Raw genomic sequence first — 244,356 nt, forward strand, 5'->3', positions numbered from 1 at the left:
GAAATGTGTTGACGGGTGGTGAGGCCGAGAGGAGATCAGCCATGACCATGCTGAATGGTGGAGCAGGCTGAATTGCCTACTCTTGCTCCTAGTCCTTATGTTTTATGTTCTTGTATGTGGCAGCACAGGACAGGGGAGACAAGATATGTAAGTGTCATGGCTGCATTTAATTTTCGACACCACCAAAATCTTAAACCCAGTTTGGTTTATCACACTCCATTAAACTTTGGGAGATGTGCATGTTTCAAATGCAGTTTGTAATGAACCTGATATTTTCACACAAGCACAGCTTTGTGGCTTCTCCTTAAGTCTGAAGAGGCCATCAGATGTGAAACTGGCTTTTCAGCTCAGGAGAAAATAGCTCACAATTACACTTTCCACGTTCATTGATTATAATCAAGTCACTAGACCGGAACCTTGGGAAATAAAATCTGATTCTGTTCCTAGGCCTGATTGTATGCATGGAAAAATTTATGTAGCTTTTATTCTTGAATGAAATGTTTTGATTCTATCAAACTCTTTGATGAAAGAATGAGAAATCCTGTCCGTAAAGAAGCATTTTTGCAAAAAAAAACTATTTCCTTACATGTTTTGCAGGTCTTGATTATCAATTATCTTTCTGTAAAAGAAAAATTCTGCATTTTTATTTGCCAGCTTTTGATTGTGACCCATGGAAAAAGCTGTCTTTATTTAATTAATTAATGATTCCAGAGAAGATAAGTTTATTTATTGGTGTCACAAGTAGGCTTACATTCACACTGCAATCAAGTTACTGTGAAATTCCTCTATTTGCCATGCTCCGGCACCTGTTCGGGTCAATGTACCTAACCAGCACATCTTTGGACTGTGGGAGAAAACCAGAGCACCTGGAGGAAACCCACGCAGACATGGGGAGAACGTGCATACTCTGCACAGACAAGCTGGGAATCGAACCCGGGTCCCTGGCACTAGGAGGCAGCGGTGCTTGCCACTGTGCTGCCCTAACCACTGTGCCACCTGTGGATCCATAGTTGATTTTTTAAAAAATTACAATGTTCATCAACCTTTTGTTTACCTTTATTTGCATTCTGAGATAATTATTTCTAATTAATAATTTTGCAAGGACAAATCATTGCTGAGTTTATTTAATTATCTAATTTAGTGCTGAATTCATCCCTGAAGTTTACTAGATTCTAATAGATTTACTGGACTGTCCCTAAGGCAGCTTTGAATTTGTGCCGACAATGTGTGCTGAATTTACGTAATGCCGGCATTCTTTCAATAATTCACTTTTGTGAAGACCACGCTCCCACCCCACCCTGCACAAATCTGCTAACCCCTGCTTCTGAAACTAAGGAAACAAACTATTGTTTACCTAGTTAATTTAATTCCTTTCCTTTTCCTCTGCAATGTGTTATTACGTCAGAAAAGGCCAGTCTTATTTATTCCAGCAAGTAAGCTGCCTTCTGACATGAGAAGTGCAGCTTATTTTTGCCCTTTGGGATCGTGTGCTCAGTGTTACCACATTCCTGAGCCACTGTGCAGTATCCCTGTATTGGATCTCTCAGGGCCAAAACACAGCGCTAGTAATAGGCTTTGCAGCTAATGAACATGTGAGAGGATCCTTAACTCTTCAGTGGTTCATCACAGTGACATTTCAGGGCACTGTTGCTAATACACCCAAATCTGACATACTTAAAATATGATTTTCTATAAACGAGCCGCGATGAGAATTCTCAATGAAATTTGAGTTAGAATTTGTGTTCTACTCTATATAATGACCAAGCATCTTTCCAAGGCATTTCAGTTTGTTCCCGGGATGTGTTGGTGCTAGAAAGACTACAACTACCTTGAGAAGGTGGTGGTAAGATTTCTACTTCATCTATTTGTGACATTGCGGTAAAAAGGCAGCGAATTCAAGGAAGCCAACCCTGCAATGAAATAGAAGTAGTGAAATATATCCAGATCATATGGCATGTGGCTTGGTAGAAAACTTTGATGGTGGTCCCCTACAACTTGCTTGTCTTTGAGTCATACAGTTCACAGATGATAGAGGGCTGTCAAAGTAAGTTTAGTGACTTGCTGTCAAATATTAAATCTACAGTATATCAAATTGTGCACTTTTGTTGCTCATTAATGAGGTGTGGGCTGGGTCAGCATTTATTGCCCTTAAGAACCTGGTGATGAGTTGTCTATGGGGTATAGGTACACTCATAGTGCTGTTAGGATGGGAGTTTCATTTTTTTTTGACCAATTATGGTGATGGAACAAAGATATAATTCCAAGTCAGGAAAGTGTGTGGCTTGGAGGGGAACTTGCAGATGATGGATTCCCACGTGTACCTACTGTCTTTGTCCTTCTAGGTGGTAGAGCTTTGGAAGATGCTGTCAAGGAAGCTTGATGAGTTGCCATTGAATGCCAAGGGCAGATGGTTAGTCTGGTTTATAGGAGATGGACTTGTGTGGCCTGAATGTTACTTGCCACTTATCAGTCCAAGCTTGACTGTTGACCAGGTCTTGCTGCAGGTGGACACAGACTACTTAAGTATCTGAGGAATTGCAAATGGAACTGAACACTGCAATCGCCAGAGAACATCCCCACTTCTGACCTTGAGAAGTTATTGATAAAGCAGCTAAAGTTGTTTAAGCTGAGGACATTGCCCCGAGGAACTCTGGTAGCAGTGTCCTGAGACTTAGATGATTGCAATCCACACCATCTTCCTTTGTACCAACTCTGATTCCAGCCAGTGGAGGGTTTTTTCCCCCCGATCCTTATCGATTTGAATTTTACTCATGTTCTTTGATGGGTCAAATGCCACTTTAAAGGGGCCATCATTCTTACCCCACCTCCTGAATGCCATTCTTTTGTCCATGTTTTAACCAAGGTATAAAGCCTGGGGCTGAGTGGTCCTTAAAGCATCAAAATTGGGAATCGGTGAGCATGTTATTGCTGAGTAAATGTCTCTTGTTAGCACGCCAATAACCCCTTCCATCATCTTGTTGACGATCCAGAGAAGACTGACTCGGCAGTCAGTGTCTGGATCATATTTATCTGTCTGCTTATTGGATAGGACATATCTGGACAAATGTCAATTTTTTGGGCAGATATGAGTTTGTAGCTGCACTGGGACAGCATGATTGGAGGTAGATTGGCTAGCTCTGAAACACCATTACCAGGATGTAGTCAGGATCCATAGTCATTGCTATATCAGTGCATTTAGCCATTTCTTAATATTCCATGAAGCGAATCAAATTGACTTAAGATTGGCATCTGTGATGTTGGGAACCTCAGGAAGAACTGAGATAGATCATCCATCCAGCACTTCAGTCTTAAGATAATTGCAAATGCTTCAACCTTGTCTTTCGCACTCACTGGGCTTTCCAATCATTAAGGATGTTTGTGGAGCCTCTTCACTCTCCATTTGGATGTTAAATTACTCATCGCTATTCACAACTGGATGTGGTAAGACTGCAGATCTTTAGCCTGATCCATTGGTTGAGGGATGGTCTACCTTCAGACTATAGTGTGCAGCTTCTTACTGTTTGGCATACATAATGCTGTATTGTAGCTTCACTAGGTTGGAACCCTATTCTTAGGTATGCCTGCTGCTACACCTACCACGTTGTGCCACGTTCTCATTCAAACAAGGTTGGTCACTTGGTTTGATGGTAACAGTAGAGTGAGATTTGCCAGGCCACGAGATTACAGAGTGTGGTTGAATCCAATTCTTTTACTTCGGGATGCTTCACAACACCCACAAGGAAAGTGTGATGATCACTCCTACAAATACTGTCACAGATGTATATGTCCATAATGAGCAGCTTTATGAGGATGAGGTGAAGTAGGTTTTTTTCCTGCCCTGTTGGTTCTCTCATTGCTGCAATCCCAGCCTACTGTTCCTGTTATTAGTGATGGTCATTGAACTCCCCCACACACAGTACGTTCAGCTATTTACCATTTATATAGATGATCTGGAGGAGGGAACCGAGTGTAGGGTGTCGAAATTTGCTGATGACACCAAAATTGGTGGAAAGGCAAATTGTGCGGAGGGTGGGGAGAGTCTACAGAAGGATCTAGATAGGCTGGGCGAATGGGCCAGGAAATGGCAAATGGAATTTAATGTTGGCAAGTGCGAGGTGGTCCACTTTGGTAGGAATAATGGTAGGAAGGATTATTACTTACGTGGAGAAAAACTGCAGCAGGCGATGGTGCAGAGGGACCTCGGGGTCCTTGTGCATGAGTCGCAAAAACCCAGCTTGCAGGTGCAGCAGGTGGTCAGGAAGGCGAATGGGATGCTGGCCTTCATCGCGAGGGGGATTGAATATAAAAGTAGGGAGGTCTTGCTGCGGCTGTATAGGGCATTGGTGAGGCCGCAGCTGGAGTACTCTGTGCAGTTTTGGGCGCCGTACTTACGCAAGGATATTTTGGCCTTGGAGAGAGTGCAGAGGAGGTTTACTAGGCTGATGCCAGAGTTGAGGGGGTTGAGCTATGAGGAGAGGCTGAATAAATTAGGCTTGTACTCGTTAGAGTTTAGAAGAATGAGGGGAGATCTCATTGAGACATATAAGATGATGAATGGGATGGATAGGATAGAGGTGGAGAGACTTTTCCCGCTCAGAAAGGATAGTAGGACTAGGGGGCACAGCCTCAAGATAAAGGGGGGGCGGTTTAGAACGGAGTTGAGGAGGAACTTCTTCACTCAAAGGGTGGTGAATCTCTGGAATTCTCTGCCCGTTGAAGTGGTGGAGGCTACCTCGCTAAATATTTTTAAGACGTGGGTTGATGGGTTTTTGATAAGAGAGGGGATTAAGGGTTATGGGGAGAGGGCGGGAATGTGGAACTGAGCCACAACAGATCAGCCATGATCTTATTGAATGGTGGGGCAGGCTCGAAGGGCTAGATGGCCTACTCCTGCTCCTATTTCTTATGTTCTTATGTTCTGTGCCCTTGCTACTCTGTGCTGGTACAAGCGTTGTTCAGCCTGGAAGAGAAGTGATTCATCAGCAGAACGGTAACAGTAGAAAGAAAGGGGTGTGGCAATCAGCAGGAGATTTCATAGAATCCCTACAGTGCGGAAGGAAGCCATTTGGCCCATCAAGTCTGCACCTACCACAATCCCACTCAGGCTCTATCTCCATAACCCCATATATTTACTCAGCTAATCCCCCTGACACTAGGGTCAATTTAGCATGGCCAATTAACCCACACATCTTTGGACTGCAGGAGAAAACCAGAGCACGTAGAGGAAACCAATGCAGACAATGACCCGAGGCTGGAATTGAATCTGGGTCCTTGTGAGGCAGCAGTTTCCTTTCCTATTTTTGTCCTAATACCTTGTGCCTTCATGGGTTCTGTGTTCAATGTTGAGAATTCCCAGTCCAACTCCCTCCCGACTATAAAGAACTTGCTGTCACATCTGGAGGATGCCCTGCTGGTGGGACAGGACATATTCAGGGATAGTGATGGAGCAGACTCAGGGCTGCAATTTACATGCCCCCACTGGGCATGTTTTCAGAGGGGCTGGCATGTATAATTTGGCTGGTGCCAACCCACCATCTTCCCAGTCACCCTGAGAACACCCGCATAAATGAGAGTTAGGTGGGTGCTGAAATCGTCAACTGACCTTCAATATTTACATAGGTAATTAAGGGTTAATTAGGCTTTTACCAAACTAATTTACTCTTTAACATGCTGTCCGCACCATAAAACATTTGGCCAGCTGCTGAACGTGGCCAGATTCACAATCAACTGGTCCAATCATTGGGCGATCAAGGGGGTCATCTGGCCCAACTCTGTGCCCCTCTATTGCAGTTATGTTTGTGGCTGGGTGTTACAGGAGTGCGCAGTGTCTGGTGGTACCATTTGAGGCCTTTTGTGCCCAGTCAGCACCATGGGGACAGGGTTATTTTATCAACTCTTTTCAATCATATTTTGGTTGAATACTTCACATTTCCTTTATGGTTCATTTTTCTTGATTGCAGTATCCCTTTAAGATCTGCAAATTTAATTTGACCCCCCCAGTTTGCTTGTTTTAGTTTAATTGGTTAATTTCTTTAGCTGGAAAGAGTATAAAATGTTTGACCAGGGTAGTTGGATGGGAGTGAGTAACCTCATCTTTGAACTGCCACATTCTCATTGAAACAGGGTTGGTCGCCTTGTTTGATGGTAACATAAGAACTCGGAGCAGGAGTAGGCCATCTGGCCCCTTGAGCCTGCTGCGCCATTCAGTAAGATCATGGCTGATCTTTTTGTGGACTCAGCTCCACTTACCCGTCTGCACACCATAATCCTTAATTCCTTTATTGTTCAAAAATGTATCTATTTTTGCCTTAAAGACATTCAATGAGGTAGCCTCAACTGCTTCACTGGGCAGGGAATTTCACAGATGAAGAAGTTCCTCCTCAACTCCGGTCCTAAATCTGCTTCCCCTTATTTTGAGGCTATGCCACCTAGTTCTAGTTTTAGCTGCCAATGGAAACAACTTCCCTGTTTCTATATTATCTATTTCCTTTATAATCTTATATGTTTCTACAAGATAGCCCCTCATTCTTCTTAATTCCAATGAGTATAGCACCAGTCTACTCAGTCTCTCCTCTCAAGCCAACCCTCTCAACTCAGGAATCAATCTCGTGAATCTCCTCTGCACCCCTTCCAGCGCCAGTATATTCTTTCTAAAGTAAGGACTCCAAAATTGTACATAGTACTCCAGATGTGAGCTCACCAGCACTTTTCCAGCTGCAACTTAATCTCGCTGTTTTTAAATTCTATCCCTCTAGCAATGAAGGACAAAATTCCCATTTGTCTTCTTAATTACCTGCTGCAACTGCAAACAAACTCCTTGAGATTCCTGCACAAGGACACCCAGATCCCTCTGCACAGCAGCATGCTGCAATTTTTTACCATTTAAATAATAGTCCATTTTGCTGTTATTCCTACCAAAATGGATGACTTCACATTTACCAAAATTGTACTCCATCTGCTGGACCCTTACGCACTCACTTAGATTATCTATATCCCTTTGCAAACTTTCATCGTCCTCTGCACACTTTGCTGTTCCACCCAACTTAGTGTCATCTGCAAATTTTGACACACTATACTTGGTCCCCAACTCCAAATCATCAATGTAAATCGTAAACAATTGTGATCCCAACACTGATCCCTGAAGCATACTGTTAGCCACTGATCGCCAACCAGAAAAACACCCATTTACCCCCACTCTTTGTTTTCCAAATTCTCTATCCATGCTAATACATTATCCGTAACACCGTGCACCTTTATCTTATGCAGCAGTCTTTGATGCGGCACCTTGTCAAATGCCTTCTGGAAATCCAGATCAACACATCCACAGGTTCCCCATTGTCCACTGCACATGTAATGTTCTCAAAGAATTCCACCAAAGTAGTCAAACATGACCTGTCCTTCATGAACCCATGCTGCGTCTTACCAATGAGACAATTTATATCCAGATGTCTCGCTATTTCTTCCTTGATGATAGATTCAAGCATTTTTCCTATTGCAGAAGCTAACCGGCCAATAGTTACCTGCCCTTTGTCTACCTCCTCTTTTAAACAGAGGTGCCACATTTGCTGTTTCCCAATCTGCAGGAACAACCCCAGAGTACAGTGAATTTTGGTAAATTACCACTAGTGCATTTACTATTTCTCCTGCCGTCTCTTTTAGTACCCTGGGATGCATTCATCAGGACCAGGAGACTTGTCTACCTTTAGCCCCATTAACTTGCCCAACACTACCTCTTTCATGATAATGACAGTTTCGAGGTTCTCACCTGCCGTAGCCTTCCTGTCATCAATTTTTGGCATGTTATTTGTGTCTTCCGCTGTGAAGACTGACACAAAATACCTGTTCAATGCCTCAGCCAGTTTTTCACTTCCAGTTATTACATCCCCCATCTTGTCCTCTAAAGGACGGTAGAGTGAGATGATTTGTCGGGTCATAAGGTTACAGATTGTGGTTGAATCCAATTCTGTTGCTTTGGGATAGTTCACAACACCCATAAGGAAAGTGTGATGGTCACTCCTACATAGACAGATGCATCTGTGACAGTATATGATTTCAGCTGGGTAGCCCCTTGCCACATGCCTTTCAATCAGCAGGCGATTTCCTGTGGCACAGTGGGTTCGATTCCTGGCCTGCATCACTGTCTGTGTGGAGTTTGTACATTCTCCCTGTGTCTGGGTGGGTTCCCTCCCATAGTCCAAAGATATGTACGTTGGTAGATTGACCATGCTAAATTGCCCCTTAGTGTCGGGGGACCAGCAGAGTAAATGCATGAGGTTATGGGAATAGGGCTTGTTTGGGATTGTGGTCAGTGCGGACTCAATGGACCAAATGGCCTCCTTCTGCACTGTAAGATTCTATGATTCTATAACCACATTCATCAATAGCAGGAAGGGAGGGGACAGTTTGATCTTCAGTGGCTGGCCACCTAAAATGGAACCCTCCCCTTTTTAATTCCCTGTGGCCTTAAAGCCACCCAGCCCCACTTCCCTCATCTGCCCAAACACTTCACTACAGTTCGCTTATCTCCACAACAGGTCCATGAACAGATACCACTTCCCTGGCTCTACACTCAACTCTGGAACACCTAGATAGTAAGGCTCAGGCTCAGCCTCAGCTCAACACTATTATTCCTACAAAACTCATCTCCAAACTCTGTGGCCTAAGGCAGAGTTCCCTCTGCAACTAGGTCTTAAACTTCCTAACCCACAGACAGCAGTCAGTAAGGATAGGCAACAACACCTGCATGATCATCCTCAACACTGGTGCCTTGCAAGGCTGTGTCCTCAGTTCCTGACTATACACCTTATACACCCAAGACTGTGTGGCCAAATTCCCCTCCAATTCAATTTTTCAAATTTGCTAACCACACCATCATAGTGGGTTGGATCTCAAACAATGACAAGACGTGGTACAGGAAAGAGATAAAGAATGTGGTAAATTGGTGCGATGACAATAATCTCTCCCTCAATGTCAACAAAACAAAGGATATAGGCATTAACTTCAGAAAGTGTAAAGGAGATCACGCCCCTGGTTACATCAACGGGGATGAAATGGAAATGGTTGAGAGGTTCAAGTTTCTATGTGTCCAGATCACCAACAGCCTGCCCTGTTCCCTCCATGCCAATGCTATAATTAAGAAAGCCCTCTACTTTCTGAGGGAGCTAAAGCATCCTTTCCCGATGTATCGTAGTTCTTGCTCTGACTAAGACTGCAAGAAACTGCAAAGGGCTGTGAACGTAGCCCAATCCATCATGCAAACCAGCCTCCTATCCATTAACTCCGTCTACATTTCCCACTGCCTCAGAAAAGCAGCCAGCATAATCAAGGACCTTATGCACCTTGGATATACTCTCTTCCATCTTCTATTGGGAAAAACATACATGAGTCTGAGATCATATACAACCAACTCAAGAGCAGCTTTTTCCCTGCTGCCATCAGACTTCTAAATAGACTTACCTCATATTAAGTTGATCTTTCTCTACTCCCAAGCTATGACTATAACATCATATTCTGCACCCTCTCCTTTCACTCTTCCTTATGTACTCTATGAATGGTATGCTTTGTCTGTATAGTGTGCAAGAAACAATATTTTTCACTGTACACCAATACATGTGAAAATAATAAATCAAATCAAAAACCCTCTTTTTATTGCAATCCTGGCAGTTGCCACTAATATGCCCTTGACACTGCTGGGATTGATGGAGTTGTTAGCAATCAGATTGGCCAGGGGCTCCATAGGGCAGAACTTCCTCCCCAGAGACAGACAGAGTCCTGTTTGGCTCTTGTTTAGCCTGTCTGCAGTAGGATGGAACAGGGTGGTTTCACACTGACTTTGCTCAGGAGGTGAGGGAGAGGAAAGAGAGCCTGGTCTTCCAATAAGATCATGGCTGATCAGATTGTGGCCTTAACTCCATTTTCTTGTCTGCCTCCTTGAAACCCTTAAATAAAAAAAATAAAAATTATTTATTGGTCACAAGTAAAGCTTATATTAACACTGCAACAAAGTTACTGTGAAATTCCCTTAACTTTGTCAGTCAAAAAAATTAGTCCTATATAATCTTGAATATATCCAATGACCCAGCTTCACTGTGGAAGAGAACTCCAAGGATGAGAAACCCTCAGAAGGAATACCTCTTCAACTCCATCTTAAGTGGAAGACAATTATTTTTAAATTCCCTAGTTCTTGACTTCCCCACAAGAGGAATGATCTTTTCAGCATCTACTGTGTCAAGTCTGCTCAGAATCTCGTGTTTTCCTTTTTTTAAAAAACTATTGACACAAGCTTCTCAATCTTTCCTCATAAGACAATCCCTTCATTCTGGGAATCAGCCCAGTGAACTTCCTCTGAAATGCCTCATTCCCCTTCAATCATTTGGTGACCAAAACTGTACTCTAGGTGTGGTCTCACCAATGTCCTGTGCAGCTGTAGCAACAGTAAGTCGTCTCACAACATCAGGTTAAATCCCCAACAGGTTTATTTGGAATTGGGAGCTTCACCAGCTGTAGAAAGACTTCCCCGCTTTTATAGTCTATCCTCCTCGCAACAAAGACCCGTTTGCCTCCTAATGACTTGCTGTAGCTGCAGACTAGCCTTTTGTACAACGACACCCAGGTCCTTCTGTCTGCTGCTGATTGTGAAAGCTCTCTGCTGAAGCCTGGTGGTAGTGGGGATGAGGGTAGAGAGAGTTTGTTTCGAGCAGCAGCAGAGGTCGCCCTGCTTCAGTCAGTTCCAGCCCCAGCCCCAGCCCCGCCTTGCTGGCACTGAGCTCCAACCCCGCTGCTGCTGCTGCTGTGTGCGGGAGCGGGTTCCCGGGGAGGAGGGAGATGAGCAGGAGCGGCTGGGCTGGGAAGGAGGAGTAAAGAGAAAGGAAGCCACAGCAAGCGGCGGATGTTAACAAGCTCTCGCACTGGAAAGTCTCCAGCAGGAAGGCAGAGACATGGCTTTGTGTCGGAGAGTCCTGAATGTGTGGCTCAGGCAGAGTGTGCTGGGCAGCCGGCGGTGGGCAGCGGTGAGTACTCACTAACTCACATTGTTTAATGTACCATATCCCGGACATTCACTCATACTGTGTTTAGTACACAATATCCCGGACACACTCTTATACGGTGAGGACAGGACCACAGGCTGGGAGAGATTCATATATATCCCAGACACTCACTATATACAGAGTCTAATATACAATACCCCGGGGACGCACTCGTAAACAGTGTTTAATATACAATATCCGTGGAATACAGCCAGTCTGGATGGTGAGTACAGAGACTCTCACTCACAAAGAGCCCAGAGATCCGCTTGAGAGTATCACGAGTGTCTCTCACCCAGAGAGAACAAAATTACCCGGAGGCAGGAAGAGAGAGAGCAGAGGGACACAGGCTGAGAGAGAGAGAGAGCAGAGGGACACAGGCTGAGAGAGAGAGACAGCAGAGGGACACAGGCTGAGAGAGAGAGACAGCAGAGGGACACAGGCTGAGAGAGAGAGCACAGGGACACAGGCTGAGAGAGAGAGAGCAGAGCGACACAGGCTGAGAGAGAGAGCAGAGGGACACAGGCTGAGGGGGAGAGAGAGCAGAGGGACACAGGCTGAGGGGGAGAGAGAGCAGAGCGACACAGGCTGAGAGAGAGAGCACAGAGACACAGGCTGAGAGAGAGAGCAGAGGGACACAGGCTGAGAGAGAGAGCAGAGGGACACAGGCTGAGAGAGAGAGCAGAGGGACACAGGCTGAGAGAGAGAGAGCAGAGGGACACAGGCTGAGAGAGAGAGCAGAGGGACACAGGCTGAGAGAGAGAGAGCAGAGGGACACAGGCTGAGAGAGAGAGCACAGAGACACAGGCTGAGAGAGAGAGCAGAGGGACACAGGCTGAGAGAGAGAGCAGAGGGACACAGGCTGAGAGAGAGAGCAGAGGGACACAGGCTGAGAGAGAGAGCAGAGGGACACAGGCTGAGAGAGAGAGCAGAGGGACACAGGCTGAGAGAGAGAGAGCGAGCAGAGGGACACAGGCTGAGAGAGAGAGAGCGAGCAGAGGGACACAGGCTGAGAGAGAGAGAGCGAGCAGAGGGACACAGGCTGAGAGAGAGAGAGCGAGCAGAGGGACACAGGCTGAGAGAGAGAGAGCGAGCAGAGGGACACAGGCTGAGAGAGAGAGAGCGAGCAGAGGGACACAGGCTGAGAGAGAGAGAGCGAGCAGAGGGACACAGGCTGAGAGAGAGAGAGCGAGCAGAGGGACACAGGCTGAGAGAGAGAGAGCGAGCAGAGGGACACAGGCTGAGAGAGAGAGAGCGAGCAGAGGGACACAGGCTGAGAGAGAGAGAGCGAGCAGAGGGACACAGGCTGAGAGAGAGAGAGCGAGCAGAGGGACACAGGCTGAGAGAGAGAGAGCGAGCAGAGGGACACAGGCTGAGAGAGAGAGAGCGAGCAGAGGGACACAGGCTGAGAGAGAGAGAGCGAGCAGAGGGACACAGGCTGAGAGAGAGAGAGCGAGCAGAGGGACACAGGCTGAGAGAGAGAGAGCGAGCAGAGGGACACAGGCTGAGAGAGAGAGAGCGAGCAGAGGGACACAGGCTGAGAGAGAGAGAGCGAGCAGAGGGACACAGGCTGAGAGAGAGAGAGCGAGCAGAGGGACACAGGCTGAGAGAGAGAGAGCGAGCAGAGGGACACAGGCTGAGAGAGAGAGAGCGAGCAGAGGGACACAGGCTGAGAGAGAGAGAGCGAGCAGAGGGACACAGGCTGAGAGAGAGAGAGCGAGCAGAGGGACACAGGCTGAGAGAGAGAGAGCGAGCAGAGGGACACAGGCTGAGAGAGAGAGAGCGAGCAGAGGGACACAGGCTGAGAGAGAGAGAGCGAGCAGAGGGACACAGGCTGAGAGAGAAAGAGCGAGCAGAGGGACACAGACTGAGAGAGAGAGAGAGCACAGGGACACAGGCTGAGAGAGAGAGAGAGCACAGGGACACAGGCTGAGAGAGAGAGCACAGGGACACAGGCTGAGAGAGAGAGCACAGGGACACAGGCTGAGAGAGAGAGCACAGGGACACAGGCTGAGAGAGAGAGCACAGGGACACAGGCTGAGAGAGAGAGCACAGGGACACAGGCTGAGAGAGAGAGCACAGGGACACAGGCTGAGAGAGAGAGCACAGGGACACAGGCTGAGAGAGAGAGCACAGGGACACAGGCTGAGAGAGAGAGCAGAGGGACACAGGCTGAGAGAGAGAGCACAGGGACACAGGCTGAGAGAGAGAGCACAGGGACACAGGCTGAGAGAGAGAGCACAGGGACACAGGCTGAGAGAGAGAGCACAGGGACACAGGCTGAGAGAGAGAGCACAGGGACACAGGCTGAGAGAGAGAGCAGAGGGACACAGGCTGAGGGAGAGAGAGAGCAGAGGGACACAGGCTGAGGGGGAGAGAGAGCAGAGGGACACAGGCTGAGAGAGAGAGCACAGGGACACATGCTGAGAGAGGGGGAGAGAATGCACAGGGACACAGGCTGAGAGAGAGAGAGAGAGCACAGAGACACGGGCCGGCAGAGAGAGCGAGCGCGCACAGGGACACGGGCCGGCAGAGAGCGAGCGAGCACAGGGACACGGGCCGGCAGAGAGCGAGCGCACAGGGACACGGGCCGGCAGAGAGAGAGCGCACAGGGACACGGACCGGCAGAGAGAGAGCGCACAGGGACACGGGCCGGCAGAGAGAGAGCGCACAGGGACACGGGCCGGCAGAGAGAGAGCGCACAGGGACATGGAGGCACATGTACACAGACATACAGAGCAATGGAAATGAGGTTGGAGTCCCAGCAATGTCTATAGAGACACACAGTAAGAAATCTCTCAACACCAGGTTAAAGTCCAACAGGTTTATTTGGTAGCAAATGCCACTAGCTTTCGGAGCACTGCCCATTCATCAAGTGAGTGGGGCTTGGGTTCACAAATAGGGTATATAAATACACAATCTCAATTTACAAAGTAATGATTGGAATATGAGTCTTTACAGGTAAATCAAGTCTTAAAGATACAGACAATGTGAGTGGAGAGAGGGTCAAGCACAGGTTAAAGAGATATGTATTGTCTCCAGCCAGGACAGTTAGTGAGATTTTGTAAGCCCAGTCAAGTTGTGGGGGTTACAGATAGTGTGACATGAACCCAAGATCCTGGTTGAGGCCGTCCTCATGTGTGCGGAACTTGGCTATCAGTTTCTGCTCAGCGACTCTGCGCTGGCGTGTGTCGTGAAGGCCGCCTTGGAGAATGCTTACCCGAAGATCAAAGGCCAAATGCCCGTGACCGCTGAAGTGTTCCCCAGCAGGAAGAGAACAGTCTTACCTGGTGATTGTCGAGCTGTGTTCGTTCATCCGTTGAGTCAGCGGATTCAACGTTGATTCATCCACAACGGATGAATGAACATCGCTCAGCAATCACCAGGTAAGACTGTTCCCTTCCTGTTGGGGAACACTCCAGCGGTCACAGACATTCTGCCTCTGATCTTTGGGTAAGTGTTCTCCAAGGCGACCTTCACGACACACGCCAGTGCAGAGTCACTGAGCAGAGACCGATAGCCAAGTTCCGCACACATGAAGACGGCCTCAACCGGGATCTTGGGTTCATGTCACACTATCTGTAACCCCCATGACTTGCCTGGACTTGCAAAATCTCACCAGTGGGTCCTGTCTGGAGACAATACACATCTTGTTAACCTGTGCTTAACGCTCTCTCCACTCACGTTGTCTGTACCTTTAAGACTTGATTACCTGTAAAGACTCGCATTCCAACCATTATTTTGTAAATTGAGTTTGTGTCTTTATAGGCCCTGTTTGTGAACTGAACTCCCGCTCACCTGACGAAGGAGCAGCCCTCCGAAAGCTAGTGACTTTTGCTACCAAATAAACCTGTTGGATTTTAACCTGGTGTTGAGACTTCTTATTGTGTTTATCCCAGTCCAAAGCCGGCATCTCCACATCATGACTACTATAGAGATACACACAGCCTAAGGGGTGCAGTGGAGAAAGCGGAGAGATTCTCAAGTCTGTCCCTGTCGCTGCTGGAAATACCTGGCTCTCTCTCTCTCTCTGGCAGGGAGTGAGTTAACAAGCTGCTAACTTCTGAACTGTTACTGACACATTGAGGCGCTGCTGGGTTTGTGTGCCTGAGCTGAATTAAAACAACATTTCCAGACTGTGTGAGAAAAACAACCCCATGTACTTCACATTTTCACAGTCCCCCCAACACAACAAGCAGCTCCATTTGGGTTTCAAGTGGCAGCTTTACAGAAAGAAACTTATTTCCTCCTGAGCATCGAAGTTGAATGTACAAACATCCGTACCTGCTGTCAGTAATTTGAGAATCAGTTTTGAGGAAGTCCATCTTCCTTCACACGTGAAATGTCTTTATCAGGGAGAGGACTGGATAGTGCAAACAGCCGTCATTGTAATAACAGTGTAGGATGTCCTGCAGGCATCATGTTCACAAATGTACCAAATATGTACTATGGATATCTGCATCAGCCTGTCTACAATTCCAGCAGTTTCCTGCTCAGAATTTTGAAGCATTTCAATATACACCAAAATAGATTAAGATCAGTGCACTGAAGTAAAACTGCAAGTGTTTCCTGTCAAGTCTTGCAGGAGAAGGCAGCACAGTGGTTAGCACTGCTGCCTCACAGTGAGGTAGCATAAACCTGTTGGAGTTTAAGCTGGTGTTGTGAGACTTCTTACAGTGCTTACGCTGATCCAATGCCGGCATCTGCACATCATGGCCTCACAGCGCCAGGGACCTAGGTTCAATCCCAGCTCCAGGTCATTGTCTGTGTGGAATTTACACATTCACCCCATGTCTGAGTGGGTTTCCTCTGGGTGCTCCGGTTTCTTTCTCGGTCCAAAAGTGCGCAGGTTAGGTGGCCATACTAAATTGGCTCTTAGTGTTCCAAGATGGGTAGGTTAGATGGATCAGTCATGGTGAATGTGTGGAGATACAGGGATAGGACTAGGGAGGGGGCTTGGTTAAAACACTTTGTCAGAGATTTATTGGAGCTTCAATGGGCTGAATGGCCTTCTACATTAGCATTATGATGCTAAAAAATGTAACTCAAGGGGAATTGCTTGAAAAATGGATATCAAGATTTACCCATTTCAGTCTGACACTGTCTCATACCCTGTGCTTTTAAACTAGGATTTCCATTCTTATTTATCATTTAGAAACTTCAAAGAGCACACTGTCTTGTCAACACTTCTGTTGGACACTTTTTTAATTTTATAATAAAGAATATGTATAGACCTATTTATCAAATGGAGCAATACAAAACTTTTCTTCCCTCCAACTGAAATTTGACAGAACTTTGCAAAACTAACCGTCCGTATTTGTTGACTGTCTAAAATACATATCTCTCAATTTCTATATCCACAAAGAAACAATTCAAACTCATTTCTATTGCATAATGTATTTTTGGGGGGGTGAAATTCTGAGACTTTACACTCCACCCTGCATTAATTTTAATCCAAGTAAAAAAAAAATCACGATTTAGCTTTTTTCTAAAATTTGAAATCAGACGATAGAAGTAGTGTGCCTTCTGCATCCAAGGAAGTAAATGCCCTCCCATGTGCTAATATTTAACTAGCATAGAAAGAACTCAAAGGTGGCATCACAAGGTGTTTGTAGAGTGGTTTGAGGCGACTTATTCAATTTTGCTATAGCAAAGACCTCTGCCTTTTCAACTACAAGAGGACTTTAAGTCGAGAGGGGTTAAGTTTAGAGGAAAGTTTTCACACTGGGGATGGTGGATGTCTGGGCGAACTGTCGGTAGAGGTGGTGGATACAGACACATTAGCAACATTCAAGGCATATCTTAATAGACACGTGAACGGGAGGCAAACAGAGATAGAAACTGCACATCAGGTGCTGGCTTGGTTGGCCAAAGGGCCTGTTCCTGTGCTATTTTGTTCTTTGTCCTGAGGAACTGTACACTCACCTCCAGACTGATGAACATTGCAAAAGGAAAACTAAGTGTGAGCTTCCACCTTACCTTTTCTATTGCTTGTCAGTGCAGGCATATAGCGTGCTGCTAATCTGCTGAAAATTTCATGTTTACCTTCACAGATAAACTCATTTCTAAGGTTTTTCCACCCTTGCTTTTTGGCTTGCCTGAGAGTAAGTACCAGTCTCCATCGGAGATTTCTGGAACTGATCCACCTGAACCATATTGGAGTTGGTCTGTTCAACAATTCAATTAGGTCATGGCAGACCTGTTAACTCCATTTACTCTTGGTTCTGTGAACCCGAGTACCCCGTCTAACAATCTTTCAATCGACACTGAAATTGTCAATTGACTTAACCTCAGTAACTTTGGGAGAAAGCGTGCCAGATTTCCAGAACCTTTTCTTTGAAGATGTGGCTCCTGATATCACCCTGTTAAATTTAGCCCTAATGTAAACGTAAGTCTCCACATTCTGGCCTCTTCCACCGGAGAAAATAACTTCTCTGGTGGGAGGTGCAATGTTAAAACACTAAGTTGTACCACCCTGCCACTAGTGTCGAAATCAGTCACCCATACTGTCTTACCATTCAAATGCATTGAATGTCATGAAGTTGTTGTATTTGTGGCACAGTGTTTAGCACTGCTGCCTCACATCGTCAGAGAACTAGGTTCAATTCTCAGTTAGGGTTACTGTGTTGATTTTGTACGTTCTCTCCATATCTGCGGGGTTACCTCCAGGTGCTCCAGTTTCCTCCTACAGTCCGAAAGACATGCTGGTTAGATGCATTGACCATGCTAAATTCTCCCCTGATGTATTCAAACAAGCACCAGAGTATAGCGACAGTAACTTCATTGAAGTGTTAATGTAAACCTACTTGTGATAGTGCTAAGTAAATTAATCTTGTGTGGTAGAAGTTACTGTGAAAATCCTCTAGTTGCTATAATCTGGTGCCTGTTCAGGTACATTGGGGGAGAATTTAGCAAGGCCAATGCACCTAATCAGCATGTCTTTCAGACTGTGGGAGGAACCAGAGCACCCAGAGGAAACCCTGCAGACATGGAGAGAACGTACAAACTCTACACAGTTTGTGGTAGATACAAACTAAATTTGCTGCAGCAAGTTATGCCTTGTCTATTTTCAAGTTTTAAGTAGTCTACAAACAGTGTGATAGGTATTAATTATTACCAAACAGACTGTCTGGCAGTGAAGATCTACTCATTATGTATGTGATGTTTCATTTCTTACATACTCTTTGTAAACTTATGACTGTGTGGCCAAATTCTGCTCCATTTTCAAGTTTGTTGATGACATCACTATAGTGGGTCGGATTTCAAACAATGACGAGATGGAGTACAGGAAAGAGATAGAGAATCTGGTGAAATGGTGTAACGACAATAATCTCTCCCTCAAAGTCAGTAAAACAAAGGACATAGTCATCAACTTCAGAAAACGTAGTGGTGGGCATGCCCGTGTCTACATCAACAGGGATGGAGTAAAGATGGTCGAAAGCTTCAAGTTTTTAAGTGGCCAGATCACCAACAACCTGTTCTGGTTCCTCCATGCCAATGCTACAGTTAAGAAACCCCACCAATGCTTCTACTTTCTCAGGAGGCTAAGGAAATTTGGTATGTCTGCTGTGATTCTTACCAGTTTTCGTAGATACACCATTGAAAGCGTCCTTTCCAGAAGTATCACCGCTTGGTATGGCTCCTGCTCTGACCAAGACCACAAGATTCTACAAAGGGTTATGAATTTGATTTGATTTATTATTGTCTTATGTGTTACTGTACAGTGAAAAGTGATTGTAGCCCAAGCCATTACGCAAACCAGCTTCCAACCTGTTGATTCCGTCTATACTTCCCGCTGCCTCGGAAAAGCAGCCAGCATAATTAAGGACTCCACACACCCAGGACATTCTCTCTCCCACCTTCTTTCGTGGGGAAAAAGATACAGAAGTTTCTGGTCAGGTACCAACCGACTCAAGTACAGCTTCTTCCCTGCTGCCATCAGACTTTTGAATGGACCTACCTTGCATTAAGTTAATCTTTCTCTACACCTTAGCTATGACTGTAACACTACATTCTGCACCCTCTGCTTTCCCTCTCCTCTATGAACAGTGTGTTTTGTCTGGCAGCACGCAAGAAACAATATTTTTCATTATCCCAATGTATGTGACAACAAATCAAATCACATACAGTACCTTGTAATGTGGAACGTGGTGTATGTGCTTCCTCTCCAATCCCCATCCATATTTCATAACTGGTTGCAAGCTCAGAAGTTCAGTCAAATTAAACAGAAAAGGGGAAGAAATCAGCATCGTGCTGAGCTGCCCAAACGCTCATTTCTTAATTGAGATTTAAGATCAGAACAATTCAATAACCTTACCATCAGACTGCCTTAAATATTTCACACTGACCCAAATTTTCACTGTAAGACTATCTAACAGTGTGTTCCATTAGATAGACTTACCACTGCATGGTAAGTCACACCTTTTGTGAAACAAGCATTCAGACTTGAAATGACTCAACTTAACCTCTTTGAGATTAGTTCTTTACCATGCAAACAGACCCCAATTCATGCCATTTAAAATATTTCAACAGTGTGCCAGACAGGGAGATGCCATTCTTGTGTTTTACTGGTGGAGCCACCAACTTGGACAACAATTTTTGGACCTTCATGTTTAACTGCATACCTGCTCTGTGCCTGAAGTTGCTGTACCATTTATACATAAATAGCAATGAGCACCAGTGGTTTTCTTGCTGTTGTTATGAGAATAATACCAATTCTGCTGATTCTGAGCTCTCCAGTGCCATTCTGTAATGATGCAAATGGCATCCACAGCGACAATAATTCAACCTTGATATTGTTATTGATTTTAATGAAAGGATGGGACTATCGTAAATTAACTGTCCCTGGAGCTGCTTAAAAGCCAGTAAGTGATGGTTGGTTTGACTTAAGCGATTATTTGGTGGAATTTCTAGTCTATAATAATGGTAAACTGTAGAGGTACATAATTTTTCTGCAGGTCCTGGCCCTCTAGTACACGGACCTTGTGGTTCTGGAAAGCCATGTTATTGTTGATTTGCTATTCTCTCCTCACTTTCCCCAGTTCCTCTATCTGTCTTCCCTCAAATAAAATACTATCGCTGTCAGAGTGTAATAGTTCAGCTGTTGGTGTCACTTATTTATTAACCCATGAGGAAGTATGCTTGCCAATGTGGGAAAAGATTAATTTTCTCTTCCTTAAATCACCCTCACTGCCCTACACCCACTGCATCTGTTTAGACAAGGCGTAATACAGTTGGAGACAACTTGCTGTGACTTCAACAATTAACGATTTATTATCAGTCTAACTTATATACAAGGCAAAGGGGTCTGACAGATCTATTACGCAAGTCTGCTCTCTTCTCCCTGCCTCCAACTGAGGTTCCTCCCTGTTCCAGGATGCACACCCGCACAGCCTCTCCAGAGGGTCCAGCCCAATCACGTGGCCCTCAAAGGATCGTCCCTTAGAGGGATCACAGTACTCCATTTTTAAAAAAAACTTCAGGAGTTTTCCTGATTGTAATTCATACTTCGATATGAAAAATATTGCTGTAATTTTGCAGCCATTGAGTCACAATAATAAACTTTGCTGCAGTTTAATTTATTTTTGACATGATGTATTAAAGCATTATCGGAGGTATTGTAGTATTACAAGCCCAGCTTTGAAGATCATCTCTCTTTTTGTGTTTGGAATAGGGGAAGAGAAAGAGAGGCGGAGGGAGAATGGTATAGTAAATGCTTCGAACAAAACTCATAACCAGATTAAAATACTTAGATACTGTTTATTGCATTAACTTGTTACTGATTGCTGCAGGTTTTGTGATGGCATTGAATACTAAATCTCCCCGGCATGAATTTAAATTTGTTGACAGCAGTCTCGAATTTATGTAGTTGGATGAATTAGAATGCTTTCACCCAAAGGGCCTGTCTCATTTCAGAGTCTTCAAACACCATTTTGAGCTTGAATGACTTGATGATTTGCATCTTCTTCGCTTCCAGCTTTGACCAGAATGACTATAGCCTAAGTCTAATCACTGACCCCAACTGGTGTTAAGCTCCTTACTGGAATTTACTGTCAGGAAATTGGAGGAAAACTGGTAAAACAAACTTCATTCCAGCAGAAGCAACTAATCTATTAAGTCATTGGTAACAGTTTTATGAATATATTTTAGTAATGTTTACTACATTTTGGCTTTTCTCATTTTAAAATAATGTGGAGCAAATACTTCTAGTAGATGATTTTCCTTGCGGTATAAATAAATCTACTGTCACATAAAATGTCTTAAAGCACAGTTTCTTACAAGGATATATGAGACAAATGCTGAAGAGGCTTTTCTGTACAAACACCAGAAATTAAGGCAGCAGTGTCAAACGCAAAAATCCTCATGCTTTGAAATGGAGATGCCGGCATTGGACAGGGATAAGCACAGTAAAAAGTCTCACAGCAGCAGGTTAAAGTCCAACAGGTTTATCTGAAATCACAAGCTTTCAGAGCCCTGGTCCTTCATCAGGTGAGTTACGTACCTTTGACGGTAGGATTAGCGATCAGCCGTGGTAGCGTATTATTAACTATCCTGATATGCAACGGCATGATTTTGTGTTTTTCTACCCCACTGGAAAATACAAATTTAACACTTTAGTTTCAAAGGGTTTCTAAGATGCAGATAAATTGAAAATGCTTTTATAGCGCACTATATCATCAAGTGCCTGAAGTACTGCCCAGTTAGCAAGAAGCCGAACCCCAAACTGCCATGGACTGGCTGCTGAGGAGGTCCATTTTTAGTGTATCTTGTTGGCTTTGTCTAAACAGGTTCTGGCAGTTTTATATTTGGCTTGCAGTTGGCTGCATGAGACATGCGTCGGAAACATCAAACTGTAGGAAAGCACCTTTAGAGTACTTGATCCAAATTTAGTTCTGTTGCCAGAAGTTGGGCAAAGTGTCTCAGCAAAACCACTTCAAACTTGAAGAAAACCTGTATCACTAAGCCTGGATCTCAGTTTGCTACAGCTTTTAATCCTAACTAGGATACACGCAAAGTGAATTCCTTATAATAATACGATGCAATAGATTGCCTATTCTGAACAAGAAGGTGCCTGCTATGGCCTCAGTGACTCACAAGGCTGATTCGGTGATTTAAGAAAAACATCTCTCAGTAACCCAGCTCAAGCCTCATTGTACCCACGATGATCAGAGCTGGGCACTTTTCCATATGTGATCTAGCCAGTTGTCTTCCAGTTTAAACATGATTTCATTTTTTGTTTCCTTCTTTCATGGGATGTGGGCATCGCTGGCTAAGCCAGCATTTATTGCCCTCTCTCATTACCCCTAAGAAGGTGGTGGTGAACTGCCTTGTTGAGCAGCTGCAGTCCATGTGGTGTAGGTACACCTACAGTGCTGCCAAGGAGGGTGTTCCAGGATTTTCACCTAGCGACAGTGAAGGAATGCCAATATTTTTCTTAAGTGAGGATGGCGATTGGCTCGAGTGTGGGGTGTCGAAATTTGCTGATGACACCAAAATTGATGAGGCGAAGTAGGTTTTTTTCCTGCCCTGTTGGTTCTCTCATTGCTGCAATCCCAGCCTACTGTTCCTGTTATTAGTGATGGTCATTGAACTCCCCCACACAGAGTACGTTCAGCTATTTACCATTTATATAGATGATCTGGAGGAGGGAACCGAGTGTAGGGTGTCGAAATTTGCTGATGACACCAAAATTGGTGGAAAGGCAAATTGTGCGGAGGGTGGGGAGAGTCTACAGAAGGATCTAGATAGGCTGGGCGAATGGGCCAGGAAATGGCAAATGGAATTTAATGTTGGCAAGTGCGAGGTGGTCCACTTTGGTAGGAATAATGGTAGGAAGGATTATTACTTACGTGGAGAAAAACTGCAGCAGGCGATGGTGCAGAGGGACCTCGGGGTCCTTGTGCATGAGTCGCAAAAACCCAGCTTGCAGGTGCAGCAGGTGGTCAGGAAGGCGAATGGGATGCTGGCCTTCATCGCGAGGGGGATTGAATATAAAAGTAGGGAGGTCTTGCTGCGGCTGTATAGGGCATTGGTGAGGCCGCAGCTGGAGTACTGTGTGCAGTTTTGGGCGCCGTACTTACGCAAGGATATTTTGGCCTTGGAGGGAGTGCAGAGGAGGTTTACTAGGCTGATGCCGGAGTTGAGGGGGTTGAGCTATGAGGAGAGGCTGAATAAACTAGGCTTGTAATCGTTAGAGTTTAGAAGAATGAGGGGAGATCTCATTGAGACATATAAGATGATGAATGGGATGGATAGGATAGAGGTGGAGAGACTTTTCCCGCTCAGAAAGGATAGTAGGACTAGGGGGCACAGCCTCAAGATAAAGGGGGGGGTGGTTTAGAACGGAGTTGAGGAGGAACTTCTTCACTCAAAGGGTGGTGAATCTCTGGAATTCTCTGCCCGTTGAAGTGGTGGAGGCTACCTTGCTAAATATTTTTAAGATGCGGGTTGATGGGTTTTTGATAAGAGAGGGGATTAAGGGTTATGGGGAGAGGGCGGGAATGTGGAACTGAGCCACGACAGATCAGCCATGATCTTATTGAATGGCGGGGCAGGCTGGAAGGGCTAGATGGCCTACTCCTGCTCCTATTTCTTATGTTCTTATGTTATGTTCTTGGAGAGGAACTGACAAGTGGTGGTGTTCCCATGTATCTGTTGCATTTGTCCTTCCAGCTAGTATTAGTTGTGGTTTTGGAAGGTGCTGGCTAAGGAGCTTTTGTGAGTTCCTGCAGTGCGTTACGTAGATGATACACATTGCTGCCACAGTGCATTGGTGGTAGAGGGAGTAATATTTGTGGATGGGTTGACAATCAGGCGGGCTGCTTTGTTCTGGATGGCACCAAGCTTCTTGAGTGTTGTTGGAGCTGCATTCATCCAGGCAAGTGGAGAATATTCCATCACACTCCTGACTTGTGCCTTGTAAACATGGAAGGCTTCAGGGGCGTGGCAAGAGAGCAGGAGTTTAGCACCAAGATAGAAGATCAGCCATGATCACCTTGAATGGCAGAGCAGGCTCGCATGGCCTATTCCTGCTCCTATTGCCTACGTTTCTAAGATGGACAGACTTTGGGGAGTCAAGAGGTGAAATACCAGCTGCAGAATTCCTAGCCCTTGACCTGCCCTTTTTGTCACAGTTTTTATGTTGCTAGTCCAGATCATTTTCTGGTCAACGGTAATCCCCAGGGTGCTGCTAATCAGTGAAGATAATCCTGTTGAATGTCAAGGGGTGACAGTTAGATTCTGTGTGGTGGAGATGGCCATTACCTGGCACTTATTTGGTATAAATGTTGCTTTCCACTTGTCAGCCCAAGGCTGGATATTGTCCAGGTCTTGCTACATTTGGACGTGGACTGCTTCAATATGAGGAGTTGCAAATGGTGCTTAACATTCATGTAGTTATCAGTGAACATCCTCACTTTGGACCTTATGGTAGAGGGAAGGTCATTTATAAAGCAGCTGAAGATGATCGGGCCAAGAACTCTATCCTGAGGAACTCCTGCAGAGTTGTCCTGGAGCTAAGATTGATCTTCAACAATCATCTTCCTTTCTGCTAGGTTTCTACTCTCGTTTTGACTATCTGGTTCAGTGCTGTTATACAGTAGATGGACAAGTAGAGCATTGAATCTTCAACCCTTCCCTTTTCATTATTTCAACACCATGTTTGAGTATTTATATTTCTTGTTTCTTCTTCCTATGTGCAGTTCTTTTACACTTCGTATTAATGTTAATTACACCATTAGGATATGTGGGTGAAGGATATTTTTACTGAAGTACTTTGAGTATGTATAAATAGGGGATAGCTGGTACATGGTGGGCAGCAGGCAGCTTTGAGACTGAACAAAGTCGATAAATCGTCAACAAAGAAAAGCTCTGTGTCATGGTTTCTGATTCACCAACTGACTTAGATACTAATAATATGAAATTCTATCTGTTGTGGTCCTATGAGGCATCACAGGATGTTTTATTATGTGAAAGGTACTATATCAAAGCAAGCTGTTAGCCTGCAATTTTGACTGGCTCATTTTGTCATTCCTAAGATGCATTCCTTAGCTTGGTATAATCTGACAATTTGAATAACGTAATTCATTTCTGAATTCCAGTTATTAGTATATGTGCTAAAATATGTGTAGCTGGTGAAGGACGCTGTGCACACTCTGGTGCCCCACTGTGTGTGTGTGTGATATATATATATATGTATAATATATATATAATATATAATATATATATATAGTATATATATAAAGGAAGTGAGCTTCATGGCAAGCTGACAATATTATGCTGAGTCAGTGTAATGACATTGGTCCAGGATTTGTGGGTTTTTGATAGTGAGCTGTCGATTTTCACAATCCCCTCTGCATCTGTCTGCAACTTCAGAGTTTAGCACAAGTTGCCTGTCAGAGGACTTGTGGAAGGAAAAATGCACTTTACGATTCATAGTTTTAGGAGCTACATCGCCTTGAACGTTTATGTCAATGGAACTACTTAAGAGAGTTTTAACCATAATGTTTCCAAACAAATGAAAAAGGAGGCGCTGCTTGATCTGGCTCTGGATATTGGGTAGATCAATGGATCATGTGTCAGTAGGGGAACATTTAGGGAATAGTGATCATAATGTTTTTAAGTTTATTAGTGTCACAAGTAGGCTTACGTTAACATGTCAATAAAGTTATTGTGAAAAGCCCCTAGTCACCAAGCTCCAACGCCTGTTCGGGTACACTGAGGGAGAATTTAGTATGGCCAATGCAATTAACCAGCATGTCTTTTGGACTGTGGGAGGAAACCGGAGGAAACCCACGCAGACACGGGGAGAAAGCACAGACTCCGCACAGGCAGTGACCCAAGCCATGAATCAAACCCAGATCCGTGGTGCTGTGAGGCAGCAGAGCTAACCACTGTGCCACCGTGCAGCCCTAGATAAGATTAGCTATGGAAAATAACAAGGAACAATTGAGACTAAAATGAATTTCAGTGGCCCCACTAAATTGAAATCCGAGATTGGAAGGCAAAAATTTATTGAATAACGGGCAGCTTTTAAAAAGTGTCTAGTACAGGTACAGTGATAGAGCATCTTCACAAGAGGGTAAGGTAGGGTGAATAAAGTCAGAATTCCCTAGACAGAAGAGTTAGAGGGTAGCGTGAAGCTGGAGATGAAAACGTAACTCCGATGTCAAGTAGATAATACAGGTGAGATCCAGGCTGAATAAGAAAGCTCAGGATCTTCCTACTCTGCATTCTTCTAGTTCGTGAATTACCTCACCAAGATGACACCCAGTGTGACCAGCTCTGGAATGAGGATTTTAGTTACATGGATAGGTGGGAAAATCTGGGGTTGTTGTCCTTGGAGCAGAGTCGGTCAAGATGTTCAAAATCATTAGGAGTCTGGACCAATTAAATAGAGAAACTGTTCCCATTGCAGGAAGGATCCAGAACTAAAGATTGACTGAAGATGATTGACAAAAGGACGAAGGGCGGCATGAGGAAAAACATTTTATAATGCAGCAAATGGCTACGACCTGGTTACGAGGGTGGGAGAAATATATTCAATAATGATTTTCGAAAGGATATTAAGTAAGGATTTGAAGGGTAAATTTGTGCAAGATCATAGGGGAAGAACTGGAAATTGGACTAACCATGTTACCGAGCTAGTATAGACTTGATAGGCCGACTGACCTCCTGTGCTATAACCATTATATGATTCCAAGTGTAGATTATTGTGGAGTTCCTGAAGTTGCAGTTTGTTGTTCACTGCTCTGCTGTCAGGTCTGTGAAGAACCCCATTACCAATTCCAGAGCCAGCAATCAATTGACCTACTGAAACTGCACTCTTTCCGTTCTTGTGTCATTGTTAGAATCTCCAAAGGCTTATGCCTTGCTCGGTGAAGTTTAAGAGTTCTTAGCAAAAATTTGAACAATAACTCGTACTGAATATCTGATCTGGCCTAAAAAGAGATTTGATTACGAGAACCTTTTGCTTCCCGATTGGCTGTTTGCAAGAATTATTTCGTGTGTTTAGGGTCAGTTGTTGGTAGCACTCTTATCTTTGAATCAGAAGCTTGTAGGGTCAAGGAGACTCCAGTACATGAACACACAATCCAGGTGGACACTCCAGTGCAGCACTCAGAGAGTGCAGCACTGTTGGGTGTCCCAGCTTTTAGAGGCAATGATAAAATTGGAAGCTAGCTGCCCTCTTGGAGGAATTAAAAATCCCCTGTAAAAGAAAACACTGTTTTGAAGAAGAGCCAGTGAATTATCCCCAGTGTCCTGGCCAATACTTATCCCTCAATCAACATCTCAAAAATAAATTATCTTGTCATTATCACATTGCTGTTTATGGGAACATGTGCTGTGCAAATTAGCTCCCATGTTTCTTACATTACCACAGTTATGCAGTTCAAAAGTACTTCAGTGGCTGTGAAGTGGTTGGAAATATTGTGAAATTTACTGTATAAATGGATGTCTTGTTCATTTTGACTGGCTGCTCACAGCTTAATCTCTACAAGTTCCCGTTAATCTAAGCAACAATCAGTTGTGTGTCGAGAGAATTAAAGTTTGCAGCAAAGAGACCTCTCGATCTCTCAGCGAGACTTCCTTCGAGGTCAGCAGTGAGCCTCATTGCTGCACTGAAACTCATTGGCAGAAATGTGTTGCATGCTTTATTAGTATTTACTTATTCACTTGTGCGTACAAGAAGTTATTACAACATTATTGAATCCTGAATGTCCATTGATCTTTCCTGCACTGCTGTTTTGGTAATACTAGTTTGTAAGATGTGTATAGATAGGACGAGACTGTGAAATGACGTCACATTGATTAGTGGGGTTATAGCAGTGAATGGCTGGTTTGTACTGCCAACATGTTGCAGATATTTAAGTGGGGATCGCTGCTGCCAAGTCGCACACTTTCTCAAAGCAATTTTTATTATTGGAAGACTTAAAATAATCTGCACTCGGGACAGCTGACTATCTGAAAATTCTGTGCTTTTATTCAAGAGGAATGTGGGGTTACGGAGATAGGATGTGGGTGGGATTGTTGCCGGTGCAGGCTTGATGGACCACATGGCCTCCTTTGGGCTGAGGGATTCTATGTATTATGTAGGATTTTGTTTGTGTCATAGAGTCATGAGAAATAGAAGAAGGATACTCAGTCCACCAATCCATGCTAGCTCTCTAGCAAAATCCATTCAGCCCCATTTTTCCCCACTCATTCCCTGTAATCCTGCACATTTATTTCCCTTGAGTAGCCATCCAGTTTCACTTTGAAATCATTGATCATCTGCACTTTCATCACCCTCCATAGGCATTAAGTTCCACATTGCTGCTGTTCCTCATGTTCCACCCCTCCTGCAAAACCTGAAATCTGTTTTCCCCTAGGCAATGTATGATCAGCTCATACTGACACTTGTGCACCTCTATTAAATCTCTCCTCAATCTGGTTAGTCCTTTCTGTACCTTCACATCCTTCCTAAAGTGCATTGCCTAGAGCTGGGCACAATACTCGAGTTGTGACCTAACTAAACCTTTTTATATTGTTCCAGCATAACTTCCTGGCTTTAAAAGTTTAAATTTTATTTATTAGTGTCACAAGTAGGCTGACAGTAACTTTATTACAGTGCTAATGTAAGCCTACTTGTAACACTAAAAAATAAACTTTGATTTTACCTTAACGTCATTGCAATGTTAATGTATGGTGCAAATCCCCTAGTGGCCACACTCTGGTGTGCACTGAAGGAGAATTTAGCACGGCCAATGCACCTAACCAGCATGTCTTTTGGACTGTGGGAGGAAACCGGAGCACCCGGAGGAAACCCACACAGACACGGAGAGAACTTGCAGACTTCGCACAGGCAGTGACCCAAACCCTGGTCCCTGGTGGTGTGAGGCAATGGTGCTAACTACTGTGCCACCATGCTGCTCCTATGTACTCTATTGAAGGGATTTTCCGGCCTTGCTCACCCCGAAACTGAAAAATCCTGCCCAAGGTCAATGGACCTTGCCATGGTCTGCCCGCTCTGATTCCCATGGCGAGCGGGACAGTAAAATTCTGGCCTATGCCTCTATTTGTGAAAATTCCATGAGCTTTGCAATCCACTCTGTCAGTATGTCTTTCCACTTTCCAAGGATTACGCATGTGAACTCCCAGGTCACTTCACGCTCTTTAGAGCTATGTCATTAGGTCTCTCCATATTCCTTCTGCCAAAATGTATCACTTTACATTTTTCTGCACACAATTCCATCCGCCATTTGTCTGTCCATTTTGCCTGTTTGTTTATGTCCGGTTGCAGTTGATGTGAATCATCTTCACTGGCGCAGCTCCAAATCTGGTAGCATTGGCAGTGTTGGCATTTTTCTCTACTTCGATATCCAAGTCACTTTTATATTCTGTTATGGAGAGGGGAAGACTGAAACCCCCAGTTCCTTTCCATTCTGTCCGGAATCGCTGTGGTTGTTTTTGAAAGATAGATGTGTGGGTTTCTAAGCTCCCTTTGGTGTACGGTCAATTTAAAGATTGTTTATTCATGCATACACCTTGATAAAATTTAAATGTGGCATTCACACATTGCACAATCAGGAACAATACAATTACAGAAGATAATGCACTTCTGCAAACGTTAAACCAAAAGCATAGTTAACAATTCATTTTGTTTGGCTTGTTGTAGAACAAACAGTAATCTCAGGTCCGCGATTAAAAAGTCTCTTCCACTCTTGGATTGTAGTTTAGCTGGGTTCAAAAAGTTGAAGTCTGATTGTTGCAGGATTTCCTTAAAGAGATGGATTTTTTTTACCAGGTGTGGAAGCTAGTTACTTGGTTTTCTTGTGAGGAGGTCAGGTTTCTGTATTTGTCGATTTGGAAAGGAAACAGTTTGGGAAACTTTAAGTCTCCAGGCTTTTAAAAGTAGAGACTGTGCTATCCTTTTCCTTTTGTCCCTGTTTTTGACCTGAGTCTGCAGATAAAACTCATTATCTCAAGCTGCTTTCAATCACGACCAATACGGGCATTGTCCAGTCAGAATCTTATCATTAGGACAGATGGTGATCTTTTACCAGCGGATAACTGGGCTTTCAGTTTTCCTTTGAACTACAAACCTGGAAACGTGGGCAGGATTTTCCATCCGAGCTGTCTCGAGACCGGAAGATCCCGTCCGAGGTCAGTGGAACTTTGCGTAGTCCTACCCCACCTGCCCTGATTCCCATGGTGGGCGTAAGGGGAAAATTCTGCCCATTGAGTCCTGGAGTCCATTGGATCTGTGTTTTGAATAAGCTTCTAATAACAGCAGGTGTGAATTTCACGGAGGGAATGCTGTCTGAATGTCCATTCCAGGGCCCCCAGTTCTAACCAAGGCGATTCAATTAAAACTTCTTGGAACCTTGAGGTAGTCTGTTGAAAAATCAAAAGTCACTTGTTAGTCATCTTTGGCAGTTCATCTGTGTCCATTCTAAATGTAAAATAAAACACTTCCAAAGGAACACCAAGTCCTATTTTTTAAAGTTATGAATAGCTCATGCCTTCTGTGGGCATGCCAATGGTTAAACAAAGCTTTGGAACACCACTGCCTACTGTCCTCCAGTTAACCAGGCCACTATTTAACATGGTTTTCTATCTTGTACCTTAAACCATTTCTTTTTAAATCCAAGCTGGCATTGACCTCCCTGGCCCAAGACTTTTTTAACCATTCTTATATGTTGTATTTTGGAAACACTTTCAATACAGATCTGTCCTTTAAAAAAAACAGGTCGGCTCTCCTTAAGTAACTCAGACTTCTCCAAGTATCTGTTAATACTCTTCCTCGATTATTGTTGCTGAAACCTTACCCATGACTGATGCTAAACTGATTGGCCTATAGTTATTAGGAGTGTCATAGAATCATAGGAACCCTACAGTGCAGAAGGAGGCCATTCAGTCCATTGAGTCTGGACCGACAGCAATCCCAACCAGACCCAATCCCTGTAATCCCACACATCTACCCCACTAATCCCTCTAACCTATGCCTCCTAGACACTAAGGAGCAATTTAGCATGGCCAATGCACCTAACCTAATCTTTGGACAGTAGGAGGAAACCGGAACAGCCAGAGGAAACCCACGCAGACACAGGGAGAACATGCAAACTCCACACAGACAGTGATCCAAGCCAGAATCGAACCCAAGGTCCCTGGAGCTGTGAGGCAGCAGTGCTAACCTCTGTGCCGCCTTACCTTTCCTAAGCCAGGATGTCATACATGTCGCACTATCTCTGCGGCAGTTCCCCTGTATGTGGGAAAGATTGATAGATTTTGGAAAACAGTTTTGTTATCTCCACCATCCCAATTCCTTTAGCTACCAGGTTTGCAAGCCACCTACAGCAGGCTATTTATGCACCTAAATATGGCCAGTCTTTCCAATACATCTAGCCCTATTAATCTCCACCCCATATTACCTCTTCTGTCTTCTCTCCTATCAATATTTTGTCAGCATCCTGTTCTATGATAAGCCTTCTAGTTTGCTGTATGCCTGTCAGCATATATCACTTGTACACCACGCCCTTGCTTGCTATTTTTATACTGGTGGATTTTTCAGTTCCTTTTTATTTTATCTGCCATTCTCTTCTCTCCTTGTCAATTTTATTTTTCTCTTCACTTTCCCTCTCAACCTATTGTATTTGACCTGCTTCTTGCTTGAGGAAATCAGCTCACGTGCATCATGCACCCTCTTTTTTTTAAAATTCTGTTTCGTTATTTTCTCTATTTCCCTCATCATCCAAGGAGCCCTGGTTTTGGTTCTCTTTCTTTTCATCTTCCTGGAATGAGGATATTGGGTGGTATAATTACCTATTTTTTAAATTAACCTCTGTTTGAAACATCTCTTCCTTCAGAAGTGCCCATTGTTCTGTGATTTGTTTTTCTCGTCAGTCCTCACTTCCATTTTATCCTGTCTCGATTCCCCCCATGTCCCATTGAAGTTGGCAGCCTTCTAATTTAGAACTGCCATTTTAAGTTGTTCCTTGCTTTTCCTCATTGTTAAGCTAAACCGTATTATGTGGCAATCACACTTTTTCTCCCATGCAAAGTGGACACTTAGTTCACTTGGGCCACCAAATTCCCCAGCATCAGATCCAGCAAGGCCTTTTCTCTAGTTGGACTGAAAATGTACTAATCAAGGATGAACACATTTCCAAAATTCCTCTTTCCCCCACACCTGCCTCCCCCACCTCTCATCTTTTGCTCTAACATTATTCCAACCTAAATTTTCACAGGAACTTTGTTGTAGTGTTAATGTAAGCCTACTTGTGACACTAATAATAAAATTTTAAAAATGGGTAATTATATCACCCAATATTGCCAGTCTGTAGTTTTTATAAAGTTCCACAGTTGGACCTTTAGAAGTGAGCATGTATGAGCTGTAATACCAGCTCATGTTCTTAAATGAAACAGGGGTAAACATTAAGGGTTGTGCTGTATTCAGAATTTTATATGAGTTTATTTTGCTGCTTAAAAATGTCCAGTTTCTGTTCTTGTTGCCTCTTGCTTTAAGTCACAAAGAGAACCTGGAGTTTAGTCCCATTATGTAATTTAATGGCTCCGTGAATCATAGGTTTTTGTGAATTCTGTGCCCACACGAGCTTGAGGATTAATCAATGTGTATATTTCTAAAATATACAAGCCAATTCAGAACAGGTGTCAATCTCTTCAACCCAAGACAATTAAAATCCTCAACTAAGATATCTAGACTAAACTTCAGGTCCTCTTTGTGACTTAAAACAAGAGGCAACAAGGGCAGAAACTGGACATTTTTAAGCAGGAAAATAAACTCATTTAAAATTTTGAATACAGCGCAACCCTTGATGTTTACTCCAGTTATATTTAAGAACATGAAACTGGTATTATAGCTTCTAAAACTTCAACTGTGGAACTTTATAAAAATTGCAAACCGGCGATATTGGGTGCTTTTAATTACCCATTTTCATTTTAAATTTTATTTATTTGTTAATGTCACAAGTAGGCTTACGTTAACACTGCAATGAAGTTACTGTGAAAGTGACGATGATCCGAGCCTTGCTGTTGATCTGTGACCTGTGACTTCATGCCACAATGTGAACTCAGCTGTCACCAGATCATGGGCTGTTTTTCAAAAGTGGCTGATGGCCATCAGTTTAAGGAAGACCAAGATATGAAATATTGTCCTGGTGGAATGTTGGCCGAATAAAAATAAACAGTCTGGCTATAGTTGAAAAAATGCAGTGTGCTGTATAAATAATCACTTACAGGACAAGGATGTTCAGAATATTTTTGTGTGTACTGCAATGTACAGATTCCTTGTGCATTTGACAACTGAGATTGACAATGCTTTTTGAAAGGGAGTTAATATTTTGTGATGAAATTATATTATTACCATTAAGAAAGTCTCTTAAATCAGGCAGCTGGTCAGCTAGATTCCTTTTATTATTGCTCTGGATTAAATGGATCTTTCAGAGAGTCAGTGCAGGCTCAATGGGTCAAATGGCCAGTTTCTGCACTAGGGATTCTATGGATTGCAATTGATTTGCCATTGGTTAGAACAAACTCCACTTAGTTGAATCCTTCCTTACTCTTCGCAATAGCTATTATTGCTTTCTCTTGAGGAGAATGTGCAGAAAGGATGGATTACATATCTATCATCACTGTCAGAAGGAATGCAATCAGTCTGGTTGAAAGTGAGATTTGTGCACTTCACAAGCTAGGATTAATTGTGCACCTTGGTGAAAGTGCCAGAATGTATTGTGGTTCACAGACCAGGGAGAGGTGCTTTAGTCTTTGCACAACAACTGAAAACTGCAGCAGAAGAATGTCGGTATCCTCTCTAGCCCTCTGTACCCTCCTTTCCCACCCACTCTCAAAATGGAACACAGTCCTTTCGTATGTCTCTTGAGGCATATAAGGATAGAATATAGTTTTTAAGTAATTACCAGCCTCATACCTTAGATGTGGGTGGTATGCTGGGTGGCAGAGTTTGCTAGTCTGCACTCTGTCCTCCACCATAGGTTTTGTAAAAAGGGGAAACTGAAGTCTCATTCTTCAGCTGCCAGTGTAAAGCCTGGATCTTGGCCCAATCTCTGACACAATCTCGCTGGATTTACAGCAACATTTCAGAATTGTGTATGTTTTCAGTTGTGAGAGTATTGAGATAGCTCATAAGACTGTTTGTCATATAGCCCAAAGTCAAAAAGTTAATTTATTCATCACAAGACTTACATTAACACTGCAATGAAGTTGCTGTGAAATTCCCCTAGTTGCCACATTCCAGCACCTGTTGGGTCAATGCACCTAATCAGCACGTCTGTCGGACTGAGAGGAAACCAGAGCACCTGGAGAAACCCACACATACTCAGGGAGAATGTGAAAACTCCACAAAGATGGTGACCCAGGCCGAAAATGGAACCTGGGTCCCTGGTGCTGTGAGGCAGCAGTGCTAACCACTGTGCCACCCATTACCAATGATGGAAGTTACCAGCAAAAAGCTCCAGACAAACAACTTATGCAAAGAAGCCTCCAATTTTTTTATTGCTCTCAGACTTTTGGCAGAGCCTTGTTCAATTTAAAACAAGAGTGCAATTACTTTTTGGTCCAGTGAAATATATTCTTTAAGAAATTTCTGGGGAATAATGTTGTCTGGTTTCCAGATACTTTTAGTGAAAGATTTGTTTCTGTAGGCTGTGGGAGAGGTAAGCCATGTTTGCATAGTTACAACAGAATAAAAGCAAGATGGGAGGGGTCAGGTGATGTAAACATGGGAATGGGTGCTATGGCGCTACTCATCATTCAATCCTTTTATGATACACAACCCATAATTAGCTAATCCTGGACTGTGCTGTGTAATATCTGGAAGATCCTGGTTAAGTCTGGTTGATGGGGAGCTGAGCAAAGTCAAGAAAATCCTCATTTAATTGAGGGTCAGAGATAGCTAGGGTGGGGCCTTGTCCACATTGGTGTTTAGCTGGTGAGTGGCCTTATGCTCTGGCAGTGTTATAGGCATCGAGACGATTGTTACCAGTGTGTAAAGTTGTGGATGAGGGTCTCAGCTTGCTGGCACAAATCATTGCTGCTCATATTGATGAACTGCAAGATATCCAAAAGAAAATGGATGAAGCAGAGAAGAGAATTCTGTCAGCTGAGTGGGTGGTTTCCTCAATGGAGGCTCACTTTCAGTCCTTGGAAATCATGGCTTTATCCTGATATCCCCCACTCTTTGTGATATCCTTTCATTATCTGTGGGAAGGAGGCTCTGATTGCAACAAATCGTAACTGATAATCCACACTAGCAGTAATGATATTTGTCAGCCTTTTCAGTATGTCTGAGTGGAATGATGGTGATTCTGAGCTGTACCGGATTTTGAGGCTTTGTTGCGTTGTGCATTAAAATAGAAAATCTTCAATAAAAGCATTCAGTTTCTAAAAAAAAAACTGCAGACATTGGAAATCTGAAATAAAAAGAGTACTGGAAAACTTAGCAGGTTTGATAACATACCCTACGGAGTCATCGTAGATTCCCAGAATCCCTACAGTGCCATTCAGCCCATCGAGCCTGCAACCCCCCTGACACTAAGAGGCAATTTAGAGTGGTCAAATCAACCTAACCACACATCTTGGGAGTGTGGGAGGAAACTGGAGCACCCGGAGGAAACCCCATGCAGTCGTGGAGAGAACGTGCAGACTCCACGCAGACAATGACCTGAGGCTGGCATTAAATCTGGGTCTCTGGCATTGTGAGGCAGCAGTGCCACTGTGCTACCCAGATTCATGATGATAACTCTGTTTCCCTCTCCACAGATTCTGTCAGATCTGCTGAGTTTTATAGCACCTTCTGTGTTCATATATCAGGTAGCTCAGGTACATAATAGGGAGAGGTGATGATGACTTAAGAGAGACTTCAGCCACTGTGTGAAGCCAACAATTTCCTAGTGCTGCATATTGAACAATTTGTCATTTACTTGGTTCTTTCCTTGCTCCCTGCTAATGAAACAATGAGCCAGGACAATTGCTGCTTTCTGTGGTTGGGTACATTGAAATCAGGTAATTACTGTTGTTGCTGTCAGCCATTGTGCAAGTGAACCAAATGCTGAGTTGACTGTCTCGTCATTTCTTTTATTTATGGGTTCACAAAATTCCAAAGAGAAAGCAGGGAGACAAACTGCAAGAAGTAGTTTTCTTTCACAACAGAAGAAAAGCATTGAATCGTGGCTTTGAAATCCCAACAATTGTCTGGATAATTACTTGGGTTATGAAGCTGAAGCTCATTTCAACTTGAGCTCCCATGTCATTTGTATATGTTGTATAATTTATGCAGGTTTAACCTATGCTGCAAGTATAAGGTCAACAGTCTTCATTCCTGTGTGTTTTGGTGAGAGGCTTTATTAAAGATGTCTGTCCCCAGAGGCAGAGTCCTCGTGGCAGAGTCACAAGACTATGGCAAACCAATTCATTAGTACAGTTTTGAATTTCCAAAATGTAAACATCCCATGTTCATACATAAAAATCGATATAAACATCCTCTTATTCCTCATGAACAAGAGACACGTTAGATTGCACGATCCTGTGAGATTGAGAGTTCCACAATTTATCCACTATATACCCACTGTTCTCATTCTTGGTTGGCTAATCAGCCTCTGCACATGCATTTCACACACAATCTTTAAGCCATGTAACTGTCTTAATAAATCATGTACGTGTTGACATTGGCTGTTCTTCTGGGTGAAGTTGTTTCTCTGGAGATTGTTCGCGTGGCCCTTGCTGTTTTAGTGAGTGTTGTTCCAATTCAGTTGTTTGGGTCTTGTGGCTCTCTGAGATTGATGGTGAGATGCTGTTTCCCTCACCACCCGATTGCTGTGAAGGAGCAGGTTTGCTTATTGAGTGTATATGTCTACGGTTGCACCAACATATCTGGTTGAGATATTTTTCAACTCCCGCTTTCAGTTGCCAACTGTAGGTCACTCTTGTACGTGCAATTTGTTTGATCTCACATAGCTTGATTTACTGAATATTTCAGTTTGTTGTTGTTTCCCCAGGTATCGACTCAGCTGAAGTGTTCCAGTTCAGCTCTGAAGTAACGATTTTCCTATAGAACATTAACATGTGGCTCATGCTTTTCATTACACTGACCAGAATGGTTTCCTTGAATATTGTCTCCCCCTCTCTAAGGATCTCCTGCCTCCCTCTCCCTCTCTCTGGGGGCCTCCTGCCTCCCTCTCCCTCTCTCTGGGGGCCTCCTGCCTCCCTCTCCCTCTCCCTCTCTCTGGGGGCCTCCTGCCTCCCTCTCCCTCTCTCTGGGGGCCTCCTGCCTCCCTCTCCCTCTCTCTGGGGGCCTCCTGCCTCCCTCTCCCTCTCCCTCCCTCTCTCGGGGGGTCTCCTGCCTCCCTCTCCCTCCTCCCTCTCTCTCCCTGGGGGTCTTTTGTTGCCTGCCTTTAGTACATCCAGGTAACCAGCCCAAGATTTAGATTTGATCCAGCTGAGATGAGTGCTGCATTCCATCCGTGATTTTATCCCTGGCCATTGCATCTGGCCGTTGGACTAATTTATCCTCTCCATTATATAGCCTCAATTTTGAGGGGTTTATTTTTCAATGGCCATGTTGAGTCACTTCACATAGACAGTGGTATGTCATGCAACGAATTTATGTGACACTTCTTGTTTGCTTGACATTTTCACTCTGCCATCCTTATTGTAACGATCACAAACTACTTGTCGCCTGTGAATGAACAGGATGAAAACAAAGCTACATTTCCATGACAAAGACCCAAAAAAACAAGCTATGTAACATATCATGCTAATGAAGCAGGTGATTTTCTATTGGATAAGAAAGGGCAAAAACCTATGCTATGGTTGGTGGACTCTGTATGCAAGTGAAGGATTATAAATTCTATTGGTTGAAAGTATACACCAAACTGTAAAGCTATTGGTGTTTTAACTGGCGCGTTCTCACTCTTTGGCTAAAAAGTCATATAACTGACACTGTTTGTGAAACTCTGTTAAAACACCATCGTGAAATTCACAGTGTCTGTTCTCCTTGCTAGCAGGTAATAAAAGCTTAAAAGATTTGTGTACTTATCGTGCATACTCCAGTTAATCCTCAACAAAATAATTTTGCTTCTTGTAGCTAAAATACTGTTTTCTCCATAGTGGACAATTCTTCTTTAACTGTGCTGTGCTCCAGAGTATTTGTATCCAGCTCTTTGTCTGCGATTTCTCTGCTACATTGGCATGGACTGTCTCTCCTGGTCTGTTCTGCCATCCGTATGCTCCAGCTGACGTTTCATAACTTTGACTCACATCTACTGTTTTCTCATCTCTCACCCGAGGGGTCTCTCAGTCCTCAAACCAATCTATGATTAGCTGTCCCTGGATCCCTGGCACGACTCTACAAGCTGCATTACTGCCATCACGTAATGTTTGATGGTCTCGTTTTCAATCTGTTGAATTTTACATATCGTTCGTATGTAACATTCACTTGCAGTTCCAAATGTACATCCAAGCTGTCAAAATCTCTGTTGTATTTTCTCTTTGCTTGTCAGTTAGATTTGGGATGGTATACAGTTTGTAACACATGATCTCTTGCATTGGGTTAAGTGTGGTTACTCTTATCAGTTCAGGTTTGTTAATTAAACCTTTTGCAATCTCATAGTTCTACTGTTGTAAATGGAAAAAATACCAGGTTTACCACGCATCACCACCCAATGTGACTGGAGATGGGATTGGAGCATTTCCTGCAGCCATTGTCTATTCACTTAGTAATTTACTTGCAGCCTTTGTGTTTCCTTTTTCCCTGCAGGCAGTAATTGCACTTGCAGCCAGGGGAGGTGGCTGCATAGTTGTCACTGGGTTAGTAACCCGGAGACCCAGGGTAATGCTCTGGAGACCCCTGTTCCCATTAATCCCATTAATGACAGATGGTGAAATTTGATTTAAAAAAAATCGAATTTAAAGTCTAATGATGATCATTAAATCATTGTTGACTGGTTCATCAAAGCCCTTTAGGGAAGGAACTCTGCCATCCTTATCTGGTCTGGCCTACATGTGACTCCAGACTCCATGTTGCAAGCTTCAGACAGCAGTCTTTATTAGTGTGTGTTTCTGTGAGAGGCTTTACTGAACTGATCTTAAGACATCTGCCCCAGAGGTACGTGAATTTGGCAAACCAATGAGTTAACACCACATTTCATTTCCAAAACCTGAACCCCCTGGGCTGGATAAGCCAGAAATAAATATTACAATAGAATGACTTGATTTTTTAAAATATCCATTTGAATTCAATGTTGATAGAATTAATAGGCCCTGTTTGTAATTACATTATGGATAGAGAATAACATACTTCATAATTTATATGTCTGAGTTTTGTATATATTCAAGTAAAAAATTAATGTGAACTGAGGAAGGTGATATTAAAAGTTGTGACTTAAACTTTATGGAGGTGTTTGGTTTTCTGGAGGTTTTGAAAGAGACAGAGGGATTTAGGGAGTGAGACTAAACAGCTAAAAGCACAGCCTCAATGAGAGGGATGCGAGAGGTAAATTGAAGATGAGGGGGAATGTACAATAGAGAAATATAGATAGAAGTCATAAATTCTACAGCGCAGGAGGCGGCCATTTAGTCCATCATGCCTGCACCAACAACAATCCCATCCCCGTAACCCCACACATTGACAGTCCTAATCCCCCTGACACTCAGGGGCAATTTAGCATGGCCAATCAACCTAACTCTCACATCTTTGGACTGTGGGAGCAAACCGGAGGAAACTGATGGGGAGAATGTGCAACTCCACACAGACAGTCATCCAAAACCAGAATCGAACCTGGGTCCCTGGTGCTGTGAGGCGGCAGTGCTAAGCACTGTGCCATCCAAGAGGTGGCATCTATAGTGTTGGAGGAGGTTTTAAAGATAGGGTACGGTGAAGCCATTAAAAGATTTGAATTTTTAAATGAGGAATCGGGGGATTGAGTGCTAATGCAGGTCAGTGTGAAGAAGGATGCTGGACATCATCCAGACTAAGTTACAGACAGCAAAGTTTAGGATGAGCTGCATTTACAAAGGTGATGGATGGGAAGCTGGCTAGAAGAATATTGGAATAGCTGTGCCTGAAGACTGTAATCCCTCTACATTATGACAGTCTTTATGGACATTAAAAAGCTACAATGGACTAATCGCTTGACTGGTTTTTCACTGTGTTGATGTTAAGTGCAGTAATTCATTGTGACAGCTATTCTGGGGTCATGTCTCTGGTTCTAGCTATGTTCTCTACCCCAAAGCAATGTGCATGTTTGTACACTTTTCTACTTGAAGCTTTGCTAATGATGATGCTTTGTATGCACATATAATCTGAAATCCCCCTTGGAGCTCTGAATCATTCTGAATGTTACAGTGATGGTGTTTGGTTAATGTTCTCTCTGTAACCGAAGGCTGCATTTTTGTTTCGGAGACAGATAGCTGGGATCAGGAAATTTCCACACTGGCCACACTGCCATGGGGGAGGGGGTTAGGCAAAAATGTCCTGAATGACAAGACTTTTACTTAGCGGGGAAGAATGAGGGAAGCGAGGGATAGAGTTGAAGCCACTAACCCAGCCATGGGCTGCCGAGTGCTGAGGCAGGCTGCTGAGTAGAGCTACCTCGATCCATTAGGATTTTGTCCCAGTTGTTTTCTGAAATGTTCGACCCTGTATACCTCATGCCTCATTCCCCCCCCCCACTCAACTCCACTCACTCCCTAAACTGCATCCAAGTCAACCAATGACTACCCATCCCATCTTTAATGGCCCCCCTCTGCCAACTTATGAACCCTGCACTGATCATCATAGCCCCTCTGCCAACCCTTGCTGTCACTCTCTACCCTTTAAACTTACACCATGCCAACTGTCACAGTATCCACCATAGGCAAACTTCAAAAACTGGAAGCATTCAAGTAAGCTCTTCTGTTCCCTCTCCAAGCTATAGCAGAATTGTATTTAACCACAATTTGTAACCTTTTGGCCTTGCATACCCCTTACTCTGGTGCTTTCAAGTCAGGGGAATAACCCTAAATCAGTGACGAATGTGGGAGATCATGTCAAGTGTACTTTTTATTCACTATTGGGATGTGGGTATCACGGGCAAGACCAGCATTTGTTGCCCTTTCCTACTTGCCCTTCAAGGTGGTAATGAGCTGCCCTCTTGAATCACTGCAGTCCACATGGAGTAAGAATGCCACAGTGCTGATGGGAGGGAATTAGGATTTTGCTCAGCAATATAGTTTCAAGTCAGGATGGTGTGTGGCTTAGAGGGGAACATACAGGTGGTGGATTCCACATCTGTCTGCTGCCCTTGCCCTTCTAGATGTTGGAGTTTGTGGGTTAGGAAGGTGCTGTTCAAGGAGATTTGGCAAGTTGCTGCAGTGCATCTTATAGATGGGTACACTTTGCTGTCAATGTGTACTGGTGGTGGATAAGGCGCAAATCAAGTGGGCTGCTTTGTCCAGGATATTGTTGGTAGCCCTTATGTTGTTGATGCAGTTCTCCATGCAGTTGGCGAATATTCCATTACGCTCCTGATGTGTGCCTTATAGAGGGTTTGGGGAGTCAACAGCCGAGTTACTCTTTGCAAGCTTCTGACCTTCTCGTGTAGCTGGTCCAGTTCAGTCTCTGCTCAACGCTACCTGCCCCTGCCCCCCACCCCCACAAGATGTTAGAGGGAATGTCATGGGGAGACGTTTAGATTGTTGGAGGTGGTCATTGCCTCGAACCGGTGTGGCGCAAATGTCGCTTGCCACTTAGCCCGAGCTTGAATGTTGTCCAGATCTCTATTGCCAGTAGGCATGATTGTTCTAGTATTTGAAAAATTATGAAAGAAGCTGAAGACTGCAAATATCCAATTCTAACCTTTGTGAAGCTACAGCACAGGATTGTATGTGGTTTAAATGGCAGAAGCAGCTCAAATAACGCTCGAGAAGTTTAACACTATCCAGGACAAAGCAAGTCGCCCTGATAAATGTTTCATCTTAAACATTGGTTCCTATCACCACCAACACATGGTGACAACTGTGTGCATCATCTGCAAGATGCATTACAGCAACTGACAGAGGCTATTTTGCAGCCCCTTCCAATTGCTTCTCCCATATCACCTAGAAGGCCAAGGGCGTTGGTCCATGGAAACACTACCACCTGCAAGTTCCCCTCCCAAGTTATACACCATTCTGATTTGGAGCTATAACATGATAATGTCCCGCCCTTCAACTCTATCTTCTCCTGCTCCTGAGCTCCATTTTCTGTGCCTTGCTGTAGTTTGTGTATACACACGGGTATCCTCTCCAAAGTGTATTATTTAATTATATTGTCTCTCCATGCTGGCTCAGTGTCGCAGATGCATCTATCACACTCCTTTTCTTAGGCTTCAATTGCATTGAATGGGCAGAAATAAAAAAGTGAATTTTATTCTACAAGCAAATTAGCATTAGTAGTGGATAAAAAAATCGAATGGGGTTTTAGCTGTTGCAGCTAAATGCCTTTACACAGCCCCAGTCAGCCTCAAGCACAGAGTGCTGACTGTGCGTGTTTTTCTTTGCTGGGTGCTGATTCAGAGCAGGATTCTCTCCCCAGTTCAGTCGCACATTGCCTGTGAAATGACTTTCTCTCATCCACCCAGGCAGATTTTACGAACGATGCCTGTGAGTGCTGTTCGTTGAGGGATCCGTGTTCTTTTTGAAGAAAGTGTTTAGTCATTGGGTTATTTTGAGAATCCGGTGTTTACACGTCGAAGCTTTCTGTTCCAGTAGTTGCTTATGTGGCACAGTCACAGCTGGTGCAGATTAGTCAGCCCTCAGTAAATCAATGCCAGGCCACTTGGAATTCATGTAACTAACTATTTCAGACAAGCATAGAAACAGCAGGAGGCCTTTCTACCCATTGTGCTGATTATTATGAAAGTGCAGTTATGTTTCATTCCACATTTCCACTTTTTGTCTGTAACCCCAAAAGTTCCCAAGTACCTGCCCACTTCCCATTTAAAACTGTCCATTGAATTAGCTTTCACGCTCTTTTCAGGTAGTGTTTCAGATCCTGATGGCACTGATTTCCCAATCTCTCATCTGGACGCTTTACCAGCGATTTTAAATCATTCCCTTTAGTGGGAGTATTTTTGTACTCTTGTCAAAACCTCTCGCCTTGCCTGGATGAGTGTTGTTCCATAACACTCGCCCCATGAACACCGTGGCAGGTCAGATGCCAGGAATATTACGGCGAATCACGCACCTTGTGACTCCCCAAAGCCTGTCCACCATCTACAAGGCACAAGTCAGGAGTGTGATGGGATACTCTCCCCTTGCCTGGATGGGTGCAGCTCCATTCAAGAAGCTTGATACTGTCCAGGACAAAGCAGACGGCTCGATTGGCACCACATCTACTAACATTCAATCCCTGCACCATCGACGTTCAGTAGCAGCAGTGTACACAATCTACAAGATGCACTGCAGCAATTCACCAAAGATCCTTGGACAACACCTTCCAAACTCTCAACCATTTCCGTCTAGAAGGACAAGGAAAGCATATACGTGGGACCACCACCACCTGCCAGTTCCCCTCCAAGCCATTCACTATCCTGACTTGGAAATATATCACCGTTCCTTTGCAGTCGCTGAGTCAAAATCCTGGCATTCCCTCCCTCAAGCATTGTGGGTCAACCCACAGTACATGGACTGCAGCGATTCAAGAAGGCAGCTCACCACCACCACCTCAAGGGCAACTAGGGATGGACAATACATGCTGGCCAGCCAGCAGCACCCATGTCTCAAATGAATAAAAAAAAAGAAGCTCTACACTATTCAGAACAAAGCAGCCAGCATGATTGGCACCCCATCCACCACCTTAAGCATTCAATCCCGTCACCACTGACATAGCGTACTGGCAGCAGTCTGTACCATCTACAAGATGCACTGCTGGAACCCACCAAGACTCCTTTGGCAGCTTCCAAGCCTGCAACCTCTGCCATCTAGAGCAGCAGATACATGGGAACACGATGACCTGCAAGTTCATCTCCAAGCCACTCACCATTCTGACTTGTAACTATATCGATGCTCCTTCACTGTCACTGCATCAAAACACCTGGAACTCCCTACCTAAGAGCACTATGGATATACCTACACAACATGGACTGCAGCAATGCAAAGTGGCAGCTCACTACCTCAATGGAAGGGCAATAAAAGTTGCCCGAGCCAGAGATGGTCGCACCCCATGAACAAATAAATAAAAATAGTCTCTTAACCTTCTCTTCCTCATGACTGAAGCCCCAATCCCTGATATTCTGATCAATCTCCTCTTTCTAAGGTCTTTACACCTGAAGTATGGTGCCCAGAATTGAACGCAAGTCTTCAGCTGACGCCTAACCAATGCTTTATAATTTTTGATATATTCTGTGTCTCTGCTATAGTAAAATATTATAAGTTGAAGTAACAGAGACTTCTTCACAACCCTGCAAGGAAGATATAACATGCTTCCACAGTGTGTCGTCGCCTGATACCAAGGCTGTTGAATATATTGATATCTTTTGGTTATTTTCCCTTATGCTATAAACTCCTTAGAAGCAGCATTATACTGGCTGCAGCTGTAATTGAACTAAGTGAAGGCTGAAATCTGTGCTGCTTATCACACTTTGCCTTTCCTGTGAAGGTCAAAGTTTGTGGTAAATAGTTACCCACACAGCATGCTGAGGCCTTTCTCGAATAACTTATTTTAAAGCTGTTAATACTCATTACTACATCTGCCTTCTCCAAAGCCTTTAATGTGGAATTATTTCCAATTACCCCACCTCATTGGGTGGTGCAGTGGTTAGCACTGCTGCCTCACTGTGCCAGGGACCCAGGTTCAATCCCTGGCTTGGGTCACTGCCTGTGTGGAATTTGTATGTTCTCCTTGTGTCTGCGTGGGTTTCCTCCGGGTGCTTCGGTTTCAGCCCACTGTCCGAAAGATGTGCTGGTTAGGTGCATTGGCCATGCTAAATTCTCCCTCAGTGTACCTGAACAGGCGCCAGACTGTGGCAACTATTTATTTATTAGACACAAGTAGACTTACATTCACATTGCGATGAAGGTACTGTCTTGCCACCTTTAGGGATTTGTGTGCATATGGACACCAAGTTATCTCTGCTCATTGACACAGTACAAAATCATGCTTTTTATAATATTTAGTCCTTCCATTTTCATCCTCCCAAAGTATATCACTAATTTAACTCCATCTGTCATTCAGCTTCTGCTCCTCTCTGTGTCACCCTGAAGCATACAATTATCTTCATTACTGTTTCCTTCTTTTCCAAGTTTCGTATCATCTGCAGGTTTAATGACATTGCTCCTTGCACTGAGGCTAGGTAGTTTATAAACATTGAAAAGATTAACGGGTGTAAAGTTGACCTTTGGGGACCACCACTGCAAACTGCTTCCCAGTCTGAAAAGCATCCATCCTCCCTTGGCACCCTTACCTCCCATGCTTTAATTAACTTAAGAAAACTGCTTTATTTTTGTTGTGTACTTTTGGAATTTGCTGAGCTAATTCCTCCTTACTGTTTGAGCTCTAACTTATTTTAAAAATGCTCTGAATGTTAGCTCCTTACTTAAGCCAAAAAGATTCCTTCCTAGGACACCTACGACCTCTCCATTTCTAAGTAGCATGCTTAATCAATACTGTCACACCCTGTTCTCTTTTTCCTCTTCTCATCCCTGAATACTTGGTAGTCAGGAATATTAAGGACCCATTCCTGAGCTTGTATGAGCCATAGCTTCGTTAATGCAAGCCTGTCGTAATCTAAATAGCAATTTATTGCCTGCAGCTCACCAATCTTAATGACTACATTACGTCAACAAAGAATTTAATATTCATTTTTTTGATGTTTTCCAAGAGCTGGTCCTTGCAATTTGAAAGAAATTTCTAATTTTAATTTCTAAGGATAGCACGGTAGCACAGTAGTTAGCACTGCTGCCTCACAACGCCAAGGACCCGGGTTCAATTCCCTGCTTGGATCACAATGTGGAGTCTGTACATTTTCCCCGTGTCTGCTTGGGTTTCCTCTGGATATTAAGGAATGGGTCCTTAATATTCCTGACTACCAAGTTTTCAGGGATGAGAAGAGGAAAAAGAGAATGGGGTGTGACAGTATTGATTAAGCATGCTACTTAGAAACGGAGGGGTGCTCCAATATCCTCCTCCGGTTCGAAAGATGCGCTGCTTAGGCGTATTGGCTGTGCCAAATCCTCCCACAGTGTACCCAAACAGATGCCGGAGGGGATTTTCACAGTAACTTCATTGCAGTGTTAACATAAGTCTACTTGTGACACTAATAAATAAATAAACTTTAATTTTGCTGCTGGTTGATGTACTCATTTCTCTGTCCTTAGATCAGAACCATTTTGTTTGGCTCTGCTATTTTCTTGTTTCCTCTCCCAGCATTGATTAAACTCTCAGTGACAACACTGACTCTGGCTTTGCAAATCAGATATTCTGCCATTTATAGAATCCCTGCCAGGTAGAAGCAGGCCATTTGGCCCACCGTGTCAGCACTGACTCTCCAATGGAGTATCACACCCAGATCCTATCCCTGCAGTCCCACATAGTTACCTGTGAATCCCCTGCTAACCTACACACCTTGGGACAGGTTCAGTAAGATCATGGTTGATCTGATTGTGGTGTCAACTCCACTTTCCTGACTTCCACCCATAACTATCAGGTGTAGTTACTTAGGTAACATTTAAAGCTTTTTATTTGAAAACAAGAGTGTGAATCCTGGCGTGTAGGAGACTTTAATGTTTTGTGCTCTACTGAAAATCATAAGGATATTCAGTATTGCTTCCAACTTTAAAATTTAACTTCTATGTTCAATTAAATGGAGCTGAAACTACAGTAGCAATTCCACAGTAAAAAAAAGCTTTTGATTTGTATCTGTGACAGGTGCTCCTGTTTATCCTTGATCCTCGTATCTAAGTTCTCTTGTAACTGTAAAGGAAAGGTAAGTCACTGGTCGCATTATAGAATCATGACTTCGCAGTTGACACAAATCAGTCACTGCTTGAATGATCTAATGAGCTGCATAACTTAGTTTTTAAAGAAAAGTTTATATTTAAATACAGATAGTGTTCAAATCTTTAAATGAGCCCAATTTATATCCCAAATTCCCATATTTAATTTCAATTGCACTCCAATAAATCCACTGTCACACTATGTTCTTTGCCTCACTTGTATTAATTACCAGCCTAAAGCATGTTCTTATTTACTTTTAATCAGAGAAATGATAGGTTTGCTTTGGCTTGCTGTAAATCTGTAGCATGATAACTTTCTCAATTGTAATATAGGGAGTGAGAGTGACCAGACTCAGTAGCACACAATCAGCAAATTTTGCTACCTTGAATCTGTGGTGACAAGCATGCTAGCACCAACCAAGCAAAGAAGATTTTACTGGTTTGGCCTGTGTAGAGGATGGAAGATAGCTGCTTCCTCAAGGATGTGCTATGCAGAGAGGTAGCAAATAACAAGAGACCAAAGCTCTGATTCAAGGATGCTGCCAAAAGTGACATTAGAGATCTCAACATCAATCATAATCAGTGGGAAGCTCTAATTGACAATGGATGCAAATAGTAATGTCAGCTTGGGCAGGAAGTTGCCACCATGATGCCATGTGGTGACAAGCTCCAAGCAGATTGCCAGCCTCGCAAGCAAGGTATGGGCAGAGATCACCTCTCACCACCATCAAGCAATGAGTTCATGTGTGGCACTTGTGACAGACTTTGGCAGAGATTCTCCCAAAAAAATTCCAAGTCCCCAATTCACAAGAAACCGGGAGTAACTTCTGCCACTTTTTTAGCGTGATCTTCAGATTGAATCTCCCACACTCTGTATTACAGAGTGCCGTAGCAGGATTCCCTCGGATAATCGGGGGCCGGGCCTATTCCCACTCCAGGGGCTGGCAGCATAACGCTGAACAGGCCTCTGCGCATGCGCCGATCTGCCCTGCATCACTGGCTTCCCGATCACTGACTAGGCCAGCGACCCTCCCCATTGCTGCCCATCTGACCCCTCTCCCCCATTCCCCCCATCCCGCCACCAAATCACTGGCCTCCCGGACCTCTCCGGGTCAGCTCCAATCACTGTCCTCCTTTCCTCTGCCACTGACCCAAGTGGGCAGTGCCAAGCTGCCCTTTGGGGATTACCAACTTCCCCTTGGGCAGTGCCAGGCTGGCAATGCCCAAGGGGCACCCCTCTTGCCCCTGAACTCCTGAGGGGGCCTCATGGTCTCTCTGCACTCCAGTGGGGTCAGCCGCCTGTTCCATGTTAGTGGGGAGCAGTTGTAAACCCCATTGGAGTGAATCCTCCCAGTGGGGGTGGCAGGAGATTCCAGCGGGCCTGGAGAATGCCATCCCAGGCCCATGAATGATAAAGAAATCCCGATTTCCACATGGCAGTCAACTCCGTGATGATTTCCGGCGTGGAGCTGATTACTCTCAAAAATGTGGTCCTGGAGACATGCAGAGAACCAGGCGCCCAGTGGGGAAACGGCCTGTCTGATGTCTCCCGGTCCGTTGTGCTGATTGAGAGCTCAGCGGGCTGGGAGAATCGCTCTTTGTCTTTGGAGAATCAGCTGGTTCAGCCATCAGAAGAAGTGCATCAGATGACCTCATCTGACCTCGCCAACGTTCTGAGACGATATTCCCATCATCTCTTGCAGATGGAAGGATGCCTATAATTCTGCCAACTGGTTTATCAAAAGGGAAGGTATTTTATAAAATGAGTGGTTAAATCTTCAAGTGAGCCCAATATATTGACCAATGTTCCTTTTGACACAGTGTTCAGCTGTGCTCCAGTAAATCCTCCCTCCGTTTATCTCCGTATTAATTACCAGCTGAAAGGACATACTCATTTATTTTTAAGCACCAAAATGATAGGTTTGCGTTGGCTTGCTGCAAGTCTGTGGCATGCCGACCTTTCCAATCGCAGTACAGGGAGTGAGAGTTGTCACAACTATCTTTGAAGATTGGCATCATCAACTCTTTCATTAACTTTAATATCCTGTGGCATGGATCTTTTTCCATTGGCTTGGAAAAGCTGCTATGGGGAGACTTTTCACAACTATACGTGATATAGTTTGTCAAAACCTTTCATGGCTTGCTCCATCCCCAAACTGCATGAATTTCACAATTGATTAAAATAGTTACAAATCTGGGTTTAAAGGAAGGTATCATGTGAGAGGTTGGGCGTTATTGAAGAGTTGCTGGTTTCAGAGCTGTGCGATGTTGTTTTGGGGGGAGACTGACTCAGTGTTGTGGCAGTTTGTGCAACGCTGCTGTACATACTGGTTTGCTCGCGGAGCTGTGGTGCCTTAAACCCCCAGCGCTCACTGACACCAATCAGATCATAGCGAACACATATACCTGGCTTCCCCTCTCCAGACTGGCACACAGCTGCTATCCCTGGCACAGTTGATTCACTGAGCCATGTATAGTGCCTGTATCCACACTGGCAAGGGTGAATTACTCCACAGTCCTGCTACTGGAATGGGAAGCAGAAGTCAAACCCGCTGTGGTGGGCAATGGGCCTTTGGGGCAACTTTTACCAGCAGGTGATCAACTAACCAACTGAGGACTGCATCCATCCACAAAGTCCAATCGAGGGCTATTGGCTCAGCAGCACTGCCCCTGCTCGTGATGGCCAGTTCCAAGCCCGAATCACCAAGGCCTCAACGTTGAGGTGCCCTCAGAGACCGGAAGTTCTTTTCAGGAAGCTGGGACCAGGCAGGAAGAGCCAGGAATTGGGGGTGCTAATGTTACTGCAAAGGCAGCCAGTTAGGGGGAGGAGTTGTGCTGCCAGGAACCACCCCGTGGGCATTGGGAAATTCATCAAAGTTTTCTTCTTTATTATTCATTCAAGGGATGGAGGTGTCGCTGGCTAGGCCAGGGTTCATTGCCCATCCCTAACTGCCCTTGAGAAGATGGTGATGGTGAGCTGCCTTCTTGAAACGCTGCAGTCCATGTGGTGTAGGTACATCCACAGTGCTGTTAGGAAGGGAGTTATAGAATTTTGACCCACTGACAGTGAAGGAAGGGTTATATAGTTCCAACTCAGGACAGTGAATAACTTGGAGGGAAACCTCCACTTTCAGGTGGGCCCGTCAGCTGCCCCTGGGAACTGACTGAAAGGTTGCCAAGGTTACCTGGCAGCAAGGTTTTGCAAAGCTGGCCCATTGTGCAGCCGTAGCAGTAAGGTTCCCGCTCCTGGCGATATGCCACAATAGTGGGGAATAAAGTCAGGCTCCCCTCTTTTTCCCTGCCAGATTACCCTCTCTCTATATCCCAGGCTGTCTCCAAAGAACTGGGAAAATTCAGCACTGCCTTTGCTCCATTACACTTGGTCTTTTTCTCTCATACATAACCTTGTGCGAGGTTTATAGTCCAAAAAGGAGGAGATTTATGTTGGGCAAACCTTCATTTTAGGAAAGGAAAGGCTTGCATTTATATAAAAGGCTTTCTATGGTTATTAGGCATCTCGTAATGTTGAAGTACTTTTGAAGTGTAATCGGTGTTGCGATGCAGGAGATATGAATTTTTTGCTCGGCAGCACCCGTGTAAAACTTCAAGCCATTTTACTATATCAAAGTTGCTGTGTAAATACTGGCTGTTACTCTTGCTGTTGAGTTGACTCTTTTGATGTGCTGGGTGAACTTGGTTTGCACAAGCAGACATTTGCGTGTTTCAGAATTCCCAAATATTATGGAGCAGTAAATTGCAACACTATAGAACTATTTATGATGGTATTTTGAATATCTCTCAATTTCAAACACGGTTGCCCCTAATTGATGTCTTGATGTATTGCGTAGCTCTAGTTAACATACTGTCAATACTTTTCCAACATTCACTGATTGCTGGAGGTAAAGTAATATCCCTTAGATATTCATGGCTAATTAACTCTTTTTGTACAGTCCCTCCTTGTCACTAATATATACTTTTGCTGAGCACTATGAAAAATCGCTTTGAAAGTCCTCCACTATTACTCAACTGTCCCACCATGAAGTGTTTGCTAATGTAGACTGGGAGCAAAAAATGTATCCACTATCTCTGCTGTCAACTCCTTTTGCACCCTAGGGTGTAGGACATCAGGTCCTGGGGACTTAACTTTTAAACCTTTCAGTTTACTGAGTACCTTCTCCCTGGTTACAGTCATTTCACCAAGTTCCACTGAATTAACTGCAGTTTTTGGGCCAGAATTATTATCTTCTACTGTGATAACAGTATCAGTATTTAATTTACTGGGATTCTACACACACAATTAAAGACCGATGGGTTCGGTTCAAAAATCCAAATCTGTTTAGGATACGAGCGACTTGGTGGTACACTGGGAGAAAACAAATTCAAAACTAATGGTAGAAAAATGTTTTGATATCATCTGTTTTGATGCAGCTTCATTCAGTATTGTTATTTTTCTTTTTTTTCTTTCAAATAATGCAAAGTACTGACTCTGACTTTTTGATTGCTATTTGGCAACACCATTTGCTTAAACCGTAATTGATTTTTATCTTACAAATGGCACATTTCACTATGTCCCCCAGTCTAAGTTTCAAGCCCTGGTCAAATCCAGCCCTAATCAGTTACAAAGAAAAACTTTTGCTACTTTGGCCTACGATGCACCTTAATCCCAAAGTTAAAGAATGGACTGCCATTCCCTGGCACATAACGACCATGATCGGAGATGGTGCTGGATTGGTTGGTGTTATGTATTGGTCTATGTTCACGTGATAAAAGATTACAATCTTATTCACGTTCATTTCGTTTTGGATCCTGAACATTGGTGGATGGGGCAGCACAGTGGTTAGCACTGCTGCTTTACAGTATCAGGGACCTGGGTTTGATGCCCGGCTTGGGTCACTGTGGAGTCTGCACATTCTCCCCGTGTCTATGTGAGTTTCCTCCGGGTGTTCCAGTTTCTTCCCACAGCCTGAAAGACATGCTGGTTAGGTGGATTGGCCATGCTACATTCTCCCTTCCTGTACCTGAACGGGCGCTGGAGCGTGACATATAGGGGATTTTCACAGTAACTTCATTGCAGTGTTAATGTAAGCCTACTTGTGACACTAATAAATTAACTTTAAACTTTAAAACTTTAAACATGTTAGCTTAGTGAAGAACCTTGGATTCTTAACAGATGGTTGCTGTTGTAGTTTTTTTTATTCATTCATGTGTGCAGGCATCACTGGCTAGGCTAGCATTTATTGCCCATCCCTAATTGCCCACGAAATGAATGGATTGCTCAGCCATTTCAGAGTCAACCACATTACTTGTAAGCCAGACCAGATAAGGACAGAAGATTTCTGTCCTTAAAGGACGTTTGGAAACCAAATGGGTTTTTAAGATAGACAATGGTTTCACAGTCAATATTAGACATTACTGGATTTTGTTTTATATTGAATTTGTATTCCAGCGTCTGTCACCGGGTTCCAGAACATTGCACCAGCTTCCCCATTATTGTCTCCACTTGCACTCTTGCCTCACTCCACTAATTTGAATTGCAATTAAGATTTTCATTCGGCTACTGCCCTCACCTCCTGTTCCCCAACAATTTACCCTAACCTTCCCAAACCACACTGATCCAGGTACGGTGATTTAAAACTATCCTTCAAACCTAGCCTTGTTTCTGCAGGCACACTCGGTTTAAGATTGATAGTAGGAGCATTTAGCTGTTGTCTGTGACCTGGAGGCCTGCTTTACCGTCAACTCGAATCTTTTATCTTAGTTCAAAGAAATCATAATGCAGTAGCATTTGCTGTCAGTTAATTGCTCTGCAGTTCAGGCAGTATATGGAGAAGGAACAACCGGTGTGAACACTTTGTCAGAGTGATTTGATATTACTGATAATCCAGGCCTTTTTGCTGAGCTTCACTGATCCTAATTCAGATGTGAACAGAGGAAAAACTCAGCAGGTCTGGCAGCATCTGCGAGGAGAGAAAAACAGAATTGGCGTTTCGAGTCCTTTTGGCTCTTCGTCAGACTAAAGAGAGGGGGAATGTGTTCAATATTGAAGTGTGGCTGTGAGAGATTGCAACAAAATATAGCACCTTTAAGAACAAAAGGTGGCCTGTTGTGGGAGGGAGAGGGCTGTGGGGGTTGTTTTGAGGCAGTTTGGTTTATGGGATATTTTTAAAAACGAGTTTAAGCTTAAAGGCAAGCTTTTGATGCTGCTGAACTCTGTGTCAAGTCCCAAGGGCTGCAATGTGTCCAATTGGAATAGAGATGTTGCTGCTTCACTGGAGCTTTGCAGCAGGCCAAGAATGGACACGTGGGCATGAGAGCAAAGAGCTGAGTTAAAATGGCAAGGAACAGGAAGGTCAGGGTCATGCCTGTGGACCGAGCAAAGATGTGCGGATGTATTTGAGTCTGCTTCTTCATTCGCTAGCCCACGCTCCTTTTCTTCCCCGATGGTGTCAAAGATCGTTGCAAGTGGCACCGGGTTTTTTAATGTTGGATAGCAGTCCCAGGGTCCCCCGTGGGAGAACAAGCGCACCAGAGTCATTCTTGGGCAGAACAATGTTGTAAGATGGAAAACCCGTTTCCCTATTGGAGTCCGAATTTCCCACAAGTATACTCCTTGCAATGGTTCCTTAGAACCTCTTCCTTTTCCAGAGTAACTGGAAAATTATCCACGTTGCAACGGTAAACCAGAAATGTTACAACTGGTCTATGAAAATATCGGCAACCTCCTTCTTGCTCAACTTGAAAGCTCGTGCTTGCAATGAATAGGAGTAGGTTGGGGGTAAAACAAAATGAAAGGATGTTTAATGCAGTTGATAAGTTGTTCCATCTCCTTCAGTCACAATTTCTTTGAGTACAGCAGCCATTGTCATTCTGCACAAGGCTTACTCCACCAGAAGTTTAGAACGATTTCAAACCCCAGTGCCAAAGGTAAAAGAGCCAAGTTTGAATACACATCAGGATCCACTTCCCTGACAACGTTATCCTTCTCTCTTTAAGAGGGAAATATTGTAAACCCATCCCTCTGATGAGTTGCAACATATGTACATTCCTGGCAGGAACTGAGAAGATGACTATTCCAGAAAACCAGTTTACACAAAGATATCCACTTGTTGCCACTGTGTGGCACATTGGCACAGTGGTTAGCACTGCTGCCTCACAGCACCAGGGACACGGGTTCAATTCCGGCCTTGGATGACTGACTGTGTGGAGTTTGCACATTCTCCCCATGTCCACGTGGGTTTCCTCTGGGTACTCTGGTTTCTTCCCACTCTCCAAAGATGTGCGGGTTAGCTGAATTGGCCATGCTGAATTGCCCCTTAATGTCACAGGGATTAGCAGTGTAAAAATGTGCTGTTATGGGGATAGGGCCTGGGTGGGATTGTGGTTGGTGCAGACTCGATGGGCTGAATGGCCTCTGGCACTGTAGGGATTCTAGTGATTCTAAAGCAGGAGAGTCTTTCCATAAGTTTGCACTGTTTTACTCCGACTTGACAATGATACAAACTTGGTATGGTTACCTCGCTCTCTGCTGTGCTGCCAGCCTACTTACTAAGCAGTTTCCTATTTCTTCTGATTATTTTAAATTCCAAGGCTGAACAAACAACATTATGTGAATATTTGCATATTTTCATCAGCGTACTCATTAATTTGTTTATGTTTTGCATCTGTCACCTTTTTACCCAAGAGATAAATTTGAGCTCAGAACCTGACAGGCCACAATCCTGCTTTTATTTGCAATTCTAAAGCTACCTTTTGATTGCCTCGCCGCTGTGCTGTCAGGCTGCCTATTCAAAATCCCGCCTTGGAGGAGCTGTGATTTCCTTCCCTTGGATTTTGAGAAGAGTGAACCTGTAACATTGGCCTGACACAAACTTTTAACCCTTACCCGACTGCTCCATTCTCTTTCCTGTCACTGAGTCAGACTGCTCAGAGCCAAAGTTAGCGTTTGATCCGAGTTGCTCTTCGTTACAAAGGCTGCCAACATCCACCTCTATAGTAACGGCTACCTCCACTGCAACGTCTTATGTGCTTTTGTCACCTGCTAATTTGGATTATTCCAAGCCAGTATCTCATCCTCCACCTTGTGTAAGAGTCCCTACAGTACAGAAGGAGGCCATTTGGCCTATCGAGCCTGCACTAACAACAATCTCACCCTATCCCCCATAACTCCACATATTTATCCTGCATATCCCCCTGTCACTAAGGGGCAATTTAGCATGGCCAATCAACCTAACCTGCACATCTTTAGATTGTGGGAGGAAACTGGAGCACCCGGAGGAAACCCACGCAGATATGGGGAGAATGTGCAAACTCCACATTGACAGTGACCCAAGCTGGGAATTGAACCCGGGACTCTGGCACTGATTGGCAGCAGTGCTAACCACTGTGCTACTATGCCGCCCTAAATCTTCCAAAGCTCTGTTGCTTGTGTCCCATCTTTCACCCAAGTCCCCCAAATATATCACCCATGTCTTCGCTAACTTATATTGGCTCCTATATCGCAAGCTCTGCATTTAAAATTCTCATCCTGGTATGTAAATAACAGCCTTCCCTAATCCCTTAGCTGGGATTTTCTAGCCATGACACCAGTGGACATCATGGAACTGTTAATGGTCAACGGTTGTCCAAATTTTCCCATCCTGCCCACTGGTGTCAGAGCTGGCAAATCCTATCCATACAATCCAGTGTGTTAAAACATTGGATCCTCAGACAGTATCCTCCTGTGCACCTGTCCTGCTCTGCAGAATTCCCACCTTAAAGGTCAGCACAAAGGTTAGCACTGCTGCCTCACGTGTCAGGGGCCCCAGTTGGATTCCTAGCTTGGGTCACTGTCTGTGTTCTCCCGTGTCTGCGTGGGTTTCCTCTGGGTGTTCCGATATCCACCCACGTTCCAAAGGTGTGTGGGTTAGTTTGATTGGCCATACTAAATTGCTGCTCAGTGACAGGGAGATTAGCAGGGTAAATACATGGGATTACGGGCATAGGGCCTGGGTGAGATTGTTGTCGGAGCAGACTTGATGGGCTGAATGGCCTCTTTCTGCACTGTAGGAATTCTATGATTAAATCTCTCCATCTCCCTCTCCCCAACTCTTTGACTCAACTTTTTTTTTCACCTCTTCTAAAATCTCCTTACCTGCTGCAAAATTTTGATTTTTGCCTCTGTGAAGGATCTTGAAATTTCTCTACAGGAGAAGTTTCGTATAAGTACAATGTTTTATTGAGACACCTTAATTATGAGCACGTTGCACTCTGTCTGTTCATTTTAATGATGAAGGAACATGGTCATTACACTGGCAGTTTGCCCACTTGAGACACCAGTGAGTCAGGCATTGCAAGCTTCAGGAAATGAGTACTCCAGACTTTGGAATCCAGCAAGTCTGTCGGTTTGACGCAGCCAATCCTTAGGCACGTTCAGAATTGGCTCCTTTTGCCTTCAGCCGGAATCAATTAGTTTTCTCATTCATTGGTAATGTGCTGTGTAGGCCAGAGGGCAGCAATTTAAAACAGCATACATCAGAACCTGCACTGGGACTACTCCCATCTACTTGCACAGAATCTTACAGCACACAGGGAGCTATTAGTTTGCTTGTGTCTGGGCTGGTTCTTTCAAAGAACTGCCCACTTGTTCCCACTCTCCCCAGAGCCTTGCAGTGTTTTCCTCCTTCAAGTACTTATCTAATTGTCTTTTGAAAATAGTTCCTGAATCTGCTTCCACCACTCTTTCAGGAAGTGCATTCCAGATGATCTCAGTTCACTGTTTTTTAAAAAAAAATCTCCTTTCTTGTTATTTTGCTAGAGTGGGTATGGGTCATAGAATTATTGAATCCCTACAGTGCAGAAGGAGGCCACTCGGCCCATTGAGTCTGTACCGACTACAATCCCACTCAGGCCCTATTCCCGTAACCCCACACATTTACCCTGCTAATGCCGCTGACACTAAAGGACAATTGAGCATGGCTAATCAACCTAACCTGCACATCTTTGGACTGTGAGAGGAAAACAGAACACCTGGAGGAAACCCACACAGACACGGGGAGAACATGCAGATTCTGAACAAAGAACAAAAACAGCCCGGGAAACAGGCCCATCGGCCCAACGAGCCCACGCTGCCATTTTAACATTACCAGTCCCCCCCTCCAACCTCCACCCATGACCCCTATCTATTGTTTTATGGCAATCCACATTGAGGGAAACTAATTTAGGGACAATTTATTACTTCCATTCAGCCTAATAACACATCTTTGGGGTGTGGGAGGAAACCGGAGCACCCAGAGAAAACCCACGCAAGCACAGGGAGAATGCGCAAACTCTCACAGACACTGGCCCAAATCCATGTGTCTGCACAGCAAACAGTGATAGTCACTGAGCTGTCGTGTTGCCCAGCATCTGGTCCAGTTTAGGCACAAACTAACGACATGAAGCACTAGGCTACTCTCGAACATTCAAGAGCAGCCCTAGTACAACCCATTGCGTGTATGCCCCTCATTGGACAACAAGGCGGACCGACTTAAAACCTGTGAATTAAAAGAGAAAAAAAAATTATCATCCCATATCCTTTTCCATTACCAGGGACGTCCCAATGCTAATGAACCTTATTTAAAACAATCTCCTATATCCTCCCATCTCCAACCCACTCATGTGCCTGTCTAAGTAACTCTTAAACAACTCCAGCGTGCCTGCCTCCACCACCTTACTTGGCAGAGCATTCCATACCACAATCCTCTGTGTGAAAAACCTCCCTCTAATATCTGTGTTATACCTCTCCCCCCTCACTTTAAGGCCCATGGCCCCTCGTACTGTGTGTCTCTAACATAAGAAATAGCTTACCTCTGTTTACTCTATTTATACCCTTCATAATCTTATATACCTCTATTAGATCCCCCCTCAGTCGCCGTCTTTCAAGGGAAAACAGTCCCAATTTGTTCAATCTTTCCTCATACCCCAGTCCTTCCATACCAGGCAACATCCTGGTAAACCTCCTCTGCACTCTCTCCAGGGTCTCCACACCTTTCTGGTAGTAAGGCGACCAGAACTGGATGCAGTACTCTAAATGCGGCCTAACCAACGTTCTATACAACTGCAACATTAGACTCCAGCTCTTATACTCTATACCCCTTCCTATAAAGGCTAACGTACCATAGGCTTTCTTCACAATCTTCTCCACGTACTGCCACCTTCAAAGACTTGTGCACTTGCACCCCCAGGTCTTGCTGCGTTTCTATACTCTTTATGGGCTTACCCTTTATCATATAACTCCCCCCTACATTATTCCGGCCAAAATGCATCACCTCACATTTATCCGGATTAAACTCCATTTGCCATATATCTGCCCAATATACCAGCCTATCAATATCCCGTCGTCTTGCCAGACACTGCTCCTCACTGCCCACCAATCCAGCCATCTTAGTGTCATCAGCAAATTTGCTGATCACACCACTTACTCCCTCTTCCAAGTCATTTATATATACTACAAAGAGAAGAGGTCCCAGTACTGAGCCCTGTGGCACACCACTAGTGACAGACCTCCAGCTAGAAAAGGACCCCTCCACTACTACTCTCTGACTCCTCTTAGCAAGCCAGTTCTCTACCCATCTAGATACCTGGCCTTATATCTCATGAGCTTTAATCTTTTCTACCAACCTACCATGAGGGACTTTGTCAAACGTCTTACTGAAATCCATATAGACGACATCAACAGCTCGTCCTTGGTCAACCGTTTTTGTCACCTCCTCAAAAAATTCTACCAGATTCGTAAGGCAAGACTTCCCCTTTACAAAGCCATGCTGCGTATCCTTAATCAGATCGCAACGCTCTAAGCGCGCATACATCCTATCCCTAAGAATCCTCTCCATCAACTTGCCTACCACTGACGTCAAACCCACCGGCCTATAGTTAGCCGGGTTATCCCTCCTACCCTTCTTAAACAACAGACAGTGACCCGAGTCTGGTATTGAACCCGGGTCTCTGGCATTGTGAGGCAGCAGTGCTAACCACTGTGCCAATGTGCTGCTGCTGTGCCAGGTCATTTTCAGTTCTGATCAGAGGACTAGTATTTAGTTTTTATTGCTTTACTAGTTTGATGAAAATACAACAGTGTGCCAAATGAATGATGTCAGCATACAAACTAAAGCTCAGTGCTGTAATGTAGAGTTTGGAAAATGTCATGAATTTTTAATAGCCCAAGCTTCACAACACACTCCAAACTGGTTATCTAATTCTCTTTCAATCCAGCACTTATTCATGTGTGCGTCAATTTACTCATAAGAACTAAATCTAGTCGGAGAGTTGAAATATGTGTCCAAAATGAGTGTGTGCTGTGATCAGGTTGGCTGCCAACCTGTCCCAAAGACAGCGTGAGAGACAGCAGAACCGGTTTCAGGATTGGGTCTTGTGGTGTGTGTGCTGCACCACCTCCATCTGGAATGTGGCCTTTGAAAATCAGGGGTCCTGAGCTGTATGTAACACAGCTCCCATAGAAAACAAGAGAAAGCATCCTGCTGTGTAGCCATTTACAAGCCTACCTGAAAATGTTCTTTCGGCCCCTCCATTCACACACTTCCCTGAGCCCACATTCACCCCGCACTGATGTATTTTCCTCAAACAGCCACATCTTTTTCAGACAGCGGATTGTAGTTCTAAACCATCCCTTAAATAGTGTTATTGTGCTTTTTGCTTTGCTTCACTAGTTCTGCAATCGGTAACCTTCACTTCTCTGCTTCCAAACTTATTAAACTAAGTTTGACAGAGCTGCATTTACCCCTGCACTTTCTCATTGCAATAAGCATTCTGCATACCTACTGAGTATCTGAATTATAAACACTGGGACAGGCCTACAGGCGATCCTGGGCCTGGCTTGTAGATGATAAATTAGGGAGAGGGGTAGGCAGGGGAGGCTTTTGAACCCCATCTGTCCCTGGATGCGTAGAGGTGACTGATGCAATCTTCATTCTTTCCATGATATGGATTCCCTCTTCCCCATCTTCAGCCCTCCGGTCCTCCGCCTCTTTCCTGTTCCTTGTAAAAATAAAAAGGCAACTATAGTGTACACCCCTATTAGAACAAAATGACGGTGGTCACAGAATGTCGATATGGAATCTGAAGTAGGATGTAAAAGATTCAGTGCTGGGTCCCATTTAAATCAGCTGTTCCTTTATCATTTCTAGTGATTGAAACCCTAACGTATTTGCGAAATGGTCAGATAGGGATTCTACTCTGGCTCACAACTGCATTCCTTGACAGCTTTCCGCATTGCAAGTCTCTGATCATGAGCAATGCTTTGCTTTTGATTCGTACGAAGTTTACGATGTTGAAAGCATGGATAGAACGGCACAATATCTAAGAATCAAAATGGTATTTCACGCATTTGTGCTTATGACTTCTCAGTATGTGCTGTCATGCATTATAAATCATAAGTCCAGCAAAGTCATCTTCAGAGGCTCTGAGTGCAAATTCCCACCTAATGTTGGAGATGAGTATGGGACAAAAATTAGTGGGAGAACTTGAAATGAAATAAAAGTCAATCAGAGATAACGCCAATGTGTTCCTAGCAGTCAGCCAGAGAGCATCATCCTAAGCTTGGAATTTATCATAAAATGCAGCTGTCACTTTAATCTTGTACATTTTCTACATTAGAAAATAAAATACAACATTTTGCTTCCTCAAGCTCTGCACGTTATTTTATACTGAACTCTCACTTCTTTAATCTCATCTTATGAATTTATGGATAATGTTTACAGATGATTGAGAAAAGCTTTTGCATTAAAATAATTGGTGTTGCTGTTCCATTCTGCTGGAATCAAATGGCTGTTTGTGTTATTAAATATTTCTGAAATACTGTTGCAAAATATATAAGCACAAACCCTGTCAAGTGCATTGGAGTCACAAAATAAATCAACGTTAAGCTTGGTCTAAAACAAATATAACCTTAAAGTTGATCATATTTGGGACATATATTGTCTTTGTTTGTAGAATTGAACCATGTAGGTATTAGCTGTGATATTGGATACATCCCTCGGGGTGCTATATCAACTGTTGGATACTTCTTGCAGGCAACTAGATTTATTGTGAGCTTTTTTCCTCTAATGCTTTTAAGGGTTTCAGTTTTATGACAGTACGCCATATTTTAATTGTGTGCAACTCCAGTATGGAGTTAATTGCAGGAGATGTAGGTATTTTTATGCACAGGCATGTTATTTATTGCTGAGGAGATTCCTGACCAGTGTGGGGCGTTGCTTTGATTTATCTTTTAATGTATTTTGCCGTCGATTAACAAAATGATATTTTAAGAAGTGCCCAGTATTTCTTTTCACAATGAATAAGGGCAACATTTTTTAAGAAATGAAGTGGAATGTGACATTTTGAGGTTGCTTTTACATCTGAATGGCCAAGAGTAGCTTGCATTTTTTAACTAGTCACTGATTTTTTTTTTCTGAAGTGGTGAGGTGATTATATAATTCCAAATTGCTGTGTGACCACTCATGTATAATCTGGAGAAAAGGATGGCCAGGACCCCTTTTATCAAAATTTTAAGTGCTTATAATTGAATTACAGATGTGACTTTGCTCTAGAACACTGAGTGGTTAGGATGTGTAAAAGCAATGTAAAGATGAATCCGGTCAGAATTGCATGTGTTTAAATAATGATATCCTGGTGAGAGCTATGACAATGCTGTTCACTCTGGGGATCTGTGTGAGAAGACCATGGAATAAGGTGTATGAATGTACCAGCCGTACGCTTGTCATTGAACATTTCAGTCATGTGAAATGAAAACCCAGAGTTGTCTAGAGGATCCTGTGCACATGTGTATATGTATGACTGGAAGTGTTCTTGATGTATGTTCCTTAATCAACAGTGTATCGGAAGATTTTACAAACATACCCTAACAATACGGATAATATTTGAACATAAAGATACGTCATCCACATGCCTCCAGCAATATTTTCAACAATCTACTTGTGCAGCAATATGTGTGAGTTTGTAACCTCCAGAGGAAACCCTTTCAGCTGCTTATTGTCTGCTAGTTTATAGTGCAGTATTCATCGAATCCCTAGAATGCAGAAGGAGGCCATTCAGCCCATCAAATATGCTCTGACTCTGACGGAGTATTTATCCAGACCACCTCTCCTGCCCTATCCCTGTAACTTCATGTACTTACCATGGCTAATCCACCTAACCTACACATCCTGGGACACTCCGTAGCCAATCTATCTAACCTGTACATTTTTGAAGTGTGGCAGTAAACTGGAGCACCCAGAGGAAACCCACGCAGACACTGGGAGAATATGAAAACTCCACACAGACAGTCATCCAAGGCAGGAATTGAACCCTGGTCCCTGGCGCTACAAGGCAACAGCAGTGCTAACCATTTGCCGCCGTGCCACCCTTTGAATTCAGCTCCCACTAGCTGCTGTGTTGAGATTTGAACCCATGTCCCACAGCATTAGCCTGGAATTCTTGAGATTGCTAGTCCAGTAATTCAATAAAGTAGATAATGTCTGGACTTGATGAAATTCCTGTAAATGTCATTGCTGAATAGTGGAAGAGCCTTAATGTTAACATAAATCCATGTCCACTGTGCTCCAGAAAGATGGCTTCGACCATGAACTGAGTAATAAAGCACTCAGACATAAAGAGCCTGTCCGCACCTTGGCCCATTGATTAGACTGGAGGCAAAGCTGCATCAATTTTTACTGACGTGCACTTGATTGCAAAGACAGGAAGTTTGTCTGTTGAGTCAGGTGACATAGGCAGGCCAGTAATAGACAGTGTAAATGTGCTGGATCTGATAGGGCTTTGTGCACCATTTCTTACAGACCTTCTGTGGTCTGAACAGCAACTATCAGTTGATGTTCTGAAATTACTTGGTTGAACGTCCAAAGCAGATAACTGATAAGCAATACCGCAGTTCATGTTGATGATCTTCGATTCTGACAACTGAACGCCCTGAGATACCAAGGAACAGCATTTTATTAATAGTAAACAAATATACACAGAGGCTAGATATATATAGAAGCAGTAGCAATCATTAATTAGTAATGGGTGTGACAATGGCAGGATCTTTTTTAGTCATTTGTGCTAATTTTAAGAAAAAATGCCTTACACACTATGCAGCAAAATGGACTTCACTGTATACTTACTTGTTAACCATCTACCATGACTTTGCAGTCTTTCTCCTTCGCCAAAGTTGGGAGCTTTGGCATGAATGTGTTAAAAACATTACTCGTACAAAGGTTATTATTAAAGATGTTATCGAATCACATAGAATCCTTACGGCACGTGGCACAGTGATTAGCACTGCTACCTCACAGTGCCAGCCATCCAGGTTTGATTCCTGGCTTGGGTCACTGTTTGTGCAGAGTTTGCACGTTCTCCCTGTGTCTGCGAGGGTTTCCTCCGGGTGCTCCAGTTTCCTCCCACAGACATGCTGGTTAAGTGCATTGGTCATACTAAATTCTCCTTTAGTGCACTCAAACAGGTGCCAGGGTGTGGCAACAAAGAACAACCCAGCACGGGAAACAGGCCCTTCGGCCCAACGAGCCTGCGCCGCCGCATCATCCTACACCTATTCTACCCTGCGTGTCTACGAATGGAACCCCTAACTTAGCCAGATTCAGGGGATCATAGTGTCAATTTGGTATACCAATCAGCCTAAGAGCACATCTTTGGGGTGTGGGAGGAAACCGGAGCGCCCGGAGGAAACCCACGCAACCACAGGGAGAATGCGCAAACTCCCACAGACACAGGCCCAAATCCATGTATCTGCACAGCTAGCAGTGCTAGTCACCGAGCTGTTGCGGTGCCCGTCTACCGGTCCAGGATCAAGCACACGCACCGACACGAAGTACTAGGCCACTCCCGGAAACTCCAAGAGCAGCCCACGCACGACGCACCGTGTGCATGCCCCTTGTTTGACGAGGTTGCAACGAGGGGATTTTCACTAACTTCATTGTAGTGTTAATGTAAGCCTACTTGTGACACTAATTAAATAAACAGTGCAGAAAGAGACCATTCGGCCCACTGAGTCTGCACAGAGTCTCCAAAAAAGCATATTGCCCAGCCCTTGCCCTATACCTGTAACCCCGCACATTTATCATAACTAATCCATCTAACCTACACATCTTTGGACACTTAAGGAGAAATTTATCACAGTTAGTCCGCCTTACTTGCAGACCTTTGAGCTGTGGGAGGAACACCCAGAGAAAACCCACACAGACAAGAATGTGCAAACTCCACATAGACAGTGACCTGATGAAGGAATTAAAGCTGGGTCCGTGGCACTGTGAGGCAGCAGTGCTAACCACTGTGCCACCCCTATAATGGGTGACTATGAAGCTGTTAGATTTGTAAAAGAAACGCATTTGCTTCACTAACACCCTTTTTAGAGAAGAAAGTCTGCTGTCCTTGCCCAGTTTAGGCTGTGTAACTCCAGACCTTTAGCAAAACGGTTAACTCTTAGCTGCCTCCTGAAATGTCCGAGCAAGCTTTTCAGTTGTATCAAATCGCTGTGGAAAAAGTCCGAAGAATAAAACCAGACTGGTTATCTGGCATTGACTCGGGTGGAGATTACAAAAGGCACACCAGCCCAGTCAATGGTATAAAGTTCCCATCCCAACTTAATCTAAGGTTTTAAGCAACAGCCTCACACGTTCATTCTCACTGAATCATACGTAAAACCAATGTCCAAATACCTCCATCACCATCAGTGGATAAGCCCTGCCCTGTCCTTCCAACAAGACAGACCCACTAGAGAGGACGATGGCACAGTGGTATACAGTTGGGAAGGAGTTGTCATGAGAACCCTCAACACTGACTCCACAAACCCAATGAAGTCTCATGGTATCAAGTTAAATATGGAGTAGGAAACCTCCTGCATGCCCCCCTCAGCTGATGATCAGTACGGGGGTAACAAAGGCACAGAGTGTGGGGGACCTCAATGCCCAAAACCATGGGTGACTCAGTAGCACCAGTGGAAGCCAAGCCAGCTATGTCCTGAAGGACATTTTCCAGATTGGCCCTGTAGCAGGTGGTGAGGGAAGATCCCAGTTGACTTCATCCTCACCAATCTACTGTTGGAGATTCATCTGTCCATGGCATTATGGATAGCATTGATCGTCATACAGTCCTGGTGGAAGCAAAGTTCTGGCTTCACAGTGAGGGCGCTCTCTATCGGGGCTTTGTCACTGCTACTGTGCTAAATGGTGACTTTGATCAGATGTTCGATTTGGATCAGATCGAGGTGATCAAAACTGGTGCTGCGGGCCATCAGCAGCAACAGAATTGTGTTCAGCCACAATCTATAGCCTTGTGCTGCACTCATCTCACTCCACAAATCCCATTAAACTGGGGGCTAATCCTGAACCAATGAGGAATGCAGGAGAAGATGCCGAGAACAGAACCAGGCATTGCTAAAGAGGAGATGGCAACCTGGTGAAACTGTAGCACAGGACTATTTACATTCCAAATAGTTCTGCCACACTCCTTCAGCCCAGGCTCCTTTTGGTAAATCAATTAAATAAATAAGTGAGGGTTATTGGTCACAAGCAGGCTTACATTAACACTGCAGTGCAGCTACTGTGAAAATCCCACGGTCACCACGCACAAACTCAGGGACAAAGCAAGGACAGCCCCAAAAAGATACAAAAAAAACAAAGCAGAAAGGAAACTTCAATCATTGAACCAAAATATGATTTAAAGGAGTTGATAATTCACCACTGCCCGTGATATCAAGGCAGCATTTGTTAGATCAAGGAGCCCAAATAAAAGTGGAGCCAACGGGAATTGGAGAAAACTCTTGAGTGCGCACTAACTACAAGATGAATTGCAGCAACTCTCCAAGGATTCTTTAACAGCCTCTACTATTTTTAAAGTTCATTTATTAGTCACAAGTAAGCCTTTCATTAACACTGCAATGAAGTTACTGTGAAATTCCCCTAGTCGCCACAGTCCGATATCTGTTCAGGTCAATGCACCTAACTAGGGCAGCAGGCACATGAAAGCACCACCACCTCTAATTCACACTCCATCCTGACTTGGCAAAATATCCTGTTTCCTTCACTATCACTGGCAATCCTGGAACTGCCTGCCTTGTAGCACTGTGGGTGTACTAACACCACCTGTTCACAGGATGCAGGCATCACTGATTGAGCCAACATTTATTTATTGGCCACCCCCAATTGAACTGAGTGGCTTGCTAGGGTATTCACGGGTCAACCAAATTGCTGTGGCTCTGGAGTCACTTTTGTAGGCCAGGCTAGGTAACATTGGCAGATTCCCTTCTCTAAAGGACATTGGTGAAACAGATGGCTTTCTATGACAATCGACAATGGTTTCATGGTCATCGTTAGACTTTTTAATTCCAGATTTTTATTGAATTTAAATTTCATCATCTGCCGTGGTGGGATTTGAACTCGGGTTCTCAGACCATTCCCGTCCAGTAGTACAAGATGGCGGCTCACTGGCACTTTCTCAAGGGCAGTTAGGGACGGACAATAAGTGCTGGCCTAACCAGTGACACCCATGTCCCATGGACAAATTTAAAAAACTTAGTGCAGCTTTTATGCTTTTCTCCAGCTGTTCCAAGTGGCACTGATTTCATCAGAGTGACTGCTGAGAACATTGACTGAGATGCTCTCCACCCAGAATGTGATTGGATGTAGTGTGCCCTTTACCATGACACACCCTGTTGGTGCTGTTCATTACTGGTTGGACTAGTTTTCCTCTGCAGGTCTGGATCAGTTGTTCTGCCTGGTGAAACTGAAAGCTCTCCTCCTCTCCATACACTGTGTTTCCATGGTACTGGACTCTAAATTTCAACCATGTTACACATTATTACTACTTATTGTTTATCAGATAAAATAAAGGAGGTAAAGCACACACACTGACCAAAAAACATTTCCACACAACTTCTAGTATTTGCACTGTTTCAACTTCACTATCAGTGAACTTGTTGATAAGTAAGCACTCTGATAAGGATATAGGACAAGATTATCTGGCCTCCCAACCATGAGTTTCCCACCAGTGGGAAGTGGCACATTGTTTGCTGGCGGCGAGATTCTCCAGTCCCGCTGCTGTCAATGAGAATTCCCATTAATGTCACCCCATGCTGGTGGGAAACTCACGGGCGGGGATGCACAGCCGGTGGGACCAGCCGAGAGTTCCGGCCAAAGTTTTCTCTTTCAGTTGAAATTCTTGTACAAATATTTCTGACTGAAATATTGTTGAAAACTCAGTACAATCCATGCGGGGCATTGACTGGATGGTTGAGCTCTTGGATAAGTCAGCAACAATGTTCCTGTGCATGGTATAGTTTCTAAGTAAAAACGAAAAGCGCTTGTACCATTCTTGTGTTGTCTCCTATCTTAAGATGGTGACAGTTTTAGCACCATATTTTGGTGACGCCTTTTCCACTTGAGTGGGTCAAAGTATACAAATTCTTCTTTTGAGAAGGAGTACAATGCACCAGCAAATTAACTTCATATGTAGGTGAGTGTACACGTGCATACACACACATGCCACCCGCACAGACAACCAGGTGCAGACATTCATACACATACAGGTACATAGGCTTTCAGCAACACGGGTATTTGTGCACACAGGCCCACAATGATACGCACAGGAACTTAATTGTATGCACAATGATGCATTTATCTGTATTTAATAGCAAGTTGCACACAAGCAATAATTGTGATATGTTTTCTGCCCACCGAATTTAACATGATAAAACTAGAATGATCATGTGTCAGGTTATTTTATTGCGGGCACTCTGCACTCAGCCATCTGTATGTTTATTAGGTTCAATGGATAAATTGTCAGGAGTGACACCTGCTCTTTATTGCATGCAGAAGAGGCAGGTTATTGATGAGTTTTGCTCTAAGTGCAGAACTGAATGCCTTGGGGAGTTCTACTGAGTATCGGTAATTTTCAGCCTGTCAGTGAAAGACAGCTGAGGGCTTTGCAGTGTTAATCCAAAAAAAGCTTTTTCTAATTTTCATTCCAGCCGCCAAAATTTCTCTCTACTTTCTCACTTGATCCTTCCCTTCTTTCCTCCAGAACCTGCCTCGGAATAATTCCACACAAAATATAACAAACATCTGTGATTTTACAACCTGAGGGGAATATTTGGCTGGAAGTAACACAATACAGGATGAACGATGTAACTGATTGATTTAATGCTGGACCATTACTCCGGTATACTTCCTGCGCTCTGCTCTGTTTTATCATTCAGTTTGTTTCATCAGCCTTTCTGTTTTTACTTTAATTATTCCTTGGTTGCAAAGCAAAAAAAATCGTGTTGCTGATGCAACATAAAAATAATGTTTTGTTTTCAGTTTGAAGACCCAATTTCTCATGTACTGCTAGTGTGTATCTGCTTCCTCTGACTGATCCATGGTGGATAGAAAGAATTCCCCATTCCTTGTCTTTCTTCCAGGGTAACTGGAAGTGATACAGTTGACCTCTGCCACCGTAGTCACACTTCCCAGCTGTCACACAGCAACCCCTCTCAAGGTGCATGATGTCACCTGATCTGTAAAGCCAACTGAACTCAACTTAATCTCTCATCTGAAGGATGGCACCTTGACAATAAAACGCTCCCTCCGTACTGGGGTAATAGGCTACGAGACATCTTCAACTAGTGGCTTGACCTTCAACCTTCTGACTTGAGAGGCAAGCATGCAACCAGTTGAACAGAGTTGGCACTTCATTTAATACTATTATTTCTCTACCATTCTTCCCTTTCCTGTTCTCCTGGGGATGTTAGCTCCTGGTGATTACACTGAAGCATCTCACTCAAGTTTGAGATTGGCCATGAGTGGCCTATTGGCTGCGCTATCCGGGAACATATTGGCTCTGTCATTAGATAGCAGTCAGGAGCAATGATCCTGGTTTTTTTCTTCCCCCCTCATCATAACCCCACCAGCCTAGGAGATTTGAGGCTAATTTCCTGGTCTTGCTGAGATCAATTTTTTTTACTCTTTCATAGGCTGTAAGTGTCACTGGCAAAGGCAGTATTTGTTGTGGCAAGGATAGTTTTAAGTAATTTATATTTCTATTTGTGGGTGTAAGAAATAAAGTATAGCTAGAAGTTAAGGTTAGTTTTGTGTTTCAGCATTTGGAAGGGTTAATAACTTCAGTTTGGTTCAGATGTTTGCATTATGAGGGTTTATGATAAAGCAACTACAAGGGTTCACAAAAACCACACTGTTGCTGTACACAAGACACAACTCCGGAGAGCAGAATTCTCAAGAATATCCCAAGGAACAGGGAATGGGGACAAAAGAGTGTGTCTCAGGAAGACAAGGAACTATAATACACTACTCCTTCACCCCAGCTATACTTTATAGATGTGTTATAAAGATAATGCAGGTTACAAAATCTGTCTTGTACTCTAATGTTCTAAGTACACAGTCTGTGTAAACCAGTAAGTGAAATGTGGTCAGAAGTGACAAGTACCACCCAATAGAACAGGAAGTTAAATAAGATCCTGGTTAGGGGAATTCAAGTAATAATCAGAAGATGGGCTCTAAATTAAAGAGACAGTTACAGGAACCAGATTTAAAGTCAGCTATGACAGAAGCCAGACTTCTTAAGTAATCAAAAAGGTTGGTGACCTCTTGATAGAGCCTGTGAAGCAGTGATGTTCTATTGGAGTGACTGCATATCTGAGAGATTGTGTGGAAGCTTGAATACACATGATAATCCAAGGCAGGGGAGTACTGAAAGGAAAGTTTGAAATCCTGGATGTGGATCATTGGTGACGGCATCTGAGAGAAAGCATGCTGTGGGAGGACACTCCAAAGTGTCCTGTTTGAGAGCAGAGATTGGAAACCCTTGTGTGGAAGTCAGGGTTTCAGTGAGACCACTTAGCTCACAGTATGACAAATGCCTTGGGGGGAAATGATGAGAAATCCATTGAAGTTATATCGGGAGGCATCTTTCACTTGGTTTCAGAGTGTGATGTGTCAGACCACATTTTGCCTATTGGTTTACGTGGACTGTGTACTGTTAGAGCATTAGAGCATAAAATAGATTTTGTAACTTGCATTATCTTTACACATTTGTATATACCTGTAAAGTATAGATGAGGTAAAGGAATAATATGTTATAGTTGGTATTTTCCTGTTTAATAAATGTTGTGTTCTTTTGTTAAAATTTCATTGGCAGTCCTGTGATTCTGTTCACAGACGTATCTAAACAAAAGTTAGGGTTTATAAAGCTGGGTTCCATCTTGGAATCTGAAATGTCTAGTAGTGACATCAGCTTAGATTGTAACAGTTACCCATCCAAAATTGTCCTTGAACTGATTGTCTTGCTAGGCCATTTCAGAGGACAGTTAAGAGTCAGCCACAGTGTTATGGGTCTGGGGTCGCGTGTAGGCCAGACTAGGTAAAGATGGCCGATTTCCTTCCCTAAAGAAAACCGATGAATTTTAACAATAATTGATGGTAGTTTCACAGTGATCGTTACTAAGACATTTATTAATTGAATTTAAATTCCACCAGCTTCCACAATGGGATTTGATGGTTTAATTTCAAAGCATTTTAAAATTATTTTTACTGGAAACAACATTTGCTGTGGAGCAGAGTATGGTAGAAATTTCCTTCCCTGTGTTTGTGTGAAATTTCAACACTGCCAGATGTGCCTGCTTTCTGCTTCCCTTCCTATTTCTATACCTTCAGATACCCTGACATGCTTGGTTCTTGAAGCTTGGCAAGACCTTCTCCAGGTTTGCATTCCAGAGCCATATTTCCCCCACTGGGGTGGGGGGAGATTCTCTCTCCAGTGGGGTACAAAATGAGCAAAAGCAATTGGCAACTCGGTGTGTGTCATGCCAAGAGGCAAATGCAGCAGGATGCACATTAGAGAGCCAATTTGCCGCTGGCTATTTGTGCAACTACCCATGTCGAATTTTATCCCCTTTTTGTTTTCAGTCTACGCCTGGTTACACAGGCAGCTTTTTTAAAGGTTTAAATGCATAATGCATTCCTCTGAAGCTTTTTAGTTGGTTAAGTTAATGTTAATGAATATTCATGGCAATTCATTTTAGACTGTATGTTCGCAGATGCGCGTTGAGTAGATTGGCCTAAAATAAATTAGCGCATATTTTGTGGTTAAAAATAAGTCACTACTGGCATTTAGGAAATAGTCAACTCTTGTGTATTTGGTTTATGCAGCAGAGCAGCTAAGTGAAGAATATAATTTGGATAAATATTGTTTGCTAGATGCTTCCAGTGTTGTCACTAAGTCAACTTTATTGTTGAGAAATAGGATATTGCCTCCCTTGACACACAGATATTTCATTGAGATAATACTTGGCACTAGGAATGAGTTTGCAGTTTGTTTAGTTCATTGGAACTGACCTTTCCTGGTTCCATTCTTAATGGGCAGCATGGTGGCACAATGGTTAGCACTGCTGCCTGACAGTGCCAGGGACCCGGGTTCAATTCCCAGCTTGGGTCACTGTCTGTGTGGGGTTTGCGCATTCTCCCTGTGCCTGTGTGGGCTTCCTCCGAGTGCTCTGGTTTCCACTCATAGTTCAAAGATGTGTAGGTTGATTGGCCATGATAAATTATCCCTTGGTATCAGGAGGGACTAGCAGGGTATATACATGTATTTGCAGGGATAGGGCCTGGGTGGGATCGTTGTTGATTGCAGGCTCAATGGGCCAAATAGCCATCTCCTGCAGTGTTGGGATTCCATCCAGCCATAGCCAGAGATTTGCCTGCAATGACTTCTCTTCTGTTACCTCTGATGTCTTGGCCTCTCCGATTTCTCATCGACATGCCCTCCCTCAGTGATGTCATCCAAAGCTACAACATTAAGTTCTACATATATGTTGATAACATCCGGTTTTTCCCTCACTGCAACCTCACTCTCAAACCCTCCAGTTCTCTCATTAGCTTTTTCTGATATTCACTACTGGTTGAGCAGAGTTTTCCTGCAGTTAAATATTGGGAAGGCCTTGTCTTCAATCCCGCCACAAGCTCCTCTCCCTAACCATCAACCCCACTCATCTCCCTGGCAATTGTCTGACACTAAATGGGATTGCTTATAACCTGAGTGTCATATTTGACCTTGTGATGACCTTTCAATGACACCATCGTGCCATCATCAAGATACTTCCTCCTCTGTAATGTCAGTCTTCACTATTTGTTACATACTCATCTGTTGCTGAAACCTTTATCCACACTGGACTTGACCATTCCAATGTTCTCCTGGCTGTCCTTCCAGCTTGCACCCTGTATAAATTTGCAGTTCTGCTGACTGCGCTTGAACTTTTTACAACATCAGGTTGTGTTTCCACTTTTGTAAAGATACTGTGTCCATGTAACACAACTCTGATGACTGCCGAGATTAACTACAAAGCCACTTTTAATCATATAGACAAAACTGATCCCACAGCGCACCGCCCACATCTGTGTGTCTTGAAGGCGACAATAATAATGAAAGTTTCACTTGCCCTTAATCTGCACATTCATCATAATCAAAGGCTTTTAAATTTCAGAAGTGCACATCCTTTCAAATAGAAGAAACCAAAGTTTGCACAAGGCCCTAAATTGTCCAAAGTCAGCTAAAATGGAGTTCTGTTCACTGATCACCCATTGCATCAGATAAGCCATGCCTACATTTTAAAATTCTAATCCTAGTTTTCGATTCTCTCCATAGCCTTATCCCTCATAATCTCCTGCAGATCTCCAAACTCTCAGCTCCAGTGCAGGCCATCTGCTCGAGTTTAATATCTCCACAGGATGGCACAATGGTTAGCACTGCTGCCTCACGGCGCCAGGGATCAGGGTTTGATTCCCGGTTTGGATTGCTGTCTGTGTGGAGTCTGCATGGATTTCCTCCAGGTGCTCCAGTTTCCTCCCGCCATCCAGAGATATACAGGTTAGGTGGATTGGCCATGCTAAATTGTCCCTTCGTGTCAGGGGGACTAGCTAGGGTAAATGCATGGGGTTATGGGGATAGGGCATGAGTGGGATTGTCAGGGAGGGTCATTGCAAACTCGATGGGCTGAATGGCCTCCTTCTGCACTGTAGGATTCTATGATAATCAGTGGCCAAACCTTCAGCTGCCAAGTCTCTCAAGCTCTGAACTTCCCGCCCTAATATCTTCTTATGTGGTGACTGAGTTGAATGGTGTTTGTGCTGCTTTTTTTGCCCAGTCCCCAGTTTTTTGAGATTCGTGAAAACATATCCTAGAGTTATGAACTGGATTGCAAAAGAAAATCATTCGCTGTTCTCATTGATTTCAGATTGTAAACTAATCTCTGATTCAGAAAGCATTTATGACAGTTTCTTCTTCAAAGATTTTATTGGAAATCCTCCTTTAAATTACTTAAATGTTTCAGTCCTTGAGTTCATTTCCTACAAGTTATCCACTAATAACTACACAAAGGTTAGCATTAAATATGTTCGTATTTCAGTGAGCAGCCAGTTTAAAATCGATGATTAGATCAAGATTCGTATGGAGTGTATTCTCAGTTTAGCGTGTCAGCCAGTTTAAGATTACAAAACTAATTTAGAGCGTCTGAAAACAAGAGTCCAGTGTCTAAGTGATAAAAGCAGTGTCTTTTTTTGTTTATATCTCAGGTAGCTACTTGAAAAAGATCAATTAATACCTTTTGGGTTTGCATATGTGTAAAATTACACTGCAGCTTATGATGTTCCCAGATTTTTACATTTAGGAAGTCTGTGTAGTTTGACTAATACTTCTATGATGCTTTTTAGCTTGAGTATTGTTATGGTTCTAAGAAATGGAAAGGGAAGAAAACACTACAGATGAACTGTTTTCCTATTTAGCTGTTTAGCTGACTTTGGACATTTAGGGCTTGTGCAACCTTTGCTTTTCTCTACTTGACAAGACGTGCATTTCTGAAAGTTAGAAGCCTTTGATCGTGATGAATGCGTGTGAAGCGTAGAATCCCGACAGTACAGAAGGAGGACATTCGGCCTATCAATTCTGTACCGACAACAATCCCACCCAGGACCTTTCCCCACAACCCCACGAATTTACCCTGCTAATCCCCCTAACCTACACATCTTGGGACACTAAGGGGCAATTTAGCATGGCGAATCAACCTAATCCGCACATCTTTGTACTGTGGGAGGAAACCAAAGCACCCGGAGGAAACCCACACATATAGGGGGAGAACGTGCCAAATTCACACAGACAGTGACCCGAGGCCAGTATTGAACCCGGGTCTCCAGTGCTGTGAGGCAGCAGTGCTAACCACTGTGCTGCAATTTCTGATTTGCATGATTTCAGTTCAAATTAACAGATATTCAAATTAAGAAACTTTGAGGAGTGCCTTTTTAGGATGTCTTTTGAAATGTTGATGTGAAACTTTGCATTGAGGAAAGAAGAATAGTACAACACGAGTGCAGCTAACCACCTCCATAAAGGAGTCTGTACATTTATCCAGAATTGACCATTGTGACGTTATCATGATTGCGCTTTTCCCTACAGAAACTCATAGAAGAGGCTAGTTGATTCATTAGAATATTGGATTTATTTTCAATAGTGTACAGAATAGAGTCTAGCATAATCTAGATTTCAATAAGTGTTTTGGCATATTCTATTTTTGATTTCTATTTAGTGTGTAGTCCTGTAGAAATAACAACTGGAGTTTATTGATGACTGACCTTCACCCACCACAACCATCTCCCCCTGTGCCTGGTACGACTCCAACCAGCGGAGAGCTTTCCTCCTCATTCCCGTTGGCTCCAATTTTGCTCAGGAATCTTGATGCCACACTTCGTCCAATGCTACCTTTATGTCAAGACGAGTCACTCTAACCTCAGCTCTGGAGTTCAGCTCTTATGTTTATTAATTCATGGAATGTGGGTGTCACAGGCTGGGCCTGAATTATTGCCCATCCCTAAATGCCCTTGAGCTGCATAGCTTGTGAGACCATTTAAGAGTCAGCCACACTGCTGTGGGTATGGAATCAACTGTAGAGCAGGTAAGCACAGCAGATTTCCTTCCCTAAAGTGAACCAGATGTATTTTTATGACACTCGACAATGTTTTCATGGGCATGGTTAGATTAATTCTGGATTTTTACCGAATTCAAATTTCATCATCTGGTGTGATAGGATTCAAACCAGGTCCCCAGAGCTTTACCCTGGGTCTGTGGATTCTAGTGCAGTGACAATACCACTACATCACCATCTCCCACCACTACACCACTGCTTCCTTTTGTCCATGCTTGAATCGATTCAAGCATGGAGCTGAGTGGCCCTGACGGAACCCAAACTGAGCGTCCATGAGCAGGTTATTGCTAAGAAAACGTTGATGACCCCTTCCATGATTTTACTGGTGTTCAAGAGTAGATTAATGTGGCGGTAACTTGTGATGCTGTGACCTCAGGAGGAGGCTATTGTGGATCATTCATTTGGCACTGCTGGCTGATGACTGTAGCGTATGTTTCAGCCTGATCTTTTTCGCTGATGTACTGGGCTCCTCCACCTTTGAAGATGGGGCATTTGTGGAGCCACGTCCTCCAGTGATTTGTTTAATTGTCCATCACCATTCAGGACTGCGTATGGCAGGACTGCAGAGTTTTAGATCTGATTCACTGGTTATGGAATTGCTTGGCTCTGCCTGTTGCTTGCTGCTTATGCATGCAAATCATCCTTTGCTGAACTTTATCAGGTTGACAGCTCATTTTGTGGTATGCCTGGTGTTGCTCCTGGCATGCCATCCTGCATCTCCATTGAATTAGGGTTGAATGCCGGGATATATGATTACAAAATGTGATTGTATATAATTCTGCTGCTGTTGATGGCCTACAGCATCTCATCAATTCCCAGTCTTGAGTTGCTAGATCTGTTCAAAATCTATCCCGTTTAGCATGGTGATAATGCCATACGACACCTTGGAGGATATCCTTAATGTAAAGGCAGGACTTCATCTCCACAAGGACTTACGGTGTTAGTTCAACATTACCGGTACTGTCTTGTACAAATGTATCTTGTACAAATGACAGATAGATTGGTGAGGATGAGACCAAGTATACTTTTCCCTCGTTGGTTTCCTCACCACCTGGCACAGATCCTAGCAGTCATGTTCTTCAGGATTTGGCCAGCTCGATCTGATACCACTAGCAGAAGACTAACAAGAATATTATAGTTTTGTGAACATTGTCACACATGGTATCAATCAATCTCAGTTAGAAATCAAACATTCATTAAATTTTCTGACTGAAGGCCCATTGCAGAGACTTACTGGGGACATACAAAAAGAGGGATGTGCAGAAAGATATCTAGCGACCAAGCAGACAAGACAGTGAAGAGTAGATAGCAAACAAAAGACCTACAGATGAGAACCTACATGAAAAATTCAAGATGGCAGAAATATTGATGAGATAAATTGTTAAGGAGGTGGAGAGCAAGAGAGAAACCATAAATGTGATGGGTAGAGTGGGAGAGAGATGGTTAATAAAAGAAAATGTGTTTGTGAGCAGTGCCATGGAGATAGATTTAGTAGATGATGTAAATTACAGTGAGGAAGGCTTAGTAATATTGAATTATTTCTTCTTGCAACAGTTGCCAAGATAACTGAATGTGGTAATTTTGTGGAACATAAATTTGCATTATTTATAGTCAGAACTTTCAATGATTGCTATGGAGGTATCTAAGAGAGTTCAAAATAACATCCAGGCATAACAATACAATTTCTTTTGATCTAAGTTAAGGTGTTCATTTAAAGTCCTGTCAGAATGATGGAGTAAGTATGCCCTTTTCTTCTTTCTTCCATTAGCTAGCAATGAATGTAAAATATCAGTTTGAATGTCAATTGAAACTTTTGAAAGGAAATTTATTCTGGTGCAGTTCAGTCCACGAAACAACAACTTGCATTTATGTCGAGCCATTAATGTAGCACAGTGCCCCATGACACACTATTAGAGAGAATTAACACCGAGCCATAGGAGATTGCATACAGACAGTGTCCGAATGCTTGGTCAACAGGTCCATTTTAGGAAACATTCTTAAAGGAGCAGGAGAGTGGTTTCAAGTAAGGCTGATGGAGATTAGAGACGGGGAGCAACAAGTCCATCAGAATGAAAAGTTGTAAGTGAAGGGCTTGCTGGACTGGTAGCCATGAGAGATCAGCACATACAGGGATGATGGGGTTTGGTGTGAGTTAGGGTATGGACAGCTGAGGATTGAACAGATCCGTTTGATATCCATGCAGTATGAACGATGGAAAGGTGTTTTCAATACAAAATCAACGGAAACTGAAAGGAGTAACTATTTTTCCCAAACAGTAACTAACTGCTGCTTTCAGTATTTACCTGCTTTACTAAATGTTATCACTCTGGTTAAACTCTGGTTTGATTTCTGGTCTCGCCAGTAGATATGTACAGAGAAATTCGATCCATGCACCACCTAGTGGTAGATTCGTTAGTTATTGGCAGGCTCAAACATCACCCGTATAATTGGAAAAGGCATGATGGGGGAAAAAATGATGGGAGGAAGTCAGACTAAGTGATATTATCTAGTTTAAACTTGACAGCATGGTAGCCTGAAGACTGTAGTATGGAGCTAGCAACCCAACGGCTGAGTTCAAATCCTACCACGGCAAATCAATAAATTGAGATTTGATTTGATTTATTATTATCACATGTATTGGTATACGGTAAAAAATATTGTTTCTTGCGCGCTATACAAACAAAGCATAGAGAAGGAAATGAGAGTGCAGAATGTAGTGTTACAGTCAGAGGTAGGGTCAAGAGAAAGATCAACTTAATGCAAGGTAAGTCCATTCAAAAGTCTGACAGCAGCAGGGAAGAAGCTGTTCTTGAGTTGGCTGGTACATGACCTCAGACTTTTGTATCTTTTTCCTGACAGAAGAAGGTGGAAGAGAGAATGACCGGGGCGTGTTGGGTCTTTAATTTTGCTGGCTGCTTTTCCAAGGGAGCAGGAAGTGCAGACACAGTCAATGGATGGGAGGCTGGTTTGAGTGATGGAGTGGGCTTCATTCACTCCACGTGGCCTCAGAGGGAATGGGTATTTGTATGTCTTCAATGTCACTCACATTTGGTGACCAAATAATGAAAACTTTCAGCAGTGCTGGTGCTTTGCCTTCAGAGGGAAACTGAAAGATATTGGATCAACAGCACAAGACTGAGAAGTAAATATTATTGCTAAAGACCCGAGGATCCTAATTGGATATATGAGATGCTAACTGGTAAAGATGGCAAAATAAACTAGCAGAAGTGAGCCGAGCAAATATTCCTTCCAAATTACTGAACAAAGATGTCCTTATGAAGCTCTTTTTTCCCAATGTCAGGTACTTCAGCTAACAAAGTATTGTTGCGAAGATAATTAAGAAGACATATAGGTTTATTGATTTCATTAGTAGAGGCACAGAATGCAAAACAAGAAAGCTATGCTAAATATTTATAAACCACTGGTTAGGCTCCAGCTGGAGTACTGTGCCCAATACTGGGCATTAGGATGTCCAGGCTTTCCTGAGGGAACCCTCCTGAGGGAAAGCCTGGACATGACATGAGAGAATTCTCTTCATGATACCAAGGATGAGGGATTTTAATTATGTGGAGAGACTACAACCCAAGAATGCTAGAAAAGCTGGAATTGTTTTCAGAACAAAGGTGATAATGGACGAATTTTCCAGGTGTTAAAAGTTTTATTTATTAGTGTCACAAGTAAGGCTCACATTAACACTGCAATGAAATTATTATGAAAATCCCCTGGTCGCCACACTCCAGTGACTATTCGGGTCAATGCACCTAACCAGCACGTCTTTCCGACTGTGGGAGGAACCGGAGCACCCATATAGACAGTGACCCAAGGTGGGAATCGAACCTGGGTCCTTGGCGCTGTGAGGCAGCAGCACTAACCGCTGTACCACCATGCCTGCTACCAAGGAGGGTTGATATCAAAAGGACATGGACTTGAGATAATTGGTGACAAAATCAGAGGGGACATGAGATTTTCTTAATGCGCAAAATAGTGATTTTGAACGCACTTCTGAAATGGAAACAGAATTAATGATAACTTTCCTAAGGGAATTTCAAATAGACCTAAAAAAGTAATGTTTGGAGGGTTGTAGGGGAAAAGCAGTTCAGCTGGACCATTTGGATTGTTTTTCCAGTTTGGCACAATGGGACAAATAATTCCCTCTGCTGAATTTAAGACACTAGAACATCAGGCCTTGTTTTGAACACAGATTAAATTGACGAAATTCATTCTCTCGGACCTGTTTTAAAACCTGTGTCGAGTATGCTTGGGCATGACATGATATGGACAATTTTGCCTTGCCTCAATACATCAGGGCTCTGAAGCTGATTGTGAAAGTTTCCTTGAACTAGGCTGCTAATACATATAAAACATTCATTCAAAACCTAAACAGAGAAAAAATATATACTTTAGGATCCTTGCTGAATTTTATTGTGAGCCATTATTTAAAATCAACAGTCCTGCTGGGTCTGTTGCAAAAATGAGAGCTATTCTGAAGAAGATTGTTCTTTATTGGAGAAACACTGACACATTGATTGTGTTTACACTTCCCACTGTCTCAGAAAAGCAGCCAGCATAATCAAGGGCCCCACGCATCCCGGGCATATTCTCTGTCACCTCCTTCCTTCAGGAAAAAGATACAAAAGTCTGGGATCACGTACGAACTGATTCCAGAACAGCTTCTTCCCTGCTGCTGTCAGACTTTTGAATGGACCTACCTTGCATTAAGATGATCTTTCTCTACACCCTAGCAATGACTGTAACACTACATTCTGCACCCTTTCCTTTCCTTCTCTATGAACGGTATGCTTTCTCTGTATAGTGCATGAGAAACAATTTTTCACTGTATACTAATACACGTGACAATAATATATCAAATCAAAGGAAGCCATATCTTTCCAGTGAGGTAAACATTAGCTATTTGCTGCTAAAAAGTAATGCTTTAAAATTGTCTCTTTGCATTTACACCTAATATATCAGCATCGTTCATGGTTACAGAGCAGATCGATGCCGGAGTTTTGTTTCATCACCTTTGGAGATTAGGGAATATTTGCGCAGAACTGTCCCAGGGGAACTGAATAGGTAGAATACAATCCACACCAGGAGGAGGAGTCCTTGATCTATGGAAAGAGTCTGTTTTGTTGGGGGGCTTGTGTGATCTTTTTCAAAAGCAGTTTGAATGTTACACAATTGTGTTTCATCTGGCTGGGACTTTGGAAGAAGGTTTTCAACTTTCTGGCCCCTTTCCCGAAGTATCAGCAGTATTGTCTCCTTCGGCTACATGTGCTCCCTTTCCTTTCCGGAATAAACCAACAACATGTCTCACGTTGTAAAATATCTTGTGGCCACCTCATAGGATTGCAATCTGGCAAAAATTGACAACAAACTACACAAAGAGATACCATGACAAGGTGACCAAAAAGCTTGGTCAAAATTGAAATGTAAATGCAAGTGAATCATTGACTGGGTGGTCAAGGATTTGCCCAACACTGTTCCAGTTAGAGAGTTTCAAATCTCCATCGTGGACACCAAGAAAGTTTTAACTTTAAGTTTTAAGCTTAGTTATTAGTGTCATTAACACTGCAATGAAATGACTGTTAAAATCTTAATCGCCACACTCCGGCACCTGTTTGGATACACTATGGGAGAATTTAACATTATGTGGATGTGCCGGCATTGGACTGGGGTAAACACAGTAAAAAGTCTGACAACACCAGGTTTTAATCCAACCGATTTATTTGATAGTAAACGCACAAGCTTTCGAGGTTTCCCTCTTCGTCAGGTGAATGGAGAGTTCTGGCCTCAGACAGAGCATATAACAGCACAGTTTACAGATTACTGATTAGAATGCGAATCTTTACACCTAACCTACTGTCCAAGTCCTAAAGTGGCCGACAATGTGAGTGGAAGGAGCACTGATCATAGGTTAAAGAGATGTGTATTGTCTCCAGACAGCACAGTGAGTGAGGTTTTGCAAACCCAGGCAAGTCACGGGGGTTACAGATAGTGCGACATGAACCCAAGATCCCTGTTGAGACCGTAAGCAGGTAAGCATTCTCCAAGGCGGCCTTCACGACACACGACAGCGCAGTCGCTGAGCAGAGACTGATAGCCAAGTTCTGCACACAGGACAGTCTCAACAGGGATCTTGGGTTCATGTCGCACTATCTGTAACCCCCGTGACTTGCCTGGGTTTGCAAAACCTCACTTACTGTACTGTCTGGAGACAATACACATCTCTTTAACCTGTGATCAGTGCTCCTTCCACTCACATTGTCGGCCACTTTAGGACTTGAACAGCAGGTTAGGTGTAAAGATTCGCATTCTAATCAGTAATCTGTAAACTGTCTGTGCTGTTATATGCTCTGTCTGAGGCCAGAACTCTCCATTCACCTGACGAAGAGGGAAACCTCGAAAGCTTGTGCGTTTACTATCAAATAAATCGGTTGGACTAAAACCTGGTGTTGTCAGACATTTTACAGAATTTAACATTGCCAATGCACCTAACCAGCTTGTCTTTCAGATTGTGGGAGGAAACCGGAGCACCCAGAGGAAACCTACACAGACACCGGGAGAACATGCAGGCTCTGGACCGACAGTGACTCAAGCCGGGAATCTAACCCAGATTCCTGGAGCTCTGAGGCAGCAGTGCTAACCATTGTGCTACCGTGCTGCCCCAGTAACTGTACATAGTGCCAAAAAGGATTTGGAGAGCAACTCACCTCTGGCTGCACTTACTGTACTCCAGACGGTGGCAAATTACGATTGACAGGGGCCTAAAGTTTCTCTTCTGTGCCTAGAAACACGTGAGGCATACCATAGATTATACCGTGTGCTGCATCTGCAATGAAGATTAGAGGGTGGATGGGAAGGTTAAGGAAAGGTGACTAGGTGCAATTAGCGTCATCATTTTGCTTTCTATGGGTGCAGTATGTCACCCCGATATACAGAGACTCTTGCCTCGGTTCGGGGTATTCCTGTCCAGAGTGTAATCAAGTGGGAATGTTACTACTGAGTTACAGCTCAGCCTCTTGATGCCTACTGATAGGTGCCAGTGGATATTGTGCAGTGTTGGGAGGCCCTGGGTGAAGAAAATAATTAGCTGAATTTTAAATAATATAACAGAAAAGGAAATTGTGGAAAACTATTTTCACTGCTCAAATGATTTATTAGTGTCACATGTATTGGGATACAGTGAAAAGTATTGTCTCTTGCGCGCTGTGCAGGTGAGACATACCATTCATAGAATACATAGGGGAGAGGGAAAGAAGAGAGTGCAGAATGTAGTGTTACAGTCATAGCTAGGGTGTAGAGAAAGATCAGCTTAATATACAATAGATATTTGATATTAGTTAGAGGGCATGAATTTAGGATCAATATCAAAATGAGGAAGAGTGGAGAATTTTTTTTAACCCAGAAACAACAATGAGCTGTATAGGGCATTGGTGAGGCCGCAGCTGGAGTACTGTGTGCAGTTTTGGGCGCCGCACCTGCGCAAAGATATTTTGGCCTTGGAGGGAGTGCAGAGGAGGTTTACTAGGCTGATACCGGAGTTGAGGGGGTTGAGCTATGAGGAGAGGCTGAATAAACTGGGCTTGTACTCGTTAGAGTTTAGAAGAATGAGGGGAGATCTCATTGAGACGTATAAGATGATGAATGGGATGGATAGGATAGAGGTGGAGAGACTCTTCCCGCTCAAAAAAGACAGTAGGACTAGGGGGCACAGCCTCAAGATAAAAGGGGGGCGGTTTAGAACGGAGTTGAGGAGGAACTTCTTCACTCAAAGGGTGGTGAATCTCTGGAATTCTCTGCCCGTTGAAGTGGTGGAGGCTGCCTCGCTAAATATTTTTAAGACGCGGGTTGATGGGTTTTTGATAAGAGAGGGGATTAAGGGTTATGGGGAGAGGGCGGGAAAGTGGAACTGAGCAGCGACAGATCAGCCATGATCTTATCGAATGGCGGGGCAGGCTCGAAGGGCTAGATGGCCTACTCCTGCTCCTATTTCTTATGTTCTTATGTAAGCTGAATCTGTAAAGGATGCCAGTGGATAAATATCAGAAAAGAATAATTGAACAGAATATGGGGGGAAGGGTGCAAGAAGCAGAGTTAAAGCTTAAAGTTTATTTTTAGTGTCACAAAGCAGGCTTATGTTAACACTGCAATCAAGTTACTGTGAAAATTCCCTAGTTGCCACACTGCAGCACCTGTTCGGATACACGGAGGAAGAATTTAGTATAGCCAATGTGCCTACCAGCACGTCTTTCAGACTGTGGGAGCAAACCAGTGAACCTGGAGGAAACCCACACAGACACAGGGAGAATGTGCAAACTTCACACAGACAATGACCCAAGCCAGGAATTGAACCTGGGTCCCTGGCACTGTGAGGCAGCTGTGCTAACCGCTGTGGTACCCTAGAGTTGAGATTGGTAGCTATTTCAGAGCTTTGACATAGCTGTGGTGTGATGAATGACTTATAATACTCTAAATTTTGTGAATTCTTACAAGAAGTCTCCTTGGGTAAGCACGGAGGAATAGTCCAGAGGTTTGCATTTTATTTTTTTTCTGTTTATCAATGAAATGGAAATCAAATAATTGGTCTTCAGAGCCTTTCTTCCTATCTAATAAAAATGGTGTAATGTGGGATTCTGGCATGTTTCTCTCAGTATAATCTGTATTTTGTAGGATGTTGGGTCCCAGGCTGAAGAGCAGGATTAAACTGCCTGCTTCATTTGATTTGAATCCATATGAATATTCACACCATCTACACCCTGGATGCAACTGTGCCAATCCTAAGGATAACTTTGCCCTGCAGGGATTTCAGCTGGCACTTCAGGTGCAGAGGAGCAATGGGTTGTATCGACTCATTTGCTTCTCAACCATTTGAAACTATGTTAAACACATACTTCAATCTCAATGACTGATAAGATGCTAAACCCTTGAAATAAAATCTTACAGTCACAATGCCTTGCATTCAGAATCACTGCCTGTTTTATAAGCAAAATTTCACATTCTAGTTTAATAGCATAAGAACCAATTTGGAATTGTTGTCATTTAACTGAAGATGTGCTGGTTAGGTGCATTGGCCATGCTGAATTCTCTCTTGGTATACCCAAGCAGGTGCTGGACTGTAACTTCATTGAAGTGTTAATGTAAGCCTACTTGCAACACTAGTCAATAAACTTTAAAATGAGCTGAGAGGAAACTTGATCAAATTTAAATGGTTGTTAGTCCAGTACTACTTTGCTCCTTGTCATGTGAACCTGCACCATTCTCTGAATAAAACTGGCATTATCACGGTGGCACAGTGATTAGCATTGCTGCCGCACAGTGCCAGGGACCTGGGTAACTGTCTGTGTGGAGTTTTCCCATTCTCCCCATGTTTGCAAGGGTTTCCACTGGGTGCCCCGGTTTCATCCCACAGTCAGAAATGTGCAGGTTAGGTTCGCCATGCTAAATTGTCCCTTAATGTCAGGCAGAATAGCATATATGTGGGGTTAGAATAGGGCATGGGTGGGATTGTTGTCCATGCAGACTCGATGGGCCGAATGGCTTCCTTCTGCACTATAGGATTCTATGATTAGCTGGTAGCTTGGTCAACATGTTAGCACCACGTCCCACCCTAACTTATTATCCCAAGACCTGAAAGTGTTGCCTCGTTTGTTTTCTGTTCCGGAGATTTTAAGACTTTCTTAAATTTAAGGTTCACACTGTTGCTATGACCTCCCCAGCCCCCTCCTCTGACCTCCAGATTTTTATTTTCCTTCCCATTTCCCCCCAGCACAGGATTAAATCTACCCCAGTGAGTGTTTAACTGTGCAACATAATCTGATTGTGTTCCATGAGTAGTCTGGTGAGAAATGTTCATTCTGTTAGGGAAGGGTGCAGTTCCAGTTGTTGAATGATGAGGAAGGTTTATAGAATTTTAATGTATTCTGGTCAGGTACATTGCGCAGTGGAACGATGTTTTCAAACAAGTTCTATGGCTCAAAATGAGTCATATTGCAAATCACTTATGTAATGTTATTAGAGAGACTTCAATAAAAAATATGTTTCAGCTACTTTATATTCCAATTCGCATTAGTTTTTGATATATTTTTCCACAAACTGAAGATCTTTTCGAGCCACGGGATAACACTGAAGGAGACCATTTACCCATTGTGTCTTGCAGCTCTTAGAGCTGTATGATTATTCCCACACTCCCTTACTCTTTCCCCATAATCCTGCAAACCTTTTCACATAGAGGGTGGAATTTTCCCCAAAAGGACTGTGTCATAATGGTGAGAAAACTGAGTTGAGCCACAGCAGTCTATCAGGCAGTCCAAACTGCAATTGTCCTTCACTTAGTTGTTTTTTGGGAGAGTGCTGAATTTTGCACCGGTGCTGGGGGAGATGGGGGGGTGCAAGCCAGTTTGGAAGGGCACCCAATCTCTCAGTGCGCTTAATTTAAGTACCACTTAATTAAATACCACTTTAAATATCCTAATTGGCCTCTCACCTTTTCTGGGCATGATCTGGTTTTTGCTATTAGAAAGGGACCAGGACAATTGCAGACCATTTGGCACCTGGCAAGAAACCAATTTTTAGGCTGGCGTGCTACTTTGTGGGATTAATGTGATCTGCACCAGGTGTGGCGAGGTGGGAAAATCGCACCCCCCCACCCTCAAGTATTTATCCCATTCCTTTTGAACTTTGTTATTGAGTTGGTTTCCACCATTCTGTCAAAACGTGCATTCCAGATAAGATTTTCCTCCAACTTCACAGTTCTCTGTGTGTTGAGTTGCATTGACCATGTACCTGCCCATTACCTCCTTCTCACTATTTACATTTGAGTCTCTTTGACAGAAATCGCAGTGGGGTTGGGTCGTTCACACATGTGCTTGTTCTTTTTTTTTAAAGCTTGTTTAACTACCATATTGATAAACTGCATTAAATTAAAATAAAACCATTCTTGTAAATAGTGGAAAGTCTTTTGCCCAACCTGTGTTCTCCTTTTAATTGGTACACGTTCTTTATTTTTTTCCCTCCTTTATTTTCCTTGCAGCATTTGTTTCTAATATGAGCGTGAGCAATATCTGCAAATCAAGCCAGCTTTTTATCTCCAGGCATGTGAGACTTTAAATGTGCTGATACTTGTCATTCAAAAAAAAATGAACTTGAATTCCTGCGTCACAAACTGTATAACACACAGAAGCATCCATTTCATTCACTCCTCTCCTGATTATTCCTCTTCTGTTTTTGTCTTTCAGACCAAGTTGCCTCCTCTTGCTTTTGTTCTTTATAAAGGCTTTTTCTCTCAGTTTAATTTAGTTCAATTATTTTTTCACTCTTTTATTTCCATTGCCTGGAAGTTATTTAATTCCAATGTTCTTTTCAGTGTCTCTCGATTAATTTGTCACTGAATGGGCTTTAAATTAATTGTTCTCGTCTGCCCAATGCTGGATTTCGACATACGGCACACTATCCTTTTCAATTCAAAGTTGTTTTCCGTGCTGAATAAAGATGAATTTTTCATCAACAGTCGCTGGTTTAATTCTGTTTATCTGCCTCAGCAGCTGCTTACGTGCATAATGAAAGAAAAAACGCATGCAAAATTATTCAACAGAATCCTCTGCTGCTTTCTTAATCTTTCTGTTGCTATGCACAGAAATGAGCATCGTATCCTACATTTTGGGGAGGTGGGTGTCAAAACAGAAGAACAATAGTGGCACGCATCAATTAAACTGTCCTGTCAAACCGCCTCCAACCTCAGAATAATCTCAGATGTGCATTTGTTTTTGAAATATACAATAATTAATACACAGTGATGGTTTAAAAATGTAGTTTGTTAAAACGTTTAAATGAATCTTTATCCTGCCAGACCCGGTTCCGACTGTTTTCTGAGCAATGGGTGAAGGAGCCTGGCGCTGTTTACAATAATATTTGTAAATTATTACAGTGTCGGCAATGGTAAGCAAGTGGATGCCACCTAGAATGAATACAGAAGGGGAAGGTCATTCAGCCATCTTATTTTATTCCAATATTCTAACATCCCTCAAATGTAACATCCCCCCCCCTTCCCCCATTGTTTCTTGATTCCAGGGTTTTCAACTTCACTACTCTTGAAGTTTGTGGATTTCCTGAGTGAAGTAGAATTTATTGATCTTCGATTTACCTTTTTATTAGCATGAACTGTGTCCCACTTGTTTTGTGGGACAAGTAAATTCAGCATATTTATAAGATCACATCTCAGATGCCTCATTTCCAGGATGAAAGCCAAAGTCCTTCCAGTCTTTATTGATGGTTTGAGCTATTTGCACTCTTGCCTGTGACTCTCCTTTGGATTGACTCTAGCACTTCATCTTGCTTGTGGCCTGGTGACCAGTATTGATTTGTTATTGTCACATGTATTGGGATACAGTGAAAAGTATTGCTTCTTGCATGCTGTGCAGACAAAGCATACCATTCATAGAGTACATAGGGGAGAAGGAAAGGAGAGGGTGCAGAAGGTAGTGTTACAGTGATAGCCAGGGTGTATAGAAAAATTAACTTAAGGTAGGTCCATTCAAACGTCTGATGGCAGCAGAGAAGAAGCCGTTCTTGAGTCTGTTGGTACTTGACCTCAGAATTTTGTATCTTTTTCCTGATGATGGAGTGAATACTCAAGGTATGGCCTGACCAGTTTGATCATATACTCTTGCTTGTATTCTTCAACAGTGTGATTGCTTGGTGCTCAAGCATAGTTAACGTTAAGTCCACCAAGACTTCTTGCTCACTCTTAGCTTTCTCCTTGGCTATTTCAACATCATGCTGAACGTGCTGCTGGGTGTTTTGTTTTTCTTGCCATGCATTGTACTTTACATTTGCCTACTTTAGGCAATCTATCTTTGTTATGTCCACTTGTGTATTTGATTCAACCCCCTTCTCTACAGTCCGAACTGCCCCTTCTCCTTCAGTGAGCTCTACAACTTTGACCATTTTGTACTGAGTTTCTGAACTCACATCATTTCCTTTTAATTAAAAATAATAGTAGCTTCAACACGAGCTTTGGGTGCTGCATTCTAATCACTGCTGTTTTCTTAGTTAAACTCAAAGCTTCAGGAAGTAAACAGAAAACTGGCTGAAGAGTGGGGAGCAGAAACTGCCTGGCAGTGACTATTAAATATCAACAACCAAAAACAGTCGCCTGAATAAGTGTTAATTACAATATAATAGATATAGTCGAGATGACAAATTATTCTCAATATGCTACTAGATGTTTTTAAGGTGAGAATCAAGAGCCAAGAAAATTCGATGCAAATGTAGTTTGTTTTAAAGGTATGACCCAGAACTTCTGGCCAGCTGACTGCATTGCTGCTACCCACAAAGTTTTTCCTGAACCAACTGTGCTGCCAGGGCCAGGGAGAGAAATCCTGAACTGAGCCCCTTATTACACTGCCCCTGCCCCTGCCCCCACCCCCAATCCCTTCCTCAGTCATGCATGATATTCTTTTCCCCTTTCAAAATTCGCCAGAAAGGTCCGAGTAGAACGATAACGCCCACTATTGGCATCTGGTTACAAACTTGTCTGATATATACACAGCAAGGGTCATTACTATTAGTAGCAGGAATGATCTAATGTAGTGTTAGTTTATGTGTGTCCTATAGGCAATCCCACTATGACTATCAAACAAGCCAGAGAGGAGAAATTAACGGCATTGTGTAAATATTATTGGTTTGACAGGAAAATATCCCATTAGTTATTTCCAACACTGTGCGGATGACAACACTGACTTTAGTGACTGTTTCAAACCTTATTAACATGTTCTCCACATTGCAACATATGGACACGATGAAAATGAATTCATATTTGGGGGGAAGATTCAATACTTGCAAACCAGATAAACTTTTCTATTCTGTAGAAGCAGCAGAAGACTTTTCCTTGCCTGGTTGCATGATATTATTCAATATAATTATTTAATGCAAAGGGTATAATTGTATTCTATTTTATTATTAATTTCTCTCAGGATAGAAAGATCAAACGATTCCTGAGCAACAAAGTGCAATGATTAAACAACATAGGTCTTCACTGTCAGTGAGAAGCAGTGGAGCCCTCTAGTGCTGTGTGTGCCATAACTTTTAAGAGGCTGGAGGACAACAATTGAATGGTTCACAGTTGTACCTGTGTGTTCTTGATAAGTCAGAATGTAGATTCTGCTGCTTCTCACTCCAATACATATTAAGCTTCTGCTGTATGACATATCACAACATTTTCATACCTCAAAAAACCCATAAAAGCACCAAGATAGACTGGAGTAATGGATAAATGGATAAAAGGATAAGGTTGAAGTCAATGAGAAAGACTCTTGAGAATCATATGTGGTGTAAAAAAGGCTACTGGTTCATTGTGTGCCCCTCTCACACACTTGCCCTGGCAATTTCACACCACAAAGTCTACTCTCAGTAAACTTCCATTAGCAACAAATAAAAACCCAGCAATGATTTCATCCTAATCATAGAATCCCCACAGTACTGAAGGAGGCCATTGAGCTCATCAAGTCTGCACCTATCACCATCCTACCCCACTCACATAAACCTACATTTTTACCCTGCTAATCCTCCTGACACTAAGGGTTAATTTATCATGGCTAATCAACCTAACCTACACATCTTTGGATTGAGGGAGAAAACCAGAGCACCCGGAGAAAACCCATGCAGACGTGGGGAGGAAGTGCAGACTGCATACAGATAGTCACTTGAGGCCAGAGTTGAACCTGAGTTCCTAGCGCTGTGAGGTGGCAGCGCTAGCCATTGTACCGCCTCTAGAGTGCTGCACTGTCAGAAGTTCAGTACTGAGGGAGTGCTGCATTGTCAGCGGGCTATTACTGAGGGAGTGCTGCGCTGTCAGAGGGCCATTACTGAGGGAGTGCTGCATTGTCAGCGGGCTATTACTGAGGGAGCGCTGCATTGTCAGCGAGCTATTACTGAGGGAGCGCTGCATTGTCAGTGGGCCATTACTGAAGGAGTGCTGCATTGTCAGCGAGCTATTACTGAGGGAGCGCTGCATTGTCAGTGGGCCATTACTGAGGGAGCGCTGCATTGTCAGCGAGCTATTACGGAGGGAGTGCTGCATTGTCAGAGGGCCATTACTGAGGGAGTGCTGCATTGTCAGCGAGCTATTACTGAGGGAGCGCTGCATTGTCAGCGAGCTATTACGGAGGGAGTGCTGCATTGTCAGAGGGCCATTACTGAGGGAGTGCTGCATTGTCGGTGGGCTATTACTGAGGGAGCGCTGCATTGTCAGCGAGCTATTACGGAGGGAGTGCTGCATTGTCAGAGGGTCAGTACTGAGGGAGTGCTGCATTGTCGAGGTAAGCTACTTAGCCCCTCGAGCCTGCTCTGACATTTGATAATATTGCCTACTTTCTAACAGTGGCTACAACTCAAAAGCACTAGATTGGGTTGAAATCAATTTGAGACATCATGAAAGGTGCTGTATAAATGTCAGTTTTGTCTTTCTTTCATTGCAACTGCATATTGTAGACAGAGTGACTGCAGCAATGGTGGAATTGGAGGCCCAATGCTGATTCTCTAAGGATAACTAAATACAGAGCAATCAGCTGATATTCAGAAAGTGACTGCAGGAAATCAGTACAGTTACAAAGCAATTGCTGTACTGATTTCCTGCAGTCTGGGATGAAGTTAGGATAACTATTGCTTTCTTTAAGCAATCTCCCAAGGATTTCATTCCCAGACTTTGCAAGAGTGGTAAACTACAACAGCCAGCATCCTGTTTTGCATCTCTTCTGGTTTTTAGTTTCTTAAATTTATTTTGATGAGGTCCAGGATTTTCAATCCCTTGATGCAGTGTGTCATCAGAAACGTTCTATTTTAGGACATAATAAAAATTGACACTTCTTTCAATATGCTTGTTTACATTCAAAAGTGAACTTTGAGAAATGTATTTAACTTTGATGGACTCAACCTTAAAAATGACCCAGCCATTCCCACCAGCATGAAAGCATCTAGTTGTCTCTAAAATGATTACAGGGATTTCACTTATCATTTTCAAGTAGATATTCAACAGTGAGCACTCATGACAGTTGCTGTGAATAGGAACTGCTACTACTGACCTTCAGGTGGTAGCAAAATCAGAACCACAAAGCTGCCCAAGGTCAAAAGCAGCAGCACAGCAACTGTCAGAGAAGATAACCTGAAAAACTGGCTTTAAAAAAAATCGGAACTGTCAGACTGGCTGTTACAATTTCTTTAAAATTCTGTCATTCAGGTCTGCAGCTCTGGCTGCTCGCAGTCCAGCCCTCATATCTCCCAGGCCCCAGAATTTAACATGATCTGCACCCTTCTGTCCCGGGCTTTGACTGCTCACTGCTCATTTCGTCCCCAGTGTCTGACCCCAGCTGACAGAATGGGCAGAGGACAGTTGGGTGTGGTCAGGAGTGGTAGTCATGTCTGATTGAGGGTAAATGAGGTGACCAGGGGTTGAGGGGTGGTGAGTAGTCATGTTGAGTCAGGGGGTAATTGGGAGATCAGTTGTGGGGTTACCCAGCTGTTAGAACAGGTTTCCTGGGCAATTCCCATGTTAGTCTGCGGATCAGTCCCTCCACAAAGTCCTAACTCACATCTCCCCTTGTGTACAGTCTGAAGATCTGGATTGAAGGTTTAAAAAAAAATGATAATTCAGAGTTAGGTCTATTTGAGTTTCAACTTTTTAAAAATATATTATATATGCAAATTATGCATTCTAGCAGCAACACTTGTTAATTTGCCAAGCACTTTTTAGAACAGTCGAATTTTATCTTGCAGTTGTCAATATTTTTATTGTGGCCAATTTTTTTTAAAGCTCTTTAGGTAAAATAACGGTTGCCAACTTCTACTGAAGGAGGAGCTAGTTCACCAAGCTCTCAAAATGTTGTCCTGAGTTTATATTTTCCCCTTCCTCTTTCCATTGGAAAACACTGCTGACCCAGACTCTTGTTGACACCTCTCCTTGATAGAGAGTTACTGAGATTGGGAACTAGGTGTGTGGACAAATCAGTGGAAACTTGTGTACTGTGTTGCTGCATAGTACAGCGTGCTAGGAGACAACTACACTGCCTCACCTCTACACTCTACGCAAATCCTAATTGATCTGCTATTATAAATTATACAAAAAGTCCACTTTGAACCTAGCAGCTGAGAGCTTGTGTTCGCCTTTTGTATAATTATAAAATGTTTCATGCACAGTCTCTATTATGTTTTACAGAAAAATGGCCCGAAGCAGCTCTTTCATTTAAGACAATGTAGAACAACCTTTTACAGCACCTTGGTATCATCCGATGGTAGGTTCATGCTGTAATATTTTGAATAATGGGTTTCTATCTCAATGTATAATAAGTGAAGGTGGCAAAGTAAATCATCTTCAAGTCAGTTGGCGACATTCTTTTCAATGTTGTCAGTTGTGGCTCAGTTGGTAGCCCTTGCCTCTGAGTCAGAAGTTTAGATTCAAGATCCATTTAAGGACACAGATTCAGGCTGACACTCCACTGCAGTACTGAGGGAATGCTGCACCATCAGAGGAGCCGATATTCAAAAAGATATTAAGCTGAAGCCCTGTCTGCCCCCTTGTGAGTACATAAAAGATTCCATGGCACTATTTTGTTGAAGAGCAAGAGAGTTATCCCTGGTGTCCCGGCCAATATTTACCCCCAAGTCAATGTCACGGTAATATCTTGTCATTATCAGATTGTCGTTTGTTGGAGCTTACTGACTTCCTGCTGGCTGCTTTATTTCCTACATTACCACACTTAGTACTTAATAGGTTGTATCTACTCCTGCTCCTATTTCTTATGTTCTTATGATGCTTTGGGATGCCCCTTAGTCATAAATGGCATGATATAAGGAAAAAAATATTTTCTTTATATAGTCTTAGAAACTTGAGTAACTCAGTTTTCCTCCTTAGCCTGTTCTGCCTGCTATTCAATGAGATCATGACTAATTTGTGACTTAACCACATTTGCCCATAACCCTGAAAATCTTTGGCTAATAACAATGTATAAATTTCAAACTTAAAGTTAACAATGGATCTCACATCAGTTGTGTTTGCAGAGGACGGTTCCAAACTTCCACCGACCTTTGCTTGATGAAATGTTTCCTAATATTGCTCCCAAAAGATCAGGCACTAATATGTCTACTGTCTAGTCCTATCACCCCTGCACCTTTGAAATTGCAGGAACATACCAACCTGCTTTCTATAACATCACTCAATTTAAGTTTTAGAGTCCAGGAACATTCTGGTAAGCTGAAGCTGTATTTCTCACAGTTATACTGGAGGTTTTGTCGCTACAAGAGCAGGTCAGAGGTTGGGAATACTGTGGCGAGTGACTCACCTCCTGACTCCCCAAAGCCTGTCCACCATCTACAAGGTACAAATCAGGAGTGTGATGGAGTATTCCGCACTTGCCTGAATGAGTGCAGCTCCAGCAACACTCAACACCATCCAGGACAAAGTAACCTATTTGATTGGCACCACATCCACAAACATTCACTCCCTCCACTATTGATGAACTTTGGCCACAGTGTGTACCAACTACAAGATGCACTGCAGGAACCCACCATGGTCCCTGAAACAGAACTTTCCAAACCCACAAGCACTACTATCTAGAAGAACATGGGAACACCATCACCTGCAAGTTCCCCTCCAAGGTACCCAGCATCCTGACTTGGAAATATATTGCTGTTCCTTCACTCTCACTGGGCTAAAATCCTGGAATTCCCTCCCTAACAACATCGTTGGTGTACTTACATTACATGGACTGCAGCAGTTCAAGACGACAGCTCATCACCACTCCTTAAGGGCAACTAAGGATGGGCAATTAATGCTGGCCCAGTCAGTGAAGCCCACATTTCCTGAATGAATGAAAAAGAAAAGGTAGTGCATCTGCTTCTGAGCCAGAAGCTCTGGGTTCTAGTCCCATCCTGGGGCTGGTTAGCCACAGAATGGATATTCATGCTGTCACTCAGACAGGTTGATAATCAGCCTGTTAAACTGTCTAAGACACTTTCCAATATTCTCAAAAGGGAAAAGAGTGTGTATGAAGATACAAAACAAACAAATGTGGTTTAATGTGCAGCATTGTGTGTGCTCTTCCATCCCTCAATATTCTTGATCGCTAGATAAAAAAGCCAATATTTTGTTAGCCTTTTTAATTATTTCTCGTTCCTGTTCATGAATTTTAATGACTATGTATTCTAATTGTCTTCTGTGCCTTTTCAAGTACAGTAGCAAAAAGAGTTGCAGAACTTTCAGTGCAAATAAATATGTTTTGCTGTTACTATCTCTGCGCTAGGGACATTTGTGTTGAGTTTCTCTTTACTGGCACTATTAGCAATGTAGATGCGTGTAACAGGTACCAACTCAAGTCAGTTTGAAAATGTTATTGACATCCTCTTCTAACAGTGTTTATTCATCTGCCCCTGAACACAACCCGCACGTAACTCCCAAAGAGCCCAACTGCAAAATAATCATAGAATCCTTACAGTGCATAAAGAGGCCCTTTGGCCCATCAAACCTGCACCAACATCAACCCCACCCAGGCCCTATCCCTGTGACCCTACACTGCTGATTCCCGTGACAGTAAGGGGCAATTTTGCATGACCAATCCACCTAACCTGCACATCATGGAGACAAATAAAATGAAACTTCCAGAGCAGGAGTCATGTTCCTGGAGATTGAGCAAGTTTGGTGAGGGGTTGGGGTGTTTAAAGCGGTGTCGGAAAATGAGTAGAAAGGAATGACCGAGAAGGATGAAAAAAATGGGAGCTCCTGGGACATCTGAAGAATTGGAGACTGAGACGAATTGGGGAAAAGAGAGTTGCGGTAGTTCATGAAAGGGAAATTTAAATTGGAGCCTGTCTTAAGCAGACCATTGATAATGACCCCAAAGTATTTAAAATGCTTTGGGGGCCACCTCTCATAACTCACCCATTGGGACACATTTTACCTCGGACTGATGCTCATTTTAAATTGGATTTTTGTGGCTGGGCTGGTTTCTGCATTATCAATTCTGACTTCATTTGAAATAGTCTGTTAAAAATAAATGAGGTTTCCTGGAGTTCTGTCCATAGTCCCTCAGAGCTGGGTGATTTTGTACGTGAGTGAATCCAGAATCAGAATTGACACCATAAACCCAGTAAAGTTCAAGAGACTCTTCCAGTCAGAGTGCAATTATTGACCAGTTTCATCTCCTTTTCATGATCACACCAGAACCTATGCTATTGTTACCAAACATGATCTATGGTACAAAATTAGCGTCAACTCCTTCAGACATGTATCCTTTGCTCCAGTCAGAATAGTTGATTTCATTCATCCCTGGACTGCACTAATTGTAAGATATAATGATGCATCTCAAGAAACTGAAACCTGTTGTTAGAATGCCCAAATATATTTAAATATGTGTCACATTTTTATTGATATCTGTTAATTTATATTGTTCCAATTGTGTGATGAGGCATACGGAAAACCCCCCCTACAGTCCAAAGATGTGCAGGTTAGGTGGTTTGGCCATGCTTAATTGCCCGAAGACGTGTAGGTTACGTGGGTTAGCCATGGTAAATGGCTAACCCATCTAAGGGTTGCAGGGATAGGGTGAGGGCCTAAGGGCCTGAATTAGATACTCAGTCAGAGAGTCAATGTTGGTTTGATGGGCCAAATGGCCTCTTCTGCACTGTAGGAATTACATGATTCTATGATACCTGCAGCTCCCAACTCTGATTGTAATAGGGTTTTCTGTGAATTTAGCAAGGATTAAGTTATTTACTCACTGTCTGTGCTTAACTATTATGTGCTGATTGAAAATAAACTATTCTAGCGAGCTTTCTTGAATTTAGAACAAAAAAGGGTTAGATTTTAATGGTTAAAGAAAACTACCCAGGTAAAAATACAAAAAATATTTAAACTTGCATCTGAACTTCGAAACACACACATATATAAGCAGACAGATTTACAGGAAGTGGTTACCAAATTAGCCAAACTAAAGTTCAATGCAAAATTTGAAAGAAGGGAGTTCACTATTTGAGTCCTTTGCTGATATCCATGGCGGTGGCAGATTTATCACCACAGTGGTTTCAGGATTGAAGCCCATGTAAAGTTGCAATTGCCACTTTATATTTAACACAATCTATCTCTTTCAGAAGTTAATTATTTTTGCATCTGAGTTTGATGGAACTTCACCATCTCTGTGCTGAATTTTTAAACTCTAAAGGGCTAGGGTCCTGGACTTGTTGGTGAAGAGAAAGAACCTTGTTACTGCTTTGTTGGCAGACTAATGTTTTAGCAGGTTAGATATTTATAAAGAAATTTTATGAAAAGCTACTCTGGTCACATGATCTCTCTCACTATAATCAATAAAGAAGGAATTTGCTTAGCTCATGTCTGAACCATTGTCACATAGTCTATAACGTCCCAGCCATTAGCTTCTGAATGATTCATTACTCATTTAGATGAAATAGGAAAAACATCTTTCCATATAGCTACTGTTCTGGTAAACAATCATGATGTGGAGATGCCGGCGCTGAACTGGGGTAAGCTCAGTAAGAAGTCTCTCAACACCAGGTTAAAGTCCAACAGGTTTATTTGATAGCAAACGCCACCATCTTTCGGGGCTCTGTCCCTTCGTAGGGTGAGTGGGGAGTTCTGCCCACTCACCTGACGAAGGGGCAGAGCCCTGAAAGCTTCTGGTGTTTGCTATCAAATAAACCTGTTGGACTTTAACCTGGTGTTGTGAGACTTCTTACTGGTAAACAATCCACATGAGAGAGAGGTTTATAGTAATACAAATATGAGGCATGTACATTTGTAGTAAATCCTTTGAAGCTGTTTTTGACATCAACAAGTGTGAATGAAATTCCTTAGAAGGAATGGCATGTCTGAATTGTAATTCACATTGGAACTTTCCAGAACTTGCAAAATCAGATGTCAGATGACTTTTGACAGCCATCTTCAATCGGTGCTTTTGCTTGCTTTTTAAAAATCCTTTTTAAACAGTTCACTAAGTGTTTGATCAGCCAATGAAATTTCAGATTGATATAATTCATGCTCAAGTCATGTCATGGTGACAATCTTTGTGTTTATTTATTTGTATCTAAAGCTAGCTCTCAGTAAGACAGCAGGCACTTATGAGACCAAGCAAGCTCTGTGATAGGGTTATGTGATTATTATTCCCTGAATCCTTTTAACGATTCACTAAATCCTGCCCAGTACTGTTGGATGAGAAGGTACGATTATAGATCTGTAGGCAATTCCACCTTGGGAGTAGGATTCCAACATCTCTGCAGTAGGCTAGTTATCTTGAAGTCTAGATGGAATACTGTATCTTAAATTGATTCTCATGTAACAACCTGACATGGTTATTTCAATTGGGTATTTATTACTTTAGTTTGATTCACCTTTGTACAATTGCATGAAGGAATAAAAATCCTGGAAAGCAGTTAAAACTTTTGAAAGTTGCTTAGCCCATTGACCCCACAGAATTGTTACAGTGCAGAAGGAGGCCGTTTAAACCATCGCATCTGCACTGGCTCTCTGAGAGATCATTCTACCTAGCCTCATTCCCTTACCTTATCCCCATAACCTTACACATCCATTCTTTACATATAGCAATCCAATTCCCTTTTGCATGGCTCAATTCCTGACAAAAGACCAGGAACTACACTGTCATTGCCTTCACTTAAACCAACCAAAACTTCCTCGGGAAGACTGTTGAAAGCAAGTGAAGTTTCCAAAAAGGTAAAACAAAGAACAGTTATCACATATCATTATATGCAGACTAATATATTACGTTACTCTAAAATGATTTACTCTCCTGCACTTATAACCTTCAGCCCTGCTTGCTGTGAGATTAACAATGACTGATGGAAAGTGATTCACCAGTTGGCTGTGAATGTCAAGCTTCACAGGAGATTTAATTACCTTCGTTCTGTGCATCCTGAATCATTCCATCCAGAACGCCCATGTGCAAAGCCCTTCGTTGGTTTAAATGTGAATCTTCACACTCCTGGCTGCTGACCCTCCACCTCTCCAACTCCCCCACCTCTCTGGCTCTCTCCCCCCCTCCGCCCCCCCAACACCCACACCTCTTCGGCTCCCCTTAGCCCCCATCTCTCCAGCTCCCCCACCTCTCCCGCTCCATTAGAAATTCAGTTTTTTAGCATGTCTCTGCAAAGTTACTCCCTGGAGTCAGGAGAGTCGTTTTGTTGTATATTAATGTATCCACTATTTTTGGACAATGAGGTGAGTTAAACTGGATACAGAATTCCCAATATTGTCTCCATGATGTAACATAAGCAATTAAAATGACCCCTTTGGATATGTAACTGAATGCTGCAGAGAGTCATCATAAAACTCTTTTTGTTAGATGTTGTTCCTATCAGTCAAAAATGAACATCTCCTTTTTCACTGGTCAGGCCTTACATGATGTGGAGATGCCGGAATTTAACTGGGGTTAACACAGTAAAGAAGTCTCACAACACCAGGTTAAAGTCCAACAGGTTTATTTGGGAGCAAATGCCGCTAGCTTTTGGAGCTGTTCCTAGGAGACTTCTTATAGGGTTTACATGCACAGCCCTTGCTCCTGATACTAATTTATATTACTATATATGTCTCCACTTCGTATTCTATTTGTCATTCTTTGGTACATTTACATAATATCTTCAAATCTATTTGAATATTTTCTACCTTTCCTGCACTAGACGCCTGAGTACTCAGCCTGGTGTTGCCACCTTCTATTTACTGTTCATGCTGATTTCCATATCATACATGTACTGTGTACACAAAGAGGGATGCAAATCAGACAAAACCTTGTAAAACTCCAGTACTCTGATTTGCAAATAGAAACTTCTATTTATTATGCTTCCTATTGCTTATTCACTTTATGATCTAGATGTTTTATCATTAACACTGTGTTCATAGCTATAAACGTTGTTAACCATGGCAACGCTGAAGGAGTTGGTTACAGCCACTTGAAATAGCTAGTGCTCTTGATGTGCCTTTGTGATTTTAATGGTAATGCTTAATGTCATCTACCCAATGTAGGCAGCTGCCTGTGATGCGCTTGAGTGGTATAAGTGGTGGGGATTGTATTACAGATCTGGTGTATTCTAGTTTGTTGATTTTAATATTTTGGAAGAGTTGGAGTGTAAACCAAGAAGCGATGCTTGTGGTTTTTAATTTCTATCCCTGTTTTTAAGATTCACAGCACTTTGATTCTATGACGCTATTCATCTTATGAGCGAAATCTGAAGGCAGAAACTGTATTTGGTTGTCTTTGAGTAATAAGGATTCCTATGGAGATAATGAATCTAGCTCTTGAAGTTGCTGTGGAAATTACTGACGTTGAGGCTGCTAACTGGCGATCTCTTTGTGATGTTGTCACGAACCATGCAAGTATTGTCTGCAAGGACATCACAACTTGAAACACTGGTTTTTGACGGTGTCTAATTTTGTTTTGGAATGGTGTGAGGCATAACGTGAAACACCTAATGAGAATAACCAGCCCAGTCATTGTGGAACAATTGCTTTATTTAGTTAATTTTAATAATTTATTTTATCATTTATTAAACTAAAGAAAAGACAAATACACATGATTAGGTCTAAAACAATTAAATATATGAGCTACTAAACGCACTCACTTTAAATATCAAAGGGCTGGAAGAATGAGTCCCAGTTTCTAATTGAAACTGGAATCATGGCCTGTAAAATACTTGGGGTGATCTGAGGGATGTGGCAGTGTTATAAACCTGCATGTTCCTCTCTGCAATATAGGAAATGTTTCCCCCCCTAAACCAGTCAAGAGTGTCTTATCCCCAGCTGGAATTAATTATAGAAATGTTGCAAATGTTTAGTGATAGTCACCAAATTGGTGTCGATAAAAGTTCTCAAAGAAAATTGCACTCTGATAACATAAGCATTAGAAATGATCGGATTTGCACTAAGTTTGATGCCTGAGTGAAAATAAATCGAGTAGCAGAGGGATATAAGCATCCATTCCCTTCTACTATCCACAACAATGGGAGAACGGCAGAGAACAGCACATTGACGTTGTTTTGGAATAAATACCAAGTATTTCAGAACCTTTTGCTGGTTAAAGGATAGGATCACGGAAGTTCTTTAACACTGGCCTCAGCAAGTGTTTGGACTGTCTGTTCCCAATTCATGACTCTCATGTAGCCAACAAGTAGCAACCAGCACATAAACTTCCCAGCTTCAATAAAAACATGTCTTCCCTATGAGCAGTCTCGACAAATCTCTCCAGTTAATGTTGGAGTTAGTGCCAGGTCTGCACCCTTTGCAGAGGCAGTTGGATAGTTATCTGAAGAGAAAACATTTACAGGACTACCAGAAAGAGCAGAAGAGTGGAAGCTGAATTTCTCTTGCTGAGAGCCAGCATGAACACTTGGGGTTGAACGGCCACTGACTTCTGCGTCGTAATCATTATAGGACACTGATTGCATAAGACCTTAAATTTCAACATGACCTCTTCAAGGCTAGTGCCAAAGCTGACAGAGTTGTCTACCCCAAGTGTTTAAAATAATGGAGGTGTAAGTGTTATAAACGTAAATCGTTTTGTATGTGGAAAGTTTCCCAGTTTTCAGCCTGGTTGCTTTCCCATGGGTTTATAGGTTTACCCTAAGTTAATTTGAGTTTATTTGGTTGGTATAAAAAGAAATACCTCCGTCAGATCCTTTGTTCTTTTCAGTGCTGTTTGAACTGTGGGTGTTTCATGTCCTCGACCACAGAGTGGTGATTGGACACCAATTTGTACTGGCAATAGAGGTACGCTCAGATTCACAAGCAATCCTCTGATTGCTGCTGTAAGCTCCACTGACAGGGTTAAATGAGCCAATTTTGAAAAGAGATCAAAGCTGAAACAGCTAACAGTCGCCATAACCTGGGCCTTGTGAAACAATCAGTGCAATTAAGCACAGATTTACCAAAACAACCACTTGCTTTTAGAAGCCGTCAGGTCCCACCATCCAATCAGTTGTTCTCATAGAGCCATAGATGTTCAATCTGATTAATTTACTCTGACAAGTTCCCATTCCAGAGAGGAACAGAGCTCATCCTTCTCATGAAATATTGACTAGATTTCGGGGGGGAGTTTACAAAGCTGACCAATGCACTTGTGGCACGTACGGTGCACTAGAAGTTTTCCTAATTGAATTTTGTCATTATCTTCCAGAGGTAACTGTTGAATACAAGCATGGTTTTCCAGTCCTCTCCATCACACTCCCCTCCAGAAAAGAGCGCTGCCAGTTCCTGGTGAAGCCATTGTTGATGAACGTTGGAGACCTTCTTGAGAACTTGAAGAATGAGGATCGAGGCATCAGCACTGCTGCAATCTTTTCAGAAGGTGATTGCTATTCAGTGCATTTGAAACTGTTCAGTACACTGTCACGTACAGAGTTCATGTGTTTGTATTTTTGTGTGTGAAGTTGGTGTGTGTTTTCTTATCCTTGGAATGGTTTGTCCCATTTAAAATTATTTCCAGCTTTTGTGAATTTAAAGATAAAGATGATTATTTATTAATGCACACAATGCTTAGAAGTTTCAAACACAACATTGTACACTATCTCTCACACACACACACACACACACACACACACACACACACACAGTCACATGCAGTCGGGGACACAGACACACAGTCACAGACAGACTTACACACAGTCACTGACATACATACACACAGACACATACGGGTGCCATGGTGGCACAGTGGCTGGCACTGCTGTCTCACAGCGCCAGGGACCCAGTTTCAAGTCCCCCACTGGAATCACTGTCTGTGTGCTGTCTGCATGGGTTTCCTCCCACAGTCCGAAAGGACATGCTGGTTAGGTGGATTGGCCATGCTAAATTCTCCCTCAGTGTACCCGAACAGGCGCCGAGTGTGGCAATGAGGGGATTTTCACAGTGTCTTCATTGCAGTGTTAATGTAAGCCTACTTGTGACACTAATAAATAAACTTAAAACACACACACATGCACATAAAGAGCAAAGAAACAACGATTTGGTCTCTTCCATTGCAAATGTATAGTTTTGTGGCTGAATTTAGTTGGAATGAAGATCTTGTAAAGATAGATAATTTCTCAGCTTGCTGCACGGATGCTTCTATTTGAATTGCCAGATGAAATTGATGATGGAACAGGTTGTGGGACAATCTAGTCTAGTTGTTGTTCCTTGGCTGTGAAGGTGTCTTCTGCTTTTCAATGGCTTTTCAGATGGTATCTATCAAGGCATTTCTGCTGTTTTATTTTGAGAACAGGTGATAAACACAGTTGCCTTAATCATGTGATCAGTTACAAGTTAAAAGTCTTTCTTCCAAAAAAAATAGAGGGTTGCTTTTTCTAACGTCTTGTTTTTTCTTTGCATGTTGCCATGGTTCCTGTATTGGATGACCCCAGTCAATTTAAATTGTGCTTTTGAATTCCTTTCAGAAAAGACTTTGCGTTTCCATGAAACCAGGATGAAGTAGAAAGGCGAGTCAGCTGATAGCAGTAGTCTTGTCCTGTTGACAGTTCATCCTTAACAAAGGGTCTTGTGAATTTCACAAGTGACTGTGATTGTCCATATTTTAATTCAATATTTGATTGAGTCTATCTGGAACCAAAATTGACAAAGTGGTCTGATATGTTACCAGCCGCCATAAGTACTGCTGTGTCCACACTAAAATGCAGTTATAAAATTTGTATTATCTTCATGGACTGTACTGGACATGAAAACACACCAGTACAATTATTTTGACACTGTGAAGTTAGTCTTCCTGCACTACAAAAAATAACATTTTGCACCACACAAGTTCTAGGCAATGATCATCTCCAACAAGAGAGAATATAATCATTGCCCCGTGACATTCAATGGAATTACCATCACAGAATTCCTTAATAGCAATAACCTGGGGGTTACCACTAACCAGACACTGAACTGGACCAGCTATATAAAAGCTGTGGCTATGAGAGCAGGTCAGCGGCAAGTACCTCATTTCTTATCACATGATGATAATTTCAGTGGGAGAAGCAAATGTAATATTTCCACATTTAGGGATGACACAAAGCTGGGTTGGGGGATGGGGGGAGCTGTAAGGAAGATGCAGAGAGATCCTCCAGTGTGATTTGGACAAGCTTGAGTGAGTGGGCAACTGCATGGCAGATGCAGTATAATGTGAGGTTATGCACTTAGTAGCAAAAACAGAAGACAGGCTATTATCTGAATTGTTGTAAATTAAGTGGAATGTGCAACGAGACCTGGGTGTCCTTGTAAACCAGTCATTGAAGGTAAGCAATGATATGTTGGACTTCACAGGGAGATGATTCATGTACTGGAGCAGCGATATCTTGCTGCAATTATGAAGGGCCTGGTGAGACCACACCTGGAATATTGTGTGTGCAGTTTTGGCCTCCTTATCCAAGGAAGGATGTTCTTGCTCTCTATGGAAGCAAATATCAACGATAACCCTCTACCATTGGATCTTTATGGAGTGCAGAGCAGTTTTCCAGACTGCATATATAAAGAATAGCTGGCGTCCCAGCACAGATCCCTGCTGTACTCCACTAGTCACTGCCTGCCCTTTGCAAAAAGACCCATTTATTCCTACTTTTCATTTCTGCCAACCAGTTTTCTATCCATCTCAACAGACTATCCCCAATCCCACATGCTTTAATTTTACACACTAATCTCTATGAAGGAAAGTCCAAATAAACCACATTCACTGACACACACTGACCACCCCCTCCCCACCCCCCGCCTCATCAACTCAACTAGTTACATCCTCAAGATGGTATGTGGCTTGGAGGGGAACTTGCAACTGATGGCAGGACTACCTATGAGGAGAGCTTGAGTTGGTTCGGATTATATTTACTGGAGTTTAGAAGAATGAGGGGGGAATCTCATAGAAACTTATAAAATTCTAATGGGACTAGACAGGCTAGATGCAGGAAGGATGTTCCCCAATAGTGTGGATGTCCAGAACCAGGTCTGAGGAAATGGGATAAACCTTTAGGACTGAGATGAGGATACATTTTTTCAACTGAAGGGTGGTGAGCCTGTAGAATTCACTACCACAGAAAACAGTTGAGGCCAGAGCATTGAATATTTTCAAGAAGAAGTTAGACCTGGCAGTTGGGGTGAAGGGGATCAAAGGTTATGGGGGGAAGGCTGAATCGGGCTTTTGAGTTGGATGATCAGCCACAATTATAATGATTGGCAGAGCAGGCTTAAAGGGCTGAATGGACTACTCCTGCTTTTAGTTTCTATGATATAGAGATGTTTCACTGTTGCTGGGTCAAACTCCTGGAATTTCCTTCCTAACAGCACTGTGGATGTACCTGCACCACATGGGTTCAAGAAGGCAGCTGAATCAGGAATGGGCAATAAAGGCTGGCCTAGCCAGTGACATCACATCCCACAAACAAAAAGTAATAAGGTTTTTCTTTGATTTATGTGGCCCTGAGCAGGATTCAGCGCCATAAAGCCCCAGCACTAATTGGGCTAGTGGGACATGATTCAGCTGTTGCCTTAATAACTGCACTGCGGAGATATGGACCCGGAAGCTTGCAGAAACTCAGTTGAAGAACGGGATTTGGTAATGGGAGATGAATGCAAGCCTGTGTGAGCTGTTTAGGTGAAAATTACAGGAATTTACAAGTGAAGCTAATGGTTGGCTGTTGTATTGATTGATTTAACATCTCTGCTGTTAGTCCCAGAATAAAACCATCTGGTGTTCAGTAAATAGAACTTGCAATGGTTTGAATGAGCTGAATTGTGTTTTCAGTGCACTAAATGAATTTGTGCAGTTTTACTACCAGCACATTGAGATAATTTAACCTTTATTTCAATAACAAAGTAACTATAATGCATCCTGTAACACGGAGATGGGCAACCTTGGCTAGTGAGTGGCCCACATAAGTGGCCCTCCTTCATCTCAGTGAGCTGCCATATTGAAGTCTGGTTTGTTCACTAACCATGAAAGAGGTTGAATACATTTTAAAAATGCCAAATACGTTATAAAAAATGCTTAATCATTCATAAAAAGCTTCACATGGTAAGAACAAAATAAACATTTACACTTTGTTTGGACACAAGAGGAATGAATCATAGAATCCTACAGTGCAGAAAGAGGCCCTTTGGCCCATCGAGTCTGCACCGACCACAATCCCAACCAGGCCCTACCCCCATATCCCTCTACCCTATGCATTCCAGGACATTAAGGGGCAATTTTAGCATGGCCAATTAACTTAATCCGCACATCTTTGGACTGTGGGAGGAAACCCACACAGACACGAGGAGAATGTGCAAACTCCACACTGACAGTGACCCAAGCTGGGAATCGAACCCAGGTCCCTGGAGCTGTGAAGCAGCAGTGCTAACCACTGTGCCACCATGCTGCCCTTTTCTCCTGCCCTCTCAGGTAAATGTAAGAGATCCCATTGCACTCTTCAAAAGAAAAGCATCCTTCGGTATTGTGGGCCAATATTTATCCCGCTGTCAACATCCGAGAAAATAATTTGGTAATTAGCCTATTATTGTTTGTGGAACCTCATTATGCCTAAATTGGCTGCACTTTCGTCACAAGTACATCACTGGCTGTAAAACAATCCTCAGCAATTGTGAATACAAGCTCTTTCCATCCTGCCAAGCAGTTCTAAGTGTTGATCACCCTTTGGTCAGTGTTGTGTGGAATCAACATGCACCTCACTTCATGTGTCCTTGTTTGATGTGCGTATCACTTCAATTGTACCGATAGGAAATAAACCACGTGGATGGAAACTAGTGGAATGGGCCAACCCTGCGCATGGACATTGGTCAACAAACTGTCCCGTGGGATGCATTCAGAACCCTGTTGGGCTGCAAGTGGCCCCCAGGCCTCAGGTTGACCACTACCATGCTATCATAAATACTACTCTGCGCAAAAATGGCATGACATATAAATATGCAATCAATAACATTCACATAAATAATAAATTCTCTCTCATTCATTATAAGTGGTCTGGTTTGGGTTGGTGCAAAATTGATCCTTGACTCCATTTCATATTATTTGTGATCCATATTTGTCTAAACTTCTAATCGTCCATTGCATTTTCATCTTCATCAGAAACAAATGTGGGTTAATATGTAGAAGGAAGGATGTTTTGTTTTATTATATGTAAATACAGTGTGAGAATTTGGAATGGTGAAAATGCTACTTAGTTGCTGAAGTTGAAAATATTTTCTACAGGTTGCAATGTAACCAGGGACTGGAACTAACTTAGACTTGAACAGAAGAATCAATCCTCCTCTTTTACTGCAGTTGTACGCACCTTTCAGATACATTTATTTGAGCATCTGTCTTTGCCAGCTCTGAGAGAGATGAGCAAGAGAGACTTCTGGCTGTTTAAAAATAATTAGCAGCTATAATATCTCTACCTCTGTAATCAATGTTTTGTTTGCCTGCAGATGGCACTAGAGTTTCATCCACAACACCGATCACCATTTTATTATCAAAGAACTTTGAACTGGTTATTAATGAAACAAAATATTTTGTAAAGCCCCCGACAAGAGGTAAGAAATATTTCTGACTGCACTGTGAGCAAGATAATTATTCCCTTTTTAATGATGTTTGAAAATCTTTGTGAGCCTCAACATTTGGGGGAAAAAAATTTCTGTCAAAATCAAAACTGTGTTTCTGGAAGTATCTTAGTCATGAAAGTTAGATAACGATTATCTGCCTACATCCTCACTCCATAATAAACCGAAAAGCCCTTAATATAAATATTACTTGGAACAAAAAGTGTTTCCATGTTGTCAGGTATTCTGCGCAGGGATGATCTTTGCCTTAATTCAGCTTAGTAAGAAGTCTCGCAACACCAGGTTAAAGTCCATCCAGTTCCATCTGACGAAGGAACACCATTTCCGAAAGCTTGTGGGATTACTATCAAGTAAACTTGTTGGACTTTAACCTGGTGTTGTGAGACTTCTTACTGTGTTTACCCCAGTCCAACGCCGGCATCTCTACATCATTAATTCAGCTTACCCATCTTTACTCCACACTGCTCGAGTCTAATAACGTTTTAGCAATCTAGGCTGTGAAAATTTTGATCCAATATCCACAAGTTTTTGGGGGAGTGTTTCAGATTCCTGACACCCTTTGTGTGAATCAGGCTTCCTTCACTCCTTAAGATTATTTTACGCTGTTATATTAAATACCAATTCCATTCCTAATTGAACTAAAGCTTATTTGAACCCTACTTGATCTTATGAAAAAATTGATTTGGGTTCACAAGATACAGCTTACATCACCTATGGTATTTACGAATGGTCCTCACCCTTCATGTTCTGCCTGGTTAAATGAGGGCAGCACGGTGGCACAGTGGTTAGCGCTGCTGCCTCACAGCGACAGGGACCACAGTTCAATTCCCGGCTTGTGTCATTGTCTGTGTGGAGCCTGCCCATGCTCCCCATGTCTGCATGGGTTTCCTCTGGGTGTCCTGTTTCCTCCCACAGTCCAAAGGATGTGTTGGTTAGGTGTATCGGCCACCCTAAATTCTCTGTCAGTGTACCCGAACAGGTGCCGGAATGTGGTGGTTTGGGGATTTTCACAGTAACTACATTGCAATGTTAATATACGCCTCACTTGTGACACTACTCACAAATAAAATGCTGGAAAAGTCTGAATACTGTTCATAATTCCTATACAACCTGGTAACCTTTTAAGAGAAAGGAATTCCGCCCCCCACCCCTGCACCCCCACTGCGACTGCAGCAGCAAGAAAACTGCTGAATAAAATTTCTTATTTAAATCTTTAACAAATCAACATAATTCAAGCATTAATTAACAGGTGAATGTTATTTCAAATCAAAAGGTAAATTTCACTTTAAATAATACAACCAAGATACACCTGGCACAGTTACAAGCACTCGCATCACTTCATGCACACACGTGGCATTGTGTGTAATGCCCCCATCTTTCCAGACTGAAACACACAATCTTTGGTACGCAGGATCTTTCACTTCCCAATCAATGGATTAGGCCCTCGGTGGCTTTTACCCGCAGCTGTCTTCTTTCCAAAGTTTCTGGATTTGGTTAACAGCACACCCTTGCAGAGCCTCCTAAGCTGCGTTCTCAATCTTCTTGGTGGCACAGAATCTTCCAGCGACCCCTTTCACTCACCCCCTTAAATGGTTTATTTGGCTCTGGGAAGACGAGCTGTGGCAGTGACCTTGTCCAACCACAACTCCGGCCGCAATCCCTGTCTTCAATGTTTTGTCCGTGTTAACGAGATTCCACACAGCTTCTTGCACAGGATGTCTTTTCCTTCCCCTCAATTGCAGAACCTGTTCTACCCCAAACTATCTGTCTCTTTGGGCCTCTGAAACTGGTTGTAATCTGATATCCAGTAAACTGTCTATTTAATCTTTGTTACAGCTCCATAATAACCTAGATCACATGAGCCCCTCTCAGAAGCTTAAGGACAAATTGCTAGAACAATCTTAGTTTCATTTTGGACTTTTTAAGGGCCAACTGACAAAAGAAAATACAGACTTCTTCTAAAATACAAGGACCATCATAATGTTTATTGTAGAATTATAGACAGTGCAGAAAGAGGCCTTATAGCCCATCAAACTGCACCAACTCTCCAAAACAACGTCCCACCTAGGCCCTATCCCCGCAACTGCATATATTTGCCGCGGCCAATCCACCTAACCTGCACATCTTTGGACTGTAGGAGGAAACTGGAGTACCCGAGGAAACCCACGCTGACACAAGGGGAAACATGCTTGTAGCTGAATTGTAGGTGTTAGGATAACATTTGAAAGTCAGCTGTGCACTTTTCTTGGAGGCCAAGGTTGGAATTATTATTTTGTCTCCGTTATCTATTCATCCTACATTCACTCTCTCAACTTGTATGCGTGAGTGTGAGATAAATTGTCCTTTACTCCTGGTGGTTTGGCAAACTGTAGCCAGATCAGTTCTAAGATGGATCTAAAAAATATATTTCAATTCAGTTTGTATGTTTTCAAGAGCTTGAATTTGTTTTCTAATCAATTCCAACCATGCCGGGGTATGTTCCAGCTCTTTATATTACTTAGCATGGCTACTGCGTTATGTCTGTATTACCCAAGTATAATATGATTTTATTGGTTTTCTCTTATGTATGTGGGGCTGACAGCAAGTATGGACATGTATTTATTTTAACTTGGGATGCACTAGTGCTGCTGAGTGATAGTGGTATAAACTTGACAATCAGTATATGCATTCTGGTCATTTAAATTCAGGCACAGTACAAATAATGCCCTAAGAGTTTCCACCGAGATAGATTGTTGGCAGTGTCTCTAAAATTGTTTTTATTGAATATGGACGCATGATGCCAACTTTCTGTAATTTCTGGCTTCGATGACTTTTCAACTTTGATTTAGAGAGACCCATTTTCAAACTAAATTTGTTGACAAGGCTGCATATTAAAGTGGAAGCTGTTGTTTCATTTTAAAATTCTCATCCTTGAGTTCAAATCCCTTAATTGCTTAATCTCTCCCTCTTTTAGCCCCAGACCTCATTAATTTCTGTGGACCATGGTTGTCATTAATCATAGAGTCCCTACAGTGCAGAAGGAGGCCATTCAGCCCATTGAGGCTGCATCGATAACAATCCCACCCAGACCCCATGTATATACCCTGCTAATCCCCCTAACACTAAGGGGCAATTCAGCTTGGCCAGTCCACCTAATCTGCATATCTTTGGACTGGGAGGAAACTGATGCACCCAGAGGAAACCTGCACAGACACAGGGAGAATGTGCAAACTCCACACAGACAGTCACCCAAGGCCAGATTTGAACCCAGGTCCCTGGCACTGTGAGGCAGCAGTGTTAACTACTAAACCACCGTACTGCCCAAACATGGACAAAAGAGCTGAATACAAGAGGTGAGAGTGACTGCCCTTCACAGCATTTAGCCGAGTGTAGCATCAAGGAGCCAGTGTTCAGTTCCATGCAAATACTAAATCAGTCTGCTTTACAAATTTGTGTACAAGACATTTGTGCCACACCAGTGATAGGCATTGGCCATTTCCCCTGGATACCTAATGGCATGACTATCACTGAATCCTCCACCATCAACATTCCATTGACCAGAAAGGTAACCAGACCAGCCATTTCAATATTGAGTCTGCCAGAGTAGGTCAAAGACTGAGAATTCTCCAGACACACTCACCTCATAAATCCCTGAAAACTGTTCACTATTTACAAGGCGTAACTCAGGAGTGTGATGGAGTCCTATCCATATCTAGATGAGTGCAGTTCCCAAAACACTCAGAAGCTCTACACTATCTGGACAAAACAGCCCGGAAGATCCCTTCCAAATCATGTAGATTTGGAATATGTCACCATTCCTTCATTGTCACTGGCTCAAAGGCCTAAAACTTCCTTCCTAACAGCACTGTGGGTGTACCTATACCAGATGGACTGCAACACCAAGAAAGCAGCTCACTACCACTTCCTCAATGGTCAGTGGCATGGAACTACCTGGAAGTTCTCCAAGTTAGTCACCATTGTGATTTGGAAATATATCACTGTTCCTTCACTGTCACTGGGTCAAAATCCTGGAAGTGTCTTCCTATCAGCACTGTGGGTGTACTGACATCTCAGGGACTACATCAGTTCGAGAAGCTCACCACCACCTTCTGAAGGGCAACTAGGGATGGTCAATAAATGCTGGCCTAGCCAGAGATGTCCACTTCCCTTAAATGAATTTGAAACACACTATACTCTACCCCAATTGAATTTGAAAAGATGAATGTGTTCTGGTAAATTGCAGGATCCTTTATTAACTGTCACAAATTCCTGACAGTGAGTGAAATGGTTGCTGCATACAATTGTTCAGACCTAAAGAATAAGTAGAAAATCTCTAAGATCAATCAGGTAACCTTCGTGTCAGGGGGATTAGACTGATATCAAACAATATAATATTGGATAACAGTTATTGTTCTAGCCTTCATTTTAAACATCTCAATATCACCCATGGTGGAGCAATTCATGCAATTAACAGTTGGGCACTATACTTCAGTAAGGAACATTACAGTTTATAATTTTAATTAATGGCAGTAGAAATCTTTTTATATATTTAAATCATGCCACATGTTGTGCACAATTATCAGTCACTATCTGAGGACACAGCTTGTGTTTCTGTTTGTAATAAAAATGTGATTTAATGATTTTAACTTAGTTTTTTTTGAACACTTTGAAAAGTGCTTTCAACAGTAGGGGGTAGGACAAACTGAGACTTGGTGATGCCAACATTTCCCACATTCGACTCTTAAATACGCAAAGCAACTTCTGCAGGTGGCATAATCCAATATATTTTCATTACTCAATTTAAAACAACTCTTTGATATATAGACTAAGATAAGTCATTGTTGGCACTTACCTCGGGGTTTCCTTTGTGAGAGCGAGAGTGATAAAGTATTCTCGCCTCTATCAGAAAACTGTGGGTTTAAGCCCACTCCAGAAACTCCATCACTTAAACTAGACTGACACCTCTGGGCGATACTAGTGAGAGCTGCACTGTTGGAAACACTGTCTTCTCATAGAATCCCATTCGGCCTATCGAGCCTGCACCAGTAACAATTCTACCCAGGCCCTATCCTCTGAACTGCATGTATTTACCCTGCTGCACCCACAAAGAGGTGATTTAGCATGGTCAGTCAACCTCACCTGCACATCATTGGAGTGTGGGAGGCACTTGGAGGGAACTCACACAAACACGAGGAAAATGTATCACCCAAGACCGGAATTGAACCTGGATCCCTGGCTCTGTGAGGCAGTACTGCTAACCACTGTGCCAAAATGCCACCCCTATGAACGAGACATTACACTGAAGTGCTATATCTACGTTTTTAATTGGATGTAAAATATGCAACAGCATTATTCAAAGAAAGATAGGGGTGGCCTGGCCATCAGTTACCCCTTAACCAATATATAAAGAACTGCCCTCCATAGCCAAATCTCCCTACATTTCCCAAGTTTTTTGATATGTTTTACAATTGATAGCTTCCTGAATTATACATTACACATTGCTGAGTGGTTTTTCAGAGTCTAAGTTCTGTGTTAATTCTGTGTTCTATGTTTTCCTTCAGCTGTCTCAGACTATGTAAGCAGTGAGCACTCAGAAGAAATGGACGATATAAAGAACCTGGTTCAGAAGCTTTACGTAGCACTGCATGCAGAAAATCACCAACTGCGCAAAGAGGGAGAACTGCTAGAAAGACTGGAAAATCTGAAGGGAGAGTTACAGATTCTGGAACAGGTCCATGATTTAGAATAGTTCGCTGCTAACCACTTTTTATTAGAAATGTTATCTTCCCCTACAGATTTATCAATAAATGAACCAACCACATTTCTCATTCTGTATAAATGGCCTAGTCTGTGCTTTTTCACACAACTTGCCATGATGTAATTCATTCCAGGTTTCAACGCGTTGATCGACTGATTGTTCTTAATTATTTTTCAACACATTCTTTGACATCCTGGGTCTATAATTCTGCATCAAGGCAGCGGGTACTGTGACAAGAAGTCATCTGATTGCAGAGTGTTTGCTCTTAATAGGCGATTGAAAAACTAGCTCACGTGGGTAATCTCAAGAGAGCTCTCCACTTTGGGTTAGACTGCAACAGGAAATAAATATTGTTTACGTCTTGACTTTCCAACTTAAAGACATTCCCTGATCACTTTTCAGGTAGTAACCTTCTCAAGCATATAAGTCTTATAGGTATAAATGTATAGAGAAAGAGAGATTGGTCACGTGTTAATATCTAACCAGCTCATCAACCTTTTCAAGTAACTGTGCACAATTTTTAAATTTGCTTTTGTTTCTGCCTTGTAATATTTTCATTGAAATAGCAAGATTACTGACCTAATGTGTTAGTTCAATGATGGGGCAGTACAGTGGTTAACACTGCAGCCTCACGGCACCAGGGACCCAGGTTCGATTCCTGGCTTGGGTCACTATCTGTGTGGAGTTTGCGCATTCTCCCCGTGTCTGCATGGGTTTGTCTGGGAGTTCCAATTTCCTCCCACAGTCCAAAGATGTGCAGGTTAGGTGGATTGGCAATGCAAAATTGTCTCTTAGTGTCCCAAGAGATGTAGGTAAGGGGGATTAGAGGGTTAAATATGTGGGGTTACAGGGGATGGGCCTGGGTAAAATGCTCATTGCACCATTGATGTAGACTCGATGGGCCGAATAGCTTCTTTCTGCATTGTAAGAATTCTATGATTCTGTGTTAACTTTCTGCAGCTCAAGGGCAACAAATGCTGGCTTTGCCATAAAAGAAGAAAGTAAAAATAACCACTCAAGTAAGTATTGTGTCTCTGAATTGTGGAAAATAACAGTAAAAGAGAAAGGCAGTGACTGAGCGTTTTATTGTTGGTGTCTGCAGATTGCACCCACTAGGCATTGAGAATGTTATCAGAACCATCAGTAACTCTTTTCTTTTCTTATCTTTTCTTACATCTGTATGTGGGTTAACAAAAGTGCAATTATTAGCCAGGCATCCCACAAAAAGTAAAAGCTCTTCAAGTAATTACACTTGACTGTTACCATGTTTTGTAGCTTGTCAGCTGCTGGGTCACAGAGAAAATGGGCAATGTGTAACTAGAATTTCTCTCTCTTTCTCTCTCTCCCCCCAGGTAAAATCTCAGTTATTTCTGAAGGCTGAAAGTAAATCCAGTCGATTGTTGTGGGTTGGTTTGGCGCTTATGTCCACTCAAGCTGGAGCACTGGCCTGGTTAACATGGTGGGTCTACTCCTGGGATATAATGGAGCCAGTCACTTACTTCATCACATATGGGAGTTCTATGGCCTTTTATGCGTACTTTCTTCTCACACGCCAGGTAACTATCAAATTAGAAGTACATTTTATTCTTTGTTGAATCTATGGTCAGAAGTGTACATTTACAGTCTAAATATGAATAACAATCTCAGAATTGTTACAGTTCAGGAGGAGGCCATTTGGACTGTCATGTCTGCATCCGTCTCTGCTTGGAGTAATTTACCTTGTGCCAGTCCCCTGTCTGCTCCCTGTAGCACATTCCTCCTTTTCAGATAACAATCCAGTTCCCTCTGGAATGCCTCAGTTGGACCTACCTCCACCACCGCACTCTCAGGCAGTGCATTCTGATCCTAACCACCCGCTGCGTGGAAAGATTGTACTCCATGTCGCCATTGCTTCTTTTGCCAATTACCTTAAGTCTGTGACCTGTTTCTCGATCCTTCCACCAATGGGAATATTTTATCTCTATCTCTTCCCCATGACTTTGAATACCTCTATCAAACCTCCTCTCAACATTCTCAACTCCAAGGTTAAAAAAAACCCACTTTCCAAATCTATCTATTACACTGAAGTTCCTCATCCCTGAAATCATTCTCATGAATCTTATATGCTCTCTCTCAATGTCTTCACAACTTTCAAATTGGGCACAGTACTCTAGTTGAAGCCAAACTAGTGTTTTATACAGTTTTAACATAACTTCCTTGCTCTTATTCTCTCTGCCCCTATTAATGAAGCATAAGGTGCTGTCTGCTTTAGAAAGCATGCTCTCCACATATACACCCAGGTCCCTTTGCTCCCCTTGTACCTTTATTTTTATATTGTGTCTCCATGTTCTTCCGACCTTCAGCGAATCCCTTCAGACATCTTACGGCTACTTATTTTCTTCATTTATTCACATTTCTGCCTTGGTTATAAAATAACAACAATAAGGTTCTCCATCTCAAAAAAAAAACCTACTTTCCCCCATTTTATGTACAAATATAGCATGAATTATGAAATATGCCTTGTAGAGATGGGAGAAAGTTGATTGCAAACTTTAAATTGTTAAGCTTTTAAGTTTTGGGAGTGGCAAGGTGGCACAGTGGTTAGCACTGCTGCTTCACTGCGTCAGGGACCTGAGTTCAATTCCAACCTCAGGTCACTGTGTGGTGTTTGCACGTTCTCCTCATGTCTGTGTGGGTTTCCTCTGGGGGCTCTGGTTTCCTCCCATAATCCAAAGCTGTGCAGGTTAGGTGCATTGGCCATACTAAATTGTCCCTTAGTGTCCCGAGATGTATAGGTTGGGTAGATTAGCTAGGTTAAAAGTGTGGAGTTACAAGGAATAGGGTGGTGAAGAGGGCCTGGGTAAGATGCACTGCCAGAGAATTGGTGCACACTTGATGGGCCAAATGGCCTCTTCTGCACTGTTCTAAGGGATTCTAAGTGAATTTAAAGAAATAAAATCTGTTTTCATCAGATGGTGAGGAAAGGAATTAAGATGAAGAAGCGTCCTTTTGATGGTAGTTATACAAGGGGACATCAGTGTGTAATGAAGCTGTCATTGTGTGCAAAGACAGGAGACATAACGGGCAGAATTTTCCTGTCCCGCCTGCCACAGGAATCATAGTAGGCAGGAGGCAGACCTTGGAAAGGTCCATTAGCCTCGGGCAAGATTTTCTGGTCTTGGGGCGAGTGCAGCTGGAAACTCCTGCCCAAAGTCAAGGCACAGAAAGAAACCATTTGACCTGTCGAGCCCCATTGGCTTTCCATCATGTGATCCAGTCAGTCCCATTCCCCTGTTCTGCCCTGCAGCGCTGAGAGATTATTTCCTTCCTTTTGAAATAATTAATCAGCACCATTTTCCCCAGCCCTGTGAAGAGTTTCAGATTGTTAACCCTTACTGGGTAAAAAGTCCCTTCTCTCACCTCACTTGAATCTTTCCCAAATTTTAAAATGAGAGGGTCCTGGTAGCACCCACATATGGAACTGCTGCTCTTTGTCTCCATGTCTAAACCCATCTTCATCTCGTAAACCTCTATCAGATCTCCCCTCAGTCTGCTTTGCCTGAAGGAGAATAACCCCACCTCCTTTATTCTACTTCTATATGCTTGTGCCCAAGTCCAGCCCACTGCCCCACAAATTTAGTTTAAATCAGGCTTCTCCAACTGGGATTGTGCATTATAGTCTGTGAAGCCCCTTCCACTGACCCTTGGAGCCGATAAATGCCGATAAGACATTTGAGCAAGAATATTACCAGTTATACCTCCTGTAAGGTAGGAGATTCTTTAGTTTGGAGAAGTAAGTTATATTTTTCCAACCCAAATCCTGGCCTATGGTAAGCGTGAAATAAAAGGTTTATAGGAAAAGATTATTTGTTTTAAGTCAGAGGAACGGTTAAGTTAGGACCTTGAAACACGAGGGCTAAATGACAGAGTGAGGTGGATGAGTTGACTGCCCTTTTTTTTATCTACATTCTTCTCCCATTTAATAAATACACATTGGGTTGATTCTGGGCTCCTGATAAGGAGCTGTGTTCATAGAAATTGTTCCTTCCATTAAGAGACTGGAATATTGTAGCTTGTAAAGTACAGCTCCTCATATGGAATATCAAATCAGCTCATAATCTACAGCAAACTTCGTAAATAACATTTGCTAGGAGGTGGGGGGTTGTCTGTCAGTCACGCGATTGGGTTTTATGATATCTGAAGGAAGTGTTTTGGTGTGATATCTAGTTGCAGTGTAAGAGTTCATGGTCCTGCTCTGGCCTTTCAGGAATAGGAATGGGTAATGTTATTTGGCATTGTAGCCAACTTACTTAAATTACATCCCTCTCCTCTAGGATTGTGCTTATCCTGATGTAAAAGACAGACAGTTCCTTCACTACTTTCATCGAGGTGCCAAACGAAGCAGCTTTGACGTGGAGAAATACAACAAGATCAAGGAGGAGATGGCTGAGGTTAGATAGCAGCAGGTTCAAAAAATAGAGATTGTGCATGAATTGTTTGACCAAAAGGTACTCTTGACAACCCCCTTTCTGCCCTGTCCACCCCGCTTTCTGCTATTGTTCCTTTGGACTCTGCAGTGGAACAATCAGCACTGTTCCTTACCTTCCTCCCCAGAAAGTGATTTCGTTCACCTCATAACTTTGGCTGAAACTCGGATCATTGGCGTGACCCCTTTACTGAAGCTTCTCTGTCTGGTAAATATTTTCTCATCATATTAGTGGTGTGGATTTATCCCAAAATTATCCCTTGGTTCTCTACTGCTAGTTTTTCAATACCTACTCCTCCTCCTCCTCCTCCTCTGAGCACCCCACCTCATTCCACTCTTTCTGTCTGTGGCCTTCCCCAAGTTGCACCCTTTGTTTCTCCCTGAAATATGCTCCTTCAGCTTTTTATCATTTCAATCTTCAACACAGCTCAGCTTGTTCTTTTTCCCCTGATTTCACTGCATTCTTGTCCTTCCTATACATCCCTATCTATATCCTTGCTTACCTTTTCTGCTGCCTTTGACAGTTGACCACACCATCTTCAGTGCCTCCACTCCACTCCCCTCCCCTCTCAGCTCATTTGGATGCCCTTGCTTGTTTCCAGTCTTACCTAGCCAGTTGCAGCATTGCTTTCTTTTCTCACCATTGCACACTCACCTTTGAAGTCCCCAAGGATCTTTCTTTGGCCATCTTCTATTCTTCATCCACACGATGTCCATTGAAGACCTGCAGTCAACATTAAATGTATGTTGTCCCCTGCACTATCTCTATATTGTCAAGACTGCTGGTTCGTTTACCAGTTTTGAATGAGTTGAAGTTATTTCCAGCTAAACATGATTTTCTGCCCCAGTACAAAAACTCCCTGCTTTTTTTCACTAATTTCAATTTCATTGCCAATTACTGTCTCAGGTTGAACAAGACTGATCACAGTCTTTCAATTCTATTTGACATGGAGCTGATCCTCTGACCCTAGATTAACTTTGTCACAAAGACTGCTGTCTCATCCCCTGTAATATTGCCCACCTTCACCTTGCTGTTGCTAAAAAAAACTCTCGGTACTTTTTTCACCTCTGGATTCAACTATTTTGATGCTTACCTGATCAGTCTCCCATGCTCCACCATGTTTTATAAATTTCAGCTGTTCAAATCCTATCCTGCAGTAAGTTCCACTCACCCTTCACCCTTGTCCTCACTGACCTATATTCGCACTATCCTCAAACATGTCCCAATTTAAAACACACATCTTTATGTTTAAAATTTTTCATTTTTTCCATCCCTATCTCTGCAACCCACTGAAGAGTTCTCTTTTATTTGTGGTTTTTTGGACATCCTTCACCATTTCACTTCCTTCATTCCACTGTAGGCAGCCATGCATTTGACTGTCTAGACTCAATGTTCTTATTTACCATCCAAACGCCTCTAAAGACTTAAAGCCCACCTCTTTATCACCTTTTTGGTCACCCCTCCTGTCATCTCCACTTTTAGTTTCTCAATTCTAGTTTTTTCTGTTTACAGGCCTGTGGTGTTGTTTTCTGTCAATAGACGTGCAGCATTAATGCAAGTTGTTGAGGTTTGCTGATTTTGTGATTTTTGTTTTATTCCATAGGTAGAAACAAACCTCAGACGACTGCGAAACCCTTTGCAACTGCAACTTCCAATCGAACCATTAAACAGCAAAGATTAAAATGAAACTGTAAAAGGTGGGGACATAAACTTGGAACCATGCTTCATTATGACATTGATCTCTTCACCAGTGCAACCTTTAGATCTCATCACAGTGCCTAGGCAGGTGTTTACCTCTCTCTCTCTCTCTCTCTCTCTTATTTAAAAACTGATTTTATTTGTGTGTAATATCCTTTTTTGCAATTCTGTGGCATTGTTTGAGTGAAATGCCTGTGGAACTGATTTAAACTCTTCTTTCGATACACACTGTGGGCAGCACGGTAGCACAGTGGTTAGCACTGCTGCTTCACAGCTCCAGGGACCTGGGTTTGATTCCCGGCTTGGGTCACTGTCTGTGTGGAGTTTGCACGTTCTCCCTGTGTCTGCATGCATTTCCTCCGGGCGCTCCGGTTTCCTCCCACAGTCCAAAGATGTGCAGGTTAGGTTAATTGGCCATGCTTAAATTGTACCTTAGTGTCCTGAGATGTGTAGGTTAGATGGATTATTGGGTAAAATATGTAAGGATATGGGGGTAGGCCTGGGTGGGATTGTGGTTGGTGCAGACCCGATGGGCTGAATGGCCTTTCTGTACGGTAGGGTTTCTATGATTTTTTTTTTCTTCCCTTTACTCCCCTATCCTCTTTGTTTCCAACCCCAATACTTCAGGTACAAAGCTCTGACAATTAGCTTGCTTTAGTCAGAGTGGTCTTTAACACAATGTTTGAAACCTGTGGTGAAGTTGAGTCATACTGCAGCTTTAATGCTGCTATCTTGATTACAAAGAAGTGCTCCTCCTCTGTACTGGGAAGACAAGCAGTCTCGCAAAATTACTAATACAATGGTTAAGTACCAATTTACAGAAAAATGTAATTTGTGAAGGGGTTAACAATGGTTGTAGCAGGAAGATCAATTTTTATTGAGTTGAAATTATTACAGTAAATGTGCCTCTTTAAAAGCAGGTATTGATTTTGGGAGTCAAGTACTCTGGATTATATCGGGATGTTAGCCAAAGTGAGTTCTGCCTTAAGGAGAGGTGTGCTTTAAAAGGTATTCTTGTTGAAATCTGGCAAACAGCATTAGCACTTAAGACTGTTTTTCTAATGCGCACAGTCGCTGTAGTACAAATGGGATTTGAAAAGTTGGTCAGTATACTCACTTGTACCATTTGCAGTGGGAAAACTCACTGCACTCACTTTCAGATGTAGTCTGGGCTGGGAGACTCACTCTGGGTAGAATTTAAATTTCTGCAGTCATGTTTTTTTTCAGCTGTTTTTTAAAAATTGAATATGTCATTGGTGAACTGCAAAAATAATGAAGCAAGTTGACTTTCAATTCTGTCTCATACTGACTGCTTGATGCTCTCTTTTTCAGCACTGGTGCCAAAGGTGGCTATTAAAAGGCAGTGTTGTTTGTACTAACAGAATAAACTGCAGTATTTAAACTTGCTCTGCCTCAGTCATGAATGAAGAGTTTTCTCTGTGCCAAATATAGCGATGAGTCTTATTCCTATTAATTCTGAAAGAAATGGGGGAGGGGGGGATTCCCCCCAAAAAATTTCAGTGTTGAATTTGCATAAAAATTGGAGTAAATCAACCTGTTTTTTTTCAACGAGAGTTTAAATATGAATCTCCCACACTCTGTGCACTGCTGAGTGTCCTAACTTGAATTGCTCCAAAAATCAGGGGGTGGCACCTATTCCCACTGAAGAGGCCACTGCATGTGCACTGATTTATCAGTACTGAGATCGCTGGATGGGCAGTGGCCCGCACTGTCCACCTCTCAAGTGCTGGCCAGCATGTGACCACCCAAGGTCCGATTGCTGGTCTCCCAAACATGCCCAGGCCAGCTTCGACCAACACTCCTTACCCCATTATCCCAACCCTCCCAATGGCCAGTCTCGATTGCTGGCCTTCCTCCCTCTGTCAGAGTGGCAGCAGGACCCACCTCCACAGCTGACCCTCCCATTAGGTGACACCCCCATGGCACTGCACAGTGTGGGGAGGGGTGGGGTGCCTTGATTGTGACCTCCCCCCTTCACTTCAGCAGGGTCACACCACCAGCTCTTTGCAAGTGGGGAACTATAGTAAACCTTGCTGGAGTGAAATACTTTTGTGGGGGGATTGGCCGAGACTGGTAGGCCCAGCCTCCACTAGAGTCTTCTGACTGATGGACTACAACAGCACCACAGCGGGATGGGAGATTCACCCCATGGTTTTGAAATCTGCCTATTATGTTTTTAAAACTTAGTTCGTTCAGACCTTGTGCTGTCTCTGCTCATTGCCAAACTCCTGGTTTTTTTTATACATAACTTCTTACAGCAGGTTTCTTTCAGACTTGGCTTTTCTTGGTAGATAGAAAATTGAATATTATTTCTGGGATTTGCAGGTTGTGAACCATTTCTTGTCCTGTACTTTCCTTCCCAGTTTGAAAATAGTAATCATTACTTTTCATTTTAAAAAATGGTTTGTACTGTTTTTCAGTCAATTAAAAATCTAAAATGATTAGTTTTGACACTATAACAGTGCAAAGACATGTTTTCAATGCATGCTCATGTTAAATTTGCTTGTGGCTTTTGTGACTAACTGGTTGGTCTTGTGGTTAGTGTTGATGGATGAATGCACCTTTAGATTTTGTTCCATTAGTGAGGGAGGCAGGTTTCAGTTTGGCAAGTGAGAATACTCCCACTTCATTTCTTATAAAAATGCCCCAATTACAGTCAGAAGCACCGATCAGACACTACAGTCATGCTACTGATGGCTCACACAAATATTAAGCAGTTTGATTGAAACAAGGATTGTTAGAATAATGAAATAATCCACGTGTGTTTTATTTCTATACATTTTCTGGATAGTACTAATGTCTGGGAAAAAGGATTGTGCTCTATTTTACAGTTTTTAATTAATGTTATACTATCCTATAAATGTGCTGCATCTTAATGTTCATGTGAATGAGGGTCAGTCTTTGGAAGACCTCTTTGCTCTCCCATTGTCCCAGAGATTTGTGAACATGCATCTTGTATGTTACTCCAGGCCACATGGAATTAATTAACAATTCAGGCATTGCATGCTAATGAGAATTTTCTGTATGATAATTATTGAAAATGCACAATATTAAACTGATTAGTTTTTGCCTTTAAATCAAACAGAATGGAATGGTATCTCCTTCATTTCCTGCCTCTTATTTCCAATGGGGCAGATGATATTCAACACTATAGTACTGACTTTGTAAGGTTGTTTTCTTCCTGTTCAAAGAAAAATAAATCAAATGATGGATATTTTAATTTTGACCTTTGGTAATTTCTTGGTTCTTGCTTGCTGTGCAGAGTTTCTCTTCTCCCTTTCCCCCATTATCCTGTATGCCTCATCTGAAATCAGTTTTCAGTTGATGGTAAATGTGATTGAGATTAAACCATGAACTTTCTCAATACTTACATGTAAGTGTGAAAACAAAGCATTCACTCTTTAACACTAGTAATATTTTCGCAAGAATTATCACTAAAGTCAACTTAGTGTCATACCTATCCATTACACTGCCAAGCCCATTGCTGTAGTAAGTACTATATCTACCTGGTTTTGAAAGAACAATCATATGAAATGTTACTGGGAAATTTAAAATTGTTTGCGCACTGTTCCAACATTTTGATAATCAAGTCCATTCTTTCACCTTTGGTGAATATTTACACTACATAAACTTACTCAGAATAAAGAGTGGTTCAGTTTAGCTCATTGATTTTTAAACTCAACCAGTTTGGTCAATTTTTTTTACTTGGAATACTTCATGATCATACAAATAAGACACCAAGTTATCACAATGCATCTGACCCACAGGAAAACACAAACTTCACATATATATGTGGGTCATTTTCTTAGTCTATGAAAACATGATTGGACAAAATGTTCCTGAAACATTCCGGTTTAAACTTATGGCTATAGCTCAAGGCACTAAGATTTGTTACAACTGCCCTTAAATGACCCTCAGGAGTGACCACAGTCACTGCGCAATGAATTTGAGAGCAGCCTCACACCAATGAAAAGCTACTTAGCCACAAGAAAGAGGGAAGAGGTGAGTATTGTGGAAGAGGAGGTAACAGTGGAATATACAATGTAACTAAACATGCTTTTTTTTAAAAAGATTAAAACTCACTAGTTGCTCTTGAAGTACCACATCATGACAGTATAAAAAGTTTTAAGTTTCCCTTCACCAATAATTCAAAAGTATAAAAGACAGTGTCTATGGCTCTATGACAGTCTTTGTAAATTGCCAGATTGAAAAGAATCTGACTAAAGCAAAAGTGGAATCAGTTTTGATTTTTTTTATAACAAAGCAAATCCTACTCATGATTGGATTAAAAAATTATCTTCAGTTTGTGAATTTCTTTTGAGCAGATTATACAATTTGTCCATCATGAGACTAACTGTTCAGAGTTGCACGTCCAATAGAATGCTCATTATTTTTAAAAAAAGGCTTTGCCAAGACCAACCAAACTTAAGCAGAATAAACACGATTGGCTATGAAGTCTTTGGTTTAAAATACAATTTCTTGGTAAGCATCGAGGCGAAGCAGGGGACTTGTTTCTTCCCTATTGCACTCCGATCCTGGCAGTTGAGCACACTTCGCTGTGACACCTTCCTGTTCAGCAAGGTCAGAAACTCTGTGAACTCAATTTGTGAACCATGGCTCTCAAGTAATTCGCAGAAATCCTGAATGTACCAAGAGCCATTTATAGTTTCACGATGAGAGTAGAAACCTAGGGCAAGAAGAAAATTATATACAATAGATTCTTTGCAAACATTTAAAACATTACTCTGCTTGAAGCAGACTTTCAACAACTTATAATCAATTATACTGCATCTTTAATATAAGCCACACCTTTTTCCTCACAGGCATTTCACAACAAAACTTGGTGCTGACCTACAGGAGGAGGAAGAAGAGTAAATAACCAATGAGGGGGCACTGTTTTAAAAAAAAAGATTAAGATGGCAGATTTCCTTAATAAACCAACTTTTTTTTAAAAAGTCGACAATGGTTTCATGGTCATCATTAGACTTTTAATTCCTGATTTTGTTGAATTGAAATTCCACTGTCTGTCATGAACTCCGGTCTCCAGAACGTTACCCTAGGTTTTTAAGATTGCTAGTCCAGTGACAATACTGTGACACCATCTTTACCATAACTTCTGATTCCCTGGACTAGCAATGTGGAATTTAAAACGCAAACAAATCAGTCATTTTATTGAATAGCCGAGCAGGTTGAGGGCTAAATGGCTTATTTTGTACTTTGATTGTAATAAGCCATAAGATAGGTTTTAAGGTATTTAAGAGGTTGAGGGAGCAATTTGCAGAGCTTGATGAAGGAACAAAATTGGTGAAGTAATTAAAATCAGAAACATTCAAGAGACGGAGAAATCTCATGAGGACAAGAGGAAAAACATAATTAGAAAAATGTACTCTGCAAAATTTTGGCCAGTTTTCAACAGACGTGCTACTTTGGGCACTAAGGGAAATATTTAAGCCATTGAAAGATTTCAGCAAAACAGTTCTAGAGTTGGAGTCTCCTATGACCATGATAATATATTCATTGTAGTTAAGTAAGTTAATAAAATGTAATCTTTTTAGCACATTCAATGGAAAAGACTATTTTACTATGGATGGGGAGTCAGGGGATATATATTTAAAATTGTCACAAGAATTACTCAGTTATTAAAGCAGAGGATGTTTTGCTATTGTGGGTGATTGCAGTCAAAGCCAGTGCATCTTTTAAAGGGAGAACAATAGATTAAAATACAAGTTGGATTAATGCTATGTGAAGAGACATGCACCTATCCACATTCAAACAGAGGCAACAATCAAAAACAGAACCTGTCCCGCACATGGTGTTAAGCAATTTTATTTTCTTTCCCCACTCCAACAGAGTGCTTCAGTGACTACACACATCCTAAATGTTTTGCACTAATTCAATCAATTGTGTCAAATTCCTGCATTAAGACTTCATTTTTCAATATCAGCATTGGAGAATAGTCAACATGGATGTTGGGATGATGTGGCGAATGAATGAGGAAATCAGGGATTGGGAAGAACGATATTTCACCACAGATTTTGAAACAGAGTTGACATTTACCAAATTTGCTTTCTCTGAAATTAGCAGCTAAAATAAAACTGCATTGTGGCACAGCAGCAGGCCATTGTCAATCAGGTACTAGAGGAAATTTAAAACCGAACCAGAGAACCAAAAGAGCTAACGTGTAGCCCAGAATGGGATTCTCTAGGGAATGACAAATTCCAATTGGTACATGGAGGTTATGAACAAGTGAGAAAAAGCATCATTACCTTCAGCTACTGAATAGCACATAATGAAATCTGCACCAGCAGGTAATGTGGGCATGGTTCCTGCATCAATGACCACTTCATTCACTGCAGGCTGTGCATACACTGCATCCACCTCATCCATGGGCATCACTGGCTCATCATGTTTGTCTCCTCGACATGCCTGATAATCATAAATAGCAACAACATTCTCAAACAAAGTTGTTTAAAACAGAGTAATACATTAGGTAATTCTGCTCATTTTAGTTCCTCAGACCAGAAGTTTCCTGCCACCATTATTTCTCCATTTCTAGGTTTTCACCTCCACTATTTGGTCACAAATCCATTCCATATATTGGTCACTTATTAGTCCAGGTATGAACCCAAGTCCTTTTCTAATTTTGTAGCTTTATAAGGGAGACTTTGCAGTATTCAGTTGGAAACTGCACATCCTCCAGGAACTTACATCCACAAAAGTGAATGAAAGGGAGAACATTTAATATCTGCCAGGAACACAAAAGTGGAAATAACTCTTAATTTCAAGCAAGTTTTCAGATTATGGTTACAATTTAAGATTATCGTTCTGACCTTATTTCTCTCCCCAAGGCTGAAAAGCTCTCAATATTATTCACTCTGTCAATTACTGTCCTGCAGTGATTGAATATTGATTCTAAGGTTTCCAAGTCTCTCCCAATGTCATCCTTAGCGACATCAACATCATGCATGGAATACACAGTCATAATGTAATACTTTACATCCATTCCCATTAAATTTATCTGTCCACCCAGATTAATTGCATCATGTGTAGCTTAATTCCGTAGGAGTTATAACAATGATATTTCTAGAGCCACATTTATACACAAGTTACATGCATTTGTAACCATACAATTTTGTACAAAGCTGAATTAGAATGGATATTGTAACATCTGCAGTGATAGTAACCAATAATTTTTCACTGTTACAGCCTTGTATGAAAGTTAACTCGTGACTATTACTGCATCTCACCTATTGTAGAAAGATCATACATCTTAAGTGGAAACCTGAATTACCAATATTTCATCTTCATTCAAACAGTCATTGGTGACACAACTGCCTTTCCAGAAAGCTACACTACGAGAGCAGGGATTAGTTCCAAGCTATTAAACTAGTGCAGACGGTAAAAATGGTCTCTGTACATAAGAATGCGTACTTGTTGTTCGTCCATCGTCATCGATAAGGACCTCGACACCATTAGTCATTTTGAGGCTGGTTGCGGTGTGTCCAAAGATGACTGATCAGGCCAATTCGGGCATGGAATATCCTGGTACATATTGGACAGGCTTGTATAGATACTGTAGTTGTTGTGCCAATGTTTCCCAGGTGGTCGTGTCTATGTCAAGCGACTTCAGGGAAGCCTTGAGTGTCTCTTTGAAATGTTTCTTCTGCCCTCCATGCAAATATCTTCCAGCAGAGAGTTCCCCAAAAAGGAGCTGCTTGGGTATGCGCTTGTCTGGCATACGGATGACATGACCTGCCCACTGGGTCTGTGCTCTCATCAGCAGGGTGTGGAATGATGATAGACTTGCTCTAGAAAGAATTTCAGTGTCTGGTACTTTGTCTTGCCATCTGATGCATAATATTCTGCTAAGACAAGTCAAGTCATGTGGAAATGATTGAGCTGTCTTGCATGCCTTCTATACATAGTCCACATTTCACAGGGATACAGGAGGGTAGTGAGTACCACGGCATTGTAGACCTTCAGTTTTGTTGCTGGGCTGATTCCTCGATGTTTCCATACAGTGGAGTGCTATTCTGCAGTTAACTTCTGTATCAATAGTCACTGCTGCCAGGATAAGTGAACTGGTCCACTGCCTGTAGTTTCTGCCCTTTGATTGTGATTATGGGATCTGCGTATGGTGCATGAGGAGCAGGCTGGTGCATAACTTCAGTCTTTTTAATGTTGATGGTGAATCCAAAGTTGTCACAAGCCGTGGAAAATTTGTCCATGCTGACGTGCATCTCTGGCTCTGAGCCAGTATACAGGGCGCAGTCATCAGCAAACAGAAAGTCTCTCAGGACAGTGTCTTTCACTTTGGTAATAGCTTGAATAGCTCAGGTTGAAGAGCTTCCCAACCAACTGTCCTTGAGGCTGATTCCAGCAACACTGTCCTGAAAGGCATCATTCAGCATAGCAGTAGACATCATGCTGAACAGCGTGGGTGTGAGCACACAGCTCTGTTTGACGCCATTGGTGACTGGGAATGCCTTAGAGGATTCTCCGCTATCCAGTACTCAGGCCATCATGGAACTGATGTGGGTATGCCGGCGTTGGACTGGCGTAAACACAGTGAAAAGTCTGACAACACCACGGATTACTGTAAAGAAGTGTACCGACAACTAAACAATGAGGAACACTACAGACAATTACCCACAGATCCGACCAAAGAACACACTCGTCAACTCAACAATCTGATCAAGACCTTTGATCTGGACCTTCAGAGCACCCTCCGTGCTCTCATTCCACGTACTCCCCGCATTGGAGATCTCTACTGCCTCCCAAAGATACACAAGGCAAACACACCTGGCCGTCCCATCGTATCGGGCAATGGAACTCTGTGTGAGAACCTCTCCGGCTACGTCGAGGGCATCCTGAAACCCATTGTACAAAGAACCCCCAGCTTTTGTCGCGACACTACGGACTTCCTACTGAAACTCAGCACACACGGAGCAGTTGAACCAGGGACACTCCTCGTCACAATGGATGTCTCAGCGCTCTACACCAACATCCCCCACAACTATGGCATTGCTGCGACTGCCTCAGTACTCAATGCTGACAACTGCCAGTTTCCAGATGCAATTTTACAACTCATCCGCTTTATCCTGGACCACAATGTCTTCACCTTCAACAACCAGTTTTTCATCCAGACACATGGAACAGCCATGGGGACCAAATTTGCACCTCAATATGCCAACATCTTCATGCACAGGTTCGAACAAGACTTCTTCACTGCACAGAATCTTCAACCAATGCTATACACTAGATACATCGATGACATTTTCTTCCTTTGGCCTCATGGTGAACAATCACTGAAACAACTATATGATGATATCAACAAATTCCACCCCACCATCAGACTCACCATGGACTATTCCCCAGAATCAGTTGCATTCTTGGACACATGCATCTCCATTAAGGACGGTCACCTCAGCACCTCACTGTACCGCAAGCCCACAGACAATCTCACAATGCTCCACTTCTCCAGTTTCCACCCTAAACATGTTAAAGAAGCCATTCCCTATGGACAAGCCCTCCGTATACACAGGATTTGCTCAGATGAGGATCGTGACAGACACCTCCAGACCCTGAAAGATGCCCTCATAAGAACAGGATATGGTGCTCGACTAATAGATCGGCAGTTCCGATGCGCCACAGCGAAAAACCGCACCGATCTCCTCAGAAGGCAAACACGGGACACAGTGGACGGAGTACCCTTCGTCGTCCAGTACTTCCCCGGAGCGGAGAAGCTACGACATCTTCTCCGGAGTCTTCAACATATCATTGATGAAGACGAACATCTCGCCAGGGCTATCCCCACACCCCCACTTCTTGCTTTCAGACAACCACACAACCTCAAACAGACCACTGTTCGCAGCAAACTACCCAGCCTTCAGGAGAATAGTGACCACAATACCACACAACCCTGCCACAGCAACCTCTGCAAGACATGCCGGATCATCGACATGGATACCATCATCACACGTGAGAATACCATCCACCAGGTACATGGTAAATACTCTTGCAACTCGGCCAACATTGTCTACCTGATACGTTGCAAGAAAGGATGTCCCGAAGCATGATACATTGGGGAGACCATGCAGACGCTACGACAACGGATGAATGAACATCGCTCGACAGTCACCAGGCAAGACTGTTCCCTTCCTGTTGGCGAACACTTCAGTGGTCACGGGCATTCTGCCTCTGACCTTCGGGTAAGCATTCTCCAAGGCGGCCTTCACGACACACGACAGCGCAGAGTCGCTGAACAGAGACTGATAGCCAAGTTCCGCACACATGAGGACGGTCTCAACAGGGTTCTTGGGTTCATGTCGCACTATCTGTAACCCCCGTGACTTGCCTGGGTTTGCAAAACCTCACTTACTGTACTGTCTGGAGACAATACACATCTCTTTAACCTGTGATCAGTGCTCCTTCCACTCACATTATCAGCCACTTCAGGTCTTGAACAGCAGGTTAGGTGTAAGGATTCGCATTCTAATCAGTAATCTCTAAACTGTCTGTGCTTTATATGCTCTGTCTGAGGCCAGAACTCTCCATTCACCTGACGAAGGGACTAACCCGGAAGCTTGTGAGTATATTATCAAATAAATAGGTTGGACTAAAACCTGGTGTTGTCAGACTTTTCATCATGGAACTGGCATACCATCTGAATGAATCTGGGGGGGGGAAGCCTAACTTTGACATGATCCTCCACAGGCCATGTCAGCTTATAGTATCGAAGACTTTCGTGAGGTCAAAGGTTGTGTAGAGCTCACGATTCTGCCCCTGACACTTCTCCTGAAGTTGGCGTGCAGCAAAAATCACGTCAACAGTCCCGCAACCTTTGCTGAAGTCACACAGATTCTGGAAGCAGGCCCAGCTCCAGATGAGTGACCAGACGGTTTAGCAGGACTCTTGCGAGGGTTTTTCCTGTGATGGAGAGCAGCGAGATTCCTCAGTGGTTGTTGCATATTTGTCGTTTGCCCTTCCTCTTGTAGAGATGTACGATGGAAGCATCTTTAAGTTCTTGAGGAATGGATCCTTGCTTCCAAAGAACTGGAACAACTCGGTGAGCTTCTCAGTAAGTACAGGACCAGCAGCTTTGTAGATCTGTGTGGATATGGCATCCGTCCCTGGGGCTTTGCCCCTGGATAGCTGGCTGACAACTTTTGTGACTTCAGCTACTACCGGTGGGTCATCCATGGCGCTGCTGATATTGACCTGGGGAATCCTGTCTATTGCCTCATCATTAATAGATGACGGTCGGTTGAGGACGGCTTCAAAGTGGTCAGCCCATCTCTGCAGGATCTGAGCCCTCTCTGTAATGAGAGTTGTACCATCTGTATTCAGGAGGGGGGGACCTCCCGAAAGATTGAGGTCCGTGGAGAGTGTTGAGAGTTTCGGAGAACCGTTTCAAGTCGTTTCTGTCAGCGTATCCCTGTATTTCATCTGCCTTGGCGCTCAGCCAGGCATCCTGCATTTTACGCAGTTTATTCTGGACTGTCCTGCGAGCACTGGTAAAAGCATTTTTCTTGGCAGCTGAAGATGGGTCATTCTGACAGGTCTGATGAAGACAGTGCTTTTCAACAAGTAGAGCTTGTATCTCATCAAACCAGTCATGCTGCTTGCAAGTGGGGGGCCCCCGAGCATCTTCAGTGCAGATGTATGGATAGCATCCCTGAAGCGTTCCCAGTCATCCTCAGCGCTGCCTGCGAGGTGTAGGTCAGCAAGCTTGATTTTTAAGTCTTCAGCCAGTACTGAAGCTTTGCTGGGGTTCTTTAGCTTGGCCGCACTGATTCTTTTCATAACCTTGCTTCCTTGTGGTCGCTTCTTGGGTCTGATGCTGAACTTCATTTTGGAGACAATGAGCCTGTGATCTGTCCAGCAGTCAGCACCACACATGGCTTTGGTTACTCTGGCGTCCTGCCTGTCTTTTCTCCTGACAATGACAGTCAATAAGATGCCAATGCTTAGAGCAGGGGTGCATCCAAGAGATCTTGTTACATTTAAGCAGACGGAAGGTTGTGTTGGTGATGAGGAGGTCGTGTGCTGCACAGATCTTCATTAAGAGTAGGCCGTTACTGTTACACTTGCCCACTCCATGCCACATTGCACAGTCACACCCTACTCTTGCATTGAAATCGCCAAGCAAGATCAGCTTGTCGGTACAGCTCACTGCTGATAGTAGGGTGTCTAGTTCTTTGTAGAGTTTGTCTTTCATCTCGTCCGGGTTGTTCCTTGTGGGGGCATAGGCACTGATCAGGGTGGCTTGGCTTCTGTTCTGTAGCGAAAGCTACAATGTCAAAAGCCAGTTGTTTACATCCCTATCAAGTTTCCGAACAAGGTGACTCCTGATGGCAAATCCAACTCCAGCATCACGACACTCATCGCTGCCATGGCTGCTCCAGAGAAAAGTGTATCCACCTCCAGTTTCAGTCAACTGACCTACGTTGGCAAGACGAGTTTCGCTCAGGGCTGCAATGTCAATGTTGGACCTTGCAAGCTCTCTGGCAACTAAGGCTGTTCTTCTCTCTGGTCTGTCTGCTGTAGGGTTGTCCACAAGCATGCGCAGGTTCCAAGTACCAATGGTGAGAGATGTCACCTTGTGTTTTGTTTGTTCTACCGCAAGATGGGATCCCCGCCAGCCGCAGTAAACTGGCCAGAGTGTAGTGAAGCAGGCAATGTTTAGGGCACCTTTTCTAGCCCCTTCCTCAGTCTACAGAGGTGAGCAGTGCGTTCCTGAAGAGGACAGCTCAGTCACCCAGATAGACGCCGAGTTTCACTGCTGCTTCGGTCAGCAGAAAACGGCCATTAGACCTGAGCCGCCTGTGTGCAGGTCCGTGATTACAGCTCCCTGTGTATCCACACCTGTTGTTCCATCGCTTGCCCATCGCCACAGGACTTCAAGGGTTGAACAACGACGATGACAAGACTAGCGCTTGATTTGGATTAAAGTAAGGAAGAGTTGTGCAGCGTCAGCCTCACTCTCCCTTCCCAATTCCCATCTAGATCCAGTGGCAAGACAAGAGTTAGGACGGCTGGAGATGGGACTAGGCACAGTGGATGACCAGGACGTCCTCAGTGTCTTCTCCTGCTCTTCACGTTCCACAACGCTTGCAAAAACTGCCTTCTTGACCATTGATTAGTTCCAAACTATTAAACTGGTGCAGCTACCCTGTATAAAATGGTCTTTGTAGATAAGAATGCGTAAAACTGTACATGAATACTGTTAAAACATTTAGTGATTCTGGCTTCAAAACAGTGAGAAAACTTGCATAGTTTGGTTTAAACTTCCAAAAACTGGAATTTCACAGATTACATTGCTATTATCTGCAGCTAGTTTAGAAAATGTATTCACATTCCCCTTGTTATTTCAGTAAGTTATTTCATGTATTAATTGAGGTAATTTGATGCGCCTATGTTATCTATTCAATGAGAAGAGCAATCTGTTTTTCTGTGTACAGCTGCCTTCAAAAACTGAAGGAAACAATTCTGTAACTGGATGAATTACCTCCCACCACCACCCTCTTTTTATTCATTCATGGCACATGGGTGTTGCTGGCTGGCCAGCATTTATTGCTCATGCCCAAGAGCAGTTAAACAAATAGCTGTAGCTTTGGAGTCACACGTAGGCCGGACCAGATAAGAATGGCAGATTTCCTTCCCTAGCACTTTAATGAACCAGATGGGTTTCTTTTTCCAACAGCTAACAACAGTTTCACAGACATCAGTAGATTTTTAATTCAAATTCTATCATCTGCCATGGTGAGATTCGAACCCACATCCTAGAGCATTAGTTGAGCTTCTGGATTAATAGTTTAGCAATAATACCACTAGGCCACTGCCTCCCAAATGTTAACCCACTACTACTAACATATCTAGCCACTCAGCTCCCTGCCACTCCCACCTCTGGCCAAGACAAGCAAACTGTCTGTAAATATTTTTGAAAATTTGAGAAATCCCTCCCGGAATAACATTGAAGCTGAAGTAGTTACGGAAGGCTTCAGAGTTTCGAAGAAAAGTCATATTGAACTAGAAGCATTAACTCTTGTCTCTTTCACCACAGATTTGGCCAGACCTGCCAGATTTGTAATTCAGATTTCCAACACCCGCGGTATTTTAAGTTGTAAAAAGTATTAGTCACTTCCTTGGAGAGAAAACTTATGGGTTTTCAGTGCAGAATATCCAAGTATTACAACTAAATCTGTGCACAGTAATTTAGATAACTTCTTAATTGCTGTATTGTCACTTCACTTTAAATTATTGTTGAAAGTTAAAAAACAAATTCAAAATGTTCACATTTTACTACTTAGAAAGCCAAATAGGTACATGGATTCACTTTACCTGAATAACAAATATTTTAGGTTTTCCAACCAGGGAACGGCATTTATCTCCTCTAAAACGTTCAGTTATATCTTGCAAGTTTATTTTTGCATCATAAGCAAAAATGTGATTGTTCTCCCCATGACTAAGAAAGACACACAAAAAGCAGTCCGCATCGGAATGATCTGAACTGGCCACTGTGAAGAAAAGAATAGTACCTGAAGTTAGATCTGAAGTATTAAACAAAATCAATGAGTAAATCATACATGGCATTAGACTTGGCAATACACTCAAATCAAATATATAAGTTAAACTAAACTAGTCCGTTTGTTCCATGAAGAGGATTCCAAAAAATATGTTTTTCTCATGCCTTTCCCGGCCTCAGATTCTCCCATAAATGGCAGGGTGTATTCTCACTTTCACATCCTCATTGGGTCAGGTGCTTTTGCTAAGGCTCACTCCCTCAAATACCTCCTCAATCCACTGCTCTGTTCCCAACTCTTAACTTGGAGTTTGGTTTAGTACTCTCCCAGGATGAGAAATTTCAGCTATTGTTTTTTCAGTGATGTATTTGAAAGCATCACACTTTAAACATTGAAGAAAAAAACACAGTGAGCCTCAGCTTACGCGTAGCAGGAGGAGGAGGAGGAGGACCAGTCATTCCAGATCTCTCTTTGGCGCAGACAGATGTCAATCTCAACCAGCACACCCAACCGATTGCAGCTGACTTTGATGTGAATGCTTGGTCAGTTTGACTTGAAGTAGGAACAGGTGGAACAGAGCAGCAGGTCCAGGTATAGAGTGTCTGAGCCTAGGGGACAGGACAGACCCAGTCCAGCCTGGACCTTCTATTGACCAACTACAACATGAGCTATCAATCAGGAAACAATCATGCAGAAGCACAAAAAGAGATATAGGAACAGTGGGGTTGTGGATCTGATGGAAGAGGGAAGTCATTGAAACAGCTGTGATCAGAGCAGCCCCTGGCATAAAACTGGGAGCAGACCCGGCAAGCTGGAACTTAAAAATGCAATAGAGATACTGGAAATACACATCTCCATCTATAAAGGAAAAGACAAAATTTGTGAAGATCAGAAAACTAGGAGGTAAAGTAGTTTAGTGAGGTTGGATAAATTGTACTAATATAATCACTTTCCTCACAAACTGCAAAATGTTTGCTTATTTTTTAGTATTCAATTTTGATCAAGCGTCACGTCCAAAAGATTTTCTCCAACTTGCTCACAGACCAGCAGTTTTTTCCCCCAGCATCTTCTAATATCTGAAACACAATCCTAAGTGTTGTAAACTTACTGATATATGCTCAGAAACTGAACTGGATCAACCATATAAATAATCTGGCTATAAGCGCAGATCAGAGGCTAGGAATCCTGTTGCCAGTGACTCGTCTCTCGACTCCCCAAAGCCTATCCACCATCTACAAGGCAAAAGTCATCCTTGGCCTAGATGAGTGCAGCTCCAACAACACAACAAGCTTGGCATCATCCAGGTCAAAGGAACCCTTTTGATTGGCACCCCTTCCAGAGACGTTCACTCCCTCCACCACCAATGAAGAGTGGCAGCTAAGCGTATCATCTGCAAGATGCACTGCAAGAACTCATCAAGCCTCCTGAAACAGCACCTTCCAAACCGATGACCACTACCATCTAGACAAGGGCAGCAAATAAATGGGAACACCACCATCTGGAAGTTCCTTTCCCGGTCACTCACTGTCACTGGGTCAAAATCCTGGAACTACCTCCTACACTGTGGGCATACCTACTCCACAAGGATTGCAGCAATTCAAGAATGCACCACTTTTGAGGGCAATTAGGGATGGGCAATAAATGCTGGCCTTTCATACTTTGCAGGCTCAGGTAACTGATCCTTACATCCTAGCACTTCACCTTTCTGCCAGCCCAGGTTGGCATTTGCCTGGAATAAATACATGCCTATCCCCTCAAATCCCTATGTGCATTTTCTGAAGAGCTCAGGAGACACACTTGTCACAACTCCAAATGTTTTCTCTCTCCCAATCTTCCCACAAAGCATGTCCCACTAGAGACTAATCTTGTCAACTCCAGCTGCGCACTTTATCCGTTGTTCCCTTGGATTCTGCTAACAAATCACTACCTCTCTGCATTTCCCTCCAGAATTAACATTCACTTACAAACAAATCACCCACACCTATTGACATCATTGCCAGAATCTTACAGCCTGGAATCGGGGCGGGTGAGGCTCACAGAACAGAATTCTCTGTTGGCCTTAGGCGGGATTCTATAAGCCTTGCTCGAGCAAGGTCATAATATAGTTCCCCATGGCTTTGACTGAACCTTAGGCTTGGTTGTAGCAACACCTTGTCTCTTACAAATGACAAAAGAAAGAAGAGTTCACTCCCTATAACCTTATTTGCCATTCAATAAAATGTCTGATCTGTAATCTCAATTCCATTTACCCACTTTGATTCCTTGACCTTTAATATTTTTCTTGAATATCTGTTCATTTCAATTTTGAAAATTAAACTGATCTAACTTAACAGATTTTCACTTAACCACTTGGCCATATTTTCCAGAACTCGCCCCACCTAAGCCATCATAGTGGCACATGTCCATTATCAACTTGCCATTTCCCTCCTTCAAAAGCCTCATGTTATTTTACCCATTATCTCTTCTTAAAAACCACAATCCCCAATTTTTTCTCCAGAATATCTATCCCCTCTTTCATATTTGTCTCTGCATAGGGTCAAACCCCAAACTCAAGTCATTTCTAGCTTCATCATAGAGAAGAAGGGAAGAAGAGCTAAATTCATGATTCCTGAATCTCTTTGCTCACACCAAATCGCCTATTTGCATTCATGCTGAGCCCTTTCATCTCTGGTGGCTATTCTCCTTCACTGACCTCGATCATAGACAGGAGCCTCTTCAATTTCTTCCTAATCAACCATATCCTTCCAACCTCTCAACCACATACCCCTCTCCACCAGAAGGGCAAAAAAAACTTTCTCCTAATAACTGCACTTTCAAACTCCCACCTTCTTAAGAGTTTCCCCTTAGCTGTGATGCAGCTTATTTGCTCAAGTACACACAACTCTACTATTTATGTGCATATCCTAGCATGGCATTCACCATTTCCAAATAATTGTAAAGATATATTGTATGTTACCTTTGTGAATTATCTCCAACACTTCTGATGATTTGAGGTTATCATAAGCACGTACATCAAAACCCAGCTCTCGTAACCTATTTTAAAAAAAAACACATGTTGGCTTACCCATATACAAGTTCCTCTTTCTCTAAATCATTTCCTTTAAAGCTAACTTCCCAATCATTATCAAACAAAGTGCAAAATAAGCCAATGTCCAAACTGATGCTTAACTGTGACATACACAAGAGTAACTCAGCTCCAGGTGACATCCTCTGATGCTTTCCCCCACCATGGAGAAGTATTGAACAATACATTGATAATTATACAGGAACTGCAGGAGGAAACTAATGTTTTACCACTCTTATACAGAATAGTGGTATTGAACCCCTCCACATAAATTTTCAAAAATCAAGCAACTTGTATAGTGTAAGTCTATATAATCTAGGCTTTTTAAATCCCAAATATACTAGTCAGTATCGGGATGTTAATTCAGACCAACTTTGTAAATGCGTGCTCTGTAAAATTAACTTTACAAAATGGTAGGTTTGATATTCTGATTTCAAAATAGCAGACATCGTAATATGATGGGGGAATAGATCAAACAAATATAACAAAATAAAAAAAGCTCACATACACACTCACCATCAGTTCAACGCTTCCTGTAGCATTTCTTACCATACCCTTAAGTAAAACTTCCAGCTAAACGGCAGAAATACCAGTTTTGCTTCATACTTATCTCAGATTAGTTGAGGAAATCATGTGACATGGCCCTTTCCAGTACAATAGTTACAATTTCTGTTGGCTAAGGAAGGAGAAAGAGTTGGAAAGGGTGTACTGATCTAGGGGCAAGGGGATAAGTGTGATAAGAAATGGGTCCGAGTGAACAGCATGTGAACGTTTAGAGGAAGGAATAAAACAAGGATAAATGTAACCTAACAGTTCAGCAGGAAACTGATGGGATGGGATCAGACAGGTTGTCACTTTATACCCCACTCAACATAGAAGATAGGAGCAGGGGTAGGCCATTTGGCCCTTCGAGCCTGCTCCACCATTCATCACTATCATGGCTGATTGTCCAACTCAATAGCCTAATCCTGCTTTCTCCCCATAACCTTTGATCCCATCTGCCCCAAGTGCTATATCTAGATGCTTCTTGAATACATTCTATGTTTTGGCATCAACTAGTTTCTGTGGTAATGAATTCCACAGGCTCACCACTCAGTGAAGAAATGTCTCCTCATCTCCTTCCTAAGTGGTCTACCCTGATTCCTCAGTCTGTGAGCCCTGGTTCTGGATTCCCCCACCATTGGGAACATCCTCCCTGCATCTACTCTGCCTAGTCCTGTTAGAATTTCAAGTTTACTTTCCATTGCCTTCAATAGAAAACAAACATTCCCCACTGAGCAGATTAAGTTAAAATTACCCCACAGCTGAACCTCTGATTCCCCATTGAAACTTCTCATTCCCAGTACATTAATTCCAGTTGAAGTATAATTTTTTTTGTGGGGTTGTGTTGTCTCATAGCTTTTAGAGTAGACAGATGAATAAGAGTGCATACTGTGGATTACTATCTAGTGATTCCCACTGAAATCAACATGAAAGAACCAGATCCCAATATGACACAGCAATTGAGAGGGGGGCAAGAGCTGGAGGGGAGACTCTAGATAGGCTGGGCGAATGGGCCAGGAAATGGAATTTAATGTTGGCAAGTGTGAGGTGGTCCACTTTGGTAGGAAGAATGGTAGGAAGGACTATTACTTACAGGGCGAAAAACTGCAGCAGGCGACAGTGCAGAGGGACCTCGGGGTCCTTGTGCATGAGTCGCAAAAACCCAGCTTGCAGGTGCAGCAGGTGGTCAGGAAGGCGAATGGGATGCTGGCCTTCATAGCGAGGGAGATTGAATATAAAAGTAGGGAGGTCTTGCTGCAGCTGTATAGGGCATTGGTGAGGCCGCAGCTGAAGTACTGTGTGCAGTTTTGGGCGCCGCACCTGCGCAAAGATATTTTGGCCTTGGAGGGAGTGCAGAGGAGGTTTACTAGGCTGATACCGGAGTTGAGGGGGTTGAGCTATGAGGAGAGGCTGAATAAACTGGGCTTGTACTCGTTAGAGTTTAGAAGAATGAGGGGAGATCTCATTGAGACGTATAAGATGATGAATAGGATAGAGGCGGAGAGACTCTTCCCGCTCAAAAAAGACAGTAGGACTAGGGGGCACAGCCTCAAGATAAAAGGGGGGCGGTTTAGAACGGAGTTGAGGAGGAACTTCTTCACTCAAAGGGTGGTGAATCTCTGGAATTCTCTGCCCGTTGAAGTGGTGGAGGCTGCCTCGCTAAATATTTTTAAGACGCGGGATGATGGGTTTTTGATAAGAGAGGGGATTAAGGGTTATGGGGAGAGGGCGGGAAAGTGGAACTGAGCAGTGACTGATCAGCCATGATCTTATTGAATGGCGGGGCAGGCTCGAAGGGCTAGATGGCCTACTCCTGCTCCTATTTCTTATGTTCTTAAAATTGTCACAGACTTCCCTAATGTCTCATCAGTCAGATGGACCTACAAATTCAAAATTTGATCCTTATGTGAGGGGTTATTGGAGGGGGTTAGGGTGTAAGCTGTCAGCTAGGGTACCTGCGCCTGAGCACAATTTATCAATCCTTTACATGACTGGACAAAGAGGCAGGACAAGAAGTGGGACCTATATGTTAAGAACCATTCAAGGTGTATCATTTATGCACTTTTGCTGTTTGTTTTTGGAAGGTCAGTCAAAAGAGCTAGAAGTGAGTTCCTAAGTGAATTGATATTTTACTTTGATGTAATCCAAGCTCCTTACATTAATCATAGAAAACTTGCAAGTCATAAAAATTGCTTTAATGACAAGTAGACAATATGAAATGAGTTTGGAATTTGCTGACATTCAAATGGATAAAGGCTGTGTTAACTGCTTGCGATCTTATCCTCAACCAAAAAAAAAGTATGTTAAGTTATATGAAAAGTAAGCAAAGCTGCTAGCCACTGGGGGTCATTTGGTCCAATATTTTACTAAGTAGCCATGCGCCGACACAAAATGTAGCCAACAAGTATTGAAGTTATGTTGGTAATTCCTTGATGACAAGATGTTGCAGCCCAGTATTAACTGAGATCCTTCGATCAACTGCCTCCCCACTTTTCCTTTGCTCAACAAGTCAATCCTCCTCCTGCCTTGACCTTAAACTCGAATCTCTTCTAGTTTCTCTCCAATCTCTTCTCAGTCTCATTTTGTCCATGAACCCTAGCTCCTGTTTTTTTGACCTCAATCGCAAAACTACTGACCAGCCAATTTCCCTTCCTCAGTTCCATGGTCGCTCAGATTGTATATTGTTCTGTTTCTTCAGATTTGCACCCTCCTGTTATGATCCCATTAGCTCTAGAGAGCTCTCATTTGCCCTTCTCCAGGGATTTGTCCTTTGTCACATTGCCAAAGAATAGCATGTAGATCAGAAAGACAAAGAGATAAAGTCAATCACCACAGTCTCCCAGCTCTCCCTCTCCATCGACTCTTCCAAGGTGGTAGATTACTTGTCAACATTCTAAATTATAGATGAGTTAAATTCTTTTCCATGTAAGCCTCACTAAGAACTTTGCTTCTCCACAAACTCGGTCCCATTTACATCCCAGTCAACAATGGAAAAATAATTAATATGTTTGAATTAAATTAAATACAGATAGATAAATGTGGGAAAATATTTTAAGTTAAAAATTTTAAGTCTTAGAAACATCTAACAGTAAACCTACAGAAATGAGACACCAGAGTTTCAATTGCTTCCCTTCTGGGCTGAAGAAATTGAGTAGCATTTCAGGAATATAAATCCCCATCAGTAAAAAAGGTCCTTGCTTTGTTAAGTACCATACTTAACTTTCTGCAGTAATTGATTTTAACATTGCAAATGTAACAATTTATTGATACTTACAAGGAAGTTGAGAGTGAGCTTCATAAGATTAACAGTAGAGAGGCACATATCTGTCAATTTGAGATTATTTGCAATTCATGCTATTTAAGAACATAAGAACATAAGAAATAGGAGCAGGAGTAGGCCATCTAGCCCTTCGAGCCTGCCCCGCCATTCAATAAGATCATGACTAATTCCACTTTCCCGCTTTCGCCCCATAACCCTTAATCCCCTTGCCTACCAAAGACCTATCTACCCGTGTCTTAAATAAATTTAGCGAGGTAGCCTCCACCACTTCAACGGGCAGAGAATTCCAGAGATTCACCACCCTTTGAGTGAAGAAGTTCCTCCTCAACTCTGTTCTAAACCGCTCCCCCCTTATCTTGAGGCTGTGCCCTCTAGTCCTGCTGTCCTTTGAGCGGGAAGAACCTCTCCACCTCTACCCTATCCATCCCTTTCATCATCTTATACGTCTCAATGAGATCCCCCCTCATCCTTCTAAACTCTAACGAGTACAAGCCCAGTCTATTCAGCCTCTCCTCATAGCTCAACCCCCTCAACTCCGGTATCAGCCTAGTGAACCTCCTCTGCACTCCCTCCAAGGCCAAAATATCCTTGCGCAAGTGCGGCGACCAAAACTGCACACAGTACTCCAGCTGCGGCCTCACCAGTGCCCTGTACAGTTGCAGCAAGACCTCCCTACTTTTATATTCAATCTCCCTCGCTATGAAGGCCAGCATCCCATTTGCCTTCCTGACCACTTGCTGCACCTGTCGGCTGGGTTTTTGCGACTCATGCACAAGGACCCCCAGGTCCCTCTGCACCGTAGCATGCTGCAGCTTTTCGCCCTGTAAGTAGTAGTCCTTCCTAGTATTATTTCTACCAAAGTGGATAACCTCACACTTGCCAACAAGTGTTCCTCGGCCCAAATTTCTGGTAAAATTACATAGTTACAAGCATGCACATTGTGCTCTTATTTTCCCCGCAAATCTCAACCACTAATTCAACCCTTGTGATAAACACACTGCAATATATTCCAGCAAGCCCACATACCTTCTTTCCAGATTGTATCTATCAGCATTTGTGCCTCCTCTCATGGGCAAGTTTAGATACCAGAAAAAGCGCTCATGGTTGAAGATTAAAGCAACCCCTCGACTTTTATGTTTCATGTTGTATTCAACAGATGGGTCCATGCTATCAGTACTGTGACAAAAAAAAAGACAAATTCAGTACAACAAAGCAAAATACTGTCCATTTGACAAGAGGTGACAAACAACTTGTGTCAATCAAACACACTGAAGTAATAGGAATTCAAATTTACTCAAAGCACAGACGATGTTTATGCCAAAGACATGCTATACAACAGAAATTATCCATTCATCCATACTTTGAGCAGCATTCGTAAAATGCATCCAAGAACTTGTTACCCACAGTATTTTCAAGTACAGGAGAAGTAGTTTGTGGCCTTATATATTGTGAATATATATTTCAGTATATATTCAATCGTTCTGTTTACCATGTTATGGAAACTCCTTTTTACAACTTTCTTCCTTTGTGATGTATTATGGTTCACCAAGTTAACAGCCAAGTGCTCCTGCTCCATAACATGCTCAGTCAATAAGACATGACAACCGATATCAATCTAGATTAATGGGGAAGATTTATTCTCAGACAATAATTAGTCTCAGTCAATAACAATCTTTGGGAAAATTAGCAACTGCCAATCTCAATTCATTTTCTCCTCCCAGTGCTGCATCAGTACTTTACAGATAAGAGATGCTCTTCTTCAAATGTAGTTTGACTACTTGATTGTATTATGATAATTTCAAGAGAAGAAAATCAAAAATGATTTAAGAGCTTTACATGCAAATGCACATTTTGTGACAAATTCCTCAGTTCTCTGATGTAATGTTTACAGGGTACACGTAACATAAAAGGAGAAATTTAACAAGACTAACAACAAAGGTCCAAGTTTTAAATTTAGGAGGCTACAACTGAGAACACTTTTATAACACTTAAATGCCATCTTTCTTTTGCATTTAGGGTCACGTAACTCATTTTGGCTAAAAAAAACGCATTAGTTGAATTACATTCACATTTATCGAATGAGAAATTAAATAATAAATTCTGCATCTATTAGTTGAAGATCTTTGTGATCGTAAAATCAGTCATGGGATTGGAACACTTCTAACATTTACCAGTCATCTTATGTAACTAAGTGGCTTGCTAGGCTATTTCAGAGGACAGTTAAGAGTCAACCACATTGTTGGAAATATGCATAGACTGGATTGGATTCACTTTTCCGGATTAGCCCAGGTTTCAGAATTACAGTCCAGGAGCATAACTACCATGACACTGTGCAATTTCAACAGCCAAATGATCTCACAGCACTCCACTGATGGCCACTTTTAATAAGTGCACAGGACACTGCTAAAAAAAAAGTACTTCTGTACATTTTACCCTCAAGAAATAAATGTGGGTTACAGGGAAATCTGTGGAATGATGACAGTAGGGAACTGTAAGGATTCTATGATTAAAAAATGTCAATGCTGTTTAAATAAAAACCATTAAAATGTACGAAGAACATCATAACAAACCAAGAAGTTAATATCATTTTCAATAATAAGTACACAAAAATCATTTTAACATTTGATTTTTTTTTGTGTCCATGTAAAGATGTCAAATCAACATTTTGGTTCAAACTCCCCTTGATCGATTAATGAGTCTTTCAAAATATTTAGGTGACATACTGATGAATTCTTTTGTATGTTTAATTCCCTGCAGTTTCTCAGTCTTCAGCACTCTATTAACTCATTGTTGACTATTCAGCCACTTAGATATCAAATTAACACCATTGGAGGAGAATGAGGAGAATAGGCAAAATTAAAATCTTGTGATTAAAATTTCATTCCAAAAAAAATTAAAACCTCACACAAATAACAAAACCAGCCTACATTGACCTGGAGGGATGCGATGATATAAAATTTCTTACACATACTTATCTTTAACAATAGTTAAATCATTCAGTTTATTGAGCAACATCTATTGTTAAACTAAAGATTGTGATCCTGGTTTTGAATGGTTAAGTAATAGCTGTAAAGGCCAGTAAAATATTTCACATTGCTCCACTTGTTCAGGTTACCAACCCTCAGGAAGAGTCTTCAACATCCCAGGAATTAAAAATTAAGTTCTAGAACATTGTTGTACGCAGCCCAAAGGGGGATTGAACAAAACTATGGCTATTTCCTTTGAATATTTGCATTTATTAGTTATAAGACATTGGAGATGGGGATGGTGGGCAGTAAGGCTGTTTAACTAACAGTGAAAATTAATCTCATTGGCTAACAAAAAGCCTGACCCTTTTCCAATTGGTGAGGGCAGGATGTGTCCCTAGAGGTTGGTCCAATGGTGGGACTGCAATTAAAGGTCATGTGATGCAATCACCACAAATACACTCACTGCTGGCAACCCTACATGACATCAGCAATGGACTTCTCTCCCCTCCAATCTGATCCAAAATGACTTAAATTTAAAGTTTATTTATTTGTGTCACAAGTACGTTTACATTAACACTGCAATGAAGTTACTATGAAAATCCCCTAGTTGCCACACTTCAGTGACTGTTCGGGTACACTGAGGGAGAATTTGGCATGGCCGATCTACTTAACCTACTCACCTTTGACTGTGGGAGGAAACCGGAGCACCCGGAGGAAACCCACACAGACACAGGGAGAATGTGCAAACTCCACACAGACAGTGACCCAAGCTGGGAACTGAATCCGGGTCCCAGCCGCTGTGAGGCAGGAGTGCTAACCACTGTGCCACCCCAATAAAAGCAAATGCAAAGAAAATTGCACGAAATACAACTTTAAAATAAAATAAAACAGTTACATTTAAAAGCATTTCATACCTTGGAAAAATCGTTGGAAAATCGACTTCACAGACAACTACAAAAAAAGGAAAAGAAATTTTCCATTAATTTAAACTTATAACACTATACCTTCTTTTTGCTACCTTGAGCATTTTTCTCTAGGCTTACCAGTTGAATACTTATGGCCTGTCACCTGGTAGACTATCAACCCTTCAAGAATTCTCCAGTAACTTATCAACTTATGCATCAAGTATATCTACATTACTTAAATGGACATACATATTTATACCTACAGTTAATTTGAATTTAAAAACAAATTTAAGAGACATAGCAAACTTAACAAACCTGCTGAGAAAGAGAAACTAAAGCATCAGAGAATAGGCTGCAAGCAAAACAAAACAGGGACCTCAGCAGACAAATGGAGAAGGAGGGAAGTTTACAGATAACTAGCCTCTACCAGAACACTGATACAGAAAATAAACCACCAGTCTCTGAAACCTAGGCCATCTTTATTTAATTATTAGAAAACCCAAGTAGACGGTAGCAAAACGTTATCAGATTCAACTTGATTAAAGGCTCATATCTCCCCTAGTATCAGCAAAAATAATCAAATACAACAATTCATTAACTTCCACTAATATTCAATTTGGGTCATTTGTCAAGAGATTATCATTGAGGTGTAGCATATGAGAGTGCCCATACAGGAAACGAGGGAGTAACCAAAGCTGGAAATGTGCTTGTTTGATTGGACAACAGCAGGGGAGCCACACAAAGACAATCCAATAGTGACAGGAACAATGAGTTATTGCACCACCACTATCCCACTCAGACAGTAGTAATTTAACTTTCACCTCACAATTACTGAGCCATGAAAGCTTTTAAAATCCTGCAAAAGTTATTGTTATTGACTCAGGGCAATTATAAGATTTGTATTTTCATCTTTATGAATCAACTTGAGCCCAGTGTGATGAAAATGTTATTGTTTTAATATCTTTAAGATAGTGTTGGTCTGTGGGAATACTGTATGTGGAACAGTGTGTATGCCTAATTTACTTAACCTAAGGAACGTGTCTATGGAATGGAGACCATAGAAGAGACTAGAATGAAAAACATTTCATAGGGTCAAATTAATAGGGCCAAGTTGGATGTTCTACAAATAAACACATCTTTGAATGCAAATTTGTACACGTTAAGTGAGGATTTTGATTTTTAGCTGTTGAATTTTAAAAGGAAGGAAGAAGTTTACAACTTAATAAAGGTCACAAAAAATAAGGCAAAGTTATTGAATTCTTTTTTACCTGAGAGTAGTGGCCATAAGGAGAACATAAAAGGTTTTTATATTCTAGGAAAGGTAAATGTTATAGAGGATAAGAACTAAGTTTTCTTTTGTTAATAAATGCTTCATTTACTATTTAAAATCACTAGAAGTGTTACTGGAATTTGTGACTCCTGACTTCAGCAATAAACAATCTTATAGTAAAACATAAATTGATAATCATTTGGTAGCTTGCCAAGCTTCCCTTTGGGATTTGGTTAGGCCAGCAGTTACCACCTACCAGATCATAAACAACAGAAAAGGGTATGTTACTTAGTAATATCAGTCATGAAGTATGGAACTGTCTGGAAGCAATAAATGTATTCAACAGTGCAAGAGAACTCAACTATCTGCCCAATAACTCAATTAGAAACACTTCAGGTCAATGTTTATTGACACTGATTCAGCTTCCTTGTAGTATAGGTGAGTATCTAAACCTGGATAATCTCCTTCAATTGGGGCATCAAGACTCAAAAGAATATCAAACTAAATAAACCTTTTAGATTTATGGTGAGAAACAGCTCAAGACCATTATAGTTCTATTTGCAAAAGGGGAAGGGATATTGTTTAAAAGATGGTTTTATATAAGTGAACAGAAATAAGAACCAGTAATTCCAGTCCAGATGTTATTTTTCTTTTTGCAAAGAAAACATGGATTTACTTACCATTTGCATTTTGTTCAACAAGTTTACCATCTTGAACAATAATACCTAGGAATAAAGTAACTTTTTTTATTAATACATGAAATGGTTCAGAATAGTGATGCTGATTAAAGAGGAAATACTACAATATTCACTTTTAGTTACATCGCCAATTGTTGGTTGGTAGTACAGAACTTAAGTATTGCTAAAGCTTTGACAAAATGTATTTTTTCCAGCAAACTTCAACTGAATTGCAATATAAACACATTTCAAACATGTTCCATTCATGTGAAATGGAACAAAACCAAAGGAGAAAGTTCACAGTTTAAAGTTGTTGAACACAACATTGTGTTCAGAAAGCTGTAATGTGCCTCATCAGAAGATGAGGTGCTGTTCCTCCAGTTTGAAAGGTAATAGTCGTTACAAAAGTTTGAACAGGCTAGATATCTTTTTCTCTGGAAAAGAACAGGCCGAGGAGTGAGCTAAGAGTTATTTAAAATTATAAGATGATTTTGATAGAGTAGATAGCTACCACTTGTGAGGGAGAACAAACTAGAGACCATCAATATTGGATGCTCACCAGGGTTACATAAGAACATAAGAAATAGGAGCAGGAGTAGGCCATCTAGCCCTTCGAGCCTGCCCCGCCATTCAATAAGATCATGGCTGATCTGTTGTGGCTCAGTTCCACTTTCCCGCCCTCTCCCCATAACCCTTAATCCCCTCTCTTATCAAGAACCCATCAACCCGCTTCTTAAAAATATTTAGCGAGGCAGCCTCCACCACTTCAACGGGCAGAGAATTCCAGAGATTCACCACCCTTTGAGTGAAGAAGTTCCTCCTCAACTCCGTTCTAAACCGCCTCCCCTTTATCTTGAGGCTGTGCCCCCTAGTCCTACCGTCTTTTTTGAGCGGGAAGAGTCTCTCCACCTCTATCCTATCCATCCCATTCATCATCTTATACGTCTCAATGAGATCTCCCCTCATTCTTCTAAACTCTAACGAGTACAAGCCTAGTTTATTCAGCCTCTCCTCATAGCTCAATCCCCTCAACTCCGGTATCAGCCTAGTAAACCTCCTCTGCACTCCCTCCAGGGCCAAAATATCCTTGCGCAGGTGCGGCGCCCAAAACTGCACACAGTACTCCAGCTGCGGCCTCACCAATGCCCTATACAGCTGCAGCAAGACCTCCCTACTTTTATATTCAATCCCCCTCGCTATGAAGGCCAGCATCCCATTCGCCTTCCTGACCACCTGCAAGCTGGGTTTTTGCGACTCATGCACAAGGACCCCGAGGTCCCTCTGCACCGTCGCCTGCTGCAGTTTTTCGCCACGTAAGTAATAGTCCTTCCTACCATTCTTCCTACCAAAGTGGACCACCTCACACTTGCCAACATTAAATTCCATTTGCCATTTCCTGGCCCATTCGCCCAGCCTATCTAGATCCTTCTGCAGACTCTCCACACCCTCCGCACAATTTGCCTTTCCCCCAATCTTGGTGTCATCAGCAAATTTCGACACCCTGCACTCGGTTCCCTCCTCCAGATCATCTATATAAATGGTAAATAGCTGAGGCCCCAGCACCGACCCCTGGGGCACCCCACTAGTCACCAACCGCCAATCCGAATAGCACCCATTGACCCCCACTCTCTGCCTCCTATTTGACAACCAATCCTCTATCCACGCTAACACCCTACCCCAACTCCATGTCCCCTGACCTTCTGCAATAACCTCTTGTGAGGTTCCTTAGACCACACCTTCCAAACCACAATCACTATCATTAAGAACAATAGATACATGGGAACACCACCATCTGGGACTTCCCCTTCAAATCACACACCATCCTAACTTGGAAATATACCTGCACCACATGGACCGCAAAGGTAGCCCACCATCACCTTAAGGGCAATTAGGGATGGGCAATAAACTGACCTAACTTGTGACACCCACATCCCATGAACTAATTTTTAAAAACAGGGAATTCGGCAAAAACCTCTACCCAATGAACGGTGAAATATGGAAATCAATAGTGAAGGGAGTAGTTGAAGTGAATAATAGAGGCATTTAAGGACGAGATGGTGGCACATTGCTGGCTCACAGTGCTAAGGAACCGGGTTCGATTCTGGCCTTGGGTCACTGACTATGTCGGCCATGAGTTTCCTCCAGGTGCTCTGGTTTTCCCCACAGTTCAAAGATGTACAGGCTAGGTGGATTGGCCACACTGATATTGTTGATCCAAACTGAATATTAGTGAAAGCTAATGAATTGTTGCATTGGTTTACTTCTGCTCTTTCAGGGTTTGTGTTGTTCAGATCCATTGTCATAGTGCAAATTCCAAGTAATCAGTAACTATGACTTCCACTTTTACACTGCTGAATCATATGCTAAATACCCTTGAAAAAGTTGCTACTTCTGAATGAGGTATAACTGGATTCCTAAACAGTGCACCAATTTTATGTGAAGGATAATCAGATCTTTTAACTTCTTGGTTAACTGGTGGTGAGAATGCCTCAAAGTGATTGGCTACTTAGCCTGCTCATTCCAGGATATTCCCCAGTCTTAAATGGTCATTGGAAAAGGGGAAGAAATGGCTAGATGTTTGTGGGCAATTTTCTTCAAAGTCTATGGTAAGCATTATTATTCTGTTGCTGATTCCTTTACTCGAGTTTAAATGATAACACACCATTATTCAATTTCAATGTGTGTTTGATAAATTTGGCTCTTTTCAGTTCATATTGCAAAAAGCAATTGTCCTATTTACATCTCATCATATCATAAACTATTCACTTGAAACGAGAAGCAGGTTAACTGTTCTAATCAAAACTGCTGTCACTGTCCATGGTGGAAGCAGAAATCTTCAGCAAACACTCTTTCTTCCTTTCTGATTCTTTGCAGTATCTTTATCTTAATCTACAATACTTTGTACATACTTGTAAAGTCCAGCATGTATTTCTCAACTCATGACTGAATTAACTGTTAAAATACATTCTTCCATATTTAATTATTCAGCATACACAGACAAAAAACTCTTCTTCTTCATGTTGCTGTTGTTTCTTTTATCAATTAAATCTGCACTCGTTGCACTCTGATCCTTCCATTAACGGGAACAGTTTGTTCCGTTCTACTCTGTCCAGATCCTTCATAATTTTGAATACCTCAATCAAATCTCCTCTCAACAGGAAACAGCCCTAACTTCTTCCATCTAAGTAACTGAAGTTCCTCGTCCCTAGAACCATTCTTGTGAATCTTTTTTGCATCCTTATCAATATATTTCCTAAAATGCGTGGTGTCCAGGAATGAACTCCAGTTGAGGCCAAACTAGTATTTATACAAGTTTAACACTGCTTCCTTGCTTTTCTATTCCATACACCTATTGATAAAGCTTAGGATTATGTCTGCTTTATTAACCACTCTCTCAATCTTTCCTGCCACCAATGATTTATGCAGATATGCACCCAGATCCCTTTGCTCCTGCAGCCCCATTAGAATTATACCCTTTAGTTTATTTTGTCTGTGTTCTTTCTACCAACATGAATCACTTCAAACTTTGCTGCATTACATTTAATCTGCCCTCCTTCATTAATCTATGTCCTTTTATATGCCATCCTCCTCTTCACAGCTCACAATAGTTCAAGATATGTATCATCCACAAACTTTTAAATTGTGCCTCACATTTTTCTGGACTAAATTCCATTGCCACTTCTCTGTCCACATGGCCAGACCACTGATAACCTCTTGCACTGGTCAGGAAATACACTGAAAGCAGTAGAACCCTGGCTGTTTTATAGCTGTAGGAATATCTAATATTCTTCATCTAGCACTGGAGGAGGGATGACAAAAATGAAGAGGCAACACAATTTATATCCTGGGGCCTGTCTTAGGATGTTTCTCCCCACCACGCTCCCCCCACCATAGTTCATATCTACTTCTGTACCATCTCTGGATTTTGAAAATTAATTTCCATAATGTTGAATATGAATTATATGTATAGCATTCAATAATGCTATGACTGTTTAATCATTTTTCCCACAACTTAGGATATTCTAATATCCAGGTCCCAACATTGAAATCACTACTAAATATGGAATAAGTGAATCCTTTCCTGCTGTTGGTGAGAATTCTTCAATCTGATTGGTTACATGCCCTGTTTGATGACATCACTGGAGATCACCCCTCATAGTGACAGACTCAGATGATGAGGAAGGAACAAACCCACAGCACAGAGTGCTAGATCTTGCAAGTTGTCACTTGCATTAACAGCAAAATTTGGTTCATTAAAATGTTGTTTTTGCCTGTAATGATAATTTTAATTAATTTTCTTTTTAAACAATGCACATAGTAACTAAAGGATACGAATCACAATTTATTGGCTGCAAGATCATTTTAGTAAGAGCTATACAATAAATTTAGAATGGTGCACAATTCTCTCAAGTGGTCTCTTTTAGAAATTAGATACAACTCTCGGGGCTAAAAAAGCAACCAAGGGCATGGGGGAAAGGTGGGGTCAGGATATTGAATTTGATATCAAATTCGATATCAAATTCATGATTAAAATAAATGGCAGAGCAGGTTTGAAAGGCTGAAATGGCCTACTCCTGCTTCTATTTGCTATGTTTCCCTTCGACCCATTTAATTTTAGTAGGGCTTAAATGTTACTTTTTAATGCATTTAAAATGCGACATTCTAGTTAATTTTAAACACTTCAGTACTTTAGTCAACAGATCTTTAATCCAAAAGATGGGAAAGCAAAATGAAATTTGGGTCTACAACAGACCACCACTGCCCAAACAGCACTGTTGTCACAGTCTTACCTTCAACCCTTGTGTACCAGTTCACTTGGACATTGTAACCTCTTCCAAATCTTTATCTACTCACAGATATACTGTAGATGTAATTCCTTGACTGCTTTCCAGCAACTTCTTTCTATCCTTTCATTCTTTCCCACTCTTTATTTTATTTTCTGTTTCTGATTTGACCTGGAATTAAATATTCTTACACTTCCTGCTTCAGACTGCACAGCTCTTTAAAAGATTTTTGCTTTATTTAAGGAGTTACACAGTTGCTTGTCGCGCAAAATCCCACTGAAAGTCTAATGGCAAGCACTAGTCAGCCATTTATTCACGACTCTCAGCAAAATTTGGCCAAACCAACTTCGACAGATAAACATCTAGTGTGTGCACGTTTACATATCACAACACAATAACAAATGCAGGGATTCAGACAGCACATTATTTTTTTTCCGTGTTATCCAAACCTAGTGATGCATTATCTGAAACACACCCACCTGTTTGTTATTTCAAATAGTGGCTCGATTTGTGATTCCAATTTCTTTCAGTTTACAGCAACCCCTTGTTTTGCCTGCAGTAATTCCCATGGTGGGCAGTGACAGATGAGAGGCTTACGTAATTTAGTCATGTGCTTTAAATTCAGACAGGATTGCACTATCTTGCAAACTGAATTGAGGTAAGGTTTTATTTTGTGACATTACGTAAGATGCAATCATAAGGCCTCTCAGCTCCCAACCGTCTTTGGCTGATTCGCAGCACCATGCACTATCCTACAGATTATGAATTTTTACAGTTCAACCTCTGTTAAACAGGATTATTCAAGTTTAACTCATGAATATGAAACAAGGGGAAAACTGCAACTTCGTAATCAAACATAAACCTCCTTTAACATGAAAAAAAGATTCAATAGCAAGGTCACAATGAACAAATGTCATGTTGCAGACTTTTTTCTGCACTTTGTGTCCAATTATGCTGCTTTATCATAAAATTCAAATTACATTTGCATCTTATCTTAGCTACACTGTAAAAGCATTAATAAAGTATCATGGGTAAAACAGTCTAAAAATTGCATCTTCCTGGCACAACAAACAATTGTTTACAATCTAAGCTGCTAATTGTTGGGTTCATTTCAGCAAAATGGACTGAATTGCCAAAAGTAAACTTTCAGCTACTATAAATAGCAGGGACTCCTTGTCCAATGAAAAAGAGCTTTCACTGCAGTAAGCTAGATTTTAAACACATTTGGCCTAGTCTTCTCAGAAATAAGCCATAATTTTGTGAACTAGGGTATAAATGGCATGATAGCTAGGTCCAAAAATACACCCTTTTTAAACTGAAAGCCTCAGGAATGATTGGCAGAGTTAAAGGCAGTGGTTCTGTGAATAGTCCTAATTATGTGAATTCTTGTTGTTTTTGAGAACCAGATTACATTATAAAATGTTAAATGTTCAAATTTTAGACCTGGAGCTAACCTGTACATCAGATCAAGAGCTAACCTGGATATCATGTTGCAACCTGATTCTCTTTCTTTTCATCAATGGAAATTTCACTAGAGTACTGGATGTATTATTAATAGATCTTTGGATGAACTGATACAGAACAGGGACAAGTATAAGTTGTTGATAAACGTCCTTAAAGTGATTGCTGATTTTATTCTGTTGCAATTATCATACTGCTTACACTTGTTTCTTCATTCTCATTGCAATGAACATATTAATATAGCAAGCAGTAAATACGTCTGATGAGAAGTGACCACGTATGCTACAAAACTGCTGTCTAGGAGACTTCCAATAAGAACATAAGAAATAGGAGCAGGAGTAGGCCATCTAGCCCTTCGAGCCTGCCCCGCCATTCAATAAGATCATGGCTGATCTGTCGTGGCTCAGTTCCACATTCCCACCCTCTCCCCATAACCCTTAATCCCCTCTCTTATCAAAAACCCATCAACCCGCGTCTTAAAAATATTTAGCGAGGTAGCCTCCGCCACTTCAACGGGCAGAGAATTCCAGAGATTCACCACCCTTTGAGTGAAGAAGTTCCTCCTCAACTCCGTTCTAAACCACCCCCCCCCTTTATCTTGAGGCTGTGCCCCCTAGTCCTACTGTCCTTTGAGCGGGAAGAGTCTCTCCACCTCTATCCTATCCATCCCATTCATCATCTTATATGTCTCAATGAGATCTTCCCTCATTCTTCTAAACTCTAACGAGTACAAGCCTAGTTTATTCAGCCTCTCCTCATAGCTCAACCCCCTCAACTCCGGCATCAGCCTAGTAAACCTCCTCTGCACTCCCTCCAAGGCCAAAATATCCGTGCGTAAGTACGGCGCCCAAAACCGCACACAGTACTCTAGCTGCGGCCTCACCAATGCCCTATACAGCTGCAGCAAGACCTCCCTACTTTTATATTCAATCCCCCTCGCTATGAAGGCCAGCATCCCATTAGCCTTCCTGACCACCTGCTGCACCTGCAAGCTGGGTTTTTGCGACTCATGCACAAGGACCCCGAGGTCCCTCTGCACCGTCGCCTGCTGCAGTTTTTCTCCATGTAAGTAATAATCCTTCCTACCATTATTCCTACCAAAGTGGACCACCTCGCACTTGCCAACATTAAATTCCATTTGCCAGTTCCTGGCCCATTCGCCCAGCCTGTCTAGATCCTTCTGCAGACTCTCCACACCCTCCGCGCAATTTGCCGTTCCACCAATCTTGGTGTCATCAGCAAATTTCGACACCATACACTCGGTTCCCTCCTCCAGATCATCTATATAAATGGCAGATAGCTGAGGCCCCAGCACCAACCCCTGAGGCACTCCACTAGTCACCAACCGCCAATCCGAATAGCACCCATTGACCCCCACTCTCTGCCTCCTATTTGACAACCAGTCCTCCATCCACGCTAACACCCTACCCCCAACTCCATGTCCCCTGACCAATCTAGCGTGTAATATGCTAATTGTAGTGATATAAAAAGATGGATGAAAATTGAGGTAAACTTTCAATCCAGATCTGACTGATTCAGGAAACCATTTAAGGACAAAAATATCTGCTTGAGAAAAATAGATTAGAGGTCTGCTGTTTATGGGGAAATCTGAAAATGATATATATACTAATGGATGAAGGGAATATTTTAAATAGAACAGGTTCAGTCTTGTATCTGAAAAGAACAGATTTTCAGGTAATCACTTCAATGACTCAACGGTATAAAACTTGCGTTGGAGAGACGTGACAAAATATGAGTATTGAGTTAAATGCCTTCATTTTGTTCATTATAAAATATTAATGGATTTCATTGTATTCCAAGCATAGTAGAAAGAATAGTTAATTTGGACTCAATCTTGGAGAATGAACATTGTTGAATTTGCTATGATAATTTCCCAATACTGCTGAGAAGCAAGTCAGAAGACAAAAAACACTATACTCAGACTCTAAGACTACTGTGCATCTGGTATTATAAACTGAACAAGATAATTAATCAAAAATACTACTCTGGGGCTTTTAAGTGAGATCATAAATTGGGCAATGAGCTGACTATCTACATTTCCTGCCGCCTTGGAAAAGCAGCCATCATAATCAAGGACCCCATGTACTCTGGACATTCTCTCTTCCACCTTCTTCCATCAGGAAAAAGGTACAAAAGTCTGACGTCATGTACCAACCGACTCAAGAACAGCTTCTTCCCTGCTGCCACCAGACTTTTGAATGGACCTATCATGAATTAAGTTGATCTTTCTGTACACCCTAGCTATGACTGTAACATCGCATTCTGCACCATTTCCTTTCCTTCTCCTCTATGACCGATATGTTTTGACTGTACAGCTCGCAAGAAATAATACTTTTCACTATATCTGAATATATGACAATAATAAATCAAATCATGGACAAACATGATTGGTTGATTATTGCAAATGCCAAAACACCTATGTTGTGAAAAACTGCTTGAGATTTTAAGACAGAGAAAAATCAGAATGGTAACTTAATTTCTGAGAGAAAATTGTAAGATAAACCAAGTAATGTCTGGACAAAACTAATCTTATAAAAATTAGGCCATCTGTTCTTTGAGAGGATAAACAAGGATTCATGAATCCTTTCAGAAACAATTGTGCTACACTTAAATAAAGTTAATTATAAAGGAATGATGGCAGAGTTGGCTGGATTGGATTTGGAAAGGAGTTTAACAGGAAAGATGGTTGATCAGCAATGGCCAATGTCTATGAAAACAGTTCATGGCTCACAAAGATAAATCTCAATGAGGAAGAAGGATTCTTGGGAGGGGATAAATCAGCCATGGTTAACCAAGGAAGTTAAGATATTATTAAACTGAAAGCAAAAACATAGAATGTGGCAACGATTAGTGGTAAGCCACAGGATTATGCAAGTTTTAAAAACCAAGAAAAGATGACCAAAATTATAAAGAGGGAGAGGATAAACTAGCAAGTAATATAAAAACTGATAGCAAGAGCTTCTATAAGTATATAAAAAGGAAGAGAGAGGCCAAAGTAAACGTAGGCTCCTTAGAGAATAAGAGTGGAAAAGTAATAATGTGGAATAAAGCTGAAAACCTCCTTGATGGTTATTTATTCCAGTGTTGCAGATTGCATTCCACCCAAGAAAGTGAAAATTCAGCCCTAAGAGAATTGAGTAATGTAGCCTGACATTTTTAATCATAAATTAAGATGCAAATAAAAGAGCATTTTAGTTAATTTGAAACACTTTGTCAATTTGAATTTTTTAATCCAAAAAAAAAGCAAAATGTTTGGATTTACAACAGACCACCACTGACCAAATATTAGCCCTGCTCTCACTATCTCACTTTAAAGCCTTGTGTTCCAGTTCACATCTCTCCAAATCCTTATCCAGCTCACACTTGTACTGTAATTCCATCAGTGCATCCCAAGAGCTTATCTATCTTCTCGATAACTGCATCTTTGCTGTTCATCTCAACTACTCCACATTAATGGAGGGTGTAGAACTCACTACCCACCAGTCATACCTCAGTTCATCTACATTTAAAATATGCTATTTTGTTGTCTCTTAACTCTTGTCTCTAATCTGTCTTTTCCACTCTTTAAACAGACTCAGGAAAAGTCCTTTGTCTTCTATATGTGGGGTTTTATCTTCAGCTCCTGCAGTAGCACATGAACTAATAATGAAGCAATTTCAGTGAAAAGGAAGTGATTATAGAGAAATAATTATACAGAAGTGAGCATTACAATTCCACTAATTTTCATAATATTTTTATCCATTCCCATTCTCAAGCCCACGTTTCTAAAGCAAACACTTTCCCTCTACCTACTCAAATCTAAATTTATCCACCCCATCTTCTGAATTCACAATTCTGAAACGAAAATAAGCTGTTTCACTTTCTTTCTAGACCATACAATCAAACGTCTGCTTCCTAACCTGACCAGCGTCAACACCCAATTATTCCACATTTGATAAATGCTGAGAAAAAATAAGAAGTCTCCTCAATTTTAACTTGACATTTAATGTAAAAATGTTCATTTTCAAAAGGTGCAACTGCCAATCAGTAACTTTGCAAACTTCTGATGTATACACACACCTTCTCATTCCTTCCTGTTGCATCTTGTGTGCGCTTTCTTCCATGCCTCCCATGCCCCACCACTTTGCTTCTGCCGCAGGTTTTCACTCACTTCACCCCCTCACTTTTGCTTTGCTTCTATTATATGTTCATCTTCATTCTTTCCTGCTGCTTCTTTCTGAGCAGCGCTCTTCTCCAATTTGATTTCATTATGCACACTCACTTTCCTTTTTGTTGCACTTAACATTGTCAAACCTCTAAGATCATCCTGGAGTCTTGAACACTTCTTAAAGCAATTCGTTAGAAAAAAAATCACAGGGACATTTAAAAAAGTGGGTCTTGGCCTTATTTACTATATATATTAATATTTACAATATTAATATTGAAGCTGTGAGAAAGGGTTATTTGACTAGGTGGGACAGTTTGTTTTCTTTCCTCTGCTTCATGTGTACCTCACCTCCCATCACAGACATCTGTCTTCTCCACAGTCCACTTTTATAACCTGACTCTGCACAATTAGCTCTGCTACACTATTTTATGATGCACTGAATTGCCAAAAGTGAACTTACTGTAACTATTTATTCTCCCTTGCTTATGCACCAGCTTGCTGATTTAAGAAACAATCACATTACAGCTGGCTAGATCAGATACTACAGCACAGCAATTACTATAATTATACTTTTGTTTTGCTCTGGAGATACTGTAACTGGATGAGTTCCACTTGCATTTTTACAAATTAAATCCATTATAGATCAAATACACCTATCTTCTCTCCCTCCAAAATAACTTTTTGATAAAAATTATGTTTAACAAATACTTGATTCTAAATCAAGCCAACACAAAACTAAGATTCTCAATCTATAGCTGGGGAAAAAAGGACAAGTTTATGTTTCAGATTTGAACACCTGTGTTAAAAGATCAAGTGTCTATTCAGTCCAGAGAAGCTGTTTGACTCCTACTGAGTGTTCTCGTAATTTTCTGTGCTTTCGTTTTAGATTTCCAGTAACTGTAGTTTTTGTTTTAAATCAAGATGCAGCAAGGCCAGCATTTATTGCCCATTCCTCATTACACACAGGTGGTAGTTTGCCATCACCATAAACACTTGCAGTAAATGTGGTGAACTCTGGATAAACACTATTAGGTAGGGAGTCCAGGATTGGACTCCAGTGAGGATGAATGAATAACAATAATAGGTTCAAAACAGGATGGTGCAAGACTTGGGAGGGCAGTTGAAGGGTGATGATTTCCCCATGCACTTGCTGTCCTTGGCCTTCTAGATGAAGGTCACCTGTTTGAGGTGCCCCAGAAGTCATGCTGAGTTAGAGCAATAGTACATTCTGCACTCGCTCGTTTCCTTCTTTACGAATGGTATGCTCTGTCTGTCTAACGCGCAAGAAAACAATACTTTACGTTAATAACGTGACAATAATAAATTAAATCAGTGCACCCTCTAAATAGTTCACATAGTAGCCGCACAAACCGAGGTTGGTGGTTGGAATGAGCAGCTTCAGCCTGAGGTGTCAGTCACCCTGTGCCGCTTTGTTTTCCTCCTCAGGTGAGTGTTTACCTGGGGGAGAGGCAGTGGGATGTGATGTTGCTGAGTTATAGACAGGAGAACCCGGCCACACAAAGCACAGCAAACCCATTCCCCCCACCCTTCCCGCGGCCTCCAGCCCCACACACAGCTCCCCATCCCGGAGGAGAGGCCAACCCAGCCCAGGGGCTGGGGGCCCGGGCCCGCTCTCAGTACCTGGCTCCTGGGGCGCTGCCATCCGGTCGCTGATCTGCTTTCCGCGGCCTCTCGCTCTGTCTCTGTCTCTCACCCTCTCCCTCTCTGTCTCTCACCCTCTCTCTTTCTCTTTGTCTCTCCTCGAGCTACTGCTTCCTGGAAACCGGTTAGCTCCCGCCCCGGGCTCTCTGATTGGTCCATCGGGCTGTCAATCAGAGCGGGAGCAGGCTGAGGCTGACCAGGCTGCTACCTTCCCACTGCCCCACCCAGCAGCTGGGGAGAAAGTCAAAGCAAGGTCAGATTTGTACCGTGCTGGGGAACAAAGGGACCCAGCAATACAAGTACATTGTTTGTTGAAAGCGGCATCATAGGTAGACCGAGTGGTGAAAAAGGCTTTTGGCACACTGGCCTTCATCAGTCAGGGCACTGAGTATAGGAGTTAGCATGATGTGCAGATGCTGGTGTTGTACTGAGGTAAACACGGTAAGAAGTCTGACAACACCAGGTTTAAGTCCAACCAATTTATTTGATAGTAAACGCACAAACTTTTGAGGTTTGCCCCTTCGTCAGGTGAATGGAGAGTCCTGGCCTCAGACAGAGCATGTAACAGCACAGACTGTTTACAGATTACTGATTAGAGTGCGAGTCTTTACAACTAACCTGCTGTTCAAGTCTTAAAGATGCTGACAATGTGAGTGGAAAGAGCATTATGCACAGGTTAAAGAGATGTATATTGTCTCCAGACTGTACAGTAAGTGAGGTTTTGCAAACCTAGGCAAGTCATGGGGGTCACAGATAGTACGACATGAACCCAAGATCCCAGTTGAGACCGTCTTCGTGTGTGTGGGACCTGGCTATCAGTCTCTGTTCAGCGACTCTGTGCTGTCGTGTGTTGTAAAGGCCACCTTGGAGAATGCTTACCGGAAGGTCAGAGGCCAAATGCCCGTGACCACTGAAGTGTTCGCCTACAGGAAGGGAACAGTCTTGCCTGGCCTATGCATAATGCTCTTTTCACTCACATTGTCAGCATCTTTAAGACTTGAATAGCAGGTTAGTTGTAAAGACTCGCATTCTAATCAGTAATCTGTAAACGGTCTGTGCTGTTATATGCTCTGTCTGAGGCCAGAACTCTCCATTTACCTGACGAAGGGGCAAACCCCAAAAGCTTGTGAGTTTACTATCAAATAAATTGGTTGGACTTATACCTGGTGTTGTCAGACTTCTTACTATAGGAGTTGGGGCATTATGGCCAGGATTCTCCCCAGAAAAAAACTAAATGCCCCAACAGGTGGGAAAATGGGAGAATTTCCTGCCTGTTTTTTGGAAGTACTTACCTGAACAAATTACCTGCACTCTGTGCATTACAGAGTGCCTTAGAGAAATTAATGCCAGAACCTGCACTCTGTGCATTACAGAGTGCCTTAGAGAAATTAATGCCAGAACCTGCACTCTGTGCATTACAGAGTGCCTTAGAGAAATTAATGCCAGAACAGGGGGACGTGGCCTGCACCCATTGGAGAAGCCAAGATCACGACTTGTCTGAGCTTGCAAAATCTTACTAATTGTCCTGGCTGGAGACAATACACATTTCTTTAGCCTGTGCTTAACCCTCTCTCCACTCACATTGTCTATACCTTCAAGACTTGATTACCTGTAAAGACTTGGATTCCAACTATTATTTTGTAAATTGAGTGTGTCTTTATATGCCCTATTTGTGAACTCCCACTTACCTAATGAAGGGGCAGTGCTCTGAAAGCTAGTGGTTTGTGCTACCAAATAAACCTGTTGGACTTTAGCCTGGTGTTGTGAGACTTCTTACCCTGAGAGCAGGCCAACTTCTGCAACACTGCTAACCCTGTTTTTCTCTCATCACTGGCTTAGTATTTACAGCATTTTCTGTTTTTATTACTGCCTAATGATTTTGCTGTTTTAAAATTCTGCAATATTTTGGCATTATGGCTTCAACTAGATAGGCAGCAATGTGAGGGACTGGAAGAAAATGGCACTTTAGTTATAATGTACTGCTAGTTTGAGATAGTGTGATCTGTGATTTTCAGAAGTAATTATATTGAGCTTCCCGTGTTTGTATTCATTGCTGAAATCCCTGCAGAGACCAATAACAAAAACAATTCCCAGTGACCATTTCAACAGGCCACACAAAATTTCACATTTTATGAATTTTACTGCACAAACACCTTAAAATAATGAACTCTCCTCCACCTTCATCCCATTTATTTTCATTTCTTCCACTGTTCCAATTTTTCAAAATCTCACTTTTCAACTTCTTTTCTTACAACTGTCTCCACTCCCTCCACCCCACCAAGGTCATCTGTTTCAGATCATCCTTCGACACACTGCTCAACTTTGCTCTTCTATTTACACATTCCGATCTGTTAATGGGCCAAACCCTTCTTCGCCATTTCCTTTTGTCTTTTTGTCTACGATACCATTGTCAATCTCTCCCATCTCCGCCTACTGCTGGCTCTCTATCCAGCTCCCACAACTTTCCCACCCCCTCACCACAATAGTATAAATCTCATTCTCTATGAATGGTATGTTTTGTCTGGGGTGGGGGGAGAGGAGAGAGTGGTAAGGGAAAGAAGATGGAAAGTGAGATTTAAAAAAAAATTGGAACAGTGGAAGAAATGAAAATAAATGGGAAGAAGGTGGAGGACAATTCATTATTTTAGGGTGCTTGTTGTAGTAAAACACAGTAGGAAGTCTCACAACACCAGGTTAAAGTCCAACAGGTTTATTTGGTAGCAAAAGCCACTAGTTTTCGGAGCACTGCTCCTTCATCAGGTAAGTTTTTTCTAACTAAACAGCAGCCAGCAGAATTCCCAATACCAGGGAGAGAGACACAGAATCACTGCTTTTCATTCTAGAGTCCAACAGTTTCTCAAAACATCAGGACAGAGAGAGACAAAATTTGCTTGCAGCTTGAAAATAAGGATAGCCCACGAAACTGAACCAAACTGTAAGTAAAATAAACTCCTGTCATCTGCCCTGTCAATCATTCTTCCCCAATAGTTCAAAAGGCTATAAACTCCCAGATGGTGCATTCAGCCCTGATTAAAAATAAACAAACCCCACTTAAACCATTTAAGCAACTATAAAAGGACATCCAAGCAGGCAGCTAGTGCCACAATGAAAAACAAAAAAAGCAGGCCTACTTACAAACTGCAGAGAACATGATTAAAAAATACATTTCTCAAAGGCACATATATCTTCTTCCCGACGGAAGAAAGTAGAAGAGAGTATGTCTGGGATGCATGGGTTTTTCATTATGCTGGCTGCTTTTCAGAGGCAGCAGGAAGTGTAGATGGAGTCAATGGATGAGAGGCTGGTTTGCATGATGAACTGGGCTACGTTCACAATTCTTTGTAGTTTCTCACGGTCTTGGTCAAACTTTAGTTGAAAGGGGGAATATGTGGCAATGAAGGGGAATGGGAAAAGGGATAAGTGACTGTTGCAGAAAGAAAGCTATGTAACAGAGGAGGGGGAAAATTGATGAAAGACAGTAGGAATGAGTGGAAGCTGGGAGAGGGAAGAGGTTGAAAGTAACAGGGGTGAAATAATGCACTAGCAGAAACTGAGGTAACAACAACAACTAGCATTTATATAGCACCTTTAACATAAATAAAACATCCCAAGGTAATTCACAGAAGGATTGTAAAGAAAGTTTGACACTAAGCCACATAAAGAGATAATAGCTTGGTCAAGAGATAGATTTTAAGATGCATCTCAAAACAGGAAAGATAGGTTGAGAGGTTTAGGTTCTAGAGCTCAGGGCTATGGCAACCAAAGGCATGGAAACCAATGGTGAAGAAATTCAAACTGGGTTAGAAGTCAGAATTAGAAGAGCATAGATATCTCTAAGGACTGGAGGGCATGGATAGGTCACAGAGATAGGCTGGAGCAAGGCCATGGGAGAATTTGAAAACAGATAAGAATTTTAAAATTGAGGCATTGCTTAATCAGGTTCCAACAGGCACTAGGGTGATAGGTCAACAAGACTTGGTGCAAGTTAGGACACAAGCAGCAAAGTTTGGAAGAGCTGAAGTTTATGAAGGGTATGCTGTGGGAGACTGACCAAGAATCCAGTCTGGAAATAACAAAAATACGAATGAGGTTTTCAGCAGTAGTTGAGCTGAGACAGGGACTTTGGGTGATGTTATGGAATTGGTAATAGGCAGTCTCAGCGATGATGTAGATATGTTGTCAGAAAGTCATCTCAGGATAAAATTTGACATCAAGTTTGCGAACAGATTGGCTGAGCCTTCATTGCAAGATAACGTGATGGATTTGGTAACTAGGGAACAGAGTTCACAGTGGGGAACTAATACAATGGGTTTGGTCTCCTCAATATATGAGTGGAGAACATTTCTGTTCGGCCAGTACTGGATGTTGGACAAGCAGTTCTGAAAATTCAGCAGCAATAGGGGAATCAAGAGATGTGATAGATAGACGTGAGTGTCATTTCTGTGTAGTCATCAGTGAATATGCCCACTTCTGATCTTATGATAGAGCAGCTGAAGATAGTTAGGTCTAGGGCACCATCCTGAAGAACTTCTGCAGTGATATCCTGGGGCTGAGATGATTGACCTCTAACTTTGCGGAATGGGTTGGATTTGTTGTGGCTTTCTGAGGTCAAGACATACTAGGGCAATTTTCCACATTGTTGGTAAATGCTAGTGTTGCAGCTAGAGCAGCTTGGCTAGGAGCCAGACTAGTTCAGTCGCCAGGTCATGTCCCTTCAGTTATTTCTTAATATCATGTGGAATAAGTTGAACTTGCTGAAGACTGACATCTCTGATGCTGGGATCGTCAGGAGGAGGTCAAGGTGGATCATCCACTTGTTTAAATTTTATTTATTATTATCACAAGTAGGCTTGCATTAATACTGCAATTAAGGTACTGTGAAAATACCCTAATTGCCATACTCCGGCGCCTGTTCGGGTACACCGAGGGAGAATTTAACATGGCCAATGTACCTAAGCTGCACGTCTTTCAAACTTGGAACCTCTGGCTGAAGCTTGTCTTTTGCACTAATATGACCAGATCCCCCATCATTAAAGGTCGGCATATTTATGGAGCATCTCTCTCCTATTAGTTGTTTATTTGTCCACCACCATTCACAGCTGGATGTGGCAGGACTGCAGAGCTTAGACCTGATGCATTAGTTGTGGGATCACTTGGTTCTCTCTCTTGCATGCTGTTTCCACTGTTTGGCACACAAGTCGTCCTGTGTTGTAGTTTCACTAGGTTGACACCTGAACTTTAGTTATACCTGGAGTGGCTACTGGCATGCGCTCCTGCGCTCTCCATTGAACCAGAGTTGATCCCTTGTCTTGATGGTGATAGTGGAATAAGGGATATGTTGGGCCCTGAGCTCAGAGATTGTGATTGAATAAAGTTCTGCTGGTCCATGCCGAGTTTTGAGCTGTTCTGAATCTATCCACTTTAGTGCAGTGCTTGTGCCATACAACACAATGGAGGGTATCCTTAATATGAAGATGGGACTTTGATAGACAGGATTACAATATTTCACCACCTTTCTGTGTTGGCCACAAAGCAGAAGGAAGTTCATCCCAGGTAATAATCATTTTAAAGGGCAGCCTAGATACTAATCAAATCACAAAATGACAGCTGAAAAGAGCAGAAAAATGAGCTTGTGCAATCATGCAAAATACAACTGGATTTCTGGGAAATGTCACATTTCAGATAATTTGTTTAATATAGGTGCATGGTGATCGAACCATAGAATGCCGACATTGCCAAAGGAGGCCATCCGGCCCATTGGGTTTGCATTCACTATCCAAAAGAGCATTTCACCTAGACACCATTATCACCACCACCACTCACCATGCGCCCCCCACCCTCCCTGCCCCACTATATCCCCATAACCCTACTTATTTACCATGGCTAATCTACTAAGCTGTACTGCACTAACTTTGGACTCTAAAAGGCAATTTAGCAAATGAGTACTGATTTGGTGCCACAGGGCTCAATCCCACAGGACCATAGCTATTAGCCAACGTCAGGGAATTGGATTCAGAATTTCAATACAAACTGGTCAAATTTGAAAATACTACCAAACTAGGTAGTGGAATTAAAGGAGACAGCCCAGAAGCTACAAAATGTTTCAAACAAAATAAGAGTGGGCTGAACAATGGAAGATAAAGAAATTATTGCAGTTAAACATGTAAAGTATTGCACATAGGAAAGAAAAAGATGTGACTTTGCAAATCAGAGTGGTTAGCGCTACTGCCTCACAATGCCAGGGATCTGGGTTTGATTCTGGTCTAGGGTAACTGTGTGGAGTTTGCTCATTCTCCCCAGGTCTGTGTGGATTTCTTCCAGATGCTCCCATTTCCTCCCACAGTCCAAAGAAGTGCAGGTTAGGATTGTGTTGTGAATAAAGAGATTCTGTCATGAAAGTGTTTTCTGGTTTGCAGATTCAGGTATTTCTGCATCACATTAGGGTGAATTGTGTTTTAAACTGGGCAAAATGTAGTAGAGAGTTCCAGGAACCTGAAAGAATTAAAAGCCTTGGTGATTGTGTCAGGTCACTAAGAGATTGCACATATCTTGCATTCTATTTATTTCTTTAGTGGAATCAACACACAAGATAGCTCCTTAATCTTTCATTAGTTAGTTCCTTAAAAGAAAAATGTCCATAATGGTATTAATGTGATTTGGGTTTTGGTCTCTGGATTTTTTTAGTTTTGAACTATTAGGGGATTTCCTACAGTTTTGTTTTCTGAGTCAAATGTTTTCCCTTCCTGGTTTTGAGGCCATTTACTTTCTGTTTTATGGCTGAAGTGGTTGATGTGCTGTCACACTGACAAATTTCTTCACACAGTATTCAGTTAATTTTATAAACAAAAGAAGGAGCTTATATTCCCACAGCACCTTTCATTTCCTTGGAACCTTCATGTTAGGGACCAGATCAGAACTCCAAGATATATTATCAAGTTAGACTAGATGCCAACAATTTTTGATTTTGGCATTAATGTGAGGATGAGATGTTTCACTCCAGCTGTGATTCTTTTGACCCACTAGGAAACTTTTCTCAAAATAAACTTTATTTAACAATACGGTTTAACTGTAACAAAAAGAATTAGTGTAATTTTTACCGATTGAAATACTTAACCATGACAAGGTACAATTCTGAACTGCTAGTTTTAGTTCCAATTTAAGCAATATTCCTCATAAACATAAACTCCTTTACAAAATCAGTGAGCAAGCAACAGGCTTATTTGCTGGTATGCTGGCTATTGGTCCTCAAACCTCCAGAACACCTCTGACAAGAGATACTTATTTTCTAGCAGATCCCAAACTCCAGTCTCTGAAGAGAGAGAGAGAGAGAGAGACCGTGCTCCCGCTCCTTGCAAATCCAAGCAGAAACTGCTCGCTATTCCACCCACACACCCCCTCCTGTAAGCTTAGCTCCTGTTAGCACATGATGTGCTCTTGTCTATCAATATGATTAAACCCTATTCTGAAACCCCAGGGGACAATCCAAAAAAAAATTGCATTAGCTCAGATTAAAACAAAAGCCCAGTATCTAGGATCAATTATGCTTCTACATTCTCAGCATGTGGACTATCTAGGGCAGACAGATTGGCACCGTAATCAGGGCTGAACTTTAAAGCATTCCCTTCACAAGAAACACGATGTAAATACATTTCTTAAAGGCACAACATTGTCACATTCACAACCAATGAAGAGTAGTCCCCATTGTAACGTAAAATAGTAGCTAACTTGCATGTGCAAGATCCTACAAGCAGCAGTTTAAAAGTCATCTGATTTTGCTGTGTTGTATGAGAGGTAAATGTTGGTCAGGACAACAGTAGAATCCTCTACTCTTCTTTGAATAACTTTACAGTTTTATCTTACACTTTCTGATGCAATCTCTGCCCCAGTCAAAAACTGATCCAACTTCCTCTCCTTCAAAGACAAGCTGAGAGTCAGCACTTAACGTATCAATTGTTGATACATCACGTATTCATTACCCCCCAGGAGAATAAGATCTGGTCTAGTTATACTCTTATGTAGTTTAAATTGGAGATCCCAATCTGTTAAACTGGAATAATCCATCAATAGAGATACTGTACAACTGTACTGTACAGCCCTTCAACTGTTTTATGGAGATCTTTCAGTTCACATCTAAATTTAGGCAGCTCTGAGTAAATAGGCGAGGCCTATCAGCTTCTCAGAGTACTGACGTTCTTCAAACTAGGAATCATTTAAGACACAGATCAGCAGATTTATTTTTCTCTCAGAGGGTTGTCAGTCTCTGGAGCTCTCTTCCTCAAGGCAGTGGAAGCAGAGTCTTTGAATATTTTTAAGAAAGAGCTCCTTAGATTCTTGAGTAACAAGAGAATGAAAGGCTATCGGGTGTCAGTGGCAATGTGGAGTTGAGGTTACAATCATCCCCATGGCTGTATTGAATGAAGGAGCAGGTTTGAGGGGCTGAGTGGTCTATTCCTGCTCCTACTTCATATGTTTGTATTCTTGTGTCTCCCCTCTAGATCATTTCCACTATATCACCCACTATGTTGAGGGAATAAAACTGGTTACAGTTGTCCAAGTGCACAATTCTTTAGATGAGGTGTCACCAGTGATATGTACATTGACATTAATTAGAACATCCTAATACTGTCTTAGGCTTAATGATAGTTATTCTACATTGGTATTGAAACCTCAGTGATAGGTGCATGATGACACTGAGATCTTTTTCTCTGTCAAGCTCTTTCAGTATTGTTCCCCGTAAATGGTTGTAGATTCTCTGTTGAAATATGTTAACAGCATAAGAGTAATGAGTTTGTTCAATAGCGAAGACTTTGGAACTTACTGTTAACAGAAAGGAACAGTCTGGTGACAATATGCTGTGGAGAAATGCAAAAATGTAGATGAAAAGACAAGGAATGGGAGTTGACACTCAATGGAAAGATGCTGATGCATGTGAATAAAAACAAGGTAAAGCAGTCCAAATATTTAGTTCTCTGAAAGCCAATGGCTGAAGCTGTAAAAAGACCAAACATTTTATTGTTACTGCCACAGGCATAGTCCACAAGGGTAAAGAAGTAAATGACAAATTTGTACAAAATATTGGTCAAACTCTAATTAGATTATCATGTGCTATTTTGAGGGCACCATTATGGAAGTACTTAACAAACCATTGAACATTGATTCACCATGATGATGCTAAGTATGAGAAACAGTATTTATAAGAAGAGAATTTAGCGACTATTTCCATAGAGTATCTCGCAGAATGTTCAAAAGAAAAACTAAAATGTGTATACAAGGAGGAATTTAGTATCATAAAAGTTGGTTGAGGTAGAAAAATTTAGATCCCCATCATTCTTAATGCTTGGCATCAAATTCCTAGAGTCCGCTTGATATCAGAAAGACATTCCTGTTTTGGACCACACTGGTTATACTGTAAGACCCAACTTGTCTCCTATTCTCCTGTGATACTTAAAATATCTTCTCTCAGTCTGCTGCCTTTCCCGAGCACTGCTGTGATTGAGAGACTACAATTTCCTGCTGAACCAGTATCTGGTTAATGCAGCTTGCCCAGCCTCTTCAAAAGAAAAGAAACCAGTGCGGACACAATGGGCCGAATGGTCTCCTTCTGTGCCGTAAAATTCTGTGATTCTGAGATTCCACCATCCTTCCACCCCTCCCTGGAGTGACTGATGCCTCCCCTCCCAGTCAAAAATCCCAGACACCTGAGTCCACTATCCATGCTGTCTTATTCATAGGATTGCTTGTAGTTATATATTGTATACTGCTTATTTTAAAACACTGCAAGTTAAAAGACTAAACTAATTCTTAGGACAGAGAACTGAAGATTTGAAATCTGAGAGCTGTTTTTCCTCAGAAGAAAGGTTTTTTTCATTTGTTCATGGGACATGGGCGACGCTGGCTGGCATTTTGGCAGGTGAAGTCAACCACATTGCTGTGGCTCTGGAAGCACATGTAGGCCAGGCCAGGCCAGTTAAGGACAACAGATTTCCTTCCCTGAAGGACATTAGCGAACAAGATGGGTTTTTACAAAAATCAACAATGGTTCATGATCATCAGTAGATTCTTAATTGCAGATGTTTATTAAATTCAAATTTCACTATCTGCCATGGCAGGATTCGAACCTAGTTCTCCAGAACATTAGCTGAGTTTCTTGATTAATAGTCTAGTGATAATACGACTGGGCCATCGCCTTCCTTTATTTTAGGGGAACACAAGTTTATAAGTGATAATTGCTTGAGTGTCTAAATCCCAGAACTGAGTTCATTCAATCTTGGCAGGCTTTGCAGAATTTGCTATGCAAATTAAACTATAAAAGTGCAATTTTACAAGGCCATTTAATGCTCTTCACTTGCCAAGTGAGGGTGCGGCTGCAGAGAACCAGTCAGGTTATATTAATGCATGTGTAGCAGAATAATAATCATATTAGGTTTATTGATCAATATACTTCAATTACTTAATCTTTGCACAGGACTGCACTCAAACTAATTGCTAAACATGAACTTTGCTACATCTTTACTATTTTTAGTGATCCTTTGCTGGTTTCTAAAATTCTTCCAATCTTGGCCAGCCACTAATCTTTGCAGCATTATACATCTTTTTGTTCAATTTGATACCATCCTTAACCTCCTTAGTTACCCACATCCTGCTTCCAAGTGTTATTTCTTTCTCAGTGCAAAATATATTTATGTTGAATGTTGTGAAATATTCCCTTAAATGTCTGCCACTGCTTTGCTCCCTTTTTCCTCAAATGCGCATACGATAAATATGGAAACAGAAGTTTCAGTATGATGATCCAAAATTGTACCCTTGTCAAAAAAGCAGCATACGGAAGATGAGAGTAAATAGAATGAAGTTGTAGGCCTGAATTCCCAACTTATTTCCAGGTCAGGGTAGGTGAGATCCCAGAGGGAATCATATCCATGCAGCCTCAAAGTCCACTGGGGATGGGGGAATATGAAACTGCACGGATGGGATTCCCACCAAGATTCCACCTGGCCTGGAATCAACTTTACACTGCAGTTTGCAGGGCCTTGTGGGAGGAAGCCTACCCTTGCCCCAGTTAAAGGCTTCAAGTGGCTATTTAATGGCCTTTTCCCACCCTCTGTTTTTAGGCTGGCAAGGGATATCAGATCAGTAAGGGGGATAGAAAAACATTAAAAGCCTATATCTTGGGTGGGAAGGGGGAGGGGTGCACATCCATCAGAAGCATCCATCCGCAAAGGCCTGGAGATCTCCAGACCTCCCTTGCCCATTGGCCTTTTCCCCAGGAACCTAAATGTCACCTGCCAATTACATCACTCTCCCCCCCCCGCCCCCCCCCCCCCCCCCCCCCCCCCCGCCCAACCTCAGGTAACTCCACCCTCCCCTCACTGGGACTTCTACTTAGTCCCAGGCACATTGCTGCAGTTTCTCTCCTGGCCACCACAGTGCTGAGGACCTGGAAAGCTGTCGGCCAACCAGCTTGACCAGCAGTGCCCCAAGTTGGGATTTCCTCCCTGTGACAGGCGGCAGTACACCCTGCTGCCAATCAGTGCTCATTAGAACGTAAAATAGCAGCAGGCCTGTAAGTGTTGGTGGAGATGTGTTCTGTTGGGATGGAGGGGACTTCCATTATCAAACAATTCAGGCCATAATTTGCACACTTAGTTAAAACGAAAGTCAGAATTTCGCAGTTTACTTTCATTGTTAATACGTCTGCAGCAATGTCTTATCTCAGAAGGAGATTACAAGAAATGTAAAGTTAAAGTGCAAGTGACTGGGGGGTTGTGTATTGAGATGGATAGAAAACTGCTGGCAGACAGGAAACAAAGAGTAGGAATAAACAGATCTTTTACCAAAACTGCACACAATATTCCAGGTGTAGCCTCACCAACTCCCCTATATAACTGCAGTAAAATATCCCAATTTCTATAATCAAATCCTCTCACAATGAAAGCTAACATACCATTTGCTTTTTTTACTGTCTGCTGTATGCTCACGCTTGCATTCAGTGACTAATGAACGAGAACACTAAGGTCTCACTGAATATCCACCGCTCTCAATTTACACCCATTCAAATAGTAATCTGCTTTCCTAATTGGCCACCAAACTGGATAACCTCACATTTATTTGTATTATATTTCATCCGCTATGTATATGGCCACTCACTCAGCCTGTCCAAATCATGCTGAAGTATGTCTACATCCTCCTCCCAGCTCACCCTTCCAGCCAGCTTTGTGTCATCTACAAATTTGGAGATAAACATTTAGTTCCCTCTTTCAAATCATTGATATAGTCATTGCCTGTCAATCAGAAAAAGGCCTGTTTATTCCAACTCTTTGCTTCCTGTTTGCTAACCCGCTTTCTATCCATCTCAAGACACAGCCCATAATCCCATGCACTTTAACTTTACATAGTAATCTGCCATGTGAGACTTTGTCAAAAGCCTTCTGAAAGTCTAGATAAACTATATCCACCTGTTCTCCCTGGTCAACTCTACTAGTTACATCATCAAAGAATTCCTGTAGATTTGTCACGTATGATTTCCCTTTCATAAATCCATGTTGACTTTGTCTGATTGTTCCGCTGCTCCAAATGCTGTGCTATGAAATCCTTGGTATTGGACTCTAGCAATTCCCAACTATTGACGTGAGACTCATTGGTCCATAGTTCCCTGTTTTCTCACTACCTCCCTTTTTAAATAGAATCATAGAATCAAACAGTGTCGAACAGATCCGTGGGCCCATCAAGTCTGCATGTGACAAACACCTGACCCATGGCCTTGAATGTTATGATGAACCTAATGCTCATCCAAGTACTTCTTAAAGGATGTGAGGCAACCACCCTCCCAGGCAGCACAATCCAGACCCTCACCACCCTCTAGGTAAAATTCTTCCTCACAGCCACCCCTAAAACTCCTGCCCCTCACCTTCATCTTGGGTCCTCTTGTGACTGACTTTTCAACTAAGGCGAACAGCTGCTCCTTATCCACTCTGTCCACACATAATCTTGTACACCTCAATTAAGTCGCTCCTCAGTCTTCTCTGCTCCAAAGAAAACAACCCAAACTTATCCAACCTCTCTTCATAATCTAAATGAATCGAACCTCACTATTATCTGCCTGCCTGGGTTGAAATGAATGAATAAGGTAGATAACTGTAGGGCCTGTTTTACTTGGTCAAAGGCCTCTCTCTGAGAAGCCTCCTCCCAATGCCAACATTGATTTTTTTAGAAGTCAGTGCAAGGGAGCCAAAATGGTTGCCAGTTTGAATAGAAAATAGCCATAACAGTTGACAATCTCTTACAAGGACTTTAATAGGGGTGGCATAGCATTGCTGCCTCACAGCACCAGGGACATGGGTTTGATTCCTGGCTTTGGTCACTGGCTGTACGGAGTCTGCACATTCTCCCCGTGTCTGTGTGGGTTTCCCCAGGTGCTCCAGTTTCCTCCCACAGTCCGAAAGACAGGCTGCTAAGTGCATTGGCCATGTTAAATTCTCCCTCAGTGCATTCGAACAGCCGCTGGAGTGTGGTGACTAGAGGATTTTCACAATAGCTTCATTGCAGCATTCATATAAGCCCACTAATAAATAAATTTTAATAAACTTTAAACTTTAAAACTTTAAAAACTCATATGTACATTTTTCTCTTGTGAAGAGGATGCCACCTTCCTTGGATCTTTGGAGGACTTCCTCCAAATTGATCCTATACTCTTTGGGTTACATCACTGTTATTAAGACATAGTTCAGATACACAACAATTTTCAGGATCCCTTGCAAAAGGCTTTCGCTGGTGTGCTGAAAGATAGCGCATTCAATGAAATGCCAAAGAGTAACTAATGTATTGGAAAAAGCCCTTGTGTGTATTAATGGAGATAAATTTCCTGGAGTCTCCCTCCAGCTCAAGCTGTTGGTACCCATGACTTCATTCCAATTTTGTGTGCTTGACGCCCCCTACCAATATCGCGTAAAAGTATTCTATCCTCAGGATAGGATATCTACTTGGGCAGCCCTGCTTATGGTCAGCTTGTAATCGCCACAAATTCTCACTGTGCAGTCTGGTTTTAACAATAACTTGGTGCGGCCCAATCTGAGAATTGTACCAGTTTATATATCCATAAGACTTCTAATAGCTTTGACTCCACCTCAGTTTTTTGGTGTAGGACATAAAGGGCAGGCCAGGCTCTAAATGTTTTGGCATTGATCACATTAATTTTGGCCTTAATTCCTTGTATGCACTCCAGTTCTCCTAGAATCATATAATCACTACAGTGCAGAAGAGGTCATTTGGTCAATCAAGTCTGCACCGACTCAGCACCTAACTAAGGACCCCCATCCCCATCCCCATCCCCATAACCTTCCCGTGTATTTACAAGGCCAATCCACCTCACCTGCACATCTTTGGACTCTGAAAGACTTCTTGATGCTTGTACAAGAGCTCCTGGAAAACTCCACTTCTGTTGCTGAATATTTCAGGCCAATTCAACTTGATTTGATTCAGCCAGCCACATCCCATGAGGCTAGCCTCTGTCCTTTCACTACCATCAGGGGTAACTGGGAAGACTGGTACTGAAAAGACAACGGTGTTGATTGCATTTCCCAGATAGGTTGCCAACTTGGCTGAGGTGTTGCTGAGCCTCATGGCAAAACGGCCTGTAAATATTTGTGTGTTTGCTGTCTTAAGACTGTGACCAGTATTGAACTCCACAGTTAATGGATGCCAGTTAACCATAAGGGAGATTTTGATGGAGCTATCTTATTTAACTTTACAATGTTGAGCTTATAAACTTCAAACTTCTATTTTGAATCTTTCTCAAGCCTCTGAGAGAGGAAATCCCTCCTCTTCTCAGTCTTAAATTGATACGGCTTTATTCTGGTCTAGACTGTCACATGACAGGAAACATCCTCTCAGCATTTACCTTGGCAAGCCCTTAAGAATCCTATTGGTTTCAGTGAGATCATCTTTCATTACTCTAAATTCCAACGAGTCCCAACCTGTTTAACCTTCCCTCATAAGAGAAGCCTTTTATTCCAGGGATCATCCTAGACAACCTTCTCTGAACTGCCTCCAATGAAATAATACTTTTCCTTAAAGAAGGGGACCAAAACTGCTGGAGATGTGGTCTCACCAGTACCTTGTACAGTTGCAGCAAGAGTTCCCTACTCTTATACTCAACCCCCTCAAAATATGGGCCAACATTCCATTAGCCTTCCTGATTACCTGCTGCAGTTTTGTGTGAGCTTTCTGTGTTTTATACACAGGTTCCCCCAGGTGCTCAGGAACCACTAAACAGTGAGGGGAAAAGCGCTGACCAACATTCTCTTGCCAATGTTGCTACTGGGGGGAACTTCTTTTGTCAGTGAGAATCACCTTGGCTTTAAATATCAGTTGTCACTGAACAGCGGGCATGTTGAAATTCCTATCCCAATCTAATGCATGAGCTTTCAAAAGTAGGTGGATTTAAAAGTAGAAATGGATATGCATTCCAACATTGATGGTAACAGAGTGGAGAGCAGATGGATATTGTCAGCTATGAAATACTTCCATCACCAGAGCACAAGAATGTAAAATACTTATATGTTTTAACTTTAATATATTCAGATGCATTACAAAGTCAATTGAACCTAAAATAAAAGCAAAGTACTTCAGATGCTAAAAATCTGAAATAAAAACAAGAAATGCTGGAAAAGCTCAGCAGGCCTGGCAGTGTCTGTCAAGAGAGAAACAGAGGTAATGGCTGAAATGCTCCAGTCTCGTCGCCACCTCCCCGTCCTAAGGAATCATAGTGCGAGAGACAGAAAATCCATCTGACCGTTTAAGAGTCTGTTGAGCTTGGAATTTCTGATCTTGGGGCAAACATGGCTGGAAAATCCCACCCAATGTTTCCAGTCCAATATGATTCTTCTTCAGGCCTAAAGAGGGGTAGGAATGTGATGGATTTTACGCTGTTGAAATAGGGTGGAGGGGCAAGAGGAGAAAAGTAGAAAGGCATGGATAGATTAGAGAGCAGGAGAGATTAGTTGACAAAGATTTCAGAACACGTAAGCCAAAGGGAGTGGTAATTATTGTATTATTAGAAGAAGGGATGGGGCCAGAGGGAAGGGAAGGAGAGAAAGGATCTGGAGGGGTATCAGTATTAATAAGGTATTGGAGCTTGCATTCCTTAACACCTGAAAGGAAGAGAAAAAAAATTATTGTTAAGGTGACAAATGAGATGAAGAATGAGGTGGAGCTGGGGACAAAGGTGAGTTGGTGTTGTTGGAGAGAGAGCAAGGTCGAATATGTGCATATTGTAGTGTGTAGCACTGAGTGTAGATCTCAGGAAGCAGTCTGATGCAATGATGTATTGCATTGAATCTATTTGGCCTGAATACCTACTTTAGAGTTCTCATACCTCAAGCCTTCACAGGTTCATCTGGTGGTGCCACATGCATGGGTGTTGAGCGACATGTTGCAGCGTAATGTCCAAATGATGCCGACCCAGATTTTTGAGGGAAGGGGGTACATTGGTTTACCCTTGGCAGGTGCATGCATTGCGTGTCTGGCGTAACTGCCACTGTAGCAAGATTTTCCATCCTTGCTGCAACAGGTTCCACAGCAGATGCTGTGGGCCATTCAAACCTCCATTGACTTAAGCGGGACTGGAAGGTCACTGGGTTCGTCCGGTCCCACCAGACGTTAATGGGTTTTTGGCTGGGCTGCCAAATCTCCTGTGCAGTGTTCCACCACAACAGAGCTGGAAAATCTTAGCCAAAGAGTCGATAGTTACTTCCAGTACTCCATTGGTAATTGGTCATTCAAAATCTAAAAAAAAGTTTCCAAATCTTCAGGAATACAGGCAAAAATCCAGACCTGAACCCTCAGATGGTCCTCACATCGGTCCCTGGGTGAGCTGGTATGCCTCTTCACACCAAAAATATCTGGGCTCATCATTCAGCAGGCCTCAATTCAGGTGCAGGGAGTTCTGATTTCAAAATCACCACCATGATCTTGTTTCCAGCCTTATATCAGTAACCTTGTTTGAGGCAGATGGAGTTGTTGTTCCAAAAGGCCATTCCAGGTTCTTCAGAATCCCTAGGTCCCAGTTCAGTTTCTGACTGTCTGGCTGTACTCAGCAAAACTATAGCAGGGATATGCTAGAACAGTCACTTATTTTCATGGCTTAAGAGCAGTCATTCCAGATGACCCAGGAGTGGATGTGGGGAACAAAATGGGGAGTCCAGCCAGAGATCATCAATTTTGGCAAAGACTGTTTTGGTGTATTCCAACTCTTATGTCAATGTGTGTCAAACGTTCATTCCCATGATTGCAGATATTCTAAAGTACCTGGAATGATCTTGTGAAACCAAAATCTCCATCTGTCTCAAACATGATACAACCTTGATCGGAATTATAGAATCAATAAAGTGCAGAAGGAGGCCATTTGATGCATGGAACCTGCACTGACAACAATCCCAGCCAGGCCCTGTCCCCATAATACTGTGTATCTACACCATTAATCCCCCTGATATTAATGGGTGGCACGGTGGCACAGCGGTTAGAACTGCTGCCCCACAATGCCAAGGACCCGTGTTTGATTCCTGGCTTGAGTCACTGTATATGTGGAGTTTGCATGTTCTCCCCATGTCTGCATGAGTTTCCTTCAGGTGCTTTGGTTTCCTCCCACAGTCCAAAGATGTATGGATTAGGTGGGTTGGCCATGCTAAATTGCCCCTTAGTATCAGGGGATTAGCTCGGATAACTGCATGGGGTTATGGGGAAAGGGCCTGAGTGGGATTGTGGTCAGTGCAGATTTGATGGACTGCATGGCCTCCTTCTGCACTGTAGAATTCTATGACTCTATGATTCAATTTAATTTGGCCAATCCACCTAACTTGCACATCTTTGGAGTGTGGGAAGAAACCAGAGCACCCAAAGAAAACTTACCCAAAAATGGGGAGAATGTGCAAACTCCACACGTGCCCTTGGGCCAATTGTGATGCAAAATGCCCAATTGCTCCTCCCAACACTGCAGGTACTGTAGAGGATGCCCATGACACGTGGCAAAGCTGATGGCCTGGCTGCAGGCGAGTCCCTTCCATTCATGCGAGGGCCCCTCGGTGAAAAGGGCAACCCTCGTTTGAACCTCACTCCCAGCCTCCCATCCACTACTGCTTCTTACAACACTTCACTGGGGTTTGCTTGACTATCCCTGGTGAGGGCAGCCTAGTTTCAAGTTCAGCAACAGTCCTGCTTAGGGACTCACTGCAGTCCCAGCAGTGGTGACTAATCCAGGATCTGGGCTTAACAGTTGACTGGACCAGCACTTTAAGACCAAAAGCTGTAAACATTTACTATTGAGGTAAACATGTTGGAAAAATTACTTGCCATTTATATTGCTTAGGTAAATATTAAACCCAATGTAAATTGCTAACCGTTGGAAAAGAGACATTGACAGTGCTGACCATGGCTAGACTATACGCTATTCACTTTTATGAGCAATTTGGAACATGCTGCAGATGAAGTAGGCAGTATGCTTCTTGCCAGTTTGTCTTCACCATGGTTCCCCCAGAGATCTTTTCTGGATTTTCTGGTGGATTTTGGATTTCTGGTGGAATCCTTTGACCTTCTCAATCTGGTGACATTTCTCCTTCTCTAGATTTTTAACGACTTAAATCTTTAATAGTGACAAGTCCTTGCAAAAAGTAATTGACACAATAATGGTTTTGATGTCGTAAAGCATATTTTATTATTAGAAGAGGTTGTAAAGTGACAGTTCAGTATCCACCTCAGCTTAATTCTGATCATTGTACTTCACAACTTTCTTTCTGATAAGACAGGGTCGTTGGTTGTAGTTGTATTTGTACCCGATGATGTGATTATGTTATCATTTTAAAACCTCTCCAATGAAAATGTGAGTTCTAAAGAATGCACTTTCTGCAACCAAGTTAGGCGTTAGTACAGTAGAAGGCTTTGAACTTTCAGTTGTTGTACTTGTTAATCAGACTTCTACCAACGTAGCCGCTAATCCAGTCAAAGTAGTGGGCCACCTTTGTGTACACGCCGGGTAATCCAGCTTTTCCACACCCTTCGCCCCAGCTAACTACACCCCACACGTACGCTTCATTTCTTTCATCAGAACAAACTAATGGACCTCCAGAATCACCTTTGCAAGCATCGACTGTCCCATCCATCTTCCCTGCTCAAGAAAAGAAGTATGAAAATCAGGGAGAAAGCTTAAAATGTGAAAGAGTCACTGATGCAGATTCAAATTTGCCTTAATTCGGCTGTTTTTTTAAAAAACAAATAATAAAAGTAACTTATTGAAACTCTGAACATCTGTATCACTTTGCTGAATAACTTTAGGAATTGCAGGAGAAATTCAATGTCAAATTTAACACTACAACTACTAAGTTAATTTAAATATTGGCAAAAATATATAAGCAAGGGAATGCAAATATAAAGTGGCTTTCAGAAAACAAGGGAATGCTCAAACAGCTAAATGGCCTCTTTCTGTGTTGTATGATTCCACGGTTCAGGAAGTCCTGCGTGATCTATTGGTCTTCCACAATGAGTTTAGTTACATGGGACCTCTGCCATTTATTAGGGATCTCCTCTAATTTATTATTGAGCTTAGAGTGGAAGGTCATGTGATATTATAGAGTTCATTCTGTATTTAGCCCTTTACAATTTATGCAACATAGTTTGGATACACGTTGCTCCACGATACAGATCATATATGTTTCAAAAGTTCAAAAAGCATTAAGTACTTGTAGAGCTGAATCATTTTCAGCAGACATCCACTGACATTCCAAGAGGACAGAGGATTATCCAGTTTCCCATTCATTGACTCCAACTCCCCCCCAACCTCATTGACTGTTTGTACACCTCGCACTGCCTCAGAAAAGCAGGACCGCATGCACCCAGGACATTCTCTCTTCCACCTTCTTCTGTCGGGAAGAGATATAAAAGTCTGAGGTCACGTATCAATTGACTCAAGAACAGCTTCTTCCCTGCTGCCATCAGACTTTTGAATACCTTGTATTAAATTGATCTTTCTTTATACCGTCTATGACTGTAACACTACATTCTGCACTGTCTCCTTTCCTTCTCTATGGACGGTGTGCTCTGTCTGTGTAGCATGCAAAAAGCAATACTTTTCACTGTATACTAATACATGTGACATTAATAAATGAAATCAAATCAAAACTCCACTGCGATCCAGAAATACCAATTGCTAGCCTTTAAATTGGTATTTTATGGGAGCAGGATTGCCAGTTCCATCATTCAATCAGATCAGATCTGATCAATACTTGTACTCTCCATGTACAAGTTTATCCTGCATCCTTGAACACCTTACACAAATCTATAGTTTTGATCATTTCATCTACCCCAGTATTCACAAACCTTTTGGGGTATGAAAAACTGCTTCCTGATTGAACTACATCTAATTTTAAATTATGGCTCCCTTCTAGATTGTCATACAAGAAGAAATAATTTCACTGCATTGATCTTACCAGGTATGTTCCTCCCAAGCCTTATCCTCCTATCATTCAACTACCACAGCCCCCATTCATCTCAAAAAATTGTATGCTATCATGGAAAGAATGGAGCTGGGGAAGGGCCTCTCTACATGTGTTTGTTTTCAGACAGCGCTGACTCTTTTTCTGCTGTGAACACATTCTGCTATTTTGCTTTCAGACAGTGCTGACCGATATTTTGCTTTTAACACCTAATCTGGACCACAGCTTTATACTTTAACACTATCATTACCACTCCCTTTGTCTTGTATTCCATGAGATCTTTGTCATTTCATCTCTCCTGTCCTCTAACCTATCCCTGGGCTTCCTCACTTTTTCGACAGCATAAACCTATCACATTTAACTGCTTTCTGATCCTGAGGAAGAATTATTGCTCTGTTTTTCTCTCTCCACAGATCATACAATCATAGCGACTAGGGGATTTTCTCAGTAACTTCTTGGCAGTGTTAATGCAAGCCTACTTGTGACACGAACAAATAAATGTTAAATGTTAAGATATAAACATAGAAAACGTGTGCAGGAGTAAGCCATTTGGTCCTTCAAGCCTGCACCACCATTCAGTATGATCATGGCTGATCATGTACTTTCAGTATCCCACTCCCACTTTCCCTGCCTACCCTTTGATCCCTTTAGCCGCAACGGCTATATCCAGCTCCCTCTTGAAAATATCTAACAAACTGGCCCCAACAGCTTTCTGTGGTAGAGAATCCCACAGGTTCACAACTCTCTGAGCGAAGAATTTCCTCCTCGTGTCAGTCATGAATGGTTGCGGTTCCCATAAGATCTCTTATCAAAACTGATGGATTGTTGAACCCTTCAAGGTTCTGAGAGGAGAAGCGGATTTTCATCAACGTTTTAACCTTACCTGCGCACTCCATTCCTTCATAAAAATTAGATTCGTAAATACTTGAACAGTTTTCAAAAATTTCAAGCTCAGCCCAGCGAAGAATGCTGACTTTAGAACCTAGAAATACAATAATACAAGTAAGTGACAGTGGCATACATTAATGTAACACCAGCTATTTGATATCATCATTTCTGCAGCAAGTTGATTAACTATTCTCTCAGCTAGAAACTTGCTTATGAGCAATTCCATTTCAAACGGGTTCTGTAGAATGCTGAAGAATCAGGTATTCCATTTAGTTAATTTTATGGGCAATTTATATTCTTACAGGAGCATATAAAGTTATTCGGATTTCACCAGAAAAAGATAGACCTTTCCCACAATCTTCCAAATGGCAATCCTCCAATCTTAGTCAAACTACCAAGAACCAGCCTCTATAAAGTGGCAAGATGCAAATTAATATTGGCAGAAGCCTAGCAAAAAATGACTTGTTTGTTATTTTATGATGGAATCTCTCTCCCTGGTCACTGACCAAGGCTAAAATAGACATTTTGTAGCTTGACATTATGTTTGACCCTGTGTTGAGCTTCTGTCTCCAGATTCTCTTCAACCTCCAACCGAAGACTGCCTTCTTTGATTTACACAACATTGTCCATCTCCACCTGACCTCACTCCACTGCTACTGAAACTCTCATCCTTTGTTACCTCCAGGCTTGTCTATTCCAATACTCTCTTGGCTGACTTCCCACCTTGTACCTAGATAAACTTGAGTTCACTCAAAATCCTGTTGGCTGTCTCCTAACACGGACCAACACTCATGGAATTATGATGATATTGCAATTGCAGAGACATGATTAAAGGAGGGACAGGACTGGCAGCTTAACATTCTGGGATAGAAGGGGAAACAAAAGGGCGGGAGAGTTGCATTGCTGATTAGGGAGCACATCATAGCTGTGTTGAGGGAGGACACATTGGAGGACCTTGTAATCACAATGTTGGGAGTGTATTATAGACTCCCCAACAGCCTGCAGGAGACAGAGGAGCAGTTGTGTTGTCAGATACTGGAAAGGTATGAAAAAAGCAGGATAGTTGTGATGGATAACTTTAACTTCCCCCATATCGACTACCTTACAGCCAGGAACTGGGATGGAGAGCAATTTATTAGGTGTGTCCAGGAATGTTTTTTGATACAGTATGTATCAGCCAGGGAGGGGGCCACACTAGGCTTGGTATTGGGGAATAAGCCGGGCCTAGTGATTGATGTTTCAGTGGGGAAGCACTTTGGGCTTAGCAACCACATTCCATAAGATTTCAGGCAGTCATGGATAAGGACAGGAGTAGCCCTTGGGTGAGTGTGTTTAATTGGGCAAAGGCCAAATAAATCTAAATTAGACAGGAATTGGGATATGTGCATTGGGAGCAGTTGTTTGAGGGCAAATCCATGTTTGACATGTGGGAGGCTTTTAAAGGCCAGTTGATTAAAGTGCAGGACAGGCATATCCCTGAAAAATGAAAGATAGGAATGGTAGGCTTTGGGAACCTTGAATGACAAAGGAAATTGTAAGCATAGCCAAAAGGGAAAAGGAAGGATATGATAAGTTTAGGCATCTAAAATCTGCCGATGCCCTTGAGGAGTATAGTGAAAGTAGAAAGGAACTTAAACACGAAATTAGGAGGACCAAAAAGGGCCATGAAATGGCTTTAGCAAACAAGGACAAGGAGAATTCCAAGGCTTCTTATGCATATATTAAGAACAAAAGAGTAGCAAGAGAAAAAGTAGGCCCACTTAAAGGACAATGGAGGGAAGTTATGTGTGGAGCCACAGGAAGGAGTGCAAGCATTGGGAAATCATATTGCAGATATATAAAACCTTGGTTAGGCTGCATTTGGAGTACTGCGTGCAGTTCTGGCCCCACGCTACCAGAAGGACATGGAAGCTTTGGAGAGAGTGCCAGAAGATTCACCAGGATGTTGCCTGGTCTTGAGGATGTTGACTGTGAGGGGAGATTGAACAAGCTAGGATTGTTTTCACTGGAAAGATGGAGGCTGAGGAGAGACATGATAGAGGTCTACAAAATTATGCGAGGCATTAACAGGGTGGTTTGTCAGAGGCTTTTTCCCAGAGTGGAAGTGTCAATTACAAGAGGGCACAGATACAAAGTGACAGGGGTAAAGTTTAAGGGAGATGTGTGGGGAACATTTTTCATGCAGAGAGTGCTGGGTGCCTGGCCTGCACTGACAGAGGATGTGGTGGAAGCAGGAACATTAGCGATATTTAAGAGGCATCTGGATTGGTACATGAATAGGGAGGGAATGGAGGGATACAGACCGAGTAAGGGCAGAAGGTGTTTTTTGGTAGTTTAGTCGGGCATCATGATCAGCATGGGCTTAGAGGGCATGTTCCTGTGCTGTAATATTCTTTATTTCTTGTTCTTTGTTCTTACCACCCATTGCCCTTGTGTGCACTAACCTATATTGGGTCCCATTTTATTAATGCTTCTACTTTAAAAGTTTTATCCTTGTTTTTAAATCCTTTTATGGTCATGCTCCTACCTGTCCTTGTAATTTCCTCCTTGCTATAACCCTCCAAGATTCTGCACTCTCCCAATTCTGCTCCATGCCACCCCAATTTTCTTTGCTTCACCTTTAGCAGCCACAACTTCACTGTCTAGGCTCCAAACTCAGGAACTCCCTCCTTAAGCTGGCCTGGTTACTTCTCTCGACTTTCAAAAGTTTATTAAAAATATAGAAACTAGAAGGAGGCGTAAGCCATTTGGCTCTTTGAGCTACTCCACCATTCATTTTGATCATAGCTGATCATTGAATTTAATATCCTGACCCTCCCTTCCCCCCATTTCCCTTGATCCTTTTAGCCCCTAGAGCTGTATCTAATATCTTCTGGAAATCAGACAACGTTTTGACCTCAATTATATTCTGTAATAGTGAATTCCACACATTCACTACCCTCTGGATAAAGAAATTTCTCCTCACCTCAGTTCTAAAAGTTTACCTCTTATCTTCAAACTATGACCCCTCGTTATGGACTCCCCCACCATTGGGAACATTCTTTCTGAATCTACTCTGTCTAACCCTGCTGGAATTTTAAATAAGTTTCTATGAGGTCCCCTCTCACTCTTCTAAACTCCAGTGAATATAATCCTAACTGACTTAGTCTGTCCTCAAAAAGGAATTTTGGCATGTCAGCTACGACTCTCACCAACTTTTACAGGCGCACCATAGAAAGCATTCTTTCTGGTTGTATCACAGCTTGGTATGGCTCCTGCTCTGCCCAAGACCGCAAGGAACTACAAAAGGTCGTGAATGTAGCCCAATCCATCATGCAAACCAGCCTCCCATCCATTGACTCTCTCTACACTTCCCGCTGCCTCGGCAAAGCAACCAGCATAATTAAGGACCCCACGCACCCCAGAGATTCTCCCTTCCACCTTTTTCAGGATAAAGAGACGAAAGTCTGAGGTTATATACCAACTGATTCAAGAACAGCTTCTTCCCTGCTGCTGTCAGACTTTTAAATGGACTTACCTTGCATTAAGTTGATCTTTCTCTACACCCTAACTATGACTGTTACATTACATTTTGCACTCTCTCATTTCCTTCTCTATGATTGGTGTGTTTTGTCTGTATAGCATGCAAAAAAAATACTTTTCATTGTAATACATGTGACAATAATAAATCAAGTCAAATCAAAATCATATGGCAGACCAACCATCCCAGGAATCAGCCTAGTAAACCTTTGCTGTACTCCCTCTATAGCAAAGACATCCTTCCTCAGAGAAGGACACCAAAATTGCACAGAATACTCCAGGTGTGGCCTCACCACTGCCCTATACAATTGAAGCAAAACATTTCTATCCCTATACTCAAATCCTCTCGCTATGAAGGCCAACATACCATTTGCCTTCTTTACTGCCAGCTGTACCTGCATACTTACTTTTGGCAATTGATGCATGAGGATACCAAGGTCTCACTGAGTATCCACCTCTCTCAATTTACTCCCATTCAAGTAATAATCTGTCTTCCTAATATTGCTACCAAAGTGGATAACCTCACATTTATCCACATACCACATCTGCCATGCATATACACTCTCGCCCTGTCCAAGTCACACTGAAGGATCTCTGCATCCTCCTCACAGCTCACCCTCCCACCCAGCTTTGTATCATCTGCAAATTTGGTGATAATACGTTCAGTTCCCTCTTCCAAATCAAATGTGAACAGTTGGTCTCCTAGCACAGATCCATGTGGTTAAAACCTACTCTGTGGCCAAACATTGGCCACTTGTCCTAATATCTGTTTATGTGGCTTGGTGTCAAATTTTGTTTGTTGATCACTCCTGTGAAATGCTTTGAGATGTTTACTATGTTAAAGATATGGAGCGAGATTGTCTGGCCTCGAGCCACGTGTTTCCTGCCAGTGGAAGGTGGCGCCTTGTTTGCTAGTGGCTGAATTCTCCGATCCCGCCATTGTCAATGGGAATTCCCACTGCCATCACCCCATGCTGGCAGGAAACCCATGGGCGGGAGTGCACTGCCAGCGGGACTGGAGAATCCCACCGACATGAATGGCCGAGAATTCCAGTCCTGGTGTCAATGCCAGTTATTGTGTTCTTTGCTAAATGCACTGTTAGAAAGAGGAGATTATCATATTCACTTATTTTTTAAATTTCCAATTCTGAACACAGTATTAAAATCTGCTTTTCTTGCACTTGGAGCAGTTAATATGGACTAACAAACAAAGAGCTGAAGTAGGCCATTCGTCCTGTCAAGCCTGCTCCACCATTTAATAAAATCATGGCTGACTTGATAGTAACCTCAAATCTACATCTCGCCTGCTCCTGATAACCTATCACCCCCTTGCCTACCATCTGCCTTAAACATTTCGAAGACTCTGCTTTCACCACGTTTTCAGGAACAGAGTTCCAAAGATTCATAACCTGTAGAGAAAAAACATTTTGCCTCAGGTCTACTATAAATGGGCGACCCCTTATTTTTAAACAGTGACTCTTGGTTCTACATTCTCTGATAAGAGAGGAAACATCCTCACCACGTCTCTCCTTTCAATATTGTTGCTGATTTGTAAAAGTGAATATGTGAGCCACCTGTTATTCTGTTTACCTGTTATTTAGGACGTTCATCCATGGTTTGCGGGACACTGTCACTCCAACATTTAAGGGGCAGTGAGGAGCAGGGGAAGAGTGGGGATTGGGGTGGTGGATGGTAGGGTTGAGAGGAGAGTCATTGTTCTGCACTCAGGAAGCCTAGAAAAATAGGTTCCCCTCAGGTCCTCTAACATTTAATGTCAGAGCTCATTAACAGTTCTGTTTCCTGATAGCAACTAATTGCAAGGCAGCTGTTGGGTGTGGTAGCCTCAACACAAGGCCAAATCCAGGAATTAGAGAGGAGGAAGGACATGATTGCAAAGAATGGGGTTGGGGATAAGTCAGAAGGTAGCGAGGGAAGGCAGAAGCTGAAGGTGGGAAGACTGGGAGGTGACATGGTTCAGACCAGAGGCTGCAGGAAGGTTCAAATAGGAAAGACCAGACAGGGAGTTCAAAAAGGCTGGATTAGAATGGCCTGCAAGGGGGAATCATTAAATCGACCAGATATATGCTGGTTGTTGTTATTAATTAGGAGAGGTGATGGCTTCGTGGTATTATCACTAGACTATTAATCCAGAAACTCAGCTAATGATGTGGGGACCTGGGTCCGAATCGCAAATGGTGGAATTTGAATTCAGTAAAAAATATCTGGAATTAAGAATCTACTGATAACCATGAAGCTATTGTCGATTGTCAGAAAAACCAATCTGGTTCACGAATATCCTTCAGGGAAGGAAATCTGCCACCCTTAACTGGTCTGGCCTACATGTGACTTGAGAGCCACAGCAATGTGGTTAACTTTCAACTGCCCTTGGGCAAATTGGGATGGGCAATAAATGGTAGCCAGCCAGCGATATCCATGTCGCATGAATGAATAAAAAGAAATCACTGTTAAGGCACTTCACCTCATTAAAATATTTACTCTTGGGATCACTTTGGTTGCCTTTTCCCCATTCCAACTCTCTGAAAACCTAAAGAGGCAGGGTTTGAGTTCACTTGGAATTTGTTTTGAGATTTTTGACATCCCACCTGATTCAAACACATCCATTTTTTGTCTTACAATGCAATCATGTGATCCCAGAATAGAGCTGGGGATTTTGAGTGTAAGAGTTTTTGCAGAGAGTCAAATGTAAGGTTGTGGGAGCTAGCAGTTTCAGAAAGAGAGGGGGAGAAACTAATCCAGAGGACATTATCCTCTCGGTGTATGCAGGGTGGCTTTGAAAAATGGCAAAGGATAGCAAACACGAAAAGGACACTTTAGGGAGGGGCACAGTTACCAAAATGATAAACTCACAGACCAAAATGATAAACCCAGCTCTGACATAAGTTTGGAATTTAAATTGTGATGGACATTTTTCCATGCTGGCAAAATGTCCTAAAAATCCTCAATTCTCTTGCTTGTTTATGGTCTGGGCAGCATCTAAAATTTAAACTGGAAGTCCACCGAGGCTCATTGGAACTATGTTTGACTTAATCCGTGTCTCAGGGCATGAAGCATAATTGATGCAAACCTCAAGGTCGCTTAGAAGATGATTGCTGCAAGGAATTGAACAGAGGGCAAAAATAATCTTCAAAATATATAAGACAAAACAGAACCATTGATGGAAAGCACATTTTGCAACGCGAACCTCAAAAATAAGAGTGAGTTAACTTTCTGTGGTCAGAAATTTAAGTTAGATCCAAGTCTAATACTGTTACAATGTTTACATTAAAAGTAAAATCCCCAAAGATAATGTAATACTTCCCATACATTACTCCATAATAATATGTTTACCTGGTGCTTGACCCCAACCGGATATTAAGCAAGACTGACGGGGTCTGAATAGATACTCAGACCAGGGGACACAGATAGGTTGGACATCAATGCTCAGCGGAATGCATTCTCTGTTTTTAAAAACGTGAACCACTTTTATTAAGGCGATGTCATTCTCGTATGTTTTGGGATTGTACTCATGGTGGATGATGATTTTCTCGACTGGCAAGATTTCTTCATTATCTGCAATGCCTCTTTTATTGTACTTTGCAATTCTCACCACATAATCAGACAAGTGGTAAGGCCTGGAATAAGGACAAAAGAAATGAATAAAAAAGATTTCTGCAACGCATTGGAAATTGTATCAGATATTTTAGTGAAAATTATGAGAAAGTGAATGACATGTGGAGCATAGCTTATTTTTCATTGACAAACCTCAGAGGGAAATACGTGGGGAGAAATCCATTCAGGTAGTGAGACTGACATTGATCTTTTGGGGCAGAAATAAACTCTGGTTTCTCTTTGCTGCCGGTATGGTATTCTTTAATAGTATCGAGGAAGAATGCTTCATAGATCACATTGGTTGCTTCCTGAGCAGTGCCTGCCCTTGGGAAATTGGCATTGGCCTGCATAGCATTGCTCCAAGTGATGTATTGTAAGCACATTTCACCCCCATAATCCCACATATTCCATAGGTGATAATCACAGCATGTGTGATAATGATACAAAAACAGAAAACGCTGGAAAATCTCAGCAGGTCTGACAGATACCTGCATGGCCAATGCACCTAATTTAGAGTGGCCGATGCACCTAATCAACATGTCTTTCGGACTGTGAGAGGAAACCAGAGCACCCAAAGGAAACCCATGCAGACATGGGGAGAATGTGCAGACTCTGCACGGACAGTCACCCAAGCCAGGAATCGAACCTGGGTCCCTGGCACTGTGAAGCAGTAGTGCTAACCACTGTGCCATTTGACATCCCTACTATTTCTTCGTTCCCCTGCCTTATGTTTAAAAGCAAATCCTGTACATAAAAGGACATGGAATAGGTAATGGGTCCAATGCAGCCTAACCAGAATCCTCAAAAAGACAAGCTTCTTAAAACATCCTTACCTTAGTGTGAAGCAAAGAGAAGCAGGCATACTCCCCTCTCACCTCTACTGTAATCCTGAATGCCATTGACAGGCTCTAGTCAGGCTCCTCACCAATACTTTACCTGGCCCTCCCAGGATCTATTTTCACCAGTAGGTTGCTTGAGGATGTACAGTAGGCTTCCGAGTTCAGTTGTTCTAGTTTAAATGAGGCCTGAAGACAAATTTCTATTGGGCCTTGAGCCAACGTGAGCAAGCTCAATTCATGCTGGCAGGTTGGCACTATCTAAATTATACCCCCTTGCTTCAAATTTTGTAGAGAAAATAAATATTGAAATTGGAGAACGGTAAGATATGGATGTAAAACTTAACAATGTGTATTATTTAAAGAGAGTCAGTATTTTAAACATTAGCAAATTTAAGCTGGACAAGTCAATGGGGCACAATAATTTATATCTGAAAATTCTGAGGGAAATTAAGGATGAAGAACTAATTGTAACTGGTTTGCAGAGATTTCTCAAAAAGAAGTTGTACTTGGCCAACCTTACATTAATTTTATGTCCTGATAGCCCTTTCTTTTCTCAGTGTCAAACATTGTTAATGATATCACTTTTGTTAAGCACCTTTGAACATTTTATTACAATAAAAGCATTTTATAGGTGCAAATTATTGTTGTTATAGAGTTCTCTGATGAAACAACTGGGAAGATAGCTTAATGGAAATACAATGGATATGGTAAACTCACCTGATAAGGTGCAATATAAGAACATTAAGGCAATGTTAAGGCATGCAGAATTAAAGCAAATTCAGTTTGTAAAGCTGAAAGTAAAGGAGTAGAGTAAACAGAAGTAAATTAGACTGGAAAGATGCGGGAGACTGAATATTAATAGTTATTTCAGTGGACTCCATTGTAACTTTGACAGAAGTCTAAAAGAATGACTGGAAATTAGACTGCAAGCTGACTGTACCCAGGTCCTCTGCAAATTGGGTCAAGCACGCCCATTGGATATTGGTCATTAGCATTTCCTCTGAAAATGGTAACAATGCACACCACCTTTAACTGCAAAAAGGTAAAGTTAACAGGTTTGTTTAGATTAGAGAATTGGATGTGGTGCACACAAAGGGTCAATATTGGCTCCATCTTTGTACTCCACACACATTCACACAATGCACATGCACATATATACACAAACATGCACAAACATACACACATGCATGTAGTATGTGGTAGCAATAATAGGAAGACAGGTTATTACTTGAAAGGGTGTAAATTGCGAGAGACGGATAATCGAGATCTTGGAGTCATGGTGCATCAGTCTGGAAATAAGCATGTAGGTGCAGCAGGCGGTAAAGAAGGCCTTCATACCAAGTAAAGAAGGTTTGTTGGCCTTCATACCAAGAGAGTTTGAGTATAGGATTAGGGATGTTTTGCTGCAATTGTATTGGGCATTGGTGAGGCCACATCTGGAACATTGTGTGCAGTTTTGGTGTCCTTATCTGAGGAAGGATGTCTTTGCTATAGAGGGAGTACAGCAAAGATTTACCAAGTTGATTCCTGGCATGGCAGATCCAACATATGAAGAGACACTAAGTCAGTTAGGATTATATTCATTGGAGTTTAGAAGAGTGAGAGGGGACCTCACAGAACCTTATAAAATTCTAACAGGGTTAGACAGGGTAGATGCAGAAAGAGTGTTCCCTATGGTGGGGGAGTCTAGAACTGGGGGTCATTGTTTGAGGATAAGGGGTAAACCTTTTAGAACTGAGATGAAGATAAATTTCTTCATCCAGAGGGTGGTGAATGTGTGGAATTAACTACCACGGACTGTAGTTGAGGCCAAAATATTACCTGATATCTAGAAGAAATTAGATACAGCTCTTGGGGTTAAAGGATCAAGGGATATGGGGGGAAGGAGGGATCAGGATATTAAATTTGACGATCAGCCATAATCATAATAAATGGTGAAGCAGACTTGAAGGGCCAAATGGCCTACTCCTATTTCTAATTTCTATGTTTCTATGCACTACACACACACATACTATGTAAACAAAAACACCCACACATGTATACAGACACACACACACATATGTAAATGAATTGAACTTAAGTATAGGGAGTTTATGCAAATGTACAAAATGTATTCAAATACATAAAAGAATGAATGTGTAAGAGCAGGGAAATAAAACTATAAAAAGGCCAATAGCATTTTGGATTTTATAAATGCTGACATAGAATGCAAGTAAAGAAATATTGATAAATGTTTACAAAGGATTGGTTAGACCACAGAGTACTAATTACAGCACTGTGTCCCATCCTGAAAAGGAAATTAGAGCTGTAGAGAATGTACATTATAAATTATCTAGGATCATGCCAAGGTAATGCCAGAATTATCAAGTAACAGTTATAAGGAAAGACTTGAGATCCAAGGATTATAATGGAGAAGGTATTTTAAAACTGTGAAGGGTTTAATACAGTAATTAGTAAAGACAATGAAATCTTGCTGGGAAATCAGTGAAGAGTTGACATCACTTCAAAGTTAGCACTGAGGGAATGAGAAAAGAGGTTTAGAGAATGTTTTTGTATTACACAGAGGTTGTTGGAGCAATCACAATGAATGATCAAGGGCAGAAACTGTCGTATATTTTAGGGGAAAATTGGATAAATATTTGAAGCAGAGGAGGACATGAGGCTACTGGAAGAGAGTGGGGCAGTAATATAGGGTTTGGATTATCCTGGCAGAGAGTTAGCACAGATACGCGGACCCAAATCACCAGCTCCAATGCACCCCTCCCTGACGAGCATTCTGTGTTCATTTTGAGTGAGAGGTTAGTGAGTGCACGCCCTCCATCCCAGAAGCCTCGGATGAACGGTTATCTGAGGTGACCATTGCAGATGTCAGAGCAGCCTTCTCAAAAGTCAATCAACAGAAAGCAACTGGCCCAGATGGGGAACCGAAATGAGCACACAGGTCCTGTGTAGATCAGCTGGTGAGGGTATTCGCAGACATCTTCAACCTCTCTATATACCAATCTGAGGTCCCTACCTGCTTGAAGAAGATGACTGTCATTCAGGTACCAAAGGAAAACCAGGCAATGCACCTTAATGACTATCATCCGGTGGCTCTGACATCCATCATTATGAAGTGCTTCAAAAGCTTAGTAATGGCACAAATCAATTCCTGCCTCCTGGACTGCCTGGCTCCACTACAGATCACCTATCATCGCAACAGGTCCACAGCAGATGCCATCTCCCTGACCCTACATTCAACCCTAGAACACCTAGAAAGCAAAGACACCTATATCAGACTCCTATTCATAGACTATAGCTCAGCCTGTAACACCATTATTCCCACGAGACTCATCTCCAAACCCCATGGCCTGGAGCTTGGCTCTCTTTCTCTGCAACTGGATCCTAGATTTCCTAACTCACTGACTGCAGTCAGTAAGGATAGTAACAACACCTTCTCTATGATCATCTTCAGCTATGTCCTTAGCCCCCACTATACTCCTTATACACTATGACTGTGTGGCCAAATTCCCCTCCAACTCGATCTTCAAGTTTGCTGATGACACCACATGGCGGGCTGGATCTCAAGCAATGACACGACAAAGTACAGGAATGAGATAGAGAATCTGGTGAACTGGTACAGCAATAATAATTGCTCCCTCAATGTCAACAAAATCGATGTCAGGAAGCACAGTGAGGACGTGCCCCTGGCTACATTAGCGGGGACGAAGCAGAAATGGTCGAGAGCTTCAAGCTTTTAGCTGTCCAGGTCACCAACAACCTGTCCTGGTCCCTCCATATGGACACTATAGTTAAGAAGGCCCACCAACATCATTCTCAGGAGATTAAGGAAATTTGGCATATCTGCTACAACTCTCACCAACTTTTACAGATGTACCATAGAAAGCATTCTTTCCAATTTTATCAGAGCTTGGTATGGCTCCTGCTCTGTTCAAGACCACAATAAAGTACAAAGGATTATGAACGAAGCCCAGTCCGTCACACAAACCAGCCTCTCATCCATTGACTCTGTCTATACTTCTCGCTGCCTCAGAAAAGCAACCAGCATAATCAAGGACCCCACACACCTCGGACATTCTCCTTCCACCTTCTTCCATTGGGGAAAAGATACAAAAATCTGAGAACACTACCAACTGACTCAAGAACAGCTTCTTCCCTGCTGCCATCAGACTTTTAAATGGATGTACCTTGCATTAGTTGATCTTTCTCTACATCCTAGCTATTACTGTAACACTACATTCTGCGCTCTCTCCTTTCCTTCCCTTTGTTTGGTATGCTCTGTCTGTACAGCTTGCAAGAAACAATATTTTTCACTGTATACCAATACATGCAAAATAATAAATCAAACCAAATGGTTTCCTTCCATGCTGTAAATGTCTATCATACTTTAAAAGGTAAGATTTTAAAAGCAGTAGAGAAATAGAAGACTTTGCTGTGCAGATACACAGGTTATTGAAGGGAGCTGCAGAATTAGAAGCAAATGGCGCAGAGGCAAGAAAATAAAGTTGAACATAGTTAGGCCAGCAATGGAATGTTTTTCAGTTATGTAACTCTATGATGAGAAATGTATCCATAAAGCAATGAAAAAGTGCAGTGAAAGAGAATACCATAGAATGTTCCCATTCTGCCCACCACAGGAATCATAGCAGCTGGGACAGGTCCATACTAAAGTCCGTTGACCTTGGCCGTAGCCAGAAATCCCGTCCAATGGATTATTTTGTGGCATACTTTATGAAGAGTTTGTCCAGAAAATGCAGATTCTCACCTTAAACAATGTGCAGCTGATAAAATCCAACATCCACCAATGAAGACTCCTCCACAGTTCAAAGTTGAACCTTCATAAACTGCTATTTGCCAAGGAAATTCACCCTGTGAAAACAACAAAAAGTACATTTGCTGCACCGAGATGCTTGGATGACAGTGCTGGTATTCAGCAGCAAAACAGCTACTGGCAATGTTCTACTGGCAATGTGCCACTGAAACTATCAACTCCCACAGCAAGACCTGCCACATCAGCTCCCCTTTTAGACTGTAAGAAATATTAAGGTGTCATGCAGGCATTATGCATCAATTCCTCCAGCAACAAGATTGTGCAAACTGGGGGCAAACCAGTACTTGAAGAGTGGGTATTAATGACAAGCACGGGTGAAGTAAGATTGTTGGGTATCAGCTTTTTGAATTGAAGGAAGGATTTTTAGAGTGATGCATACAAGAATTGTTGGGGAAAGAGGTGGCCAGAATGTATGGTACCAAGTTTGAGGTGCACTGCTTTCTATAACCAGAGTGTGTTGTGCAGTGTTTGTTGTACAATGTTTCATTCAGATGATGAAAGCATGATGGTCATTGAAGTAGTCTGGGAAGGTTTTTTTTAACCTTCCCTATTCTGGTCAGATCATTGACCTTCTTGTGGGACTATATTACAGTCCTGGGGATGAGAGAGTTGGCACTCAGTGGCAGTACCACCTTCCAGCAGGTGTCACAACTGACATTTCTGAGGAGCTTTCTGCCACGTGTGGGCAGCAGTCTGAGCCTCCTAGTTACAGGTTTGACCCTATAAAATTGTACCACCTTCTCCTCTGCCTGCATGCCAGATCCTACTGTCTTTTTTTGACTGCATGTGTCAGTTGTTCCTATGATATTCTTTTTAAAAAATGTTCTAAACATTTGTAAAACATTATTCCTGAGGCATGTAGTCAAGGTTGTAGTCAAATGAGTGAGTGAGCCAAGCCATGTTCTCTCCAGTCTGGTCGCGATTTTCATTGTAGAGGCCGTACTTCAGTTTCCACATAGCTCAGCGCATTAACTCATTAATCCAGAATGAACGCCAGTCACTCTACCAATAGCTGTTAAAAAGAGCTGACCCAGAAAACGCTTGTGTAATATTTCTTCAGGCTTTGACAAGCATCAATCTTTTTACATCGGTGCAAAAGCAATGCAGCTCTTTATTCGGAATAGCTGAATCTCTACTTCATGAGCTCTGGTCAAAAATTCAGTACCATGTTTGTGAGCTCTGATTTATCTACTAAAAGCACAAGTCCTGATCAAAGGCATGGTCCTCAGAATCCATTGACACTGCTCCTGTTTAACAAGTGTAAATTCGACACCTAAACATCCACTCTAGTAGAGAGCAAGCCCACCCCCTCCCCTGTCACCCTAGCCTTGCACAAGTCCACCATCCAGGATGCTGGAAGTATTTACAGTGCTCATTAATTTGAAGTAGCATTGACCTCAAGTGTCCATCACATCTTCAACTGTCAGGAGAACTGCTCATAGACTCATAGAACCCCTACAGGATCCATTTGGCCCAACTCGTGTGCAATGACTCTCTGACAGAGTATCTTACCCAGGTTCTCTTCCCTGCCCTGTCTCTGTAACCCCATATATCTATCATGGCTAATCCATCCAAACTACACATCCTGGGAAACTGAAGGGCAATTTACTATGGCCAATCCACCTAACCCGCACTTCTTTGGATTGTGGGAGGAAACCGGAGCACCCAGAGGAAACCCACGCAGACACAGGGAGGATGTGCAAACTCCACACAGGCAGTCAGCTGAGGCTGGAATGGAACCCGGGTCCCCAGCACTGTGGGGCAGCAGTGTTAACCACTGTGCTACCGTGCCATACATCAAAAAGTACTCCATCTGAACTACTCGTCCCATCGCTAATGCAACAACAGTCACACCATTCGATTGCCTTCCTTCAGTCCGGTTTTATGCGTCTATTCTTAGATTCAATACAGCTATAAAACACTGCCATCAAATCTGGAACCAAAACACTTTTATCCAAAAATACAATTCCATTTCTATTAGTTAAATGAAAAAATTAAGAATCACATTTTCCATTTTCTTCTTGTGCTTATTTACTTATCTTAGTGCTCCCACAAAGTATTTTCCCAACGGTCACAGCATGAGAGGTGGAGACTCCTGAGCTGCCATTGGGGATGTTTCAGATGGCTGAGGTAGGTGAGGCCCTGGCTATTGAGGGCTCAGCTGTACACTCCAGCATCTTAGTGTTGGCTGTAGTAGCCTGACCCAGCTGTCCAAAACCAGTAAGGAATTGTTGGAGTGACTGGCAGGGTATGAGGCGTGAATTTATCCCGAGAGACAACAGCAAATTTCTCTCCCAATGAGTAAATGTCACTCATACAGCTCAGCATAAGAACAGAGTGCAGGAGTAACATTAAAGTTCTGCAAGCCTCTGTCTAAACTGGATCTCTGAGCCAAGTCAGCCAGCTGTGCTTCAGTGGTGGTAGTCATAGCAATTATGGGAGCTGTCAGCAAGTTTCCATGATAGGAACTTCACCATGTTCCTGTGACTGGACACTAGGCCCATGTTGGACAGAATGGTTTCCATACCCTGCCTGTATTCTTCCCTACTCTGAAACTTTGCTCATCGGCAAGGCTGCCCAGTGCACCTAGTTTTCTTCTGCTGTATGCCCGCCAGCCTTCTTCCATATCCTGGGTCCTCCAAGACTCCACCTGACTCTCTGCAGCTGAGCATCTGCATGAGCTCCTCTCCAGTGTGCTGACCTCTGTGGCATCGCACTCTCCTGCCTGAGTTTCAACATGCTTGTGTCAGGTGATTCGCTACATGAAGAACCCTTTCCAAACCAGCTCTCAAAAGAATGCATGATATCAGTCTTCAGGCTGGGACTTGTTAGGATTGGAACAAGTGCCCATGTGACTAGTCTCCTCTTGGACAAGCACAGGCGCCTTCATTTCTTTCAACACCTGAAATGAGAATAAGGAACAGGTTTTAATGTTAACTCCGAACAGAGAGAGAAGAATCTGGTGAAAGCAGCTCCAATTTGTCTTGCAGTGTGTGAGTAAGATGAGATACAAATCAGAAAGGGGAAAGAGGGAAAAGGTGTGAAGAAACTTTGTACAATGTTTACATTGCATCACATTATCACTCACCAGGGCAATTACTCTCCATACCCATTCCATCCCTTGGTGGAGAGGATATGCAGACAGATTTGGCCTCCCCAGAGGTAGCATTCAAACAATTGCTGTGCACAAGAAATAAGGGCGTGTGTTAGTGACCATCTTGTGAGGTATATAGAGAATGTGCTGTCACGATCACATAGTTGATAATGTAGTGTGCAAGATGGGAGAAGTAGGTCAGGTGTAGTAGTGAGTGTGAAAGTGTGCAGTGAAGGATGTGGCATATTATGTGACAAGGTGATTGTGGGAGAGTGAGGGGAAGCAGGGAGAAGACAATGGTGAAGATCTGAGTAGAGAGTACGCTTACCTTAACAGCACTGGTGAGGTCATTGAACTTTCAACTTTGCAGTAGTGGCCTGGGAGCTAGGCTTCAGGCACTGACCTCCTCAGTGACCTCTTGGTGATGGAGTAGTTGCCTGGAGGGCCATGAAATTAATATCGGGAGATATGTAACACGGCTGCTAACTCATTACCACATATTTTACACAATTGCACAAAGCCAACGGCTGGAAAATGTTAGCCATTCTCACCCCACTGTCACTGAAAATGAGGACGAAGAATTTGGCGCTCATTGCAGCAGGACCGGAAAATCCAGCTGGCATGAACGGCCAGAAAATTCCACTCAACATTTACCACATGTTATTGAAGAGCAAGAGAGAATGAAAAGTCATGAAATGAGAATTATAGACATACCTGTAAAGCGTTTGTACCTCCCACAAGCCTTTTCGATCTTTTGGAGGAGTTTTCGTCTCTGGTAACATTTGAATGCCCACAGGGTAGTTTACGAAGTAATTGCTTGAGTTGGATTCTCTCTAAAGGTAATGTTAAATGTATATTTTCAGCCCTCTCATAAGACTAATGCACCAAGTTCAAGCCAGGCCACTTCTTCCAGCACGGGGAGACAGCTCCTCAAAACAATGGGGATTACTTTTATTTGAGGCAATAGGCTATAATAGACAGCAGTAAGCCTATTGCACACCTCCTCCTGTTCCTTATTTAAATCCTGTTGTGCTGAATTGTACCCTAATTAACCCGTGGGGGAAAATTTGGTCACTGAAAAGTAACTACCTGGACATAAGCTTCATCTATATCCTGTGACTGGAAAGTCAAATCAGTTCCTTTCCCTTTCAAGTTGTACATTTCTCTTGTACATAGTGGAAGGTCCACACAAGTAATGCCAACAACATTTGGCTGACTAACAGCTGGATGGGGGACTTGCAGCAGCTGTTTGCCATGGTTCTCTGTCTCTCCTGATGGGAGACAAAACCATTGTGGATTATAGTGTAAGTAGCCCCAGGGTGCATGAGCCGATGGTACTGCAGGCCCGCGGAAATGAGGCTCCCTAATTCTTCCTCTGGAATAAGGCTGAACATTTTTTCTCCATTTTGTACAACGTAGTCCAGCAGAGCAACACAGACTTGACAGGTCACTGCAAATAGGACCTGTTTTTCACTGCAAAGGAAAGTGTAATAGCTGCACGAATCAGACATGGCAGATAAACCAACAGAGGTTTATTTAGGGGAAATTAACTGTGGGTCCTATTTTACCATTTTAATTCTAAATGCTGGGCTGACTTGAAACTGGGAATGTCTGACTTTTAGACCTGTTCTCAGGTGCCCCCATATGCACACTGCCTGCAAAAATAGCAGTGATTCCGAATCACGTTGGACAAGCCCATGGGTGGGGCTTAACGCACCCAAAATTCTCCAGCTCTGATCGAAGCCTTCAACTACGCGTGCACGGTAAAAAAAAATATAGAAAAACGTTCCCCTGCCACATCCCTCCCGGGCCGGATAATGCCTCCCTTGGCCCCACAGGCATTTCCCCATCCCCACAACATAACTGACCCCCTTATTCCCCCACCTCCCCGCTACCCAGACTAATCATGGCCCCCACCCCCCTTAACAGATCGCACATAGAATGGCAGCGGATCCCTGCCCTCCCACTCCCCCACGCAGAGAGGCAGCAGACCTTCTCTGCCCCTGCCCCTACCCATCCCCATTAGACAGCCATCTGACCCACCTCAGCCCCATCCACCAATCTGAGTTAGAGACTCACCAGAAACTCTGAACCTACCTCCTCAGAAGCTGGTGCATCCGAAACATATCTTTGCGGATCATGTCTATTTTGCGCCGAATCTGGACGGGCGAACACGGTGGTAAAGAGGGAAGTGCCGATAAGTTTGGGTGTGCAGCCCATGAAGTCAATTTAAATGCATGCAAATGCATTTAAATTGACATCGTGCCTGTTTCAGATGCGGTCCCAACGATGGCATTGGTAAAGGGGGAACCAACATGGAGGAGAGTGTGAATCACACTACTCACCTCACACCCGACTTTACCAAGTTTCCACGCCCGAAAATGGGCACAACTTGATAATATTGGGCCCTATATATTTGGCAGAGATAAGAACACTTCCGAACTCCATGACACCCGAACCCCATCTGCCAGAAATCTTGGCACTCCCGCTTGCGACTCACGCACCCTGCCACAATTGGCTCAATCGGTCACGTGACCCTCCGATAACTCACCCCATAAAGGAGCAAGCTACCACATGCTACCTCCATCAGGGAGGTGATGGCTGAGTGGTATTATCGCTAGACTATTAATCCGGAAACTCAGCTCATGTTCTGGGGACCTGAGTTTGAATCCCACCATGGCAGATGGTGGAATTTGAATTCGATAAAAAATGTCTGGAATTAAGAATCTACTGATGACCATGGAACCATTATCGATTGTCAGAAAAATCCATCTGGTTCACCAATGTCCTTTAGGGAAGGAAATCTGCCATCCTTACCTTGTCTGGCCTACATGTGAGTCCAAAGCCACAGCACTGTGGTTGACTCTCAACTGCCATTGGGCAACCAGTGATGGGCAATTAATGCTGGCCAGCCTGAGACGCCCTGTCCCACGAATGAATAAAAGAAATGTTCTCGAGGCTTTCAGCAGCACTTGGGAAATGTGGAATATTTTGGATTTACACAATTACAATTATTTTTTATTTATTCAGCAAACAAGTTGCGGGTTGCTCAGACAGTAAATAGTACATTGCCAGGGAAGAAGCTGAAGACATTTGTTTATTCCTTAATGGATTCATTCACAACTTCTCCCCACCTCTCTTAACGTGTGAGGGGCATGTGCCAACCACTATCTGATACCACCCAGAAGTCACCATTCTTCATCTGATGGTCAAATGAATGAGCACGATAAGATATTTGATCATGGAGAGTGCAAACTATATCTCACTTAACAATAAGGGATGAATTTTATCAGGGCTGAGAGAGATGGAGATGTATTCTGCACCTCCACACCAGGTCACAAGGTCGGTCAGGCACCACACTGACTTTCGATCAGTTTATGCCATGGTGATAATATGCTAGGGGTGGCCTTAATGAGATAAGAATAGGATTTATTCTGTCACTTAGGGACAGGGAGCTCTGCCCTCGAGAACTTCCAGCAGTTCTGTAGTTCCAGCGGCACCAGAGGCAACTGGTTGCCACTGCTGGGACAATACACACTCCGAGGAAGGAAGAACAGGAATACTTATTGAACTTTAAGGCTCGCCCAGGCATTTAGGCTGGGGAGGGATTGGAGATCCGAGCGAGGTGGGGGTGGGGTGTGGTTTAGAGGTCAGAAAGGATGAACAAAGTAGGGGAACCATCATGGAGGTCCAATGAGCATGGAGACACACACCTCCCCCCTTATAGGATGTACATCACCTTCCTGCTTTCCTACCAGGTTTCCTTTACCTTCACCAGCCGCACATGTGGTTGAAGCAGTGCCGGAATGAGGACCTTAAATGGCCATTAATTGGCCTTCCCCAAATATTCTAGTGGAGAGGATATAAAACTTCACCCCAAGGCACATCTGTCCATTTTGTGTAGCAAGCATCATCAAAGAGCGATGGAGAGTGGGCAGCCTAGCTGATTTCTTCCACCGGTTTGCTGAGATCAATTGGAGCCATGCATTGTTGGGCTTTCCGAGATACACTGACTGCACAAACCAGCAATGTGTCTGATGGCCTATCTGGTTTACATCACCCGATTCTGCAGCAGCCAATGGCCAGAATGTTTCCCTCCCCCTGTGGCAGGTTCTGAAGTAGTGGGGGGGGGGGGGGGGGGGGAACAGCTGTGAAATTGCCTGGATGGGATTCCCTCTGAGTTCCCGCCCACCTCAATCTTGCAGCGATTTTATGTTGGGATCAACAGGGCTTCAGATGGGAGGCCCACCCTTGCCCCAGTTGAGGCCCTTTCGCTTCCTCCTAACTGATCGACAGAAGTCCTGTCTCATGCCAATCAATGGGCATTGGAGCGTAATATGGCAGCTGGATTCTCGGAGTTGGTAGGGATTTGTCCTTAACCAACTCTTCAGCTCCTAAAAATTTAGGCCAATGTGTTTTGCTGAGGAGATCATCATAAGAGTTCTAGAAGCAAGTCTCTGGCCCTTCTGGTCTCAGCTGTATTTACTGTAATCACATAAAATGAAAATACAATTGAAAATAATCTCAGTGGAAAATTCACGCTGGAAAATCATTGCCATTACCACGTACCTGTGTTAGAATCTTTGGTTGTGTCCTGTCCTTTATAAAAACAAAGACAGAAGTGTATTAATCAAAATGATAATCATTTCCACTTAATGTTATTAACACTATCACTTCAGGGATTTTTCAACAGCCATAGAAAGCATTCTTTCCAAATGCATCACAGCCTGATACAGCTCCTACTCTGACCAAGATCGCAAGAAACTACAAAGGGTTGTGAACAAAGCCCAGTCCATCACACAAACCAGCCTCACATTCATTGACTCACTGGGCAGCACGGTGGCACAATGATTAGCACTGCTACCTCACAGCACCAGGGTTTGATTCCCAGCTTGGGTCACTATCTATGTGTAATTTGTACATTTTCCTGGTACCTGTATGGGTTTCCTCTGGGTGCTATTACTATGCTAAATTGTTCTTTGTGTCAGGGACTAGCTAGGGTAAATGCATGGGGTTATGGGGATAGGGCCTGGATAGGATTGTGATCAGTGTAGACTTGATGGGCTGAATGGCCTCCTTCTGCTCTGTAGGATTCTATGACTCTGTTTATACTTCTCACTGCCTTAGGAAAGCAGCCAGCGTAATCAAGGACTTCATACACTCCAGACATATTCTCTTCCACTTTTTTCCATTGGGAAAAAGATACAAAAGTCCAAGGTCACATACCCACCTACTCCCTGCTGCCATCAGAATTTTGAATGGACCTACCTTACATTAAGTTGATCTTTTACGCCCTGTTTCTATAATACTACATTTTGCACCCTCTCCTTTCCTTCTCTATGTATGGTTTGCTGAGTCTGTATTGCATGCAACAAACAATACTTTTCACTGTTTAATAACACATGTGACAATAACAAAATCAAATCAAATCAAAAAATGGGGGCTCCAACTTGGAATCTTGCACAATGGCAAACCAGTTCCCTTCACAGCAATTATACAGACGCAGGACTCTACATCCTCTTCTTTCACATTAATAACCTCATACTCTTGATCTTATGCTTCACCTCCTGCACACCTTTTGGCATACGTTCCATACGTACTCGTCGGAGTATCCCAGAAGCTATAACCTTGCAGGAAAAATTGATGCGTAATGCTGATCAAAGGGTGTTCACTGAAAGAATATCTGCGTCTTTAAACTCATCATCATTCACTTTGAAGGCAGGATGATAAAACTCATGAGGAGGCTCCCAGTTCCTGCTGTAGGAGATGATGAGGCCAATATCATCTTTTCAGTGCCATGTTGCTGAATGAGCATCTGCGATAGCACATCCTGTGAAGCATCACCTAGAGATAACCTTCCACCCCCTTCTCTGTCTCCCTTTGCCCATGACTTTGATGCTAATCCATTCTAACCTTCTTCTCTCCATTGCTGCAAACATACCTCATTAGCAGTGAGGACACAAGGGGAAGAAACTGCTGAAGATGGTGAGGATGATAACAGTCAAACCCGCCATGCATTGCACCTGTGGTGTACTGCCACCTTTCAGGATAGCGGCACATGCTAGGTTACCAATCTTCCACAACATGGCACCTTGCCAGTCTACCCGTCTATCATTGGAGGTACACATCAAGCTGCCAAGGAAGCTAGCACACCCAATGAAATTTAAAAAGTATTTCTTGGGCACTCCCATTACTCTGCCAGATGGCAGCAGGCACTAGAGTTGACAGCTTGTGTGGGTTGGCCGATACCTGAGCTGCTCCCTACTAACATCCCAGCATGCTTCAGCGTGATTAGAGCCAGGGGTCTATTTAACTGTTGCAATCATATCCTGTGTAAAGTCAGAGAATTTCTTTACGTAATTCAACTGATAACAGCCAACATGGGGTCAGAGGGAAAACGTCCTCCCTAGCCAACCTCCTTAACTTCTTTGAGGAGGTAACACCTCCTTGGGAATTGTGGGAAAGCTCAAGATGTGCTGTATGTGGACTTGCAGAAGGCATTTGAAGAGGTTTCACAAAACAGGCTTTTAATCAAACTCAAAACTCTGGGGAATCAGGATAAATCTTAGGTATGGATGGGAAATTGGCTGATGGGCAGAGGAAAAGAAATTCTGTTAGAACCGTTATATTGTGATTAAGAAGGGTGGGGGGAGGGGAGGGCATCCCCAGCATATTGTTCACTAGAACACAAAAAATAGAAGCAGGAGTAGTAGACGTTATGGCTCATTCGGCCTTCTCCACCATTCAGTATAAACATGGCCGCCAGTGGGCGTCAACTCCACTTTCCCACCCACTCACTCTCCATATCCCGTGATTCTCCATGAGACCAAAAATCACTCCATCTCAGCCATAAATATATTCCATGATGCAGCACCCAAAACCCGCTAGGGTGGAGAATTCCAAAGATTCATAACAGCCTTGAGTGAAGTAATTTCTCCTCATCTCAGTCCTGAATGATCAGCACCTTATCTTAAGACTGTGCCCCTGTGTTATAGTCTTCTAAAATCATCAGAATCAATCTCTCAGCTTACATCCTATAAAGCCCCTTTAAAATCTTGAATGTTTCAATGTGATTGCCTCCCATTCTTTTAAAGTCTAGAGAATATTTTACTCAGGGAACAACCCCTCATCCCAGGGACCAATTTAGTGAACCTTCATTGTATCGCCTCCAATGCAAGTATCTCCTTCCTTAAACATGGAGACCAAAACTGCACTGTTAGGATGTTAGAAGTCTCACAACACCAGGTTAAAGTCCAATAGGTTTATCTGGTAGCAAACGCAGCTTGTAATTTATTCCAGAGAAGAGTTTCTGTTCCTCTCTGCACAGATACTGCCAGACCTGCTGAGTTTATTCAGAATTTTCTGTTTGTATTTCTAATTTTTTGGCTTGGTCTGTGAAACCCAGGATCATGCAACTGAATGCTGTCAGCTAGATGCTGTTCAGAGAGATTAGCATGTGCTTCTGTTCAGGAAATGTTTTGCAGTAACAAAGGTTGCTCATTTGTTTCTGGTTGAATAGGTAACATGTTGTGTCGCAAGAAAATTATCAAATTATTTATACTGGTTGGAAATTTATACTTAGAATGGCATTTATTTTTCAGAGCAAGTCAATGGACTGAATTTCCTTGGCATTTCTCCTGCTTGGACACTTTAATGTTGATAATGTCAGGGGTGTGGAGGGAGCGTGACTGTGTTGGGTACGTTGCAGTGGGTGTTTTAGTGCCTTCCCTATACACCACCCTATGCCAATCTTACTACTGAGATCAATAGCAGGAGAAAGATGGGATAAATATCTGGATAGGTTTAGGGCATCAAGCTTAAGGACAGAACTTTCTGACTGTTCACGTTGGCCGGATCTTCCGATCCTGCCGATGGCGCACCTCGCCATTGGTTTCACGGCATTGAGGGGTGCATTTAAAGGGAAGCCCCATTGACAATGGCGGGTCCAGAAGGTCCCACCACCCACCAGTGGAGGGCTGTCACTGCTGCCACGAAATACATGATGGGTTGCACAGAAAATCCCGCCCCAAGTCTCCAACACTAAAGTCAGTGTCAGAGATATTCTCAGAGCGGCCAGGGGCAGCTTAATTTTGCCCATCAGAAGTTTAAAATTTCCGGATAAGTACCATATATATGTGCAAGTCTTCAGGGTCTCAATATGCACTAGCAACAAATGTTAAAACATTTGTAGCAAATGCCATCAGAAGATACAAGTCAATGGTGTTCATATCACTTATCCAGAGATTCTACAGTGCTTCTCCTATGGTGATAATAAATAAAATTGAAAATGCTCAAGGAAATTAATTACAATCGATCAAAATATGTTAAAGCTTTTGGCTACTTTTGACTTATGCTGTTGTACAGTTCTGTTGGCTTTGACAGACTTGCAGCACCTCAGCCAATGGCTAGCTCTACATTTGCAAGACTTAGCAGCAGTTTTGCTAGCTTACTCTCCTATAGCAGGGGATCACAGTAAACCCTGCCCAATGTCTATGCAAAGGTAAAAGAAAAAGCACCATTGATTGACAGGCAATCTACTTTGAAATGGACAGGACACCCGTTCATTCAATTTAATGCTGTTGCAGTTGCAATAATGTTTTGATAGCTGTGGTCATTATGAATGTCTGCAAATCACGTTTTCCTGAACCTACATGGAAATGTGGCCATATACTTCAATAGTTGTAGGATGCATTAATCTATGAAGTCTATTTCTTACCAGCACATTTGCTCTCATCACTTCCATCCAAGCAGTCAGCTTCACCATCACACTCAGAAAAGTTTGGAATACATACATCTGACTTGCAGTGATAAGAATTCTTGCATTCTGTTTTAACAATAGAAACAAATGTCATATACTAGAGCAATGGTTAGGTTGATTGGCCATGCTAAAATTGCCCCTTAGTGACCTGGGATGCTTACGTTAGAGGGATTAGCAGGTAAAATATGTAGAGATATGAGGGTAGGGCCTGGGTGGGATTGTGGTCGGTGCAGACTCGATGGGCCGAAGGGCCTTTTGCTGCTCTGTAGGATTCTATGATACTCGGTTACCATTTGGAGCCTTTTTAATGAACTAAATTTTTAATGAACTGCAGGTGGCATGGTAGAACAGTGGTTAGCACTGCTGCTTCACAGCTCCAGGGTCCTGGGTTCAATTCCCAGCTCAGGTCACTGTCTGTGTGGAGTTTGCACATTCTCCTTGTGTCTGCATGGGTTTCCTCTGGGTACTCCGGTTTCCTCCCACAGCCCAAAGAGGTGCAGGTTAGGTTGATTGGCCATGGTAAGAAATTGCCCCTTAATGTCCAGGGATGTGTAGGTTAGATGGATTAGTGGGTATAATATGTAGGGATATGGGGGTAGGGCCTGGGTGGGATTGTGTTCGGTGCAGACTCGATGGGCCAAAGGGCCTCTTTCTGCCCTGTAGCGTTCTATTCTATGATAAAAGTGCTGCTAGGTCAAAAACATCTGCAAAATACTAATCTCACTCAAGCCTCCAGAGATAGCCTCATAGAAGAGATGAGATCTGACCTATTCACTTACCTTTACAGCATGCCTCATCACTTAAGTCAGCACAGTCATCGAAGCCATTGCAAAGATTCTCCAGTGGAATACATTTGCCATTCGCACATTTGAATTCATCGTTGGTGCAATTCTTATCTAACAAACAAATGAGAGAAACAGTCTCAGTAAAGTAGAAAGCAAAATGGAAATAACTGCATGATCCAACAGCATTTCTCAGTAATTAGATTGGGCAACTGGATAATGGCTATTACATAGTAGGCAGAAACTCTTTGCATATTAGTGATTTGACTTAACTCATTGTAATCTATTGTAAACTGGGGCATCACATTCCATTTTATTGATGACATGTGCCTGCTTTTGTTGATAAAAGTTCAACAGATATATTATTGATGGCAAGAATTCGTTTTACAGTCAAACTACAATTAGACACTGAAATTCTGCAACTGGCCTCCCCACCACAGGCTAACAGATGGGAGAAGTCAATGGGTCACTCTGCAGCTATTTTGCTGGAAAGAGTGTGTCTGAAGACATAGAAAAATAAGACCAGCTCTTTGGTGACACCTTTACAAAAACAATCACGTGTGAGACCCATTCCTTTTAGCTACTTAAAATCGAATTGTAGATTGTGGGGATAACTGTAGTCTCTGGAGCCCAGGCATTACATGTATTGTGTAATCAGAGAGTAAATTGAGTCCAGATATACCTAACTAGTGGCTGATTTATCCATGGTTATTGGGGGCTAGAATCAATTGAATAAAGGAGTGTCAGGAGGGGCTGATACTAGTGTTGCTTATGCCTGCAGAAATGTGCGTTAATTCCAATTTAGTTTGTTTGGGTTGCTTGTTTTGATCTGGTTAATCTAACTCTCTGAGGCAGCTTTCTGACAGGACTGTTAAAGATTTCATATGGATGGGTTACAGAATAGATAGTGTAACAGCGAGGATCACACTTCAGTGACAGAAATCACCTGGTTTTCCCCTTCACTTAAATCAACAGATGAAACATGAGAGAAGCAACCATCTCCATCCAAGTGATGATGTGGGGATACCAGCATTGGGGTGGACACAGTAGGAAGTCTCACAACACCAGGTTAAAGTTCAAAGGTTTATTTGATAGCACGAGCTTTTAGAAGGAGCAGCGCTCAGAAAGCTCGTGATTCCAAATAAACCTGATGGACTTTAACCTGGTGTTGTAAGACTTCCTACTGTGTCCATCCAAGTGTGCCCCCTACACTCTAGCCAGCTAAAAGTCCATACACAAGCAATATGAAAGTACACAGCCCACAGCCACCCATCCCCATTCCCCATTTCACTACTAACGAAGCCCAGTGTAATAATAGAAAATTAAAAAACCTGCAGGATAATCGTAACATTCAACCGCAGCAAACCGCAGATGTTTGAACTCCTTCGGTGCTGTTTGAATGTCGGTGAGGAGGAAACATTCTGATAGTCTGGTCTCAAACCCTCTGCACCGCATGTTGTTTGACCAGTTCACAAAATTGGTCAACTTCAGGGAGGTTTCATTCCATGGAACTTTTGAAACTTTCTTTGCTCCTCTGGCAAAAGAGAACGAGGTGGTGAGTAGCAGCAGACCAAATATCTTCAAAAAAAAAACAGAATACTCATTTGCAAACATTGATTTGGCTTTAAAGGTAAATTCTCACAAGTGAAAGTTGAGCTGTCGGCAGGCAACATTTGCCTCATGCATTGTCCAGTTCTTCTCATTCACGCACATAGACAAATTTTTTAATGTGTGGTTGAAATTGAACAGAACAATTCTTTCTGTTTTGGTCACAGGGAGCAACTGAACAGTAGCTTTTCCTAAAATTAAAGAAAGTAAATTCAATATTTAAGGTCACAAATATACTTGCACAGACCGAGATAAGCCAAACCATTAGCGAGAGTGATTCAGTGGGTTAAAAAGTGGCCTTTTAACTCTGAGGCTTTAGCTCGTCTCTAACCCAGATTAATGGTACATTTCAGTTCTCATCCAGATAGACCAGGGTTTTTCAAAGTGGGGATGTGACCCACAGATGGGTTGCAGGATGTTGAAAATGGGTCACCAGATATATTCTCGCTGCCCTAGAAACTGATCCTGTTCAAAAAAAACACAGAATGTTCTGTGATCCTGTTAAAAAAAGACATGGGATTTTCCATGGCTATGATTAAAAAAAAAGGGATTTCTGAGATCCTGAAAAAAAATTACAGGATGTTCTGTGATCCTGTTAAAAAAAACACAGGACGTTCTGCTTATGGCGCACATTTTGTAGAAGGCGGTATGATAATGAGAGCCTCTCGAGGATGACAGAGCCAGCATGAGGACTTTAGATGTGGAGGAAAAGCTTAGTATTGTCTGATACAATTCAAGTTACATGCACTTTATGAAAAGAAGAGCTAAGAATTAGGAGAGAGATGTGTTTTTAAATGTAGGGTAAATCCTATTTAGATTCTCTCTATAGCTGCAGTATTGCAGCTTGCCTGGTCAGTGGACTCTATCTGAGTGTCGAATTTCCTGCCGTGAAGGCAGGTTATAATGTCAGAGTTTGACAAGTATAGTCATTATCTCACAATCTAACTCATTATTTTTCCCATGTGTGGATAAAAATATTTTGCTGTTGAATCAATTTCAAAATCAGATGACGTCTGAGACTGATTGAGACTTTTTTTTGTAAATTAAGGCTGTAAGTGAGAAAGGATAATCAATACATTAACCACAGACTTCAATAGATGTAGCAAAATGTAATTACTGATGTGACATGTTCCACCTACCAGGGATGGGATGTTAACAGATAGGGATAATTGGTGACTATTAAATTTCCATATAAAACCAGTATGTTGATCTGGTGAATTCTGCAGTCCAAAGGTGTGTTTTAAAACAGAAATCTCTCACAAATAAGTGGCAGTCAATTTTCTGTGGATGGTTGATGCACACACAGTAAATGAGTGTATTGTTTGACTTCTTGAACAAGTCTGTGTTGCTAAGTTGGTACAAATTGATTACAGCATCAGCAGATCAGAGAAAGGGAATAAAATCACCTTGGAATTCCATCCTTCATATTTAGCGGTCCCTGTTGCATCCATATGGACATCAGATTAGGTTAGGATCAGGTTTTGGCTCTAATGCCCTGAAGGAGTGAACATCTTGCTGGGGCCAATTCTTGGGTGTGTTGACATATCATTGCAATATGTCTGCTGCCCACCAGATGTCACTGGTGAGGAGCCCAATCAATTTTCTCAGTCAAACTTTTGGCTTTCTGTCTCTGGTTGGATGTGCTACTTGGCTTTTCATCACATGATCTCCCAACATTACACTCAGGACAATACATATTTTACCCCTAGCTCCAATGTTTGCACAACTGATAAATTAAAGCATTCAAAAATCTTGAATAGAACTCATAATTCTTTCAATGTCCCAATGATTATTTTTTCCTGCAGCAAGTTTGAGGAAATTAAGCTTCAATTGCTGAAGCTTCTATAAACAATGGCGGTGGTTCTCCCATCGCAAACCATGACTTTTCTGGCTGGACGGGCTGGGAGATGTGCATCATCGGCCTTATTCCATGATTTGTGCATGCACCAGGAATGCGTGCGTATTTCTCAGAGCCGGAGAGCAGCCGGAGGCCAGGCCGTGCTGGAAACCGGCGGGAGGACAGCTAAGTCATTTGAATCTTTTTAAATGTATTTTAAATATGTTTTCCATGTCATTATTGGGAATTTGCCGGTCCCAGTTGAACCTCCCACCCCACCAGGTTCATTGTGGCGGGGTTTAGAGTAGCTCCCTACGTTCTGGGAACTAGCGGGAGACCCTGCCGGAATGAAGGGGGGGGCAATTGGGGTTCCCCAGGTGGTCAGATGGTACGGTGGTGCCCCCTGGAATTGGGCACACTGGCAGTGCCAGCCTGAAGGAACTTCTTCACTCAAAGGGTGGTGAATCTCTGGAATTCTCTGCCCGTTGAAGTGGTGGAGGCTGCCTCGCTAAATATTTTTAAGACGCGGGTTGATGGGTTTTTGATAAGAGAGGGGATTAAGGGTTATGGGGAGAAGGTGGGAAAGTGGAACTGAGCCACGACAGATCAGCCATGATCTTATTGAGTGGCGGGGCAGGCTCGAGGGGCTGGATGGCCTACTCCTGCTCCTATTTCTTATGTTCTTATGTTCTGTGCTCCCGGCACTGCCCAAGGGGCAAAGTGCCCATGCCCAGGGAGCACCTTGACACTGTCCTTCAGGCAGTGTCAAGGGGCGGGACCTATTGTGGGCAGGGTCTAGAGGAATTGATGGGGTGGGGTGGGAGGGTCCCACTGCCACTCTGCATAGTGTTCGGTCTGGGATGGAGGGAGGGCAGAGATTGCGGCGGGCCAGGGGTGTGGTCTGCCAGGGGGCCTGCCTCCCGAGGCAGAGGTCTGACCCCGGGGGAAGGGGGGGGGGGTGGTGGGAGGTCTTCCAGGGTAGGAGGATTGCCTCTATTGTGGAGGGGTGGGCTGGACATCAGGATGTTCCAGGGCGGGGGAGCCTGGGCTGGCCCAGGAATTGTTGTGCAGGCCATGACTGGGCCATGGCTGGAGGGGCAGCACTGCGGGGGTCCTGGGTTGGCCAGATGATCCAGCTAGCCAGCAAACAGGGAGTCTGACAGATTGGGACCTACTGTACGTGCACAGAGCTCCACAGCTGTCAAACTCTGGCGCGAATAGGCCCAGCCCCCCCCCCCCGGGTTTTTAACTAGATTCACGATTGGGACCTCTGCATTGCACAGAGTGCGGAGATTCATGTGAGAAGTTGAACTGACAAAACAGTTGTGATCTGGAACCGTTTTTCCACCTCTTCAGCGCTTCTGGGAGAATCGCCCCCAATGTTGCAGAGATTGCATTGACTTTCACTACCTGACAGTGGGCTTCCACATGTTTGAGAAATGTGACAGATTTTGCCAACTGGATGAGGTTGAGAAATCCAATGGTTCTCTGAATAGCAGAGTTTAATTAGAGGGTGTAGTTGGGGCACGGAGGGGAGGCAGACAATTGTGGGGAGTCAGCTGTGGAGGAACAAGGAGCTAGCAGGGTTACTTTTTGTGGCGAAGGTAACACATTTGTGCTTCTCTTGGACCCACAAAGAATTGTTACAGGCACTAAGGTGGAAAGGTTTTCGGAGCAGTTTGCAGCAGTTTGGCTTGTTAGGCTGCATGTGTCCAAACTGACCTTGAAATGGCCTTGGGGTCCTTTTTGACCCATTTTCAAGGGCTAAAGAGGAAATAGACCGCCTACTTCAAGGAAGGTAAACATTGCCAGTAAGAGGGCAGCAAGTGTCACCCTGTACCTTTTTACTGTGCCACCTTCCTAATATTCTCCCCAAAACAGGAATTAAAATCAGGCTCAGTAAATAAAATGCAAAGGGAAAGATTGTTCACCTCCCCAAACCCCACCCCACCCCTACTGAGGAGTGTGCTCATTCACCAAAAGGTCTGGAATAAATTGCTGGAATCTTCCTATTCAAATGGTGATAAGTAGAAAACACTTTGGGCAGAATTTTGCACCACCCTATCGCAGTGGGGACAGGGCTGGAAAATGCACTGAGTGATTCAAAACTTTGGCGGGACTGGAAGATCCTGCCAGCAGGAGAGGCTGTAGGATTCTGACCTTTTATTACAATAATACTTGCATTCTTACCCATTGAGCACATCCCAAAATGAGAGAAGCTTTCCGAGCCTCGAAGACATTCAATGCTTTTCAGCTGGCAATATGACCTATATGTTTTTTCCTTGCTCGAGCAGACTTCGTTCACTTGCTTTGGACACTGATATGGCAGCTTGCATTCACACTTCCCATGAATGCACTTTTCCCAGGGCTGACAGAAGACTTTCTGGCATGATTTGTAGGTGAACCTCTTCTCTCGGCAACCTTCAGCCAGCCTTTGAAGATGAGGACTTGAATATGAAATCTGTGTGGTAGAAATTTGGTATTAATGCAGTTTGTTTCTCACCAATGTTCTTCAATTATCTCCTGGAGACCTACTAATTATGAATCCATGGCTGCTGGCTGCCCTGTAGTAACTTGCTCAATCTTCAAATGTTAACACAATAGGGCTGATTTTCTAATGCCCTCTGGCCAAAAAACAATCTTTTGGAGAATTTATTTAACAACTGGCGTACATGCAATTCCCTAAATTTCCACCCCCTTTATTGTGGAGTTCCACTAGAGGTAGACAAAAACGTCAACGAGCGACATAAGACTGGAATAAGGCACTCACTCAGTGTGTTAAAATGGGCGGCATGGGCTTGTAGGGCTGAAGGGCCTGTTTCCTGTGCTGTGCTGTTCTTTGTTTGTTCTTTGTACCTACCAGGTTTGCTATCTGAGTTAGTTGATTCTTACCAAGATAAGGATTCACTTGTGTTTCCACATATAAGAACTGTTCTTTTTTGGGTGAGGAGGCGCACGTTTGTCATTTGTATCTCTAAATAAATGCATATAACTACGAAACTAGTTTCCCTTGGGTAAAAACCCCAAATTCAACATTGATTGAATGAGGTGGTTAATTGAGTGCTGAATATGGATATGTTTTTTAAGTTTATTTATTAATGTCACAAATAGGCTGATATTAACACTACAATGAAGTTGCTGTGAAAATCTCCTAGTTGCCACACTCTGGCACCTGTTCGGTACACTGAGAGAGGATTTAGCATGGCTGATGCACCTAACCTGCACATCTTTTGGACTGTGGGCGGAAACTGGAGCACCTGGAGGAAATCTCTGCAGACATGGGGAGAATGTGTAGACTCAGCATAGACAGTGATCCAAGCCAGGAATCGTATCTGGCTCCCTGGCGCTGTGAGGCAGTAATGCTAAACACTGTATCACTGGGCCACCCCCAGTCAGTTGGAGAAATGGAAAAATGCTCTTTCAGCAACAAAGGCCAGAATTGAACCTGGGTCCCTGGCACTGTGTGGCAGCAGTGCTAACCACTATACCACTTTGCCGCCAAAAATGCAGTTCATTCCAACTGTCTTTATTCTTTCATGGAATTTGAGTGAACTTAGCCAGGCCTATCCTTCGTTGCCTTTGAGAAGGTAGTGGTGAGCTGCCTTCTTGAACAGCTGCAGTCCATGTTTTATAGGCACACCCGCAGTGCTGTTAGGGACAGAGTTCCAGGATTTTGATACAGCGACAAAGAAGGAATGGCGATTATAGTTCCAAGTCAGGATGTGTGTGGCTGCAGGTGATGATGTTCCCATAGGCCTGATCCTTGTCCTTCTAGCTGGTGGAGGGCATAGGTTTGGAAGATATTGTCAAAAGAGCCTTGCTGAGTTTCTGTAGTGCATCTTGTAGATGGTCACGACTGCTGCCACTGTGTAGCAGTGATGAAGAGAGTGAACATCTATGGAAGAGATGTCAAACAAGTGGATTCTTTGTTCGGAATATCGAGCTTATTGAGTGTTGTTGGAGCTGCACACATCTAGGCAAGTGCAGAGTATTCCATCACACTGCTGACTTGTGCCTTGTAGATTGTGGACAGGCTTTGGGGAGTCAGGAGGTGAGTTACATACCACAGGACTCCGAGCCTCTGCCATGCAGCATCTTCTCCCACATGACAAGAAAAGTGTGTTAGTGACTGCCCTTCAATATATTTGGGTGATCTGGCTGTCATGGTTGAATAATTTCTAGTATGTAGAATCTGTGTGATGTGGCTTTGAGACTTGCGACTGTGCTTAGTCAGTAGGACGAGGTGAAGCCTGTGTATGGTAGGGTCATGTTCTGGCTGATAAAAATTGTTGGTAGGTGATGATGGGGCTGTAGTGAATTGAACAGGGGTTGTAGATGTACAGTTGATAGGATGTGCCATTTGAAATGAACTCACTTATCTTGGCACGCTATGTGAGATCATTAAACTTCCGCCTCCATCCATGTTCTTGGAACAACACCCCTGGCATTGAATTCTGTTGCTATTCCTTCCCAGTGCCTCCTGAGCATTTGTCTGGATGGATTCCAGGAACCAGATTATGATTGGGATAAGAAGCATCAGGAGGAAAACATTTTTTACTCAGCAATTTATTGTGATCTGAAATCAATAATAAATTTGGGAAAGGAATTTTCAGGAACACCTGAAAGGTAAGTATTGACAGGAGCAGGAGTGTGTGCCTAATTAAATTGCTTTACTATAAACCCTGGCACATTCCAATTCAGCTGAATGTTTCCCTTTAGTGTTGTCTCCTAAAAGGAATTCTGGAATCAAGGTGATTATTCCTACTCTATTTTTACTACCTAATATAATCATTAAGCATTATTAACCCAGCTACAGTTTGGTTAGATGTAAAATAAACTCTCTCATCTTTCCCCCATCTACAAGATACACTCCAGAAACTCATCAAGGCTCTTTTGACAACACCTTCCAAACCTATGCTCTCCACCAGCTAGAAGGACAAGGATCAGGCCTATGGGAACATCATCACTGCAGCCACACACATCCTGACTTGGAACTATAATCGCCATTTCTTCATTGTTGCTGTATCAAAATCCTGGAACTCTGTCCCTAACAGCACTGTGGGTGCATCTATACCGCATGGACTGCAGCTGGTCATGAAGGCAGTTCACCACTACTTTCTCAAAGGCAATGAAGGATAGGCCTTGCCAAGGTCACTCAAATTCCATGAAAGAATAAAGAACAGAGGCAGTTGGAACTAACTGCATTTTTGATGGCACAGTGGCACAGTGGTTAGCACTGCTGCCACAGAGTGCCAGGGAAACAGGTTCAATTCTGGCCTTGAGTGACTGTGTGTGAAGTCTGCACATTCTCCCCATGCCTGCGTGGGTTTCATCTGTTTCGTCCCACAGTCCAAAGATGTGTACGATTAGGTGGATTAGCCATGGTAAATACACGGGGTTATGGGGATAGGGCTATGGTTGGATGGGCATGGGTAAGATGGTCTTTTGGAGAGTCAGTGCAAGCTTGATGGCCAAATGGCCTCGTTCTGCACAGTAGGGATTCTATGATTCAACCCCATTGACAAGATAGTGCCGGTCATCATGGGGTGGGGCATTGCTGAGATCAATGTCATTGCTGGACTGAAATGATCAGTGATGAAGCTGTCTGTATATCTCATCCTCCTTGTCTCAGCCTCTTCTCCCTCTGGCTCACAAGCTGCAGATGGTGTCAACATGCACCTCCTACTTTCTCCTCTGCCTTCATTATATTTTTATAAAATGGAAGCTGTCCAGTCAGTGGAGGAACACGAATGTAAAGCACTACTATAATTCAAACTCACAGTCACAGTTACCAGCCTAAACACTGATGTATGTTAGAGGATTGCATTAAATAGGTGTTTGAACTTGACGAAATGTTACACGTGTGCACAGCAAGAGCCAAGGCAAAGGGGAAAAGATAGTGCAGGTGCCAGGATGAGACCATTGACTTGTTCTGCAGAGGACTCAAACGAGGATTTTGATGGGCTAGGTTAAATGATAAAGCTGATCAGTGCACAAACCCAAATGCTGAATGAATGGGAAAGCCTACCAGAAAATCTGCACTCTATGACAAATAGCATGGAGGAGGCCAACATCAAAATGGCACAGGCCTTTATGTGGAGATTGGAGCCCCTCCTTTCCAAAATGGTCACCTCCATCAGCATACGTGAGCGATCGACCACGATGGAGCAGCTGATGGTCAATAACACAACAATTCTGATGTAACATAAACAGCTTCCATGAAATGTTGGGAGTGCTGGTGGAAGCTCAGACTGCTGCCATTATGCCTCCATTTACCAGTGTTGCAAAGGTGCCATAACATTCCTGCAATCTCTCCTCCGACACATTGTTAAAGCACTGCCCCAGGTGATTGGCAGCAGTTTCATGGAGTGGCACATGGAAAGACAGGAACGCACTGGCAGGAAGCCAGGGATGTGATGTTTAGGATGCGGGGGAAGTAACTGGGGAGGGGCCTGTCAGTTGCCAGGATGAGGTCAGATTGAAGGAACTGGATATTCCAATCACAGAGATGAAAGCAGATTTTCTTTATGGACCAAGGGTGAGGAGTTTGGGGAAGTTCTCTTGTTCTGCTTGGCCCACAAGTGGTGCAGAAAATATATATATATACCTGCTCCAACTAATCATTCCCATCTCTCCTTATCTGCTGTGTTTCCTATGTCCCAGAGATCTGGAACTGAGATAAAATCTTAGGCATGTAGCCTCATTTAAATATTTCACTGAGTGGTCTACCTCTGGAGGACAGATTAATTATTTGTATACTGTTGTGTTGCAATCTCAGCTGTCTGTATACACAGGAAATGATTGACTACTTTCTTCCTATGATGACCAATGTTCTGGAAAAACTGGCTAACAACTGGTTATGTACAACTATCTGGAATAGGCTGAGTTTTACGGGAACTGAGTTGCACAACAGGCAAGCCACATAATCTGTTCTTAAAAAACAACATCAAAGTCCATGGGATTAATTACGGAGGAGGCAATTGCGTTAATGCAGTGATTACCATCGTGCTGCAGCTGGAGGTAGCCCTGATTTTAATATGAAAATCATATCAGCTCAGTTTTTTGAAATTATGTTGTGAAATGTGAGTGCTGCTGAAAAGGCCAGCATTTATTGCCTATCTGATTGCCCTTGAGAAGTGTTGGTGAGCTGCCTTCCTGACCTTCTGCAGTCAGTGTGGTGCAGAAACATAGAAACTAGAAGCAAGAGTAGACCATTCAGCCCTTTGAGATACTCTGCTATTCATTTTGATTGTGGCTGATCATCGAAATCAATATCCTGATCCCCCTCTTCCCACATCCCTTGAGCCCTTTAGCACCAAGAGCTATATCTAATTTATTCTTGAAATCAGACAACATTTTGCCCTCAACTACATTGTGTGATAGTGAATTCCACACTTTCAACACCCTCTGGGTGAAGAAATTTCTCTTCACCTCAGTTCTAAAAGGTTTACCCCTTATCCTCAAACGATAACCCCTAGTTCTGGACTCCCCCACCATTGGGAACATTCTTTCTGAATCTACCCTGTTAGAATTTTATAAATTTCTATGAGATCCCCTTTCACTCTTCTAAACTCCAGTGAATATAGTAATAGCTGACTTGGTCTCTCCTCACATGATAGGCCTGCCATCCAGGAATCAGCCTGGCAAACCTTTGCTGTACCCCCTCTATAGCAAGGACATCCTTCCTCAGATAAGGACACCAAAACTGCACAGAATATTCCAGATGTGGACTCACCAACACCCTATACAATTGCAGCAAAACATTCCTATCCCTTTACTCAAATCTTATTGCTAGAAAGGCCAACATACCATTTGTCTTCTTTACTGCCTGCTGTATATGCGCACTTACTTTCAGCGACCGATGCACGAGAACTCCAAGGTCTCGCTGAGTGTCCACCTTTCTCATTTTACATCCATTCAAGTAATAATCTGTCTTCCTATTATTGCTACCAAAGTGGATAACCTCACGTTTATCCACGTGCTACTGCATCTGCCATGAGAATGCCCACACACTCAGCCGGTCTTCAGCCTGAAGAATCCTCCTCACAGCTCACCCTCCCACCCAACTTAATATCATCTGCAAATTTGGAGATAATACATTCAGTTCCCTCTTCCAAATCATCAATATAGGTGTAGGTACACCCTCAGTGCTGTTAGAGTGTGCTGTGTCACAGGAGTTTGACCCAGTGACAGTAAAGGAACATTAATATATTTCCAAGTCAGGATGGTGTGTGTCTTGGAGGAAAATTTGCAGGTTGTGTGTTCCCATATTCCAGTTGTCCTTACCCCTCCAGGTGATAGAGGTCGCAGGTTAAAATGGTGCTGGCAAAGAAGGCTTGATGCTTTGCTGCTTTGCATGTTGTAGTTGGTAAATACTGTTGCCACTGTGCATTGGTGGGTGGAGGGTGTGAGTGTTGAACGTGGTGGTGGGGGTGCCAGTCAAGCTGGTCGCTTTGTCCCGAATGATGTTGAGCTTCTTGAGAGTTGTTGGAACTGCATTCATCCAGGTAAATGGAGGATATTCCATCACACTCCTTGTGCATTTTAGATGGTGGATAAAGTCAGGAATTGAGTTACTCATCACAGAATTCCCAATCTCTGACCTGTTCTTGTGTAGCCACAGTATTTACATGGCTCATCCAGTTCAGTTTCTGTTCAATGGTAATCCTTAGGATATTGATAGTCTGGGATTCAATGAAGGTAGAGTGAAACCCCAATTTTACGCACCCCAATTTAACACAAATTCGGATATAACACGATGAATCATTGGACCCTTCTTTCTGCTCTTTCCAGGGAACTGAAAAGTTTTTGGTGAGTTAATTTCGTGTTTTCTTAGATCAAAATGGGACAAACTGCTAGAGAAAGAAATTCTTTTTCTGTGTTTATTAAAAAGCTTTACTAAAAGTTAATTTGTGTTTTAATTTCTACTGTAACAACAACGATTTATTTGCGGAATTCTTTAATTGAAAGGTAGTTTACTTGCCAGATGGTAAATGTGCAAAAAAAGGGTCAAATAGGGTGATAATTGGGGTGTTTTAGGATGTTACGTCAACATTGGGTCAGTTTGAATGCTGATTTTCTTGAACCCCGATTTAGCGCGACCCTGCTTTTTTCACGATAACATTTTATGGACTCCAACCATTTGTTATAACGGGGCTGCACTGTAGTGCCATTGAATGCCACAGGGAGATGGTTAGATTCTTGTTGGAGATTATTTTTGACACTCATGTGGCACGAATGTTTCTTGCCATTCACTGGTGTAAGACTGAAAGTAGTTCAGATCTTGTTGCATATAGACACAGTTAGCTTCAGTATCTGTGGAGTCACAAATGGTGCTGAAGAATGTGCAATCATTAGCACATTCCCCATTTCTGACCTCGATTTCTTTTGATTTGATTTGATTTATTATTGTCACGTATATTAGTATACAGTGAAAAGTATTGTTTCTTGCATGCTATACAGAGAAAGCATACCATTCATAGAGAAGGAAATGAGAGAATGCAGAATGTCGTCTTACAGTCATAGCTAGGGTTTAGAGAAAGATCAATTTAGTGCAAGGTAGGTCCATTCAAACGTCTGATGGCAGCAGGGAAGAAGGTGTTCTTGAGTTGATTGGTATGTGATCTCAGACTTTTATACCTTGTTCCTGACAGAGGAGGGTGGAAGGGAGAATGTCTGGGATGCATGGGGTCCATAATTATGCTGGCTGCTTTTCCAAGGCAGCAGGAAGTGTAGATAGAGTCAATAGATGGGAGGCTGGTTTGTGTTGATGAATTGGGCTACGTTCATGACCTTTTGTAGCTCCTTGCGGTCTTGGGCAGAGCAGGAGCCATACCAAGCTGTGATATAACCAGAAAGAATGCTTTCTATGGTGCATCTGTAAAAGTTGGTGAGAGTCATAGCTGACATGCCAAATTTCCTTAGTCTCCTGAGAAAGTAGAGGCATTGGTGGATTTCTTAACTATAGTGTGAGCATGGGGGGACCAGGACGGATTGTTAGTGATCTGGACACCTAAAATCTTGAAGCTCTCGACCATTTCTATTTCGTCCCCATTGATGTAGACAGGGGCATGTCCTCCACTATGCTTCCTGAAGTTGATGACAATCTCCTTTGTTTCGTTGACAATGAGAGGAAGATTATTGTCATTGCACCAGTTCACCAGTTCTCATTTCTTTACTCTGCCAGGTCAATGTTTGAGATCCGACCCGCTACGGTGGTGTCATCAGCAAATTTGAAGATTGAGTTGGAGGGGAATTTGGCCACACAGTCATAGGTATATAAGGAGTATAGTAGGCAGCTGAGAACACAGCTTTGAGGGGCACCAATGTTGAGGATGATCACGGAAGAGGTGTTGTTGCCTATCATTACTGATTGTGGTCTGGGGTTAGGAAGTCTAGGATCCAGTTGCAGAAGGAGGAACCAAAGCCCAGGCCACAGGGTTTGGAGATGAGTTTTGTGGGAATAATAATATTGAAGGCTGAACTGCAGTCAATAAATAGGATTCTGATATAGGTGTTCTTGTTACCTAGGTGTTCCAGGGTTGCATGCAGAGCCAGGGAGATGGCATCTGCTGTGAATCTGTTACGTGGTAGGCAAAATGTAGTGGATCCAGGCAATCCGGGAGGCTGGATTTGACTTGTACCATGACTAACCTTTCAAAGCACTTCATAATGATGGATGTCAGAACCATCGGCCGATGGTCAGTCATACGCTCTGCTTGGCTTCTCTTTGGTACTGGGATGATGGTCGTCTTCTTGAAGCAGACCTCAGACTGTTGTAAAGAGAGCTTGAAGATGCCTGCGAATACTCTCACCAGCTGATCCACATAGGATCTGAGTACTCATCGGGGTACCCCTTCCAGGCCAGTCACTTTCTGTGGGTTGACCTTCGAAAAAGCTGCTCTGACATCGGCAATGGTGACCCCAGATACTGGTTCATCCAGGGCTTCCAGGATGGAGGGCATGCTCTCCCTGACCATTTGCTCAAAACGGGCGTAGAATGTGTTGAGCTCATCAGGGAGAGGTGTGTTGGAGCCGACAATTTTGCATGCCTTCATCTTATACCCTGTTATGTCTTGCAGATCTTATCATAGTCAGTGGGAGTCCGTGTGGTCAGTCCTGTATTGTTGCTTCACCATGATAACAGTTCATTTTTAGGTAGGTCTGGGGCTGTGTATTCCAGATCACAGCTTGCTGTGTAACATTTTTTATCTCTGGTCGCATCTGGTCCTTTTGCCAATCACCCTAAATCTATGTACTTTGGGGGTCACAAACACTTTTGCCGCTGCAAACAGTTGCTCCATATTTTATTCCAGCAAAATCCTTCATGATTTGAATGCCTCTATCAAATCTCTTCTCAGCCATCCCTGCACATCCTGACCTGGAAAATACTTGGCACTCCTTGCCTAACAGCACATGGACTACAGCGATTCAAGAAAGTAGCTCCCTGCCATCTTCACAAGTGAACTTAAGGAAGGGCAATAAATGCTAGCTTAGACAGCAATGTTCACATCTCATGAAAGAATAAAAGAAAATCCCTACAGAGTCAGGGATTTGCTATTTGTTAAGATGCAGAAATTCAATAAGAAAGTGAGTTTCTAGGTTACTCAATGCCTGATTATTTTACTTATAATTTTAAAATATATAGTCATTTTTCTCTTTAATTTAGCCAGTCTATGATATATAAGTGACACAGATACATTCTAGTGATTCAGAACATTTTCATCCATGACCTGATAATTTACTTCATTCCCATGACTACAGCAGGGTCTAACACCTGGGCCCAGTACAGGAAGAGGATTTGTCTTTCTTCCCTTGTCCTATTCCAACTCCATAAAAGGCATTAGAAAGCACAATGAAATGTCTGTACTGAGCAATGTAATTATATCTAAAAATTGAGGCAGTGCTGTGGCTAAAGATCCGAGACAGAGTCGTCTGGAGTTTTAAAAAATCCGCCAGTAAGCAGTGAAAACACTCATGCAATAACAAGAACATAAGAAATAGGAGCAGGACTTGGTCATTCAGCCCCTTGACACTGCTCCCCCAATCAATCAGATCACGGTTGTACTGATGGGCCTTTATTGCCCGTCTCCAATAGTCCTCAACTCCCTCGTAGATCAAGGATCTGTCCAGCTCAGTCTTGAATATATTGGTGTCCGAGACATTCGCTGCTCGCTGGGAAGAAAGTGCCAAATGATAATGACCATCTGAGACCAGAGGTGGTTCCTCATTGGAGTGGAGGATGGGGTGCCTGTCTGTCTGTGTGGGACAGCCAGGCAGGCGGGTGTGTTTTCTGCAATGCATCACTTTGCATTCAGCAGGTGGGAGAATCCCACCTCACAGCTGCTGCTATCGTCAATGGGAAAGACTCTGGCTTTCCTGGTGTGGGCACTAATAGCCGATTCATGAGAATTTCTTCTAAACTCCAAAGAGTACAGGCCCAGTCCGCTCAACCTTTCCTCAAAACTCAACCTCTTCATTCCTGGAACCAGCCTCATGAATCTTCTCTATACTGCCTTTAATGCAACTATATCCCTCCTTACGTCAGATGCTCTAGCAAGGTTTTATAAAGGTGTGAACAGTTGTAGCAAGGCTTTTCTATTTTTTGACTCCACCCACCTACATTAAAGGCCGTGTCGATTTTCCTAATTGAGCGATCTTCTTGCTGACGTTTTGTGATTGTATACAGGGACACCCAGATCCCTCTGTACTGCAACATTCTCTATATTTAAATAATATTTTGCTTTTCTATTCTTCCTGCCAAAGTGGGTGACCTCACATTTTCCCACATTAAACTCCAATAAATCAGGGATGGAAAATCAGGCAATAGATTCAAACTGCCACACAATGCAGTTTCAGCTTTAAGAATTCAATCTTGTTAATGAACAGCATGGAGTGCTGGAAGAACATGTCACATACAAGCAGTACCACAGGAGTGAAGACACCAGAAAAGACATCTGCTAAAGAACACTTGAATTAAATTAGGATTTCTAAGGTGGCCCACTTGTACTCTCAGTGCCTCCCCGAGAAATGGTCAGGTGAGGGAAGTCCAAAGTGCAGTGATAGCAGTGCTTGAGATTAGCTGCCAGCTCCACAATGTATGTACACAGAATACCTGAGTGCATCAGGAAGGAATTAGTTCTATGATTTCAACACTCTGTGACTATAGAGAAACAATGCTGTATCAGATGGCAGATTGTGAGTTTAGAGGAAGCAAGTGAAGAAAAGCGGGAAGAGCACAGGTCATAGAATCATAGAATTCCTACAGTGCTAAAGGAGGCCATTTGGCCCATTGAGTCTGCACCCACCACAATCCAACCCAGGATCTATCGCAATCACCCTAGTTATTTGCCCTACTAACCCCTTGACACCAAGAGCAATTTAACATGGCCAGTTCACCTAACCTGTACATCTTTGGACTGTGGGAGCAACTGGAGCAGCCGGAGGGAACATAGGCAGAGGCAGCGAGAACATGCAAACTCTACACAGACAGTGACCCAAATCAGAATTGAACCAGGGTTCCTGGCACTGTGAGACAGCAGTGCTAACCACTGTACCACCATGCTGCCCGTGCCTGATACAATGATATTGGTAAAATAAACAGACAAGTCAATGTTAACAGTATTGCTTCATTTGTCGTATCCTTTTACACTTGTTCAAATTGGACAGCAGTGAGCCACAGATTGAAAAACATCACAATACTTACAGGTTCAGTGCTGTTCGCTGCTTCAGTGCTGTTCGCTGCTTCATTGCTGTCTCCCGCTGTAAACACCTACATAAGATGCATATAATTATTGGTAAAGTAACTTTGGGGACATTATTACAACTGATATTTAAACAGAACCTCAAAAAGGAGGAAGTATCTCCCAAAGCACTTCACAAAAAGGTGAAAATAAATGTCCAGCAAACATGGAGAAGTGACTGAGTGAAGAGAGCATCTTATACTCTGGCAGAGTGAGGTTTTTTGTACACTGTAAAACCATCTCCCTGTTCTTTCTCTTTGCTCATTCACATCTTTCCTCTCAACATTTATCTCATTACCGGGATAAATGGTCACGTGCAAAAATTCTCTTCTCACATCATTAAAAGTTGATGCTCTCTTGTCAATCATTACTCATGGGCATTTAAGGCTCCAGAATGTGACAACCTGATATCTCTCGGTTTCCAGGCAGAATGAGGTGATGACAAATTCTCACAATTGAGATTTCCTTCAGCTTTTGATACACGGGACACTCCAATACCTTCATTCTCAGCTTGAACATCTCACCACAGGGCAAATATGTCACAATGACTGGGGAAATATTAGTAGTCATTCAATCACCAAATGATGGGATGATCCTGTAAGAGACCACTGGCAACAGGGCCTCTGCAGTATCTGATTAGTGTTACCTTAGCCCATGTCCTCAAGTAACTCCAAGATCTTTTACCCATGGCATCAACAACTCAGTGTGAATGTCAGCTACTAAGCAGCTGCAAGTCCACTTTCCACAGGGATGGATTCATGTTAATGCAACACAAGCTCAATAAGGATGGCCCAAACACTCCTATCAGTTTTTAATGCTTTGCACTTGCTTGACTCAAGAAGGAGCAGCATTCAGAGAGCTCCATTTCTCCCATCACTACCTCTTCTCACTGCAAAATGAGGCATCATCTTGCTACTCACTCGTAGATCAAGGATCTGTCCAGCTCAGTCTTGAATAAATTCAGTATCCAAGGTATTCGCTGCTCGCAGGGAAGAGAATTTCAAATGATAATGACCATCTGAGAGCAGAGGTTTCTCCTCATTACCGAGGGGGGTGGTGGTGGTGGGCGCGGGGTGGGGGAGGGGGTGTGGCTGTTGGGGAGCTGAAGGGAGGGGCTGCCTGTCTGTCGGCGCAGTACAGCTAGGCTGGCAGGATGTTTCACCGGATGCATAACTTTGCATTGATCAGATGGGAGAATCCCACCTCACAGCCACTGCTATCAGAAACACTCCGGCTTTCCTGCTAGTGTGGGCACTAAGAGCCGAGTCGGGAGAATTGCACACAGCTCATCTTCATTTATCTAAACTCCAAAGAGTACAGGCCCAACCTGCTCAACCTTTCCTCACAAGACAACCTCTTCATTCCAGGAACCAGCCTCAAGAATCTTCTCTATACTGTCTTCAATGCAACTATATCCCTCCTTATGTCAGGTGCTGTAGCAAGGTTTTATAAAGCCGTGAACAGTTGTAGCAAGGCTTTCCTATTTTTAGGCTCCACCCGCTTCCATTAAAGGCCGTGTTGATTTTCCTAATTGAGGGATCTGCTTGCTGGCATTTTGTGATCGAATACAAGGACACCCAGATCCCTCTGTACTGCAGCATTCTCGATATTTAAATAATATTCTGCTTTTCTATTCTTCCTGCCAAAGTGGATGACCTCACATTTCCCCACATTAAACTCCAATAAAGCAGGGATGGAAAATCAGGCAATAGATTCAAACTGCCGCACAATGCAGTTGCAGCTTTAAGAATTCAATCTTGTTAATGAACAGCATGGAGTGCTGGAAGAACATGTCACATACAAGCAGTACCACAGGAGTGAAGACACCAGAAAAGACATCCGCTAAAGAACACTTGAATTAAATTAGGATTTCTAAGGTGGCCCACTTGTACTCTCAGTGCCTCCCCGAGAAATGGTCAGGTGAGGGAAGTCCAAAGTGCAGTGATAGCAGTGCTTGAGATTAGCTGCCAGCTCCACAATGCATGTACACAGAATACCTGAGTGCATCAGGAAGGAATTAGTTCTATGATTTCAACACTCTGTGACTATAGAGACACAATGCTGTATCAGATGGCAGATTGTGAGTTTAGAGGAAGCAGGTGAAGAAAAGCAGGAAGAGCACAGGTCATAGAATCATAGAATTCCTACAGTGCAAAAGGAGGCCATTTGGCCCATTGAGTCTGCACCCACCACAATCCAACCCAGGATCTATCGCAATCACCCTAGTTATTTGCCCTACTAACCCCTTGACACCAAGAGCAATTTAACATGGCCAGTTCACCTAACCTGTACATCTTTGGACTGTGGGAGCAACTGGAGCAGCCGAAGGGAACATAGGCAGAGGCAGCGAGAACATGCAAACTCTACACAGACAGTGACCCAAATCAGAATTGAACCAGGGTTCCTGGCACTGTGAGACAGCAGTGCTAACCACTGTACCACCATGCTGCCCATGCCTGATATAATGATATTGGTAAAATAAACAGACAAGTCAATGTTAACAGTATTGCTTCATTTGTCGTATCCTTTTACACTTGTTCAAATTGGACTGCAGTGAGCCACAGATTGAAAAACATTACAATACTTACAGGTTCAGTGCTGTTCGCTGCTTCATTGCTGCTCGCTGCTTCATTGCTGTCTCCCGCCGTAAACACCTACATAAGATGGATATAATTATTGGTAAAATAACTTTGGGGACATTATTACAACTGATATTTAAACAGAACCTCAAAAAGGAGGAAATATCTCCCAAAGCACTTCACAAAAAGGAGGTGAAAATAAATGTCCAGCAAACATGGAGAAGTGACTGAGTGAAGAGAGCACCTTATACTCTGGCAGAATGAGGTTTTTTTGTACACTGTAAAACCATCTCCCTGTTCTTTCTCTTTGCTCATTTTCATCTTTCCTCTCAACATTTATCTCATTACCGGGATAAATGGTCGAGTGCAACAATACTCTTCTCACATCATTAAAAGTCGATGCTCTCTTGTCAATCATTACTCATGGGCATTTAAGGCTCCAGAATGTGACAACCTGATATCTCTCGGTTTCCAGGCACAATGAGGTGATGACAAATTCTCACAATTGAGATTTCCTTCAGCTTTTGATACATGGGACACTCCAATACCTTCATTCTCAGCTTGAACATCTCACCACAGGGCAAACATCTCACAATGATTGGGGAAATATTCGTAGTCACTCAATCACCAAATGATGGGATGATCCTGTAAGAGACCACTGGCAATAGGGCCTCTGCAGTATCTGATTAGTGTTACCCTAGCACATGTCCTCAAGTAACTCCAAGATCTTTGACCCATGGCATCAACAACTCAGTGTGAATGGCAGCTATTAAGCAGCTGCAAGTCCACTTTCCACAGGGATGGATTCATGTCAATGCAACACAAGCTCAATAAGGATGGCCCAAACACTCCTATCAGTTTTTAATGCTTTGCACTTGCTTGACTCAAGAAGGAGCAGCATGCAGAGAGCTGCATTTCTCCCATCACTACCTCTTCTCACTGCAAAATGAGGCATCATCTTGCTACTCACTCGTAGATCAAGGATCTGTCCAGCTCAGTCTTGAATAAATTTGGTGTCCAAGGTATTCGCTGCTCACAGGGAAGAGAACTTCAAATGATCATGACCACCTGAGAGCAGAGGTTTCTCCTCATTACCGAGGGGGGTGGTGGGGGGAGCTGCCTGTCAGCGCGGAACAGCTGGGTTGGCAGGAGTGTTTCTGCAATGCACCTCACAGCCACTTCTATTGCCAGTGGGAAACACTCCGGCTTTCCTGCTGGTGTGGGCACTAAGGGCCGAGTCGGGAGAATTGCACACAGCTCATCTTCATTTATCTAAACTCCAAAGAGTACGGGCCCAACCTGCTCAACCTTTCCTCACAAGACAATCTCTTCATTCCAGGAACCAGCCTCAAGAATCTTCTCTATACTGTCTTCAATGCAACTATATCCCTCCTTATGTCAGGTGCCGTAGCAAGGTTTTATAAAGCCGTGAACAGTTGTAGCAAGGCTTTCCTACTTTTAGACTCCACCCACTTCCATTCAAGGCCGTGTTGATTTTCCTGATTGAGGGATCTTCTTGCTGACATTTTGTGATTGTATACAGGGACACCCAGATCCCTCTGTACTGCAGCATTCTTGATATTTAAATAATACTCTGCTTTTCTATTCTCCCTGCCAAAGTGGATGACCTCACATTTTCCCACATTAAACTCCAATAAAGCAGGGATGGAAAATCAGGCAATAGATTCAAACTGCCGCACAATGCAGTTTCAGCTTAAAGATTTCAATCTTATTAATGAACAGCATGGAGTGCTGGAAGAACATGTCACACACAAGCAGTACCACAGGAGTGAAGACACCAGAAAAGACATCCGCTAAAGAACACTTGAATTAAGTTAGGATTTCTAAGGTGGCCCACTTGTACTCTCAGTGCCTCCCCGAGAAATGGTCAGGTGAGGGAAGTCCAAAGTGCAGCTATAGCAGTGCTTGAGATTAGCTGCCAGCTCCACAATGCATGTAGACAGAATACCTGAGTGCATCAGGAAGGAATTAGTTCTTTGGTTCCATGTCTGTAGGGAGGAGAAGTGACTGAGAGACTGGTTAAATTCACACTGAAAAAAAATTTTCTTTAAATCATAGGAATTACAGTGCAGAGTGAGGACATTTTGGCTTCTGCAGAGCGAGGTTTTCTGTATACTCTAAATGTATCTCCCTGTCCTTTCTCTTTGCACATTTACATTTTTCCTCAACAGTTATCCAGTTTCCTCTCTACTAATATTTTAATCCCTATCATTTTCCACTTTGGTTCAAGAATTTCAATGTACAAATGCACAAATATTCTTTTTCCACATTCCAACACCATGAATCTATGCTCTCTTCTCATTCATTTATTAGTCATTGAAAACAATCTTTCATGATTTACCCTCTCAAACTTGAAACACTCTATTGTGCCATTTTAATTGTCTCTGTTCTTGTGAAAAGAAAGCTTGGAATCTAGGGATATTACTCACCTACTTCTTCCTCTGGTTCGCCATTCATCTCAAAGTCTGAGGACCACTTGTCCACAGTGTCCATCCCTGAAAGCTTTTCCCTTTCTTTTATTTCAAAGTATCTACTCTTGTTTCTCCAGGTTAATGCTTAAATAAGTCCACTCTAAGACATATTTTATTTCTGGGCACTCTGTGCCTCCAGTTCTGCATCACACTGATCTTGCCTGACAAGCCAGATTTATTATTTGCCAATTAATTTCACGTCCGAGGTCTCCTCTGATTTCCAGCTTGGAGCAGAGCACCATTCTTCTGTGGTCGCTGTGACAGAACCCTGGAACTCTTCACTGAACTGCCCTTTGCTCGGATTGGTTTTTGACAACTCTTACTAATTTCCCTCTACTTACGTGAGTGAAAAGCCTGTCCTTTTAGCTGAGATCAAGTGTGGAATCAAACGTGAGATCAGGTGTATTGTCTATTCTTGTCAGCTTGGATGTTCTCTGTCTCTTCTGGGGGGTGAATTGGACTTGATTTGAATTTGAATTGGCTTTTGGACCAAGCAGGGAGACGGAGTAAGGACTTGCTCTGTTCTCTCTGCGCATTGGCTTTGCAGCCCTGAGAAAGGAATTTTTTTTTAATCAGTGTTCAATCTGGCCATCTCACGAGAAGCCTTACTTATATGCATTCTCCTAGCGCTCTACTGCCTAAAACACAGTGGGCCTGATTTTACCATTTTCAGTCTAAGTGCTAAATCTGGGCGTAATTCAGAGCTGACTTGGAAATCTGTTTTTAGGCGCCCCCATTCGCACTCAGCCTGAAACAAAAATCGCACATCTGAATCACGCTGTGGGCGGGGCTTATCACACCTGAAACGATCGGAGTTCCGAACTGCACGTGTGCAGTGAGGAAAAAGCTTCGAAAATCGTCCCGCTGTCACATCGCTCACGGGTCGCAAAAAGCAGAGCCAAAAACGGGAGTGATGGCCCTCACAGACGTCACCCCCACCACTACAACATAATTGTTTCCCTCATCCGCCCCCACCACCCAGACTAATCATGACCCTCTGCCCCCACCTTGTCCCCACCGGTCGCCCGTAGAGTGGCAGCCGACCCCCCTGCTTCCCCACAAAAATCCCTCCCCCCACCAGAGATCCGTCTGGCCCCTCCCCCACCCCCCTCCCCAGAGAAAGTTCGGGCCTCCCTCTCCCCACCAGACAATGATTTGCCCTTCTCCCTCCCCAATCTGACCCCTTTACCAGACAACGATCAGGCCTCCCTCGTCCCTCACTCCGATCCATCAGAGATACACCTGATCCGCCTCCCTCCCCCACCAGAAAATGATCTGCCCTCCCTTCTCACGCACCCCCTCTCACCAGAGAATGATCTGACCCACCTCCATCACCTCTCCACCAGACAACAATCGGGCCTCCCTCCTCCCTCTCCCTCCTTCACCAGAGATACATCTGACCTGCCTCCTTCTCCATCTCCCCCCAGAGAATGATCTGGCCCCCCTTTGCCTTCCCACTCCACAAACGTTCCCCCCCACCACCCGTTCCCCCCAACCAGAAAGCAATCTGTCCTCCCTCCCCACCATCTACCAGAGATACATCTGCCCCCCCCTGCCCCCGTACCAGAGAATGATCTGGTCCACCTCCACCCTGAGTCAGAGAGCCATTGGAAGCTCTGAACTTACCTCTTCAGGAGCTGGAGCGCCTGAAACAGATCTTTTGCCGGGCAAAGCTGTTTTGTGCCAAATCTGGATGCACGAATGTGATGGTAAAGGGGGAAATGCTGATAAAGTTGGGCAGGCGGTTCATTAGTCCAATTTAAATGCATGCAAATGCATTTAAATCGCCGTTGCGCCCATTCCAGGCGCGATTCAGATCGCAGCCATTTTTGGGCCTTGGTAAAGTGGGCATCTGCATGGACGTGGGCACAGATTGTATTAATGGCCTCACGCCCAACTTTGCCATGTTTTCATAACCGAAAACGGGCACGACGCAACAGTAAAATCGGGACCAATAAGTTGAACACAATTCAGAGCAAACTATTACTGCATCTATCCAAGAAAAAAGCAACTTCATCTTCTTCTGAATTGAATCCCTGCTGTTAAGGGGGATAGCGAGGGGGATTGAATATAAAAGTAGGGAGGTCTTGCTGCAGCTGTATAGGGCATTGGTGAGGCCGCAGCTGGAGTACTGTGTGCAGTTTTGGTCACTGCACTTGCGGAAGGATATATTGGCCTTGGAGGGAGTGCAGAGGAGGTTTACTAGGCTGATACCGGAGTTGAGGGGGTTGAGCTATGAGGAGAGGCTGAATAAACTAGGCTTGTACTCGTTAGAGTTTAGAAGAATGAGGGGAGATCTCATTGAGACGTATAAGATGATGAATGGGATGGATAGGATAGAGGTGGAGAGACTCTTCCCGCTCAAAAAAGACAGTAGGACTAGGGGGCACAGCCTCAAGATAAAGGGGAGGCGGTTTAGAACGGAGTTGAGGAGGAACTTCTTCACTCAAAGGGTGGTGAATCTCTGGAATTCTCTGCCCGTTGAAGTGGTGGAGGCTGCCTCGCTAAGTATTTTTAAGAAGCGGGTTGATGGGTTCTTGATAAGAGAGGGGATTAAGGGTTATGGGGAGAGGGCGGGAAAGTGGAACTGAGCCACGACAGATCAGCCATGATCTTATTGAATGGCGGGGCAGGCTCGAAGGGCCAGATGGCCTACTCCTGCTCCTATTTCTTATGTTCTTATGTTCTTATGTTAAGGACTTCTTTCTGTTATGTAATGGCACTTGGTGTTGCCAAGAGATTTCAGACTTTCTTTAGGAATACAATGTATTTATTGATAAAGAGAATCTTTGTACGTGGGTTTGTAGCCCTAGGTAGCCTTGTCTCCAGTCCTTACATGCTTACTACATGGCATCCAGATCTATTCTGCCCAGGAGAGGACTCCACCCTCTAGGGTGATCACTTCCTCTTGGTTCTCATTGCTTCCTCAGGCCAGGTGACCTTCTTCCGTTGTACTGCCTTAAAGAGACAAATGCCACATACACAACGTGCCTCCCCCTTTAATTTTTTTTATACAGTCTTCAAAATCGATTCACTCAAATCAACATTCTAAATAAACGTTATATACACAAGTTAGACATCTGTAAATCAATGTAGCGATTGCTCAATGATGAGACCTTGAGGCTTGCATTTAACATAACACTTCTACCAGTAGGTTGCCACCATGCAAAGTTCCACATATAGGGCAGGATTTTACGGCCTCATTCATCCCTAAGTCATAAAATCCCATCCGAGGTCAATGGACCTTTCCATGGTCTGCCCCTCGCCTGCTCCAATTCTGTGGCAGGTGAGACAATAAAATTCCGGCCATAGTTCTGCATCACCACAATACAACACTGTCTTACATCTATATCGTTCTTTTACAAACCTGGTCAATTGTGAAGGAAATGATTATGGTACTCTGTTTCTGGTATTTAGGTAATGTGATAAAGTCTCTTCCTTTCCAGCATCTTTCCCATTGACCATCTTATCAGATTAGTTGTTGTGCATTTCTATTAGCGTGATCATTTGGCGGCACGGTAGCACAGTGGTTAGCACTACTGCTTCACAGCTCCAGGGTCCTGGGTTCAATTCCCAACTCAGGTCACTGTGTGGAGTTTGCACATTCTCTCCATGTCTGTGTGGGTTTCCTCTGGGTACTCTGGTTTCCTCCCACAGTCCAAAGATGTGTGGGCTAGGTTGATTGGCCATGATAAATGGCCAATCAACCTTAGTGTCCTGAGATGCATAGGTTAGAGGGATTAGCGGGTAAATATGTAAGGATATGGGGGTAAGACCTGGTTGGGATGGTGGTCAGTGCAGACTGGATGGGCCGAATGGGCTCCTTCTGCTCTGTAGGGTTTCTATGATTGTAAGATTTCAGCAATCTTGTTCTGGTGTCTAATCTCAGTTTCATTCTCTGCCTGAGTTGCTGCTTTTCAAGTTCTCCCTGGCACAACTTTCCACAGCTAAGTAGCTTCATTTTCCAACCTCTTCCTTTCATCTTCTGCCTCAACCAATTTTCTGCTTGGACATGAGCAGTTCTTTATTCCAAGCATCTGCTTTTGCCATCCATTCAGTTTTATCTGTTTCTGAGTTTCTTCCTAGGTGAATCCATCATTTCCTCCTAACAACATTTGGTAACAATCTCTCCCTTCTTATGCTTAGTGTGTTTTCAGAGAATTGACACATTCCTTTTGTAGTTGCATCCAACTCTACTTCTTATGACCAACATTTCCTGCCTCTTCATGTTTAAATTGGTTAGACAATTCTCCTGAATTGCTAACTTGCTCCATCAGGTGTACTCTCCATTGCTAAGTCCTCCTCAGCACCCTCAACACCAGACAGTTTCTGCCTCTCTGCAGAATGCCAATTTCTCCAGCTCATTTGTTTTCCACATGGCTGGTATTTCAGTCATTCAATTGGATCTCTAAAGAATTCCCAGTAATGGCTCTGGTAAATGACAGCTCTGCTCTAACTTTGGCATGGTGGCTCTTGCAGTTGATGATACAGTATGTCCTACATGAGCGCCATGGATCAAATCTTTGATGCATTTCACTCTGAGAGCAGCATTCTCTCAGCCATCATGAAACTGTTGGGATTTCCATGGCTCTTCTCGAGTTCCATGCTATGAGTTCTGTTGCTGAGTTCTGCTTGTGCTTTGTCTCTGAACCTTTTTTACTTTTTTCATATCTTCCTGCTCTAATTCTAGTTCCTTCACTACTTGCTGCTAACTGTTATATTGTTACTGGCCCTGACGGATTTCCTGGCTACTTCTACCTTTCTGATCATGCTAGTTTTTTTTTTAATCTGAGCTTTGATATAGCTGGGTCATTTCTCATTTAGATTACAGGTCACAAACTTCTTACCTCGTTTCCTACTTGCTGTAGTTCTCGGTTAAGTTTATTCAATTCTTTTCACTCTCAATTCTCCTTCTGCTGCGACTTTCCTTACTTTCTGACTACACCTTTATCATTGGCTTATAGATTATTGCTAAAACTTTCAAGGAATTTCACATTACAATACAAAAGATTGAACGCAACTGAGTCTTATTACCTTCAACTCCTTATTTAGTCGTTTAAGTGTTTTTTGTTGCCCTCTTTTTGGGTTCTCTCTGTGGCCTCCTTGCTGGGGACTTCCCGTGCTTCCCCCCCCCTGGGGACTTCCCGTGCTTCCCCCTCTCTGGGGACTTCCCGTGCTTCCCCCCCTCTCTGGGGACTTCCCGTGCTTCCCCCCCCTCGGGGACTTCCCGTGCTTCCCCCCCTCTCTGGGGACTTCCCGTGCTTCCCCCCCTCTGGGGACTTCCCGTGCTTCCCCCCCTCTGGGGACTTCCCGTGCTTCCCCCTCTCTGGGGACTTCCCGTGCTCCCCCCCCCCTCTCTGGGGACTTCCCGTGCTCCCCCCCCTCTCTGGGGACTTCCCGTGCTCCCCCCCCTCTCTGGGGACTTCCCGTGCTTCCCCCTCTCTGGGGACTTCCCGTGCTCCCCCCCCTCTCTGGGGACTTCCCGTGCTCCCCCCCCTCTCTGGGGACTTCCCGTGCTTCCCCCTCTCTGGGGACTTCCCGTGCTCCCCCCCCTCTCTGGGGACTTCCCGTGCTCCCCCCCCTCTGGGGACTTCCCGTGCTTCCCCTCTCTGGGGACTTCCCGTGCTTCCCCCTCTCTGGGGACTTCCCGTGCTTCCCCCCCTCTGGGGACTTCCCGTGCTTCCCCCTCTCTGGGGACTTCCCGTGCTTCCCCCCCTCTCTGGGGACTTCCCGTGCTTCCCCCCCTCTGGGGACTTCCCGTGCTTCCCCCTCTCTGGGGACTTCCCGTGCTTCCCCCCCTCTCTGGGGACTTCCCGTGCTTCCCCCCCCTCGGGGACTTCCCGTGCTTCCCCCCCCCTCTGGGGACTTCCCGTGCTTCCCCCTCTCTGGGGACTTCCCGTGCTTCCCCCCCTCTCTGGGGACTTCCCGTGCTTCCCCCCCCTCGGGGACTTCCCGTGCTTCCCCCCCCCTCTGGGGACTTCCCGTGCTTCCCCCTCTCTGGGGACTTCCCGTGCTTCCCCCCCTCTCTGGGGACTTCCCGTGCTTCCCCCCCCTCTGGGGACTTCCCGTGCTTCCCCCTCTCCGGGGACTTCCCGTGCTTCCCCCTCTCTGGGGACTTCCCGTGCTCCCCCCCCCCCTCTGGGGACTTCCCGTGCTCCCCCCCCTCTCTGGGGACTTCCCGTGCTTCCCCCCCTCTGGGGACTTCCCGTGCTTCCCCCCCCCTGGGGACTTCCCGTGCTCCCCCCCCTCTCTGGGGACTTCCCGTGCTTCCCCCCCTCTGGGGACTTCCCGTGCTTCCCCCTCTCTGGGGACTTCCCGTGCTTCCCCCTCTCCGGGGACTTCCCGTGCTTCCCCCTCTCCGGGGACTTCCCGTGCTTCCCCCTCTCTGGGGACTTCCCGTGCTTCCCCCTCTCTGGGGACTTCCCGTGCTTCCCCCTCTCTGGGGACTTCCCGTGCTCCCCCCCCTCTCTGGGGACTTCCCGTGCTTCCCCCTCTCTGGGGACTTCCCGTGCTCCCCCCCCTCTGGGGACTTCCCGTGCTCCCCCCCCTCTGGGGACTTCCCGTGCTTCCCCCTCTCTGGGGACTTCCCGTGCTCCCCCCCCTCTCTGGGGACTTCCCGTGCTTCCCCCCCTCTGGGGACTTCCCGTGCTCCCCCCCCTCTGGGGACTTCCCGTGCTTCCCCCCCTCTCTGGGGACTTCCCGTGCTTCCCCCCCTCTGGGGACTTCCCGTGCTCCCCCCCTCTCTGGGGACTTCCCGTGCTTCCCCCCCTCTCTGGGGACTTCCCGTGCTTCCCCCCCTCTGGGGACTTCCCGTGCTCCCCCCCCTCTGGGGACTTCCCGTGCTTCCCCCCCCCTCTGGGGACTTCCCGTGCTTCCCCCCCTCTGGGGACTTCCCGTGCTCCCCCCCTCTCTGGGGACTTCCCGTGCTTCCCCCCCTCTCTGGGGACTTCCCGTGCTTCCCCCCCTCTGGGGACTTCCCGTGCTTCCCCCCCTCTGGGGACTTCCCGTGCTTCCCCCCCTCTCTGGGGACTTCCCGTGCTTCCCCCCCTCTCTGGGGACTTCCCGTGCTTCCCCCTCTCTCTGGGGACTTCCCGTGCTTCCCCCCTCTCTGGGGACTTCCCGTGCTTCCCCCCCCCGGGGACTTCCCGTGCTCCCCCCCTCGGGGACTTCCCGTGCTTCCCCCCCTCTGGGGACTTCCCGTGCTCCCCCCCCTCGGGGACTTCCCGTGCTTCCCCCCCTCTCTGGGGACTTCCCGTGCTCCCCCCTCTCTGGGGACTTCCCGTGCTTCCCCCTCTCTAGGAACTCCCAATGGTTCCCCCTCTCTGAGGATTTCCAGTGCTTCCTGCTGTCCGAGATCTTTTACTGTCTACCCTGAGCTCTAACGTTTCCTCTATCTTGAGACCTTTATTTCCTCAGCTCAGGTCTTGCGTTCCTTATATACCCCCTTTTGATATTTGTCTCCATCAAAAGTCTTCTCAGATTTTCCTGTCCCTGATCCTTTGTTCCTTCTGGTGGATGTTGCATGAAATGTTGTACAACTTTAAATGCATTACCCCTTTACAACTGTAAATTGCCACAGCCTCTTTCTTCGTGTATTTCTGCAGTTTTGGTGGGACTACAGCTCCTCTTTTTTTAAACTGCTTAACTTCTCTTTCTTCACCTGGTGGAAAATTATTACATCAGGTTCTACATTTTCTGGCTGGTTGGGAAATCTGTTTTTCTCTCCTTGTTGCAAATCAATCCTTTTGTCAATTTCACTAGTGGCTCCCGAGCTGTCCAGTTGAGACCAATATCTTTTAAAAACTTCTTCGCTTCTTTTCTCTGATTTCCTTCCTTTCAGAAAAACACTGTAGCAATTCCTGTCCTTTTCTCTTCAGCTCGAGTTTTACTTCCCTTATTTCTGAAGGATAATCTCTCTTCATTTTAATTTTCTATTTCTTTCCTAACACCTTGACTCACCAGCCACACCGGGTTTGTTACTTTGTCTACCCCTCGCGGTCTGGCATTACCCAGACAACTTTCTAATCTCCCAAAAACAGATACTCAGACAAATATTACTCTTTGCCAAACTTCAGATAAATTGGATACTCTCAGGTAGGCTGTGCCATCACAATTTATCCACCTCATCATAAATATGTTATTGAATGGCATTCCAGGCGTTGTTAATACAATTGAGGCTTCATTAGGGACAGAAGGTATTTATTGAATAAGAGAACCAAGCTAAAGGGGTTTGCAGGCAAATAGGCTGCTTCAAGGACAGCCCAGGACAGCAAACCCCTGTACCTGATTTATGCCTTTATTTCCTAACAAAACCTGAATTGTATTAACTAAGCCTGGAGTGCCACTACACAATACTCTCCAACACAACTCACGATCCTGAGAAAACAGTTAGAATCATGGAATCCCCACTGTGCAGAAAAGGCCATTTGGCCCATCAAGTCTGCACTGACTCTCTGACAGAGTATCTTACCCAGGCCTTCTCCCTCACCCTATCCCTGTAACCCCCACACATGTTTACCATGGCTAATCCAACTAACCTACACATCCTTGGAGTATGGGAGGAAACTGACGCAGACATAGGTCATAGGTAGAAGAGGGCACTCACAAGGTTAAAATGGCGGCACAGGCTCGTTGGGCTGAAGGACCTGTTTCCCGTGCTGTGCTGTTCTTTGTTCTTTGTTCAGACAAGGGGAGAACATGCAAACTCCACACAGACAGTGACCTGAGGCCATAATTGAACCTGGGTCCCTGGTGCTGTGAGACTGTAGTGCTAACCACTGTGCCACCATACCACCCTCACATTTTTTTACCTAATTTAACAACAAAGTAAGTGAGTGAAATGCAGCATATTACTTTTTCACATCTATAACTACTTTTCTAAATAAAATTCATGAAATTGAGAATTTTACCCTCCAAGATTGAGTTTTAAGTACAGAATCTCAGAGCATAATTTAAAGTACCTGAGAGCAGTGAATGAGGGAAACAAATAGCTTACACTAAGTTGGACAACACATACAAACATAAGTGGGATGAGATGTCAAGAATATCCCACTCACTAAATGAAACCTGCCACAATTCTGTAACTTGCAGAAAACAATAAGCAGATGATAAGATGTTAAAACGTATTTGTCAGATGAGAGTGATGGTTATCTCTCTTCAAGGTGCTATCGATGGGGTTAGGAAGTTTTATGTTTGCATCTTTTTTCAGTGGAGGATAGAACAAGATATTTAATAAGACTGGAAAAATGAAGAGAGACGTGGAGCAGAGCGCAATTGATGAAACAATCCCTGAGAGGAAAGTGATGGACTCAAACTTTACACAGAATTCACAGCTTGGAAACAGATCTTTCACCAATAATGATCATTGTTGCTGTTGATGTTCTGCACAAATCCCAACCCAGCCTATTTATTCTAACCCTACTAACATGCCCTTCAAATTACTCTTTTAAAATTCATTCATGGGATGTTGGCACGGCTGACTGGACCAGCATTTATTGTCCCGTCCCTAATTGCTCTTGAACTGAGTGGAAGGCTAGGCCATTTCAGAGGGAATTTTAAGAGTCAACCACATTGCTGTGGATCACAGGTAATGACGGCTGATTTCCTTCCCTAAAGGACATTAATGAACTAGATGGGGCATTACAAAAATTGACAATGATTTTTACTGAATTCAAATTCACCATCTGGTGTGGTGGAATTTGAACCTGGGTCCCCAGAGTATGACCCTGGGTATCTGGATTACTAGTCCAGCGACAATACCAGTAGTCTTCACCTCCCCTTAATAGAAGGTTGATATCAGTGATATCTTGCAGGGATTATACCAAAAAAAAAGAATAATGCAAAGAATAGAAGAGGAAAAGACACTGGAAAAGTCCACACAACATAGAACAGAGAATGATAAAGAGGTGAAGCAAGTTGCAAAATCAGTGGATCTGAGTTAAAGCAGAACATGCAAGAACCCTAGGCACAGTTCCTCTGATGATGATAATCATTCTTTACATACAACCCTGTCTGGATGAGCATAAACTGGTGATGTAGCAGTGAGAATACTGCATCCAGCCAAGTGTGCACGGCAGCAAAATTCATTGCTGTCTTCACATGAGGTCCACAGGTGCACATTTTGCAACTGCAGCCCCATCTCTAACAGAGAGACACTGAGATCAGTTGTAGTACCTCAGACCCATTGCATCAGCTAACTCAGCAAAGCCTTTGGGCTGAACTGGGATCAATGACTCACTCAATACTGCAGGAAGCAAACTCAGATTCACCAGAACACCCTGACAGCATACCTTTCAGAGAAACCCATCAAAAGTTTCATCATGCAGTCATTGGCCATTTTGTTTCTGAGTGCTTACACTTGCTGTGTTATTAATAAAAGCGGTTACCTCTGGTTCAGCAGCAATAATCGAGAGGCCCATCAAACACAACAAAGACACTGAGAGAACCATGGTAAAACTCTTTCTCCTGAGTGCTCCTCAGTCTCTATTGGGAAATAAAAGCTTCCCCTCTGCTCAGGCCAGTCAATGTTTGAGGATTAATTTTCAACCAAGCATTGCATAAGCAGCACTGATTAGATCAGGTCCTTATGGGGTGAAATTGTGCTTGATAGCTCCAGTTGCTTGGAGTACTACAACCACCCTTAGGCTCTCAAATTGATGTTCCAAATGCCATCTTGACGCGGCTGTTAGAATACACACGTTTAACTTCCGGCAGAAACATGTAGGACAGGAAGATTATGATGTTAATCAGCGTGCACTGTCGATTTGACATCAGTGCTGTCACTTTGGTGATGGCCTCAGTCAATCTCACACAGATCCACTACCACCACACCTCTCCCTCTCCCCACCAGCTCACCATCCAATCACTAATGCTATTTGAAGGGATCATCAACTACAGATAGTTGCTGAGTAATTTCTTCTGGCTGTTGCTAGCATCCTACACGTTTATAGCGCTTTCTAAAACTATTTCAAAAGTCCGCAGGGGACGGCATGGTAAATGCTAAAGGGCTAAAGAATGCTTAAGGTTTCTGTTGGCACAATCACGAGGGGCCAAAGGGCCTCCCTTGGTGCTGTAAAATTCTACGGGCAGGATTTTCCAGCCATGATCCCCCCAAAATCAGAAAGTCCTGCCCGAGGGGCCTCTATGGCCTCCCTGAGGGGCCTCAATGGCCTCTGGTTTCTCTGGTGAGGCCAACATGGCTGCTCCCCGTTCATGGGGAGCAGGCGTTTTCCTCACCAGAGAGAATCTCTCCCAGAGAGGCCATAAAGACAAGAGAACCCGGTGATTGAGCACCGGGCTCGCTAATCACATGTAAAGCGCCATTTAAATAAATTTAAATTAATTAATCAGCCTCTCACCCATTTCCGACAAGAATCTGACTGCAACGGAAATCCGGGTGTCATAAAATTGTGCTGGCTGTGAAAACCGGTGCCATTCATGCTAGCCACTTTACGCCCGATTTTACAGCATTTTCCCACCGCAAAACAGGCATAAAGCAGCGGTAAAATTCCACCCTGTGATTCTGTAGACCAGTTTCTCCCAACGTGGTTGCACAGAAAGGTTTGGCAATTTACCATAGCAGGAAGAAGGAGCAGAGGGGACACACAGCAGGAACAGTCTGTCAGAAGGAGGCAGGTAGAGGAAGAGGAGCCAGTCTGTCAGAAGGACGCTATATTAACCCAGGGTTTTCAGGGAACAATTTCCCAAACTGAACCTCAGCAAAGACCAATATTTGAGATGCCTGAGTTTCACTCAGGAGATTATCACCGAACCTGCCAATTTCTGCAGCTATAACGCTGGTTTGAGACCAGGACTAGGATGGCATTGCCCGTGGCTGTGAAGGTGTTTGCAGCTGTGAACTTCTTTGTGTCTGGATCTTTTCAGGCTGGCGTTAGAAATATCAACAGCATACCAAGTTTGCGGTCCATTCATGCATGAAAGAAATCTTTGAGGTTCTTTGTTGAAACAGAGATAGCTACATTTTGTTATTTCTCACCAGAGAGAAACAAGCAGAGTGAGCACGATGGTTGGTAAGAGTTATAGCCTTATAAGCGTTAGAGAGGTATAGGGTGCCATTGACTGGACACACATTTGTTTTGTATCTTGTCATATCAACCCTGCTATCTATCTTGAACTGAACAGGATTCCACACCCTTGTGTGCAACTGGCGTGTGACCACAGACAGAATTTTATGCAGGTCAATGCCCAGAATCCTGGCATCAATCATGTCTTTCATGGTGTGGCAGTCCTCTGTGCCAGCTGTGGTTTTACATCACGGCAAACCAAAGAATGGTGACAGGAGGTGTCCACTAAGGACATGATTCATGACACCATTTCACACACACACACACACACACACACACACACACACACACACACACACACACACACACACACACACACACACACACACACACAACGAGAGCCAAACAGGAACTGTGACAGAGCAGGCCATTGGCAATTCCACTGCTCTGGAGAAACCCTGTGGTACTTGGCTGAGCAGCTTTTAGGATTGAGGCTGGTCAGCTGCACAACCAGGAGGGAGCAGCTCTTGTCACTAGCTGTATATTGAGCAGCTGAGGTAGGGGGGGAGAAAGCAAAAGGCGATGAGAAGCCTGCAATTTAACAGCCCTTTCATGGCCATTGGAGCCTGTACCATATGCACCCCTTCATTAACAGCCCCATACTCCTTACCTTTCCATTATCACCACCCTCTTTCTCACAATAAAAAAGTAAATCCAAAAGTAAAATATGCATTCAAATCCAACTTCCTGAAGTGAATCGTTCCATAATGCAAAGATAAAGTAATCACTCATGTACATTCTGTTAATGCCCATCTTTCATTTGTCTTTCTTTGCCAGGCTTGGTGCTCCTATGCAGTGCTACCCCAATGGCTGCAGCATGGATGATGGGAAGCTACTGCCATTCATGGGAGGACATTGTAAATGGCCTTTCACAGCAACATTGTGGGCCGAAGGGCCTGTTCCGCGCTGTAATGTTCTATGTTCTATGTTCTATGTTCTTAGTATACTCCTTCTACACCTATAACTGTGTGGTCAAATTCTGCCCCAACTCTATTTTCAAGTTTGCTGATGACACCACTGTCGTTGGTCGGATCTCAAATAATGGTGAGACGGAGTACAGGAAGGAGATAGAGGGCGGAATGTTCCTGTCCCACCCACCACAGGAATCGCAGCGGGTGGGACACAGATCATGCAAAGGTTTGTTGACTTTGGGCAGGATTTTCCAGGTTTGGGGCCAGCGTGGCCAGAAAATCCTACCCAGAGAATCTGGTGAAATGATGCGACGACAATAATCTCTCCCTCAAAGTCAGTAAAATGAAGGAGTTAATCATCGATTTCAGGAAGCATAATGGCGGACATGCCCCTTCTTCAACAATAGTGATGAAGTGGAAATGGTTGAGAGCTTCAAGTTTCTAGGTATCCAGACCACCAATAATCTGTCCTGGTCGCTCCATTCTGACGCTATAGTTAAGAAAACCCACCAACACCTCTACCTTCTCAAGAGGATAAGGAAATACAGCATGTTCACTATGGTTCACACCAATTTCTGCAGATGCACCATAGAAAGCATCCTTTCTGGATGTATCATAGCTTGGTATGATTCCTCCTTTGATCAAAGCGCAATAAACTACAAAGGGTTATAAATGTAGCCTACTCCACCACGCAAACTCATTCATTAACTGTCTACACTTCCCACTGCCTTGGAAAACACAGCCTGCATTATTAAGGACCCCACGTATTCCAGGCATACTCTCTTCCACCTTCAAACAAAAATCTGAGAATATGTACCAACCAACTCAAAAACAGCTTCTTCCCTGCTGCCATCAGACTTTTGAATGGACTTGTATTAAGTTCATCTTTCTCCACACCCTAGCTATGGCTGTAACACTATTTTCTGCACTCTCTCCTCTCCCTCTCCCCTGTGTACTCTATGAATGGTATGCTTTGTCCGTATAGTGGACAAAAAACAATACTTTTCATTGTATACCAATACACGTGACAATAGTTAATCAGATCAAATCAAATCAATAAGCAGTCCTGGGCCCAGATTGAGCTGATGACTGCGCCACCTCAGCGTGGGCAATAGAAGCCTGGATTGGCACGATTGGCAGGCTACTATAAGAACATTGCAGAGGTGAGAGGATGAATGCTGTTGTATTGAAAGAAGACAGCAGATTGTACTCAATGGAGTCAGCATCACAGACTTGAGTTGTTGCTTCAGCAAACATTCTGACCTACTGGAGAGCACACAGCTGCTGCTGTGACAACCTAGATGTCAACTGAACACTAGCATCCAGAGCCAAGAGTGAAGCACCTACACTATCCTTTTCCTCTGGTTATCACGTGCATGTGCCTGCTTGACTTAACACACGCCAATCCCACCTTGAAGCTACTGCCTGAAATTTGTGCAGTTTCAGTAACTGCGCCAGTTTCGGTTCTTACATATCTGAAAGTAAAAAGAGACAAGGGCCAAGTTGTGAGGGAACAGTAAGAGGTGTCTGCTTACACTATTTGCAGCTTGTATATCAGAAGAGATTGTAGGATAATGGGGAAGTGTGATGTGAGATGGAAGATTAGGTCTGAAGATGCTTTCAGTTTTAATGGCTTCAGTCCCGTTGGTGGTCACAGTCTTAGCAATGGCAATCCCCATGAAGGCCAGCACCCTCTCCTCCTTGGAAAATGAAGCATGTGGATTTTCTGCACATGTGCAGATGTGTATCATTACATTCTTCAGGCCCAGCACAGGCCCAGCACCTCTGTGCATAGACGCAAAAGAAGGAAGGAGCGAAAACCTGTATCTGGTGACTAGGTGTAGAACATGATTACTGACAAGTGTCCCAAAGAGAGAGACAAAGGAGGGGTACAGGAAGAGGCCACAAAAGGAAGTCCCAGGTAAAGAACAACATGCAGGGAAAGGGAGGAGGTCCCAATTAAGTACAGTTGAAAGAAGGACAGACTCCAATTAGAGAAAAGGGCTGTAAACAGTGGTAATCAAAAGGGGTCAGAAGAAGTCCTAAAGATCCGAGAAGGCAATGGAAAGTTGGTCTCTCATTAGAACAGAGGTACCCTTTCAGAGAAGTAGTGATCTGCTTGACATAGCCACAAAGCTGACGTTTGATTGTACTTGGGAATCCAAGGGAACAAACTCTCAGAAGATGAGATTGAAACCCTGCAAGTCTGGCCGTCATTGAAGCTGTCCAGGTTGGAGTGATGTTTGGAGAGAATTCCAAGATGAAATCTTTGACCATGAAGATTGGAAACCCCTGTGAACGAGATAACTTTTCAGTGTGACTGGTTGACTTACTGTGTTTGCTAATGTCTGAGTGAGCGAGTTTGACCACAGTTCACCTTATACTTACCTGAACGCTAGAGTATAAGGTAGATATTGTAAATTGTGTTATCTTTCTGACCTTTTATTGTAAAGTTTGTTTTTGCTGCTTCAAAACCCTTGGAATCATGTGGCTTTACTCTATTAGTCTTGAATTTCAAATTTGTTTATTTGAAACGAAACAGCATCAATCCCTAACCAGATCTCACCAGCAGCTTACAGCCTAGCTACCATCATAACAATTCGCAGAAGTAACATTCCAGGATGTGGGCTTGAAGCAATCGCTGATGAATCAGAACAGTTGTTCGAGGGTGGAATTAACAGTCAAACTGTTGAGATTCTTGAACTTTGATCCAACCTGAAGAACACGAAAGATGAGGGGGGAGTTTTCCAGCTGTTCACGCCCCTCTGATACTACAAGTGAGGACGGAGAATTTAGCACTCAGCCAAATCTCCATTCACTGCAGCCGGACCAGAAAATCCCGCTGGTGTGAATGGCCGGAGAATTCCTGCCGAGATACGCAGTATGGAAGATCAAATCTGGAGGAGCATAGCACATGCTCCATCCAATTATAGTTGAAAACTGCAATCAGAGTCCTACGACTGCTTTGGGCCTAAGTTTTCCTATTTGCACATTGAAGCAGATCAATACCAAAGATCATAAGAACAGATTAGCTGGTTGGTTATCTCATTACTGTTTGTGGGATCTTGCTGTGTGTCAATTAACTATTGTATTTCCAACATAACAACTGCTAAACAAAGCACAGCGTTGGCAATAAAGTGCTTTGAGACGCCCTGATGTTATGGAAGGTGCTACATAAAAACAAATTATTTGTTTTTCATGCAAGGAACAGATTGGTGGGCTACCTGAAAATTGCATCAATGGGCCTGTCAAGCAAAAAGCCTTCCCCTCTCCAAATTGCTAACTGTCCACATTAAGACAGCAGTTGAAAATAGCTCACTCAAGGAGTGCTCTAGAACAGAAAGGATATGTTTATTTCAATTAGAATCCCATTTAACGTCACGGTAAAAACATTGCAAGAGAATGAAGCATTAACCCGTTCTATGCAGAAATATTAAAAATGCATATTTGTTTCACGAATTTGTTTGAAATTGATTGACTTGATTTTATTCATGGATTCAACCCTTTTTGTCAAGTGCATTATGTACCCAGCATAACATCAGGTATTGCAAAAAACACGACCAATAATTAACTCATTTCTATTTCAGTATTTGCTTTGCCAGATTTGTCCACATTTGCAAGGGCATAAGGACACTGGATAAACAAAGCAACATAAATGCCAATTTTATCACAAAGTCTGCTATCAGACTTTTGAATGGACCTACCTCGGATTAAGTTGATCTTTCTCTACACCCTAGCTATGACTGTAACACTACATTCTACACTCTGTCCTTTCCTTCACTAGGAATGGTATGTTTTGTCGGTATAGCGCACAAGAAACAATACTTTTCACTGTATACTAATACATGTTACAATAATAAATCAAGTCAAAAAGTAAATCAATTTCATATCCTCGTTTGTATAGATGATACTACATATTAACAAAATGCAAATCAGTGCAAGCATTATAGTAATTCCTATATAAACAAAATCTTTTACAAATATTGTTGTACATGCAAGTATTGGTGTTTACTGGTAAGTAAAATTGGGATTTTAAAGTATATTGTTATTATGCAGTTTATAACAAAATATTTCCAAAATGTAATTACTTACGTGGAGAAAAACTGCAGCAGGCAACGGTGCAGAGGGACCTCGGGGTCCTTGTGCATGAGTCGCAAAAACCCAGCTTGCAGGTGCAGCAGGTGGTCAGGAAGGCGAATGGGATGCTGGCCTTCATAGCGAGGGGGATTGAATATAAAAGTAGGGAGGTCTTGCTGCGGCTATATAGGGCATTGGTGAGGCCGCAGCTGGAGTACTGTGTGCAGTTTTGGGCGCCGTACTTACGCAAGGATATTTTGGCCTTGGAGGGAGTGCAGAGGAGGTTTACTAGGCTGATGCCGGAGTTGAGGGGGTTGAGCTATGAGGAGAGGCTGAATAAACTAGGCTTGTACTCATTAGAGTTTAGAAGAATGAGGGGAGATCTCATTGAGACGTATAAGATGATGAATGGGATGGATAGGATAGAGGTGGAGAGACTCTTCCCGCTCAGAAAGGACAG

General features: G+C 43.0%; 3 protein-coding genes across 4 annotated transcripts; 1 reads left to right on the forward strand and 2 right to left on the reverse strand.

The window, feature by feature from the left end:
• The first annotated feature begins 10,774 nt into the window (after window positions 1–10,774).
• Window positions 10,775–121,682, forward strand: LOC145345001 (calcium uniporter regulatory subunit MCUb, mitochondrial-like). Its single transcript, XM_080192471.1, has 8 exons — window positions 10,775–11,009; window positions 92,189–92,264; window positions 101,160–101,330; window positions 106,409–106,513; window positions 112,081–112,250; window positions 113,630–113,833; window positions 116,591–116,707; window positions 118,347–121,682. Exons 1-8 carry the CDS (start codon window positions 10,938–10,940, stop codon window positions 118,422–118,424), a joined length of 993 nt encoding a protein of 330 aa, XP_080048597.1. The 5' UTR covers window positions 10,775–10,937; the 3' UTR covers window positions 118,425–121,682.
• Window positions 121,683–122,127: 445 nt separating this feature from the next.
• Window positions 122,128–157,851, reverse strand: LOC145345005 (caspase-6-like). Of its 2 annotated transcripts, XM_080192486.1 has the most exons (8): window positions 157,750–157,851; window positions 145,699–145,743; window positions 143,758–143,794; window positions 140,901–141,050; window positions 135,944–136,020; window positions 132,806–132,981; window positions 124,729–124,888; window positions 122,128–123,149 (listed from the first exon to the last, which is right to left on the reverse strand). In XM_080192486.1, exons 1-8 carry the CDS (start codon window positions 157,769–157,771, stop codon window positions 122,911–122,913), a joined length of 906 nt encoding a protein of 301 aa, XP_080048612.1. In that variant the 5' UTR covers window positions 157,772–157,851; the 3' UTR covers window positions 122,128–122,910. The 2 variants fall into 2 exon arrangements, with proteins under 2 accessions (XP_080048612.1, XP_080048621.1); XM_080192495.1 differs by lacking the exon at window positions 145,699–145,743 and having other exon boundaries at window positions 157,750–157,828.
• Window positions 157,852–176,469: 18,618 nt separating this feature from the next.
• Window positions 176,470–226,847, reverse strand: cfi (complement factor I). Its single transcript, XM_080185490.1, has 14 exons — window positions 226,788–226,847; window positions 224,343–224,408; window positions 221,718–221,783; window positions 210,203–210,473; window positions 206,210–206,366; window positions 205,899–206,101; window positions 204,565–204,681; window positions 203,744–203,851; window positions 199,597–199,626; window positions 195,742–195,860; window positions 191,868–191,971; window positions 186,003–186,286; window positions 179,131–179,229; window positions 176,470–176,923 (listed from the first exon to the last, which is right to left on the reverse strand). The coding sequence occupies exons 1-14, from the start codon at window positions 226,845–226,847 to the stop codon at window positions 176,706–176,708; spliced, it is 1,902 nt and encodes a 633-aa protein (XP_080041616.1). The 3' UTR covers window positions 176,470–176,705.
• Between the last annotated feature and the right edge of the window lie 17,509 nt (window positions 226,848–244,356).

Source organism: Carcharhinus amblyrhynchos, chromosome 1 (assembly GCF_965287045.1).
Source record: "Carcharhinus amblyrhynchos chromosome 1, sCarAmb.v2.hapA, whole genome shotgun sequence".
NCBI lineage: Eukaryota > Metazoa > Chordata > Chondrichthyes > Carcharhiniformes > Carcharhinidae > Carcharhinus > Carcharhinus amblyrhynchos.

Excerpts from the sequence above, each read along its gene's own strand:
- LOC145345001 (XM_080192471.1), top strand. The coding sequence starts at position 10,938 with ATGGCTTTGTGTCGGAGAGTCCTGAATGTGTGGCTCAGGCAGAGTGTG. Across the intron at positions 101,331-106,408 it reads TGCTGCAATCTTTTCAGAAG|ATGGCACTAGAGTTTCATCC; the intron begins GTGATTGCTATT and ends GTTTGCCTGCAG. Across the intron at positions 116,708-118,346 it reads TCAAGGAGGAGATGGCTGAG|GTAGAAACAAACCTCAGACG; the intron begins GTTAGATAGCAG and ends TTTATTCCATAG.
- LOC145345005 (XM_080192486.1), bottom strand. The coding sequence starts at position 157,771 with ATGGCAGCGCCCCAGGAGCCAG. Across the intron at positions 143,795-145,698 it reads TGTTGAACAAAATGCAAATG|TTGTCTGTGAAGTCGATTTT; the intron begins GTAAGTAAATCC and ends CTTTTTTTGTAG. Across the intron at positions 141,051-143,757 it reads TTTCCAACGATTTTTCCAAG|TACTGATAGCATGGACCCAT; the intron begins GTATGAAATGCT and ends TTTTTGTCACAG.
- cfi (XM_080185490.1), bottom strand. The coding sequence starts at position 226,847 with ATGGACACTGTGGACAAGTGGTCCTCAGACTTTGAGATGAATGGCGAA. Across the intron at positions 210,474-221,717 it reads CAGCGAACAGCACTGAACCT|ATTTCATATTCAAGTCCTCA; the intron begins GTAAGTATTGTG and ends TCTACCACACAG. Across the intron at positions 204,682-205,898 it reads ATGTTACGATTATCCTGCAG|ATAAGAATTGCACCAACGAT; the intron begins GTTTTTTAATTT and ends TTTGTTTGTTAG.